Source organism: Salvelinus fontinalis, chromosome 28 (assembly GCF_029448725.1).
Source record: "Salvelinus fontinalis isolate EN_2023a chromosome 28, ASM2944872v1, whole genome shotgun sequence".
Taxonomy (NCBI): domain Eukaryota; kingdom Metazoa; phylum Chordata; class Actinopteri; order Salmoniformes; family Salmonidae; genus Salvelinus; species Salvelinus fontinalis.
In genome coordinates, this window is record NC_074692.1 from 28,482,872 (window position 1) to 28,771,229 (window position 288,358).

At 45.7% G+C, this 288,358-nt stretch overlaps 5 protein-coding genes, 1 non-coding gene and 1 pseudogene across 21 annotated transcripts; 1 reads left to right on the forward strand and 6 right to left on the reverse strand.

The window, feature by feature from the left end:
• Window positions 1–111,465: 111,465 nt before the first annotated feature.
• Window positions 111,466–121,680, reverse strand: LOC129826548 (cytotoxic granule associated RNA binding protein TIA1-like). Of its 2 annotated transcripts, none has more exons than XM_055887416.1 (12): window positions 121,571–121,680; window positions 121,395–121,450; window positions 120,374–120,470; window positions 119,697–119,795; window positions 118,319–118,373; window positions 116,192–116,279; window positions 115,957–116,032; window positions 115,700–115,808; window positions 115,380–115,475; window positions 115,206–115,290; window positions 114,946–115,087; window positions 111,466–114,833 (listed from the first exon to the last, which is right to left on the reverse strand). In XM_055887416.1, exons 2-12 carry the CDS (start codon window positions 121,430–121,432, stop codon window positions 114,675–114,677), a joined length of 1,044 nt encoding a protein of 347 aa, XP_055743391.1. In that variant the 5' UTR covers window positions 121,433–121,450; window positions 121,571–121,680; the 3' UTR covers window positions 111,466–114,674. The 2 variants fall into 2 exon arrangements, with proteins under 2 accessions (XP_055743391.1, XP_055743392.1); XM_055887417.1 differs by having other exon boundaries at window positions 121,540–121,655.
• A 479-nt stretch (window positions 121,681–122,159) lies between these two features.
• LOC129826550 (prominin-2-like) lies at window positions 122,160–136,434 on the reverse strand (annotated as a pseudogene).
• Window positions 122,814–122,884, reverse strand: trnag-ccc (transfer RNA glycine (anticodon CCC)). The gene has a single exon. It is a non-coding gene; the product is annotated as a tRNA-Gly (tRNA).
• Window positions 136,435–140,136: 3,702 nt separating the features above from the next.
• On the forward strand, window positions 140,137–162,106 carry LOC129826551 (transmembrane protein 150A-like). 5 transcript variants are annotated; one of them, XR_008755043.1, is made up of 9 exons: window positions 140,146–140,251; window positions 141,842–142,100; window positions 142,374–142,421; window positions 142,585–142,671; window positions 150,518–150,585; window positions 153,685–153,812; window positions 154,715–154,892; window positions 156,710–159,024; window positions 159,160–162,106. XR_008755043.1 is itself a non-coding variant. In XM_055887422.1 (8 exons), the coding sequence occupies exons 2-8, from the start codon at window positions 142,036–142,038 to the stop codon at window positions 157,006–157,008; spliced, it is 873 nt and encodes a 290-aa protein (XP_055743397.1). In that variant the 5' UTR covers window positions 140,137–140,223; window positions 141,846–142,035; the 3' UTR covers window positions 157,009–162,106. The 5 variants fall into 5 exon arrangements, 4 of the variants coding, with proteins under 4 accessions (XP_055743397.1, XP_055743394.1, XP_055743393.1 ...); XM_055887422.1 differs by having other exon boundaries at window positions 140,137–140,223; window positions 141,846–142,100; window positions 156,710–162,106; XM_055887419.1 differs by having other exon boundaries at window positions 140,138–140,223; window positions 156,710–162,106.
• Window positions 162,107–167,043: 4,937 nt separating this feature from the next.
• Window positions 167,044–172,147, reverse strand: rnf181 (ring finger protein 181). Of its 4 annotated transcripts, none has more exons than XM_055887425.1 (6): window positions 172,040–172,147; window positions 171,615–171,715; window positions 170,767–170,900; window positions 170,429–170,544; window positions 167,782–167,856; window positions 167,044–167,548 (listed from the first exon to the last, which is right to left on the reverse strand). In XM_055887425.1, exons 2-6 carry the CDS (start codon window positions 171,698–171,700, stop codon window positions 167,489–167,491), a joined length of 471 nt encoding a protein of 156 aa, XP_055743400.1. In that variant the 5' UTR covers window positions 171,701–171,715; window positions 172,040–172,147; the 3' UTR covers window positions 167,044–167,488. The 4 variants fall into 4 exon arrangements, with proteins under 4 accessions (XP_055743400.1, XP_055743399.1, XP_055743401.1 ...); XM_055887424.1 differs by having other exon boundaries at window positions 172,035–172,130; XM_055887426.1 differs by having other exon boundaries at window positions 171,615–171,730; window positions 172,040–172,121.
• A 1,750-nt stretch (window positions 172,148–173,897) lies between these two features.
• LOC129826554 (vesicle-associated membrane protein 5-like) lies at window positions 173,898–186,972 on the reverse strand. Of its 2 annotated transcripts, none has more exons than XM_055887436.1 (3): window positions 182,267–186,972; window positions 177,719–177,862; window positions 173,898–175,084 (listed from the first exon to the last, which is right to left on the reverse strand). In XM_055887436.1, the coding sequence occupies exons 1-3, from the start codon at window positions 182,327–182,329 to the stop codon at window positions 174,893–174,895; spliced, it is 399 nt and encodes a 132-aa protein (XP_055743411.1). In that variant the 5' UTR covers window positions 182,330–186,972; the 3' UTR covers window positions 173,898–174,892. The 2 variants fall into 2 exon arrangements, with proteins under 2 accessions (XP_055743411.1, XP_055743410.1); XM_055887435.1 differs by lacking the exon at window positions 182,267–186,972 and adding an exon at window positions 180,235–180,515.
• Window positions 186,973–188,850: 1,878 nt separating this feature from the next.
• Window positions 188,851–231,516, reverse strand: LOC129826553 (vesicle-associated membrane protein 8-like). 7 transcript variants are annotated; one of them, XM_055887428.1, is made up of 19 exons: window positions 231,172–231,431; window positions 223,937–224,160; window positions 223,736–223,826; window positions 222,167–222,259; window positions 221,767–221,884; window positions 220,886–221,037; window positions 216,182–216,371; window positions 213,812–213,894; window positions 213,362–213,558; window positions 209,885–210,030; window positions 209,616–209,722; window positions 198,548–198,667; window positions 197,462–197,560; window positions 197,117–197,260; window positions 196,769–196,879; window positions 195,615–195,691; window positions 195,261–195,336; window positions 190,480–190,635; window positions 188,851–190,127 (listed from the first exon to the last, which is right to left on the reverse strand). In XM_055887428.1, the coding sequence occupies exons 1-19, from the start codon at window positions 231,199–231,201 to the stop codon at window positions 189,939–189,941; spliced, it is 2,403 nt and encodes an 800-aa protein (XP_055743403.1). In that variant the 5' UTR covers window positions 231,202–231,431; the 3' UTR covers window positions 188,851–189,938. The 7 variants fall into 7 exon arrangements, with proteins under 7 accessions (XP_055743403.1, XP_055743402.1, XP_055743404.1 ...); XM_055887427.1 differs by having other exon boundaries at window positions 195,615–195,694; XM_055887429.1 differs by lacking the exon at window positions 231,172–231,431 and adding an exon at window positions 224,807–224,960 and having other exon boundaries at window positions 195,615–195,694.
• Window positions 231,517–288,358: the final 56,842 nt, after the last annotated feature.

The window sequence follows — 288,358 nt, forward strand, 5'->3', positions numbered from 1 at the left end:
CTCTCTCCCACAGGAGCGGGAATAGAAAGGCCTTTCACTGCATACTGAGTGCTGAAAAGAATAATACCACTAATGAAAGGCATGAGCGTGAGCAAGAATATTTTCACAGGCCCCCATATGTGTGTGTTGGTTGTGTGTTTGGTGTGTTTGATGTGTGTGTGTGTGTGTGTTGGTTGTGTGTGTGTGTGTGGGGGGGGGGGATGAATGTGCCATCCGAGGACGTTTGACTGTGAGAAATCCCAGATGCCCAGTGTCAGGCGTTATTCTCCCCCTGCGCGATGATGGATGACGCCAAATGAAAAGTTTCCTTTCTTGGACTGAAGCAGCCGTCAGAGGACAGCCAGCTGCTTTCCATTGGCCAGGCCTGACAGGAGAGGGCCTGGGCTGCAATGTGCTGGACTGAGCTGGGTGTGATGGGGACTGGGCTGCAGTGTGCTGGATTGAGCTGGGTGTGATGGGGCCTGGGCTGCATTGTGCTGGACTGAGCTGGACTGAGCTGGGTGTGATGGAGCCTGGGCTGCAGTGTGCTGGACTGAGCTGGACTGAGCTGGGTGTGATGGGGCCTAGGCTGCTGTGTGCTGGACTGAGCTGGACTGAGCTGGGTGTGGTGGGGCCTGGGCTGCAGTGTGCTGGACTGAGCTGGACTGAGCTGGGTGTGATGGGGCCTGGGCTGCAGTGTGCTGGACTGAACTGGGTGTGATGGGGCCTGGGCTGCATTGTGCTGGACTGAGCTGGACTGAGCTGGGTGTGATGGAGCCTGGGCTGAAGTGTGCTGGACTGAGCTGGACTGAGCTGAGTGTGATGGGGCCTGGGCTGCAGTGTGCTGGACTGAGCTGGACTGAGCTGGGTGTGATGGGGCCTGGGCTGCATTGTGCTGGACTGAGCTGGACTGAGCTGGGTGTGATGGGGCCTGGGCTGCATTGTGCTGGACTGAGCTGGACTGAGCTGGGTGTGATGGGGCCTGGGCTGCATTGTGCTGGACTGAGCTGGACTGAGCTGGGTGTGATGGAGCCTGGGCTGCAGTGTGCTGGACTGAGCTGAGTGTGATGGGGCCTGGAATGCAGTGTGCTGGACTGAGCTGGGTGTGATGGGTGTGATGGAGCCTGGGCTGCATTGTGCTGGACTGAGCTGGACTGAGCTGGGTGTGATGTGGCCTGGGCTGCATTGTGCTGGACTGAGCTGGGACTGAGCTGGGTGTGATGGAGCCTGGGCTGCAGTGTGCTGGACTGAGCTGGACTGAGCTGGGTGTGATGGGGCCTGGGCTGCAGTGTGCTGGACTGAGCTGGACTGAGCTGGGTGTGATGGAGCCTGGGCTGCAGTGTGCTAGACTGAGCTGGGTGTGACGGGGCCTGGGCTGCAGTGTGCTGGACTGAGCTGGGTGTGACGGGGCCTGGGCTGCAGTGTGCTGGACTGAGCTGGGTGTGATGGGGCCTGGGCTGCATTGTGCTGGACTGAGCTGGACTGAGCTGGGTGTGATGGAGCCTGGGCTGCAGTGTGCTGGACTAAGCTGGACTGAGCTGGGTGTGATGGGGCCTGGGCTGCAGTGTGCTGGACTGAGCTGGACTGAGCTGGGTGTGATGGAGCCTGGGCTGCAGTGTGCTGGACTGAGCTGGACTGAGCTGGGTGTGATGGGGCCTGGGCTGCATTGTGCTGGACTGAGCTGGACTGAGCCGGGTGTGATGGAGCCTGGGCTGCAGTGTGCTGGACTGAGCTGGACTGAGCTGGGTGTGATGGGGCCTGGGCTGCAGTGTGCTGGACTGAGCTGGACTGGGCTGGGTGTGATGGAGCCTGGGCTGCAGTTTGCTGGACTGAGCTGGACTGAGCTGGGTGTGATGGAGCCTGGGCTGCAGTGTGCTGGACTGAGCTGGACTGAGCTGGGTGTGATGGGGCCTGGGCTGCAGTGTGCTGGACTGAGCTGGACTGAGCTGGGTGTGATGGAGCCTGGGCTGCAGTGTGCTGGACTGAGCTGGGTGTGATGGGGCCTGGGCTGCATTGTGCTGGACTGAGCTGGGTGTGATGGGGCCTGGGCTGCAGTGTGCTGGACTGAGCTGGGTGTGATGGGGCCTGGGCTGCATTGTGCTGGACTGAGCTGGACTGAGCTGGGTGTGATGGAGCCTGGGCTGCAGTGTGCTGGACTGAGCTGGACTGAGCTGGGTGTGATGGGGCCTGGGCTGCAATGTGCTGGACTGAGCTGGACTGGGCTGGGTGTGATGGAGCCTGGGCTGCAGTGTGCTGGACTGAGCTGGACTGAGTTGGGTGTGATGGAGCCTGGGCTGCAGTGTGCTGGACTGAGCTGGACTGAGCTGGGTGTGATGGGGCCTGGGCTGCAGTGGGCTGGACTGAGCTGGACTGAGCTGGGTGTGATGGAGCCTGGGCTGCAGTGTGCTGGACTGAGCTGGGTGTGATGGGGCCTGGGCTGCATTGTGCTGGACTGAGCTGGACTGAGCTGGGTGTGATGGAGCCTGGGCTGCAGTGTGCTGGACTGAGCTGGACTGAGCTGGGTGTGATGGGGCCTGGGCTGCAGTGTGCTGGACTGAGCTGGACTGGGCTGGGTGTGATGGAGCCTGGGTTGCAGTGTGCTGGACTGAGCTGGACTGAGCTGGGTGTGATGGAGCCTGGGCTGCAGTGTGCTGGACTGAGCTGGACTGAGCTGGGTGTGATGTGGCCTGGGCTGCATTGTGCTGGACTGAGCTGGGACTGAGCTGGGTGTGATGGAGCCTGGGCTGCAGTGTGCTGGACTGAGCTGGACTGAGCTGGGTGTGATGGGGCCTGGGCTGCAGTGTGCTGGACTGAGCTGGACTGAGCTGGGTGTGATGGAGCCTGGGCTGCAGTGTGCTGGACTGAGCTGGGTGTGACGGGGCCTGGGCTGCAGTGTGCTGGACTGAGCTGGGTGTGACGGGGCCTGGGCTGCAGTGTGCTGGACTGAGCTGGGTGTGATGGGGCCTGGGCTGCATTGTGCTGGACTGAGCTGGACTGAGCTGGGTGTGATGGAGCCTGGGCTGCAGTGTGCTGGACTAAGCTGGACTGAGCTGGGTGTGATGGGGCCTGGGCTGCAGTGTGCTGGACTGAGCTGGACTGAGCTGGGTGTGATGGAGCCTGGGCTGCAGTGTGCTGGACTGAGCTGGACTGAGCTGGGTGTGATGGGGCCTGGGCTGCATTGTGCTGGACTGAGCTGGACTGAGCTGGGTGTGATGGAGCCTGGGCTGCAGTGTGCTGGACTGAGATGGACTGAGCTGGGTGTGATGGGGCCTGGGCTGCAGTGTGCTGGACTGAGCTGGACTGGGCTGGGTGTGATGGAGCCTGGGCTGCAGTTTGCTGGACTGAGCTGGACTGAGCTGGGTGTGATGGAGCCTGGGCTGCAGTGTGCTGGACTGAGCTGGACTGAGCTGGGTGTGATGGGGCCTGGGCTGCAGTGTGCTGGACTGAGCTGGACTGAGCTGGGTGTGATGGAGCCTGGGCTGCAGTGTGCTGGACTGAGCTGGGTGTGATGGGGCCTGGGCTGCATTGTGCTGGACTGAGCTGGGTGTGATGGGGCCTGGGCTGCAGTGTGCTGGACTGAGCTGGGTGTGATGGGGCCTGGGCTGCATTGTGCTGGACTGAGCTGGACTGAGCTGGGTGTGATGGAGCCTGGGCTGCAGTGTGCTGGACTGAGCTGGACTGAGCTGGGTGTGATGGGGCCTGGGCTGCAATGTGCTGGACTGAGCTGGACTGGGCTGGGTGTGATGGAGCCTGGGCTGCAGTGTGCTGGACTGAGCTGGACTGAGCTGGGTGTGATGGAGCCTGGGCTGCAGTGTGCTGGACTGAGCTGGACTGAGCTGGGTGTGATGGGGCCTGGGCTGCAGTGGGCTGGACTGAGCTGGACTGAGCTGGGTGTGATGGAGCCTGGGCTGCAGTGTGCTGGACTGAGCTGGGTGTGATGGGGCCTGGGCTGCATTGTGCTGGACTGAGCTGGACTGAGCTGGGTGTGATGGAGCCTGGGCTGCAGTGTGCTGGACTGAGCTGGACTGAGCTGGGTGTGATGGGGCCTGGGCTGCAGTGTGCTGGACTGAGCTGGACTGGGCTGGGTGTGATGGAGCCTGGGTTGCAGTGTGCTGGACTGAGCTGGACTGAGCTGGGTGTGATGGAGCCTGGGCTGCAGTGTGCTGGACTGAGCTGGGTGTGATGGGTGTGGTGGGGCCTGGGCTGCAGTGTGCTGGACTGAGCTGGGTGTGATGGGGCCTGGGCTGCAGTGTGCTGGACTGAGCTGGACTGAGCTGGGTGTGAAGGAGCCTGGGCTGCAGTGTGCTGGACTGAGCTGGACTGAGCTGGGTGTGATGGAGCCTGGGCTGCAGTGTGTTGGACTGAGCTGGACTGAGCTGGGTGTGATGGAGCCAGCGCTGCAGTGTGCTGGACTGAGCTGGGTGTGATGGGGCCTGGGCTGCAGTGTGCTGGACTGAGCTGGACTGAGCTGGGTGTGATGGGGCCTGGGCTGCAGTGTGCTGGACTGACCTGGACTGAGCTGGGTGTGATGGAGCCTGGGTTGCAGTGTGCTGGACTGAGCTGGACTGAGCTAGGTGTGATGGGGCCTGGGCTGCAGTGTGCTGGACTGAGCTGGACTGGGCTGGGTGTGATGGAGCCTGGGTTGCAGTGTGCTGGACTGAGCTGGACTGAGCTGGGTGTGATGGAGCCTGGGCTGCAGTGTGCTGGACTGAGCTGGGTGTGATGGGTGTGGTGGGGCCTGGGCTGCAGTGTGCTGGACTGAGCTGGACTGAGCTGGGTGTGATGGAGCCTGGGCTGCAGTGTGCTGGACTGAGCTGGGTGTGATGGGGCGTGGGCTGCAGTGTGCTGGACTGAGCTGGACTGAGCTGGGTGTGATGGAGCCTGGGCTGCAGTGTGCTGGACTGAGCTGGACTGAGCTGGGTGTGATGGAGCCTGGGCTGCAGTGTGCTGGACTTAGCTGGACTGAGCTGGGTGTGATGGGGCCTGGGCTGCATTGTGCTGGACTGAGCTGGACTGAGCTGGGTGTGATGGAGCCTGGGCTGCAGTGTGCTGGACTGAGCTGGACTGAGCTGGGTGTGATGGGGCCTGGGCTGCAGTGTGCTGGACTGAGCTGGGTGTGATGGAGCCTGGGCTGCATTGTGCTGGACTGAGCTGGGTGTGATGGGGCCTGGGCTGCAGTGTGCTGGACTGAGATGGGTGTGATGGGGCCTGGGCTGCATTGTGCTGGACTGAGCTGGACTGAGCTGGGTGTGATGGAGCCTGGGCTGCAGTGTGCTGGACTGAGCTGGACTGAGCTGGGTGTGATGGGGCCTGGGCTGCAGTGTGCTTGACTGAGCTGGACTGAGCTTTTTGTGATGGAGCCTGGGCTGCAGTGTGCTGGACTGAGCTGGACTGAGCTGGGTGTGATGGGGCCTGAGCTGCATTGTGCTGGACTGAGCTGGACTGAGCTGGGTGTGATGGAGCCTGGGCTGCAGTGTGCTGGACTGAGCTGAACTGAGCTGGGTGTGATGGGGCCTGGGCTGCAGTGTGCTGGACTGAGCTGGTCTGGGCTGGGTGTGATGGAGCCTGGGCTGCAGTGTGCTGGACTGAGCTGGACTGAGCTGGGTGTGATGGGGCCTGGGCTGCAGTGTGTTGGACTGAGCTGGACTGAGCTGGGTGTGATGGGGCCTGGGCTGCATTGTGCTGGACTGAGCTGGACTGAGCAGGGTGTGATGGGGCCTGGGCTGCATTGTGCTGGACTGAGCTGGACTGAGCTGGGTGTGATGGGGCCTGGGCTGCATTGTGCTGGACTGAGCTGGACTGAGCTGGGTGTGATGGAGCCTGGGCTGCAGTGTGCTGGACTGAGCTGGACTGAGCTGAGTGTGATGGGGCCTGGGATGCAGTGTGCTGGACTGAGCTGGACTGAGCTGGGTGTGATGGGGCCTGGGCTGCATTGTGCTGGACTGAGCTGGACTGAGCTGGGTGTGATGGGGCCTGGGCTGCATTGTGCTGGACTGAGCTGGACTGAGCTGGGTGTGATGGAGCCTGGGCTGCAGTGTGCTGGACTGAGCTGGACTGAGCTGGGTGTGATGGGGCCTGGGCTGCAGTGTGCTGGACTGAGCTGGACTGAGCTGGGTGTGATGGAGCCTGGGCTGCAGTGTGCTGGACTGAGCTGGACTGAGCTGGGTGTGATGGAGCCTGGGCTGCAGTGTGCTGGACTGAGCTGGACTGAGCTGGGTGTGATGGGGCCTGGGCTGCAGTGTGCTTCACTGAGCTGGACTGAGCTGGGTGTGATGGGGCCTGGGCTGCAGTGTGCTGGACTGAGCTGGGTGTGATGGGGCCTGGGCTGCATTGTGCTGGACTGAGCTGGGTGTGATGGGGCCTGGGCTGCAGTGTGCTGGGCTGAGCTGGGTGTGATGGGGCCTGGGCTGCATTGTGCTGGACTGAGCTGGACTGAGCTGGGTGTGATGGAGCCTGGGCTGCAGTGTGCTGGACTGAGCTGGACTGAGCTGGGTGTGATGGGGCCTGGGCTGCAGTGTGCTGGACTGAGCTGGGTGTGATGGGGCCTGGGCTGCATTGTGCTGGACTGAGCTGGACTGAGCTGGGTGTGATGGAGCCTGGGCTGCAGTGTGCTGGACTGAGCTGGACTGAGCTGGGTGTGATGGGGCCTGGGCTGCAGTGTGCTGGACTGAGCTGGACTGGGCTGGGTGTGATGGAGCCTGGGCTGCAGTGTGCTGGACTGAGCTGGACTGAGCTGGGTGTGATGGAGCCTGGGCTGCAGTGTGCTGGACTGAGCTGGACTGAGCTGGGTGTGATGGGGCCTGGGCTGCAGTGTGCTGGACTGAGCTGGACTGAGCTGGGTGTGATGGAGCCTGGGCTGCAGTGTGCTGGACTGAGCTTGGTGTGATGGGGCCTGGGCTGCATTGTGCTGGACTGAGCTGTGTGTGATGGGGCCTGGGCTGCAGTGTGCTGGACTGAGCTGGGTGTGATGGGGCCTGGGCTGCAGTGTGCTGGACTGAGCTGGACTGAGCTGGGTGTGATGGAGCCTGGGCTGCAGTTTGCTGGACTGAGCTGGGTGTGATGGGGCCTGGGCTGCATTGTGCTGGACTGAGCTGGACTGAGCTGGGTGTGATGGAGCCTGGGCTGCAGTGTGCTGGACTGAGCTGGGTGTGATGGGGCCTGGGCTGCAGTGTGCTGGACTGAGCTGGACTGAGCTGGGTGTGATGGAGCCTGGGCTGCAGTGTGCTGGACTGAGCTGGGTGTGATGGGTGTGGTGGGGCCTGGGCTGCAGTGTGCTGGACTGAGCTGGACTGAGCTGGGTGTGATGGAGCCTGGGCTGCAGTGTGCTGGACTGAGCTGGGTGTGATGGGGCGTGGGCTGCAGTGTGCTGGACTGATCTGGACTGAGCTGGGTGTGATGGAGCCTGGCCTGCAGTGTGCTGGACTGAGCTGGACTGAGCTGGGTGTGATGGAGCCTGCGCTGCAGTGTGCTGGACTGAGCTGGGTGTGATGGGGCCTGGGCTGCAGTGTGCTGGACTGAGCTGGACTGAGCTGGGTGTGATGGGGCCTGGGCTGCAGTGTGCTGGACTGACCTGGACTGAGCTGGGTGTGATGGAGCCTGGGCTGCAGTGTGCTGGACTGAGCTGGACTGAGCTGGGTGTGATGGGGCCTGGGCTGCAGTGTGCTGGACTGAGCTGGACTGGGCTGGGTGTGATGGAGCCTGGGTTGCAGTGTGCTGGACTGAGCTGGACTGAGCTGGGTGTGATGGAGCCTGGGCTGCAGTGTGCTGGACTGAGCTGGGTGTGATGGGTGTGGTGGGGCCTGGGCTGCAGTGTGCTGGACTGAGCTGGACTGAGCTGGGTGTGATGGAGCCTGGGCTGCAGTGTGCTGGACTGAGCTGGGTGTGATGGGGCGTGGGCTGCAGTGTGCTGGACTGAGCTCGACTGAGCTGGGTGTGATGGAGCCTGGGCTGCAGTGTGCTGGACTGAGCTGGACTGAGCTGGGTGTGATGGAGCCTGGGCTGCAGTGTGCTGGACTGAGCTGGGTGTGATGGGGCCTGGGCTGCAGTGTGCTGGACTGAGCTGGACTGAGCTGGGTGTGATGGGGCCTGGGCTGCAGTGTGCTGGACTGACCTGGACTGAGCTGGGTGTGATGGGGCCTGGGCTGCATTGTGCTGGACTGAGCTGGGTGTGATGGTTTCTGGGCTGCAGTGTGCTGGACGGAGCTGGACTTAGCTGGGTGTGATGGAGCCTGGGCTGCAGTGTGCTGGACTGAGCTGGACTGAGCTGGGTGTGATGGGGCCTGGGCTGCAGTGTGCTGGACTGAGCTGGGTGTGATGGGGCCTGGGCTGCATTGTGCTGGACTGAGCTGGACTGGGCTGGGTGTGATGGAGCCTGGGTGACAGTGTGCTGGACTGTGCTGGACTGAGCTGGGTGTGATGGAGCCTGGGTTGCAGTGTGCTGGACTGAGCTGGGTGTGATGGGTGTGGTGGGGCCTGGGCTGCAGTGTGCTGGACTGAGCTGGACTGAGCTGGGTGTGATGGAGCCTGGGCTGCAGTGTGCTGGACTGAGCTGGGTGTGATGGGGCCTGGGCTGCAGTGTGCTGGACTGAGCTGGACTGAGCTGGGTGTGATGGAGCCTGGGCTGCAGTGTGCTGGACTGAGCTGGACTGAGCTGGGTGTGATGGAGCCTGGGCTGCAGTGTGCTGGACTGAGCTGGGTGTGATGGTTTCTGGGCTGCATTGTGCTGGACTGAGCTGGACTGAGCTTGGTGTGATGGAGCCTGGGCTGCAGTGTGCTGGACTGAGCTGGACTGAGCTGGGTGTGATGGGGCCTGGGCTGCATTGTGCTGGACTGAGCTGGACTGACCTGGGTGTGATGGAGCCTGGGCTGCAGTGTGCTGGACTGAGCTGGACTGAGCTGGGTGTGATGGGGCCTGGGCTGCAGTGTGCTGGACTGAGCTGGACTGGGCTGGGTGTGATGGAGCCTGGGATGCATTGTGCTGGACAGAGCTGGGTGTGATGGAGCATGGGCTGCAGTGTGCTGGACTGAGCTGGACTGAGCTGGGTGTGATGGGGTCTGGGCTGCAGTGTGCTGGACTGAGCTGGACTGAGCTGGGTGTGATGGGGCCTGGGCTGCAGTGTGCTGGACTGCGCTGGGTGTGATGGAGCCTGGGCTGCAGTGTGCTGGACTGAGCTGGACTGAGCTGGGTGTGATGGGGCCTGGGCTGCAGTGTGCTGGACTGAGCTGGACTGAGCTGGGTGTAATGGAGCCTGGGCTGCAGTGTGCTGGACTGAGCTGGGTGTGATGGGGCCTGGGCTGCATTGTGCTGGACTGAGCTGGGTGTGATGGGGCCTGGGCTGCAGTGTGCTGGACTGAGCTGGGTGTGATGGGTTCTGGGCTGCATTGTCCTGGACTGAGCTGGACTGAGCTGGGTGTGATGGAGCCTGGGCTGCAGTGTGCTGGACTGAGCTGGACTGAGCTGGGTTTGATGGGGCCTGGGCTGCAGTGTGCTTGACTGAGCTGGACTAAGCTGGGTGTGATGGAGCCTGGGCTGCAGTGTGCTGGACTGAGCTGGACTGAGCTGGGTGTGAGGGGCCTGAGCTGCATTGTGCTGGACTGAGCTGGACTGAGCTGGGTGTGATGGAGCCTGGGCTGCAGTGTCCTGGACTGAGCTGGACTGAGCTGGGTGTGATGGAGCCTGGGCTGCAGTGTGCTGGACTGAGCTGGACTGAGCTGGGTGTGATGGGGCCTGGGCTGCAGTGTGCTGACCTGAGCTGGACTGAGCTGGGTGTGATGGAGCCTGGGCTGCAGTGTGCTGGACTGAGCTGGGTGTGATGGGGCCTGGGCTGCAGTGTGCTGGACTGAGCTGGACTGAGCTGGGTGTGATGGGGCCTGGGCTGCAGTGTGCTGGACTGACCTGGACTGAGCTGGGTGTGATGGGGCCTGGGCTGCATTGTGCTGGACTGAGCTGGGTGTGATGGTTTCTGGGCTGCAGTGTGCTGGACGGAGCTGGACTTAGCTGGGTGTGATGGAGCCTGGGCTGCAGTGTGCTGGACTGAGCTGGACTGAGCTGGGTGTGATGGGGCCTGGGCTGCAGTGTGCTGGACTGAGCTGGGTGTGATGGGGCCTGGGCTGCATTGTGCTGGACTGAGCTGGACTGGGCTGGGTGTGATGGAGCCTGGGTGACAGTGTGCTGGACTGACCTGGACTGAGCTGGGTGTGATGGAGCCTGGGTTGCAGTGTGCTGGACTGAGCTGGGTGTGATGGGTGTGGTGGGGCCTGGGCTGCAGTGTGCTGGACTGAGCTGGACTGAGCTGGGTGTGATGGAGCCTGGGCTGCAGTGTGCTGGACTGAGCTGGGTGTGATGGGGCCTGGGCTGCAGTGTGCTGGACTGAGCTGGACTGAGCTGGGTGTGATGGAGCCTGGGCTGCAGTGTGCTGGACTGAGCTGGACTGAGCTGGGTGTGATGGAGCCTGGGCTGCAGTGTGCTGGACTGAGCTGGGTGTGATGGTTTCTGGGCTGCATTGTGCTGGACTGAGCTGGACTGAGCTGGGTGTGATGGAGCCTGGGCTGCAGTGTGCTGGACTGAGCTGGACTGAGTTGGGTGTGACGGGGCCTGGGCTGCATTGTGCTGGACTGAGCTGGACTGACCTGGGTGTGATGGAGCCTGGGCTGCAGTGTGCTGGACTGAGCTGGACTGAGCTGGGTGTGATGGAGCCTGGGCTGCAGTGTGCTGGACTGAGCTGGGTGTGATGGTTTCTGGGCTGCATTGTGCTGGACTGAGCTGGACTGAGCTTGGTGTGATGGAGCCTGGGCTGCAGTGTGCTGGACTGAGCTGGACTGAGCTGGGTGTGATGGGGCCTGGGCTGCATTGTGCTGGACTGAGCTGGACTGACCTGGGTGTGATGGAGCCTGGGCTGCAGTGTGCTGGACTGAGCTGGACTGAGCTGGGTGTGATGGGGCCTGGGCTGCAGTGTGCTGGACTGAGCTGGACTGGGCTGGGTGTGATGGAGCCTGGGATGCATTGTGCTGGACAGAGCTGGGTGTGATGGAGCATGGGCTGCAGTGTGCTGGACTGAGCTGGACTGAGCTGGGTGTGATGGGGTCTGGGCTGCAGTGTGCTGGACTGAGCTGGACTGAGCTGGGTGTGATGGGGCCTGGGCTGCAGTGTGCTGGACTGCGCTGGGTGTGATGGAGCCTGGGCTGCAGTGTGCTGGACTGAGCTGGACTGAGCTGGGTGTGATGGGGCCTGGGCTGCAGTGTGCTGGACTGAGCTGGACTGAGCTGGGTGTAATGGAGCCTGGGCTGCAGTGTGCTGGACTGAGCTGGGTGTGATGGGGCCTGGGCTGCATTGTGCTGGACTGAGCTGGGTGTGATGGGGCCTGGGCTGCAGTGTGCTGGACTGAGCTGGGTGTGATGGGTTCTGGGCTGCATTGTCCTGGACTGAGCTGGACTGAGCTGGGTGTGATGGAGCCTGGGCTGCAGTGTGCTGGACTGAGCTGGACTGAGCTGGGTTTGATGGGGCCTGGGCTGCAGTGTGCTTGACTGAGCTGGACTAAGCTGGGTGTGATGGAGCCTGGGCTGCAGTGTGCTGGACTGAGCTGGACTGAGCTGGGTGTGAGAGGCCTGAGCTGCATTGTGCTGGACTGAGCTGGACTGAGCTGGGTGTGATGGAGCCTGGGCTGCAGTGTCCTGGACTGAGCTGGACTGAGCTGGGTGTGATGGAGCCTGGGCTGCAGTGTGCTGGACTGAGCTGGACTGAGCTGGGTGTGATGGGGCCTGGGCTGCAGTGTGCTGACCTGAGCTGGACTGAGCTGGGTGTGATGGAGCCTGGGCTGCAGTGTGCTGGACTGAGCTGGGTGTGATGGGGCCTGGGCTGCAGTGTGCTGGACTGAGCTGGACTGAGCTGGGTGTGATGGGGCCTGGGCTGCAGTGTGCTGGACTGACCTGGACTGAGCTGGGTGTGATGGGGCCTGGGCTGCATTGTGCTGGACTGAGCTGGGTGTGATGGTTTCTGGGCTGCAGTGTGCTGGACGGAGCTGGACTTAGCTGGGTGTGATGGAGCCTGGGCTGCAGTGTGCTGGACTGAGCTGGACTGAGCTGGGTGTGATGGGGCCTGGGCTGCAGTGTGCTGGACTGAGCTGGGTGTGATGGGGCCTGGGCTGCATTGTGCTGGACTGAGCTGGACTGGGCTGGGTGTGATGGAGCCTGAGTGACAGTGTGCTGGACTGACCTGGACTGAGCTGGGTGTGATGGAGCCTGGGTTGCAGTGTGCTGGACTGAGCTGGGTGTGATGGGTGTGGTGGGGCCTGGGCTGCAGTGTGCTGGACTGAGCTGGACTGAGCTGGGTGTGATGGAGCCTGGGCTGCAGTGTGCTGGACTGAGCTGGGTGTGATGGGGCCTGGGCTGCAGTGTGCTGGACTGAGCTGGACTGAGCTGGGTGTGATGGAGCCTGGGCTGCAGTGTGCTGGACTGAGCTGGACTGAGCTGGGTGTGATGGAGCCTGGGCTGCAGTGTGCTGGACTGAGCTGGGTGTGATGGTTTCTGGGCTGCATTGTGCTGGACTGAGCTGGACTGAGCTGGGTGTGATGGAGCCTGGGCTGCAGTGTGCTGGACTGAGCTGGACTGAGCTGGGTGTGATGGGGCCTGGGCTGCATTGTGCTGGACTGAGCTGGACTGACCTGGGTGTGATGGAGCCTGGGCTGCAGTGTGCTGGACTGAGCTGGACTGAGCTGGGTGTGATGGGGCCTGGGCTGCAGTGTGCTGGACTGAGCTGGACTGGGCTGGGTGTGATGGAGCTTGGGATGCATTGTGCTGGACAGAGCTGGGTGTGATGGAGCATGGGCTGCAGTGTGCTGGACTGAGCTGGACTGAGCTGGGTGTGATGGGGCCTGGGCTGCAGTGTGCTGGACTGAGCTGGACTGAGCTGGGTGTGATGGGGCCTGGGCTGCAGTGTGCTGGACTGCACTGGGTGTGATGGAGCCTGGGCTGCAGTGTGCTGGACTGAGCTGGACTGAGCTGGGTGTGATGGGGCCTGGGCTGCAGTGTGCTGGACTGAGCTGGACTGAGCTGGGTGTGATGGAGCCTGGGCTGCAGTGTGCTGGACTGAGCTGGGTGTGATGGGGCCTGGGCTGCATTGTGCTGGACTGAGCTGGGTGTGATGGGGCCTGGGCTGCAGTGTGCTGGACTGAGCTGGGTGTGATGGGTTCTGGGCTGCATTGTCCTGGACTGAGCTGGACTGAGCTGGGTGTGATGGAGCCTGGGCTGCAGTGTGCTGGACTGAGCTGGACTGAGCTGGGTTTGATGGGGCCTGGGCTGCAGTGTGCTTGACTGAGCTGGACTAAGCTGGGTGTGATGGAGCCTGGGCTGCAGTGTGCTGGACTGAGCTGGACTGAGCTGGGTGTGAGGGGCCTGAGCTGCATTGTGCTGGACTGAGCTGGACTGAGCTGGGTGTGATGGAGCCTGGGCTGCAGTGTGCTGGACTGAGCTGGACTGAGCTGGGTGTGATTGGGCCTGGGCTGCAGTGTGCTGGACTGAGCTGGACTGGGCTGGGTGTGATGGAGCCTGGGCTGCAGTGTGCTGGACTGAGCTGGACTGAGCTGGGTGTGATGGAGCCTGGGCTGCAGTGTGCTGGACTGAGCTGGACTGAGCTGGGTGTGATGGGGCCTGGGCTGCAGTGTGCTTCACTGAGCTGGACTGAGCTGGGTGTGATGGAGCCTGGGCTGCAGTGTGCTGGACTGAGCTGGGTGTGATGGGGCCTGGGCTGCATTGTGCTGGACTGAGCTGGGTGTGATGGGGCCTGGGCTGCAGTGTGCTGGACTGAGCTGGGTGTGATGGGGCCTGGGCTGCATTGTGCTGGACTGAGCTGGACTGAGCTGGGTGTGATGGAGCCTGGGCTGCAGTGTGCTGGACTGAGCTGGACTGAGCTGGGTGTGATGGGGCCTGGGCTGCAGTGTGCTGGACTGAGCTGGGTGTGATGGGGCCTGGGCTGCATTGTGCTGGACTGAGCTGGACTGAGCTGGGTGTGATGGAGCCTGGGCTGCAGTGTGCTGGACTGAGCTGGGTGTGATGGGGCCTGGGCTGCATTGTGCTGGACTGAGCTGGACTGAGCTGGGTGTGATGGAGCCTGGGCTGCAGTGTGCTGGACTGAGCTGGGTGTGATGGGGCCTGGGCTGCAGTGTGCTGGACTGAGCTGGACTGAGCTGGGTGTGATGGAGCCTGGGCTGCAGTGTGCTGGACTGAGCTGGGTGTGATGGGTGTGGTGGGGCCTGGGCTGCAGTGTGCTGGACTGAGCTGGACTGAGCTGGGTGTGATGGAGCCTGGGCTGCAGTGTGCTGGACTGAGCTGGGTGTGATGGGGCGTGGGCTGCAGTGTGCTGGACTGATCTGGACTGAGCTGGGTGTGATGGAGCCTGGCCTGCAGTGTGCTGGACTGAGCTGGACTGAGCTGGGTGTGATGGAGCCTGCGCTGCAGTGTGCTGGACTGAGCTGGGTGTGATGGGGCCTGGGCTGCAGTGTGCTGGACTGAGCTGGACTGAGCTGGGTGTGATGGGGCCTGGGGCGCAGTGTGCTGGACTGACCTGGACTGAGCTGGGTGTGATGGAGCCTGGGCTGCAGTGTGCTGGACTGAGCTGGACTGAGCTTGGTGTGATGGGGCCTGGGCTGCAGTGTGCTGGACTGAGCTGGACTGGGCTGGGTGTGATGGAGCCTGGGTTGCAGTGTGCTGGACTGAGCTGGACTGAGCTGGGTGTGATGGAGCCTGGGCTGCAGTGTGCTGGACTGAGCTGGGTGTGATGGGTGTGGTGGGGCCTGGGCTGCAGTGTGCTGGACTGAGCTGGACTGAGCTGGGTGTGATGGAGCCTGGGCTGCAGTGTGCTGGACTGAGCTGGGTGTGATGGGGCGTGGGCTGCAGTGTGCTGGACTGAGCTGGACTGAGCTGGGTGTGATGGAGCCTGGGCTGCAGTGTGCTGGACTGAGCTGGACTGAGCTGGGTGTGATGGAGCCTGGGCTGCAGTGTGCTGGACTGAGCTGGGTGTGATGGGGCCTGGGCTGCAGTGTGCTGGACTGAGCTGGACTGAGCTGGGTGTGATGGGGCCTGGGCTGCAGTGTGCTGGACTGACCTGGACTGAGCTGGGTGTGATGGGGCCTGGGCTGCATTGTGCTGGACTGAGCTGGGTGTGATGGTTTCTGGGCTGCAGTGTGCTGGACGGAGCTGGACTGAGCTGGGTGTGATGGAGCCTGGGCTGCAGTGTGCTGGACTGAGCTGGACTGAGCTGGGTGTGATGGGGCCTGGGCTGCAGTGTGCTGGACTGAGCTGGGTGTGATGGGGCCTGGGCTGCATTGTGCTGGACTGAGCTGGACTGGGCTGGGTGTGATGGAGCCTGGGTGACAGTGTGCTGGACTGAGCTGGACTGAGCAGGGTGTGATGGAGCCTGGGTTGCAGTGTGCTGGACTGAGCTGGGTGTGATGGGTGTGGTGGGGCCTGGGCTGCAGTGTGCTGGACTGAGCTGGACTGAGCTGGGTGTGATGGAGCCTGGGCTGCAGTGTGCTGGACTGAGCTGGCTGTGATGGGGCCTGGGCTGCAGTGTGCTGGACTGAGCTGGACTGAGCTGGGTGTGATGGAGCCTGGGCTGCAGTGTGCTGGACTGAGCTGGACTGAGCTGGGTGTGATGGAGCCGGGGCTGCAGTATGCTGGACTGAGCTGGGTGTGATGGTTTCTGGGCTGCATTGTGCTGGACTGAGCTGGACTGAGCTGGGTGTGATGGAGCCTGGGCTGCAGTGTGCTGGACTGAGCTGGACTGAGCTGGGTGTGATGGGGCCTGGGCTGCATTGTGCTGGACTGAGCTGGACTGACCTGGGTGTGATGGAGCCTGGGCTGCAGTGTGCTGGACTGAGCTGGACTGAGCTGGGTGTGATGGGGCCTGGGCTGCAGTGTGCTGGACTGAGCTGGACTGGGCTGGGTGTGATGGAGCCTGGGATGCATTGTGCTGGACAGAGCTGGGTGTGATGGAGCATGGGCTGCAGTGTGCTGGACTGAGCTGGACTGAGCTGGGTGTGATGGGGCCTGGGCTGCAGTGTGCTGGACTGAGCTGGACTGAGCTGGGTGTGATGGGGCCTGGGCTGCAGTGTGCTGGACTGCGCTGGGTGTGATGGAGCCTGGGCTGCAGTGTGCTGGACTGAGCTGGACTGAGCTGGGTGTGATGGGGCCTGGGCTGCAGTGTGCTGGACTGAGCTGGACTGAGCTGGGTGTGATGGAGCCTGGGCTGCAGTGTGCTGGACTGAGCTGGGTGTGATGGGGCCTGGGCTGCATTGTGCTGGACTGAGCTGGGTGTGATGGGGCCTGGGCTGCAGTGTGCTGGACTGAGCTGGGTGTGATGGGTTCTGGGCTGCATTGTCCTGGACTGAGCTGGACTGAGCTGGGTGTGATGGAGCCTGGGCTGCAGTGTGCTGGACTGAGCTGGACTAAGCTGGGTTTGATGGGGCCTGGGCTGCAGTGTGCTTGACTGAGCTGGACTAAGCTGGGTGTGATGGAGCCTGGGCTGCAGTGTGCTGGACTGAGCTGGACTGAGCTGGGTGTGATTGGGCCTGGGCTGCAGTGTGCTGGACTGAGCTGGACTGGGCTGGGTGTGATGGAGCCTGGGCTGCAGTGTCCTGGACTGAGCTGGACTGAGCTGGGTGTGATGGAGCCTGGGCTGCAGTGTGCTGGACTGAGCTGGACTGAGCTGGGTGTGATGGGGCCTGGGCTGCAGTGTGCTGACCTGAGCTGGACTGAGCTGGGTGTGATGGAGCCTGGGCTGCAGTGTGCTGGACTGAGCTGGGTGTGATGGGGCCTGGGCTGCAGTGTGCTGGACTGAGCTGGACTGAGCTGGGTGTGATGGGGCCTGGGCTGCAGTGTGCTGGACTGACCTGGACTGAGCTGGGTGTGATGGGGCCTGGGCTGCATTGTGCTGGACTGAGCTGGGTGTGATGGTTTCTGGGCTGCAGTGTGCTGGACGGAGCTGGACTTAGCTGGGTGTGATGGAGCCTGGGCTGCTGTGTGCTGGACTGAGCTGGACTGAGCTGGGTGTGATGGGGCCTGGGCTGCAGTGTGCTGGACTGAGCTGGGTGTGATGGGGCCTGGGCTGCATTGTGCTGGACTGAGCTGGACTGGGCTGGGTGTGATGGAGCCTGGGTGACAGTGTGCTGGACTGAGCTGGACTGAGCTGGGTGTGATGGAGCCTGGGTTGCAGTGTGCTGGACTGAGCTGGGTGTGATGGGTGTGGTGGGGCCTGGGCTGCAGTGTGCTGGACTGAGCTGGACTGAGCTGGGTGTGATGGAGCCTGGGCTGCAGTGTGCTGGACTGAGCTGGGTGTGATGGGGCCTGGGCTGCAGTGTCTTGGACTGAGCTGGACTGAGCTGGGTGTGATGGAGCCTGAGCTGCAGTGTGCTGGACTGAGCTGGACTGAGCTGGGTGTGATGGAGCCTGGGCTGCAGTGTGCTGGACTGAGCTGGGTGTGATGGTTTCTGGGCTGCATTGTGCTGGACTGAGCTGGACTGAGCTGGGTGTGATGGAGCCTGGGCTGCAGTGTGCTGGACTGAGCTGGACTGAGCTGGGTGTGATGGGGCCTGGGCTGCATTGTGCTGGACTGAGCTGGACTGACCTGGGTGTGATGGAGCCTGGGCTGCAGTGTGCTGGACTGAGCTGGACTGAGCTGGGTGTGATGGGGCCTGGGCTGCAGTGTGCTGGACTGAGCTGGACTGGGCTGGGTGTGATGGAGCCTGGGATGCATTGTGCTGGACAGAGCTGGGTGTGATGGAGCATGGGCTGCAGTGTGCTGGACTGAGCTGGACTGAGCTGGGTGTGATGGGGCCTGGGCTGCAGTGTGCTGGACTGAGCTGGACTAAGCTGGGTGTGATGGGGCCTGGGCTGCAGTGTGCTGGACTGCACTGGGTGTGATGGAGCCTGGGCTGCAGTGTGCTGGACTGAGCTGGACTGAGCTGGGTGTGATGGGGCCTGGGCTGCAGTGTGCTGGACTGAGCTGGACTGAGCTGGGTGTGATGGAGCCTGGGCTGCAGTGTGCTGGACTGAGCTGGGTGTGATGGGGCCTGGGCTGCATTGTGCTGGACTGAGCTGGGTGTGATGGGGCCTGGGCTGCAGTGTGCTGGACTGAGCTGGGTGTGATGGGTTCTGGGCTGCATTGTCCTGGACTGAGCTGGACTGAGCTGGGTGTGATGGAGCCTGGGCTGCAGTGTGCTGGACTGAGCTGGACTGAGCTGGGTTTGATGGGGCCTGGGCTGCAGTGTGCTTGACTGAGCTGGACTAAGCTGGGTGTGATGGAGCCTGGGCTGCAGTGTGCTGGACTGAGCTGGACTGAGCTGGGTGTGAGGGGCCTGAGCTGCATTGTGCTGGACTGAGCTGGACTGAGCTGGGTGTGATGGAGCCTGGGCTGCAGTGTGCTGGACTGAGCTGGGTGTGATGGGGCCTGGGCTGCATTGTGCTGGACTGAGCTGGGTGTGATGGGGCCTGGGCTGCAGTGTGCTGGACTGAGCTGGGTGTGATGGGTTCTGGGCTGCATTGTCCTGGACTGAGCTGGACTGAGCTGGGTGTGATGGAGCCTGGGCTGCAGTGTGCTGGACTGAGCTGGACTGAGCTGGGTTTGATGGGGCCTGGGCTGCAGTGTGCTTGACTGAGCTGGACTAAGCTGGGTGTGATGGAGCCTGGGCTGCAGTGTGCTGGACTGAGCTGGACTGAGCTGGGTGTGAGGGGCCTGAGCTGCATTGTGCTGGACTGAGCTGGACTGAGCTGGGTGTGATGGAGCCTGGGCTGCAGTGTGCTGGACTGAGCTGGACTGAGCTGGGTGTGATTGGGCCTGGGCTGCAGTGTGCTGGACTGAGCTGGACTGGGCTGGGTGTGATGGAGCCTGGGCTGCAGTGTCCTGGACTGAGCTGGACTGAGCTGGGTGTGATGGAGCCTGGGCTGCAGTGTGCTGGACTGAGCTGGACTGAGCTGGGTGTGATGGGGCCTGGGCTGCAGTGTGCTGACCTGAGCTGGACTGAGCTGGGTGTGATGGAGCCTGGGCTGCAGTGTGCTGGACTGAGCTGGGTGTGATGGGGCCTGGGCTGCATTGTGCTGGACTGAGCTGGGTGTGATGGGGCCTGGGCTGCAGTGTGCTGGACTGATCTGGGTGTGATGGGGCCTGGGCTGCATTGTGCTGGACTGAGCTGGACTGAGCTGGGTGTGATGGAGCCTGCGCTGCAGTGTGCTGGACTGAGCTGGGTGTGATGGGGCCTGGGCTGCAGTGTGCTGGACTGAGCTGGACTGAGCTGGGTGTGATGGGGCCTGGGCTGCAGTGTGCTGGACTGACCTGGACTGAGCTGGGTGTGATGGAGCCTGGGCTGCAGTGTGCTGGACTGAGCTGGACTGAGCTGGGTGTGATGGGGCCTGGGCTGCAGTGTGCTGGACTGAGCTGGACTGGGCTGGGTGTGATGGAGCCTGGGTTGCAGTGTGCTGGACTGAGCTGGACTGAGGTGGGTGTGATGGAGCCTGGGCTGCAATGTGCTGGACTGAGCTGGGTGTGATGGGTGTGGTGGGGCCTGGGCTGCAGTGTGCTGGACTGAGCTGGACTGAGCTGGGTGTGATGGAGCCTGGGCTGCAGTGTGCTGGACTGAGCTGGGTGTGATGGGGCGTGTAGCTGCAGTGTGCTGGACTGAGCTGGACTGAGCTGGGTGTGATGGAGCCTGGGCTGCAGTGTGCTGGACTGAGCTGGACTGAGCTGGGTGTGATGGAGTCTGGGCTGCAGTGTGCTGGACTGAGCTGGGTGTGATGGGGCCTGGGCTGCAGTGTGCTGGACTGAGCTGGACTGACCTGGGTGTGATGGGGCCTGGGCTGCAGTGTGCTGGACTGAGCTGGACTGGGCTGGGTGTTGATGGGGCCTGAGCTGCATTGTGCTGGACTGAGCTGGACTGAGCTGGGTGTGATGGAGCCTGGGCTGCAGTGTGCTGGACTGAGCTGGACTGAGCTGGGTGTGATGGGGCCTGGGCTGCAGTGTGCTGGACTGAGCTGGACTGGGCTGGGTGTGATGGAGCCTGGGCTGCAGTGTCCTGGACTGAGCTGGACTGAGCTGGGTGTGATGGAGCCTGGGCTGCAGTGTGCTGGACTGAGCTGGACTGAGCTGGGTGTGATGGGGCCTGGGCTGCAGTGTGCTGACCTGAGCTGGACTGAGCTGGGTGTGATGGAGCCTGGGCTGCAGTGTGCTGGACTGAGCTGGGTGTGATGGGGCCTGGGCTGCATTGTGCTGGACTGAGCTGGGTGTGATGGGGCCTAGGCTGCAGTGTGCTGGACTGAGCTGGGTGTGATGGGGCCTGGGCTGCATTGTGCTGGACTGAGCTGGACTGGGCTGGGTGTGATGGAGCCTGGGCTGCAGTGTGCTGGACTGAGCTGGACTGAGCTGGGTGTGATGGGGCCTGGGCTGCAGTGTGCTGGACTGAGCTGGACTGAGCTGGGTGTGATGGAGCCTGGGCTGCAGTGTGCTGGACTGAGCTGGACTGAGCTGGGTGTGATGGGGCCTGGGCTGCATTGTGCTGGACTGAGCTGGACTGAGCTGGGTGTGATGGAGCCTGGGCTGCAGTGTGCTGGACTGAGCTGGACTGAGCTGGGTGTGATGGGGCCTGGGCTGCAGTGTGCTGGACTGAGCTGGACTGGGCTGGGTTTGATGGAGCCTGGGCTGCAGTGTGCTGGACTGAGCTGGACTGAGCTGGGTGTGACGGAGCCTGGGCTGCAGTGTGCTGGACTGAGCTGGACTGAGCTGGGTGTGATGGGTTCTGGGCTGCAGTGTGCTGGACTGAGCTGGACTGAGCTGGGTGTGATGGGGCCTGGGCTGCAGTGTGCTGGACTGAGCTGGGTGTGATGGGGCCTGGGCTGCATTGTGCTGGACTGAGCTGGGTGTGATGGGGCCTGGGCTGCAGTTTGCTGGACTGAGCTGGGTGTGATGGAGCCTGGGCTGCATTGTGCTGGACTGAGCTGGACTGAGCTGGGTGTGATGGAACCTGGGCTGCATTGTGCTGGACTGAGCTGGACTGAGCTGGGTGTGATGGGGCCTGGGCTGCAGTGTGCTGGAATGAGCTGGACTGGGCTGGGTGTGATGGAGCCTGGGCTGCAGTGTGCTGGACTGAGCTGGACTGAGCTGGGTGTGATGGAGCCTGGGCTGCAGTGTGCTGGACTGAGCTGGGTGTGATTGGTGTGGTGGGGCCTTGGCTGGAGTGTGCTGGACTGAGCTGGACTGAGCTGGGTGTGATGGAGCGTGGGCTGCAGTGTGCTGGACTGAGCTGGGTGTGATGGGGCCTGGGCTGCAGTGTGCTGGACTGAGCTGGACTGAGCTGGGTGTGATGGGGCCTGGGCTGCAGTGTGCTGGACTGAGCTGGACTGAGCTGGGTGTGATGGGGCCTGGGCTGCATTGTGCTGGAATGAGCTGGGTGTGATGGGGCCTGGGCTGCAGTGTGCTGGACTGAGCTGGACTGGGCTGGGTGTGATGGGGCCTGGGCTGCAGTGTGCTGGACTGAGCTGGACTGGGCTGGGTGTGATGGGGCCTGGGCTGCAGTGTACTGGACTGAGCTGGACTGAGCTGGGTGTGATGGAGCCTGGGCTGCACTGTGCTGGACTGAGCTGGAATGAGCTGGACTGAGCTGGACTGAGCTGGGTGTGATTAAGCCTGTGCTGCAGTGTGCTGGACTGAGCTGGACTGAGCTCGGTGTGATGGGGCCTGGTTTGCAGTGTGCTGGACTGAGCTGGACTGAGCTGGGTGTGATGGAGCCTGGGCTGCAGTGTGCTGGACTGAGCTGGACTGAGCTGGGTGTGATGGGGCCTGGGCTGCACTGTGCTGGACTGAGCTGGAATGAGCTGGACTGAGCTGGACTGAGCTGGGTGTGATGGGGCCTGGGCTGCAGTGTGCTGGACTGAGCTGGACTGGGCTGGGTGTGATTGGTGTGGTGGGGCCTTGTCTGGAGTGTGCTGGACTGAGCTGGACTGAGCTGGGTGTGATGGGGCCTGGGCTGCAGTGTGCTGGACTGAGCTGGACTGAGCTGGGTGTGATGGGGCCTGGGCTGCATTGTGCTGGACTGAGCTGGGTGTGATGGGGCCTGGGCTGCAGTGTGCTGGACTGAGCTGGACTGGGCTGGGTGTGATGGGGCCTGGGCTGCAGTGTGCTGGACTGAGCTGGACTGGGCTGGGTGTGATGGAGCCTGGGCTGCAGTGTGCTGGACTGAGCTGGGTGTGATGGGGCCTGGGCTGCAGTGTGCTGGACTGAGCTGGACTGAGCTGGGTGTGATGGGGCCTGGGCTGCAGTGTGCTGGACTGAGCTGGACTGAGCTGGGTGTGATGGGGCCTGGGCTGCATTGTGCTGGACTGAGCTGGGTGTGATGGGGCCTGGGCTGCAGTGTGCTGGACTGAGCTGGACTGGGCTGGGTGTGATGGGGCCTGGGCTGCAGTGTGCTGGACTGAGCTGGACTGGGCTGGGTGTGATGGAGCCAGGGCTGCAGTGTGCTGGACTGAGCTGGGTGTGATGGGTGTGATGGGGCCTGGGCTGCAGTGTGCTGGACTGAGCTGGACTGAGCTGGGTGTGATGGAGCCTGGGCTGCAGTGTGCTGGACTGAGCTGGGTGTGATGGGGCCTGGGCTGCAGTGTGCTTGACTGAGCTGGACTGAGCTGGGTGTGATGGGGCCTGGGCTGCATTGTGCTGGACTGAGCTGGGTGTGATGGGGCCTGGGCTGCAGTGTGCTGGACTGAGCTGGACTGAGCTGGGTGTGATGGAGCCTGGGCTGCAGTGTGCTGGACTGAGCTGGGTGTGATGGGGCCTGGGCTGCATTGTGCTGGACTGAGCTGGACTGAGCTGGGTGTGATGGAGCCTGGGCTGCAGTGTGCTGGACTGAGCTGGACTGAGCTGGGTGTGATGGGGCCTGGGCTGCACTGTGCTGGACTGAGCTGGAATGAGCTGGACTGAGCTGGACTGAGCTGGGTGTGATGGAGCCTGTGCTGCAGTGTGCTGGATTGAGCTGGACTGAGCTCGGTGTGATGGGGCCTGGTTTGCAGTGTGCTGGACTGAGCTGGACTGAGCTGGGTGTGATGGAGCCTGGGCTGCAGTGTGCTGGACTGAGCTGGACTGAGCTGGGTGTGATGGGGCCTGGGCTGCACTGTGCTGGACTGAGCTGGAATGAGCTGGACTGAGCTGGACTGAGCTGGACTGAGCTGGGTGTGATGGGGCCTGGGCTGCATTGTGCTGGACTGAGCTGGGTGTGATGGGGCCTGGGCTGCATTGTGCTGGACTGAGCTGGGTGTGATGGGGCCTGGGCTGCAGTGTGCTGGACTGAGCTGGACTGAGCTGGGTGTGATGGGGCCTGGGCTGCAGTGTGCTGGACTGAGCTGGGTGTGATGGGGCCTGGGCTGCAGTGTGCTGGACTGAGCTGGGTGTGATGGGGCCTGGGCTGCAGTGTGCTGGACTGAGCTGGGTGTGATGGGGCCTGGGCTGCAGTGTGCTGGACTGAGCTGGGTGTGGTGGGGCCTGGGCTGCAGTGTGGGTTAGGGGTTGAGGCTAGGGTTAAGATTGAGGGTTAGGGTTAAGACTAGGGCTAGGGTTGAGAATAGGGTTGAACCGGGATGTGGACATGAAGCTAAGGTTAGGTTTGAGACTAGGGTTGAGACTAGGGTTAGGGTTGAGGCTAGGGTTAGGATTGAGACTAGGGTTAGGCTTGAGGCTAGGGTTAGGGTTGAGACTAGGGTTAGGATTGAGATTAGGGTTAGGAATGATACTAGGGTTAGGGTTGAGACTAGGGTTAGGGTTGAGACTAGGGTTAGGTTTGAGGCTAGGGTTAGGGTTGAGATTAGGGTTAGGGTTGAGACTAGGGTTAGGGTTGACGCTAGGGTTAGGGTTGACGCTAGGGTTAGGGTTGACGCTAGGGTTAGGGTTGAGGCTAGGGTTAAGATTGAGGGTTAGGGTTAAGACTAGGGTTAGGGTTGAGAATAGAGTTGAACCGGGATGTGGACATGAAGCTAAGGTTAGGGTTGAGACTAGGGTTAGGGTTGAGACTAGGGTTAGGGTTGAGACTAGGGTTAGGGTTGAGACTAGGTTTAGGATTGAGACTAGGGTTAGGATGGAGGCTAGGGTTAGGTTTGAGACTAGGGTTAGGGTTGAGACTAGGTTTAGGGTTGAGACTAGGGTTAGGGTTGAGACTAGGTTTAGGGTTGTGGCTAGGGATAGGTTTGAGACTAGGGTTAGGGTTGAGACTAGGTTTAGGGTTGTGGCTAGGGTTAGGTTTGAGACTAGGGTTATGGTTGAGGCTAGGGTTAGGGTTAGGGTTGAGACTAGGTTTAGGGTTGTGGCTAGGGTTAGGTTTGAGACCAGGGTTATGGTTGAGGCTAGGGTTGGGGTTGAGACTAGGGTTATGGTTGAGGCTAGGGTTAGGGTTGAGACTAGGGTTGGGGCTGGGTGTGATGGAGCCTGGGCTGCAGTGTGCTGGACTGAGCTGGACTGAGCTGGGTGTGATGGGGCCTGGGCTGCAGTGTGCTTGACTGAGCTGGACTGAGCTGGGTGTGATGGAGCCTGGGCTGCAGTGGGCTGGACTGAGCTGGACTGAGCTGGGTGTGATAGGGCCTGAGCTGCATTGTGCTGGACTGAGCTGGACTGAGCTGGGTGTGATGGAGCCTGGGCTGCAGTGTGCTGGACTGAGCTGGACTGAGCTGGGTGTGATGGGGCCTGGGCTGCAGTGTTCTTCACTGAGCTGGACTGAGCTGGGTGTGATGGAGCCTGGGCTGCAGTGTGCTGGACTGAGCTGGGTGTGATGGGGCCTGGGCTGCATTGTGCTGGACTGAGCTGGGTGTGATGGGGCCTGGGCTGCAGTGTGCTGGACTGAGCTGGGTGTGATGGGGCCTGGGCTGCATTGTGCTGGACTGAGCTGGACTGAGCTGGGTGTGATGGAGCCTGGGCTGCAGTGTGCTGGACTGAGCTGGACTGAGCTGGGTGTGATGGGGCCTGGGCTGCAGTGTGCTGGACTGAGCTGGGTGTGATGGGGCCTGGGCTGCATTGTGCTGGACTGAGCTGGACTGAGCTGGGTGTGATGGAGCCTGGGCTGCAGTGTGCTGGACTGAGCTGGACTGAGCTGGGTGTGATGGGGCCTGGGCTGCAGTGTGCTGGACTGAGCTGGACTGGGCTGGGTGTGATGGAGCCTGGGCTGCAGTGTGCTGGACTGAGCTGGACTGAGCTGGGTGTGATGGGGCCTGGGCTGCAGTGTGCTGGACTGAGCTGGACTGAGCTGGGTGTGATGGAGCCTGGGCTGCAGTGTGCTGGACTGAGCTTGGTGTGATGGGGCCTGGGCTGCATTGTGCTGGACTGAGCTGTTTGTGATGGGGCCTGGGCTGCAGTGTGCTGGACTGAGCTGGGTGTGATGGGGCCTGGGCTGCAGTGTGCTGGACTGAGCTGGACTGAGCTGGGTGTGATGGAGCCTGGGCTGCAGTGTGCTGGACTGAGCTGGGTGTGATGGGGCCTGGGCTGCAGTGTGCTGGACTGAGCTGGACTGAGCTGGGTGTGATGGAGCCTGGGCTGCAGTGGGCTGGACTGAGCTGGACTGAGCTGGGTGTGATAGGGCCTGAGCTGCATTGTGCTGGACTGAGCTGGACTGAGCTGGGTGTGATGGAGCCTGGGCTGCAGTGTGCTGGACTGAGCTGGACTGAGCTGGGTGTGATGGGGCCTGGGCTGCAGTGTTCTTCACTGAGCTGGACTGAGCTGGGTGTGATGGAGCCTGGGCTGCAGTGTGCTGGACTGAGCTGGGTGTGATGGGGCCTGGGCTGCATTGTGCTGGACTGAGCTGGGTGTGATGGGGCCTGGGCTGCAGTGTGCTGGACTGAGCTGGGTGTGATGGGGCCTGGGCTGCATTGTGCTGGACTGAGCTGGACTGAGCTGGGTGTGATGGAGCCTGTGCTGCAGTGTGCTGGACTGAGCTGGACTGAGCTGGGTGTGATGGGGCCTGGGCTGCAGTGTGCTGGACTGAGCTGGGTGTGATGGGGCCTGGGCTGCATTGTGCTGGACTGAGCTGGACTGAGCTGGGTGTGATGGAGCCTGGGCTGCAGTGTGCTGGACTGAGCTGGACTGAGCTGGGTGTGATGGGGCCTGGGCTGCAGTGTGCTGGACTGAGCTGGACTGAGCTGGGTGTGATGGAGCCTGGGCTGCAGTGTGCTGGACTGAGCTTGGTGTGATGGGGCCTGGGCTGCATTGTGCTGGACTGAGCTGTTTGTGATGGGGCCTGGGCTGCAGTGTGCTGGACTGAGCTGGGTGTGATGGGGCCTGGGCTGCAGTGTGCTGGACTGAGCTGGACTGAGCTGGGTGTGATGGAGCCTGGGCTGCAGTGTGCTGGACTGAGCTGGGTGTGATGGGGCCTGGGCTGCATTGTGCTGGACTGAGCTGGACTGAGCTGGGTGTGATGGAGCCTGGGCTGCAGTGTGCTGAACTGAGCTGGGTGTGATGGGGCCTGGGCTGCAGTGTGCTGGACTGAGCTGGACTGAGCTGGGTGTGATGGAGCCTGGGCTGCAGTGTGCTGGACTGAGCTGGGTGTGATGGGTGTGGTGGGGCCTGGGCTGCAGTGTGCTGGACTGAGCTGGACTGAGCTGGGTGTGATGGAGCCTGGGCTGCAGTGTGCTGGACTGAGCTGGACTGAGCTGGGTGTGATGGGGCCTGGGCTGCAGTGTTCTTCACTGAGCTGGACTGAGCTGGGTGTGATGGAGCCTGGGCTGCAGTGTGCTGGACTGAGCTGGACTGAGCTGGGTGTGATGGAGCCTGGGCTGCAGTGGGCTGGACTGAGCTGGACTGAGCTGGGTGTGATAGGGCCTGAGCTGCATTGTGCTGGACTGAGCTGGACTGAGCTGGGTGTGATGGAGCCTGGGCTGCAGTGTGCTGGACTGAGCTGGACTGAGCTGGGTGTGATGGGGCCTGGGCTGCAGTGTTCTTCACTGAGCTGGACTGAGCTGGGTGTGATGGAGCCTGGGCTGCAGTGTGCTGGACTGAGCTGGGTGTGATGGGGCCTGGGCTGCATTGTGCTGGACTGAGCTGGGTGTGATGGGGCCTGGGCTGCAGTGTGCTGGACTGAGCTGGGTGTGATGGGGCCTGGGCTGCATTGTGCTGGACTGAGCTGGACTGAGCTGGGTGTGATGGAGCCTGTGCTGCAGTGTGCTGGACTGAGCTGGACTGAGCTGGGTGTGATGGGGCCTGGGCTGCAGTGTGCTGGACTGAGCTGGGTGTGATGGGGCCTGGGCTGCATTGTGCTGGACTGAGCTGGACTGAGCTGGGTGTGATGGAGCCTGGGCTGCAGTGTGCTGGACTGAGCTGGACTGAGCTGGGTGTGATGGGGCCTGGGCTGCAGTGTGCTGGACTGAGCTGGACTGGGCTGGGTGTGATGGAGCCTGGGCTGCAGTGTGCTGGACTGAGCTGGACTGAGCTGGGTGTGATGGAGCCTGGGCTGCAGTGTGCTGGACTGAGCTGGACTGAGCTGGGTGTGATGGGGCCTGGGCTGCAGTGTGCTGGACTGAGCTGGACTGAGCTGGGTGTGATGGAGCCTGGGCTGCAGTGTGCTGGACTGAGCTTGGTGTGATGGGGCCTGGGCTGCATTGTGCTGGACTGAGCTGTTTGTGATGGGGCCTGGGCTGCAGTGTGCTGGACTGAGCTGGGTGTGATGGGGCCTGGGCTGCAGTGTGCTGGACTGAGCTGGACTGAGCTGGGTGTGATGGAGCCTGGGCTGCAGTGTGCTGGACTGAGCTGGGTGTGATGGGGCCTGGGCTGCATTGTGCTGGACTGAGCTGGACTGAGCTGGGTGTGATGGAGCCTGGGCTGCAGTGTGCTGAACTGAGCTGGGTGTGATGGGGCCTGGGCTGCAGTGTGCTGGACTGAGCTGGACTGAGCTGGGTGTGATGGAGCCTGGGCTGCAGTGTGCTGGACTGAGCTGGGTGTGATGGGTGTGGTGGGGCCTGGGCTGCAGTGTGCTGGACTGAGCTGGACTGAGCTGGGTGTGATGGAGCCTGGGCTGCAGTGTGCTGGACTGAGCTGGGTGTGATGGGGCGTGGGCTGCAGTGTGCTGGACTGATCTGGACTGAGCTGGGTGTGATGGAGCCTGGGCTGCAGTGTGCTGGACTGAGCTGGACTGAGCTGGGTGTGATGGAGCCTGCGCTGCAGTGTGCTGGACTGAGCTGGGTGTGATGGGGCCTGGGCTGCAGTGTGCTGGACTGAGCTGGACTGAGCTGGGTGTGATGGGGCCTGGGCTGCAGTGTGCTGGACTGACCTGGACTGAGCTGGGTGTGATGGAGCCTGGGCTGCAGTGTGCTGGACTGAGCTGGACTGAGCTGGGTGTGATGGGGCCTGGGCTGCAGTGTGCTGGACTGAGCTGGACTGGGCTGGGTGTGATGGAGCCTGGGTTGCAGTGTGCTGGACTGAGCTGGACTGAGCTGGGTGTGATGGAGCCTGGGCTGCAGTGTGCTGGACTGAGCTGGGTGTGATGGGTGTGGTGGGGCCTGGGCTGCAGTGTGCTGGACTGAGCTGGACTGAGCTGGGTGTGATGGAGCCTGGGCTGCAGTGTGCTGGACTGAGCTGGGTGTGATTGGGCGTGGGCTGCAGTGTGCTGGACTGAGCTGGACTGAGCTGGGTGTGATGGAGCCTGGGCTGCAGTGTGCTGGACTGAGCTGGACTGAGCTGGGTGTGATGGAGCCTGGGCTGCAGTGTGCTGGACTGAGCTGGGTGTGATGGGGCCTGGGCTGCAGTGTGCTGGACTGAGCTGGACTGAGCTGGGTGTGATGGGGCCTGGGCTGCAGTGTGCTGGACTGACCTGGACTGAGCTGGGTGTTATGGGGCCTGGGCTGCATTGTGCTGGACTGAGCTGGGTGTGATGGGGCCTGGGCTGCAGTGTGCTGGACTGAGCTGGGTGTGATGGTTTCTGGGCTGCATTGTGCTGGAATGAGCTGGACTGGGCTGGGTGTGATGGAGCCTGGGTTGCAGTGTGCTGGACTGAGCTGGACTGAGCTGGGTGTGATGGAGCCTGGGTTGCAGTGTGCTGGACTGAGCTGGGTGTGATGGGTGTGGTGGGGCCTGGGCTGCAGTGTGCTGGACTGAGCTGGACTGAGCTGGGTGTGATGGAGCCTGGGCTGCAGTGTGCTGGACTGAGCTGGGTGTGATGGGGCCTGGGCTGCAGTGTGCTGGACTGAGCTGGACTGAGCTGGGTGTGATGGAGCTTGGGCTGCAGTGTGCTGGACTGAGCTGGACTGAGCTGGGTGTGATGGAGCCTGGGCTGCAGTGTGCTGGACTGAGCTGGGTGTGATGGTTTCTGGTCTGCATTGTGCTGGACTGAGCTGGACTGAGCTGGGTGTGATGGAGCCTGGGCTGCAGTGTGCTGGACTGAGCTGGACTGAGCTGGGTGTGATGGGGCCTGGGCTGCAGTGTGCTGACCTGAGCTGGACTGAGCTGGGTGTGATGGAGCCTGGGCTGCAGTGTGCTGGACTGAGCTGGGTGTGATGGGGCCTGGGCTGCATTGTGCTGGACTGAGCTGGGTGTGATGGGGCCTGGGCTGCAGTGTGCTGGACTGAGCTGGGTGTGATGGGGCCTGGGCTGCATTGTGCTGGACTGAGCTGGACTGGGCTGGGTGTGATGGAGCCTGGGCTGCAGTGTGCTGGACTGAGCTGGACTGAGCTGGGTGTGATGGGGCCTGGGCTGCAGTGTGCTGGACTGAGCTGGACTGAGCTGGGTGTGATGGAGCCTGGGCTGCAGTGTGCTGGACTGAGCCGGACTGAGCTGGGTGTGATGGGGCCTGGGCTGCATTGTGCTGGACTGAGCTGGACTGAGCTGGGTGTGATGGAGCCTGGGCTGCAGTGTGCTGGACTGAGCTGGGTGTGATGGTTTCTGGTCTGCATTGTGCTGGACTGAGCTGGACTGAGCTGGGTGTGATGGAGCCTGGGCTGCAGTGTGCTGGACTGAGCTGGACTGAGCTGGGTGTGATGGGGCCTGGGCTGCAGTGTGCTGACCTGAGCTGGACTGAGCTGGGTGTGATGGAGCCTGGGCTGCAGTGTGCTGGACTGAGCTGGGTGTGATGGGGCCTGGGCTGCATTGTGCTGGACTGAGCTGGGTGTGATGGGGCCTGGGCTGCAGTGTGCTGGACTGAGCTGGGTGTGATGGGGCCTGGGCTGCATTGTGCTGGACTGAGCTGGACTGGGCTGGGTGTGATGGAGCCTGGGCTGCAGTGTGCTGGACTGAGCTGGACTGAGCTGGGTGTGATGGGGCCTGGGCTGCAGTGTGCTGGACTGAGCTGGACTGAGCTGGGTGTGATGGAGCCTGGGCTGCAGTGTGCTGGACTGAGCTGGACTGAGCTGGGTGTGATGGGGCCTGGGCTGCATTGTGCTGGACTGAGCTGGACTGAGCTGGGTGTGATGGAGCCTGGGTTGCAGTGTGCTGGACTGAGCTGGGTGTGATGGGTGTGGTGGGGCCTGGGCTGCAGTGTGCTGGACTGAGCTGGACTGAGCTGGGTGTGATGGAGCCTGGGCTGCAGTGTGCTGGACTGAGCTGGGTGTGATGGGGCCTGGGCTGCAGTGTGCTGGACTGAGCTGGACTGAGCTGGGTGTGATGGAGCTTGGGCTGCAGTGTGCTGGACTGAGCTGGACTGAGCTGGGTGTGATGGAGCCTGGGCTGCAGTGTGCTGGACTGAGCTGGGTGTGATGGTTTCTGGTCTGCATTGTGCTGGACTGAGCTGGACTGAGCTGGGTGTGATGGAGCCTGGGCTGCAGTGTGCTGGACTGAGCTGGACTGAGCTGGGTGTGATGGGGCCTGGGCTGCAGTGTGCTGACCTGAGCTGGACTGAGCTGGGTGTGATGGAGCCTGGGCTGCAGTGTGCTGGACTGAGCTGGGTGTGATGGGGCCTGGGCTGCATTGTGCTGGACTGAGCTGGGTGTGATGGGGCCTGGGCTGCAGTGTGCTGGACTGAGCTGGGTGTGATGGGGCCTGGGCTGCATTGTGCTGGACTGAGCTGGACTGGGCTGGGTGTGATGGAGCCTGGGCTGCAGTGTGCTGGACTGAGCTGGACTGAGCTGGGTGTGATGGGGCCTGGGCTGCAGTGTGCTGGACTGAGCTGGACTGAGCTGGGTGTGATGGAGCCTGGGCTGCAGTGTGCTGGACTGAGCTGGACTGAGCTGGGTGTGATGGGGCCTGGGCTGCATTGTGCTGGACTGAGCTGGACTGAGCTGGGTGTGATGGAGCCTGGGCTGCAGTCTGCTGGACTGAGCTGGGTGTGATGGTTTCTGGTCTGCATTGTGCTGGACTGAGCTGGACTGAGCTGGGTGTGATGGAGCCTGGGCTGCAGTGTGCTGGACTGAGCTGGACTGAGCTGGGTGTGATGGGGCCTGGGCTGCAGTGTGCTGACCTGAGCTGGACTGAGCTGGGTGTGATGGAGCCTGGGCTGCAGTGTGCTGGACTGAGCTGGGTGTGATGGGGCCTGGGCTGCATTGTGCTGGACTGAGCTGGGTGTGATGGGGCCTGGGCTGCAGTGTGCTGGACTGAGCTGGGTGTGATGGGGCCTGGGCTGCATTGTGCTGGACTGAGCTGGACTGGGCTGGGTGTGATGGAGCCTGGGCTGCAGTGTGCTGGACTGAGCTGGACTGAGCTGGGTGTGATGGGGCCTGGGCTGCAGTGTGCTGGACTGAGCTGGACTGAGCTGGGTGTGATGGAGCCTGGGCTGCAGTGTGCTGGACTGAGCTGGACTGAGCTGGGTGTGATGGGGCCTGGGCTGCATTGTGCTGGACTGAGCTGGACTGAGCTGGGTGTGATGGAGCCTGGGCTGCAGTGTGCTGGACTGAGCTGGACTGAGCTGGGTGTGATGGGGCCTGGGCTGCAGTGTGCTGGACTGAGCTGGACTGGGCTGGGTGTGATGGGTTCTGGGCTGCAGTGTGCTGGACTGAGCTGGACTGAGCTGGGTGTGATGGGGCCTGGGCTGCAGTGTGCTGGACTGAGCTGGGTGTGATGGGGCCTGGGCTGCAGTGTGCTGGACTGAGCTGGGTGTGATGGGGCCTGGGCTGCAGTGTGCTGGACTGAGCTGGGTGTGATGGAGCCTGGGCTGCATTGTGCTGGACTGAGCTGGACTGAGCTGGGTGTGATGGAACCTGGGATGCATTGTGCTGGACTGAGCTGGACTGAGCTGGGTGTGACGGGGCCTGGGCTGCAGTGTGCTGGAATGAGCTGGACTGGGCTGGGTGTGATGGAGCCTGGGCTGCAGTGTGCTGGACTGAGCTGGACTGAGCTGGGTGTGATGGAGCCTGGGCTGCAGTGTGCTGGACTGAGCTGGGTGTGATTGGTGTGGTGGGGCCTTGGCTGGAGTGTGCTGGACTGAGCTGGACTGAGCTGGGTGTGATGGAGCCTGGGCTGCAGTGTGCTGGACTGAGCTGGGTGTGATGGGGCCTGGGCTGCAGTGTGCTGGACTGAGCTGGACTGAGCTGGGTGTGATGGGGCCTGGGCTGCAGTGTGCTGGACTGAGCTGGACTGAGCTGGGTGTGATGGAGCCTGGGCTGCATTGTGCTGGACTGAGCTGGGTGTGATGGGGCCTGGGCTGCAGTGTGCTGGACTGAGCTGGACTGAGCTGGGTGTGATGGAGCCTGGGCTGCAGTGTGCTGGACTGAGCTGGGTGTGATGGGGCCTGGGCTGCATTGTGCTGGACTGAGCTGGACTGAGCTGGGTGTGATGGAGCCTGGGCTGCAGTGTGCTTGACTGAGCTGGACTGAGCTGGGTGTGATGGGGCCTGGGCTGCACTGTGCTGGACTGAGCTGGAATAAGCTGGACTGAGCTGGACTGAGCTGGGTGTGATGGAGCCTGTGCTGCAGTGTGCTGGACTGAGCTGGACTGAGCTGGGTGTGATGGGGCCTGGTTTGCAGTGTGCTGGACTGAGCTGGACTGAGCTGGGTGTGATGGAGCCTGGGCTGCAGTGTGCTGGACTGAGCTGGACTGAGCTGGGTGTGATGGGGCCTGGGCTGCACTGTGCTGGACTGAGCTGGAATGAGCTGGACTGAGCTGGACTGAGCTGGGTGTGATGGGGCCTGGGCTGCAGTGTGCTGGACTGAGCTGGACTGGGCTGGGTGTGATTGGTGTGGTGGGGCCTTGGCTGGAGTGTGCTGGACTGAGCTGGACTGAGCTGGGTGTGATGGAGCCTGGGCTGCAGTGTGCTGGACTGAGCTGGGTGTGATGGGGCCTGGGCTGCAGTGTGCTGGACTGAGCTGGACTGAGCTGGGTGTGATGGGGCCTGGGCTGCAGTGTGCTGGACTGAGCTGGACTGAGCTGGGTGTGATGGGGCCTGGGCTGCATTGTGCTGGACTGAGCTGGGTGTGATGGGGCCTGGGCTGCAGTGTGCTGGACTGAGCTGGGTGTGATGGGGCCTGGGCTGCAGTGTGCTGGACTGAGCTGGACTGAGCTGGGTGTGATGGAGCCTGGGCTGCAGTGTACTGGACTGAGCTGGACTGAGCTGGGTGTGATGGAGCCTGGGCTGCAGTGTGCTGGACTGAGCTGGGTGTGATGGGTGTGATGGAGCCTGGGCTGCAGTGTGCTGGACTGAGCTGGGTGTGATGGGGCCTGGGCTGCAGTGTGCTGGACTGAGCTGGACTGAGCTGGGTGTGATGGGGCCTGGGCTGCATTGTGCTGGACTGAGCTGGGTGTGATGGGGCCTGGGCTGCATTGTGCTGGACTGAGCTGGACTGAGCCGGGTGTGATGGAGCCTGGGCTGCAGTGTGCTGGACTGAGCTGGACTGAGCTGGGTGTGATGGGGCCTGGGCTGCATTGTGCTGGACTGAGCTGGACTGAGCCGGGTGTGATGGAGCCTGGGCTGCAGTGTGCTGGACTGAGCTGGACTGAGCTGGGTGTGATGGGGCCTGGGCTGCAGTGTGCTGGACTGAGCTGGACTGGGCTGGGTGTGATGGGTTCTGGGCTGCAGTGTGCTGGACTGAGCATGACTGAGCTGGGTGTGATGGGGCCTGGGCTGCAGTGTGCTGGACTGAGCTGGGTGTGATGGGGCCTGGGCTGCATTGTGCTGGACTGAGCTGGGTGTGATGGGGCCTGGGCTGCAGTGTGCTGGACTGAGCTGGGTGTGATGGAGCCTGGGCTGCATTGTGCTGGACTGAGATGGACTGAGCTGGGTGTGATGGAACCTGGGCTGCATTGTGCTGGACTGAGCTGGACTGAGCTGGGTGTGATGGGGCCTGGGCTGCAGTGTGCTGGAATGAGCTGGACTGGGCTGGGTGTGATGGAGCCTGGGCTGCAGTGTGCTGGACTGAGCTGGACTGAGCTGGGTGTGATGGAGCCTGGGCTGCAGTGTGCTGGACTGAGCTGGGTGTGATTGGTGTGGTGGGGCCTTGGCTGGAGTGTGCTGGACTGAGCTGGACTGAGCTGGGTGTGATGGAGCCTGGGCTGCAGTGTGCTGGACTGAGCTGGGTGTGATGGGGCCTGGGCTGCAGTGTGCTGGACTGAGCTGGACTGAGCTGGGTGTGATGGGGCCTGGGCTGCAGTGTGCTGGACTGAGCTGGACTGAGCTGGGTGTGATGGGGCCTGGGCTGCATTGTGCTGGACTGAGCTGGGTGTGATGGGGCCTGGGCTGCAGTGTGCTGGACTGAGCTGGACTGGGCTGGGTGTGATGGGGCCTGGGCTGCAGTGTGCTGGACTGAGCTGGACTGAGCTTTGTGTGATCGAGCCTGGGCTGCAGTGTGCTGGACTGAGCTGGGTGTGATGGGGCCTGGGCTGCAGTGTGCTGGACTGAGCTGGACTGAGCTGGGTGTTATGGGGCCTGGGCTGCAGTGTGCTGGACTGAGCTGGACTGAGCTGGGTGTGATGGGGCCTGGGCTGCAGTGTGCTGGACTGAGCTGGACTGAGCTGGGTGTGATGGGGTCTGGGCTGCATTGTGCTGGACTGAGCTGGGTGTGATGGGGCCTGGGCTGCAGTGTGCTGGACTGAGCTGGACTGAGCTGGGTGTGATGGAGCCTGGGCTGTAGTGTGCTGGACTGAGCTGGACTGAGCTGGGTGTGATGGGGCCTGGGCTGCATTGTGCTGGACTGAGCTGGACTGGGCTGGGTGTGATGGAGCCTGTGCTGCAGTGTGCTGGACCGAGCTGGACTGAGCTCGGTGTGATGGGGCCTGGTTTGCAGTGTGCTGGACTGAGCTGGACTGAGCTGGGTGTGATGGAGCCTGGGCTGCAGTGTGCTGGACTGAGCTGGACTGAGCTGGGTGTGATGGGGCCTGGGCTGCACTGTGCTGGACTGAGCTGGAATGAGCTGGACTGAGCTGGACTGAGCTGGGTGTGATGGGGCCTGGGCTGCATTGTGCTGGACTGAGCTGGGTGTGATGGGGCCTGGGCTGCATTGTGCTGGACTGAGCTGGGTGTGATGGGGCCTGGGCTGCAGTGTGCTGGACTGAGCTGGACTGAGCTGGGTGTGATGGGGCCTGGGCTGCAGTGTGCTGGACTGAGCTGGGTGTGATGGGGCCTGGGCTGCAGAGTGCTGGACTGAGCTGGGTGTGATGGGGCCTGGGCTGCATTGTGCTGGACTGAGCTGGGTGTGATGGGGCCTGGGCTGCACTGTGCTGGACTGAGCTGGACTGAGCTGGACTGAGCTGGGTGTGATGGGGCCTGGGCTGCATTGTGCTGGACTGAGCTGGGTGTGATGGGGCCTGGGCTGCATTGTGCTGGACTGAGCTGGGTTCTGATGGGGCCTGGGCTGCAGTGTGCTGGACTGAGCTGGACTGAGCTGGGTGTGATGGGGCCTGGGCTGCATTGTGCTGGACTGAGCTGGGTGTGATGGGGCCTGGGCTGCAGTGTGCTGGACTGAGCTGGGTGTGATGGGGCCTGGGCTGCATTGTGCTGGACTGAGCTGGACTGAGCTGGGTGTGATGGAACCTGGGCTGCATTGTGCTGGACTGAGCTGGACTGAGCTGGGTGTGATGGGGCCTGGGCTGCAATGTGCTGGACTGAGCTGGACTGGGCTGGGTGTGATGGAGCCTGGGCTGCAGTGTGCTGGACTGAGCTGGACTGAGCTGGGTGTGATGGAGCCTGGGCTGCAGTGTGCTGGACTGAGCTGGGTGTGATTGGTGTGGTGGGGCCTTGGCTGCAGTGTGCTGGACTGAGCTGGACTGAGCTGGGTGTGATGGAGCCTGGGCTGCAGTGTGCTGGACTGAGCTGGGTGTGATGGGGCCTGGGCTGCAGTGTGCTGGACTGAGCTGGACTGAGCTGGGTGCGATGGGGCCTGGGCTGCAGTGTGCTGGACTGAGCTGGACTGAGCTGGGTGTGATGGGGCCTGGGCTGCATTGTGCTGGACTGAGCTGGGTGTGATGGGGCCTGGGCTGCATTGTGCTGGACTGAGCTGGACTGAGCTGGGTGTGATGGGGCCTGGGCTGCAGTGTGCTGGACTGAGCTGGACTGGGCTGGGTGTGATCGGGCCTGGGCTGCAGTGTACTGGACTGAGCTGGACTGAGCTGGGTGTGATGGAGCCTGGGCTGCAGTGTGCTGGACTGAGCTGGGTGTGATGGGGCCTGGGCTGCAGTGTGCTGGACTGAGCTGGACTGAGCTGGGTGTGATGGAGCCTGGGCTGCAGTGTGCTGGACTGAGCTGGACTGAGCTGGGTGTGATGGGGCCTGGGCTGCAGTGTGCTGGACTGAGCTGGACTGAGCTGGGTGTGATGGGGCCTGGGCTGCAGTGTGCTGGACTGAGCTGGACTGAGCTGGGTGTGATGGGGCCTGGGCTGCATTGTGCTGGACTGAGCTGGGTGTGATGGGGCCTGGGCTGCAGTGTGCTGGACTGAGCTGGACTGAGCTGGGTGTGATGGAGCCTGGGCTGCAGTGTGCTGGACTGAGCTGGACTGAGCTGGGTGTGATGGGGCCTGGGCTGCAGTGTGTTGGACTGAGCTGGACTGGGCTGGGTGTGATGGGGCCTGGGCTGCACTGTGCTGGACTGAGCTGGAATGAGCTGGACTGAGCTGGACTGAGCTGGGTGTGATGGGGCCTGGGCTGCATTGTGCTGGACTGAGCTGGGTGTGATGGGGCCTGGGCTGCATTGTGCTGGACTGAGCTGGGTGTGATGGGGCCTGGGCTGCAGTGTGCTGGACTGAGCTGGACTGAGCTGGGTGTGATGGGGCCTGGGCTGCAGTGTGCTGGACTGAGCTGGGTGTGATGGGGCCTGGGCTGCAGAGTGCTGGACTGAGCTGGGTGTGATGGGGCCTGGGCTGCATTGTGCTGGACTGAGCTGGGTGTGATGGGGCCTGGGCTGCACTGTGCTGGACTGAGCTGGACTGAGCTGGACTGAGCTGGGTGTGATGGGGCCTGGGCTGCATTGTGCTGGACTGAGCTGGGTGTGATGGGGCCTGGGCTGCATTGTGCTGGACTGAGCTGGGTTCTGATGGGGCCTGGGCTGCAGTGTGCTGGACTGAGCTGGACTGAGCTGGGTGTGATGGGGCCTGGGCTGCATTGTGCTGGACTGAGCTGGGTGTGATGGGGCCTGGGCTGCAGTGTGCTGGACTGAGCTGGGTGTGATGGGGCCTGGGCTGCATTGTGCTGGACTGAGCTGGACTGAGCTGGGTGTGATGGAACCTGGGCTGCATTGTGCTGGACTGAGCTGGACTGAGCTGGGTGTGATGGGGCCTGGGCTGCAATTTGCTGGACTGAGCTGGACTGGGCTGGGTGTGATGGAGCCTGGGCTGCAGTGTGCTGGACTGAGCTGGACTGAGCTGGGTGTGATGGAGCCTGGGCTGCAGTGTGCTGGACTGAGCTGGGTGTGATTGGTGTGGTGGGGCCTTGGCTGCAGTGTGCTGGACTGAGCTGGACTGAGCTGGGTGTGATGGAGCCTGGGCTGCAGTGTGCTGGACTGAGCTGGGTGTGATGGGGCCTGGGCTGCAGTGTGCTGGACTGAGCTGGACTGAGCTGGGTGCGATGGGGCCTGGGCTGCAGTGTGCTGGACTGAGCTGGACTGAGCTGGGTGTGATGGGGCCTGGGCTGCGTTGTGCTGGACTGAGCTGGGTGTGATGGGGCCTGGGCTGCATTGTGCTGGACTGAGCTGGACTGAGCTGGGTGTGATGGGGCCTGGGCTGCAGTGTGCTGGACTGAGCTGGACTGGGCTGGGTGTGATCGGGCCTGGGCTGCAGTGTACTGGACTGAGCTGGACTGAGCTGGGTGTGATGGAGCCTGGGCTGCAGTGTGCTGGACTGAGCTGGGTGTGATGGGGCCTGGGCTGCAGTGTGCTGGACTGAGCTGGACTGAGCTGGGTGTGATGGAGCCTGGGCTGCAGTGTGCTGGACTGAGCTGGACTGAGCTGGGTGTGATGGGGCCTGGGCTGCAGTGTGCTGGACTGAGCTGGACTGAGCTGGGTGTGATGGGGCCTGGGCTGCAGTGTGCTGGACTGAGCTGGACTGAGCTGGGTGTGATGGGGCCTGGGCTGCATTGTGCTGGACTGAGCTGGGTGTGATGGGGCCTGGGCTGCAGTGTGCTGGACTGAGCTGGACTGAGCTGGGTGTGATGGAGCCTGGGCTGCAGTGTGCTGGACTGAGCTGGACTGAGCTGGGTGTGATGGGGCCTGGGCTGCAGTGTGTTGGACTGAGCTGGACTGGGCTGGGTGTGATGGAGCCTGTGCTGCAGTGTGCTGGACTGAGCTGGACTGAGCTCGGTGTGATGGGGCCTGGTTTGCAGTGTGCTGGACTGAGCTGGACTGAGCTGGGTGTGATGGAGCCTGGGCTGCAGTGTGCTGGACTGAGCTGGACTGAGCTGGGTGTGATGGGGCCTGGGCTGCACTGTGCTGGACTGAGCTGGAATTAGCTGGACTGAGCTGGACTGAGCTGGGTGTGATGGGGCCTGGGCTGCATTGTGCTGGACTGAGCTGGGTGTGATGGGGCCTGGGCTGCATTGTGCTGGACTGAGCTGGACTGAGCTGGGTGTGGTGGGGCCTGGGCTGCAGTGTGCTGGACTGAGCTGGGTGTGGTGGGGCCTGGGCTGCAGTGTGCTGGACTAAGCTGGGTGTGGTGGGGCCTGGGCTGCAGTGTGCTGGACTGAGCTGGACTGAGCTGGGTGTGGTGGGGCCTGGACTGCAGTGTGCTGGACTGAGCTGGACTGAGCTGGGTGTGATGGGGCCTGGGCTGCAGTGTGCTGGACTGAGCTGGGTGTGGTGGGGCCTGGTCACGTGTCCCAAATGACGCCCTATTTCCTTTATACCCACATGAAAAAATACTATAATACACTACGGTACAAATACTATAGTATTCACCATAGTATTTACTGTAGTATATACTGTAGCATACTATAGTATTTACAGTTAACTATATTATAAATACTGTCGTAAAAAACTGTAGTATGTACAATAGTAAATCATGTGTTTTTGAGGGTTGTACTATACTGTAGTATTTACTGTGTTTACTCTGTGTTTTTGTGGACATTACTGTAGTATTTATTTGACATAGAAGTGGAGGCTTTCTCCTTCAGGAGAAATACTAAAATAAATAAAAATCCATAGCCTGTCGGTAGGTAGGGCTTGGGCCTGAACAGATAGTTCAGAGTTTCTGCTCTTTTCTATAACCTGGAAGAAACACAATATGGTCTATACTTGGCATGTAGGTTTCTCACTAGTGGGTGGCACAAATTGTGATATGGGTAGGGAAATGGGTAGGGGATATGCAAATTAAATAGTATAGTGTAGTAAAGAATTGTAGTGTTTTTGTGTACTGTATTGTTTTTGCGGATATTAGTGTAGCATTTACTGCAGTGTTTTTTTGTGGATAATACTGTAATTTTTACTGTAGTATTCTACAGTGTACTACAACATTCTATTGTAAGTACTACACATGATCGAGCAATGCTACAGTGTGTAGTATAGTATTCTAAAGTATACAGTATACAGTCTTTTTTCATGTGGGTAGTGCACTACTTCTGGAGAAAAAAAACATATGGAATAAGGTGCCATTTGGAATGCAGTGTATGGCCTGGTTTGCTGGGTCTGGGGGTGCTAGTGGCAGGGAGGGAAGGTAGGCAACCTGAGACCAACAGGGGGATAAAGATCAACAGGAGGGTATAGAAGGTTAGGCTTAGGGTTGAGGCTAGGGTTAAACCGGGATGTGGACATGAAGCTAGGGTTAGGGTTGAGACTAGGGTTAGTAGGGTTGAGACTAGGGTTAGTGTTGAGATTAGGGTTAGGAATGAGGCTAGGGTTAGGAATGAGACTAGGGTTAGGGTTGAGACTAGGTTTAGGGTTGAGGCTAGGGTTAGGGTTAGGGTTGAGGCTAGGGTTAGGGTTGAGGCTAGGGTTAAGATTGAGGGTTAGGGTTAAGACTAGGGCTAGGGTTGAGAATAGGGTTGAACCGGGATGTGGACATGAAGCTAAGGTTAGGGTTGAGACTAGGGTTGAGACTAGGGTTAGGGTTGAGGCTAGGGTTAGGATTGAGACTAGGGTTAGGCTTGAGGCTAGGGTTAGGGTTGAGACTAGGGTTAGGATTGAGATTAGGGTTAGGAATGATACTAGGGTTAGGGTTGAGACTAGGGTTAGGGTTGAGACTAGGGTTAGGGTTGAGGCTAGGGTTAGGGTTGAGATTAGGGTTAGGGTTGAGACTAGGGTTAGGGTTGACGCTAGGGTTAGGGTTGACGCTAGGGTTAGGGTTGAGGCTAGGGTTAAGATTGAGGGTTAGGGTTAAGACTAGGGTTAGGGTTGAGAATAGAGTTGAACCGGGATGTGGACATGAAGCTAAGGTTAGGGTTGGGACTAGGGTTAGGGTTGAGACTAGGGTTAGGGTTGAGGCTAGGGTTGGGGTTGAGACTAGGGTTAGGTTTGAGACTAGGGTTATGGTTGAGGCTAGGGTTGGGGTTGAGACTAGGGTTATGGTTGAGGCTAGGGTTAGGGTTGAGACTATGGTTGGGGCTGGGTGTGATGGAGCCTGGGCTGCAGTGTGCTGGACTGAGCTGGACTGAGCTGGGTGTGATGGAGCCTGGGCTGCAGTGTGCTGGACTGAGCTGGGTGTGATGGGGCCTGGGCTGCAGTGTGCTGGACTGAGCTGGACTGAGCTGGGTGTGATGGAGCCTGGGCTGCAGTGTGCTGGACTGAGCTGGACTGAGCTGGGTGTGATGGAGCCTGGGCTGCAGTGTGCTGGACTGAGCTGGACTAAGCTGGGTGTGATGGGGCCTGGGCTGCATTGTGCTGGACTGAGCTGGACTGAGCTGGGTGTGGTGGGGCCTGGGCTGCAGTGTGCTGGACTGAGCTGGGTGTGGTGGGGCCTGGGCTGCAGTGTGCTGGACTAAGCTGGGTGTGGTGGGGCCTGGGCTGCAGTGTGCTGGACTGAGCTGGACTGAGCTGGGTGTGGTGGGGCCTGGACTGCAGTGTGCTGGACTGAGCTGGACTGAGCTGGGTGTGATGGGGCCTGGGCTGCAGTGTGCTGGACTGAGCTGGGTGTGGTGGGGCCTGGTCACGTGTCCCAAATGACGCCCTATTTCCTTTATACCCACATGAAAAAATACTATAATACACTACGGTACAAATACTATAGTATTCACCATAGTATTTACTGTAGTATATACTGTAGCATACTATAGTATTTACAGTTAACTATATTATAAATACTGTCGTAAAAAACTGTAGTATATACAATAGTAAATCATGTGTTTTTGAGGGTTGTACTATACTGTAGTATTTACTGTGTTTACTCTGTGTTTTTGTGGACATTACTGTAGTATTTATTTGACATAGAAGTGGAGGCTTTCTACTTCAGGAGAAATACTAAAATAAATAAAAATCCATAGCCTGTCGGTAGGTAGGGCTTGGGCCTGAACAGATAGTTCAGAGTTTCTGCTCTTTTCTATAACCTGGAATAAACACAATATGGTCTATACTTGGCATGTAGGTTTCTCACTAGTGGGTGGCACAAATTGTGATATGGGTAGGGAAATGGGTAGGGGATATGCAAATTAAATAGTATAGTGTAGTAAAGAATTGTAGTGTTTTTGTGTACTGTATTGTTTTTGCGGATATTAGTGTAGCATTTACTGCAGTGTTTTTTTGTGGATAATACTGTAATTTTTACTGTAGTATTCTACAGTGTACTACAACATTCTATTGTAAGTACTACACATGATCGAGCAATGCTACAGTGTGTAGTATAGTATTCTAAAGTATACAGTATACAGTCTTTTTTCATGTGGGTAGTGCACTACTTCTGGAGAAAAAAAACATATGGAATAAGGTGCCATTTGGAATGCAGTGTATGGCCTGGTTTGCTGGGTCTGGGGGTGCTAGTGGCAGGGAGGGAAGGTAGGCAACCTGAGACCAACAGGGGGATAAAGATCAACAGGAGGGTATAGAAGGTTAGGCTTAGGGTTGAGGCTAGGGTTAAACCGGGATGTGGACATGAAGCTAGGGTTAGGGTTGAGACTAGGGTTAGTAGGGTTGAGACTAGGGTTAGTGTTGAGATTAGGGTTAGGAATGAGGCTAGGGTTAGGAATGAGACTAGGGTTAGGGTTGAGACTAGGTTTAGGGTTGAGGCTAGGGTTAGGGTTAGGGTTGAGGCTAGGGTTAGGGTTGAGGCTAGGGTTAAGATTGAGGGTTAGGGTTAAGACTAGGGCTAGGGTTGAGAATAGGGTTGAACCGGGATGTGGACATGAAGCTAAGGTTAGGGTTGAGACTAGGGTTGAGACTAGGGTTAGGGTTGAGGCTAGGGTTAGGATTGAGACTAGGGTTAGGCTTGAGGCTAGGGTTAGGGTTGAGACTAGGGTTAGGATTGAGATTAGGGTTAGGAATGATACTAGGGTTAGGGTTGAGACTAGGGTTAGGGTTGAGACTAGGGTTAGGGTTGAGGCTAGGGTTAGGGTTGAGATTAGGGTTAGGGTTGAGACTAGGGTTAGGGTTGACGCTAGGGTTAGGGTTGACGCTAGGGTTAGGGTTGAGGCTAGGGTTAAGATTGAGGGTTAGGGTTAAGACTAGGGTTAGGGTTGAGAATAGAGTTGAACCGGGATGTGGACATGAAGCTAAGGTTAGGGTTGGGACTAGGGTTAGGGTTGAGACTAGGGTTAGGGTTGAGGCTAGGGTTGGGGTTGAGACTAGGGTTAGGTTTGAGACTAGGGTTATGGTTGAGGCTAGGGTTGGGGTTGAGACTAGGGTTATGGTTGAGGCTAGGGTTAGGGTTGAGACTATGGTTGGGGCTGGGTGTGATGGAGCCTGGGCTGCAGTGTGCTGGACTGAGCTGGACTGAGCTGGGTGTGATGGAGCCTGGGCTGCAGTGTGCTGGACTGAGCTGGGTGTGATGGGGCCTGGGCTGCAGTGTGCTGGACTGAGCTGGACTGAGCTGGGTGTGATGGAGCCTGGGCTGCAGTGTGCTGGACTGAGCTGGACTGAGCTGGGTGTGATGGAGCCTGGGCTGCAGTGTGCTGGACTGAGCTGGACTAAGCTGGGTGTGATGGGGCCTGGGCTGCATTGTGCTGGACTGAGCTGGACTGAGCTGGGTGTGGTGGGGCCTGGGCTGCAGTGTGCTGGACTGAGCTGGGTGTGGTGGGGCCTGGGCTGCAGTGTGCTGGACTAAGCTGGGTGTGGTGGGGCCTGGGCTTCAGTGTGCTGGACTGAGCTGGACTGAGCTGGGTGTGGTGGGGCCTGGACTGCAGTGTGCTGGACTGAGCTGGACTGAGCTGGGTGTGATGGGGCCTGGGCTGCAGTGTGCTGGACTGAGCTGGGTGTGGTGGGGCCTGGTCACGTGTCCCAAATGACGCCCTATTTCCTTTATACCCACATGAAAAAATACTATAATACACTACGGTACAAATACTATAGTATTCACCATAGTATTTACTGTAGTATATACTGTAGCATACTATAGTATTTACAGTTAACTATATTATAAATACTGTCGTAAAAAACTGTAGTATATACAATAGTAAATCATGTGTTTTTGAGGGTTGTACTATACTGTAGTATTTACTGTGTTTACTCTGTGTTTTTGTGGACATTACTGTAGTATTTATTTGACATAGAAGTGGAGGCTTTCTACTTCAGGAGAAATACTAAAATAAATAAAAATCCATAGCCTGTCGGTAGGTAGGGCTTGGGCCTGAACAGATAGTTCAGAGTTTCTGCTCTTTTCTATAACCTGGAATAAACACAATATGGTCTATACTTGGCATGTAGGTTTCTCACTAGTGGGTGGCACAAATTGTGATATGGGTAGGGAAATGGGTAGGGGATATGCAAATTAAATAGTATAGTGTAGTAAAGAATTGTAGTGTTTTTGTGTACTGTATTGTTTTTGCGGATATTAGTGTAGCATTTACTGCAGTGTTTTTTTGTGGATAATACTGTAATTTTTACTGTAGTATTCTACAGTGTACTACAACATTCTATTGTAAGTACTACACATGATCGAGCAATGCTACAGTGTGTAGTATAGTATTCTAAAGTATACAGTATACAGTCTTTTTTCATGTGGGTAGTGCACTACTTCTGGAGAAAAAAAACATATGGAATAAGGTGCCATTTGGAATGCAGTGTATGGCCTGGTTTGCTGGGTCTGGGGGTGCTAGTGGCAGGGAGGGAAGGTAGGCAACCTGAGACCAACAGGGGGATAAAGATCAACAGGAGGGTATAGAAGGTTAGGCTTAGGGTTGAGGCTAGGGTTAAACCGGGATGTGGACATGAAGCTAGGGTTAGGGTTGAGACTAGGGTTAGTAGGGTTGAGACTAGGGTTAGTGTTGAGATTAGGGTTAGGAATGAGGCTAGGGTTAGGAATGAGACTAGGGTTAGGGTTGAGACTAGGTTTAGGGTTGAGGCCAGGGTTAGGGTTAGGGTTGAGGCTAGGGTTAGGGTTGAGGCTAGGGTTAAGATTGAGGGTTAGGGTTAAGACTAGGGCTAGGGTTGAGAATAGGGTTGAACCGGGATGTGGACATGAAGCTAAGGTTAGGGTTGAGACTAGGGTTGAGACTAGGGTTAGGGTTGAGGCTAGGGTTAGGATTGAGACTAGGGTTAGGCTTGAGGCTAGGGTTAGGGTTGAGACTAGGGTTAGGATTGAGATTAGGGTTAGGAATGATACTAGGGTTAGGGTTGAGACTAGGGTTAGGGTTGAGACTAGGGTTAGGGTTGAGGCTAGGGTTAGGGTTGAGATTAGGGTTAGGGTTGAGACTAGGGTTAGGGTTGACGCTAGGGTTAGGGTTGACGCTAGGGTTAGGGTTGAGGCTAGGGTTAAGATTGAGGGTTAGGGTTAAGACTAGGGTTAGGGTTGAGAATAGAGTTGAACCGGGATGTGGACATGAAGCTAAGGTTAGGGTTGGGACTAGGGTTAGGGTTGAGACTAGGGTTAGGGTTGAGGCTAGGGTTGGGGTTGAGACTAGGGTTAGGTTTGAGACTAGGGTTATGGTTGAGGCTAGGGTTGGGGTTGAGACTAGGGTTATGGTTGAGGCTAGGGTTAGGGTTGAGACTAGGGTTGGGGCTGGGTGTGATGGAGCCTGGGCTACAGTGTGCTGGACTGAGCTGGACTGAGCTGGGTGTGATGGAGCCTGGGCTGCAGTGTGCTGGACTGAGTTGGGTGTGATGGGGCCTGGGCTGCAGTGTGCTGGACTGAGCTGGACTGAGCTGGGTGTGATGGAGCCTGGGCTGCAGTGTGCTGGACTGAGCTGGACTGAGCTGGGTGTGATGGAGCCTGGGCTGCAGTGTGCTGGACTGAGCTGGACTGAGCTGGGTGTGATGGGGCCTGGGCTGCATTGTGCTGGACTGAGCTGGACTGAGCTGGGTGTGATGGAGCCTGGGCTGCAGTGTGCTGGACTGAGCTGGACTGAGCTGGGTGTGATGGGGCCTGGGCTGCAGTGTGCTGGACTGAGCTGGACTGGGCTGGGTGTGATGGAGCCTGGGCTGCATTATGCTGGACTGAGCTGGACTGAGCTGGGTGTGATGGAGCATGGGCTGCAGTGTGCTGGACTGAGCTGGACTGAGCTGGGTGTGATGGGGCCTGGGCTGCAGTGTGCTGGACTGAGCTGGACTGAGCTGGGTGTGATGGAGCCTGGGCTGCAGTGTGCTGGACTGAGCTGGGTGTGATGGAGCCTGGGCTGCAGTGTGCTGGACTGAGCTGGACTGAGCTGGGTGTGATGGAGCCTGGGCTGCAGTGTGCCGGACTGAGCTGGGTGTGATGGGGCCTGGGCTGCATTGTGCTGGACTGAGCTGGGTGTGATGGGGCCTGGGCTGCAGTGTGCTGGACTGAGCTGGGTGTGATGGGGCCTGGGCTGCATTGTGCTGGACTGAGCTGGACTGAGCTGGGTGTGATGGAGCCTGGGCTGCATTGTGCTGGACTGAGCTGGACTGAGCTGGGTGTGATGGAGCCTGGGCTGCAGTGTGCTGGACTGAGCTGGACTGGGCTGGGTGTGATGGAGCCTGGGCTGCAGTGTCCTGGACTGAGCTGGACTGAGCTGGGTGTGATGGGGCCTGGGCTGCAGTGTGCTGGACTGAGATGGACTGGGCTGGGTGTGATGGAGCCTGGGCTGCAGTGTCCTGGACTGAGCTGGACTGAGCTGGGTGTGATGGAGCCTGGGCTGCAGTGTGGTGGACTGAGCTGGACTGAGCTGGGTGTGATGGGGCCTGGGCTGCAGTGTGCTGACCTGAGCTGGACTGAGCTGGGTGTGATGGAGCCTGGGCTGCAGTGTGCTGGACTGAGCTGGGTGTGATGGGGCCTGGGCTGCATTGTGCTGGACTGAGCTGGGTGTGATGGCGCCTGGGCTGCAGTGTGCTGGACTGAGCTGGGTGTGATGGGGCCTGGGCTGCATTGTGCTGGACTGAGCTGGACTGGGCTGGGTGTGATGGAGCCTGGGCTGCAGTGTGCTGGACTGAGCTGGACTGAGCTGGGTGTGATGGGGCCTGGGCTGCAGTGTGCTTGACTAAGCTGGACTGAGCTGGGTGTGATGGAGCCTGGGCTGCAGTGTGCTGGACTGAGCTGGACTGAGCTGGGTGTGATGGGGCCTGGGCTGCATTGTGCTGGACTGAGCTGGACTGAGCTGGGTGTGATGGAGCCTGGGCTGCAGTGTGCTGGACTGAGCTGGACTGAGCTGGGTGTGATGTGGCCTGGGCTGCAGTGTGCTGGACTGAGCTGGACTGGGCTGGGTGTGATGGAGCCTGGGCTGCAGTGTGCTGGACTGAGCTGGACTGAGCTGGGTGTGATGGAGCCTGGGCTGCAGTGTGCTGGACTGAGCTGGACTGAGCTGAGTGTGATGGGTTCTGGGCTACAGTGTGCTGGACTGAGCTGGACTGAGCTGGGTGTGATGGAGCCTGGGCTGCAGTGTGCTGGACTGAGCTGGGTGTGATGGGGCCTGGGCTGCATTGTGCTGGACTGAGCTGGGTGTGATGGGGCCTGGGCTGCAGTGTGCTGGACTGAGCTGGGTGTGATGGGGCCTGGGCTGCATTGTGCTGGACTGAGCTGGACTGAGCTGGGTGTGATGGAACCTGGGCTGCATTGTGCTGGACTGAGCTGGACTGAGCTGGGTGTGATGGGGCCTGGGCTGCAGTGTGCTGGAATGAGCTGGACTGGGCTGGGTGTGATGGAGCCTGGGCTGCAGTGTGCTGGACTGAGCTGGACTGAGCTGGGTGTGATGGAGCCTGGGCTGCAGTGTGCTGGACTGAGCTGGGTGTGATTGGTGTGGTGGGGCCTTGGCTGCAGTGTGCTGGACTGAGCTGGGTGTGATGGGGCCTGGGCTGCAGTGTGCTGGACTGAGCTGGACTGAGCTGGGTGTGATGGGGCCTGGGCTGCAGTGTGCTGGACTGAGCTGGACTGAGCTGGGTGTGATGGGGCCTGGGCTGCATTGTGCTGGACTGAGCTGGGTGTGATGGGGCCTGGGCTGCTGTGTGCTGGACTGAGCTGGACTGGGCTGGGTGTGATGGGGCCTGGGCTGCAGTGTGCTGGACTGAGCTGGACTGGGCTGGGTGTGATGGGGCCTGGGCTGCAGTGTACTGGACTGAGCTGGACTGAGCTGGGTGTGATGGAGCCTGGGCTGCAGTGTGCTGGACTGAGCTGGGTGTGATGGGTGTGATGGGGCCTGGGCTGCAGTGTGCTGGACTGAGCTGGACTGAGCTGGGTGTGATGGAGCCTGGGCTGCAGTGTGCTGGACTGAGCTGGGTGTGATGGGCCTGGGCTGCAGTGTGCTGGACTGAGCTGGACTGAGCTGGGTGTGATGGGGCCTGGGCTGCAGTGTGCTGGACTGAGCTGGACTGAGCTGGGTGTGATGGGGCCTGGGCTGCATTGTGCTGGACTGAGCTGGGTGTGATGGGGCCTGGGCTGCAGTGTGCTGGACTGAGCTGGACTGAGCTGGGTGTGATGGAGCCTGGGCTGCAGTGTGCTGGACTGAGCTGGGTGTGATGGGGCCTGGGCTGCATTGTGCTGGACTGAGCTGGACTGAGCTGGGTGTGATGGAGCCTGGGCTGCAGTGTGCTGGACTGACCTGGACTGAGCTGGGTGTGATGGGGCCTGGGCTGCAGTGTGCTGGACTGAGCTGGACTGGGCTGGGTGTGATGGAGCCTGTGCTGCAGTGTGCTGGACTGAGCTGGACTGAGCTCGGTGTGATGGGGCCTGGTTTGCAGTGTGCTGGACTGAGCTGGACTGAGCTGGGTGTGATGGAGCCTGGGCTGCAGTGTGCTGGACTGAGCTGGACTGAGCTGGGTGTGATGGGGCCTGGGCTGCACTGTGCTGGACTGAGCTGGAATGAGCTTGACTGAGCTGGACTGAGCTGGGTGTGATGGGGCCTGGGCTGCATTGTGCTGGACTGAGCTGGGTGTGATGGGGCCTGGGCTCGATTGTGCTGGACTGAGCTGGGTGTGATGGGGCCTGGGCTGCAGTGTGCTGGACTGAGCTGGACTGAGCTGGGTGTGATGGGGCCTGGGCTGCAGTGTGCTGGACTGAGCTGGGTGTGATGGGGCCTGGGCTGCAGTGTGCTGGACTGAGCTGGGTGTGATGGGGCCTGGGCTGCAGTGTGCTGGACTGAGCTGGACTGAGCTGGGTGTGATGGGGCCTGGGCTGCATTGTGCTGGACTGAGCTGGACTGAGCTGGGTGTGGTGGGGCCTGGGCTGCAGTGTGGGTTAGGGGTTGAGGCTAGGGTTAAGATTGAGGGTTAGGGTTAAGACTAGGGTTAGGGTTGAGATTAGGGTTAGTAGGGTTGAGACTAGGGTTAGTGTTGCGATTAGGGTTAGGAATGAGGCTAGGGTTAGGAATGAGACTAGGGTTAGGGTTGAGACTAGGTTTAGGGTTGAGGCTAGGGTTAGGGTTAGGGTTGAGGCTAGGGTTAGGGTTGAGGCTAGGGTTAAGATTGAGGGTTAGGGTTAAGACTAGGGTTAGGGTTGAGAATAGAGTTGAACCGGGATGTGGACATGAAGCTAAGGTTAGGGTTGAGACTAGGGTTAGGGTTGAGACTAGGGTTAGGGTTGAGACTAGGGTTAGGGTTGAGACTAGGTTTAGGATTGAGACTAGGGTTAGGATGGAGGCTAGGGTTAGGTTTGAGACTAGGGTTAGGGTTGAGACTAGGTTTAGGGTTGAGACTAGGGTTAGGGTTGAGACTAGGTTTAGGGTTGTGGCTAGGGTTAGGTTTGAGACTAGGGTTATGGTTGAGGCTAGGGTTGGGGTTGAGACTAGGGTTATGGTTGAGGCTAGGGTTAGGGTTGAGACTAGGGTTGGGGTTAGGGTTGAAATTGCATGTGGACATGATGCTAGTATTAGGGTTGAGACTAAGGTAAGGGTTTGTGTTGAGGCTAGGGTTGAGGCTAGGCTTGAATCAATCAAATGTATTTATAAAGCCCTAACCCTAACCCTTTTTATATGTCACAAAGCAGATGTCACAAAGTGCTATACAGAAACCCAGCCTAAAACCCCAAACAGCAAGCAATGCAGATGTAGAAGCACAGTGGCTCGGAAAAACTCCCTAAAAATGTATTTATGAAGCCCAATGGGAGGATTTGATTCGGGCCACATTATTTGAAAATACTCAAATGCACAGAAAATAAGTATTTAAATATCAAATGCACAAGCTCTGATAACACAACGGATACGAGTATTGTATGAGTAAAATAAGCACAGTGTCTAAGGCTGCATTTACACAAGCAGCCCAATTCTGATTTTTTTTTCACTAATTGGTCTTACTAGAATATATCTGAAAAAGATCTGATGTGAAAAGATCTGATGTGATTGGTCAAAATATAAATGAGTGGGAAAAAGATCAGAATTCTGCTGCCTGTGTTAAAGCAGTCTGAGGGAGTGATAACACAGTACCACATGTGATCTAAAACCAAGGATCCAACCCATGCAAAACACTGCTTCTACACTATCCCAAGAAGAAACCCCAAAGAGAGAAAGAAAAGTGTGAACAAACGGCATGAAGATAGAAAAGAAAACTAGAGACACACCCAGCTCCGGAGCAGTTCCCCATGAAGCGACTTCACAGCTCTCCATGTCAGGCATGTCATAAAGTTATGGCAGGAGTGGAAAGTATGCGGATTCAGACAAACGATTTGAATCAAGGCTGCGAGCAGAGCGGCGGGGCCGAGTCAGGCTGGGTGTCAGCCCTGATTTATTACCACTAGACTATTAATGCACCGCAAGGTGAGGGGGTTGTGGAGGAAGAAAAGAGTGGGGAGAGAGGGGGGGAAGAGAGAAAGAAGGGGAGAATGAGAGAGAGAACGAGGGAGGGAGGAAGAGAGGGGTGAGAGAAAAAAAGAAAGAGGGAACGTGAGAGAAAGGGAGGGAGATATTTTCAGGCCACACAAGCGTGTCTTTCTTTCTTCCATTCGTTCTCTCTCTCTTTCCCTCTCTCCCACCACCCATGTCTTCGCAGTCTGACAGGGTGAGGAAAGAGGGGAGACAGATGAGAGGGAGGGAGAGGGATGGGTAAGGAATGGAGTGTGTGATTTGTGAGGGATTGTGGGCATTCTTGTGTGAGTGTGCATGAATTTTGTGTTGTTCTGTCTCTGCAATGATCATTAAAGCTCCTGTCTGAGGCTTAATTCTTGTAGAACTGTATGTGTGAGAGTGCGTAAGTGTTTGTGTGTGTCTATAGATAGTACATTTCAGTGGGTTAGTCTGCTGACCGTCTACCCTGAAGCACTCTGCTGTGTCAACAGCCACAGGTTCCAGTCGCCATGGGAACAAGCCTGGCCCGTCCCCCATCTCCAAGGAGACTGTCAATTGTCTGGTCATCTGTCATGGCACATGACACACCAGCCTGACAGCCCAGAATGTCTCCATCAGCCCCTCCTCCCCCTCTCATTCTCTTCCTATCTTTTCTTCCTTCACTCATCTCATTGCCCACTCTATCCCTCCCTCTCTCAGCTCTTGTCTGGCCAATTCCTTACCGGTCAGCAATTGACAGGAAAAAACATGTGGGGTTCCAGCTATGTTTTTCAGTGTGTGTTTGTGTGTGGAGGGGTGGGTGGGTGGGGTGGTTGAGCTTGTGTATTTGTGTTTGAGTCACTGAAGTGAGTTTGTTTTGATCCTCTGTCATCACTAGCTTGGCCGCTCACACTGTCTGTCTGTCTGTCTGTCTGTCTCCCTTTTTTCTTTCTTCTCCTTCTCTCACTCTTTCTCTCTCCTCTGTCAGTTGTCTTTCAGACAGACAGAGGAGAAGCTGTCAGCCTGTGAAGAGGTGTGTGTGTGTGTGTGTGTGTGTGTGTGTGTGTGTGTGTGTGTGTGTGTGTGTGTGTGTGTGTGTGTGTGTGTGTGTGTGTGTGTGTGTGTGTGTGTGTGTGTGTGTGTGTGTGTGTGTGTGTGTGTGTCAGTGTGTGTGTGTGTGTGTGTGTGTGTCAGTGTGTGTGTGTGTGTGTGTCTGCTCAGCTGTTTGTGGCTGAATCAATCAGAGCTCAAACAAGGTGGGAACATGTATTGATAGGGCAGCAAATGAAGTGATTGACAGGATCAATGCAGACATCTGGGGGACAATGAGCTCCATTGCGATTGTGTGTGTGTGTGTGTGTGTGTGTGCATGCACATGCACGCGTGTTTGCGTGTGTTTGTGGGTGCATGTGTGAGTGTATGTGTGTGTGCGCACATGCATTGTGGGTGTGACAGGGGAGGAAGGTAGGCTAGCGGTTAGAGTATTGGGCTACTAACCGAAAGATCGCTGGTTTGAATACCCGAGCCAACAAGTTGAAAAATCGGACAATTTGCCCTTGAGTAAGGCACTGAACCCTAATTTGCTCCAGGGGCGCTTTATTACTATGGCTGACCCTGTAATTAAACACATTTCACTGCACCTATCCTCTGTATGTGGCAATGCAACATCTTTAGTTTTTTGACAGCTTATGAGGGATGGGCTCTCTGCTCCCTCCACTCCCTCATCCATGACAGTAACAGCACAATGAATCAATGATGTCATCCCAGTGCATAGGTCCTTCGAACGTGGTTATGACTCATATACTCTAAGGCATAAAAGGCTGTAATGTAATGATTGATTTGTACTTTACACTGATTGAAGACTACTACATACTACTCTGATGCTACATATCCATCCTTTTCAGCCAGTAATGATATATGCAGAGAATCATAGTCAATTGCCTTCTGTTTAGTAGGCCAATTTTATAGGCTAAATTCTGTTTGCAGAGTTGTTATGGGTCAAAACATAAATTAAAGTACCTACAATTTCTTTCAGCAACAGCCACATACACCGTGTTCAGAATTAGATCCTTATAAACAAGATAATGTAAATATTGAAACTCTTCAACTTCTAGATAGTACACAAGGACACAGACACTTTATAAATACATATTGTATGTATGTAGTGGATTACCGTCTAACTGCCTTGCTCCTTCTCTCTCTCACTCCCTCACTCCCTCTCTCTACCTCCCCTGCCTTTCCATCCTAGTCCCTCTGTCTTCCTCTCTTCTTTCTCTCATCTCAGGTGTTAAAATCTTACACTTCTATTTGTACTCTGCATGGGGAAATATTTACCCATAGCTGTTGGAGCAGAATGATATGAATGAGCATCATTTCAGCTTGTCAAATTAGCCGCCCTTTACTGCCTGCTAATGTCTCTGTAATTGGAATGCTGGCAGGGACGGCTGTCTGCTTGCTCTGCCCCGCTGTCATGTGTGTCACGTGTTGTTAATGCTGTTAGCTGCTGGGTGGTGGTGATGGTGGTGGAGGTGATTATTCACTAAACACTAAATCTTGTAATAAATAATGTCGAAATTGAGAAAGTTGAAGTGACTAAACTGCTTGGAGTAACCCTGGACTGTAAACTGTAATGGTCAAAACTTGTTGATACAACAGTAGCTAAGATGGAGAGAAGAATGTCCATAATAAAGTACTACTCTGCCTTTTTCACCTGTCTAGGACTGGGGTTCCGCTCGCCAACAGCCAATGAAATTGCAGAGCGCCAAATACAAATCAACAGAAATCTCATAAATCAAATTTCTCAAACATACAAGTATTAGGCACCATTTTAAAGATAACATTCTCGTTAATCCAGCCACAGTGTCTGATTTCAGAAATGCTTTACAGCAAAAGCTCCACAAACGATTATGTTAGGTCACCACCAAGTCACAGAAAAACCCAGCCATTTTTCCCGCCAAAGAGAGGAGTCACAAAAAGCACAAATAGAGATAAAATGAATCACTAACCTTTGATCTTCATCAGATGACACTCATAGGACTTCATGTTACACGCTACATGTATGTTTTGTTCGATAAAGTGCATATTTATATCCAAGAATCTCATTTTACATTGGTGTGTTATGTTCAGTAGTTCAAAAACATGCTAGGATTTTGCAGAAAGCCACATGAATTCACAGAAATACTCATTATAAATGTTGATGAAAATTCAAGTGTCATGCATGGAACTTTAGACACTTTTCCTTAATGCAACCGCTGTGTCAGATTTCAAAAAAACTTTATGGAAAAAGCATAATCTGAGAACGGCGCTCAGAGCCCAAACCAGCCAAAAGAAATATCCGCCGTTGCGCAGTCAACATTAGTCATAATAGCATTATAAATATTCACTTACCTTTGATGATCTTCATCAGAATGCACTCCCAGGAATCGCAGTTCCACAATAAATGTTTGTTTTATTCGATAATGTCCATCATTTATGTCAAAATAGCTTCTTTTGTTAGGGCGTTTGGTAAACAAATCCAAAAGCGCGTTCAGGTCCAGTCGGACGAAAAGTTCAAAAAGTTATATTACAGGTCGAAGAAACTTGTCAAACTAAGTATAGAATCAATCTTTAGGATGTTTTTCTCATAAATGTTCAATAATGTTCCAACCGGAGAATTCCATTGTCTGTAGAAAAGCAATGGAACGAGAGCTACCTCTCATGTGAAATGCGCATGACTGAGAACGAGGCTGCTGGCAGACCCCTTAGTCAAACAGCTCCCATCCGGCCCCCCTTCACATGAGAAGCCTGAAACAACGTTCTCAAGATGGTTGACATTTAGTGGAAGCCTTAGGAAGTGCAGCATAACCCATATCCCACTGTGAATTCAATAGGGGCTGAGTTCAAAAACTACAAACCTCAGATTTCCCACTTCCTGTTAGGATTTTTTTCTCAGGTTTTTGCCTGCCATATGAGTTCTGTTATACTCACAGACATCATTCAAACAGTTTTAGAAACTTCTGAGTGTTTTCTATCCAATACTAATAATAATATGCATATATTAGCATCTGGGACTGAGTAGGAGGCAGTTCACTCTAGGCACGCTATTCATCCAAAAGTGAAAATGCTGCCCCCTATCCCAAAGAAGTTTAACAACACTATCAACAAGGCAGGTCCTACTGGCCCTAGTTTTGTTGCACCTGGACTACTGTTCAGTCGTGTGTTCAGGTGACACAAAACGGGACCTTGGAAAATTACAATTGGCTCATAAGAGGGCAGCACGGCTGGCCCTTAAATGTACACGGAGAGCTAATAATATACATGGAAATCCCTCATGACTCAAAGTGGAAGAGAGATTGACTTCATCACTACTAAGTGTTGACATGCTGAATGCACCAATGTGTCTGTTTAAAGTACTAGCACACAGCTTGAACACCCATGCATACCCCACAAGACATGCCACCAGAGGTTTCTTCAGAGTCCCCAAGTCCAGAACAGAGTATGGGAGGCGCACAGTACTACGTAGATCCATGGCTACATGGAACTCTATTCCAGATCAGGTAACTGGTATAATCAGATTTTAAAAAACAGACAAAAGTACACCTTATGGAACAGTGGGGACTGTGAAAAGATACACACACAGAGGAACAGACAGGCATACGCACACGCACGCTAGCACACACACTCTACACACACAGACATTGTAATATTGTTGTATTATACATTTTGTGTTGTAGTTATGTAGTGATGTAATAATGTTATGTGATGTACTGTTTCATCTTTTGTTCCACGTGCAATGTAAGAGCCTTAATGTGTTTGGACCCCAGGAAGAGTAGCTGCTGCCTGATAAATACAAATTCAAAAATGTATGGGTATTGAGTGGATCCGGCAATGACTGACATTGTGTTGTCATAAAAACTAATCAAGGAGATGTTAGTGCTTATGTGACAGACACACCATAATAACACAACCAACACTAAAAACTAAATTTAAAACAATTCAGCCACAAAACGCTAACTCAAGATGGCAACGCTATAGAACAACATACTGTAGCATTGCTCCTCTGAAGGCTTAGATGAGGTATAAAATGGGGGAAGGAGAGATAGAGAACAAGAGAGAAAGGGAGAGAATAGAGTGGGAGAAAGGGAAGAGAGAAGAAAAGCAGCTGTGCTAATATTGATCTTCTGCCAGAGAGATTGATAGAGCAATAAGGATCTGAAGAGGAGAGATGAGAAGAGGGGAGAGAGGAGGAGAGTAGGGCGGGGAAGACGGGAAGGTGAGAGAGAGACACACACACACACATAGGCCCATGTAGCATTGACACACACACCTAATTTACCTTAGGTGATACACAAAGCTCTCACAGAGAATAGAACACAATAGATCCTCATAGGACTCATTCAGACAGAGGCCATTTTAAAGGCTCCTGCTCATTCACTATTTAACCCAATAAAGAGAGTTTTCTTCCTCTCTCTAGTTTTACCTCTGTGGGGCAGCAGATGAGTTGTTCCACCAATTTGGTGTAACTTGGTGGGGAAAAAACATTTGATTTCACCTAATTTTAACATTATGTCATGAAGAGGACAAGTTCAACTTAATAAAAAAAAAAATTTCGTTTAAATAAAAAAAGTATTATAGTAAGTACCTACTAAGTGCCAAATAAAATAACAGGGTTGACGATTTCATCTTAAATCAGCCATAAATCCCCTTGTAACAGGAGGAATGGAAGCATGCTGTGTGCAACAAGGAGAGGCAATTGAATGCAAGCTTAACAAAAAAAGCTTAAATTAAATTGTTAAAACATTTCTAGCCTGTCTATCTTTGGTTAACAGGATTGATGTGTTATGCTCGACCCGCTCAGTTTTCCACAACAAAACACCAGAAAATGGCCAAAAACAGTAGAACCAGTTCACCTGCTTTGACTCTAGGATTTAACTATTAGATGTTCAATGTTTCTTTATTTATATTTAAAAAGGAACCGTTTCACCGTATTAGAATGAGAGTTCAGTTTATGTAACAGGGTTGACCTTAAAACGAGAGACAGGTTTTATTCTACCTTAAAATGAATCACGAAATAAACAATAATCGTCGGAAATTACTTTGTCAAAGCAACAAAATAGCTATTGCCTCACAAAATCATGGTGAAAACTTGGGGTTAGGTAGGTAAAAATCTTCCTGGAAATCACAGAGGGATGTGTCAAAATTATGGATTTTGGCATTTTAGCAAGTCTTATTCATATAAAAAAATCAGATTTATTGAGTTCTCCATGTGTGTAACGCTCGTCCTCCTCCTCGTCTGAAGAGGAGCATGGATCGGACCAATATGCATAATGAATACATAATGATTTATTAAAGAAAGACGAACACGAAGAACACTTGACAAAATACAAAATAACAAAACGATGTGAACAGACCTGTACTTGAGAACATAAAAAAAGAACGCACGAACAGGAACGTACACACACACGAACGAACGAACGAACGAACGAACGAACGAACGAAACAGTCCCGTGTGGCACAAACACTGACACAGGAACAATCACCCACAAACAAACAGTGAGAACAGCCTACCTTAATATGGTTCTCAATCAGAGGAAACGTAAAACACCTGCCCCTGATTGAGAACCATATCAGGCTAATTGAAAATGAACCCAACATAGAAACACATAACATAGAATGCCCACCCCAACTCACGCCCTGACCATACTAAACAAAGACAAAACAAAGGAAATAAGGTCAGGAACGTGACAATGTGGTCTTTATTAAAGGGCACTTCATTGAATATAACAGGCTTAAACTAATGTATATCATTTATTACACAAGAGACAAAATTCACAAATTCTACAGCACAACGACAGTGTCATGTCTTAAGTGTCAAACTAATAATTACTCAATAATCCATGCCTTCTGGGAATGCTATAAAGTCCAAAAGGTATGGACGGAGTTAGAAAGTTGTCTGTCAGAAGTATTACAGTGTAAATGTACTTTAAATCCACCTGTCTGCATATTTCAGACGTCATATGAGGGGCATTGAGATACCCGATGGGTTAGATGATCAATTTCTCGTCAGTTCTCTTGAAAAAACGTATACTTAAAAACTAGAACTCAACCAGTCCTCCATTGTTAAGACGATGGGAAATTCACATGCTTCATTATCTGAATATGAGTGTGCGACAGAGAGGAACAAAATAGTGAAATTTGAGGACATGTGGCGGAGAGTAATGCAGGCACTGGAGACAGTGGTGATAACAGGGGGGTCTGGACAGGAGTGATGTTGTTGATGTTTGTGTCTGTATATTTCTATTTGTATTTATTGCCTTGTGGAGTATGTGTTTGAACTACTGTGTGCCAGTAGTTCAAACAGACAGCTCGCTGCATTCAACATGACAATACCGCTCACAAATACAAGTAGTCATGAAGTCAATCTCTCCTCCACTTTGAGCCAGGAGAGATTGACATGCATATGATTAATGTTAGCTGTCTGTGTACATCCAAGGGCCAGCCGTGCTGCCCTGTTCTGAGCCAATTGCAATTTTCGTAAGTCCCTCTTTTTATTCAGTTTAGTCACATGATTTCTCAATTTGCAGTACGTTTCACAATCGGTTGTGCTGCCAGATTTATTTGCCATAACTTTTGCTTTATCCCTCTCAACCATACAATTTTTAAATTCCTCATCAATCCAAGGGGATTTAACAGTTTTTACTGTCATTTTCTTAATGGGTGCGTGCTTATTAGTAACTGGAATAAGCAATTTCATAAATGTGTGCAACAGCTGGTTGCTCTTCATTACACACCACAGACCAGCAAATATACTTTACATCCTCAACATAAGAATCACTACAAAACGTATTGTATGACCTCTTATACACTATATTAGACAAAGCCTTAAGAACTTTGGTTTTCCTAGATATGGCTACTATATTGTGATCACTATATCCGATGGATTTGGATACTGCTTTAAAGAAAATTTCTGCAGCATTAGTAAATATGTGATCAATACATATTGATAATTTCATACCTGTGCTGTTTGTAACTGCCCTGGTAGGTTGACTGATAATCTGATCCAGGTTGCGGGCACAGTTTGAAGCTTTTTCTTGAGTGGGCAGCTTGATGAAAGCCAGTCAATATTGTAATCACCCAAAAAATATACCTTTCTGTTGAAATCACATACAGTACATTAGCAAGCATTTCACAAATATTATCCAGATACTGACTGTTAGCACTTGGTGGTCCATAGCAGCTTCCCACAAGAATGGGCTTAAGGTGAGGCAGATGAACCTGTAGCCATATTGCTTCAACGGAATTTAACATGAGATCCTCTCTAATCTTTACAGGAATGTGGTTCTGAATATAGACCCCAACGCCACCCCTATTGGCAGTTCTGTATTTTCTGTAAATGTTATACCCATGTATTGCTACCACTGTACCATCAAAGGTATTATCTAAGTGAGTTTCAGAGATAGTCAGAATATGAATGTCATCTGTTACCAGCAAGTTATTGACTTCATGAACGTTGTTTCCTATGCTCCATCTGTTAACGTTTTTTTAGCACTTTTCAGGGATGCTTGATTGTTTTCATTGCTTTATTTGGAAGCTTAGCAGAAGTAGACATGCTCATGCTATTTATGTTAGTGCTGGATGAGCTGCACACAGTGGACTTCCTACTAGGCCACACCGCCTCAGTGCTATCAGTATAACTCTGGTTCAAAGGCACATGCTTACTGCATACAATAGTTGTAGGATCAGCAGAGACATTCAGGACATTCTAATTTTTTATTTAACCTATATTTAACCAGGTAGGCTAGTTGAGAACAAGTTCTCATTTGCAACTGCGACCTGGCCAAGATAAAGCATAGCAATCCGACACATACAACAACACAGAGTTACACATGGAATAAACAAAACATACAGTCAATAATACAATAGAAAAAATAAAACAAAAAGTCTATATACAGTCAGTGCAAATTAGGTAAGATAACGGAGTTAAGGCAATAAATAGGCCATGGTGGCGAAGTAATTACAATACAGCAATTAAACACTGGAATGGTAGATGTGCAGAAGATGAATGTGCAAGTAGAGATACTGGGGTGCAAAGGAGCAAGATAAATAAATAATTACAGTATGGGGATGAGGTAGTTGGTTGGGCTGTTTACAGATGGGCTATGTACAGGTGCAGTGATCTTTGAGCTGCTCTGACAGCTTGTGCTTAAAGCTAGTGAGGGAGATATGAGTCTCCAGGTTCAGTGATTTTTGCAGTTTGTTCCAGTCATTGGCAGTAGAGAACTGGAAGGAAAGGCGACCAAAGTAGGAATTGGCTTTGGGGGTGACCAGTGAGATATACCTGCTGGAGCGCGTTCTACGAGTGGGTGCTACTATGGTGACCAGTGAGCTGAGATAAGGCGGGGCTTTACCTAGCAGAGACTTGTAGATAACCTGTAGCCAGTGGGTTTGGCGACGAGTATGAAGCGAGGGCCAACCAACGAGAGCGTACAGGTCGCAGTGGTGGGTGGTATATGGGGCTTTAGTGACAAGACGGATGGCACTGTGATAGACTGCATACAGTTTGTTGAGTAGTTAGAGGGACATCAAGTAGGTTACTTACATTGTGTCTTCCAACTCCCCTGGGATAATGTACATTTGCTGAAGCATTATGACAACTCTGCATCACAATGGTAGGGACTAACTGAGCTGGTCTTCAGCCATTGATAAGGCATTGTCTCAACACAGCCTTATTGTCACGCCCTGACCGTAGAGATCTTTTTATTCTATATGTTTGTTTGGCCAGGGTGTGACTTGGGTGGGAAAGTCTATGCTTTCTAGTTCTTTGTTTTTGGCCGGGTATGGTTCTCAATCAGGGACAGCTGTCTATCGTTGTCTCTGATTGGGAATCATACTTAGGCAGCCTTTGTTCCTTTTCTCATTTGTGGGTTGTTGTCTTCGTTTAATGCATGTATAGCCTTACGGAGCTTCACGTTCATTTTTGTTGTTTATTGTTTTTTTAGGCGACATTTAATAATAAAGAGAAATGTACGTTCACCACGCTGCACCTTGGTCCGGTCATTTTCAAGACGATGATCGTGACAGAACAACTCACCACATGCGGACCAAGCAGCGTGGCCAGGAGGGGCAGACAGAGTGGAGGACATCATGGACCTGGGAGGAGGGGATGTCAGGACACGAGAGCCTACCGTGGAAGCAGGCAGAGGCAGCGAGGAAGGCGGAAGCTGAGAGAAAAGGGGACCAGTGTTACACAGGGTCACGGCTGGCAAGGAAGACCGGGAAGCCACTCCAAAAAAAATTGGGGGAGGGGGCACACGGGGGGAGGGGGCACACGTGGAGGTTGGCGGAGCTAACCTGCTCACGGTAGGGAGCGTGGTACTGGTCAGGCACCGTGTTATGCGGTGAAGCGCACAGTGTCTCCAGTACGCGTTCACAGCCCGGTGCGCTCTGAGCCAGCTCTCCGCATGTGTCGTGTTTGAGGGGGCATCCAGCCAGGACGGATTGTGCCAGCACAGCACTCCTGGTCTCCGGTGCACCTCTTCGGCCCAGGGTATCCTGCGCCGGCTCTGCGCACTGTATCTTCGGTGCGCTATCACAGCCCAGTGCGTCCTGTGCCTGCGCTCCGCACGTGCCGGGCCAAAGTGGGCATTCAGCCAGGACGAGTGGTGCCAGCTCTGTGCTCTAGACCTCAGTACGCCTCCACAGTCCAGTACGTCCTGAGCCTCCTCTCCGCACTCGTCCTGAGGTGCATGTCATCAGCCCGTTGCCACCAGTACCAGTCCCACGCATCAAGCCTCCAGTGGGTCTCCACAGTCCAGAGTTTCCAGCGACAGTTCCCAGTCCAGAGCTTCCGGCGACAGTTCCCAGTCCAGAGCTTCCGGCGACAGTTCCCAGTCCAGAGCTTCCGGCGACATTTCACAGTCCGGAACCTCCAACGACGGGCCACAGTCCGGAACCTCCAACAACGGGCCACAGTCCGGAACCTCCAGCGACAGTCCCCAGTCCGGGGCCTGCAGCGAGGGTTCCCAGTCTGGGGCCTGCAGCGAGGGTTCCCAGTCCGGGGCCTGAAGCGAGGGTCCCCAGTCCGGGGCCTGCAACGAGGGTCCCCAGTTCTGTGCCTGCTCCACGGGCCAGTCCGGGGCCTGCAGATAGGGTCCCCAGTCCGGGGCCTGCAGCGAGGGTCCCCAGTCCAGGGCCTGCAGCGAGGGTCCCCAGTCCAGGGCCTGCGGAGAGGGTCCCCAGTCCAGGGCCTGCGGAGAGGGTCCCCAGTCAGGGGTCGGCGACGAGGGTCCCCGCACCAGAGGCGCCACCAAAGACCTCCCACAGCAGGCAGTGCCCATCAGATCCAGAGAGAGGGAAAGGAGAGAAACTCGACAACGAAGCCTCTGCTGGAGTCAGCGTAGTTGGAGTCAGCACCGCCGTTGCAGACACTGGCAATGCCAGCGATGAAACGCAGGGAGATCAGGAACCAGTGCAGCGAAGCTAGTCCTTATGTCAATCTGCTCCAAACCTCTCGCAGTCATTCCCATCCACTTAGCAGCATGCCGCTGCCTTCGGTTTCCACGACTTGTGACATGGGACCAGCACTGATTTGAACAGTCTTCTTGCTGTTCTCCATCTACTTAATTACAAGATAGATGTGGAGAAGCAGATGGAAATGACTTCCTTGGCTGTCAAGTTCCAGGTAGCACAGGTCATTTGAATAGGGACAGATGACAAGGCAGGAAAACATCCATCAGGCCCGAGTGGCGTCGAGCCATAGGAGTTGAGAACGAAAAAGTTTTAATTCGCGTTTCACCCATAAGTTTGCGCAGAATTTAGATTTGCTTGCTAAGCATAGCCACCTCATTCCTGTAATCCTCCACTAGCAAACAATTGCCGCATTGGAACTAGCTAGCTGACTAGTTGGTAGCAGGTGTTGACACAAACACTTACAAAATTTCAATAAAACAAAGCTTCGGAAACAACAGGCCGAAGCAACTGGTCGAGGCGCAGGAGATATCAGTTTGTAACAGGAAAATACTTAATTGACATGTTGCAAATAACAAATTGTTTTTGTATTTTTTGTATTGTTGGGATTCAATTATTAAAAATAAAGAATGCAACAGGGTTTTAAAATTCAATATTAGAGCACAATTTCTACTTAAAATGTTAGTGGGACACAAAAGGTACTCATTTAGCAAAACAAACAAGATGTAATTTACTGAGAGGTGTGAGTAGAGTGAAGAGTGTGTGAGAGAGAGAGCAGAAGACAGACGGTATTTACATTTAGTCATTTATCAGACGCTCTTATCCAGAGCGACTTATCAACAGATTTTGCACCTAGTCAGCTCTGAACCAGCGACCTTTCAGATACTGTCCCAACACGCCAAACCACTAGGCTACCTGCCGCTGTATTAGTACAGAGAGGGCTGTGGTGGTGACATGATGCATGGCCCGGGCAGCATTGACCTGGCCTCTGCAGCTGCGAGCTGTCTGGGTGAGCCTCTACAGGGGGAGTGTTTGTGTTGTGTGTGTGTGTGTGTGTGTGTGTGTGTGTGTGTGTGTGTGTGTGTGTGTGTGTGTGTGTGTGTGTGTGTGTGTGTGTGTGTGTGTGTGTGTGTGTGTGTGTGTGTGTGTGTGTGTGTGTGTGTGTGTGTGTGTGTGTGTGTGATGTATGGGTGCGATGTATGGGTGCGTGGTGCGGGCGGGCGGGATCGGGCACAGCCATCACTCAGGTGAGGAGGTCTAATGGAGGGGCCGTGGCAGACAGCCGCTGACGGATGACCTGTCCCAGCACACACACACACACACACACACACACACACACCCTGCTCCACATTGACACTCATCAGATAGCAGCACTAATGTCTGACCTCCTTCACTCAGCACATGCCCTTCCGCTGGAGTGAGAGAGAGAGAGAGACGGAGTGGGTAATTTTTTATTGTTTTTAAAAATGTATTTCTCCTTTATTTAACCAGGTAAGCTAGTTGAGAACAAGTTCTCATTTACAACTGCGACCTGGCCAAGATAAAGCAAAGCAGTGTGACACGAACAACAACACAGAGTTACACATGGAATAAACAAAACATACAGTCAATAACACAATAGAAAAAAAGAAAAGAAAAAAAGAAAATCTATATACAGTGTGTGCAAATGGCGTGAGGAGGTAAGGCAATAAATAGGCCATAGTAGCGAAGTAATTACAATTTAGCAAATTAACACTGGAGTGACAGATGAGCAGATGATGATGTGCAAGTAGAGATACTGGTGTGCAAAAGAGCAGAAGAGTAAATCAAAACAATATGGGAATGAGGTAGGTAGATTGGGTGGGCTATTTACAGATGGACTGTGTACAGCTGCAGCAATCGGTTAGCTGCTCAGATAGCTGATGTTTAAAGTTAGTGAGGGAAATATAAGTCTCCAGCTTCAGCGATTTTTGCAATTCGTTCCAGACACTGGCAGCAGAGAACTGGAAGGAAAGGCGGCCAAAGGAGGTGTTAGCTTTGGGGATGACCAGTGAGATATACCTGCTGGAGCGCGTGCTACGGGTGAGTGTTATTATCGTGACCAGTGAGCTGAGATAAGGCGGAGCTTTACCTAGCATAGACTTATGGATGACCTGGAGCCAGTGGGTCTGACGACGAATATGTAGCGAGGGCCAGTCGACTAGCGCATACAGGTCGCAGTGGTGGGTGGTATAAGGGGCTTTGGTAACAAAACGGATGGCACTGTGATAGAGTGCATCCGGTTTGCTGAGTAGAGTGTTGGAGGCTATTTTGTAAATTACATCGCCAAAGTCGAGGATCAGTAGGATAGTCAGTTTTACTAAGGTAAGTTTGGCGGCGTGAGTGAAGGAGGCTTTGTTACGAAATAGAAAGCCGATTCTGGATTTGATTTTGGATTGGAGGTGTTTAATGAGTCTGTAAGGAGAGTTTACAGTCTAGCCAGACACCTAGGTATTTGTAGTTGTCCACATATTCTAGGCCAGAACCGTCCCGAGTAGTGATGCAAGTCGGGCGGGCGGGTGGGGGCAGCGAACGGTTGAAAAGCATGCATTTGGTTTTACTAGCGTTTAAGAGCAATTGGAGGTCATGGAAGGAGAGTTGTCTGGCATTGAAGCTCGTAAGAGAGAGAGAGAAAGAGGGAGGAAGGGACAGAGAGAGAGAGAGAGAGAGACAGGGAGGGAGGGAGTGTTACTTATATTCATAAGAGCTGTACACAGTATCTACGGGTAGTTTAACCCTTTTTACCTTGTATTTTTTCCCTCAGAGAGGAAGCAGTGCGACTCATGTGTATTTCTGCGTTGTTGGCATGCCTAAAAGTCTGCCAATATTCTTTTGCTCTCATTCACCGGTTTGTCATGAGTGGTTAGCATGACCACAGATTCTAAAATTGCTGGACTCACAAACACACACACACACATAGAATTGCACAAACATGCATAAACACACACTATGCATAGAATGACACAAACAGAAATACACAAATGCAAAACACTCACATAAACGTTACACATGCACAGCACACACATGGCTGCACAGCACACACATGGCTGCACACACAACACTTGAACTCACATGCATTACATATTGCTGTAGCCACAGTACACGGCTTCCTTCACTCTCCATCAGGCTCCAACTGAATTTAATGCTCAGAGACATTAAGGTAATGTTACAGGCCAGTAAAATATGTAAAGTCCCCTGGACAGGGGACTGCAGGGAGGGTGGAGGACAGGGGAGACTGGGGGTGGCTGTGCAGGGGACTGTAGGGAGGGTGGAGGACAGGGGAAACTGGGGGTGGCTGTGCAGGGGACTGCAGGGAGGGTGGAGGACAGGGGAGACTGGGGGTGGCTGTGCAGGGGACTGCAGGGAGGGTGGAGGACAGGGGAGACTGGGGGTGGCTGTGCAGGGGACTGCAGGGAGGGTGGAGGACAGGGGAGACTGGGGGTGGCTGTGCAGGGGACTGCAGGGAGGGTGGAGGACAGGGGAGACTGAGATGGGGGGGGGGGGGTCAGCTTCTCTTAGTTTTTAAACTGTCCTTTGTTTCTACCTCTGTCTTCTACTCTATGCTGAAAGCAGGCCTACACTACACACTAGGCCTACTCAACACACCACAACACAGTAGGCCTACTCAACACAACACAGCAAGGCTATTCAACACAACACAGTAGACCTACTCAACACAACACCACACAGTAAGCCTACTCAACACAACGCAGTATACCTACTCAACACAACACAGTAGGTCTACTCAACACTACTCAACACAACACAGTATACCTACTCAACACAACACAATAAGCCTACACAACACAACGCAGTATACCTACTCAACACAACAAAGTAGGTCTACTCAACACAACACAGTAGGTCTACTCAACACAACGCAGTAGACCTACACAACACAACACAGTAGTCCTACTCAACACAACACAGTAGGCCCACACAACACTACACAGTAGGCATACACAACACAACACAGTAGACATACACAACACAACACAGTAGACATACACAACACATCACGACACAGCAGGCCTACACAACACAAAACCACACAGTAGGCCTACACAACACAACACCACATAGTAGGACTACACAATGTAACACCACACAGTAGGCATACACAACATGATACCACACAGTAGGCCTACACACCACAACCCAATAGGCCTACACAACACAACACAACACAGTAGCCCTACTCAACATATCCCAACACAGTATGCCTACTCAACACAACACAACACAGTAGGCATATAAAACACAACCTAGTAGGAATACACAACACAAGACCACACAGTATGCTTACTCAACACAACACAACACGCTAGTCATACACAACACAACACAGTAGACCTACACAACACAATACCACCCAGTAGGACCTACACAACATAACACCACACAGTATGCTTATTCAACACAACACAACAGAGTAGGCATACACAATACAACAGGTCTACTCAACACAACACAGTAAGCCTACACAACACATCACCATACAGTAGACCTACACAACTCAACACCACACAGTTGGCCTACACAACACCACACAGTAGACCTACACACCACCACACAGAAAACCTACACAACACAACACAGTAAATCTACACAACATAATAGCCACACAGTAGACATACCAAACACAACACCATAACTGAAGGCATACACAACACAACACCACACATTAGGCCTACCAAACACAAGACCACACAGTAGGCCTACACAACACAACACCACACAGTAGACATATACAACACAACACCACACAGTAAACCTACACAACATAACACCACACAGTAAACCTACACAACACAACACCACACAGTAGACCTACCAAACACAACACCACTCAGCAGGCCTATGCAACACAAGACCACACAGTAGGTCTACTCAACACAACACAGTAGTCCTACACAACACCACACAGTAAACCTACACAACACAACACAGCACAGTAGACCTACACAACACAACACAGCAGGTCTACTCAACACAGTAGGCCTACTCAACGCAACACAACACAGTAGGCATACACAACACAAGACCACACAGTAGGCATACACAACACAAGACCACACAGCAGACCTACTCAACACAAGACCACACAGTAGGCCTACACAACATAACACCACACAGTAGGCCTACTCAACACCACACAGTAGGCCTACACAACATAACACCACACAGTAGGCCTACACACCACAACACCACACACTAGACCTACACAACATAACACCACACAGTAGGCCTACACAACACAACATCACATAGTAGACCTACACAACATAACACCACACAGTAGGCCTACTAAACACAACACCACACAGTAGACATATACAACAGAACTTACACAACACAAAACCACACAGTAGGCCTACACACCACAACATCACATAGTAGGCCTACACAACACAACATCACATAGTAGACCTACACAACATAACACCACACAGTAGGCCTACCAAACACAACACCACACAGTAGACATATACAACAGAACTTACACAACACAACACCACACACTAGACCTACACAACACAACACCACACAGTAGTCCTACACAACACCACACAGTAAACATACACAACACAAAACCACACAGTAGGCCTACACACCACAACACAGTAAACCTACCAAACACAACACCACACAGTAGGCCTACACACCACAACACAGTAAACCTACCAAACACAACACCACACAGTAGGCCTACACAACATAACACCACACAGTAAACCTACACAACACAACACCACACAGTAGGCCTACACAACATAACACCACACAGTAAACCTACACAACATAACACCACACAGTAGGTCTACAAAGCACAACACCACATAGTAGTCCTACACAACACAACACCACACAGTAAACCTACACAACACCACACAGTATGCCTACACATCACATCACAACACAGTAGGCCTGCACAACACAACACCACACAGTAGGCCTACCAAACACAACACCACACAGTAGACATATACAACAGAACTTACACAACACAACACCACACAGTAGGCCTACACAACACAACATCACATAGTAGGCCTACACACCACAACACCACACACTAGACCTACACAACATAACACCACACAGTAGGCCTACCAAACACAACACCACACAGTAGGCCTACCAAACACAACACCACACAGTAGGCATACACAACACCACACAGTAGGCCTACCAAACACCACACAGTAGGCCTACCAAACACAACACCACACAGTAGGCATACACAACACCACACAGTAGGCCTACCAAACACAACACCACACAGTAGGCCTACCAAACACAACACCACACACTAGGCATACACAACACAACAGGCCTACTCAGAGCAAAAAGAATACAGTGTGTTTTATGTTGAGTCCAAACGCATTAAGAATCGAGGTTTGGTGGACTGGAGAAGGAGGAGATGGAGGAGGAGGATGGATATTTGATGCTATTGATTTCCCACAAGCTTGTATTACATCTCAGTGATGACTAATGCCCCCAGACCCTGTTACAGTGTGAATTATTAAACTCACTGTTTTGGTTTGTGTCAGCTGCAAAGTAATTCTAGATTTGTGAAGCTGATATCTGATGATGTGGTATGGGAGTAAATAGTATATTCTCAGACTTCTCAGGAACTGGACTGACATAGATGATGATGATATGTCGGTATCGTTGGCTGCTAATGTGGTGCGTTCATATTAGGTTCAATTGGGAAAAGTCAGCATTTCTGTGTATTCTACAGTATTCCCTGTAGTGTACAGATCCTTATGGGCCCTGGTCAAAAGTAGTACACTAAATAGGAAAGAGGGTGTAACTTGGGACACAGACCAAGACAGTGATATTTCTGCTTAGTGGCTGGATACATTCCAACGTACATTGTGCAGGTCTCACATGTGTCATCTAAAACTTGACAGAGTAACAGAGTAACCTGAGAGAATATGGGATGACAGATTGACCAATCATATCATGGAGCAAGGATGGATTAAAAAAAGGGTGAAAAATAACACAAAATTAAGCAACAAAGTAAACCAAGAGAGCTAGAGAAAGAAAGACAGAGAACGTGAAAGATATAGAGCAGAAGATAAAAGAGGGAGAGAGAGAGGGAACAGGAGAGGACAGAGGTAGTTAAGATTCAGGGCTTCACGGAGGCAGAGAGAGCTATCATTACCATACATCAGGACACTAAATGAGGGTTTCAGCAGGCCGTAATAAGAGTTTGATAAATCATCGGGACAGAATTAACTAGACGTCAAAACAATGTGAGTATGCTGATGGATATGGGAGGAGGGGCCGATGGCACAGATTATTCTGGCTGGGGTTGGGCAGGAGCAACCAGGGAAGGAGGGCGAGACGGGGGAAGTGGGGTGGAAGTGTGAGGGCCTGACAAGGTCAAGTGAGGTAGGGTGAGAATGGATGGAGTGGGAGCACAAGGACATAAGGATGTTTTTGTCGGTCAGGCAGGCTATGAAAGCGAGAATAGGTTGTAAAAACAGGAATACAGAGAGGGTTAGTGGAATGAGATCTGAAAGAAATGGAGGAAAGGGAGTTTGTTTTCAAGCTCTACATTCCAGACTTCTGTCAATACTTTGTTATCCAGACACAACCCAGGTCAGATATGAGATTGTAGCACACAGCAGCTGAATGTATAACATAGCACTACACAACCCTGTGATTATTCCATACTTGATGCTGTTACGCTGTGTCCAAGTGACTTGTCACAGGACTGATTTGGGGTGTGTGTGTGTTTGTGTGTGCATGCCTGTGTGAGTGAGTAAGGGGGGTTGATCATGAGCAGGGTTATCATTGTCATAGTCATTAGGGTGGTTTGTCACAGCCATTTCCTCTCTGTCATTCTCTCTCCCTCTTTTTCTCTATGCCTTTCCCTCTCTGTGGCCAACGGGGGAAGCTTTAATTGCGCATCGCTGACCTTTCCTGAGTCACCGTGACAACCCTGTTGGCGACGACGGGAGGCGACGCTGGCCCGATTAGTGGTGACAGCGTCAGGCGGGCGGCGCCCAAGCCCGGTTAATTGGGTCCCGTCATTTTCAGCGCTGGTTTAGAGAAGAGGAGAGTAAAGCAGAGGAGAGGAGAGCAGAACAGACCAGGGCATCGCCAGGCTCCAGGGGGAGTCATGTCCACTCTCACTGTCCTCAACTCCTGCCTGCTCGCTCTAACTGTGTGTGTGTGTGTGTGTGTGTGTGTGTGTGTGTGTGTGTGTGTGTGTGTGTGTGTGTGTGTGTGTGTGTGTGTGTGCGCGCGCGCGTGCGTGCGTGCGCGCGCGCGCGCGTGCGTGCGAAATGGATAATGATGTCTCTCTCTCGCTGCCCTCCCCCGGCTGGTGACATTTCTCTCTGGGCAGCTGAGGGGGACGTGGCCTGGGGCCTGGAGCTGGAGGATGGAGAATGTGTCCTCAGGCCTGCAGAGACACTGGACAGACATTCCCTAGGCCTGCATGGGCCCTCAGCCTACTCAAAACTGGAACTGTGCACTATCTATCTTTACTACTGTATATCTATAGCTGGTCTTAAGCATTGTTTGTTCAAAGTGTGTTTTATACAGAATCTATCGAGTACAGTGTTTTTCTTCCATGTCTACCCCATACTTAGAATATCAAATCAAATCAAATTGTATTTGTCACATGCGCCAAATACAACAGGTTACAACCTTACAGTGAAATGCTTACTTACAAGCCCTTAATGAACAATACAGTTTCCCGAAAAATGAAAGTTAAGAAAGTATTTACTAGATAAACTGAAGTAAAAAAAATAAAGAAAAAGAAGAAAAAAGACATGAAATACAACAAATAATTAAGGAGCAACAATAAAATAACAGTAGTGAGGCCATATACAGTGGGTTCCGGTACAGAGTCAATGTGTGGGGGCACTGGTTAGTCGAGGTAATCAAGGTAATATGTACATGTAGGTAAAATGACTATGCATAGATAACAAACAGAGAGTAGCAGCTGCATAAAAATGGGGAGGTCAATGTACATTATAGAAATTCTATATATTATATACATGACACACATTATCGACGTTATATATATTATATACACGACAGATTATAGACCGGATATATATTATGTACATGACATACATTATAGACCAGATATATATTATATACATGACATACATTATATACAGTGCCTTTGGAAAGTATTCAGACCCCTGGACCTTTTCCAAATTTTTTACGTTACAGCCTTATTCTAAAATTGATTTCATTATTTTTTCCTCAGCAATCTACACACAATACCCCATAATGACAAAGTGAAATCAGTTTCAAATATTTTGCAAATGTATAAAATTCAGACCCTTTGCTATGAGACTCGAAATTGAGTTCAGGTGCATCCTATTTCCATTGATCATCCTTGAGATGTTTCTACAACTTGATTGGAGTCCACATGTAGACATTATTTGAAAAGGCACACATCCATCTATCTACGGTCCCAAAAGTTGACAATGCATGTCAGAGCAAAAACCAAGCCATGAGGTCGAAGGAATTGTCCGTAGATCTCCGAGACAGGATTGTGTCGAGGCACAGATCTGGGGAAGGGTACCAAAATATTTCTGCAACCTTGAAGGTCCCCAAGAACACAGTGGCCTCCGTCGTTCTTAAATGGGAGACGTTTAGAACCACCAAGACTCTTCATAGAGCTGGCCACCCGGCCAAACTGAGCAATCGGGGGAGAAAGGCCTCGGTCAGGGAGGTGACCAAGAACCCTTCTTGGTCTAGAGTTCGTCTGTGGAGATGGGAGAAACTTCCAGAAGGACAACCATCTCTGCAGCACTCCACCAATCAGGCTTTTATGGTAAAGTGGCCAGACGGAAGCCACTCCTCGGTAAAAGGCACATGACAGCCTGCTTGGGAGTTTGCCAAAAAGCACCTAAAGACTCTCAGACCATGAGAAACAAGATTCTCTGGTCTGACGAAACCAAATTGAACTCTTTGGCCTGAATGTCAAGTGTCACGTCTGGAGGACACCTGGCACCATCCCTACAGTGAAGCATGGTGGTGGCAGCATCATGCTGTGGGGATGTTTTTCAGCGGCACGGACTGGGAGACTAGTCAGAATCGAAGCAAAGATGAACGGAGCAAAGTACAGAGATATCCTTGATAAAACCTGCTCCAGACTGCTCAGGACTTCAGACTGGGGTAAAGGTTCACCTTCCAACAGGTCAACGACCCTAAGCACACAGCCAAGACAAAGCAGGAGTGGCTTCAGGATAAGTATCTGGATGTCCTTGAGTGGCCCATCCAGAGCCCGGACTTGAACCCAATCAAACATCTCGGGAGAGACCTGAAATAGCTGTGAAGCAACACTCCTCATCCAACCTGACAGAGCTTGAGAGGATATGCAGAGAAGAATGGAAGAAAATCCCCAAATACAGGTGTGCCAAGCTTGTAGCGTCATACCCAAGAAGACTCAATGGTGTAGTCACTGCCAAATGTGCTTCAACAAAGTACTGAGTTTAGGGTTTGAATACTTCAGTTTTTCAGTTTTTAAAAAATAAATTAGCAAACATTTCTATAAACCTTTTTTTGCTTTATGGGGTATTATGGGGTATTCTGTGAAGCTTGATAAGAATAAAACATGTTTTTTGTCAATTTTAGAATAACCTAACAAAATTTAGAAAAGGTCAAGGGGTCTGAATACTCCACTGCAGCCCTGTTGATGTGAATGAGGGCGTGTTCAGCCCTCCGTTTCCTGTAGTCCACGATCAGCTCCTAAGTCTTGCTGACGTCAGTGATCAGGTCTACCCTGTCGTGGCCTCTGCAAACGTAATGATGGTGTTGGAGTCATAAATGTAATTAGGTAAATGTAATAAAGATTGTAGAGCAGCTTTTTAAATGAATAACAGAGACGTTAGCAACTGGCTTCCAACTAAGTTCCCTTCAAGTGTTGGAACATCTGAGAGAAAAAAAGTGATTGAGGCTCCCCTTCGTCTGAAACCCTACTCCCTCCTATGACCACTCTTAATCTGAAGTGTTAGTCATACTATATAACTTTTGTACTACAGAAGTGTACAATCAATGTCTTCTTAGATACAATCTAACTGATACAATCTAATACAATTGTAAAATCTTATGTCTCCTTCGCAGGGTTGGGGAGTAACGGAAGACATGTAATCCATTACATGTAACCAATTACAAAAAAACAGTAACTGTAATCCATTATGTTTCAAAAAAATATATTGTATTCAGATTACAGATACTTTTGAAAAACTAGATGATTACTTTAAGGATTACTTTTAAATTCAGAAAGGATGTTTGCCAAAAAAAATCTTCGACCCTTCTTTGTTTTCTCAATGACATTCAAATCAGCATTGAAAAAAGGCACAAGTTTAAGTTTGTTCCACCTGAGCGAGTCTGACCACAAGTCAGAGACCATTATGATTAATTAAAGAAGTTTAAGCTGCCTATCAATCATTGTTTTTTTTAAACCAGTGGTCAGCCAGTGAAAAATGTGCTCTTGCAACAGCTGCATAGATCCCAGCCTATGGAATAAAAGTGGGGCTTTTATTGCTCAATCTAATTCATGCTGATCAAAAAAATATATCCATAGGCCTAATGGATACATGCTCAAACTCGTACACTGTTGATCTCGTACACTGTTGATATATATAAATATACATATACATATGTATATATACACAGTGGCAAGAAAAAGTATGTGAACCCTTTGGAATTTCCTGTTTTTCTGCACAAATTGGTCATCAAATTTGATCTGATCTTCATCTAAGTCACAACAATAGACAAACATAGTGTGCTTAAAATAATAACACACAAATGATTGTATTTTCTTGTCTGTATTGAATACATAATTTAAACATTCACAGTGTAGGTTGGAAACCCCACACTGCCCTTTCCCACCTGGACAAAAGGAACACCTACATGAGAATGCTATTCATTGACTACAGCTCAGCGTTCAACACCATAGTGCCCTCAAAGCTCATCAGTAAGCTAAGGATCCTGGGACTAAACACCTCCCTCTGCAACTGGATCATGGACTTCCTGACGTGCCACCCCCAGGTGGTGAGGGAAGGTAGCAACACATCTGCCACGCTGATCCTCAACACTATGGCCCCTCAGTGGTGCGTGCTCAGTCCCCTCATGTACTTTCTGTTCACCCACGACTACATGGCCAGGCACGACTCCAACACCATCATTAAGTTTGCAGACGACACATCAGTGGTAAGCATAAAGGCTTCTCAACAGTTTTTACCCCCAAGCCATAAGACTCCTGAACAGGTAATCAAATGGCTACCAGGACTATTTGCATTGTGTGCCCCCCCATCCAACCCATCTTTTATGCTGCTGCTGCTCTCTGTTTATCATATATGCATAGTCACTTTAACCATATCCACATGTACATACTACCTCAATCAGCCTGACTAACCGGTGCCTGTATATAGTCTCGCTACTGTTATAGCCTCGCTACTGTATATAGCCTCGCTACTGTTATTTTTCACTGTCTTTTTTTACTGTGTTTTTGTATTTCTTTACTCGCCTGTTGTTCACCTAATACATTTTATACACTGTTGGTTAGAGCCTGTAAGTAAGCATTTCACTGTGAGGTCTACACCTGTTGTATTCGGCCCACATGACAAATAAACTTTGATTTGACTTTGATTTGATTTGATTTGAAAACGTATGTGAACCCCTCGGCTAACGACTTCTCCAAAACATAATTGGAGTCAAGAGTCAGCTAACCTGGAGTCCAATCAATGAGACGAGGTTGGAGATGTTGGATAGAGGTGCTTATATATATATACACTGTGTATATATATATACACACATTGATTATTGAAGAATATAACTTATACATGCCTTGTAAGCTTAGTTCAACTGTCACACTCCATGAGAACCAAAATATAAGCTTGTTTTCCTCCAATGTTTGTAAACATTGTAAATGTAAACAAACACTGTATAGCCTCAAAACATGATTAAAACAATCATTTTGATATCATGGATGGTCAGTCCTTGCATCCATAGCTCTGACTATTCAACTGAGAGTGGTTATATTTCTCCTGGCCCATCCCTCAGGTTTTTACCTAAACAGAGATGGGGCGACGATTTTGTTATTGTTTCATCTGTGGATTTGACCTTTAAACAGCTGCATATTATCAAGATATCACAGTGTCACCAACAAAAAGGTAAACAATAGGCCTATAGCAAATGCAGCATATGGCATTAACATTCACCTGTAAATAGCATATCTATACCTCAATATTCCCATGTCCTATTCTTGAAAATGACTGGAATGACTGGAATTCTGATATATCTTTATATTAAAAACCAAAGTCTAATTTAATTGTATTATTATATGTAGTAGAAAGTGGTGGGGTAGAAGAAGCCTACATAACAAACCCATAAAGTAAAATGTAACATCCAGCTATGTAAACTTTAACACTGATTTATCCTGCAATAGATGGCGTTCAATTGTTAATATAGATTTTTGTCTTCTTCTAATGGCTCTTCAGGGGAAAGTAATCTAAAAGTAACTGAATGTAATCAGATTACGTTACTGCGTTTGGGTAATCCAAAAGTTACATTACTGATTACAATTTTAGACAGGTAACTAGTACTGTAACAGATTACATTTAGAAAGTAACCGACCCAACTCTTTCGTCTCCTGTTGTTTTTGTTGTTGTATTTAACCAGGCAAGTCAGTTAAGAACAAATTCTTATTTACAATGACAGCCTACCCAGGAACAGTGGGTTAACTGCCTTATTCAGGGGCCAAACGCCAGATTTTTACCTTCCCAGCTCAGGGATTCGATCCAGCAAACTTTTGGTTACTGGCCCAACGCTCTAACCACTAGGCTACCTGCTGCCCCAAATTGTTTTGTATTGTTGTACTCTTCCTATGTTCAGAAGTAGCTAGTGCTGTTGAGAGAAATCTAATTTGTGCAGAAAAAGCAGAAGTGAAGTACTACTATGGCTGACCCTGTAAAGCAACACATTTCACTGCACCTATCCGGTTTAGGTGACAATAAAAAACATATTTTTTTAAGACAACAAAAGATGTCGTCTTTATTACATCACTCTTCTGACATGTCGTTCCTCAATACTATGTGTATGAATGTACCTAATGGAATTTAGCTGCATGCTTGTGTGTGTACCTCTCACTCAAGCTAGTGTTTGTGTGAATACATTTCTCACTGCAGCTGGTGTGTGTGTGCGGTGTTCCTCTCTCTGACCCTGCAGTCATTAATCTCACTCCTTGTCAGGTTAATGGACACTGATGGACAGGCCAGTGTTAGCCCACTATGCACACACAAACACTCCTACACACACCCCTAGACACACACACACACACCGCCCCTCACTGCTGACAGCTTCAAACCCACACACACATACAGTACTCATTCAGTTACTCATTCACATCGGCTGACAGACTTAAAAGTACTCATTCAATGAATGGTCCTGAACCTGCCCTGTGTGTGTGTGTGTGTGTGTGTGTGTGTGTGTGTGTGTGTGTGTGTGTGTGTGTGTGTGTGTGTGTGTGTGTGTGTGTGTGTGTGTGTGTGTGCGTGCGTGCGTGCGTGCGTGCGTGCGTGCGTGCGTGCGTGCGTGTGCACAGCATTTCCATTATGTTAACTGGAGTGAATACAGTCTAGTCCAGCTGCCCATTCACCTCTTACCTCCTCTGCTGTTCACTCACAGAATATCTCTCTCTCTCTGTTTCTATTTGTCAGATCATATATTGCTGGAGACCAAACACTAGTTACAACCAAGCCATAGAGACTTAAAATGTACCTCAATCTCAGGGAACATGCAATTCAACTAAGATCAAAGCTACTGTACTGTAGGCCGTCATTGTAAATAAGAATTTGTACTTAACTGACTTGCCTAGTTAAATAAAGGTCACATTTTTTTGAAGGAGTAACAAACTATTAGGCATGGGGGTATATCATATATTGGGCTACTTGGAAATAGCCACGGGATGGTTTTTCAATACCCTCAAAACCACTGAAACTATTTCTTTGATGTTTTTTAATCAATTTAAATATTTGTAGCTACTTTTTAAGTAAATACTTGCAGTCAACTTGTGCAGTACGTTAGGAGATGAAGCAGATTATGTTCTTCATTTCACCCGTCACATTATTTTGCATTATGAAGCTTATCATGGTTCCCCAGAACAGTTGAGCCAGTCACATGTTTGTTTGAAAATAGCACAACGGGAGAAAGCAGGAGCAGATGGGTAGTGACAGGTGTAAAGTTTTATATGGAAAGTCAACCGTTTTCTTTTTTGCTTCAACAGAGTGATCAGGGACGTGCAACTATAGGAGTTTTCCTTCACAGAAAATACATTAGTGCAACACATTCGGCAGAAAATAGCTTAATTTTCATCAGATGACAACAGAAGTGCAACGCTATTTGGCTGGCAGCTACACAGGTAAATGAGCTTACAATAAAAAAGCAAGGTATTCTTTTGCTAAAACTATGCATGTATAGAACAAGAAGGCCCGCACACTGTTAAAGCTCCCAATGCACAACTTTACTTTATTTATTTATTTCACCTTTATTTAACCAGGTAGGCAAGTTGAGAACAAGTTCTCATTTACAATTGCGACCTGGCCAAGATAAAGCAAAGCAGTTCGACACATACAACAGAGAGTTACACATGGAGTAAAACAAACATACAGTCAATAAAACAGTAGAAAAATAAGTCTATATACAATGTGAGGAAGTTAGGTGAGATAAGGGAGGTGAAGGCATAAAAAAAAAGGCCATGGTGGCGAAGTAAATACAATATAGCAAGTAAAACACTGGAATGGTTGATTTGCAGTAGAAGAATGCGCAAAGTAGAGATAGAAATAATGGGGTGCAAAGGAGCAAAATAAATAAATACAGTAGGGAAAGAGGTAGTTGTTTATTGACAACGTTTCGATCTGAAACGGATCTTTGTGATCTGAGTGTTGAATGGCCATCATATTTCTTATGTTTATCATAGAAAGAATGTAGCCAGCTACATTTCCTAATGTTTTTCTTAAAGTTAATATTGCATTTTACCAGAGAAAAGAAGGCTGGCTACACAGAGAAAAGTAGCTACACATCAGTCAGAGCGCTGTCTGCTGATAGAATGCCTGTGAATTCTCATCCAAGTGGAGAAGTGTAGCAGAATTTACAATAAGAAGGATTTTAGATCAACCTTTGCAAAAGGCAGCCAGATATTTATTGTTTTATCTTTTTTTCTGTGTGAAAAGCGCGAGTTTAACGCGACCCCTAAGTTTAACTTGCTAGTAAGTGGCTGCATTAATAAGGTGACGGGGCATCCTACTGTGTTAGCTTTCTGCCATGTTTGATAAGTCAAAGCCCTTTTGATGAGTTAACCTGTTTGGGCTGCAAGGGGCAGTATTGAGTAGCCAGATAAAAGGTGCCCATTTCAAACGGCCTCGTACTCAATTCTTCCTCGTACAATATGCATATTATTATTACTATTGGATAGAAAACACTCTCTAGTTTCTAAAACCGTTTGAATTATTTCTCTGAGTGAAACAGAACTCATTTTGCAGCACACTTCCTGACCAGGAAGTGGAAAGTCTGAAATCGAGGCTCTGTTCTTCTTCCTGCCTATAAATGGGCACGAGACCTATTAGTATACATGCACGTCATACACCTTCCCCTGGGTGTCAAGAGGCTGTGAGAGAAGAAATAAGGTAATTATCTTGGTCTGAGATGGAACACATCATCTTGGAATGACGTGTCCCCCATTTTCGGTACTCTGAAGAGCGCGAGGTGGACAGTGGGATTGCCTTTTGTTTAGCTGCCGTTATAGGCGACTACTATCTCTGGCTTTGATTTTAATAGATACATGTCACCATATCATCGTAAAGTATGTTTTTTCAATATAGTTTCATCAGATTATTGAACATTTTTCGGGAGTTTTGCCGTGTTCCGTTCTCTTCCGTTTGTTGACATGGAGAGCGTCGTGCCACTTGGCTAGTGTGCTTGCTAAATGAAGAGGGAAAGTTGCCGTTCTAAATCCAAACAACGATTGTTCTGGACAAAGGACACCTTGTCCAACATTCTGATGGAAGATCAGCAAAAGTAAGAAACATTTTATGATGCTATTTCATGTATCTGTCGTAGTCGTCGGCGCCCAAGTGTTTCTGGCTATTGTGGTAAGCTAATATAACGCTACATTTTTTTTTCGCTGTAAAACACTTAATAAATCGGAAATATTGGCTGGAATCACAAGATGCCTGTCTTTCATTTGCTGTACATTATGTATTTTTCAGAAATGTTTTATGATGAGTAATTAGATATTTGACGTTGGTGCCTGTAATTATTATGGCTGCTTTCGGTGCAATTTCTGATTGTAGCTGCAATGTAAACTATGATTTATACCTGAAATATGCACATTTTTCTAACAAAACATATGCTATACATTAAATATGTTATCAGACTGTCATCTGATGAATTTGTTTCTTGGTTAGTGGCTATTTATATCTTTATTTGGTCGAATTTGTGATAGCTACTGATGGAGTAAAAAACTGGTGGAGTAAAAAAAGTGGTGTCTTTTGCTAACGTGGTTAGCTAATAGATTTACATAGTGTCTTCCCTGTAAAAGATTTTAAAAATCGGACATGTTGGCTGGATTCACAAGATGTGTACCTTTCATATGCTGTATTGGACTTGTTAATGTGTGAAAGTTAAATATTTAAAAAAAATATCTTTTGAATTTCGCGCCCTGCACTTGAAGTGTACCGACGCCGGGCTGCAGCCATAAGAAGTTAATTTATGGCTGTAATCCCGTTAACGGGATCAATATGACAACAGCCAGTGAAAGTGCAGGGCGCCAAATTCAAACAACAGAAATCTCATAATTAAAATTCCTTAAACAGACATGTATTTTATACCATTTTAAAGGTAATCTGTTGTTAATCCCACCAAAGTGTCCGATTTCAAATAGGCTTTTCAGCGAAAGCACCACAAACGATTATGTTAGGTCACCCCAAAATCACAGACAAACACAGTCATTTTTCCAGCCAAAGACAGGAGTCACAAAAAGCTGAAATAGAGATAAAATTAATCACTATCCTTTGATGATATTCATCAGATGACACTCATAGGACTTCATGTTACACAATACATATATGATTTGTTCGATTAAGTTCATATTTATATCCAAAAACCTCAGTTTACATTGGCGCCATGTTCAGAAATGCCTCCAAAATATCCGGAGAAATTGCAGAGAGCAACGTGAAATAACATAAATACTCATCATAAACTTTGATGAAAGATACATGTTTAACATAGAATTAAAGATACACTTGTTCTTAATGCAACCGCTGTGTCAGAGTTCAAAAAGCTTTACGGCAAAACACAATATTCAATCATCTGAAAAAAGCGTTCAGCCACAAAAGCAAACCATACAGTTACCTGCCAAATTGTGCAGTCAACAACTCATAAAAAGCATTATAAATCTTCAGTTACCTTTGCTGATCTTCGTCGGAATGCCCTCCCAGGACTCCCACTTCCACAAGAAATGTTTGTTTTGTTCGGTAATGTCCATCATTTATGTCCAAATAACTATTTTTGTTAGTGTGTTTGGTAAACAAATCCAACGTCAGGAAGCGCGTTCACTAAAAGCTGACGAAATGTCCAAAAGTTCCGTAACAGTCAGTAGAAACATGTCAAACGATGTATTGAATCAATCTTTAGAATGTTTTTAACATAAATCTTGAATAACGTTCCAACCGGAGAATTACATTGACTTCAGATGAGGGATGGAACAGAGCTCCCTCTCATGTGAACGCACATGGTTAGAGCATGGTCAGGTCATGGCAGACCTGACGAATTCTCCTCTCATTCGGCCCCCCTTCACAGTAGAGGCATCAGACAAGGTTCTACAGACTGTTGACATCTAGTGGAAGCCGTAGGAAGTGTAAACTCATCCATATCTCGCTGTAAATTCAATAGGATCTTGGTTGAAAATCGACCAGCCTCAGAATTCCCACTTCCTGTTTGGATGTTTTCTCTGGTTTTTGCCTGCCATATGAGTTCTGTTATACTCACAGACATCATTCAAACCGTTTTAGAAATGTCAGAGTGTTTTCTATCCAATATGAATAACAATATGCATATATTAGCAACTGGGACTGAGGAGCAGGCAGTTTACTATTGGCACCTCTGTGCACCTTTCATCCAAGCTACTCAATACTGAAGTTAATTGTACAGTTTTTCTCCTCTCCATTCTTGCCCATCTGCTCCTTCCACCTCTTCTCTGAGCAGAGCAGGCAGGCCCATTACCCTAGTGACTCCAGACTCCACACAGACAAAGTGTGTACACATGCTGCTTCAGAGCCATTACTTGTCTTCCTTCAGACAAGCATGCATCAAAACTGTTCATTTGCACAATGTCTTTCGTTCACATTCACTTCTAAATGTCCAAACTCACCAAAAAATACATTCGGTGGCTCGTACCTATTTATGTACAGTACCAATCAAAGGTTTGGACACACCTACTCATTCAAAGGTTTTTCTTTATTTTTACTATTGTCTACATTGTAGAATAATAGTGAAGACTTCAAAACGATGAAATATCACACATGGAATCATGTAGTAACCATGTTTGATATTCTTCAAAGTAGCCACCCTTTGCCTTGATGACAGCTTTGCACACTCTTGACATTCTCTCAACAAGCTTCATGAGGTAGTCACCTGGAATGAATTTCAATGAACAGGTGTGCCTTGTCAAAAGTTAACTTGTAGAATTTCTTTCCTTCTTAATCCGTTTGAGCCAATCAGTTGTGTTGTGACAAGGTAGGGGAGTATACAGAAGATAGCCCTATTTGGTAAAAGACCAAGTCCATGTTATGGCAAGAACAGCTTAAATAAGCAAAGAGAAACCACAGTTCATCATTACTTTAAGACATGAAGGTCAGTCAATAAGGAACATTTCAAGATTTTTGAAAGTTTCTTCAAGTGAAGTTGCAACAATCATTAAGCGCTATGATGAAACTGGCTCTCATCAGGACCGTCACAGGAAAGGAAGACCCAGCGTTACCGCTGCTGCAGAGGGTAAGTTCATTAGAGATAACTCCACCTCAGATTGCAGCCCAAATAAATGCTTCACAGAGTTAAAGTAATAAGGATCAGGCACTCTTTTCAATTTTCACCTAAAATGACATACCCAAATCTAACTGCCTGTAGCTCAGGACCTGAAGCAAGGATATGTATATTCTTGGTACCATTTGAAAGGAAACGTTGAAGTTTGTGGAAATGTGAAATGAATGTAGGAGAATATAACATTAGATATGGTAAAAGATAATACAACAAAAAAACATGCGTTTTCTATTATACTTTTTTTTTTTCTCCATCATCCTTGAAATGCAAGAGAAAGGCCATACATTAAGATAGGATCCTAGGTGTAATTTTGATTTTGTACACAAGAAGGCAGCAGCGTGAGTGCAAAGTTTCAGACTGATCCAGAGTCTGCCAGGAGTTTGCCCAAAAGTGCAGAATTGGTAAATGTATACATTTTCAAGTACCTAACTATGGAGAACATACAAAAATGCTATGGTAATAAAAAATATAAGGTTACACAGAAAAAACACTAACCTTCACACATCTAGGGGTGGGTGTGGAGCCAAAGACAGCAGTGGGGTCAAACTGTAGAAGCCAGTTCCCAAACAAAACTACACTTTCATTTATCTCTGGGACCCTCAGGATGACAAATCAGAGCAAGATTACTGAATCTTGAGTACATTATTTACCTTCAGAGGTGAATGTATCAAACCAGTTGCCATGATAAAAGTGTTTTGTTGTTGTGCACTATCCTCAAACAATAGCATGGTATTTTTTTCTCTAATAGCTACTGTAAATTGGACACTGCAGTCAGATTAACAAGAATTTAAGCTTTCTGCCCATATAAGACATGTCTATGTCCCGGAAAGTTAGCTGTTGTATAAAACATTTTCTGATCCCACAGAGGGTAACAGACACATCTCAACATCAACTGTTCAAAGGTGACTGTGTGAATCAGGCCTTCATGGTCGAATTGCTGCAAGAAAGCACTACTAAAGGGCACCAATAATAAGAAGAGACTTGCTTGGCCAAGAAACACAAGTAATGGACATTAAACCGGTGGAAATCTGTCCTTTGGTCTGATGAGTCCAAATTTGAGATTTTTGGTTCCATCCACCGTGTCTTTGTAAGACGCAGAGTAGGTAAACAGATGATCTCTGCATGTGTGGTTCCCACCATGAAGCATGGAGGAGGAGGTTTGATGGTGTGGGGTTGCTTTGCTGGTGACACTGTCTGTGTCACCAGCATCAGATGACCTGGCCTCCACAATCACACGACATCAACCCAATTGAGAAGGTTTGGTATGAGTTGGATCACAGAGAAAAATAGTAAAAATAAAGAAAAACCCTGGAATGAGTAGGTGTGTCCAAATTTTTGACTGGTACTGTATAACTATGAGCTGGATTGCCTGTCTTTGCAATTTGTTTATTTTCGTTTGCCCTCATTAGCATATTTCACTAGCAGTCTCCATTGAAATTCGCTATTACTTCGCATTTTGGTAATAGACGCCCAATGGGCTTTTTTGCGTTTTGACGCCCCTTATGTACTAAGCCGGTAGTACTGTAAATCCAGGGATGAGAGAAAGGTGGAATGACGATATGAAAATCTGGATACCACCCAACCCTAAAAACTGTAGAACAAGAAAAAAGAGAAACTCTTTACACACGATTTGTAAGATTTGTTATGTTGAGCATGCACACATGCACACATGCACACACACACACACACACACACACACATGCAGTTTTGTTTAACTGACCTTATGGGGACACACAATTGATTCCCATTCAAAATCCTATTTTCCCTAACACCTGAACCTAACCCTTAACATAACCACAAAACCTAACCTTGACCCTAAACCTAACCTTTAACCCTACACTAATTTTAACCTTAACCCTAAACCTTCTAGAAATAGCCTTTTTCCTTGTGGGGACTAACAAAATGTTCCCATTTGGTCCAATTTTTGTTAATTTACTATTCCTGTATAGTTAAACACACACAAGTATAGTTAAACACACACAGACACACACACACACACACACACACACACACACACACACACACACATACAGCCTTTCTGTTAAAAATTGGGTAAAAACAGCTCGGCATGCATACAATTACTCAAGATTATTCTACAAACATCTGTATTCTATGTTTCCAGAGTCATTACGATGCCCTACACAATCAATTTTACTCTTCCACCTTCCCTTCTGTTCCTCTCCTCCCTCTCTGCTGCCCTCCCTCCTCATCCTCCTCCTCCTCCTCCTCTACCCCCTCTTGTCCAGCCAGCTTGGTTCCTCCACATTTCAAAGCAATTACTTTATGTTGATTTAGCTGTCATTGGGGGCATGTGTTTTAACATGATTTATAGACTACAGCCCAGTGCCAGTTGACTTGCGATAAATTGCACAACATTCAAAATGGCTCATTTGCTTAGCATTACATTAGAGGGCCGATGATTGCTACACAAAGTAATGTAAATGAGTTCTGAGAGGGCCCATCACTCACCATGTTATGTATCCAATCCCATTATTATTTATGACTATAATTGCCCCATGTTTCCTCAGGCCAAAGCGTACAACTCATGTGTGTCGTGACAGCTCCACTCTGACACAGGCTGAGAGAGAGAGATGGAGAGGGTGTGTGTGTGTGTGTGTGTGTGTGTGTGTGTGTGTGTGTGTGTGTGTACATGCCTATGTACATGTGTGTGAGAGTGCTTGCATTTGTGTGACAGTTTGAACTAATTAGAAATGAACCTCAGGAGAAAAACACGGATGGACCCAGCAGTCAATGGTGCTTGGGTGTGCTTCAAGTTTTAATGTCACGTGCACAAGTACAGTCAAATGCTTTTCTTTCAAGCTCTGAACCCAACAATGCAATAATCAATATCAATGTAGTACAAAAAAATAGCATAAGGTTGAAAAAAATACACAAGGAATAAAAATAAGAAGAACATGAGAAAGTAAGGAGCTATATACAAGTTACAAGTCAGTTCCAATACCATATTTACAGTGTGCAAGGAGGGATAGAGGTAGATTTACAGTATATAGTGGGTAAGGTGACTAGGCATGAGGATGTATGATAAACAGAGTTGCAGCAGCGTAAATTAAGATTGTGTGTGTGTGTGTGTGTGTGTGTGTGTGCGTGCGTGCGTGCGCGCGTGCGTGCGTGCGTGCGCGCGTGCGTGCGTGTGTGTGTGTGTGTGTGTGTAGAGTCAGTATAAAAGTGTGTACATGTTATGTCTGTGCTGGAGTGTCAGCGTGCGTGAATGTGTAGAGCAGTGGTTCTTGTCAATATGGGGGCGCTGTTTCACCATTGGGAAAAATAGTGCCCAAATTAAACTGCCTCGTACTCAATTCTTGCTCGTACAATATGCATATTATTATTACTATTGGATAGAAAACACTCTCTAGTTTCTAAAACCGTTTGAATTATTTCCCTGAGTGAAACAGAACTCTTTCTGCAGCACATTTCCTGTCAGGGAGTGAGATTTCAGAAATCGAGGTCCCTGTTCTAAGGTCAGTTTATAAGTCCCCATGTAAGCCATCGGGCTACATGCACTGCATACGCCTTCCTCTAGATGCCAGTAAGCGGTGAGAATTTGAATGGAGTCGATTGCGCAATCTGGGACCTTATATTAGACCGTGGAACAGGAAGTACCGTCCTTTTCAACGGTGCGCCCGGACCAAGAAGACATCACAATGACGTCCTGCAAACGCTTTCGTTTTAGTAGTTCTATATCTCCGGTCATGTTTTTATTCGTTATAGGTGTTAAAGACATCATAAGGTAGTTAATTTAAACCGACTTATAGCAGTTTATAGCAGTTTATTGCGATTTTCCTGGATTTCTTTGTGATGCGCTTCCACTAGTTGGGCACCTCTCCAGTGGGTGGCTAACGTTCAGCGGCTAATTCGACAGGACAAGAGGACATCTTTCAGCCAAAAGACGATTGTTTTGAAGAAAGGACACCTTGCCCAAGATTCTGATGAGAGTTCATCGAAAAGTAAGAACTATTTATGCTGATAATTCATTGTTCTGTTGAAAAAAGTAAAATGCATGAGACGCCATTTCTTGCAGTGTAGCATTGTGTTATCGCAGCCTGTATTGCGCAGTAAGGTTAATTTTAAAAATGTAATTCAGCGATTGCATTAAGAACTAATTTGTCTTTCAATTGCTGTCCAACCTGTATTTTTTTAGTCAAGTTTTTGAATAGTTTTCGATAAGAATAGGTGGCTTTCCAAGATGGCGCCGGACAGATTGCTTGAGCTTTTGGCTACTTTTCTCATTGTATAAGCACAATTTGTGCCGCTAAATATGCACATTTTCGAACAAACTCTATATGCATTGTGTAATATGATGTTACAGGACTGTCATCTGAAGAATTCTGAGAATTCTGAGAAGGTGAAAAAATGTATATATTTTGGTGGTTTACACGTTATCGCTCTTTTTGCCTTGAATCAAAGCTGGGGTGATGTTTGCACACGTGGTAAACTAATATAACGCTATATTGTGTTTTCGCTGTAAGACACTTAGAAAATCTGAAATATTGTCTGGATTCACACGATCTGTGTCTTTCATTTGCTGTACGCTGTGTATTTTTAAGACATGTTTTATGATGAGTAATTAGCTAATACACGATGGTCTCTGTAGTTATTCTAGTCGTTTTAGTAAGAGTTGTGATGGGGGCTGCAATGGTAAACTATGATTTATACCTGAAATATGCACATTTTTCTAACAAAACATATGCTATACAATAAATATGTTATCAGACTGTCATCTGATGAGGTTGTTTCTTGGTTAGTGGCTATTTATATCTTTATTTGGTCGAATTTGTGATAGCTGCTGATGGAGTAAAAAATGGTGGAGTATGGAAGTGGTGTCTTTTGCTAACGTGGTTAGCTAATAGATTTACATATTTACATACTTCCCTGTAAAACATTTTAAAAATCAGAAATGATAGCTTTATTCACAAGATGTGTATCTTTCATTTGGTGCCTTGGACTTGTGATTTCATGAACATTTTATTATATGATATCCCTGTGGCTTTAGGCTAGGCTATGCTAGTCAGCTTTTGTGATGGGGGTGCTCCCGGATCCGGATTTGGTAGGCGTTAGAGTTTAACCTGGGTTCGATCGAACCCCAGGGGTTCGGTGAGTCAGTCTCAGGGGTTCGGCGGAGGTCAAGACACACATCCGACTCATATGATTCGTGATGACACGCCCCGCTTGGCCATCATTGGCTGCAGGTGATCACGCTACATCGCTTGGCCTATCTGTGCTGCAGGGAATTTGGTGCGCTCAGTAGTCAACTTGTGACTGTCGTGATGGTACGTCTTGTGATTTCTTTCTTAATATTTTAATCCCTTCATACTTACTATGTCGAGCAAAAAAAGAAAGTGGTCGGACGAATATGTACAATATGGATTCACATGTATAACGGAACGTGATGGGAGTCAGCGTCCTAACTGCATTATTTGCAATGCCAAGTTGAGCAATTCTAGTCTAGCACCGGCAAAACTAAGAGAACACTTCCTTAAGCTGCATGGAGATGGAAATGACAAGAACACAACGCTCGCTGAATTCAAGGTGAAGAGAGCCAGATTCGATGAAAAGGCTACTCTGCCTGTTCTCGGCTTTGTACCCATCAACAAACCGATCCTCACAGCATCGTACAAAGTTGCTTACCTGATCGCAAAGCAGGGCAAACCACACACCATTGGTGAAACACTCATAAAACCAGCTGTGTTGAAGATGGCGAATATCATGCTGGGAAAAGAGGCTGAAGTTAAGTTATCCCAAATTCCTCTTTCAAATGACACCATCAGCGACAGAATAGAGGACATGAGCAAAGACATCTTGGCTCAAGTAGTTGCAGATCTGATTTCAAGCCCGGCAAAATTCAGCCTTCAACTCGACGAGACCACAGACGTTTCCAATCTAAGCTAGCTTGCTGTATTCGTGCGCTATGTGAAAGACGACGTGATAAAGGAACATTTTTTATTTTTTAAGCCTCTTACAACAACAACTAAGGCAGCCGATGTGAAGAAACTTGTGGATGACTTCTTCAAAGACAACAATCTTTCGTGGGATATGGTTTCTGCAGTTTGTTCGGACGGAGCTCCAGTCATGCTGGGAAGAAAGTCTGGTTTTGGTGCGCTAGTGAAAGCCGATGCACCACACATCATTGTTACGCATTATATTCTGCACAGGCATGCGTTGGCAACAAAAACCTTGCCTCCAAAACTGGCAGAAGTATTAAAAATTGTAGTGGAATGCGTGAACTATGTGCGAACTAGTGCTCTGAGGCACCGCATCTTCAGTGAGCTGTGTAAAGAAATGGGCTCTGAATTCGAGGTACTTCTGTACCATTCTAACGTTCGGTGGAATATCCCGGGGACAGGTGCTGAATCGTGTTTTTGCCGTGCATGTGGAATTAGCCCTGTTTTTGCAAGACCACCAACATTGTCATGCAGATTGCTTCAAAAATTCTGAGTTCATTCTCATTTTAGCGTACATGGCTGATATCTTCGCAGCTCTCAATCATCTCAATCAAAAGATGCAGGGCGGTGGAGTCAACATCATCGAAGCGGAGGAAAACCTGAAGGCTTTTCAAAAAAAGCTACCGTTATGGAAACGACGAACAGAGAACGATAACTTCACAAACTTTCCCCTGCTGGACGACTGTGTAAGTAAGATCGAAGATGTACCTGGAATAGGAGACATTTCTGTACACGCGGAACTGAAGCAAGCAATTGCCATGCACATAGATGAGCTTGCAAAGTCTCTCGACGGATACTTCCCTACAAGAGAGTCATATCCAGCATGGGTGAGACAGCCGTTCACGTTTAGTGTTGAGACAACAGATGTCAATGATGAATACCTCGATGAAATCGTTGAAATTCAGCAGAGCCAGGTTCAACAGCAACTCTTCAGAACAACAACGCTTTCAACATTTGTGTCAACAAATGGTAACGTACCCTGTTATTGCTAAGAAAGCTCCGGAGATTTTCATACCGTTTGTTACAACATATCTTTGCGAGCAATCCTTTTCGAGGATGCTGGACATAAAAATGAAGAAAAGGAACAGACTTTGTTGCGAAAATGACATGAGAGTGGCACTTGCCAAGGTGAAGCCGCGCATTTCTGAACTGGTCTCTGAAAGGCAACAGCAGAAGTCACACTGATTTGCAGTAAATATTCATTATTATGTTTTTGTTTTTGTGTGAAAATCATGTTTTGATGATTTTGTTCTTTGAACACACGGTGTTGATGTTGATGCACGGTTCATTTTGTGCACCAGTAAAATATATACCTATGTTTTGAATTTGAAAAAAATCATATTTTATTTTTCCAATTAAGAAGGGTTCGGTGAATGCGCATATGAAACTGGTGGGGTTCAGTACCTCCAACAAGGTTAAGAACCACTGGTGTAGAGTCTTGTGAGTGTGCATAGAGACAGTGCAACCAAACACACCAAAAACAATAGATCCAAACACACCCAAAACACACACTAACAAAGCTTAAAATGGTGAAGAATGTAAATACTTTATATTCAGTAACGTGCCGTCTGGCTATCTACCGTAAGCCTCATTCTGAGGTCAACTTTGACTTTGAGAACACAGCTGAGGCTGGCCCATTGCATCCTGCTCAGACATGTCATAACACTGCTACTTACATGTGTTTCTGTCAAACATGTCAGCCCCCAAACCATAACAATGATAAAGGGCTGCTTTCATAGCCGATCCCAGTGTGTGTTGACATTGCAGCGGAGGCATTATTTGATTGGCACAGTGATTTGCACGTCTATGCTGATTACATTGTAATCTGGTTTTATAGAGGCCGTGGCGGGGGGGGGGGGGGGGGGGGGGGGGGTCAGAGACAGGCAACAGAGATAAGGAGATAAAAGCCTAGGGGATTCATACACTGTCTGACACAACCAGAGGTTTGCCCTGCGAACACAGAGCTGCTGGACACTAAGGCTGTCCGAGGAAATGAGAGTGAATTCTCTGGTTAACTCTGTGTAAGGGCATTGTAGTTCACTAGTCCTAATAGATTGTTATATTACTGCAGTTCATCAGTCAAATGCAGTGATTCAAATAAATTACTTGTACTATGCTGAATGTCTGTATGCTAGCTATTGAGTTCATCAGGCGCTGATTGTACACTAAACAAAGGGGACAAAGTTTCACAGTAAAGTCCCTGCAGAGAGAATTCACTATCATCCTCCCATCCGCTCTCATCTATTTTCCGTTCTCCAAATTCTATTTTTCTCTCTCCCATCTCTCCACTCTCTCTGTTCTTCTTTCTTTCTGCCTCTTTCTATCTCCCTCTTCTGTATATCCTCTCTCCCCTGCTCTCCTCCCTGACAGAGCACTTGTTTTAACAGATTCATTATTCACTTAAACAGGGCCAATTAATCAGTGTGTAATGGGGCTGCTGGGACACCCAGTGACCATGCATCAGAGGCAGAGATGAGCACTGTCACCCCGCACACACAGCCCTCCTCAATCACTCCCACATTAACACCACAGAGAGGAGGGCAGGGAGGAAGGGAGCCAAGGAGGGATGGTGAGAAGAGTAAAAGGAGGGTGGAAAGAGAGAGTGAGGGGTAGAGGAGATAAAAAATAGAGAGAGGGATGAGGTTTGGTAAAAGGTGGAGGGTGATAGAAAAAGATGGATGACAGTTGGAACAAGCAGCAAGGGTGATAGAATGGGGTGTATAGGCCTCGTATAGACCACATATACCACACATTACATAGACAAACATACAGGAAGTGAATTGAAAACTGCCCTTTGTTTTCTATGAGACTTTTCACATTATTTACTTGTTAGGGCTCTATTCAATCCACACCGAGGGAGTTCAGCTTTACAGCGTGATTTACATTTTAAGGAATGTTCCCGCATAAACGCTGCATATGTTGGCTCAATCTGAAATGATCTTTACATTACTATTGCGGAATCTGTAACGCTGCTTGAATAGAGCCCTTACTGAATTGATTGAATTGACCCTAACCCTGACACAGATCACATAGGGACCACATAAGACCATGTAGACAGGCTATCTTGTGAGATAACCTGTGGCAGCTGGCCCTGGGCTGAGGGCTGTGTCTGTGCACACGCGTGGTCAAGTTTGATCTCGTCTGGTGGTCAGTGTGCACAGACAGGTCTCTCTCTGTGTGTTGTGTCTGGGTCAGATGAGATCACACACCCGGCTGTGTCAAACACCCGAACACAGCATACCAAGGATCAAGACAACATCCAAACAGCACAGATAACAACCTCTCTGAGCCCTCCACTCTGACCTACACCTCAGTCAACACACAGCCCTAGGCCCTAAGGAACAACAGTAATAATGTACTTAACTTTATTGTCCCAGAAAGAGAAATTGGTTTGCGCCAGTTTAAAAAAAGACATGACAACATACAACAGCAAATACATATCAAAGTGAGATAAGTATGTAAGATAATGACATAAAGCTTGAAGGTTCGGATCTGCAAAAATCTATGTTACTTTCATGAAAGGCAAATTCTAGGGTTGGTTTCCTGGAGCCCAAGGAAATCAGTCTATTAGCACTGTCAAAGGAGATTCACCATGAACCGAAAGAATGGAATGGTCTCAAACACATCAAACATCTGGTTTCCATGTGTTCAATACCATTCCATTTATTACATTCTATACATTATTATGAGCTGTCCTCCTCTCACCAGCCTCCTCTGGTCCAGGAATATAGGCTCAATCTCAGTATGGCAAACCGGTCCCTAGTGCCTGATTGCATCTTGCATACTGAATACATGGGATAAGGTTCTTGGTCTTTTAAATAGATGTCAGCAGATGTGTTTTTTCTACAAGAGCTGCACTTTAAAAAATGAGAAATGTTATATTTAAAGAAGAGCTGGATTGGAGAGGCCTATGCTGCTACCTACTGTAGTAACAGCAGAGGTGTAGGCATCCTGATAAATAAGAATACACCCTTTTACCTTATATCCTAGCATATGGACCATAGATGTTCTCTCATTTTGAATTGCACCTTACATGGTGAAGTATTACTGGGGAAGGGTCATATAAGATGGGCTGCTGCTCTCATCTCACTCTGACTAAGTCAGGCACACATTATAATCTCATTCTGTGAGATTGACTTATCTCAACCACGTTGGTAAAGCCTTTACAAATACCACAGACATGTGTCACTCACTAGAATTGGACAGGCAGCTGCATGTCAAATAATAATCCTACTGTCAAGATACAGTCACGCTGGAGTAAAATACCCACTTAATATGCTGTCCATCAATCTATATCTCCGTCTATCCCTACTCCTCCTCTCTCTCTCTGACAGTTCGTGACAACTAGCAGATGAAATTGCCTCTGAAAAATAGTTTTTTTTCTGCTGATGCAGTCTAAGAACAGACTAAGAATCACAAATACTCCTAGCTAGTAGACATACAGATCACACACATCCTCATCAATCACACTCCTAAAGCACTTCTGTCAGACTCTGTACAAGGGACGATCAACGCCTTGATAATCCATCAAAACCCTAAACCACAACCCAGGACAAGAAAGGGCTGTGAATACTAGAATACTAAACCCTGTGTATTCAACAGCAGCCAAGCAAGCTTCTCGAGCCTCAGCTAAAGTTTATATGCAAAAGGCCCCTTCTCAAAAGCCCAAGGATCTTTGTGTTTGGTGGAGTCTGTCTGTAGTGTAGTGTAGTGTTTGGGCCAGGGGCTAGAAACAAGGCTCTGGTCCTGTGTCCTGTGTGTGTGTGTGTGTCCTGTGTGTGTGTGTGTCCTGTGTGTGTGTGTGTGTCCTGTGTGTGTGTGTGTCCTGTGTGTGTGTGTGTGTGTGTGTGTGTGTGTGTGTGTGTGTGTGTGTGTGTGTGTGTGTGTGTGTGTGTGTGTGTGTGTGTGTGTCAGAGTGATAGGTGTGTGTTGGGGGATCTCCCTGTGGGTGAGCTCTGCGGGTGATTCTTTATCTGTCCTGCATGCTCAATTATCCATCTGCCCTCTCTCTCTCTCTGTTCTCCCTGTCACCCCCTCACCTCTCTCTGTTCGCGATGTGGCGCACCTGGCAGACTAACTGGGCATGTAGAAACATGTGGGCTTCATTCCCATAATCCACCACGAGATCTGAGCTCTGACTACTCCAAACACACAGACAAAACCAAGCTCCTCAAATCTCAGTGTTCAACCACAGAACACCCAAACAACACGGAAAACTTAGAAAACATAGAGGCAGAGAATATTGATATAGAAAACCCAATAACCACCAATAGAACATCCAACTTAGCATTTAAGGCAAACTGTTTTACACCCAGCTGGTGCAACCGGACCCTAGCGAATATAACAAAAGAATACCAGAGCCTCCAGCAAATAGAGCACATTAATAGAATGCAAACATACAGTATATTACCCAGAGAGCACATACCACTTAATAACAGCACTTAATAAGCCAGTGTGGTTTCCAGTAAGGCAAAGAGGCCGTGTCCTTCAGACAGCTACAGTAGTGGCATAACTGTAGGTGGAGAAACTGAAGGTGGAGAGACTGAAGGTGGAGAGACTGAAGGTGGAGAGACTGAAAGGGGAGAGACTGTAGTTGGAGAGACTGAAGGTGCATATGAATGTGTGCAGGACGGGGGCAGGGAGAAGGCAGCAGCAGGAAGCTGGCTCCTCTCTGGTCCTCCTGGTCCACTCCGTTCTGCGTGTGTGGGTAATGTTGAGTGACACGTGTAAGCGGGCGCTGTCAGCCCTGTGTATGTCACACTGAGTGGCACAGCTACTGAGGCCCAGGGACAGGCAGACACACTGGGATATATGTATTGACGCATGTATATGTCCTTGAATGGAAATTCTTATTATTGCTATTTTGGTTACTACATGATTCCATATGTGTTATTTCATAGTTTAAATGTCTTCACTGTTATTCTACAATGTAGAAAACAGTTCAAATAAGAAAATCCCTTGAATGAGTAGGTGTGTCCAAACGTTTGACTGGTACTGTACACAATCCATGTCCCAAGGCTTAAAAATCTTTCTTTAACCTGTCTCCTCCCCTTCATCTACACTGATTGAAGTGACACCAATAAGGGATCATAGATTTCACCTGGTCTATGTCATGGAAAGAGGTGTCCTTAATGTATTGTACACTCAGTGTATACTGTACGTATATATATATATATATATAGATAGAATACCTGTAACACACTACCGAAACATTTGCACCCACCGCACCCTGTATTCATGTACAACGTACTGTACAAGACATGCAAACACAAACACACACCTAGACAAATATTGTAAATACAAAGGCTATAAAATGCATGAATAGCACACTCCAAATGCAAAGCCACTGCACGCACAAACGCATCAATTAAATTTTATTGGTCACATACACATATTTAGTTATTGTGGGTGTAGTGAAATTGTCACACCCTGGCCATAGTTATCTTTGTTTTCATTATTATTTTAGTTAGGTCAGGGTGTGACATGGTGAAGTATGTGTTTTTTGTATTGTCTAGGGTGTTTGGTTTAGGGGGTTTAGTAGAATAGATGGTTTAATGTTCAGTGTAGGTGTCTAGGAAAGTCTATGGTTGCCTGAATTGGGTCTCAATTAGAGACAGCTGGTTATCGTTGTCTCTGATTGGGAGCCATATTTAAGGCAGCCATAGGCTTTAGCTGTTTGTGGGTCATTTTCTATGTCTAGTCTATGTTGAACGTAAGTAGTTTGTGTGTGCACTTGCGTTTGTAGCTTCACGGTCGTTTGTTGTTTTTGTTAGTTTGTATAAGTGTTTCGTGTTACGTCTTCGTATAATAAAAAAGAAGATGTATTCATATCATGCTGCGCCTTGGTCCAATCTCTCATATCAAGACGATCGTGACAGAAATGCTTGTGTTTCTAGCTACAACCGTGCAGTAGTTCAGTAGTTCAAAATTCTAAAAGTAAAATAATTTTTCAATATTAGATTGTGTAACGGTTTTCTTCCTGGGATGAAGGAGAGGACCAAAATGCAGCGCAGCTAGTGTTCAAAATTATTTAATAAAGAATATGAGAACACTACAAACAACAAAACAATAAATGTGAAAACCGATAACAGTCCTATCTGGTGCAGAACACAAAGACAGAAGACAACCACCCACAATCCCCAACACAAAACAAGCCACCTATATATGATTCTCAATCAGGGACAACGATTGACAGCTGCCTCTGATTGAGAACCATATTAGGCTGAACACAGAAACAGACAAACTAGACACACAACATAGAATGCCCACCCAGCTCACGTCCTGACCAACACTAAAACAAGCAACACGCATAAGAACTATGGTCAGGACGTGACAAATAGAGCAATGTTTGACTGACATTGACTAAAATACGGTAGAATAGAATACAGTATATACATACGAGATAAGTAAAGCAGTATGTAAACATTATTAAAACATTATTAGTGACTAGTGTTCCATTATTAAAGTGGTCAGTGATTCCAAGTCTATGTATTAGGGCAGCAGCCTCTAAGGTGCAGGGTTGCATAACCAGGTGGAAGCCGGCTATTGACGGCTATTTAACAATCTGATGGCCTTAAGAGAAGCTGTATTTACAGCCTCTAAACGCATACAAAACATACTCCAAATGCAAAGCCACTGCACACATAAAAACAAAAACAGTCTTGTTTAACTAACCTTGTCGTGTCACACAATTCAATCCCATTCAAAATCCTATTTTCCCTAACCCTTTCCTTAACCCTAAAACTAACCCTAACCTTAAGCATAAACCTCTTAGAAATAGCATTGTGGGATTTAATGTTCCCCACAAGTATAGTTAAACACACACACACACACACACACACACACACACACACACACACACACACACACCTTGGCCATAGCATAGCTGGGTCCCCTGCTGTTGCTGCATGGCTGAACAGTGTGTGGCTGAACAAGGTTTCTGACGAGTGTGTGTTCTGGGAACAGCGTCTGTGTTGTCATCGGCCACTCTCTCACCATCTTTCTCTCTTTCCCTCTCTTCTATCACCCTCCAGCTGTCCTCCCTCTCTTTCTCTCTCCCTCTCCATTAGCCTCTCTCTTTCAGCACAGTACAGCCATACAACAGTCACCAGTTCATCTAGAGCGGAGTGAGGAGGAAAAACTCAAGCATGAAGCACTGTCTGAAATATCCTGTTTCTGGCATGGATTTGCACATCTAATTATTCTGAGTGACAAAGTACATAAACACATGGTCGGAGGATCTGGGGCTGTCTTGGCAAGTGATCCCCACTACTCTGCTTTTGGTTGGGTGGTGGAATAGGGATTTGAACATCTGCTCTTTAAACAAAAGGGCCCACAATCTCATCTGGTGGTGATTAGCGATGAATCAAGTCAGATGGAGGGATTTTAATTTGCTGTGCGTGTGTTCATGTACACTATATATACAAAAGTATGTGGACACCCCTTCAAATTAGTGGATTCGGCCATTTCAGCTGACAGGTTTATAAAATCGAGCACACAGCCCTGCTATCTCCATAGACAAACATTGGCAGTAGAATGGCCTTACTAAAGAGCTCAGTGACTTTCAACGTGGCACCGTCATAGTATGCCACCTTTCCAACAAGTATGTTCGTCAAATTTCTGCCCTGCTAGAGCTGCCCCGGTCAATTGTAAGTGCTGTTATTGTGAAGTGGAAAGGTCTAGGAATAACAACGTCTCAGCAGCGAAGTGGTAGGCTACACATGTTCACAGAAGGGGACCGCTGAAGTGCCTAAAAATTGTCTGTCCTCAGTTGCAACATTTATTACAGAGTTCCAAACTGCCTCTGGAATCAACGTCAGCACAAGAAATGTTCGTCGGGAGCTTCATGAAATGGGTTTCCATGGCCGAGCAGCCACACACAAGCCTAAGATCACCACGCGTAATGCCAAGCATCGGCTGGAGTGGTGTAAAGCTTGCCGCCATTGAGCTCTGGAGTGATGAATCACGCTTCTCTGGAGTGATGAATCACGCTTCACCATCTGGCAGTCCGACGGATAAATCTGGGTTTGTCAGATGCCAAGAGTACGTTACCTCTCCCAATGCATAGTGTCAACTGTAAAGTCTGGTGGAGGAGGAATAATGGTCTGGGTGTAATGCCCGAGGTGTAGTGGATGAACAGGAGTCAAACGCAGGAGACAGAGAGTTCAGAGTAGCGTTCAAAATTGTATTACCCACACGGGTGCAAACACGACGCTACTTAAAAAACAAATGCTTCACCCCAAACAGAGTGAGAACCACGGAAAATACCAACCAACACGATACCCAGACACAACAAGAATGTACAGAGTGTACACACAACAATCCCGCACACCCAGCAGGCCGGGCTGCTGGGTAATAAAGCCCCATAAATCACCCTAACCACAAACAGGTGCACCTACTCAACAAAAAGGGAGGGGGAGGAAAAGTCAGTAGCAGCTAGTAGGCCGGTGACGACGACCGCCACCTGAACAGGAAGGGGAGCCACCTTCGGTGGGAGTCGTTACACTGGGGCTGTTTTTCATGGTTCGGGTTAGGCCCCTTAGTTCAAGTGAAGGGAAATCTGAATGCTACAGCATACAATGACACTCTTGATGATTCTGTGATTCCAACTTTGTGACAACAGTTTCCTGTTTCAGCATGACAACGCCCCTGTGCACAAAGCGAGGTCCATACAGAAATCGTTTGTGGAGATCGGTGTGGAAGAATTTGACTGGCCTGCACAGAGCCCTGACCTTAACCCCATCGAACACCTTTGGGATGAATTGGAACGCCGACTGCGAGTCAGGCCTATTCGCCCAACATCAGTGCCCAACCTCACTAATGCTCGTGGCTGAATGGAAGCAAGTCCCCGCAGCAATATTCCAACATCTAGTGGAAAGCCTAAAGAAGAGTGGATGCTGTTATACGAGCAAAGAGGGGACCAACTCCATATTAATGGCCATGATTTTGGAATTAAATGTTTGACGAGACGGTGTCTGCATACTTTTGGTCATATAGTGTATGTGTGTGTGTTTTCACACAGACGGAAAGGTGTGTAGGTGTGTGTGTATGAGCCCAGAGAAAATAAGTGGCTCAGGCTGAGCGGAGCGACAGACGACTGGTGTCCTTCATCAATTTTTCTCCTCCTCCTCCTGGGCAGGCAGACAGTGCTGACAGGTGACTGATGGGGTGACACATACCTGTCAGTGCTTAGCCTCTCTGTGCTGACAGACACTGACGCCACCGCCACAGACAAACACACACATTGACAGGAACGCTGCCAAGCACACAGCCTTTGAACCAAATCAAATACAGCACAGTATGTCTCTGTGTGTGTGTGTGTGTGTGTGTGTGTGTGTGTGTGTGTGTGTGTGTGTGTGTGTGTGTGTGTGTGTGTGTGTGTGTGTGTGTGTGTGTGTGTGTGTGTGTGTGTGTGTGTGTGTGTGTGTGTGTGTGTGTGTGTGTGTGTGTGTGTGTGTGTGTACATGTGCGTGCGTGTGCGTGTACAGAAGGACACCTGCTCTTTCCATGACATAGACAGACCAGGTGAATCCAGGTGCAAGGTATGATCCCTTATTAATGTCACTTGTTAAATCCACTACAATCATAAAGGGGAGAAGACAGGTTAAGGAAGGATTTTTAAGCCTTGAGACAATTGAGACATGGATTGTGCATGTGTGGCATTCAGAGGGTGAATGGGCAAGTCAAATAATATAAGTGCCTTTGAACAGGGTATGGTAGTACGCAGGTGCCAGGCTGCACCAGTTTTTCAAGAACTGCAATGCTGCTGGGTTTTTCACGATCAACAGTTTCCCTTGTGTATCAAGAATGGTCCACCATCCAATGGACATCCAGCCAACCAGACACAACTGTGGGAAGCATTGGAGTCAACATGGGAATCCCTGTGGAACGCTTTCGACACCTTGTAGAGTGCATGTCACAAAAAAATGACGCTGATCTGAGGGCAAAAGGGGGGAACTCAATATTAGGAGGGTGTCCTTAATGTTTTGTACACTCAGCGTAAATCAGTCAGGAATATAAAAGACAGTGTGACATTTGCGGTGGGGTTGGGTGCTGTGTCAGCAACAATAAGAATTTCCATGAATTTCCATTCAAAAATGTATTCAGATTTATAAAGACATTGTCAGGACCCGGTTACAAACTCGGGTCTCCGGTGAGAGAAACAGTCACTTAGCAAACTGAGCCACTAATAGTCGGCAGAACCCAGAAAATGAGGCAGACACAGCAGTACTTGAGACAGTGTGTTAATAAAGTAAAAAGGAAAGTACTTCAGGCAAAAATATAAATCCACAACGTCAAAAGTAATTCCAAGAGAAAAAAGGTAAATCCTCCAAGTCACAAGGTAAATCCACAAAAGTGGTAAGTACAGCAGGGAAAAAAACTCAAAATAAAAAATAAAATAAATAAATAAACGAGAACAAAAACAGAGTACCTCAAGAGAATCCAACAGGAGTAACAAAAGTTCACAGCATGGCTGGGTGCTAACATTCAAACACAGAGCAAAGAACTGAGGAAAACTAAGTGTTGAAATACGTACAAGGGAAACGAGGCACAGGTGCAAATAATAACTGGAAATAAGGGAAAACAAAAGGGTCAAAAAAGCCCAATGGGGGCATCTAGTGACCAAAACCGGAACAATCCTGGCCAAATCCTGACAGACATAAGATTTCCAGTGTAAGGAAGTTCCAGAGTGTAGGGAAGGTCCAGGGTGGAGGGGTAAAGGGGCAGTGTAGGGAAGGTCCAGGGTGGAGGGGTAGTGTAGGGAAGGTCCAGGGTGGAGGGGTAGAGAGGGGGGGTAGGAGAAGGTTCATAGGCGGTGACTGGGGGTCTTGGCTCTCTTCTGGGTGCGCAGGTGACTCTGGTGGAAGGGTACGGAGCAGAAGACCTGGTCTGGGGGAGCAGGTGACTCTCGTGGAAGGGTACGGAGCATTCACCTGATGATAACACAAGACGTGATTTTATTTGATTTTGCTAACATATAATGAGAGTCTCTGGGCAAGAAAAGTGTGAAAACTCCTGTTCTTATCTATTCAGAATACATTTGATGAGTGAGAGGGTGAGAGAAGAGATGAGCATGCCGAGAGAAATGAGGATTGAGACTGGTACAGTAAGTCTGTGCGTACAGCAGAGGGAAGAGCAGCAGAGCATGGGTAGTGTACCTCTTCATGGAGGGGTTGGGAGGGTCCAGCAGGCAATACAGTCCAAAACACAGGATCTCCAACGAGTCCAGATCCTGCCAGAACAAGTCCTTGAAGTCCTCACAATGCAGAGGATATAAAATCATTAGAACATCTGAGTGTGTGTGTGTGTCCATTTACAGTAGGTGTGTCTATGTCCATATAGGTGTATGTCTGTGTGTGTTAGTAGTAGAAACTCTCACAGCGAGGCTGCAGAGGGGCTCGTCCTGTAGTGCCAGCTACGCCAGTTTGGAGCATTGGCGCAGCGCCCACATCTTCAGGGACAAATCTCCGCCTCGCAGCTGGTTGTCGTCTCACAGCTAGGCCTCCACTAAGGGGGTGTTTCACCCGTAACCAGCGTACAGATAAGACCAGGCACATTGGCATTGAAGTATGTCTATACACCACAACATAGACAACAGACAGACAACCACCCAGATGTAAGGTTAGGTCAGTTTATGTTTGATTAGGTTGGGCATTGGTTAGGATAGGATAGCTAACCCTCAGTTTGCAGTGACACTATGTGTTCTACTAGCGGCCAATAACTAATAACTAGTAACGACTTTTCAAAAGTTAGTTGACTGGTTAGTTAGCTATTTTGCGGAGGCTATCAATCGTCCACCATCTTTGGTGCTCCTGATACATGAGCTTATAGCATTGAGTAGAGAAGAAGTACAACAGTACTGTTATCATGCTTCCCAAGCGTAAAATAATACTTTCAAGCCATGAACTATAGAATAAGTATAAGCAACAAAGCAGTACTGATTTACTATTTAAGGAATACCGAGTAATGTCATTGTAAACATTGTGCGATGGCCAGACAGTTTATTAACATTATGTTAGATCCAGTCTTGTGATGTCCTGTGTACGCACAGCTGCTATGAGAGAGTCGAGCAAGTCGACCGAGAAGACAGAGCCTACAGAGAAGGCCTGGGTCAGGCTGAAGAGGTCCTCATGGCTGTCCGCCTCGTTCACATAGCACACAGAGCTGTTCACTGCATGGGAGAGAGGGAATAGTTAGTAGTCTATATACAGTACATACCAGTGGGGGCTGGTGCTGTTTAAGATGAGGGAGGACAATCATTTTTTTGATGAGCATGGCCTTATTTCTACAGCATTTAAAAGTTTTTTTATTTCACCTTTATTTAGCCAGGTAGGCCAGTTGAGAACAAGTTCTCATTTACAACTGCGACCTGGCCAAGATAAAGCAATGCAGTGCGACACAAACAACGCAGAGTTACACATGGAATAAACAAACGTACAGTCAATAACACAATAGAAAAGTCTATATACAGTGTGTTTATAGCATATTGGATGACTGTGATTCATATTCCATTCCCCCAGCTCAATGTAACATCTATAGGTTTAGGCAACTACATGATACGCAAATTTTCCCTATACCCATCATGAGGTTGCTACAACCTAGCCTATGATTGAAAGTTTACAAAGTAGCTGCACAGGTCAAGAGACATTTCTGTAATCAAGATGACAGACATTGACACATTCAATAGGGTCTTGCACACTCTTGCCTGCATCTAGCTGATCTAGGGTGTAATCTTTAGTCCAACAGTTGCAAACGAGAGTTGGACAAATTCAGATATGTTTATCCCCGTTTCGATCTGTTTGCTTCCGTTTAATAAAAGTTTTTCCCAACAGAATCGGCGGAATCAATACACCCCTGATCTCACGCAAACACAGTTCACTTTCATAGCAGCCACATTCAAACAGCATGAGCTCTTTGATCATTGTATAATTCCTTCTCGCATCTACGCTCTCTCCTCCTCTCACCTTTTCCCTTCGCTTATGGACTTTGTGCTAGTTAGCTGCAGCTTATGCTTTCAGTACTAGATTCATTCTCTAATCCTTTGATTGGGTGGACAACATGTCAGTTCATGCTGCAAGAGCTCTGATAGGTTGTAGGACATTTTCCAGAAGTTGTCATGAATGATGTGTAATTATATGGAAGGGGGTGAGAACCACAAGCCTCCTACGTCTTGTATTGAAGTCAATGTACCCAGAGGAGGATGGAAACTAGCTGTCCTCTGGCTACACCATGGTGCTACCCTACAGAGTGCTGTTGAGACTACTGTAGACCTTCATTGCAAAACAGTGTGCTTTAATCAATTATTTGGTGACATAAATATATTTATTATAGTTTTATCTAATAAGGTAAACTTTTTTAATGTTTCACTATTTTTATTTTTATGAAATTCACTGACGATGGTACTCCCCTTCCTCCACTGAGGAGCCTCCACTTGTACATACAGTCAGTATAGAGGTCAGTTAAAGATTCCATTGGTTAAAAAGTTTTGTTAAAACCTGTTTGGGGTGCAAGCCCGAAATCGGACCGAAAATGACACCCCTGCAGGGCGCGAAATTCAAAATCAATTTTTTAAAAATATTTAACTTTTTCACATTAACAAGTCCAATACAGCATTTGAAAGATAAACATCTTGTCAATCCAGCCAACATGTCCGATTTTTTAAATGTTTTACAGAGAAAACACCACATATATTTATGTTAGCTCACCACCAAATACAAAAGTGGACAGACACGTATGAATTATGATTATGAAGTATGAATTATGATTGAAGTAGCATGCACAACCAACCGAAATAAACTAAAACCAACCTAAAGAGCCCAGAAAAAACTACCTCAGATGACAGTCATATAACATGTTACACAATAAATCTATGTTTTGTTCATAAAAAGTGCATATTTTAGCTATAAATCAGTTTTACATTGATGCTACCCAAAAATGCTAATACATAGCTTGAGTCTGAATCCAGCCGGGAGTAGCCAGAGAAAATACATACACCAACGTCGGCTACTAATTACACCTCATAAAACATTTCAGAAAAACATATGGTGGATAACTAATGAAAGACAGATATCGTGTGAATAAAGCCAACATTTCCGATTTTTGAAGTGTTTTACAGCGAAAACACAATATATCGTTATATTAGCTAACAACAGAAGCTAGCATAAGGCAGCATTGATTCTGGTCAAGCGCTAGCCTAGCACAGTTAGCAGAGTTAGCATTCAACAGTTCGACATATATATGAAAAAGCATCCCAAATTGGGTCTTATCTTTCTTGATGTTCCATCAGAATGTTGTAACGGGGTCCAATGTCCAGTAGAGTCTTTAGTTGGGTTCCAGAACGAATTATTTCCCTCTTTGGTTAGCAGGCACGATAGCATTGCGGAGCTAGAAAGCATTTCTTCAAAAAATTCTTCCGTCGTTTCACATCTAAAGTCCAGAATAAATTGCAATAATATAATTAAAGTATATTAAAAAAACATACTTTAGGATGATTTTGTGACATGTATCAAATAATATCGTAGTCAGGCATCATATTCAACGTTATCTACCTTGTTCCAGAAGCCGAGAACAAATTATCCTTCGCGCCCGGATTTTTTTTTTAACTGCGCAGGTCTCACAAGAAGGTGTGTTATTCAGTCCATGGAAGAGATATTCGACTCCTTTCAATTCTCACTTCCGCATTACAGTCTGACGAACGCCTGTGACGTGTCCCTATTGTCCTAAGTCAAAGGGCCTTTTATAGAGAAGGTCTTAAAGAGACACATCGCATTTTGGAAAACTCAATTCGGCTGGGAAAATGGCTGTAAAAATATTTCTGTTCGACTTAGAGAAACAATTCAAACCTTTTTAGAAACTACAGACTGTTATCTATCCAACAGTAGTAAATATATGCATATTGGAAAATAAAAAGTTTCTTAGGAGGCCGTTTGAAAATGTGCACACATTTTCCAGTTTTTTCAATATTCAGCGTGCAGCCATAACAGGTTTTAAACAGGGCTGGCTGTGAATATCAATAATGTACTTCACTATAACAAATTGTCACCATCCACCTAAAACTACATGGTTATTACTGAACTATCTTGAATTCTTTAGGGCCAGAAGTTTTTTACTGACCATGTGACTTAACCATGAATTTCTGAGAAAAACTCCTGTCACTGTTTTGAAGTAGCACAGCGCTAGGAAGTAAAGTTGTCACAATACCCAGCTCCACCAGCAGAGGAACCGTGGTGCCGGTGCTGTGAGCAGGGGTGATCTCCACCTTCTCAGGTATCATCGCAGTTTAGGAGGAGTCTGCAAAGCACAAAGCATAACACACTGTTACAATGGTGCACACTGAAAACTACAACTATGTAAACTATACAAACAAACTATATCTTCTTCTTCTATACAATGATGTGCTACAAATTGTTACACATTCAAAGGAATAGGATCCCCAAAAGCATTTGTATAACACGATTTGTGTTCTATAACACTGAGTTTTGTGTCACTAATCATGTCAACATCTTGGGCATTCGTGTATAACTGTGACATTATGCACTAATGTCTCAAACAAAGAATAACAACATCAACATCAACACACACGTCGCCTCTCATCGTACAGACTGTCATTGATAGGCAGCCCAGACGGGTCGGTCCAGTTGCTGTGTGTCTCCAGTGAGAAAGCATGCCTTAATTATGGATTAATTGTGTCATTAGCACATTTCTGCTGTTGGCGGCACGTTGATCCTGTCAAGGTTAATTACTGGAACATGTTTATTTTCTGACAGCCTCAGCAACAGGCTGTCAGAAACGTGTGTGTGAACCGGCGTTCACACACACGTCATTTGCGCGAACACACACACAAATGTTTTTAGCTTACACACACGCTGGCATCATACACACACGCAGGTATTCATACACACACACTCCGTTCGCTCACAATTCCCAGGGCACCTCTGCTGAGTCTTCAGGACTTCCCCTTACCACCTGTCCGTCTGTCTCTCTCATTGTCTGTCTGTCTGTCTGTCTGTCTGTCTGTCTGTCTGTCTCTCTCATTGTCTGTCTGTCTGTCTGTCTGTCTGTCTGTCTGTCTGTCTGTCTGTCTGTCTGTCGGTCTGTCGGTCGTCTTCTGTCTGTCTGTCTGTCTGTCTGTCGGTCTGTCGGTCTGTCGGTCTGTCGGTCTGTCGGTTGTCTTCTGTCTGTCTGTCGGTCTGTCGGTCTCTGTCTGTCTGTCTGTCTGTCTGTCTGTCTGTCTGTCTGTCTGTCTGTCTGTCGGTCTGTCGGTCTGTCGGTCTGTTGGTCGTCTTCTGTCTGTCTGTCTGTCTGTCTGTCTGTCTGTCTGTCTGTCTGTCTGTCTGTCTGTCGGTCGGTCTGTCGGTCTGTCGGTCTGTTGGTCGTCTTCTGTCTGTCTGTCTGTCTGTCTGTCTGTCTGTCTGTCTGTCTGTTGGTCGTCTTCTGTCTGTCTGTCTGTCTGTCGGTCTCTCTGTCGGTCTGTCGGTCGGTCTGTCGGTCTGTCGGTCGTCTTCTGTCTGTCTGTCTGTCGGTCTGTCTGTCTGTCGGTCTGTCTGTCTGTCGGTCTGTCGGTCTATTGGTCGTCTTCTGTCTGTCTGTCTGTCTGTCTGTCTGTCTGTCTGTCGGTCGGTCGGTCTGTCGGTCTGTTGGTCGTCTTCTGTCTGTCTGTCTGTCTGTCTGTCTGTCTGTCTGTCTGTCGGTCTGTCGGTCTGTCGGTCTGTCGGTCTGTCGGTCTGTCGGTCTGTCGGTCTGTCGGTCTGTCGGTCTGTATTGTATGTTGGGCCACTCCCTTCTGAAGTAATGTGGGTCTCCCAGGAAGACCACAGTCCTCAGCTCTGGGGCCATCAGGCTGCTGGCCCTCAGAGGCATCATGAAGTCCCCCAGACCCAGCAAGCTGGAGCCCCCGTCCCCAAACACACACAACACTACGTGGTCCTGCAGCGGCAGGGTACTCGCACTCTGTCTGGTCTGAGGAGAGGACACACACACACACACAGACACACACACACACAGGCCCGCACACACACAGGCCCGGGCACGCACACACACACACACACACACACACACACACACACACACACACACACACACACACACACACACACACACACACACACACACACACACACACACACACACACACACACACACACACACACACAGGCCCACACATAGGCCCACACATAGGCCCACACATAGGCCCACACACACATATAGACCCACACACACACATAGACACACACACACATGCACACACACACGCACGCACGCACACATACACACACACACACACACATAGACACATAGACACACATGACTGATGATGTGTATTATGTTATTATTACATGTATGCTTAATATCTGGCTAAAGTTCTAGCTGGCTAGATTCTAGTAAGGTAGTGCTAGTGTTTCAGAAAGTGAGTGTGTGTCGACAGTAATTGCCTCAATGTCCCAGTCTTACCAGAGAGATGTCCTGCAGGGGAACAGGGGAGCACCAGTGGAACAGGCCTGTAGAGTCCAGCCCCACCTCCTGCTGCTGCTGCTGCCTCACACACTCCCTCTCTCGAAGAATCTCTCCCTCTGAGCTACAGCAGAGAGAAAACACACACAAGTCTTGGAAAGTGTGGGGAAGAGAGGGTTGAGGGAGAGAGAACATGGGAGGCACACACACACTGTCCAACCACTGTGGATGTCAAGAGCACAAGAGGAAGAGGAAAAGTATTCACTACGGTAGTGAAATCACAGATCACAGAGACAGAAAGGGTGGGGAGACAGGATAGAGAGGGAGAGAGAAAAAGAGACTGAGACAGGAGTGTGTGTGAAAGAGAGAGAGAGAGCGAGAGAGAGAGAGAGAGAGAGAGAGAGAGAGAGAGAGAGAGCAGGGTACTTAGATTTATTTCAGCTGTAATCTGCTCACTAACTCATCTCCTGACAGCTCTCTCTCCTCTCTCTCTGGGGAGCTGGCCCATTTATCAGCCTGTCAATCACAGCTTGCTATTCTACTGTGCTCAGCTGTCCAGGACCTTACTGCCTGCCTGAACTAGGCAGCCTCTACTAATAACAGGACACACTGATGTTACACACACTAGGGGTGTGTGTGTGTGTGTGTGTGTAAATATATCATAGTAAGTGGTAAATAAAGTATTTGTCTCAGCATGTTCAAAATGAACCTATTCCTGTTTAAGAAGGGTGTAATTTCTTACCTGAAGGGCAGAACAACCAGTGATGGCCGTCTGAAACCTAGACTCAAGAAATGTGAGATGAGACGGACACACACACACACACACACACACACACACACACACACACACACACACACACACACACACACACAGACAGACAGACAGACAGACAGACAGACAGAGATGAGAAACACACAGGTGAGAGACAGTCCTGCAGGTCAGAAACACACATGGGTAACAGACAGGTTCATATGAGACAGAGGGATGATGGTGACAGACAGCCATTCTGAGTGTCTCTGACCTGTGTGAGTGGTGTAATGAGGCGAACAGGACAGACAAAGGGCCTTGGTGCGCAACTGCCTTCGAGGACAAGCCTGACTTTTCAGCACAGTGGAGAAACATGTGGGATGAGGACCCCACCTAGAGGAGGAATTGGAGGCTGCACCCTCTCTGCACCTCTCAAGAGTCTTGTCTCCATTGCTTTGCTTCTTGTGAAAATGAGGTTAGTACAGAAAAGGCTTGTTTGGGTCACTGCTCAGTGCACCTGCAGGGTCGCATCCTGGACAAATCCTTGATGTCGCTGTGACACACAGAGCAGTGCATACTCGCCCTGAACAAACACACACAAACACAAAAGTGACTACCATGAATACTCCCATACATACTGATAACTTTGAGTCAAGGCTCTAGCTAATGAGCTAATATTAGAGTGGTAGAGTTACAGCACTGTAACACAAAAGGTGGTACTGTACCTTTTGGCATTGCTGGCTATGATGAAACCCAGAGTCCACAGCTTTATTTTGATGTGGCTGGGAGGATTGAGAAACAACTGAGAAACAACAAAGCATCTTTAACAGGTGTGCAACAGCCCTCCACAAAACCACAGTCAATGTGTCAAATAATGAAATAAGCATTATAAATCTGTCTACTACGCTGCTGCTACTACCACCACTACTATTGTTAATACTACTAGTAGTAGTAGTTGCTTACCTGAATTATTTGTCTCCACTCTGAAACTCAATCCTAATCAACAACAACCTCAGCTTCAGGAAACACACACACACACACACACACACACACACACACACACAGACAGACAGACAGACAGACAGACAGACAGACAGACAGACAGACAGACAGACAGACAGACAGACAGACAGACAGACAGACAGACAGACAGACAGACAGACAGACAGACAGACAGACAGACAGACAGACAGACAGACAGACAGACAGACAGACAGACAGACAGACAGACAGACAGACAGACAGACAGACAGACAGACAGACAGACAGACAGACAGACAGACAGACAGACAGACAGACAGACAGACAGACAGACAGACAGACAGACAGACAGACAGACAGACAGACAGACAGACAGACAGACAGACAGACAGACAGACAGACAGACAGACAGACAGACAGACAGACAGACAGACAGACAGACAGACAGACAGACAGACAGACAGACAGACAGACAGACAGACAGACAGACAGACAGACAGACAGACAGACAGACAGACATAGGTCAGTTAGGCTATTTGATTAGATCATATGTCTCTCTATAGCTATGTCTCCACACTAGCGGACATAGACTGACTGGTTGGCCTGAGCGAAGGACATCCCTATGAAGGAGGCGGACAGGTGCTCTGTGTAGATCTCATTGTAGAGGCCCTCTCTGTACAGATTCTGCCAGCGGCCTCCATTCTGCTGTAAAGCACAATGGCAAAAGAGATTCAGTGGGCAGTAATTGCCTATGCCCTTATTTGGGCTCTGACCAAAAGTAGCACACTGTGTCAGAGTCTCATATAGCAGTTTATTTAACTAGGCAAGTCAGTTAAGAACAAATTCGTACTCACAATGACAGCCTACCCCGGCCAAACCCGGACGTTGCTGGGCCAATTGTGCACCGCCCTATGGGACTCCCAATCACGGCAAGATGTGATTCAGCCTGAATTCAAACCAGGGACTGTACTGACGCCTCTTGCACTGAAATGCAGTACCTTAGACCGCTGCGCCACACAGGAACCCTGTCATACTGCCTGGTGACAGGGGATGGAGCCCTGTCTAGGCCACTATAATTTCTATATCCCCCTGTGCTGTCCCTTTCTGCTTTAAAAAATACATTCAAATACTTAGGGGATCAAAATTACGATGTTTACAATTATTTTCTTGAATGGCAAATAATTTATTGTGTCATTTTGAAGTCACTATTATTGTAAATAAGAATAGAACGTTTCTAAACAGTTCCACATGAATGTGGATGCTACCATGATTACAGATAACCCTGAATGAATCGTGAATCATAATTAGTGAGAAAGTTAGACGCACAAATATCATACCCACCCAAAAATGCAAACCGCCACTGTTGTTGTAATGGTGAGAGGTTAGCATGTTTTGGGGGTATGATACACTACATGACCAAAAGTATGTGGCTGGACACCTGCTCGTCGAACATCTCATTCCAAAATCATTGGCATTAATATGGAGTTGGTCCCCCCTTCACTGCTAAAACAGCCTCCACTCTTCTGGGAAGGCTTTCCACTAGATGTTGGAGCATTGCTGCGGGGACTTGCTTCCATTCAAGCCACAAGAGCATTAGTGACATTGGGCACAGATGTTGGTCTATTAGGCCTGGCTTGCAGTCGGCGTTCCAATTCATCCCAAAGGTGTTTTATGGGGTTGAGGTCAGGGATCCTTGCAGGCCAATCAAGTTCTCCCACACCGATCTCGACAAACCATTTCTGTATGGACCTCGCTTTGTGCACTGGGGCATTGTCATGCTGAAACAGGTAAGGGCCCTCCCCAAACTATTGCCACCATGTTGGAAGCACAGAATCATCTAGAATGTCATTGTATGCTGTAGCGTTCAGATTGCCCTTCACTGAAACTAAGGGGACTAGCCCGAACCATGAAAAACAGCCCTGGACCATTATTCCTCTTCCACCAAACTTTACAGTTAGCATTATGCATTCGGGCAGGTAGCTTTCTCCTAGCATCCACCACATGCAGATTCGTGCTTCAGACTGCCAGATGGTGAAGTGTGATTCATCACTCCAGAGAACGCGTTTCCACTGCTCCAGAGTCCGAGCTTTACACCAATCCAGCCAACGCTTGGCATTGCGCATGGTGATCTTAGGCTTTTGTGCGGCTGCTCGGCCATGGAAACCCCTTTCATGAAGCTCCCAATGACCAGTTATTGTGCTGATGTTGCTTCCAGAGGCAGTTTGGAACTCGGTAGTGAGTGTTGCAACCGAGGACAGATGATTTTTACACGCTACACACTTCAGCACTCGGCGTTCCCATTCGGTGAGCTTGTGTGGCCTATCTTGGGCCTACCAGGCTCTGGTCTATCTTGGGTTAGTTATAAAACATATTGGGTTATATTTATAACTAACCCAAGATAGTTCATCTGTGTCGTTTTCAAAGGGAGCAAATTAAGCATAGTGGGGCGGCAGGTAGCCTAGTGGTTAGAGCGTTGGGCCAGTCACCGAAAGATCGAATCCCTGAGCTGATAAGGTAAAAATCTGTGGTTCTGCCCCTGAACAAGGCAGTTAACCCACTGTTCCTAGGCTGTCATTGTAAATAAGAAATGTTCTGAACTGACTTTCCAAGTTAAATAAAAAATAAATAGTGGGCAGAACAAGCAAGGAGGTGAGCAAGTTCCTGTTGTCACGTACTTGTATATTTTCTTTTGGGAACGCTTTCTGTGTGCCTGTTGAATAACTCAATTTGCCCCTTGCACTCCTTGTAAAACAACATTTTCAGAAACTTTGGCAATGGGTCATGTCTACAAAACTTAGTGCGCTCTGTTAGAAACACATTTTAGTTGAGAACAGAAACCTGAAATCGGGCTTTTCTTCGCTGAGAAAATAAGCATGTCAGCACAGTCCCATCTTGCTCCATTCTCTCCCACTGCCAGAACTTGGCTTCCTCCAATGACATATAACCCCAAATCAATGGCTCTTTCCAAACCATGTTTAGTGAGGAGTGGAGATTTCAACCTGCTTCAGATTTATACATCTGGTGAAACACATCTCCTTGTTCTGTGGTACAACTACAAGAACCACAATAACAAAAGGAAGCAAATATTCAAGTTGTATGTTCCCCATGCCCCTTACACCCCTCAATGTGTGATTTGGTTGTAATGATCGTATCACACTTCAATCTCTATAATAAAAACAAGTTTTATAGGCACTTAAAATACTTGTAGAGTGGAAAATATTCAAACTAGTCCAACAGGACACAGAAAATTGTTTTTGCACATCAGCGATTTAATTGGACAAAGCAAGAACACATTGGTTATTACAGTAGCAGAAACATTATCAAACCCCAGAGTAAAACACTTTTCAAAACAAAAGTTTTGAAAATGTCTGTAGGCACTGCCCAATCTTTAATGATATTGTGTCCGTTAAAAGCAACCAACTCTATAAGGCAACACAACGGGTCTGGTCCCGCTGGTATTAAAACATGTTCAAGGGGCAACAGCGTACATTTCAGATTCATTTGAGTTTTTCCATAAAAAAATACTGATCTTACTTCATAGAAAATGGCAGAAAACTCAATTTATGCACAGAATTACTATTCAAAGTAAAAATTGTGTTCATTTTTGCACTGCATAGCAATGCTGTCTTTACCCTTCCTGGATGTACATGTATCACTATGCCAGTTACCATGGATATGCATTTGATAATGCTGCTACTAATAGTGTTTAATTTCTTCAGTTATCAAAACAAAGAAAGCAAACAAGCTCCCTTAGTGAACATTTGGATTTTCCTTTATACAGCTTGAAATCAAGGTATGGTTATTTACACATTAAGCAAATGCGGAGGCCATCCAAAAGAAATAAAGGGGAAAGGTGGAATGCAAAAAGAAACCTCTTCGAAATCCAATTTGTAAAAACAAGAGAATACTGCGCAATAATTGTCTGCCCTTACAGAAAGAAAGCAGTGGCATCTATCCCTGCAATTGGTTGAATTGAAAACAAAATGCAAGGGAAAAAGTGCAGTTTTTTTGGTTTAAGTAATAAAATGGGTAATGATCCGTTACTTTTTACATGATTCATTGCATCAAACTCTAAATGGATTATTAATCTTAAATCAAAAGCAATTTATTTTGACTGTTCAAGTCCTTATGAAAATGGGTTTGAGACACTGTAAACATACCAACAATGGCACAAATCCTAAAGTCTCTTCTTGAGTGATATTAATTTAAAATGGTACCGCACTGGCCATGTACAGTACATCTAACAAGGGCAACATAATATCGGTGTGGTTTATTCCAGTCCTCCATGGCTCCCCTTAACCCCCTATGAAATCAGTTTCATGAGCTTTAGCAGAGGTCAACTTCCCCTTCAAATTCCATGTACCAACAAGTCTTAGTCTGCCACAAGAGACAGATATAACACAGATCCCTGTGGTGCTCCAGTAACTAGTAAAAAGTTGACTACACCCCCCCATCATCAGTGTGTGGGGTATTCTGTGGCTCCCATACTGGCCTGGTTTGCTAGCGTACTCCCATTCAATCCCTGTGTAACTTCCATAACCCCACCATTACTGAGGGCACTCACGCCTGTCCACCCAGCACTGGCCAATAAGTGACTGCAAATGGGGGAGAGAGAAAAAAACGCCAGCAGGTTAAAGAGGCAACAGCGGCAAGACAGGCTTAATCCAAAACAGCACCCTTTATAGTGCTCTACTTTTGTCCAGGACCCTGATAGAAAGGGGGGGGGGGGCATTTGGGAATCAAGCAGAAAGCACACAACAAATAAACTGAGCAAGCGCCAGCTGAGAGAATGTGCGAGAACACGAAGGTCAGGGTATGTCAGAGGATCAGCACAAAACTAAGACAGCCGAGAATATGGTAGGGAGAGAAAGGGATTTGATATTGAAAAGGGAAACCAGGCGAAGGATGGTATTTGTGAGTGTGGGCATGCAGACAGAGCATAGGCTCAGTGTATTAAATTAGTCATGATCAACTGGTGTAGCTTTACATAAAATATGTTTGCATGTGTCTTGACTCCTCGTATCCAACCCGAAGTTGCTGGAATGGGTCAATGTTGCAGAGAGCGGCTGAAGCGGGACTAGCTGCGTTTCAATTTGGCTTTGAAGTTGAATTTCAAACTTCATCCCTGAATCCTGTAACACTGCAAATGAATAACAAAAACGTGACTGTTTCATGCCAAAACCTCATTCATGACTTAGGTTTTTCCTGATCAAATCTTTAGCAACATCCATTATGTAACAAATACCTGAAGGGAAAAGTTAACATTTGAACGGTCAGTACATCAGGTATTGGCAACAGTGACTGATGAGCTCAATGTAGTAAGAGTTAGAAGAGAACCTGTAGCTCAGACAGATTGTTTTAAATCCTAAAATCAGTCTCAGAACAGCCCTTGTCAGGAGTTGTCAACTATAATTCCCAGGCATTATTACTTAACTATTTTTCTATGTAGTCTACTATGTCCTCATTAAAATATTTGCATGGACTCTGCCTCACAATTTGTGGGATGTTTACATACAATCTAGTTAAGTTACTCTGCAATTTCTATTTCCAAAACAGCAAGATTTAAGATTTCAGCAAATTATTCCAAGTTACTCCATTCTTTGGTTCTCTAGATTAGAGAAAAACAAGAACTAAAAAACACTGCTGTGGTAAACTCATTATCAATGTTTCTCCTGTTATAAGAGCTGTTAACAAGATTGTTGTCAAACCCAATTCGAGACAAGCAAATGACCAGTCATATTTCAAATGTAGCTATAATCTACCAACACAAATTCATACAACATCCCATTTCAAGGAGCAATGTCTTTTAACTCAGAAAAAAGAAAAAAAAATCCTATTCAACAAATTAAGGGCAAATTAAAGTTCATAGAGTAAAAACTAAAGATGACATGGCACTTAAAAAAAAGGAATAATGTGGATGTGACACGTGCACACTAAGATGTATCCCTCTGCACTGGGAAAAGCTTCAGAGGGCAGGGCAGCAGGTCCCTTTCTGTGTATTCAACAATCCCAGTTTCCTCACTGTCTAGGACGATGTAGTTCATTGAGCGGACACTCATCTGGCGACAAGTCCAAATAGACCCAGAATAGTGGCCATTTTGAAAGGCCAAAAGGACATTAATTAATGCTCTTTTTATAAAAATTTAAAAAAGGATCAAACTCAGATGGGGGAAAAAAGGATGAAATTGCTGTTATCTTGACCAATAAATCACAAACGAAATCTTTGATTATATCTTTTTTTAAATGCGTCTTTTTGTCTTTGTCCTCATAAGCTGGATATGGTGGCGAGGGTGAAGGTTAGAGGACATCTTTGGCTCCATCCTTCCCCTGGCCAGAGCTGCAGGCAACTGGGCTGGAGCCTAGCTGTCCTTGGGAAGCCCAGCCGAGGACACTCAGACATTCAGCTGCAGCCCTTGTTGCTGGAGGGGAGGGGAGCCCTGCAGATGTCCTTGTGTACTTACTGAAAACCCTGCTGGTTCCAGGCCTGGGCCTGGCCGTAAACACCATAGGTGGGTACCTGCCACCCGTTGGGGACATACTGGCCAATCTGCTGGGCATTGCCATACCACTGTGCATACTGGCCATAGGGTTGGGCTGCAAAGCCCACTTTGTTCTGCTGCAGGGGAGAGAGGACAACAGTGTAAGAGTGTGTGCCTGTGTATGCATGCGTGCGTAAGCTGTGCATAAGCTATGCCGATGAGTGGAATCCTCTGGCTCTTGCTTCATACCTGGGGAACTTGCTGAACCTGCTGCATAGAGCTAATCATGTCCGGGGTCTCTTTACCCCAGTAACACTTCACCATATGTCCCTCTATCGAAGTACCATTCACAGACACAATGGCATGGGCTGCTCCCTCGTGAGAGTTAAACCTGAACAGAGAGGAGTCAAAAGATGGTGCTAGGTACTCAGAAACATATGCAGAAAATTGTATTTCAATGATACTAAGTCTTTGTCAGAGGTTTAGCAATTTTTGATCTCATGGCATACCTCACAAAGGAATATCCTTTGTCTGGGAACACACGGATTTCCATGATTTGTCCAAAGGGGGTGAAGGTCTGTCTCATCAATTGTTCTAGAAAAACAGGAGGGAGGCATGTCAAAGACCTGATCCTCTCTCACTCACACCACAGAAAGTAAACAGTTGAATGACAGACTACCAACCTGTTAGACCGGTGCTGACTCCCCCACAGTACACAGTGCAGTTACTGGGGCTTGACTGGTTCACTACCTCATCAAAGGCCAGGTGCTTGGTGTTGGCTATTGGGAACAGGAGAATGAAAGTTAATAAATACATTACCATTCAACAAAATAATATCTTAGGGACTCCACTGACCACACAATGGAGTAAAATGTATGACATTGTCCTCTGAACTCAACCAGTGTTAGAGGATAAAAGAGAATATAGTTGTAAGATAAAACCCTAACATTTCTTCTCAATGACAAATGCACTGGAAACCAATGCCCATCTTGCCTGGACTCACTTTCATAGGTGGTTTTAGGGGCTGGGGGTTTTCTAGTGGCCCAGTTGGTCCTGATCTGTCTGCCGCCTAGCCATTGGCCACCCATCTGCTGAATGGCATTCTCTGCATCCTGTGGGTAGTAAAAGAGAAATTCATCATATGACCCATCTGCACACCAAAATACCGAAGGATAATGTTGACTACATTTACAGGAAACTCTTCCATTATGAGTTATTATGACCCCCCCATAAGTGATTACATCCATCTGTAACACTTACCCACTTGTTGAAGAAAGAGACAAAACCATAGCCTTTAGATTTCCCTGTGGCAATATCTTTGACCACACGAGCATCCCTGAGGAGAAACACACCATTCACTCAATAAGAAGGAGTAATGTGACCATATAAACAAACTACTGACTGCTATCACACCAATTACTCTTCAGGACTTTTAAGCTATTCAATGTAACCCTGTAATAGAGCAGATAGACATGACTGTTTGTAAGGTACATACGATATCCTCCCAAATGGGCCAAAGGCAGCTTTGACATCATCTGTTGTGATTTCGGGGCTGAGGTCTCCAACAAAGACATGGAAATGATCTGTTGGGAGGACATGAGACAACAATTGTGACTCCTTGCTGGATGCAGCACATTGTGAAGAAATTGAGAGATATGAGCAATTCCATGTTAACAGAATGATGCAGAACGACTGATTTTTCCCTTTAAAATCTAAACTCAGCAAAAAAAGAAAACGTCCCTTTTTCAGGATCCTGTCTTTCAAAGATAATTTGTAAAAATCCAAATAACTTCACAGATCTTCATTGTAAAGGGTTTAAACACTGTTTCCCATGCTTGTTCAATGAACCATAAACAATTAACGAACACACACCTGTGGAACGGTCGTTAAGACACTAACAGCTTACAGACGGTAAACAATTAAGGTCAGTTATGAAAACTTAGGACACCAAAGAGGCCTTTCTACTGACTCTGAAAAAACCAAGAGGCCCAGGGTCCCTGCAAGAACGTGCCTTAGGCACCCTGCAAGGAGGCATGAGGACTGCAGATGTGGCCAGGGCAATAAATTGCAATGTCCGTACTGTGAGACGCCTAAGACAGCACTACAGGGAGACGGGATGGACAGCTGGTCATCCTCGCAGTGGCAGACCACGTAACACCTGCACAAGATCGGTACATCCAAACATCACACCTGCGGAACAGGTACAGGATGGCAACAACAACTGCCCGAGTTACACCAGGAACGAACAATCTCACCATCAGTGCTCAGACTGTCCTCAATAGTCATAGAGGCTGGACTGAGGGGCTTGTAGGCCTGTTGTAAGGCAGGTCCTCACCAGACATCACCGGCAACAACGTTGCCTATGGGGACAAACCCACCGTCGCTGGACCAGACAGGACTGGCAAAAAGTGCTCTTCACTGACAACTTGCAGTTGTCTCACCAGGGGTGATGGTCAGATTCGCGTTTATCGTTGAAGGAATGAGCGTTACACCGAGGCCTGTACTCTGGAACGGGATCGATTGGAGGTGGAGGGTCTGTCATGGTCTGGGGCGGTGTGTCACAGCATCATCGGACTGAGCTTGTTGTCATTGCAGGCAATCTCAACGCTGTGCATTACAGGGAAGACATCCTCCTCTCTCATGTGGTACCCTTCCTGCAGGCTCATCCTGACATGACCCTCCAGCATGACAATGCCACCAGCCATAGCGCTTGTTCTGTGCGTGATTTTCTGCAAGACAGGAATGTCAGTGTTCTGCCCGGATCTCAATCCCATTGAGCACTTCTGGAACCTGTTGGATCAGAGGGTGAGGGCTAGGGCCATTCCCCCCAGAAAAGTCTGGGAACTTGCAAGTGTCTTGGTGGAAGAGTGGGGTACCAGCTCACAGCAAGAACTGGCAGATCTGGTGCAGTCCACGAGGAGATGCACTGCAGTACTTAATGCAGCTGGTGGCCACACCAGATACTGACTGTTAGTTTTGATCCCCCCCCTTTGTTCAGGGTCACATTATTCCATTTCTGTTAGTCACATGTCTGCGGAACTTGTTCAGTTCATGTCTCAGTTGTTGAATCTTATGTTCATACAAATATTTACATGTTAAGTTTTCTGAAAATAAACACAATTGACAGTGAGAGGACGTTTCTTTTTTTGGATGAGTTTATGTCAAACAAAAAAACAATGACTGCAAGGTTAAAACCATACAACTCTATGCACAATGACTACATTTAACAATGATCAACGAACATTTTTCTAAAACACATTTACTTGAAGAACAGTGCAGAAGCTAAGTTTGGTAACAGAATGACAGCACAAACCACACAAATCGTAATTCTCTTACCAAACTTTGCATCTGCACTGTTCTTCAAGTAAATGTGTTTTGTAAAATCTTCAGCGGAAATTGTTCGAAGTAGTCCTTGTGCATAGAGTTGTATGGTTTGTTAAATTTTGCAATAATTGTTTTACATATATTTTAAAGTGAAAATTCTGAGTCTCGCCATCATTCTGTTAAAGTGCAGTTGCCCATATAGAGATGTATTTGTATCTCTATGGTGTGGAAGACAACATTTACAGAGAGAACCTCTACTTTCCTATGGGACTGACTGATAAGGTAGCTGGGCACTTACTGCTTGTGTCTTTTTTCTGACTGCTTGGCGTTGTGGCCCAGTTGACTTTAACCTCCTAGAGAGAGAATGACCATATTAGAGACATTTCCCTCAGATTACACAAACCAAAGATTTTGAAAACAAATCCAATTTTGATAAACTCCCATATCTATTGGGTGAAATACCAGTGTGCAATCACAGCGAAAACGATTTGTGACCTGTTGCCAGGTCAAATGTAACTATTTGCACATCATTACATTGTATATAGACATAATGACATTTGAAATGTCTTTATTCTTTTGGGACTTGTGAGTAATGTATACTGTTAATTTTTTTTACTTCACTTTTCTTCATTATCTATTTCACTTGCTTTGGCAATGTAAACATATGTTTCCCATGCCAATAAAGCAAGCTAGATGTTTATATAATTTAGATCCAGTGGGTTATATTACTACCTCAGTTTCTGTGGTGCCGTCTGTGAAACAAATGAGCCACCTGACCAAACGCAGAGTGAATCTCAATGCCGTGACAAGCAGAGAACAGAACATGGAAGAACTGTGCACTCCATAAACAAGTGGACTATAAACTACTGAGTAATAGGTCCACGTAACAAAGGATTTAAAAACCAGTGACATTATCAACTTGTATTACTCATCAAATGGTCCTTCATTACCTGTTGAGGATAAAATAATTGGCCCTGAATATATATTTCTCCTGAGGTTAGACCCTATATGTATTGTGAAGCTGTGAGTCTGGAAAAGGTACTGAAATGGTTTTAGTGATCACAACCGGCCGTGATCGGGAGTCCCATAGGGCGGCGCACAATTGGCCCAGCGTCATCCGGGTTAGGTGAGGGTTTGGCTGAGGTAGGCTGTCATTGTAAATAAGAATTTGTTCTTAACTGGCTTGCCTAGTTAAATAACAGTTCAATTTTTAAAAAATTGCATACGGATTGGTTTTGTAAAAGAAAACAGCGATGGGTCAAGAACATTTTCATCTCTAATATATAGTCAATCAACCACTAAGACAGAAATGCAGTTGATATCCATACAACAGAACTAACCTACTCCATATTTGGCACAATAGGATCATAGATATTATACACAAACATGCCTGGTAGTCAGCATTGGAACCAACTGTGGTGGTTAGGCCTATATTTGGAATCAGATAACATCTTTCGGTCTCATTTAATCTGGGGAATCAAAGTACTTACCTGTGGACGGGAAGTCGGAATAAGCCATTCTCACAAAGTAAATCAATTCATGACTGCCATTTCAACATTGTTGAGGAACTCACTGCCTGACACAGCTAATCCTCATAGTTTTTGCCTACTGGTTGCTCAAACTTCTGCAACCATAACTCACCCATCCCAACTCAGCTTGTAGATACGATAGCTTACCTTACCCATAATTTTACGTCCATTCATGGCAGACAGCGAAGCAGCAGCATGCCTGTGTTCATAGAACTCCACAAAGCAGTATGGATCATTGCCTGCAGTCTGTAAGAGAACAACAAGAGTTACAATGAGTATGTTTACATGCACACTAATAACACGATATTAAACTGATCATGGCAGTAGGCAGATTATGCAAGTCATATAAACACCTTACTCTGCTTATCTTAAATCAGCATAAGGTCAAAACCAAGTAAGCATACAGCAATTAAAACCAGTTTTTTTTTTTTTAACCAATCTTTCAAATCATTAGGACATGTAAACACCTTAAATTCAGGATTCCTGCTGCGTTTGATCTGCGTATGTGCTTGCCCCAGCCGAGCAAGCCTCCCTCTTTAGAGCGAGTGTGTTCGGAACAATTGAATATAAGAGTCTTACAAGTTTTCACATACAAATATGCTTCCCAAAAACAACATGGTGACATAATGAACATAATCAAGCAACTAATATATTAATCCAAATATCCACAATAATTACATTGTGTGCATGTAACCACACTCATTGAATCCAAAGCAAGGTCTGTCAACAGCATTAGACACATGTTCTCATTAGACAGTTACCAATGACAATAAAGAAGTCGATCAATATCAAACAAATTCTCTCTTGGGTCCAGGAATACTCACATCAAAAATCATTTTACAGCTCTTGCAGGGGCCGATCTGTGTGAAAACCTGTAGGATGAGGGGCTCAGTGACATCCCTAGACAGGTTCCCTACATACCTGGAGAGAAAAACAAGCACGTGACTAGGAGGTTCTAAGCAAGTTTAGCTACTTCTTCTAGGGAAGCTAAATGTAGGGTGCACTGCTGCACTTACAATTAGCCAGAACAGTAGACAGTTACTTCATTGAGTCAACTAACCTTATCTAACCCTTGCGTTTGACGCATATTTTGTTTAAAGCAACTTCTGGCCGTCCCCAAAAAAACCTGGCTGTCGTTGACGTGGCTATCATCCCCAGCAGCCGGTAGAAAGGCATGCATTGCATGACCCTTGGAGTTGGGCCTCGCGCAGTCCCTTGCTTGTTGGAATGTGTGGATGTAAGCTAGTTAGCCAGCTAGCTATCATATTAAACTCAATAAGTCCATAACATCATTTGTTACCGAATAAATGTAATACTGGGCAAATTGGCTGACGACAGGGCACAAATTAGTGGATGACACGCCTGTCTCTGCATATTTGCCACGAAAGTAACGTTGTTAGCTGAAAGTTAGCCAATGATTGCTGCTTTGACAAGACGGTAACGTTAAAAGTAACAGCAGTAGCTAATTTATGTTATGGACATGTGAATCAAATCAATATCAAGTAACTAGCTAGTAGTCAGCTGGTTAGAACGATATATACATAGCTAGTATTTTGAGACGTAGGTAGCTAACGTTAGCTAACTAGAACTAGTTTTCGTTTCGGCGAAAGCGAACGAGCAACTAGCTAGCCAACTAACGTTATGTGTTCTGACAATCTCGAGCCATGGACTGGCCCGACTGAGTAACACCATCTACATCAATAATGGTCACACATCGATAAATAACAAGACATGAGTACATGGACGTTTTTATACGCTGGAACATACTTTATTATAGACACATGTAAAGTAGCTAGCTACTGAACTGATTTGGCTAGCCAGCCCGCGTTAATGTTAGTTACTTACAGGGTTTTGGGCTGTTCGTCGTCCATCATCATCATCATGTTTTCGTAGGTCGCGCCCTGCGAGAGTAATCAGTGTATGGTATTTTGAGGGATACACAAGCACTTTCCAAATATGTCACTTTTTGATACAGTTCATGCAGACTTACAGGAGTATTTATAAAAAAGGGCACAAATCACCTCAGTCGCTGACTGTGCAAACCAGCCGTGATCAGCTTGTATGAACAATGGGCGCACAACCGAAGTGGAAGATGGCGGAAAATAAGAGCGGATGTCCACGGTCGCATGCGCAATGAATGGACGAAATAATGTGTAACACACTTCAGCTGCAGGCGTCAGTAAAATCACTATTTCGAAACCATATCTGCTTGTAATCTTGCGTTTTATAATGACGACCTTTTAAGTGACATAACAAAGACACTGGTGATGAACAAATCCTGACATTGTCTGGGGAAAAACTTGGTTGATGCCTTACAAATATTGTGCACTTTAAAATTCCACATAAGATATAAGATATATCCATGTAATTCTATGTGACCATTGATGATATCTGCGTTTTCTGTGAAAAATGTGAAAATCTGACACACTTGTTCTATGAATGTAAATCTGTGATAGATTTTTGGGAAAACATTGCAGAATAGTTATTTACCATTTTGAACACAACCCATGTTTTTGACATGAAGGATATAATATTTTACTATTGCAATAATAACAAGACCATTGAAATGATTGTGATTTTTTTAAATTCTTGTTGCCAAATACTTTATACACAAACAAAAAATCCAGAATTCTATACCAAAATTACAAATATTTTTGATTGAATTGAGACATCCCTAGTGAATAACAAAAAATAATAAAATCTTCCTGAATCATTAATGACATTTTTTCCGAGTAAATACAATTGCACTAGAATAGTTTATTTTATTATTTATATATTTTTTGTGTGTATTTAATATTTTCTTGTTTATACCTGTGTTGTGTTTTGTTAGAGATGTTTGATATAGCGTCGTAAGTTGTTTATTTTGTATTATAATTTTTATTTTAATGGTGATGAACAAAAAATAACACACGTCTGGGAAACTCACGTGACTGATCACAACCAGCAAACTTGTAGCTACCGTTAGCGTCAGAGATAGGGGTTGACAATGCAATAATTCTACAATAATAATTTGTGCTTATATTTGTCTTATTACACATATGTGAATTGGGAATGTGTTTTTTTGCAAATCCAAACTAAACTCCACTTGAGTGGGGCCAGGGTGGGTTAAGTAGTTGGACCTTTGAAAATCTTTGGTTGGCTCTCATGTGAGATGAAAGCATTCACATACATAGGTGATGGTGGATATATTACTCAATACATATTTTAGTTTCTTCACAATAATTTTGGAATTGGAATTTGGCGAGAACAAAGAAATAAAACTTGTGCGCCGCCCGGGAATCGAACCCGGGTCGAAAGAATGGGAATCTTCCATGATACCATTACACCAGCGGCGCTGATGATATAAGGGATAAATACAGTGATAATACTAATGAGACAGGTAATGCTTTTAGTAATTCAACTATTTGTATGATACATGTATTCGTTTTTTATTCATTATAAAAACTTAGTAGAAAAAAACTCATAGGAACAAATAAACCAATTTATCAGATTAAATAGGCCTTAGCTTTTGATTAAATAGGCATGTGCTTCAGATGAATTATAGAGGCTGGCTAGCCCAGTTGAAATAATAGATACCCGAGACCACATAGAGATAGATACCACAACTAACGTTGTTAGGATGTCAGGAGTAGTTACACAAATTATTACTATAATCGACAAGATTCCATATTGGGTAACTCCACCATTTTGCTTTCAACATAGTATCATCTTTTTTTGCATTTAAATTCAAGTGTCAGTCTTCATTTTTTTTTGCTCTAGATGTATTCAGAAACCATGCTCATCTCATGGACTTCTTCTAAACTCATGTAGTTGTTGGATGCAGCTTTCTCTGTATGGCATTTCATATTCTCCGTCTTCAGGCAAGATTAATGTATCCTTTCTGCAGATATAAACAGAAATATATAATTAAAACGACAGCGTTATGTTGAACTATATTTATAGAGCAAGGGCGTATTATATTTTAGTAGCCGGGCTGACGAGGGACCCACGTGACTACACCGCGCGCTAAAGCTGGCGTCAACCATACTAGTATTATAGCACAAAGTATGAGCGAACATGGTTAGAGATTTGTCTCACACGGAACCCAAACCGGCTGCGCGCGTGCGCTATCGTGCATACATTTATTTTGTCCCCCTACACCAAACGCGATCACGACACGCAGGTTAAAATATCAAAACAAACTCTGAACCAATTACATTAATTTGGGGACAGGTCGAAAAGCATTAAACATGTATGTCAATTTAACTAGTTAGCTTGCACATAATAGCTAATTTGTCCTATTTAGCCAGCTTGCTGTTGCTAGCTAATTTGTCCTGGGATATAAACATTGAGTTGTTATTTTACCTGAACTGCACAAGGTCCACTACTCCGACAAATTAATCCACACAGAAAACGGCAAACCGAATCGTTTCTAGTCATCTCTCCTCCTTCCAGGCTTTTTCATCGTTGAACTTATATGGTGATCACATCTAAACTTTCAATAGTATTAATTACTACGACTACCGGCAAAACAGTTCGCCTTTCAATCACCCACGTGGGTATAACCAATGAGGAGATGGCACATACCTGCTTCTATAAACCAATGAGGAGATGGGAGAGGCAAGACTTTCAGCGCGATCTTTGTCAGAAATAGGAATGACTTCTATTTAGCCCTTGGCATCGCAGACGCTAGTTGGCGCCGCAAGCAGTGTGGGTGCAATAATTGAATAACATGGACTTCTAAATTTATTTTGCGACGCTCGCGCACGCGACGTGTCGGTCAGCATGTCATGATGCAATTCAGTGGGAGCCAATAAAGACAGTAGATAATTGCTAGGCGCCCATGCCATGCAGTCAGGTTAACATGGACAGTAGTCATACATTGAGTTGAAAGGAGTACCACAAAACTAGAATAAGTTATATTCTAGTTCTATTTATTCTAGTTATATGAGGAGAATGTTGTATCAGTGTTCTGAGCAAGGTTCTCTCACCTAATCGCCTGGCTGTATAGATGCTGAAGATCACTCCAGGGACCAGGAATGCACAACACCATCCCAGACACAGCCAGAATGCATTCTTCATGCAGAGAGAAAGAAAACCATAGAGATGAAGAGAGACAGACAAACAGACAGAGATGAGTAACATGCTCAGATTGATTGGAAGAGAAAGACAGAAAAAGAAAGGAAGAGAGGCAGCGGGAGAGAGAGTGAGATCAGATGGCATGGTATGTTTGGGATATAGTAATAGAGAAAACGCTCACCAATGGATCAACCACATTGAGACAGACTGCTGTATACACATTGTCCATTGACACAGCAAGCCAATGGCAATCCAGGACCTTATATAAGATCTGTACATGAGAAAATACAGTATCAATTATCGAGTAGGTCTCTCTCCATAGAGACTAATGTGCATAGAAAAAGGATGTAATATATGCTGATGTTTTGAAAGGAACTATGATAACCAATCCATCAAAGTTATATGTTTCTTGTCATGTCACTTAGTCAATGTACGCTCTTTAAAACCAAACACATGGGATGTCCTCACATCTATTGACACCCTACCAGCATGACATTATGAAACAATATTCCACTGTTTCAAGAATCATGGTATAGGAACAACTGTCCTTTTGACCTTACTATTGCAAACACTTTGGGGAGAGATTATTCTGTAGTGGTATCCAAATGTAATGCTCAGAGGCAGCAACATGGTGCCTGCCAGTGAAATTATTTCTGTATGACATTTGTTGTGCTAGTAATAACTGCACAGTCCTGTACATCAACACCATAACAATGATGTACATTTTGAAAACATGACTATAATAAAACAGTGACATGAGAAATTACCTACCAAAAGTACCCATTCTGGTTTACACAGTGTTGCTAAGTGCTATTATTATCTCTGTGTAATTCTATGGCATATTAGTACAGTACTTACCGCATGACGGACCCAATCTAGGTACCGAAGCAGGGATTGTTCTCCTTTCTCCATGATACACTGAGACACCTGCAGAGAAAAACCTCACCTCAGTCTAGAACCATTATAACTATGACCCCTGAAAAGTTTTGGCAGTTTCATTCATCATAACTTTTAAGAGCAGCTCTACATTTAGCTCTGGTCCAGGGCGTTACGTGTGGTAACGTGCCACACATAACGTTCTGGACCAGAGCTATTCTACGTTCAACTTTCCTTTATACAATTAATTGTAATGTAGTCCTTGACCAAGTGCATGGAGAATAATGGAAAACAATTTAATTTTGGTCTTACATTTCCCACAATGTAAGGAACCTGGTTTTGGAGTGCCACTTCTGTCTGGGTCAAACTTTCCAGAGTTTTGTCTACATTAGCCTAGAGTGAGATTAATTAGTTGTTAAGGTATTGATCACCACACTCAAATAATCACATTAAAACACACACACAGACACACAGACACAACTCAGTGGTAATTGTATCTCAAAGGTATCATCATCAGATAGTAACAGTACTCTACCTTGTAGACTGTGCTGATAGTCTTCAAGGCACTCACAATTTGGCTCATCTTTGCCTGAGTAGTGAACACATTCAAATTTGAGGCAATAAAATACTTTGTAATTTTAGGACTAAGCGAGTCTAAATAGTTCTAGAAAAAAATCTACTTAGAGCTACAATTTCTATGTGTTTATTTTGGGGTGGAACATTAACACTTATAAATGCTTGTGTTTGGGGTGAAAATAAATGTCAAAATAAAACTCACTGCATTTGTCTGCTGTTGCTTAACGATGGTGTTCAGATATCTGGTTGTTTCTGCCTCTTTTTTCAAATCTTCCTTAATTCCAGCATTTGCCTGATGTGAAGAAAATAATCATGCATTGCAATTTACATGGTCCATTGTGTTCTGAGGTTTATTTGTTACCTAACCCAAGACAGACTTACAGGAACTTCTGCCTTCTTATCCAGTTCATCGGCAAATACTCCAAGGTCTGTCTTCACAACTGGTGTGCTTAGCTACAGAGACAATAAATGGATAAATGGACAACATAAATATGGAGCTTTCTGACACACACACACACACACACACACACACACACACACACACACACACACACACACACACACACACACACACACACACACACACACACACACACACACACACACACATACACACACACACACACACACACACACACAATTTGCTGCTCCTGTGTATACCAGCAGTAATAGCTCATGGTAGTTGATGCTGTCTATCCCACACTGTTTAAAGCTCAACAGGCCCTGTCTGCCATTGTCAGGTAGCAGTTTCAAGCCATCCAGGTTGACTGACATATTCTGAGCAGTCTCATTGAATCCATCCAAGTACTACAACAAATGAGAGGAGAAACATCCAGGCAGATATTAAATAACTGGCACAGACAGTATCATTATTATATGCCATTTGAAAATGTAAATATACTGTAATCAAAGGTGCAGTAGTAACAGTACCTCAGACACACAGGGTGATTTTTGAAAGAACAGAAAATAAATTAAATATGACAAGATGACAAATTGAGCAACACCTTGCTGGCATTGAGGAAGTCCTCCAGATCAAAGTGCTGCTCCATGTGCATGCTGTGGAACAATGACTGTCCACTCTTACAGCCACTGAAACAAAGAGCACAGACAGAGGAATGTATGACCAAACCCAGAAACAGGGTACAAAAGCTGTTATCCACTTTAACGGTCTGAGACAATGTGATTGTGACTGAGCATCATTGTGGAATGCGAGGGGCAGTAGTACATGAAAGGACAGATGCTCATTGAGCAGCAATTGAGAGCTCACTGGTATATTGCTGAGGTGCTGGGCTGAATTTGGTGGGTCTCAGAGTTGGTCTCTTGACTGATATTGGGTCTTTGACTGGTGTTGAGGCTTTGACTGGTGTTGAAGCCTTGACCTCTGTTGTTTAGGCTGCTGAAAATATTATTCTGCTGGTCTAAGAACTGTGATAGAAATGACAATGGGGGAGAGAATCATTTTAATGAGTTGTGTATGTATTCATTTAAGTTAAATAAGTACAAGGTTTTTAAAATAGCTTTGTACACACAGATTATTCCCTATGCACATATATTTCCCATTAGCTCCATAGGGGCCCTCACTGACCCCAAAGAGCTGTCCATGGCTCCAGCTCCGGCAGCCCAGGGTGTGGGCATTCCCTCCGAAAAACAACACAATAAAGACCAAGAGGATGAAAAGCCAGGAGAACACGGAGCTCGCTACTACAGCTCTATGGAATGATGACAGAAAACAATATAATTAAAGATAAACACAGTCAATACCGTCAGGAGAAAACAGGTCCATGTCAGAAGAGGACAGGATTGGATCTGTAACCTGTGAGAAGATACAGGTATTCTTAAAATATCTCAGATTAGGACATTTTATCTAGGATCAGTTTTTGCTTTAACACCACAATGAATATGATTACATGGACAGGGTGGGCTTCATTTGATCCTAGATCAGCACTCCTGCTCTTTGGTGTTTTATGAATTTTATTTATTTTTATTTTATTTTACCGTTATTTTACCAGGTAAGTTGACTGAGAACACATTCTCATTTGCAGCAACGACCTGGGGAATAGTTACAGGGGAGAGGAGGGGGATGAATGAGCCAATTGTAAACTACTGGCCATGATATGCTAAATCAGGTATACTTCACTTACGCTCTATACAGGCCAATTGCTTTGTGTTCCAGTCGAGCATCTTGGTATGTGGAGTAAATTGTAGGGTAGAAGAACACAGGCAGTCCCAGAGAGAGAGCAGCCACCATCAGAACCACTATGACCAGCATCACCATGCAGAGTGTCAATGACACTGCCCACCTGGAGAGGGCGCCAGAGAGCACACAGCAAAACGTATGTCAACATGTCAATATTTTATAAATGATGGAAAAATATGTGTGACCCTATAGGAGAAGACAAGGGGGACATATGCATACAGAAGTCTGTGGGTAAACGCTATCAAGTTTGTTTTTGTATGTCTTGAGATACTGTAAGTGACAGAGATAATCAAAATACTGTATCAGTCACATGGAAAAGAGTTTACAATACACTGATATGTGCCTAAGCTACTGACTGCTAAGGGATCCATGCCTGTAATGTGGTAGACAGGTTCATTAGGCTTCTGTATCTGTATGGTATGACACCTTAGTATTAAAGGTCCAATGCAGCTGTTTTTTGTTCTCAATATCAAATACTTTCTGGGTAACAATTAAGTACGATATTGTAATTGTTTTCAATTGAAATGGTCAAAAATAAACAAAAATAGCTCCTTCTTAGCAAAAAACTATATGTCTAGCAAGAATTTTGCTAGGACTGTCAAGGAGTGGTCTAAGAGAGTGCCCTAATTGGAGGAGCCGAATGGGAGGAGCCTAATAGAGATATGTAACATGAAAACAAGCTGTTATTGGCAGAGAGGTTTGAAACTCTCTTTGTTATTTGTCTATTCACTTCCTACCGCCTGGTGATACTGCCTGGTGATGTCGCCAAGCGGTCCAAATACCCACCCATGCAAAATAAGCATACATTTCAGGCGGTCTTTTCAAACAGCTCTTACACTAAAACAACATTACCATCATTTCACAATTTCAAAGTATTATTCCAATAGTGTGGAAATATATATAAAACACAGGAAAATCGTATTTGACGGCTCTGGGCCTTTAACAAGTGACTAATCTTGATTAATCCAGAACAAAGATCTTGCGTAATTGGTCAGATGCTCAATTAAATTGTGGGCCCATTCGGAGCATAGTACAATGTTAGGAACCGGAATGAAGAGCTCCACCCTTTCTCTTTGAATGTTACAGGCAAGTCTATGGGCCAAATGTCCCTTAACTTTCAGATATTCGAATAACCAGTGATGAAAAACCAAAGCACTGGAACTAATGCTGCTGATCTCAAGCATCCCGTTGTAACAGGACAAATCTATGGCACATTTTATGTTTACGTAGTCTGTCCACGAGAGATCAACAACTGACAGCATTGATTTGATTTTATGACTCTGGTGATAAATGTTCCATGATAGTCATAGGTTGTATCACAAATGGCACCCTATCCCCTACATAGTGCACAACTTGTGGGCTCTGGTCAAAAGTAGTTTACTATATAGAGAATATGGTATCATTTGGAACTCAACAAAATATTACCTGACAAAGTCGTAGTAATCTACTGGGTCTGCAAAGCGTCTCACAGTGGTTTTACAGTCAGACACAGCCTCAATGAGAGACTCCAGCGAGGGGAACCTATGGCTGGTGTTCAGCAACTCTTCTTGGGTTTCATTCAGCACTGACATGAGAGCTACGTCAACCAGACACAGAGGGCAGGGGGTTTCATAAATAGAGTAATGACAAGGAGAGAAGGAAAGTGAGAGAGAGACAGAGAGAGACAGAGATAGAGAGAGAGAAAGAGAGACAGAGAGAGAGCGAGACAGAGAGAGACACACACAGAGAGAGAGAGAGATTCTTCACATTGCTCATTCTAATATACACTACATGACCAAAAGTATGTGGACACCTCCTCGTGAACATCTCATTCCAATATCATTGGCATTAATATGGAGTTGGTCCCCCCTTTGCTGCTATAACAGCCTCCACTCTTCTGGGAAGACTTTCCGCGAGATGTTGGACCATTGATGCAGGGACTTGCTTCCATTCAGCCACAAGAGCATTAGTGAGGTCGGGCACTGATGTTGGGCGATTAGGCCCGGCTCATAGTCAGTGTTCCAATTCATCCCAAAGGAGGTCAGGGCTCTGTGCAGGCCAGTCAAGTTCTTCCACACCAATCTCGACAAACCATTTCTGTATGGACCTTGCTTTGTGCACGGGGACATGCTGAAACAGGAAAGGGTCTTCCCCAAACTGTTGCCAAGTTGGAAGCACAGAATCATCTAGAATGTCATTGTATGCTGTAACGTTCAGATTTCCCTTCACTGGAACTAAGGGGCCTAGGCCGAACCATGAAAAAAAAAAAGAAGATCATTATTCCTCCTCCACCAAACTTTACTGTCGGCACTATGCATTCAGGCAGGTAGCGTTCTGCTGGCATCCGCCAAACCCTGATTCGTTCATCAGATGGTGAACCCAGATTCGTCCGTCGGACACCCAGAGGGTGAAGCATGATTGATCACTCCAGAAAACGCGTTTCCACTGCTCCAGAGTCCAGTTGCGGCAGGTTTTACACCATTCCAGCCGGCACTTGGCATTGCGCATGGTGATCTTAGGCTTGTGTGCGGCTGCTCGGCCATGGAAACCCATTTCATGAAGCTCCTGATAAACAGTTCTTGTGCTGGCGTTGCTTCCAGAGACAGTTAAGAACTCAGTAGTGAGTGTTGCAACCGACGACAGACAATTTTTATACACTACGCGCTTCAGCACTCGGCGATCCCATTCTGTGAGCTTGTGTGGCTTACTACTTCGCGGCTGAGCCGTTGTTGCTCCTAGACATTTTCACTTCACATACTGGGGCAGCTCTAGCAGGGCAGACATTTTACAAACTGACTTCTTGGAAAGGTGGCATCCTATGACGGTGGCACGTTGAAAGACACTGAGCTCTTTAGTAAGGCCATTCTACTGCCAATGTTTGTCTATGGAGATTGCATGGCTGTGTGCTGACAGCCACACCTGTCAGCCACGGTTGTGGCTGAAATAGCCAAATCCACTAATTAGAAGGGATGTCCACATACTTGTGTACATATAGTATATCTACTACTGTACATTGCATTTTGTTCCACTGTTTATTTATACACCGGATTCTCAACATAGCTCACTGTAATATATCTAATGACGTGCATATCATTCTTAATATATATTTTGGTATATATACGCATAGATTGTATTAGATTACTGATACAGTGTTAGTTGGGTTGTTACATGGATTCGTTCTGACATTCGTGATTTCTTGTTTCATTATTATTTGTGTATTTTTCAACATTTTTGCTGCACTGTCAGGAGCTAGTAACACAAGCATTTCACTGCACCTGCTATAACATCTGCTAAACTGTGTACGCAACCAATAAACTTTGATTTGAGAGAGAGAGAGGTTTTGATAAATTGCACATTTATGCCTTGCATCCATTTACTTGGTCATTAGACATAATTAAATATAGCGAATAATGATGAGGAACAAGAAGGCCGTCTTCAAAATCACCTGATATTGTGGGAGCCACTTGCTCTGAGCACTTTTGTGGAATGTCATGGACGGTTAGGTTCACCTAGAAGACAGCCGATAAAAACATTATTTCAGTTTGATTTTCTCCAGTCCAATGCAACAACATATGAAGAATAGTTTTGCAAACGTTTCCATTCTGGTGTGGTTAAATTAATCCTGTTTGTATGCCCACCTGTTCAATGAGGCCTGCGAGGCTGGATGCAGGTGGCATATCATTCAGCTTGTCATCCACACTGGGGATCTACAATGACAAACACAGAATAGACACTGTAACAATATTCAGAACCAGACAACATACACTGGGAAAATTACATTTTCCATCAAATCCTTGGTTTTGACAGACAAGAAAACAACATTGGAGAAAGACACATTGGATGCCCTGTTCAAATGGGCCCTGTTCAAAAACTACTGCCCTAAATATCGAAAAGGGTGCCATTTTTCATACCAGGTAGTAGTTAGCAACAGTAGTCAGGTTGCTAGGGTTGGGGACGTCACAGGTGTGGCATTTCCCCAGACTCTCCACTCGGCTCTGTAGTCCCTGGATGCCGTTCTGCAGGGTTGTGTGATTGGCCTGCAGGTCTGTCCTGGTCGTCTGATACAGCTGCAGGTTCTCAAAGGTTCCAATAGCATCTGTGTCCATACAGACAGACACACAGGCCCATGGGGAAGGAAATGAAAGTCACTGAGACTGAGTCAGATCCTGTACTTGAATAAAACATTAGAAACAATGTCTGATTAAGTACTGGGTGGCAGATACTGATTTTGACTAGTGGCCATGGCCTGTTTTTCGTAAAGTGTCTCAGAGCAGATCTAGGATCAGCTACCCCCTCTTATTCATTATGATCTAAAAAATATCCTAGATCGGCACTCTTACTCAAAGGTGCTTTATGAATACAGACCCTGGTTTTTGTGTCTGTTGAGAAGACATGACTCAGGACTTTGTTTTGTGTATGTAATCGGATATCTTCTCTGGATGAGAGACAATGAATACCTTTGTCTAACTGTGATCATGGTAGCTAAAGTATGCCAGAGTGCAAGCCAATGGCACTCCCTGGATTGTACTAACTCATCACTACAAACATCTAACAGGTTTACATATGAACTGAATTTACCAATCATATCTGTCACAATAGTTGACTAGGTGTATTGCCTTGTCTTAAGTCAGGCGTAAGACAATGCATTTCAGCAAAATATTTAGCATTTGAATATGATATGAATGGGTGTGTGTATGTCCGTGTGCGTGTGTGTATGTCCGTGGGCATGTGTGTATACTTTCTTACAGGAATAAATGATGACAAGAACAAGACAAGCTGCCACACTGATGTCCTGATGGTATAGTTATGATGATAATGATGACTGAGTGTTGTTTACCTCTACCTTCCTGCTATGGAAACACCTCCAAGCAAGAACTCTACCAGCAACTACCATCAGGAGCAGGAAAAGTACAGTTTACCTGCTCCCCTAGGCAGAATTTTGTCACGCTCTAGGTATATTGCCACACTCTAGGCCCATCCAACTACCTCATCCCCATACTGTTATTTGTTTTATTTATTTTGCTCCTTTGCACCCCATTATCTCTACTTGCACACTCATCTTCTGCACATCTATCACTCCAGTGTTTAATTGCTATATTGTAATTATTTCGCCACTATGGCCTATTTATTGCCTTACCTCCCTTATCCTATCTCATTTGCACACACTGTATATAGACTTTTTCTATTGTATTATTGACTGTACAGTATGTTTGTTTATCCCATGTGTAACTCTGTGTTGTTGTTTGTGTCTCACTGCTTTGCTTTGTCTTGGCCAGGTCGCAGTTGTAAATGAGAAATTGTTCTCAACTAGCCTACCTGGTTAAATATAGGTGAAATAAACACTTTTAATTTTTTTTATATTGTAACGAAACACACCTTCAATGGAGGCAGATAAGTCTGTGAGATCTTCGTCAACATCAGTGTTGAAAGAGGAGATGATTGTTGCACCAACGATGTCGTCAGCATCTGTAAAGTACAGATTGTCCACATACTTACTGTCACGCCCTGACCTTAGAGAGCCTTTTTATGTCTCTATTTGGTTTGGTCAGGGTGTGATTTGGGTGGGCATTCTATGTTCTTTATTTCTATGTTTTGTATTTCTATGTTTTGGCCGGGTATGGTTCTCAATCAGGGAGAGCTGTCATTTGTTGTCTCTGATTGGGAATCATACTTAGGCAGCTTTTTTTCCTTTGGTGTTTGTGGGTAGTTATCTTTGTTAGTGGCACTATTGCCCTGTTAAGCTTCACAGTCGTTTCTTTGTTTCTTGTTTTGTTGGCGACATTAAAATAAAAGGAAAATGTACACTCACCATGCTGCACCTTGGTCTCCTTCTGACGACAGCAGTGACACTTACATTTTTTGAAAGATAGGCAACATTTTATTTATAAAACAGATCAAGTAAGACCCCTACATCAACTAAATACACAGTATCAACTTTATTTACCATTTATTTCCTTTGAGATTTCTGTTTTGGGAATGGAATACTGTTCCATAATGACTTTCATTTTCTGTATAGAAAAATGCAAGCAAAGAGAGTGCATTAGGGCTACAACTGTATATTTCCAAAATGCTAATTCCCAGAATAAACCAACTATCAAAAACGAATTCCAGGAAGACAGAGTGTTATGGTGTGTTATGGTGGCCGGCCAGACCTGTGTAATTGAAGTTAGAGAGTCTTCAATGATCCTGGCGCTGGTCTCTACATGATACAGGCCTGGGTGCACGTTCTCACTGACTCGACTGTTCACGGTGAAAGCCAGGATCACCCCTGTCCTAAACACACATACAAAGGAAGAAATCACACGTCACACAATATCCACCTATACACAGTCATACAGTGTAATTATATAACTTCATACGTGTGCGTGTGTGTGCCTGTGTGTGTTCATACGTGCGTGTGTATACTTTCTTACAGGAGTAAAATGTTGACAAGAACAAGACAAGCTGCCACGCCGATGTCCTGATGGTAGAGGGATGCTAATGATGATGACTGAGTGTTCTTCACCTCCACCTTCCTGCTATGGAAATGCCCCCAAGCAAGAACTCCACCGGCAACTGACATCACGAGCAGGTAAAGTACAGCCAAGAGCAAACACACTATGTATCCAGCCTCATACCGAACCAGCTGCTGAGAGGAAAGAAGGGAATTTTGCAGAACAAAACCACCAAGATTACATCATAAGCAACAACCATTTCAAATAGCAAATACTTCATAAAGTTCAGAATAGTGTTATCCATTGACGGAAATCGGATTGAGATAATAATCCCTTAGAGTAAGAGGCAGTAGGTAGCCTAGCGGTTAAGCAGTTGGGCCAGCGTTCAAATCCCTGAGCTCTGTAGCTGAAACATCTGTCAATGTGCCCTTCAACAAGGCACCTAACCATAAGTCTCTCTGGATAAGAGTGTCTGCTAAAAAAAACATGCATTAACATAATGTTACCCCCACTGTAGGAGGAGGAAATCAGTTGCACAAACCAGTAATGTTACCAGTGTGGGACAGAGATTCTGAAATGATCTGTCGAGCTGATATGATTGTAAAGGCATAGCAGACCATCTTGTCCATGAAGGTATAATATTCAACATATAAATCAGGAATATGTCTGAAACAGGAAGACATAAGAAAGGCCAGGGAACACCATTGAGACAGACCATAGGAAGCACATACCTGTGGAATATCTAGTTGTTCAGTCTTTAAAGCTGTAGAGATGATATCTGAAAATAGAAATCATACAGGTTTTGTTTTTATACTAAGCCAAGGGAAAGTGGTAATTTTTAGGACATCTAGCCATTGTTATATTGATTCTGTGTCACAATACTTCTTTACTTCTGTCTTCTAAGTAGTATAATTTCAGGGTCAATAAAGGGAAGTAGCAGATGTTAACATCATATGGCTATTCAGTAGGTAGGACAGCTATTAGAATGCCTAAAATAAGTCACTCACAGTGCAACGAACTCACAGTGTGTTCTAAGAATTTGGGCTTTCAAAAGGTTTCCCCAATTCCCTGTGCAACAGACAGTGTAAAGTTAAGCCTCATCAATGTTGCTTGCTTACCTTCCGGGAAAGGATTTGGCTGTACTGACTCAAGGAAAAGCTTGGCAAAGTTATACAGGGGCTTCAGGCAACCACCATCGCTTTCCACCCGCCAAGTCTGAGTTTGGGTCAAGGAGAGGAAAGGTTGTGTGTCACTGCTGCTGCTGAGGCAGTGGTAAGTGCAGTCTGCAGCACCCAGTAGGGACATGAACACCCACAGCCAACCGCCATGAGAGAGCCTCGGCCCCATGGTTCATCAGACACTTGATGTCCTGCTGAGAGTCCCAGATTCACAAACATATGATGATCATAATAATGATGATGACAGTGACAATGTGTTGAATGATTATGATGATAATATTAGCAGAAGTAGTAGTAGAAGTAGTAGAAGTAGTTTTTGTTTAAATCAGGATTATGTTTTTAATCAGTTAATGTAATTATTCTAAGCTTTAGTGTTTGTATAGTGGTGCAGCAGTACACAAATCCGATGATATACCAAGACCAAAAAATTGCAATCTTAATTTAGCCTAATAGAATTACCTTACGAAAAGTCCCTTATTATCAGTCAATTGGCATAACTGAAATCTAGTATTACCTTCAATTGAATGAAGAGCGAGGTTCCTCTATAAACATGGAAACAGTGCGTCCTCTAAGTTTCTCTGATTGGGTTGTGATTGTGATTGTGTTCGATGAGCTTGACATTAAAACATCATACCTTCAGTAGGTGGGGTTTGAGAACCAGTTATACAGGGTGTTCTTTGTTTATTACATGACCATGCAACATCTGAGTTGATTCATTGGGCCAATAAATCCATAGACATTATAATGAAGTATATACAGTACACCCATAGCATGGAATACTATGTGTATTCGGAGGTGGGGAGCCCTATTTGATTGACTGATTGAATTTGTTATACTTTTCTTTTTTAAATACATACATAAGGGGGGCGCTCCAGCCTTGATGCCTCCACATACAATTTAAGAGAATCATCAAGGATAACACGATAAAGCTTGAAAGCTTACTCTTCCTGGGCTCCAGCAAAATTAAGGCAGTTTATACAGTTTTAAAAACATTACAATACATTCACAGATTTCACATCACACTGTGTGCACTCAGGCCCCTACTCCACCACTACCACACATCTACAGTACAAAATCCATGTGTATGTGTGTGTATTGTGCGTATGTTATTGTGTGTGTGTATGCATGTGTCTGTGCCTATGTTTGTGTTGCTTCACAGTCCCCGCTGTTCCATAAGGTGTATTTTTATCTGTTTTTTTAATCTAATTTTACTGCATGCATCAGTTACTTGATGTGGAATAGAGTTCCATGTAGTCATGGCTCTATGTAGTACTGTGCAGCTCACATTGTCTGTTCTGGACTTGGGGCTTGTCTAGAGACCTCTTGTTGCATGTCTTGTAGGGTATGCATGGGTGTCAGAGCTGTGTGCCAGTAGTTCAAACAGACAGCTCGGTGCACTCAACATGTCAATACCTCTCATAAATACAATTAGTGATGAAGTCAATCTCTCCTCCACTTTGAGTCAGGAGAGATTGACATGCATATTAAGAATATTAGCTCTCTGTGTACATCCAAGGGCCAGCTGTGCTGCCCTGTTCTGAGCCATTTGCAATTTTCCTAAGTCCCCTTTTGTGGCATCTGACCACACGACTGAACAGTAGTCCAGGTGCGACAAAACAAGGACCTGTAGGACCTGCCTTGTTGATAGTGCTGTCAAGAAGGTAGAGCAGTGCTTTATTAGGTACATAATTCAAATCAAATCAAAGTTTATTTGTCACGTGCGTCGAATACAACAGGTGTACAGTCGTGGCCAAACGTTTTGAGAATGACACAAATATAAATTTTCACAAAGTGTGCTGCTTCAGTGTCTTAAGATGTTTTTGTCAGATGTTACGCTGGAATACTGAAGTATAATTACAAGCTCCCTCCAGTCCGGATCTGCCAGAGTCTCCCTCCAGTCCGGATCTGCCAGAGTCTCCCTCCAGTCCGGATCTGCCAGAGTCTCCCTCCAGTCCGGATCTGCCAGAGTCTCCCTCTAGTCCGGATCTGCCAGAGCCGCCCGTCAGTCCAGAGGCGCCACTCACTCTAGACTCAACCATCAGTCCAGTGGCGTCCTCTAGTCCGGGGTCGGTGGTGAGGGTTCCCGCTCCAGAGACATTATGTAAGTGGGCCGAGTCAGAAATGGAGCGGGGTCCAGCTTGTAATTATACTTCAGTATTCCAGCGTAACATCTGACAAAAACATCTTAAGACACTTGGGGGTAAAAACTGTTGAGAAGCCTTTTTGTCCTAGACTTGCGGTAGTAGAGATGACAGTCTATGACTGGGTTGGCTGGGGTCTTTGACAATTCTTCCCATCTTAGCTACTATTGTATCAATATGTTTTGACCATGACAGTTTACAATCCGGGGTTACTCCAAGCAGTTTAGTCACCTCAACTTGTTCAAATTCCACATGATTTATTACAATATTCAGTTGAGGTTTAGGGTTTAGTGAATGATTTGTCCTAAATACAATGCTTTTAGTTTTAGAAATATTTAGTACTAACTTATTCCTTGCCACCCACTCTGAAACTAACTGCAGCTCTTTGTTAAGTGCTGCAGTTATTTCAGTCACTGTAGTAGCTGACGTGTATAGTGTTGACTCGTCCGCATACATAGATACACTGGCTTTACTTCCTGAAGAGATTGATGCACGTCGGATGAATCGTGTGGTGAATGAAGAAAAAGTGAAGAGTCTATCTGTTCTTTTGTTTTTTTGATATGGAGTCTCTCCCTATTCAAATGCAGTTGGGTTATAATAACTACAGAGTCAGAGCATTTATCCCAAGATAAATGTTTAAAGTGTTTTCAGAAGGGAGAAGCCGAGATGTCCAAGTTGTGGAAAATGTCATATGTGTTATAAAAGTGATGAAAATGTGACATGTTGCAATTGTGGTGGGAACCATGAAGCCATGTCGTTCGAATGCCCCACAAGGGTGAAAGAGAATGAGGTGGCCAAAGTAAGGGCTATCCAGAGCAGCTGTTAAAAAGGTTGAGGGTTAGAATGGTGCACTTGAAGAGTCCATGGAGGTGGATTTTAAGTTCCTCTGCGTTTATATCACCGACAAACTGAAATGGTCCACGCACACAGACAGTGTGGTGAAGAGAGGCTGAAAAAATGTGGCTTGTCACCGAAAACCCTCACTAACTTTTACAGGTGCAAAATTGAGCGCATCCTTTTGGGCTGTATCACCGCCTGGTACGGCAATTGCACCACCCACAACCGCAAGGCTCTCCAGAGGATGGTGCAATCTGCACAACGCATCACCGGGGGCAAACTACCTGCCCTCCAGGACACCTACAACACCCGATGTCACAGGAAGGCAAAAAAGATCATCAAGGACAATAACCACCTGAGCCACTGCCTGTTCACCCCGCTTCCATCCAGAAGGCGAGGTCAGTACAGGTGCATCAAAGCTGGGACAGAGAGATTAAAAAACAGCTTCTATCTCAAGGCCATCAGATTGTTAAACAGCCACCACTAGCACAGAGAGGTGGCCATTGGCCACTTTAATAAATGGTACACTAGTCACTTTAATAATGCCACTTTAAGAATGTTTACATATCTTGCATTACTCATCTACTTTGTATTTAATGTATACTGCATCCTTCACAATCTATTCTTTACTATCTATTGCATCTTAGCCGCTCTGTCACTGCTCATCCATATATTTTATACTTATATATTCTTATCCCATTCCTTTACTAGATTGTGTGTATTAGGTTTTGTTGTGGAATTTGTTAGATATTAGGTTTGTTGTGGAATTGTTAGATATTATCTGTTAGATACTGCTTCGCTGTCGGATCTAGAAGCGTAAGCATTTTGCTACACTCGCAATAATATTTGCTAACCATGTGTATGTGAACAATAAAAATGGATTTGAATTGATTTGATAGGCCTTAACTGCAGGCTGCAGGATCCTGACATTTTTAAAGGTTAGGAAGGTGAAGTTTTGACCTTTATAGCTAGAGTGATAAATGGCACTGCCAAGGTGGAGAGAAGGTCCAGGAAGATAGAAATCATTGTGGAAGTGGTGGAGTGGTTCCTGGGGCTGAAAGATTTCTCAGCAAAGGTCTACATGGAATATTGTCACAAGCTGTACCACCCTCAGGTCCTAGAGCCTGAGAAGGTAGATATTGAGAATTGAAAGAACGAAGAAGTAGGAGTTTTGTTTTGTCAATGTACTATTTTTATTTTGGTGAATTAAGTTAGTTTCACAATCACGTATGGATTTTCTTTTTACCTTGTTTTTGGTTTCAACCCGTCCAGTTGGTGGCGGCAATACAACTTTTGAGGTAGTAGTCCGCCATAAAACCCACAGAGGAAGAAGAGGCAGAAGAGTGGCACGCACGATTTGAGTGGAGGTGTCCGTTTTAAAGGGAAACCAATGTTGAGGTTCGTGGTGGGAATAGCGGGATCTGGGGTATGTACATAGTGGTTTTCATTATATGTGGACGTTTAACTTGTATGCGGGATCAAAACTTGCCAGTCAGGCACCGCTAACCCCTCTCTTTTGTTCAGTTGTCCAGCCCACCAGCTAAGTTGGCTACTTGCTTTGGAGAAAGGGGAGAATAATTATTTAGCCAGCATAAACCAGCTGTCTGTCAGTGAACACACTTTACCCAACGTTACTACCGCACAACCCCCGCTTTAACTTGTTAGCTAGTAGCAGTGTTGACTAGTTAGCTTACGTTCATTTGCGTATGGACTAACGTTGGTTAGCGAAAAAAGACGCTATGTCGTTAGCTAACTAGGAGGAACGATGTAACGTTAATAGGATCAAATGCATTAACTACTGTTGGTAGCTAGGTAATGCATTTGATCCTACTGTAGCTGGCTAGTTTACCTGTCACACTTGCAGGGTGTACTGCCAACCATTTGAGACTAGCTTTAATTAGCTAGTTAGCTAGCTAGCGGTTAGCTAACGTTGGTTTGATAGCTGGCTAACAGCCGGTGTTCTGACAATGATAATCTGATCATCCATGCCAGCCACAGTGCAACAATGGATCATAGCTACTCAATTTCAACACCAGTCATCTAGATAACCCAATAATTGTTGCTTGCTGCAGTTGGACCTCAAATTAATTAGCCTAGCACGATAGAGAGGGACCCCTTCCCTAGCCAAGTCCGATGCTTCAGTAACAGTGGGGGTTGATAATTGTGAGACTTGAGAAGCGATATACAGCTAAATGTGGAAATGAATCATGCCTAGACAGGAAATATTCTGTCATGAACCTCTCCATTATCTCTTCCCTGTGTAAATGTATCAGGAAACAATGGCCTCTCTCATTTGTCACTGAGATGAGCGCTCAGTATCTCTACCGCCCCCACATTGTATAAAATATACTGTATTATAGTACTACTTAAACTAAACTACACCTTTAACCTAAGTCTTAGTCTGTTTTCTAACGTGATCATGGAAAACCAAGAGCTTGTTTTAGTTACGGTGTGATCATTCTTACTTCATTCTAATCCCAGTGAGTCTGAGCGAAGGTTGAAACTGTACAGGCCTAAACTGCACACTGTGCAAAATGACACTGCTTATAATGTCAGTCGACACACTCATTTTAGTATATCAATGACCAATCAGATTTTGTTTTCTTCTGTAGGTTATACTGACAAAGGGTGATTTTTGACAAAGAGTGTTGGGCCAGTAATCGAAAGGTCGCTGGTTCGAATCCCTGAGCCGACTAGGTGAAAAATCTGTTGATGTGTTCTTGAGCAAGGCACTTAACCTTAATTGCTCCTGTAAGTCGCTCTGAATAAGAGTGTCTGCTAAATTAATAAACTGTTAAATGTTATTGTGGTGTGATTTTCCTAGACCCTGGATACCTGATTTTAGAATTCCTAATGTCTGACTTTTTTTCAGGCAACTAAAGAAAGTGAAGTCACCCTACTGAAAAATAAACTACAAATACTATACCTAATTGTTCTTTCTCCCCTGCCCCTCTTTTCTCCTCTGCTCACATTTGGCCTTTTGTTCAACTCTCTCACTCCCTGCTCTGTGGTAAAGACAGCTGCTGGTTGCAGGCATCGAGCGGCATAACACAAGCAGTGTGCCATCCCCTTGTCCTCCTCTCATGCCCCCCCGTGTCTGTCCTCCCTACCTGTTAGTGTCCCCACCTTGTCCCCTCATTGTCTGCCTTGTCCAGCCTGAAGCCCTCCTCTCCCTCATGCTTTGAACAAAGATCGCACACTGCCAGTCCAATGACTGCCTGGATCGTCCTGCCTGTCAGCCTCTCTGCCTTCTCCATCACAGGAATATGGATAGTGTGAGTTCTCAAATACTAGGCTCCAGTTACATTTGTCTTCCTTACTAAGGGTGTACTACAAAGTGATTGACAGAGAAACATTGATAACTGGTTTCTTGGACACCGATTAAGGACACCGATTTAAGAACACAGATTAAGCCCAGTCCTGGATTTAAAAAAGCATGCTTAATGGAGAATCTACATTTTTAGTGCAGGACTAGGCTTAATATGTCCAAGAATCCAGTCCATAATGTTGTGATTTTAAGTCATTGATCTGTTTGTTTTCCCCCACAGCTACGCCATGGCTGTGATGAATCATCACGTTTGTCCTGTGGAGAACTGGTGAGTGACCCTTCAGTGAGTTTCATATAAAACTTTGTGGGAGTAAAGAAGACACAGTTTTGTCTTTGGATTTATAGCCTACATTGACTTGATACTACAGTATATAATCTGCTTGACAACAAAAAAGGGCTAATTCCCTTCCAAAATCGTGTCTTGTGTGCAGGTCCTACAATGTGACATGTACAGAGGAGATGGCCAGGCCAGGCTTCCCTAAGACGTGCTGCACCATACAGGACATCCCTCTCATCAGGTCTCACATTCCTTCGTTCGCTTGCTCTCTCTCACCTTTCATGCTGACCACACCTGCTGCGTTTTGTGCGTGAGCATTGCAAAATAATGTACACGTGTTCAGTCATCTCATCAAAACTGCTTGTGCGCATCAATGAGTGTTAGCGTAGCTAGGCGCTAAAATAGACATTTGACGCACTGCAAGACCTGCATCTCCTATCTCCTCATTGGTTTTTAGGAGCATATACATGTGGGTGATTGAAAGATGAACGAGGTCCACACTCCAGTCCGGTTGGTTGCAGTAGTGCATCTTAAAGGTGGTTGCCAACCTAAACTAACTAGGTTTCCCCTTTTAATCTGTGGATTCATTGTCAGAGTATAGAACACACGATGTTGTAAATCTAAATGGGCCGATATTCTACAAGGATCAAGCAAAAAAAAAAAAAAAAACGGTACATTTCAGGTAAAATAACTAGCTAATATTTTTATCCCAGGACAAATTAGCTAGCAACCGCAAACTAGCTAGGTAAATGTCCATGAATGTTTAATGTGTTTTTTGACCTGTCCCCAAATTATTATAGTTGGTTCCGAGTTAATTTTGAGATTTCAACCTGCGTGTCCTGATTGAGCCTGGTGGGGATAGACAAACTCAACAAGCACACGCACGGCGCTGGTTTGGTCATTATGTAACCGGTATGGGAGTTGATCAATGTTTTATTTGTTTTCAAATTCTTTGTGGGTCTCTGGGAAATATGTATCTCTAATGTGGTCATGCATTTGGTAGGAGGTTAGGAAGTGCAGCTCAGTGTTCACCTCGTTTTGTGGGCACAGAGGCAGACATGGCTCTGTAGAGAAGACGGGCTATGGCTCTCAATAGCAAGGCTATGCTCACTGAGTCTGTACATAGTCAATCATTTTATTTTTATTTTGTCAGTCAGTGGTCAGGTATTCTGTTTACAGCCAAATGGCATTAGTTTGCTCTTTTTTTTTTTTTTCTATTATGTCATAGTTTTCTTTTTGCGTTCTTATAATTTGGTTGGGTGTATTTGTGTTGCTGTCCTGGATCTTTGTGGGGTCTGTTTGTGTTTTTGAACAGAGCCCCAGAACCAGCTGGCTGAGGGGACTCTTCTCTAGGTTCATCTCTCTGTAGGTGATGATTTTGTCATAGGATGTGTGAGCATCACTTCCTTTTAGATGGTTGTAGAATTTAAGATATATATATTTTCTGGATTTTGTTACTAGTGGGCAAAGTCCTAATTCTGCTCTGTATACATTGCTTGTGTTGTACACAAATTACATGCAGAATTCTACAAAATTATAGTCTCAATTGGGTGTTTGTGCCATTTTGTGAATTATTGGTTGGTGAGTGGACCACAGACCTCACAACCATAGATGGCATATAGAGTGCAGTGATGTGTCCTATAAGGAGCATTGGTGGCAAATCAGATGGCCTGAAGGTAAAGAACATCTAGCCGCTCGAGAGCACCCTTACCTGCCGATCTATACATTACGTCCCAGTATTCTAGTATGGGTAGGATGGTCATCTTTATCAGGGTTAGTTTGACAGCTGGGGTGAAAAAGGAGCGGTTACGATAGAGGAAACCAAGTCTAGATTTAACTTTAGCCTGCAGCTTTAATATGTGCTGAGAGAAGGACAGTGTACCGTCTAGCCATACTCCCAAGTACTTGTATGAGGTGACTATCTCAAGTTCTAAACCCTCAGCGGTAGTAATAACACCTGTGGGAAGAGGGACTTTCTTCTTACCAAACCACATGACCTTTGTTTTGGAAGTGTTAAGGGCAGAGAAAGCTTGTTGGACACTAAAAGCTTTGTCGTAGAGAATTTAACACAAAATCCGGGGAGGGGCCAGATGAGTGTAAGACTGTATCATCTGCGTATAAATGGATGAGAGCTTCCTACTGCCTGAGCTATGTTGTTGATGTAAATTGAGAAGAGCGTGGGGCCTAGGATTGAGCCTTGGGGTACACCCTTGGTGACAGGCAGTGGCTGAGACAGCAGATGTTCTGACTTTATGCACTGCACTTTTTGAGAGCAGTAGTTAGCAAACCAGGCCAAAGACCCCTCCGAGACATCAAAAGCTTTGGCCAAGTCAATAAAAATAGCAGCACAACATTGCTTAGAATCAAGGGCAATGGTTTCATCATTGAGGACCTTTAAGGTTGCAGTGACACATCCATAACCTGAGCGGAAACTAGATTGCACACCAGAGAGAATACTATAGACATCAAGAAAGCCAGTCAGATAAACAAGGCAAAATAGAAATACGCCTATAACAGTTAGGATCAGCTTGATCTCCCCATTTTTAAATAAAGGATGAACCATGGCTTCCTTCCAAGCAATGGGAACCTCTCCAGAAAGGAGAGACCGGCTTAGCGATGATAGGGGCAGCAACCTTAAAGAAGGGTTTAAACCATCTGACTGATGTTTTTTGGGGGGGGGGGTCAAGTTTAAGAAGCTCCTTTAGCACTTCGGACTCAGTGACCGTCTGCAGGGAGAAACTTTGTAGCGGGACAGGGGAAAAAGAGGGAGAAGCATCGGGTCTAGTCGAATTAGAAGGGGTGGGAGATGAGGAAATGTTGGGCGGGCAAGGAGGCATGGCTGAGTCAAATAGGAATCCTGACTTAATGATGTGGTGATTTAAAGAGTTCAGCCATGTGCTTCTTGTCAGTAACAACCACATCAACATTAAGGGACATGGGCAGCTGTGAGGAGGGCTTATTCTCCAGATCTTTAACCGTTTACCAGAACCTCTTGGGGTTAGACCCACAGAGAGGGAGAACTTCTCCTTTTAAGTCACCAACTTTGGCCTTCCGGATAGCCTGAGTGCACTTATTACTCATTTGCCTGAACGAGAGCCAGTCAGCCTGAGTATGCGTATGCCAAGCCTTTCGCCAAATGCAATTCTTGAGGTGGAGTAACTCTGCAAGATCACGGTCAAACCAGGGGCTGAACCGGTTTTCTTTTTTTTTTTTATGTGGGTGTGCTTGTTAACAATACCACTGAAAATTGTTGTCCTGGCTACTAGACCTGTTTTGGTACATCATTATTTTTGTCTTCCTGAGATTTACTGTCAGGGCCAGAATCTGTGCAGAAGCTTAGGTGCTGCTGTAGGCCCTACTTGGTTGGGGACCGACGGACCAGATATTCTGCAAACAGACATTTGATTTCCGAGTCCAGTAGGGTAAGGCTGCAGACTGGTCTAGTGTTCTCGACAATTCATTGATATACAGTGCATTCGGAAAGTATTTAGACCCATTGGCCTTTTTCCACATTTTGTTACGTTAGTCTTATTCTAAAATTGATTAAATCGTTTTCTCCTCAATCTATACACACTACCCCATAATGAGGAAGCAAAAACTGGTTCTAAGATATGTTTGCAAATGTATTAAATAAAAAATATCACAGATGTATTCAGACCCTTTACTCAGTACTTTGTTGAAGCACCTTTGGCAGCGATTACAGCCTTGAGTCTTCTTGGGTATGACACTACAAGCTTGGCACACTTGTATTTGGAGTTTCTCCCATTCTTCTCTGCAGGTCCTCTCAAGCTCTGTCAGGTTGGATGGGAGTGTCGCTGCACAGCTGTTTTCAGGTCTCTCCAGAGATGTTCTGTCTGGGCCACTCAAGGACATTCAGAGACTTGTCCTGAAGCCACTCCTGCATTGTCTTGGCTGTGTGCTTAGGGTCGTTGTCCTGTTGAAAGGTGAACCTTTGCCCCAGTCTGAGGTCCTGAGCACTCTGGAGCAGGTTTTCATCAAGGATCTCTCTGTACGTTGCTCCGTTCATCTTTCCCTCAATCCTGACCAGTCTTCCAGTCCCTGCCGCTGAAAAACATCCCCACGGCATGATGCTGCCATCACCATGGTTCACCGTAGGGATGGTGTCAGGTTTCTTCCAGACGTGACGCTTGGCATTTAGGCCAAAGAGTTCAATCTTGGTTTCATCAGACCAGAGAATCTTGTTTCTCATGGTCTGAGAGTCTTTAGGTTCCTTTTGGCAAACTCCAAGCGGGCTGTCATATGCCTTTTACTGAGGAGTGGCTTCAGTCTGGCCGCTCTACCATAAAATCCTGATTAGTGGAGTGCTGCATAGTTGTCCTTCTGGAAGGTTCTCCCTTCTCCACAGAGGAACTCTGGAGCTCTGTCAGTGACCATCAGGTTCTTGGTCACCTCCCCAAGGCCTTTCTCCCCTGATTGCTCAGTTTGGCTGAGCGGCCAGCTCTAGGAAGAGTCTTGGTGGTTTCAAACCTATCCATTTAATAATGGGGGCCACTTTGTTCTTGGAACTTCAATGCTTAAAAAAAAATATGGTACCCTTCCCCAGATCTGTGCCTCACACAATCCTGTCTCTTAGCTCTATGTACAATTCCTTTGACCTCATGGCTTGGTTTTTGTTCTGACATACACTGTCAATTGTGGGACCTTTTTATAGAGACAGGTGTGTGCCTATCCAAATCATGTCCAATCAATTGAATTTAGCACAGGTGGACTCCAAGTTCTCGAAACATCTCAAGGATGATCAATGTGAACAGGATGTACCAGAGCTCAATTTCGAGTCTCCTAGCAAAGGGTCTGAATACTTATGTAAATAAGGTAATACTGTTTTATTGTAATTACATTTTCAAAAATGTATTAATGCCTAATTTCTTTAACGGCATATTGGATGACTCATTCCATTCACCGAGCTCAATATGACATCGATAGGTTTAGGCTACTACATGATACTTGAATTTTCCCTATACCCATCAAGAGGTTGCTGCAACATAGCCAATGAAAAGTTTACAATGTCTGTGCACAGATTGAGAGAGAAATTTGAGTAATCAAGGTGACACAGTGAAACTTTCAATACCGTCTTGCACACTCTTGCCTGCATCTAGCTGATCTAGGGTGTAATCATTAGTCCAAAAGTTGCAAACGAGAGTTTCTATTGGACAAATTCAGATATGTTTATCCCAGTTTTGTTTCTTTGTTCAACTATTGTCTTTCTCTTTGAGTCAACATGCAGTGCAGTGCTAGATGGCTTCAGCTTACACTTTCAGTACTACATTCATTCTCTGATCTTTTGATTTGGGTGGATGTCATTTCATGCTTCAAGATCTCTGATAGGTTCAAAGACATCCTCCGGAAGTTGTCATAATTACTGTGGAAGGTAGTGAGAACCATGAGCCTCCTAGGTTTTGTATTTACAATTGAAGTCAGAAGTTTACATGCTTTACATGCAGGTTGGAGTCATTAACTCGTTTTTCAACCACTCCACAAATTTCTTGTTGCCAAAACTATAGTTTGTTAAGTCAGTTAGTACATCTACTTTGTGCATGACACAAGTCATTTTTCCAATTGTTTACAGACAGATTATTTCACTTATAATTCACAATTCCAGTGGGTCAGAAGTTTACATTCACTAAGTTGACTGTGCGTTTAAACAGCTTGGAAAATTCCAGAAACTGATGTCATGGCTTTAGAAGCTACTGATAGGCTAATTGACATAATTTGAGTCAATTGGAGGTGTACCTGTGGATGTATTTCAAGGCCTATCTTCAAACTCAGTGCCTCTTTGCTTGACATCATGGGAAAATGAAAAGAAATTAGGCAAGACCTCAGAAAAAAAATGTAGACCTCCACAAGTCTGGTTCATCCTTGGGAGCAATTTCCAAACGCCTGAAGGTACCGCGTTCATCTGTACAAACAATAGTACGCAAGTACAAACACCATAGGACCACGCAGCCGTCATACCGCTCAGGAAGGAGACGCGTTCTGTCTCCTAGAGATGAACGTACTTTGGTGCGAGAAGTGCAAATCAATCCCAGAACAACAGCAAAGAACCTTGTGAAGATGCTGGAGGAAACAGGTACAAAAATATCTATATCCACAGTAAAACGAGTCCTATATCGACAACCTGAAATGCAGCAGAGCAAGGAAGAAGCCACTGCTCCAAAACCACCATAAAAAAACAGACTACGGTTTGCAACTCTACATGAGGACAAAGATTGTACTTTTTAGAGAAATGTCCTCTAGTCTGATACAAAAATAGAACTGTTTGGCCATAATGACCATTGTTATGTTTGGAGGAAAATTGTCAGGCTTGCAAGCCGAAGAACACCATCCCAACCGTGAAACACGGGGGTGGCAGCATCATGTTGTGGGGGTGCTTCGCTGCAGGAGGGACTGGTGCGCTTCACAAAATAAGTGGCATCATGAGGGAGGAAAATGATATGGATATATTGAAGCAACATCTCAAGACATCAGTCAGGAAGTTAAAGCTTGGTCGCAAATGGACAATGACCCCAAGCATACTTACAAAATTGTGGCAAAATGGCTTAAGGACAACAAGGTTAAGGTATTGGTGTGGCCATCACAAAGCCCTGACCTCAATCCCATAAAAAATGTGTGGGCAGAACTGAAAAACCATGTGAGCAAGGAGGCCTACAAACCTGACTCAGTTACACCAGCTCTGTCAGGAGGAATGGGCCAAAATTCACCCAACTTATTGTGGAAGGCTACCTGACACGTTTGACCCAAGTTCAACAATTTAAAGGCAATGCTATCAAATACTAATTGAGTGTATGTACATTTCTGACCCAGTGGGAATGTGATGAAATAAGTACAACCTGAAATAAATAGTTCTCTCTACTATTATACTGACATTTCACATTCTTAAAATAAAGTGGTGATCTTAACTGACCTAAAACAGGCAATTTTTACTTGGATTAAATGTCAGGAATTGTGAGAGTTTAAATGTATTTGGCTAAGGTGTATGTAAACTTCCGACTTCAACTGTAAGTCAATGTACCCATAGGATGGAAACTAGCTATCCTCCGGCTACGCCATGGTGCTACCCTACAGAGTGCTGTTGAGGTTATGAAGACGTACATTGCGAAACAGTGTGTTTTTAATGAATTATTTGGTGACGTGACTATATATTTAGTTAAAAATAAATCACTAAAATGTTTCTGAAATTCACTGAGGATGGTCCTCCCCTTCCTCCTGTGAGGAGATGGGAGGAGATGGGTTAAATAAAGCTTTTTAAGCATTGAGACATGGATTGTGTATGTGCGCCATTTAGAAGGTGACTGTGCAAGACATGATTTAAGTGCCTTTTGAATGAGGTATGGTAGTAGGTGCACTGGTTTGTGTCAAGAACTGCAACGCTGCTGGGGTTCTGTCATGCTCAATAGTTTCCCATGTGTATCAGGAATGGTCCACCACACTAAGGACATACAGGCAACTTGACAAAACTGTAGGAAGCAATGGAGTCAACATGGGCCAGTATCCCTATGGAACACTTTCGACACCTTGTAGTCCATGCCCGATGAATTGAGGCTGTTCTAAGGGCAAAAGGGGGTGCAACTCAATGTTAGGCAGGTGTTCCTAATGTTTTGTACACTCAGTGTAAGAGGGTGGGGCTCAAGCTGCATCCCTGTCTCACCCCCTGGCCCTGAAGAGATGTTTATTGCCAATTTTAACTGCATACTTGTTTGTGTACATGGATGTTATAATGCCATGTTTTTCCCCAACACTGCTTTCCATCAACTTGTATAGCAGACCCTCATGCCAAATTGAGTCCAACGCTTTTTTTGAAATCAACCAAGCATGAGAAGAGTGCTTTTGTTTGTCAATAAGGTTCTCTCTCGCTCTTCCTCCCCCTCTCTCTCGCTCTCTAATAATACATTCACCTACAGTCTTGTAACCATACCAGAAGAGAAATGGTGAAATAGTAACAACCTTGTTAGGAAAAGGCATGAATATGACATTTGAATCATGGTCATAATATAGGCATAGTCAACTTGTGAGTGGATTCCTTATGCGTTTTGAGTGACATGTTGTTTCCTCCCTCTGGTCTCGTACAGTAAATGTGGCTCCTTCCCCCCTGAGAGCTGTCTGTTCAGTCTGATCGGGAACGTCGGAGGCTTCATGGGTAAGAAGAGCATCTTCTCCATCCCAAATGGCAACTATTCACAATTTAGTGTACTATTTTTGACCTGGGCCCATAGTGCACTACTTTTGAACAGAGAGCTATGTAGGGATTAATAGGGTGTCATTTGGAATGCAGCCCTCTTCTGTCATCACTCACACTGACAATAAACTGTGCCCTTTGTATCACTCATCAGTGACATATTGGAGGTCAAAGGAAAAATCCACCCCCAAACCTCTCATTCCTTTAATTTACAGTGTTAAATAACAAACAAAAAATTGGCGAACAAATGTTTCATTTTGCCGTTATAATAAGGTTGGTAGTAAAATTGTTGTGAAAATCTGTAGCAGCTCAAGTCTACTACAAAATCCACAATGCAATGGTTCCTCTATGGGCTGGCTGGCTAGGTAGCTAACGTAGCTTCACGCAATAAAACCAAAGACATTATCAGCATGTAACGTAGCTAGTTAGTGCAGTTTGTGTGACTTTACCGCTATCAATTTAGGAGTCTACAATCTCACCATGTTCAACCTGCAGATTGATGTGCCTCAGAGTGGAGTCTAACATTCGGAATGGCAGATATACTTTTGAGGAGATGGGGGAAACTTTGCCCATGCTATGTCAATGGGCGCTAGCTCAAAAACCCAACATTAGCACGAATTTCAGCAACAAGAAGTACAACATTACAAATCTTTTCTCAGATGTGAGAATTAACTTGCCATCTGGATGGTCTTCAGAGATTAGATTTGAGGCTAGCTGAAGGATGGGATTAAAAACAAAAGATGACTATTGTAAAATGCATTGCCCATAAAATGTATGTAGAAGCCTAAGTGTTGTTGTCCATTAGTTTACTCCAATTAGGGGAGGGGTGGTAGGGTTAGGAGAAAATAAAGGAAAATTATATAACAAAAGTGTGTATATACAGTACCAGTCAAAATTTGGGACACCTACTCATTCAAGGGTTTTTCTCTTTTTACTATTTTCTGCGTTGTAGAATAATAGTGAAGACATATAAACTATGAAATAACACATGGAATCAGGTAGTAACCAAAAAAGTGTTAAACAAATCAAAATATTTGAGATTCTTCAAAATAGCCACCCTTTGCCTTGATGACAGCTTTGCACTTCGCCTTCTCTCAACCAGCTTCACCTGGAATGCTTTTACAACTGTCTTGAAGGGTACCTACATATGCTGAGCACTTGTTGGCTGCTTTTCCTTCACTCTGCGGTCCAACTCATCCCAAAACATCTCATTTCGGTTGAGGTTGGGTGATTTTTTTTTTTTGGAGGCTAGGTTATCTGATGCAGTACTCCATCACACTCCTTCTTGGTCAAATAGCCTTACACAGCCTGGATGTGTTGGGTCATTGTCCTGTTGAAAAACAAATGATAGTCCCACTAAGTACAAATCAGATGGGATGGTGTATTGCTGCAGAATGCTGTGGTAGCCATGCTGGTTAAGTGTGCCTTGAATTCTAAATAAATCACAGATAGTGTCACTAGCAAAACATCCCCACACCATCAAGCCTCCATGCTTCACGGTGGGAACCACACATGCGGAGATCATCCAGTCACCTACTCTGCGTTTCAAAGACACGGCGGTTGGAACTAAAAACCTCAAATTTGGACCCAACGGACCAAAGGACAGATTTCCACCAGTCTAATGTCCATTTCTCATGTTTCTTGGCCCAAGCAAGTTTCTTCTTATTGGTGTCCTTTAGTAGTGGTTTCTTTGCAGCAATTAAACCATGAAGGCCTGATTCACGCAGTCTCCTCTGAACAGTTGATGTTGATGTCTGTTACTTGAACTCTGACGCATTTATTTGGGCTGCAATTTCTGAGGCTGGTAACTCTAATGAACGTATCCTCTGCAGCAGATGTAACTCTCGGTCTTCCTCTCCTGTAATGGTCCTCATGAGAGCCAGTTTCATCATAGCGCCTGAGGGTTTTTGCTACTGCACTTGAAGAAACTATCAAAGTTCTTAATTTTCCTAATTGACTAACCTTCATGCCTTTAACTAATGGACTGTTGTTTCTTCTCTTTGCTTATTTGAGCTTTTCTTGCTATAATATGAACCTGGTCTTAGCCCTATTTGGTCAATCTTCTGTATACCACCTCTACCTTGTCACAGCACAACTGATTGGCTCAAACACATTAAGAAGTAAAAGTTAATTTGTGGAATTGCTTTCCAAGGCACACCTGTTAATTGAAATGCATTCCAGGTGACTACCTCATGAAGCTGGTGCTGTGTATGGGGGATTTTATATGATGCAGACAATTACATTGCAGATAGATTATAGTTTACATCAATATTAAAGTTGATCTACCCCCTAGAAAAAATGACTTGCCATCTGCAGTATCATATAGCTTTAGAATCGTGACATTACGTACTTTCAAGGAAAATAGGCAGGTTTTCGACATATACACTGACTTTGAGAAGGGATTGCATGATGATTAGCTTAGCAACCACGTGACGCAGTATGACAACATAAACGCGATTGGTCGTCAGTCTGCTGGGTGGGCGTAATAAAAACATTATCTCAGTAGGAATATCGCCCAAATATGATCATTGGCTCATTCGAAAGGTTGGTTGTTTGTGCAACAGTGCAGAATTGTTTTGCTGTGTCATTGTGATAATGATCTGACGGTGGTGATTAAATACCTATAAATATACATTCTATCATTTTTTTTTTTTTTTTGTCATTGGTGTTAAGAAATATCACCTCACAATCTCCTTTTTAGAACTGTAGTCATTATCACCATGACACAGCAAACGGGTGCTGAGTCCACAGGTATAATGTCAACTTCTATCAAAACAAATATTTAAAAGAATTTCCTATATAGGCCTAACTGATCTTGTCTAGATGGATTTACATAGCAAATCGGTGTATGCCACTAGTCAGCAGTATGTGCAGAAGGGCTTGAAATGGCCTCTGGTCTTCAATCAATAATGCATGTGGCCTTTCCTCCATTATTGCCCCCCCTATTTTATCATCCATGACCCTTCTACATTACTTCCTGTTCTGTCTTATTTATCACTACTCACTCTGCTGCCTTTGTCTGTGCTCCTCTTCATCCCATCTCTCTTTCTCTCCCCCCAGTGGTGATGGTGTGCCTTCTGCGCTATGCCCAGGTGATTGAGCACAGCCACGGTTGCTGGATTAACACCAACGCCCTGTTGTCTGGCTGCACCAACGCTGTAGGACTGGTCATGGTGGGAAACTTCCAGGTGATTCACGCCAATTCTTCTCTAGACATACAGTACATCTTGATTCCATATCTATCCTACCAGTCCCTCTCCAGTTGTGACTGTATTATCCCAATGACTTGATGTCAATTAAACCCCACCATTTTTAATTTTGGTCCTTTAGCAGACACTCTTATACAGAACAACTTACAGTTTTGTCAATTATCAAGTGGTGGCTATATTCTCCTGCTGATTGCCTGTGTTGTCTATTGGTTAAAAACAAGGGGTGTGGGTGTTACAGGCTTTGGGTTTTTTATGTTTTGAGGTTGGACTTTAGCACGTATAGCTCGTTAGCACATGTTGTCATCTCATCAGTCTCACAGTATGTTATACCTGTGCTGGTTGCTATCCCATTAGTGGGAAGGTGTTTCACCTGTGTTGGTCCAGGTGCTATTTAGGAGTGGCTGGCCCTGTGCTCCAGGCGAGCTTGAGCGATGCTGGGGAGAGCTACACTTCATGTAAACTGAGGTGTGATTTTGAAAGAAGCCTGAGTTTGGTGTTTCCATTATTTTTTTTATTTTTTGGGGGGGGGGGGGCTTCATATTCTTTTAACTCCCTATCCTGTTTTCTTTTTGGAGGCAAACCTAGTGGGTGTCTTTTTTATAACCCCTTACTAGTGGCTTTGCCAACTTTCAGTGTGCACCCACATGGGTGCCTTTCAGAACCCATTTTGAATCCCTTTCTGTTTTAGTTGTTAGTGATTTTCTTTGTTAGCTCCCTTTTGTTGTGAGTGACGTTTTTGAGTTTGTCTTGTGGGCGGGTTCAGGGGGACAGTCAATGGAATTTGGGTATTCGGAGCGGCTTCACTTGTGTATAAAAATGTATGTTGTCAATCCATTTTTTTAAAATTGAGATTGAAATGTTTCCCCTCCCTCCCTGGGCAGGTTGACCATGCCAAGTCTCTGCACTACGTTGGCGCGGGCGTGGCATTCCCTGCGGGTCTGCTCTTCGTGTGCCTGCAGTGTGTTCTCACCTACCGGATGGCCATCACCGCCCTTGACTACTGGATGGCACATGTCCGTGTGGCGCTGGCCGCAGGAGCCCTGGTCTCACTTGTCCTTAGTATCCTTCCTGACTCGCTGGGATTGGTGGAGGGGTGGGGGGTAGGTTATTAGATATTGGTCATGATGGATTACACCATTTCATAAAAGGTGACTGATCATGTCTCCATAGCGTCATGTAATTTAAATCAAGCACAGTTAATGTGTAATTTCTCTTCTGTATTGAAACCTTGCAATGGCTAGTCTGTGAAACCACGTAAGCGGTAGTCTAGTTCCTGTCTGTGATGAATGGGGCTCTGGACAAAAGTAGTGCACTGCATAGTGTCGTGACGTGACTTTAATTAATGGGATGACAGTTTATTTGACAAATAACTATGTTTTAATTGTTACCCAATATTAAATTGATCATGTAACTATTAACTCGTTGGGAATTTGGGGCACCACGGAAGAAGTTGTTTAACGTTACCATCTCCCGACTGAAACTCAATTTGTGTTATATCGATAAGTTATTAATCATTACTTCATATTAGTCTCATTCTGAACGTCACAGACTTCTTGAAACTGCACAAACCCCAGTCTTAGTGATCATTCCGTACCGTACACATTGATTTGATTATTTACTAACTGAATGATAACACAGGATATACACACACGGTATAGGTTATTGATTAGAAACTTAATACGATGAAAATGGATCCCTAGCGGACTTACACAATATGACACTTGTTAAAAAAGATGGAGAGTTAAGGAGAGACTACACTTGGATTTATTTGGGAATTACACTCACAGTAATCCTAAAACCTTGCCCCGAACTGCCACCCGTTTTGGGTAACAAGTAATGCATGTATTTACGTGTTGAAGGTCTTCCTTCGTCTTGTAATTCTGTTGGACCCAGGCCTTTGTAAAAAGGGTTCGATTGGGCCTTCTCCTTAGTTCGTAAGTCTAAGGCTCTAATTGTCCACAAGAGGTCACAATGTCCTTCTCCTTAGTTGTTTGTTTACTTTCACTCGTTCTGGAAGAGTGGTCTTCTGAGGACAGCTAATCAGCCGTGTCGATGATCCCCAGAGATGTGATGAGAGCAGTGTAGTCGACGATGATTTGAAGAGAATAACCGGATGGTCCTACTTAAATTCACTTTCTTAGATACATTACTTAGAACAGCTACTCAACCGTAACATTGATTGTTAGAGGCTACTTCGTTGTCTTCAACTCGTGTTGATTTTCAGGGTCGTGACCCAATGGAGACCTAGCTTCAGCTTGAGTCCTAGTCTGGTATGTTAATTCTTAACTCAATCTTTTATACACTTTGGTTAAAAGGAGCATTTCCGTCATACTGACACGCTCTCTGAGCTCCCTCGGGCGTGGCTAGTTATGGGCCAAAACATCATCAAAAACTATGATCTCGTTAGAAAACTAGTCACATTCCTATCATAACAAAAATATTATTTTATTTCCTACACAATGTAAAGGATGTAAACCTGATATACACAGTGTGAAAGCTCTTCAAGTTACAATATTTTCGTTATATCACTTTTGTACCTTTCTTTTAATGATAGACATTATTTTCCCATATTCCATCTCATCATTCCCCACATTCAGATGTTGAAATGTTTTGTCCCAGTGTTCACTTTTGGACGTTAGAGTTTTTGGGTGGCAAAATGTCCCTGTAACACAGAGACATTCCAATCCCCCATACTAGAGACCAAAAAGTCGTCTGCTGCATACAATTTACGATTTGGTGTGAGGTGTCATAAAACCCCCAAACCAATCCCTCCTCCCCTCTGCGGGTGATTCGTCCCATTTGGGACCCTCTGTGGGTGATGTGGCCTTTCTTCCTCCATCGATGGGGCTGTTGTGTCTCCTTAACTCTTTCCCCAGGTGGTATCTTCTTCATCCACGAGAGCTTTGTTCTCCAGCATGCAGCAGCCATCTGCGAGTGGGTCTTCACCGTGGACATCCTTGTCTTCTACGGCACCTTCACCTACGAGTTTGGCACGGTCACCAACGACACCATGATGGTCGGCCTGCAGCAGACCCACCACCACTCGGGGGTCATGATGGGCGGCACGGCCGGGGCCATGTCGCTGGGCATGGGAGCCAAGGGCCTAAAGTCCCCTGGAGGAAGCAGCACATCCACCCATCTCAACTGCACCCCAGAGAGCATAGCCATGTTGTAGTTCTGCAGGGGTCAAGGAGATAACCACACTGCTGCAGATGGGAACCACCACACAGGCAGCAGGAGTCAATGATGGCACTGGCTAGCCAGAGGGAGGAGACAAGACATTGAAAATCACAAGGGTGACACACCGGGTCGGTATAGCTGTATTGGGTTTTTGTGTTTTAATAAGCCATCTGCTTCTCCACTACGGTCGAATTTCCTTCGCTTCATCAGCAGAAAGGAACACTTACACAAATATTAAATATCTGGGGTGATGATGCTGTGACTGTTTCCAAGATGGCTACTGGCCTCTGCACACTGACATGATACCTTTCTTAAAGATCGGTCACTGAGGCTTTTGCCAGTGTTCATCCTTGTCATGTTGGGATGACAGACACAAAATAAGGTTTATTTTATATGCCAACTTTTAGGTTTTTTTCTGCCACATTTTACAGACTTCCTCTACCTGGCCATGGCTTGTGGTGGGGCCCGGTCTCTCATGCCATTCAACTCTGCACGCTACAATTTGAATGAGAGAGTAGAGTGCGTCGTTGGATTGATCAGACTGAGTTTTTTTCTTTTGTCTGTACTCTGCCAATGTTAACGCATCGTAATAGAAAATATTGAATGTTTGAGAAGTGGAACTATAGATTGTATACCGTTATGTACATGACAGTTCAGTCTGGCCTCAGAGCAATACAAAATGTACTAAATGTATTTCTGAGCACCTCCCAGATGTATGATAGCTACTAATGGTTTAGTTACTTGACACAAACTAAAGTAGGGAGGTTGGTTAATAAAGAGGATGGTTGGGCGTAACCCGCGACAGACTAGCAAGCCAAAGGTTGCATGTTTTAGAAACGTTAGGGACAACTATAGCATTTTAGCTAACCCTGATCGTAAACGTAACCAAATCCACCTAACCTTTGTCATTCGTTCCCCTAACTGCCCATGTTAATTCTCCTTTGTTATGGTGCAACATGCAACCTGGTCTCAAATAAAGATGTGCAATACTATACGTCCTCAAAGATGTATGATAAGTTATGTCTTCCAATTCGTATGCTATTGTACGACCGGGTAACACGTATGATACTATACGTCCTCTAATTTGTATCATATTGTACGACTGCTATTCCATTCATAATGTAACTTAACATAATTGATGTCTCAGATTTACATACAGAATAATACGATTAGCCCTGAGACCAAGTTGAACAGGTTGTACGCACACCTTTTTATTGATCAATCAAGTATAAATGAACTGGAGAAGGATTTGTGAAATTAGCAATGTCATTTGACAAGAACATTTACACATTTTGTGCACAATACCTGCCTAAGACCTCTAATAGCGGCCTCAAAAGGGCAAGTGATATGACTTGATTTCTTATTGTTTAAAATTATATCTCTGTTTAGTGATTTATATTAGTTATTCCCTAGATAGCATTTTATAGCTGTATGAAATGCTATGTACATTTATCTAGCTGACAGAATGCTCACACAACCCTGCTGGTCTCTTCTGCCCCTCTTTTGCTGGGGCAACCTCTGCGTCTCAATCACTTTTGCTTGATTTGTTTTATATTGCCTATTCATGTTGCCTCTGAATTTCTCACTTGTTACCTACTGGTTACATGGCTTGTGTTTTTTTTATGAGGTCACCTTACTGTTTTCAATCTTTGTTTGGTACGGTAATGGCCCTTTCATCTGCCAAAGTAAAGTATCCCAGAGTAGTGTTCTGCATTTTGTGAGGTGTTTGAGACTTTTCTATGAATAGTTAAACACATTGCTCTTAATTTCTGATCTGCAGTTTTAGCTATAGTACAACATGTAATGTACACGATTATAAGTAAGTCAACTAATCGGCTACAATCACAGGTTGGTGGCACCTTAATTGGGGTGGACGGGCTCGTGGTAATGGCTTGAGTGGAATGGTATCAAACATGGTTTCCAGGAGTTTGCCATTCCATTACTTCCGTTCCAGCCATAATGAGCCATCCTCCCCTCTGCAGCCTCCACTGGCTACAATCCATTTTGAAAGGTGCAAATATGACTCATTGAACTGTCTTATTTGGAGATTATTTTATTTATATATATATATTATTTCAAGTCAAATTTTATGTCACATGCTTTGTGAACAACCGGTGTAGACTAACAGTGAAATGCTTACTTACAGGCCCTTCTCAACAATGCAGGAGAAAGAGAAAGAAAATGGATGGATTCCAGGCTGGTTCCTTGGAAGCCTGATTTGGATACTGTGGGCAATACAATCTCCGTAAGAGACTTCTCAAAGCCTGTTATTAATGTGCTGAGTGAGGTGCTGTACATTTTGAGATCAGGGCATGTATTTATAGAGCGTCTCAGATAGATGTCGACCGATTATGATTTTTCAACGTCGATCCCGATTTTATTGGATGTCCAAAAAAAGCCAGTACCAAGGTTTTTTAAACTTTGTCATTATTTAAAATATATATTTTTCAATTACAACAATACTCAATGAACACTTCTATTTAACTTAATATAATACATCAAATCTATTTAGTCTCAAATAAATAATGAAACATGCTCAATTTGGTTTAAATAATGCAAAAACAGTGTTTGAGAAGTAAAAGTGCAATATGTGCCATGTAAAAAAAGCTAACGTTTAAGTTCCTTGCTCAGAACATGAGAGAGCTGGTGGTTCAATATTCCCAGTTAAGAAGTTTTAGGTTGTAGTTATTATAGGAATTAAGACGCGTCGACTATTTCTCTCTATACCATTTGTATTTCATATACCTTTGACTATTGGATGTTCTAATAGACACTATTGCCAGCCTAATCTCAGGAGTTGATAGGCTTGAAGTCATAAACAGCGCTGTGAAGCAAGCATTGCTAAGAGCTGCTGGCAAACGCAGTACATTTTGAATGGATGCTTACGAGCATGCTGCCGCCTACCACCGCTCAGTCAGACTGCTCTATCAAATCATTGACTTAATTATAATATAATAAACACAGAAATATGAGCCGTTGGTAATTTAATATGGTAAAATCCAGAAACTATCATTTCGAAAACAAAACGTTTATTCTTTCAGTGAAATACAGAACCGTTCCGTATTTTACCCAACGGGCGGCAACCCTAAGTCTAAATATTGCTGTTAAATTGAACAACCTTCAATGTTATGTCATTATGTAAAATTTTGGCTAATTAGTTCGCAATGAGCCAGGCGGCCCAAACTGTTGCATATAACCTGACCCTGTGCAATGAACAAGAGAAGTGACACAATTTCCCTAGTTAATGTTGCCTGCTAACATGAATTTCTTAACTAAATATATGCAGGTTTAAAAATGTATACTTCTGTGTATTGATTTTAAGAAAGGCATTGATGTTTATGGTTAGGTACATTTCATGCAATGTTTGTTCTTTTTCCGCGAATGCTCTTTTGTTAAATCATCCCCCGTTTGGCGAAGTAGGCTGCGATTCAATGATAAATTAACAGGCACCGCATGGATTATATGCAACACAGGACAAGCTAGTTCACCTAGAAATATCATCAACCATGTGTAGTTAATCAATCTTCACATAATCACTAGTTGTTTTTTATAAGATAAGTTTAATGCTAGCTAGCAACTTACCTTGGCTCCTTTCTGCACTCGCGTAACAGGTGGTCAGCCTGCCACGCAGTTTCCTCGTGGAATGCAATGTAATCGGCGTCCATAAATACCGATTGATATGAAAACTTGAAATTGGCCCTATTTAATCAGTTGACCTCTAGTCTGAGTAGGAGTGCTGCTCTAGGATCAGGTTCCCCTTTCAATATAACCTTATTTATTTCTCATTGCCAAACATCTAAGTGTAATGAGTTGAAATGATTCAGAATAAACCTCTCAACTTTGACTGACTACCAACCAAATATGCCCCAGGTGAGGGTCACCAGGAGAAAACGTATTTCTGTAGTTAACCAGCGCCACCTTGAGGCCAATGATTGTCTCCGTAGAGAGAAATCAAATGCAAGTCATTAATAGCCAAGTCCCTGGGGCCTATGTTTAAGGGGTTTCAATTGAAATGGGCCCCAACTGCCCAGGGGCTTCACTGGCAGATTTCTTTACGCAAATGTATAAAGAACTTTATATGCCTATGTATTTCCTGAAATTTGAAAAATTGAATTTTTTAGGGGGTGGGCCCCTATAACATTAGTGATCTTATGACATTATCACTAACCCAGTATTTTCTGTTGGGCCATTGTGTGTCTAGTATATTTTCAACTGTACAATACAATCCCTGAATGGTGTTTCAGCCAACAAAACTATTTTAAATGTTTAGTTTTCTTCATGTCAGCTACCTCTGTGATTGTGAGTGGACTTGTTGTTCCAAGGCAGATGCTGAGCAGATGCGTAGCTGGTATTTCCTATTCTTCTTTCCAAAAAAGATAGGAATCTACACTGGAATTTGGTGGGTTGGCTATGTTATAAAACAGCCAGGCCACACCGAAAATACAAAATGAAAGCATACTGGTAGTTTATGATGTAAACATTCTATAGATCCAGTGTAAGTTCACCTAGTTTGATTCTGTTGGCTTTTTTCCCCCTCATTCTCTACCAGCCAAAGTTTTTTTCAAATATTTGATTTCAAATAACCTTATTTTGTGATGTATTTCACCATACTGTAACTTAGTATCAAGGATAGACTTCAACCGGCAGCTTTGACGAAAATGTACCTACACGGGATTGGAACTATTCTGTGTAAACATTTCTCTTTATAGTAGACAAGGCCAAAACATGATGAAATGGCATTTATGTACTTTTTTGTTCCAATTCCTGCACTTATTGTAACTTTTTTAGTTGTGCGTTTTGTGTGAGAGAATACCAATTCCAGTTGCAAAAGACTAACAGCAATGCAGATCAAATGTCTTGGAAAGATATAATAGTTTTCAAAGATTATAAAATGACTATGTAAAACATGTATTTTACTAAATTCTTCTCTATAATGGGAGGAAAGATGATTACCCCCTCCCCCCCAAAAAAGCAAACAAAGAATTTTCTTTTATAAATTGTCTCTAAAGGTGTATGCTTATCTATCATTTACCAATTTTATTTTGTCAGATTTATATTCAAATATGAAATAAAATTGAATTATAAGCAAATGATCTGCTCTTGTATGGTTTATTTTTGGGCAGAAGATTGGTAAATGGTTTGTTTTGACATGACTGATCTGGGATGAGTATCAGCTGCATCCTCTCAGAAAAATCAGTTGGATGGCTTGGCAGACTACCCACTGAAAATGTCTATTTAATCAATATTGCATAAGTTGACTCACAACTCTTTATTATTGCATTGTAGCTACCAAGGGTTACCCTGGTGCATCAGACCACTTGGCATGGTTGAAGAGGCTGGGTCTGACAAATACAGGCAAATCAACGTTAGGCCTTCCCTTGAGCCCAGAACATCAACCCCTCCAAAATTACTGCTCCTCTCTGCCTTGTGAAACCAGACTAACTGCAATGTGTGATATTGCAAGATCACTCAGGTTTTGAGGCTACCTTTCCTCAATTATTTGACTTCTGTTCTCTACAAGACATCCCTTCATTGTAGTCAGAGAAATATGGCAGAACCAATTATCCCTGCCTTGAAATAGTTGAGTACCGTTAGCATTTCAGAGCAACTGTCTATTTTCAGGACTCAATCACAGGAATCAGCAGTTGGAGGTTATTTTGTCATATGTTTACGAATGGACATAAAGCATAAACCAGTTTGGCCAACCAGACCAACAATGCTATACATGCTTTATAACCACCCATGGGACTTAGTGCGAAAAAAGCAGGATCATTTTCTTTGGGGTAAATATAACATGACTATCAAACGTTTTAATATTTGAGGAAATGAGATTGAGTGGTTTACAGTTCGGCTCAAGAGGACCTGAGAAAAACCACAGCTGTGAGATTGGTCCTTAATCTATACTGAATACAAATATAAATGCAACATGTAAAGTGTTTGTCCCATGTTTCATGAGATGAAACAAAAGAGAATCGAAATGTTCCATACGCACAAAAAGCTTATTTCTGTCACTGTTTGCACAAATGTATTTACAGTGCATTTGTAAAGTATACAGACCCCATTACTTTTTCCACTTGTTACGTTACAGCCTTATTCTAAAATTGATTAAATAAAACATTTCATCAATCTGCACACAGTACCCTATAATGACAAAGCAAAAACAAGTTGAGACATTTTTGCAAATTTCTGACAGATAAAAACGTATACCTTATTTACGTAAGTATTCAGACCCTTTGCTATGAGACTTCAAATTGAGCTCCGGTGCATCCTGTTTCCACAACTTGATTGGAGTCCACCTGTGGTAAATTCAATTGATTGGACATGATTTGGAAAGGCACACAAAATCAAATGAAATGTTATTAGTCACATGCGCCGAATACAATAGGTTTAGACCTTACAGTGAAATGCTTACTTATGAGCCCTTCACCAACAATGCAGTTAAAAATAAATGAATAAGAAATAAAAGCAACAAGTAATTAAAGACAGCAGTAAAATAACAATAGCGAGACTATATACAGGGGGGGTACCGGTACAGAGTCAATGTGCGGGGGCGCCGGTTAGTTGAGGTAATATGTACATGTAGAGTTATTAAAGTGACTATGCATAGATGATAACAACAGAGAGTAGGTGTAAAAGGGGGGGGGGGGGGGCAATGCAAATAGTCTGGGTGGCCGTTTGATTAGATGTTCAGGAGTCTTATGGCTTGTGGGTAGAAGCTGTTTTCATAGCCACTTGGACCTAGACTTGGTGCTCCGGTACCGCTTGCCGTGCGTTAGCAGAGAGAACAGTCTACGACTAGGCTGGCTGGAGTCTTTGACAATTTTTAGGGTCTTCCTCTGACACCGCCTGGTATAGAGGTCCTGGATGGCAGGAAGCTTGGCACCAGTGATGTACTGGGCCGTACACACTGCCATCTGTAGTGCCTTGCGGTCGAGGGCCGAGCAGTTGCCATACCAGGTAGTGGTGACACCAGTCAGGATGCTCTCGATGGTGCAGCTGTAGAACCTTTTGAGGATCTGAGGACCGATGCTACACCTGTCTATGTAAGGTCCCACAGTTGACAGTGCATGTCAGAGCAAAAACCAAGCCATGAGGTCAAAGAAATTGTAGAGCTCCGAGACAGGTTGTGTCGAGGCACAGATCTGGGGAAGTGTACCAAAACATTTCTGCAGCATTGAAGGTCCCCAAGAACATAGTGGCCTCCTCCATTCTTAAATGGAAGAAGTTTGGAACCACCAAGACTCTTCCTAGAAATGGGCGCCGGGCCGAACTGAGCATTCGGGGGAGAAAGGCCTTGGTCAGGGAGGTGACCAAGAACCCGATGGTCACTCTGACAGAGCTCCAGAGTTCCTCTGTGGAGATGGGAGAAACTTCCAGAAGCACAAGCATCTCTGCAGCACTCCACCAATCAGGCCTTTATGGTAGAGTGGCCAGACTGAAACCACTCCTCAGTAAAATGCACATGACAGCCCGCTTGGAGTTGGCCAAAAGGAACCTAAAGGTCTCTCAGACCATGAGAAACAAGATTCTCTGGTCTGATGAAACCAAGATTGAAATCTTTGGCCTGAATGCCAAGTGTCATATCTGGAGGAAACCTGGCACCATCCCTACGGTGAAGCATGGTGGTGGCATCATCATGCTGTGGGGATGTTTTTCAGCGGCAGGGACTGGGAGACTAGTCAGGATTGAGGGAAAGATGAACGGAGCAACGTACAGAGAGATCCTTGATGAAAACCTGCTCCAGAGTGCTCAGGACCTCAGACTGGTGCGAAGGTTCACCTTCCAACAGGACAACGACTCTAAGCACACAGCCAAGACAATGCAGGAGTGGCTTTGTGACAAATCTCAGCCAGACTTGAACCTGATCGAACATCACTGGAGACCTGGAAATAGCTTTTCAGCGACGCTCCCCATCCAACCTGACAGAGCTTGAGAGGATCTGCAGAGAAGAAATGGGAGAAACTCCCCAAATACAGGTGTACCAAGCTTGTAGCGTCATACCCAAGAAAACTCGAGGTTGTAATCGCTGCCAAAGGTGCTTCAACAAAGGGTCTGAATAGTTGTGCCATTGTGATATTTCACCTTTGTATTTTTATTAATTTGCAAACATTTCTAAAAACCTGCTTTTCCTTTGTCATTATGGGGCATTGTGTTTAAATTGATGAGTGGAAAAAAAACTATTTCATCCAATTTAGAATAAGGGTTCTGAATACTTCCCGAATGCACTGTACATCCCTATTAGTGAGTTTCTCCTTTACCAAGATAATCCATCCACCTGACAGGTGTGGCATATCAAGAAGCTGATTAAACAGCATGATAATTACACAGGTGCACTTTAATGCTGGGGACGATAAAAGGCCACTCTAAAATGTGCAGTTCTGTCACACAATATAGTTCTACAGATGTCTCAAGTTTTGAGGGAGTGTGCAATTGGCATGCTGACTGCAGGAATGTCCACCAGAGCTGTTACCAGAGAATGTAATGTTCATTTCTTTACCATAAGCCTGCTTCAACATTGTTTTAGAGGATTTAGCGGTATGCCCAACCGGCGTCACAACCACAGACCACATGTAACCGCGCCAGCCCAGGACCTCCACATCCGGCTTCTTCACCTGCAGGATCGCCTGAGACCAGCCACCCAGGAAAGCTGATGAAACTGAGTTTGCACAACAGAAGAACTTCTGCACAAACTGCCAGAAACAGTCTCAGGGAAGCTCATCTGTGTGCTCGTCGTCCTCACCAGTCTTGACCTGACTGCAGTTCGGCATTGTAACCGACTTCAGTGGGCAAATGCTCATCCTTGATGGCCACTGCCATGCTGGAGAAGTGTGTTTTAACGAATGAATCCCGGTTTCAACTGTACCGGGCAGATGGCGGACAGCATGTATTTGGGCGAGCGGCTTGCTGATGTCAACTTTGTGAACAGAGAGCCCCGTGGTGGTGGGGTTATGGTATGGACAGGCATAAGCTACGGACAATGAACACAACTGCATTTTGTTGATGGCAATTTGAATGCAGAGATACTGTGATGAAATCCTGAGGCCCATTGTCATGCCATTCATCCGCTGCCATTACCTCATATTTCAGCTGGATAATGCACAGCCCCAAGTCTCAACGATCTCTACACAGTTCCTGTAAGATGAAAATGTCCCAGTTCTTCCATGGCCTGCATACTCACCAGACATGTCACCCATTGAGCATGTTTGGGATGCTCTGGATCGACGTGTACGCAGCGTCTTCCAGTTCCCGCCAATATCCAGCAACTTCGCACAGCCATTGAAGGAGTGGGACAACATTCCACAGGCCACAATCAACAGCCTGATCAACTCTATGCAAAGGAGACGTGTCGTGCTGCATGAGGCAAATAGTGGTTACACCAGATACTGACTGGTTTTCTGATCCACCCCACTATTTTCTTTTTAAGGGATCTGACCAACAGATGCCCGTCTGTTTTCCAATCATGTGAAATCCATAGATTAGGGCCTAATTTATTTCAAATGACTGATGTCCTTACATAAACTGTAACTCAGTAAAATCTTTGAAATTGTTGCATGCTGTGTTTAAATTTTTGTTCAGTGTATTTTCACAGGTAGAGTGTGTACTGAGTGGTGTTCCTTAAGCTTTCTTCAATACCCTATACCAGGGTAGGGTGTTAAAGGCCCAATGCAGCCATTTTTATATCAATATAACAATTAAGTACCGTACTGTAATAGAGGTTACATTAAAATCGACCAAAATAGTTTTTTTTAGCAAACAACTATTTCTCAAGCAAGAAATTTGCTAGGACTGTCTGGAAGTGGAGGGGAAAACTGAAAACCAGCAGTTATTCAAACTGAGGTTTGGAACTCTTTGTTATTGGTCTATTATCCAATTTACCGCATGGTGATGTCACCATGGAAAACCAGAACTCCTGCTGATTAGAAAGTCCTGTGTAGATTGTATTTTTAACCAGCATCTATAACCAATAACACTAATAAAAAAATAAAAAATACAAATATCAGCTGTTGTACAAAATGATACAAAACATAGGTAAACAGAATTTTGACTGCACTGGGCCTTTAATGAGATGCCAAAGCAATCAACACTATAAACAGATTGAATTTAAAGTCTGATAAATATGGTGAGGCCAGCAAAACATATGCCATGAAAAGCCATTTAATCATCTGTTTTGGTAAATGTATTGCATCTTGGCAAAAAGGAAGAAATGCTATGATGTGTTAAGGCAGTGAATGTAGAGTTCAAACAGACTCAACTGTCTCAGGATTCCTTTCATTGTATAATGATCATCCATAATTTCAATCTGTATCACAAAATGGGTCTTTGTACAATTGACTGTATTTAAAACTGACATATTTACAGTACATACGATAAAACATAATAGCTACATAATATTTGCAGCTTTTGTCAATTCTTAATTCTATTGCGACCCAAAGCTAGAAGGGTGAAATCAGCAATAAGCAGTGTGCTCTGAGCCGTTATGTGTACATGGCTCCATGCAGATCTTCCAGTCTGTGTTCCCTCTGTTTTCTCCTGTCCTGTAACAGACAGAAATGCTCCATTTAGTAACGGGTTGATGCTGACCATTGCTGTGTCCCAAATGGCACCCTATTCCCTATCCAGTTCACTACTTATTTTGACCACGGCCCATAGACCACTACAGTTAATAGGGTGCCATTTGGGACGCATACCAAGTTTCAACTCTAAAAGGGAAAAGCACTTTGAATTCGATTTCCCAGGATAATGACTGATACCCTAGTTCCACACCCACCTTGTCCTTCTTGAACTCTTCATACTCTGGATTGTCGGTTGGTAGCTCTAGACGGCATAGCGGGCAAGAATTTGTCTGTGATGATAGAGAGCAAGAGTTAGAGGGATTCTTCAAGGGTTATAGCCTAGTGGTTAAGAGCGTTGGGCCAGTAATCGAAAGGTAACTGGTTCGAATCCCCAAGCTGACTAGGTGAAAAATCTGTTGAAGTGCCCTTGAGCAAGGCACTTAACCCCAATTGCTCCTGTAAGTCGCTCTGGATAAGAGCGTCTGCTAAATGACAAAAATGTAAATGTTATAAATTGAGTGTAGAAAACATTATGAACTCTTTCCATGACAGATTATCCAGGTGAAAGATATGATCCCTTATTGATGTCACTTGTTAACCCCATAAGACCCACGCCCTCCGGAAATCTAAATAAGCATAATGAAACAATCCCCATAAAAATCCGCCAGTTTAAGCTAGAGATATGTTTTTTTTGCATTGGATGCATCTCAGCCCACCACATCCGCCAGAGTCGCACTTCCACATCTGCAGTGAAAGTTGACAGAGCGGTGTTTGCCAGACCATGAGACTTCCCGAAAATCGGTCTTCTCACAGAATTGTCTGTAGCATCCGAACGGTAAATCGGTCTCACAAAATCGTGTGTAGCGTCGGAACGGTTAGGCAAACTATTATGACCCATCTATGGAAAGATGAGACTCTCACAAAGACAGGGTGTTCTCCGTTTTGATCTATGATCCCCATAAGCGTCTTGGGACTCGTCTGAAGTTGGTACAGCCGATCTGCCAACTTCTGCCTGTAGCGTCCTAACAGTTTACACACTAATATGACCCCTCTGTGGAAAGGTGAGACTCGCACGAACATGTCGGTTGTTTTGCGCTAGGATGCCCTCACAAGACTTGTCTGACGGTCCCCCGGTACCAGTTGAAAAAATGTATGGAAGTACACTATACGATGCAATCGGAATGTATTCAGACCCCTTCCCCTTTTCCACATTTTGTTACGTTACAGCCTTAATCTAAAACGAAATTTTTGCAAATTCCTTTAAAAAATAACACTGATATGACATACATAAGTATTCAGACCCTTCGCTACGAGACTCAAAATTGAGCTCAGGTGCATCTTGTTTCCATTTCCTATAATTTGATTGGAGTACAACTGTGGTAAATTCAATTGATTGGATATGATTTGGAAAGGCACACCTGTCTATATAAGGTCCCACAGTTGACAGTGCATGTCAGAGCAAAAGCTAAGCCATGAGGTCGAAGAAATTGTCTGTAGAGCTCTGAGACAGGATTGTGTCACGGCACAGATCTAGGGATGGGTACCAAAACATTTCTGCAGAATTGAAGGTCCCCAAGAACACAGTGGCCTCCGTCATTCTTAAATGGAAGAAAATTGGAACCCCCAAGACTCTTCCTAAAGCTGTCCACCTGGCCAAACTGAGCAATCGGGGGAGAAGGGTCTTGGTCAGGGAGGTGACCAAGAAAAGGATGGTCACTCTGACAGAGCTCCAGAGTTCCTCTGTGGAGAAGGGAGAACCTTCCAGAAGGACAACCATCTATGCAGCACTCCACCAATCAGGCCTTTATGGTAGAGTGGCCAGACAGAAGCCACTCCTCAGTAAAAGGCACATGAAAGCCCGCTTGTTGTTTGCCAAAAAGGCACCTAAAGACTCTCAGACCATGAGAAACAAGATTCTTTGGTCTGATGAAACCAAGATTCAACTATTTGGCCTGAATTCCAAGCACCACATCTGGAAGAAACTTGGCACCATCCCTGCGGTGAAGCATGGTGGTGGCAGCATCATGCTGTGGGGACGTTTTTCAGCGGCAGGGACTGGGACTCAAATGGATCGAGGGAAAGATGAACGGAGCAAAGTACAGAGAGATTATTGATTAAAACCTGCTCCAGAGTACTCAGGACCTCAGACTGGGGCAAAGGTTCACCTTCCAATAGGACAATGACCCTAAGCACACAGCCAAGACAACACAGGAGTGGCTTCGGGACAAGTCTCAAAGTACTTGAGTGGCCCAGCGAGAGCCCGGACTTGAACCAGATCAAACATCCCTAGAGAGACCTGAAAATAGCTGTGCAGCAACGCTCCCCATCCAACTTGACAGAGCTTGAGAGGATCTGCAGAGAAGAATGGAAGAAACTCCCCAAACACAGGTGTGCCAAGCTTGTACCCAAGAAGATTCAAGGCTGTAGTCACTGCCAAATGTGCTCAACTAAGTACTGATTAAAGGGTCTGAATACTTATGTAAATGGGATATCTATAAAAAACAAATTATATATATATATAAATATCATTATGCGGTATTGTGTGTAGATTGTTGAGGGGAAAAAAGGATTTCATACATTTTAGATTAAGGCTGTAACGTAACAAAATGTGGAAAAAGTCAAGGGGTCTGAATACTTTCCGAATGCACTATATATGTAGACTGTTTTGGTGACAAAAATAAGGGGTTAAATACATATAAGAAAGATCAGGAAACATGATTATTTCTATCTTTCAGATATAGGACAGAAACTTCAGAAAGTAATTACACTTCAGGTAATTAGTACATTCATTTGTACATACCATCAAACCTATATGTGAAAAATGTATCCGTGTGTGTGACTATTCAGTGGACAGGCCCTCACCTTCCCTAACCAGGGCAGGATACAACCAGAGTGAAAGAGGTGTTTGCAGGGCATCTCCCTCACCGTCTCCTGCTCCTCAAACTCCAGCAGACACACAGGACACTTCAGCCCTTTGTCTAGATGAGGGGGGAGAGAGCAAGTTCCATCACACAGTCTGAAACATCCACAGACAATTGACTACACTTGCAGACTACACAGGTAGTCGTGCATGCAATTATAATGAATTAAAATTGGGTACCACGTGAGACAGCATAGTATTTTGATAGTAGCCTATAATTCCCAAATGTTTTTCACAAGTAATTAGCTAGAGGGTAGCTTATTCGTGCAGCAGGACTCACCTGCTTGCTCTGGGGATATGACAACCACAGGTAAGGTTTGGACAGCTGTTTTAGCAGCTGGGGGAGGAAGACGCTGGTCCCAGTCCGATAGGTCAAACGCTCCCGAGTCAATGTCGAGGCCCTGCATCAAAGACCTACACAGAGGTCAACAGGCAATGTAACAGTAGGTGCCATAAGGCACCATAACGTTGGATGCCAACTGCCAAAAAAAAACACAGATGAAAAAGAACAGGCAATGTCAGCACAGATAGATCAATGAGATAGATATTTCACCGGATGTATAAATGTGAAGCATCTGCTTGGCGTTTCCACTCATTACCAAATATTGTAGTGAGAAGAAGCCCATTGCCCGGCAGAATATGGAAAAAGATAGATTTTAGCCGACATTCTGCAAATTTTCTCATCGATGAAAAAAGGTATCTCAATAAAGTTCTGTTCCCTAAACTAAAATCTGTTATGAACAGAGGGGATTATGTTTTGTAGACTTTACCATTTGCAAAAATTGTAAAAAACTGCGTTGTTTAGAAGGAGTGCAAAGGCGAATTGAGTTACATCACACGAAAACGTCACAGAAGAGGTGTTCCCTAACGGAACTAAAACGCGCCAATAGGATCTCGCTAGCTCGTGCTTGGCTCTGCCCATATTGCTTGTTCTGTACACTATGACTAATTTGTTCCCATTGGAAACGACAGGCTGTGGTCTATCTTGATTTAGTTATAAAACATCTTCGATGTCAGTCTCTCAGTGGCAGACAGTTAATGTAGGATATTGGATACAAAATACAGAATGGATTGTGTTGCATCACTTGGGTTGCTAGTTAGTTAGTTTGGTAGCTCTTTGAACCTCACCTGGCCAGTTCTAGTAGTGCATTCTGACGGTACTGTTCTTCGGGATTCGTTGGTTCACAGTCATGCTCATCAAAATAAGAAGCCATCTTCAGATTACCAATCTGTGGAACGTCAAACTGTTTTCCTTAGCCACATTAGCTAACCATGAAGCTAATTTAATTTGACTCTTTTTGAATTTACTAAAAATAGATTGAGCAAAATGACACTCAAAGCCCAAGCTACCTTCCGATCTCGAGTTGATTCAATAACATTAGCAAGCTAGCTAGCTACACAGTTAGCTAATCCATTTAGCTAACCCCTATACTGCTCAACCACTCTCATTGAGCTGTTTTAGCCAAATTGTCGAATACACAGAAATGTCCGTGAATACACTATGCTATACTGCGACATCAAATTAAAGTCACACAAAAGTTGACTTACATTACCTGTGTGTTTTGTCATAACCTGAAATGTGCAGCAACTAGCCAGCTAGCTACACCACACTGTCTACCGGGTATGACAATGCACCCTCACGTGACTTTTTCCGTCCTATCACACATTATGTGTGGGTGGGGTTCAGGAGCTCTCTTTCTTTCGATTCAATTCAAAGGGCTTTATTGGCATGGGAGACATTTGTTTACATTGTCAAAGCAAGTCAAATATATAATAAATAAAAGTGAAATAAAACAATACAAAATGAACAGTAAACATTACATACACAAAAGTTCCAAAGGAATAGAGACATATCTAATATCATATTATGGCTATGCACATTTTAACAACGTGCAAATAGTTACAGTACAAAAGGGAAAATACATGAACATAAATATGGGTTGTATTTACAATGGTGTTTGTGCTTCACCGGTTGCCTTTTTCTTGTGGAAACAGGTCACAAATCGTGCTGCTGTGATGGCATACTGTAGTATTTCACACAGTAGATATGGGAGTTTATCAAAATTGGATTGTTTTCTAATTCTTTGTGGGTCTGTGTAATCTGAGGGAAATATGTGTCTCTAAAATGGTAATATATTTGGCACGAGGTTATGAAGTGTCGCTCAGTTTCCACCTAATTTTGTTGCACACAGCTTGTCTTCTCTTGAGAGCCAGGTCCTACGGCGGCCTCGCTCAATAGCAAGGCCATGCTCACTGAGTCTGTACATAGTCAAAGCTTTTCTTCATTTTGGGTCAGTCACAGTGGACAGGTATTCTGCCACTGTGTACTTTCTGTTTAGGGCCAAATAGCATTCTGGTTTGATCTTTTCTTTTGTTAATTTTTCCTAATGTGTCAAGTAATTATATTTTTGTTTTCTCATGATTTTGTTGGGTCTAGTTGTGTTGCTGTCCTGGGAATATGTGGGGTCTGTTTGTGTTTGTGAACAGAACCCTAGGACCAGATAATTTAAGGGACTATTCTCTAGGTTCATCTCTCTGTTGGTGAGGGCTTTGATAATTAGCGGGTATCGGCCTAATTCAGCATGCATTATTTGGTGTTTTACGTTCTACATGGAGGATGTTTTTGCAGAATTCTGCATGCAGAGTCCCTTCTTGCCTTGTCTCATATCGTTCACAGCTTTGTGGACGTTACCTGTGGTGCTGATGTTTATGTGGCCGATGTGAAATGGCTAGCTAGTTAGCGGTGGTGCACACTAATAGTGTCAATCGGTGACGTCACTTGCTCTGAGACCTTGAAGTAGTGGTTCCCCTTGCTCTGCAAGAGCCGCGGCTTTTGGGAAGCGATGGGTAACGATGCTTCGTGGGTGACTGTTGTTGATGTGTGCAGAGGTTCCCTGGTTCGCGCCCGGGGCGAGGGGACGGACTAAAGTTAAAACTAAAGTTAAAACACATTGATGCTGTTGACCCGGATCACTGGTTGCTGCGGAAAAGGAGGAGGTCAAAAGGGGAGTGAGTGTGGCCGATGTGAAATGGCTAGCTAGTTAGCGGTGGTGAGCGCTAATAGTGTTTCAATCGGTGATGTCACTCGCTCTGAGACCTAGAAGTAGGCTTTTGTGGCGCGATGGGTAACGATGCTTCATGAGTGACGGTGGTTGATGTGTGCAGAGGGTCCCTGGTTCGAGCCCAGGTTGGGGCGAGGAGAGGGACGGAAGCTATACTGTTACATTTATACTGAGGTATGAATAGTTTTTGTGTGTCTAGTTGGAATTTGTAGTCCTGGTAACTGGACCTTTTTCGGAATCTCTCTCTCTCTCAAATAAAAAGTAACTTTATGGTGTACAAATGTAAATTGTACACACAACAACTGTCAGTTGTACACACAATTCAAAATAAAGATTCTCTGCAGATATATCTGGTCAATTCCTTTTATTTTACAATGCACTACAGTTTTACATATATATTTCAAATACTAGTAAGTCAAGAGTAAACAACAAAGGGAGATATGTGATTTCTCAGCACTGTTTTTTTTTATACTGTACACATTGATTACCTGTAAGACAATGAATGAAAAATGAAATATAAATATTCACACTGCATTGCCCAAATTGGCCTCAAACATAACCGCGTTTTATGTACATATCAAAATTAAGTTCATTTTCATATATTTCTTTTGACCGTAAAAACGAATAATGAAATTATGAGAAGAAATTATGAGAAGAAATTACTCATAACATTTCATCAGAAATATAATTATGTGATGTCTGTCCCCTTACAGCTTAACTGGAATACTTTGAAACGGTCACACAATTCATCCAATGGGGATTTTTTACACTCCAAAGGCACAATATGATTAATTTGAATTGACAAAACATTCACCTATACCAAATCTCATGGTGAGGCTGAAGCATTTCTGAGTATGAATGTGAAACCAGTGAGCCTGACCAACTAGGGCCAGTTGAAGATGATACCGAATGGGGAAGCAGCTGAGCTGGTGATGGTACCATTTCATTCAACGATCTACACACAGATCACAGAGCCTGAAATGCCTCTAAAAACAAACAATATCACAGATTGCATAGTTCAGAAAAGTCAACCCACAAAACCTAGTTTGAGCTCAGGTGGAAAATCTACAGCCTGAGTGCCAGTCTGTTTGTGCCATCATCATGCCAACTTCTTGTCACTCATTATCATGCCAAATGTTTGGCTTGACAATGACAGCAATGTATTTGACAAAAGCACAAACAGATCTGGGACCAGGCTAGAAAACCTCACTCTTTATCTACCTCCACTATTTCTGTCTTGACTGACTCCTTATTTCCTCTGAGGTCTCACCTGCCCCTGTGTCCATCTCCATCCTCCATCTTCATTTCTTCCATGTCCTTTGCTCTGACAGACAGTCTTGGATCCTAAGGTCCTGAGGTGGGTCGCCCTGCAGCAGGTTGCTCTCCGTCGTCAGGTCCAGATGCTGACCATACAATAATCCCAATGATGATGGCTGCCATGACGACCCCTACGCCAGTCAGCAACACTTTCATCTTCATGTGTTTCCACCACTTCTGCTGTTTCACTTTCCGAGCAGACTTTGAGAAAGCTTTACTCTGAAAACACATCATCATAAGATGTTAAAAGTTAGTCCGATGTTCATGACAAGACCCTATGATTCTATATCTGTCTGAATATGGAGGGGGGGGGGGGGGGGTATTCTATATATCTGCAATTGAGGCTGCACTGCATTGTATATATTTTAAACTCCAAAAAGAAACCATTATGTCATGAAACCCACCATTTCCTGACAATTCGGTAGACAGAAGTCTTTAGTTACAGTGCACACTACTTTCTCAATGTTTTTTCCAAAGAATATAGACTGGTGTTTGTTTTCTTGGCACTCCTGTTTTGTTTATCCCAGTGACCCAGTCAGCCGACCAGCAAGTCCTCAAAGAACTATCTACGTCCCACATGGCACCCTATTCCCTATATAGTGCGCTACTTTTGACCAGAGCCTTGTCAAAAGTAGTACACTATATAGGGAATATGGTGTAATTTGGGGCACAACCACAGTCAGCCGCTCAGTGCGTTCTCAGAGAACTACAGCGCGTTCGGGAAGGATTCAGACCCCTTGACTTTTCCACATTTTGTCACGTTACAGCCTTATTCTAAAATGTATTAAATAGTTTTTTCCCTCATCAATCTACACACAACACCCCATAATGACAAAGCAAAAACACATTTTTTGATTATTTTTTTTTTACAAATGTATAAAATAAAACAAACTGAAATAGACGTTTGCATAAGTAATCAGACCCTTTACTCAGTACTTTGTTGAAGCACCTTTGGCAGCAATTAAAGCTTTGAGTCTTCTTGGGTATTACACTACAAGCTGTGCACACCTGCAGATTCTCTCAAGCTCTGTCAGGTTGAATGGGGAGTGTCGCTGCATAGCTATCTACAGGTCTCTCCAGAGATGTTCGATCGAGTTCAAGGTCGGGCTCTGTCTGGGCCACTCAAGGACATTCAGAGACTTGTCCCGAAGCCACTCCTGCGTTGTCTTGGCTGTGTGCTTAGGGTTATTGTCCTGTTGGAAGGCGAACCTTCGCCCTAGTCTGAGGTCTTGAGTGGTCTGGAGCAAGTTTTCATCAAGGATCTCTCTGTACGTTGCTCCGTTCATCATTCCCTTGATCCTGACTAGTCTCCTAGTCCCTGCTGCTGAAAAACGTCCCCACAGCATGATGCTGCTATCACCATGCTTCACCGTAGGGATGGTGCCAGGTTTCCTCCAGACGTGACGCTTGGCATTCAGGCCAAAGAGTTCAAACTTGGTTCGTCAGACCAGAGAATCTTGTTTTCATGGTCTGAGAGTCCTTTATGTTCCTTTTTGCAAACTGCAAGCGGGCTGTCATGTGCATTTTACTGAGGTGTGATTTCTGTCTGGCCACTCTACCATAAAGGCCTGACTGGTAAAGTGCTGCAGAGATGGTTTTCCTTCTGGAAGGTTCTCCCATCACCACAGAGAAACTCTGGAGCTCTGTCAGAGTGACCATCGGGTTCTTGGTCATCTCCCTGAACAAGGCCCTTCTTGCCCAATTGAGTTTGACCGGGCGGTCAGCTCTAGAAAGAGTCTTGATGGTTCCAAACTTCTTCCATTGAAAAATGGAGGGCACTGTGTTCTTGGGACCTTCAATGTTGAAGACAGCTTTTGATACCCTTCCCCAGATCTGTGCCTCGACACAAACCTGTCTCGGAGCTCTACGGACAATTGCTTCGACGTCATGGCTTGGTTTTTGCTCTGAGATGCACTGTCAACTGTGGGACATAATATATGTGTGTGCCTTTCCAAATAATGTCCAATTAATTTAATTTATCACAGGTGGACTCCAATCAAGTTGTAGAAAGTTGTAGATCTCAAGGATGATCAATGGAAACAGGATGCACCTGAGCTCAATTTCAAATCCCATAGCAAAGGGAACTTATGAATACTTATGTAAATAAGGTATTTCTAAAAGCCTGTTTTTGCTTTGTCATTATGAGGTATTGTGCGTAGATTGATGAGATAAAAAAAAAATATATATTTTAGAATAAGGCTGTAACATAACATATGGGAACGCTGCGACCTGGTTGGTTGACCCCAGGGTTGACCAGGACGGACATGCGCCCTGTGGCACGTCCTGGACACCCCTCTCTTAATACAGAGGGAGACCAGTGGGTTTCATTAATATTACAACAATAGGAAATACCTTTCTAAAAATATCACTGCAAACCACAATCAGGATGTAAATTGTCCATTATTTTTCGCCTCCAACTCCACCTAACGTGTATTTATAGACAGCAATATGATATTTCCTGGCTATTCCCTGGACTCGTATGGAACCATGGAACATTGGAAAACTACCATGAGACACACCAAAGGAGAATTCCAAAGGAGAAACTTTTTGTGCTATTGTGTCTCTCTGAAACGCACCTAAAGTTTAATCAGTATTATAGCATTGCAATCATCAAAGTACGGCCTTCAAAGTCAGTATCTTCAAATTATGTTTGTGTTTTGTATTAAGTCATGATTTAGTTCCATGAAGACGTCTCTTATTACGCCTCTTAATTTAGGGTTCGTCCCAAATGGCACCTTATTCCCGATATAGTGCACTTCTTTTGACCAGATCCCTATAGGCCTTGTTCAAAGGTAGTAGACTATCGAGGAATACGGTGCCATTTGGGGAGCACCCATAAAGTACAACAATCACCTTCTCCAGAAGTTCGTCTGCCCTGTTATCAAGATCTCCCAGCTTGCCTGACCTCTCGGCAGCCTTGTTGAGGTTATCTAGCATGATCACCTTCACCTCCTCCACCTCATCCTGGGCCTGCTGCAGGCGGTTCTTCCCATTCTCCTGAACACACAACAAACAAGTTGATGTTAATGGAAGATACATCCTGGTAAGGCCACAGGACTTAGTTGGAACCACTTCTGATTTTGTGCATATTTGATGTATGGTTTATTTGAATAGGGGCAGGTATGGACACATTAATTGACACAATGAATAGCTCACATACATTTTTTCAACATCTGTCCCCGTCTTTGTGTTGCCATGTTAAAGGTGATATTTTATATATTTTATGTTGTGTAACCTATGCAGTGGTTAACAACAGTGCATTGTTCACATTAACATTAATTATTAGTCATAATGGCTGAGAGATTAAGCTTCCATAGGGGGAAAACAGGACAGAACAGGAAGATGACGGCCAACAACTGAACTGGGGCAGGTGAGCCTGGACAACTGGATGACTTGGAGGGTTTTGTTTACTGTAAGCTCTGACTATCTGGAGGAACATGGCAATTTATATGTTTAAATTAATGATTAGAATATTCCACCCTGAAACCATATAATTGTATGAAATTGATTAGAATCATAAAATTATATTCTGGTGATGTGTGTATGTGCGTATGATATCTACTGTTTGTGTGGAAGTATGTGCGTCGCTATAAAATGGATGTCTTTGTATTGTGGACTTCAGAACGTTCTCTGAATAAACGGTACTATCTTTTTTCATAAGCTGAGACTTTGACTAATTATTATTAAACCCGTGGTCTTACAGATCTAGGGGATTGGTCAGAGTTATTGATTGATTGTTATTATCATTGGAATTGAAAATTCTTGTGACAGTTTACTGTAAGCTCTGACTATCTGGAGGAGCATGGCGGCACGCTACAGCTTTACAAACAAATAACCACTTTAGCCTGGGGCAACAAATGTTGGGCAACCCACTGTGACAATGATACTCTTGCATTCCACCAAAATCTACTATAGCAGCCACATCCTAACTGTGAGATATGCATGCTTCACTTAACTTTCAGGTAAATACATTGATTGATATCAATGGAAGGCTTGAACGGAAACTCACAAATCTCAAGATAGGATTCAGGCCTACATGTACTGTAGGTGAATAAGAAGGCCTACTTAAAACATGATATTTAGGCAGTATAATAATAGACTGAACATAACATAATTTATATCCTGACGGGACTATCCCTGACCTTTTACCCTCTGTGCCGGACAGGGAAGTGAGTGTTTCAGGAGTCAAGGATGCTGACTGCGCTGACACTTACAGGAAACCAAGAGAGCAAACAAAACAAGTACAATCTCAGTAACTCTGGTGATTCCATATCTCACCGTCAATAACACCCTTTTAGACTCACAGAACCGGAATGAGATATGGACAGGTTAGAACACTAGTTCAGTGCCCTCGTAGTGACAAGTTAGGACTAGCTGTTATACATTACCGGTCAATACATCATGAGTTATACAAGCTTTAATGAAAGGTGGATTTCTTTCCCATTTCTATTTACTATTACAGCTGTCATATAGTGAACAGGCTACTGGATTGCTTAAGTTAAATTAGATTGACACATACATTTTGAGGAAATGCGTTTCACTGTTTAAGTTCGGCCCCCACCAATGAAGTTTTCATAGCTGAGGAATAGTCTGTATTTAAAATCAACCGGCGACAGAATCTTAACACAGGAACTGCTGCCTTTTCCAGTTCTCCTCCTTGCTTCCTTCCTCCCTTCACTCCCTTCCTCACTTACTCCAGCCTCAACAGAGTACCTGGCATTTAGCTAGGAAACCCCCTCTCACAAATCGACAATATGTATTTTTACATGTCTAGTTCAATCAAGCGGACAGGGATAGTCTGCTCATGGACTTTACAGATATTTATAGGATAGACTAACCGACCTGGGTCTATAACTGTTGTCCACAGAATACACACAGCAATTTTATCAACTATCATAATAAAACATATCTAATCATTTAAGTTGGTTGATTGAGTGCTACTCTAACTTATTAACCTGACCCTCTAATGACGTTCACAAACCATTTTCATAAAAACTCACATGGGTCTGTATAAAATAATGTATTTGCATGAATTTGTTTGAATTGTGTATGATCTATCATAAATGAAAACCAAAACTAAACTAAAATAAAAAAGGCAATATTATGACTGTAGCACACGGCCTTTAAATAAGGTGTATTTTACATAAAATCAGTCAAGTTCAATGTGGGAAAACGGTCTAATGTAATTCAACGCAAGGCTGTAGCTTAATGTAGTGACAGTGACAACAACAAAAAACGCTTCTGAGCCGTCAGGTACCGTGTGCACAATAGAGGTGCAGAAACTAATTTATGAAAACATAAACATATTAATACACTAATTTTGATTCTTTAATTTGCTGAAAATAAAAAATATATATATGTAAACTTACCATTGTTCTCCCGTCACTATCTCTATTCCTGTCCAAAGCTGTCACCGAACCCAATGCATTGAGAGGAGCGTCTTGGCATAAACCTTTGTGTCAGAACAAACGTTGCGTTTATCCAAGGTGGCTTTCAGATATCGCAAAGTTGATTTTCACCGTATCTCATTTGTAATTGATTACAGTTAGTTTCTATCTTTCTTTTAGTCAATATTCTTTCTTTTTCCTGGTCTGGTCTACAGTCTGCTGGTCGGGTCGGGTGACACTTTCCCACACTACCCCTATCTGGAAGTCAACAGAACAGACCCTTTGACGTCATGGCCTTACGTCACTGTATTGGAGTGATGGTTGTTTGATGATGGATCAGACTTCCTAGGTGAAAGGGAAAAACGTACACCTTGCCTATACCATTTAAACTTCTACTACTCTATTGTAGAGTCTTGTAAATGATATATTCATATTCAGCCATTTACTTTTACTTTTCTTTTCACCCATGCCTACTATGACAGTAGCTACTCTAATGAGTATATGACCATAGTCAACCTTTTGATTAAGCATCAAACACATAGAAGGGATTGAAAACAAAAAAACACACAATATGAAATATTCAACAATATTCAACAGGCTGCAAAATTCAAACAATGGGGTCCCAGTCTGTGTTCACTGTCACCAATGGTCATTATATGGCGGCTCTCAGTGGTTGAAAAAGTACCCAATTGTCATACTTGAGTAAAAGTCAAGATACCTTAATAGAAAATGACTCAACTAAAAGTGAAAGTCACCCAGTAAAATACTACTTGAGTAAAAGTCTAAAAGTATTTGGTTTTTAAATATACTTAAGTATTAAAAGTAAATGGAATTGCTCAAATGTACTAAACTATCAAAAGTAAAAGTATGAACCATTTCAAAATTCATAATATTAAGCAAACCCGATGACACAATTTTCTTATGTTTTTATTGATGGATATCCAGGGGCACACTCCAACACTCAGACATCATTTACAAACAAAGCATTTGTGTTTAGTGAGCACCAGATTAGAGGCAGTAGGGATGACCATGTATGTTCTCTTGATAAGTGTGTGAATTCAACCATTTTCCTGTCAAAATATAACAAGTACTTTTAGGTGTCAGGAAAAATGTAAGGAGTAAAAAGTACATTATTTTCTTTTGGAATGTAGTGAAGTAAAAGTAAAAGTTGGTAAAAATATAAATAGTAAAGTAAAGTACAGATAGCCAAAAAAAACGACTTAAGTAGTACTTTTAAGTATTTTTACTTAAGTACTTTCCCCCGCTGGTGGATCTGAAAACATGGTGTTATAGGCAACCAACTTCCATCCAAAATTCCTTGTTCTTCTAGTGTCCACCCTGTTCTGTTAATACTATTTTATCATTCTAGCTGAACCCCAAAAGGTCCATGTGTGATTTCCTTACTCTGTTATACTTCAGTTATAATACATAACAAATAACGCTAGCCATAAAAGTTATAGTTGATGAAAACCTACATTCCACTTATGACAACTGACATACAGTGACAGAGTCATAATATTAAACTTTCAAACAGGACATATAAGAGAGGAAGTGAGGAGTGGAGTTAGAGATCACTAACCACATTTAAAAAAATAAACATGAAATTGAAAGTGAAGTAATAACCGTGAGAGGAAGTAGAGCTTTTCTCACAGTTAAACAAACAAAAAAAATTATATTCCATTTGCTAGCGACTGCCCAACATTGCAGTAGGGACTTGCAGTCAGAGTAATATGATCACTGAGTTGAATGCATATTATTTCATGACTTCAGCATAACAACTATTCCCTTGTCAGGATTGTGAGATATAAAACCAAAACAGGAACACGAATGTGAACGGAAACCACACTTTTTGTCAGCGTGCACTGTACATGAATATGCTTGGTATGTTTGTAATCAAGGTCATGCAAGATGTCTGTTGTCCTCCAATATGACATTAAAGCAACACTAACATTAGGTTTTCATATATTTTGATTAACTGTCCTTTAACTGAAATTAGAATAAAGAAAAAGGTTACCTGGGGAGGCAGGATTTTCTCTGGATCGCCGCCATCTGTCAACATTGACTTAATGGTAAACATGAAAAAGAGCTATAACCCTGGTTGCCTGCCTTGGCTTTATCAGAGCACACAAGAACTGTGCCCAGGGTTGGGACCCTGATTGTGTAGGGGGCATGGACGGACTGGGACCTCAAAGTAACACACTGCTATTTTTTTTCCCCTTGAGGCCACCATTATCAGGCCATTAATGATAATTCTATGCAAAACACCCAATTTAGACTGATCCACTGGGTTAAAGATGGACCGGCCCATCATGGCATTTACCTAAACTGGCCTACGGCCAGTATGTTTCTGTATGAGGGTAGATGACAGCCACCACGTGAGGCTGTGCCATGTCATGTGGTACTAACCAGACTCTCTCAGGCCCGGTTTACAATGGGTCAATTCTGGGTCTGCTCCACACCAACACAAAGAACATATTTAGCCCAGTCTGGTCTCCCTTTCCATCATTGTGTAATATGGAGAATTTAGGATGATGTTATGCTGTGTTCAAAACAACTGGGAACTCGGAAATTTCATACTTACTACTTCAGTGCATTCAAAACAACTGGCAACTCTGGGAAAAAAACAAGCTCTGACTGGGAAAAATCTATTTGAACTGTCATCCAACTCGGAATTCCAACTCAGGAACTCGGGCCTCTTTTTACAGCTCCGACGTTCCTACCTGAAGATCACGGGTGTCATGACTTGAGTTCAAAGTTGTTTTAAATGCGGCATTAGTCACAGCCACATAACTTCCAAACAGAATCCGGACAGAATGCCTACTTACCATTCCCTATATAGTATAAATGGGCTCTCACTTTCTAACATCAGAATCTGTTGTTTCAGGATCTCATGAGGATTGGTCATATGTGTAAAATGTCATGTGAGAAGCTCCATGATAATATAATATTTGCACTTTATCAAATTACATTTCGGAGTGACATAGCCTAAATACAGTAAAATATAATAAAGTATATACAGTTGAAGTCGGAAGTTTAAGTTGGAGTCATTAAAATTTGTTTTTCAACCACTCCCACAAATTTCTTGTTAACAAACTATAGTTTTGGCAAGTCGATTAGGACATCTACTTTGTGCATGACACAAGTAATTTTTCAGACAGTTGTTTGCAGATTATTTCACTTATAATTCACTGTATCACAATTCCAGTGGGTCAGAAGTTTAAATACACGAAGTTGACTGTGCCTTTAAACAGCATAGAAAGTTATGTCATGGCTATAGAAGCTTCTGTTAGGCTAATTGGCATAATTTGAGTCAATTGGAGGTGTACCTGTGGATGTATTTTAAGGCCAAACTCATTGCCTCTTCGCTTGACATCATGGGAAAATCAAAAGAAATCAGCCAAGACCTCCAGAAGTCTGGTTCATCCTTGGGAGCAATTTCCAAACGCCTGAAGGTACCACGTTCATCTGTACAAACATTAGTACGCAAGTATAAACACCATGGGACCACGCAGCCGTCATATCGCTTAGGAAGGAGGCGCGCTCTGTCTCCTAGAGATGAACATACTTTGGTGCGAGAAGTGCAAATCAATCCCAGAACAACAGCAAAGGACCTTGTGAAGATGCTGAAGGAAACAGGTACAAAAGTATCTATGTCCACAGTAAAACGAGGCCTATATCGACATAACCTGAAATGCCGCTCAGCAAGGAAGAAGCCACTGCTCCAAAACCGCAATAAAAAGCCAGACTACGGTTTGCAACTGCACATGCGGACAAAGGTCGTACTGATGAAACAAAAATAGAACTGTTTGGCCATAATGACCATTGTTATGTTTGGAGGAAAATGGGCATGCTTGCAAGCCGAAGAACACCATCCCAACCGTGAAGCACGGGGGTGGCAGCATCATGTTGTGGGGGTGCTTCGCTGCAGGAGGGACTGGTTCACTTCACAAAATAGATTGCTTCATGAGGAAGGAAAATTATTTTGATATATTGAAGCAACATCCCAAGACATCAGTCAGGAAGTTAAAACTTGGTCGCAAATGGGTCTTCCAAATGGACAATGACCCCAAGCATACTTCCAAAGTTGTGGCAAAATGGCTAAGGACAACAAAGTCAAGGTATTGGAGTTGCTTTCACAAAGCCCTGACCTCAATCCTATAGAACATTTGTTTGCAGAACTGAAAAAGCGTGTGTGAGCAAGGAGGCCTACAAACCTGACTCAGTTACACCAACTCTGTCAGGAGGAATGGGCCAAAATCCACCCAACTTATTGTGGGAAGCTTTTGGAAGGCTACCCGAAACGTTTGACCCAAGTTCAACAATTTAAAGGCAATGCTACCAAATACTAATTGAGTATATATAAACTTCTGACCCACTGGGAATGTGATGAAAGAAATAAAAGCTGAAAGAAATCATTCTCTCTACTTATTCTGACATTTCACATTCTTAAAATAAAGTAGTGATCTTAACTGACCTAAGACAGGGAATTTTTACTAGGATTAAATGTCTGGAATTGTGAAAAACTGAGTTTAAATGTATTTGGCTAAGGTGTATGTAAACTTCCGACTTCAACTGTACATATGAGATGAGTAAAGCTAAAATATGTAAACATAATTAAAGTGACTAGTGTTCCATTATGAAAGTGGCCAGTGGGCAGCAGCCTCTAAATTGCAGGGTGATGTAACCGGGTGGAAGCCGCCTAATGATGGATATTTAACAGTCAGATGGCTTTGAGATAGAAGCTGTTTTTCAGTCTCTCGGTCCCAGCTTTGATGCACCTGTAAGGACCTCGCCTTCTGGTTGATAGCGGGGTGAACAGGCAGTGGCTCGGGTGTTTGTTGCCCTTGATGATCTTTTTGGCCTTCCTGTAACATCGGGTGCTGTGGGTGTCCTGGAGGGTAGGTAGTTTGCCCCCGGTGATGTGTTGGGCAGACCTCACCACCCTCTAGAGAGCCCTGTGGTTACGGGTGGTGCAGTTGCTGTACCAGGCGGTGATACAGCCCGACAGGATGCTCTTAATTGCACATCTGTAAAAATGTTTGTGGGGGGTTTCTTCAGGCTCCTTAGGTTGAAGAGGCGCTGATGCGTCTTCTTTACCACACTGTCTGTGTGGGTGTACCATTTCAGATCGTCAGTGATGTGTATGCCGAGGAACTTGAAAATGTCCACATACTCCACCGCGGTCCCATCGATGTGGATAGAGGCGTGCTCCCTCTGCTGTTTCCTGAAGTCCACGATCCATTCCTTTGTTTTGTCAACATTGAGTGAGTTATTTTCGTGGCACCACACTCCCAGGGCCTTCACCTCCTCTCTGTAGGCTGTCTCGTCATTGTTGGTAATCAGGCCTCCTACTGTTGTGTTGTAGACTTGATGATTGAGTTGGAGGTGTGCGTGGCCACGCAGTCATGGGTAAACAGGGAGTACAGGAAGGGGCTGAGCATGCACACTTGTGGGGCCCCTGTGTTGATGATCAGCGAAGTGGCGGTGTTGTTTCCTACCTTCATCACCTGGGGGCGGCCCGTCAGGAAATCCAGGACCCAGCTGCACAGGGCGGGGTTCAGACCCAGGGCCCCGAGCTTAATAATGAGCTTGGAGGGTACTAAACTCAGCAAAAAAATAAATGTCCCTTTTTCAGGACCCTGTCTTTCAAAGATAATTTGTAAAAATCCAATTAACTTCACTGTTTAAACACTGTTTCCCATGCTTGTTCAATGAACCATAAACAATTAATGAACATGCACCTGTGGAACGGTCATTAAGACACTAACAGCTTGCAGACGGCAGGCAATTAAGGTCACAGTTATAAAAACTTAGGACACTAAAGAGGCCTTTCTACTGACTCTGAAAAACACCAAAAGAAAAAGGCCCAGGGTCCCTGCTCATCTGTGTGAACGTGCCTTAGGCATGCTGCAAGGAGGCATGAGGACTGCAGATGTGGCCAGGGCAATAAATTGCAATGTCCGTACTGTGAGACGCCTAAGACAGCGTTACAGGGAGACAGGACAGACAGCTGATCATCCTCACAGTGGCAGACCACGTGTAACAACACCTGCACAGGATCGGTACATCCGAACATCACACCTGCGGGACAGGTACACGATGGCAACAGCAACTGCCCGAGTTACACCAGGAACGCACAATCCCTCCATCAGTGCTCAGACTGTCCTCAATAGTCAGAGAGGCTGTACTGAGGCTTGTAGGCCTGTTGAAAGGCAGGTCCTCACCAGATATCACCGGCAACAACGTCACCTATGGGCACAAACCAACCGTTGCTGGACCAGACAGGACTGGTAAAAAGTGCTCTTCACTGACAACTTGCAGTTTTGTCTCACCAGGGGTGATGGTCAGATTCGCGTTCATCGTCGAAGGAATGAGCGTTACACTGAGGCCTGTACTCTGGAACGGGATCGATTGGAGGTGGAGGGTCTGTCATGGTCTGGGGCGGTGTGTCACAGCATCATCGGACTGAGCTTGTTGTCATTGCAGGCAATCTCAACGCTGTGCATTACAGGGAAGACATCCTCCTCTCTCATGTGGTACCCTTCCTGCAGGCTCATCCTGACATGACCCTCCAGCATGACAATGCCACCAGCCATACTGCTCGTTCTGTGCATCACATCCTGCAAGACAGGAATATCAGTGTTCTACCATGGCCAGCGAAGAGCCCGTCTCTCAATCCCATTGAGCACTTCTAGGACCTGTTGGATCGGCGGGTGAGGGCTAGGGCCATTCCCCCCAGAAATATCTGGGAACTTGAAGGTGCCTTGGTGGAAGAGTGGGATAACATCTCACAGCAAGAACTGGCAAATCTGGTGCAGTCCATGAGGAGGAGATGCACTGCAGTACTTAATGCTGCTGGTGGCCACACCAGATACTGACTGTTACTTTTGATTTTGACCCCCCTTTGTTCAGGGACACATTATTCCATTTCTGTTAGTCACATGTCTGTGGAACTTGTTCAGTTTATGTCTCAGTTGTTGAATCTTGTTATGTTCATACAAATATTTACACAAGTTTGACGAATATAAACGCGAGAGGACGTTTATGATGTTGAATTCTGAGCTATAATCAATTAACAGCATTCTTACATAGGTATTCCTCTTGTCCAGATGGGAGAGGGCAATGGGCAGTGCAATGGCGATTGCATAGTCTCTGGATCTATTGGGGCAGTAAGCAATTTGAAGTGGATCTAGGGTGTAAGGTAGAGGTGATATGATCCTTAACTAGCCTCTCAAAGCACTTCATGATGATAGAAGTGAGTACTACGGGGCGAGTCATTTAGTTCCGTTACCTTTGCTTTCTTGGGTACAAGAACAATGGTGGACATCTTGAAGCCAATGAGGATAGCAGACTGGGATAGAGAGAGATTGAATATGTCCATAAACACTCCAGCCAGCTGGTCTGCGCACAATCTGAGGACGTGGCTAGGGATGCCGCCTGGGCTGGCAGCCTGCGAGGGTTAACATGCTTAAATGTCTTACTCATGTCGGCCACGGAGAAGGAGAGCCCACAGTCCTTGGTAGAGGGCTGCATCGGTGGCACTGTGTTATTCTCAAAGCAGGCGAAGGTGTTTAGCTTTTCTGGGAGCAAGATGTCGGTGTCTGCGACGTGGCTGGTTTTCACTCTGTAGTCCGTAATTGTCTGTAGACCCTGCCACATGCATCTCATGTCTGAGCCGTTGAATTGCGACTCTACTTTGTCTCTACACTGACGTGCCTGTTTAATTGCCTTACTTAGGGAATAACTACACTGTTTGTGTTCTGCCATATTCCCAATCACCTTGCCATGGTTAAATGCATTGGTTCATGCTTTCAGTTTTGCGCAAATGCTGCCACCTATCCATGGTTTCTGGTTAGGGTAGGTTTTAATGGTCACAGTGGGTACAACATATCCTATACACTTCCTGAAAAACTCAGTCACCGTATCCGTCAATATTATTCTTAGAGGCTACCCGGAACATATCTGTGCTTTGTTAAATACCCTCAAATTCATTGTTGGAGAGAAACAAGAGCAGAGAGGATGTCAACTTTGAGTCAGTGCTATTGTGAAAAATAATGTGTCATCAGATTTCCAACTGCTGTGATCCATCATACAGTACAACACTTGAGACATTGTGATTAAAGATGACATTGTAGATCACATCCAAGCAACCTCATCCCTCTTCCTGTCTGAGATCTGTGCTGTGAGATATCACACATTGATGGAGATTTGGAGAGGTCTATGCATGGTGCGTAAAAATCCTAAAAGTAAGGACCCACTGGAAAATCAAATTTACAGTCCAAGAAAATACTGTTAATGATTCCACCAAAGATATTAAATATTAGTTTAAAAACTCTTGTAACACTGACTGTTGTGGTAATGGCTCAACTATTATGTTCTGTCAATTCACAAAGAAAGCACTTCTTCAAGACTTGCTTGTTTCCGCTTAGCTTAGAGTGATCCTAGTAGTAAGAACACAGTAAAAACAATTAAGGAATTTCCCATGGTGCATTCAACAACTCTACCAACCTCTTTGTGTTAGTGTACTGGGTCTTCCTCTTGTGACCCTATGATCAGGCAGAAACCATCCTTAGATAACAGAATAATTAACAAAATCACTGCAGAAGTAAATGCTATTTATTCTATAATTAACCAGATATAACATGATTGAACTCCATCAATGAATGAAAAACAAAATAATAGAATTCTATAGCAATTGAAACGGGCCCAAATTCCCAATACATCCTACTTGTCTAAAATACAATTATATCTCTAAACCACATATATACTGATAGGACTCTGGAGGGGGTCCATATCATTCTCTTTCATTGGTTTTGATTAAAAACAACATTAATACAGTCATGAAAAACAAAAAAGAAAAGATGTTCAGTAGGGATGAGAAAAATAAAACATGAATAAATAGCCTCAAATTAACCTCATTGTTACACTACTGGGATGGTTTAGGGCCCCATGTGGGTGCTTTACAAATGTATATACAGGTAAGATAACTATATACAAGCATGGGAGTAAACTCCTTGACCTCCCCAAAGCTTGGCTGGTATTGTAACATTGGAGTGGGCAGTGAGATGAGTTAAAACCCACTAGTAGTTAAAGAATACAGGTAGGCCTACAAAAACGACTATGCAATTAACCGTTTCAATTTAGTCAAGATTACATTATCTGGATGACTACATTTTTTTATGAATGAAGCCTTAAGTGGGAAGAAATAGTTGAGCAATTGCTGAATTACAATTGTTCTGAAAGCCATTGGCCTATTCTATGAGAGGAAGACATTAACAAAGCTATGAGATGGCTGACAGTAGTCCTAGGAGCTTGAGACACTCGTTTGGACCAGCAAGGGGAGTTGTTAGCTGTTCAATTCCACCTCTCTCACAACAGGTTGTCTGGAGTTACCCAGAGTTTCCAAGGCCTGAGTACAGGGACAATGAGAACCCACATAGGTCATGACATGAGTTCCCGCAGTTTGTGTATGATGGAGTATCAGGTCATGGATAGAGGTCAAAAGGCTCTCATGCTTCTTCAGACTCTCTCTCCATTCCCTCTTTCCCTCTCTCAATTCCCCCTTTCTTTCACTATACCATTGCAGCTAAGTTTTCCCCATCTTTCAAAACAAAAAACCCCACTGACATCCTCTCTAGCAACCAGCTTGGCTAAAACACATTGAAACACAGTGGGGAAAAACATTACTAGTTTGGTCTTTTAGTAGGTTTGGAAAGTGGGGGAACAGGGGTGCTGGTTGGGATGACGCCAGTGCTGAGCAGTACGATGATGAGGATTATGACGAGGACAATGACCACGATCACCACCCACAGCTTCATGTTCTTCCACCAGTAGGAGCGAGCCACCTTCTGGGACGTGTGCTTGAAGTCCTCAGCCTGAGGAAGAGATGGGACGCTACTAGGAACACGCTCACAGAAGTTCTATCATTTGCAGCATTTTGCAGTAATCAATGCTTTGTAAACTGCAGATATGTAGTCTACACATTTCAGAGAGTTTGTAGCCTGCAATTAGATTTTTTTCTAAATGTACACCTTGAACAAAACCACACCATGGTTCACTCTTTAGGTCCATTGAATACTTTAGGTATCAATAATTGGATGTAATATGACGTTACAATAGATGTTAAATGAGGACAAAGTAATGCAGTGAGGAGCACATGATGAGGAGAGAGACAATGTCGAACAGAGATGTATAGAGATATGGAGCAGTGTTGCAGGACTGACTAACCCCAGCCTGCAGGTCCTCTGACTTGCCCATCAAGTCGTCCAGCCTCTCTCCCCGGGCCAGGATCCGGTCCACGTTCTGGGTCATGATGTCCTTCACTCCCTCCACCTGAGACTGCAGGGTCTTCACCTTGTCCTGCTCCACCACCTCTCCCTGCTCCTGAAGACAGACAGAGGCGAAAGAGGTCAATGACGAAAATACACTTCAGCAGTCATCCAGCATGTGTTTTCATAAACTGAGGATATCTGTGTGAAATATAGACCATCAAGCCAATGATAAAGGACTCAAGTACTCAAATGCTGCTAATGGGCTGACTGGGGTTATGGTGTAGATTATTCCTACAAAGCTTTATCAACAATCCATTAAAGGTAGTAAGAAGAGAACCCTGTGGGGAAGTTTTACACCTGTATCACTTCTTAAATAACCTTTTACGGTCTAGCCAGAAGAATGTCCGTATCTTTATGTCATAGCTGCCTTTGAATGATCACGTAAGACCTGCACAAAAATAACAGACGCACGCACACAAGATCCAATGAAAATCCATGTCAGGAATATATATTTTAAATAGGCACATTTAATTGACAGTACATGTCTTAAGGTCCCCGTAAGCCAGGAAATACTAGTTTTGACATCCAGAGCCAGTTAGTTTGCTGAGGAACTTCACTACACTTAAAAGTGCAAAAGACTGGATTAGACGTTGCTGACGTGTTAGGCTTTGTATGGGAGACAAAGAGAAAGGAGTGAGTGTGCATGTTGCAATCAGTTTTTTCTTTCTTCTCCAAACCCCATGAGCAGGCTCACTGGCTCAAAAAACACAGGCGTCTCCAGGAAACGGTAAGCTTTGCTGCGTCACAACCCGTCTCCCTCCCTCCCCCTCTGTTCTCAGTCTCCTCCCTTCACAACCTGCTTTCTCCTGGCACAGGGCTTTGCCTGTATGAGGCCCACTGAATGGTCGACTGCTATCAAATGACAAGTCCCACCAAGAGAGAAACATTACATACTGACAAAGGAAGTTCACTGACGTTAGAGAGATTAGTAGGCTACATACAGTATTACACAGTATCTTATTCAAATACTTGAGAAGCAAGCCTTTTTGAAGCTTTGAAAGTCCTTCAACTGGTTAGAGATCCAAACTCACAACACACTGCACTACCTCGGCATGACGGCTGTATTCTGTCCTTGACAGAGATACATCAAACAGATAACCACTTCGCTGACATAAATGAGGAAATCATTTAGATGAATTATGGATCTTAGGTCAGTAAATAACTGCCAGTCTGTTTGTGATATGACAACTCCTTGGCATGCCAAACATGTTGAACAGGGGTTAAGCACTTGATTTGTGTTCCACGTTGCTCTAAAATGTACTTGTAAATACCAAGTCATTTCCCTCACATTTTGGTCAGTTACAATGTGCAAATGACAATGTATCAGGCTTTAATTTGTATTTTGTTTTAAAGTGCATCTCATGGATATTGTGGACTGACTCATGAATCAGACATTTATGTTTAAGTAATCTCTGAACCTCAACCCAGAACCAAACTCTTGGGTACACGCTGGACTGTGTCTAGCTAATGGATTTGGGAGAAACTAATGCTGAAGAGCCTGTCAAGTGGTCTGTCTACAATCTACCCTCCAAGACCATACAACCCAGGCAACTGACACCAGGCAAGCAATATTAGGCCTACCAAACTGCCCACTTCCTTGTGAATGGTCTAAACTCAGAAGTAGAAAATAGCCTAGGTTCAATCCTGTGCGTATATGTTTCTTAATTTGGAGAGTATGATGAGTCAACAGGCTGATGAATTACCAGACAAACCATTTACTGTATTAACTGTTTCATGTTAACAGAGATGACGGGAACGAACAATCCAGCTACAGGCAAGAAAGGCCAAATGTATGTTTGTGTTAGTTTAGCTGAAGTCCCCCTTCTAGTGGCAATTCAAAACTTGACATCCACTCCTGAGGAGAAAGTACAGTAATCCACACGGGTTTCTCCAAGTATTCTCCCATAGAGCCCATAAAAAGTAAGGTGTAGTATTTGAGTTTGGTATATTTGACTATCCTCCTATATTTTCCAGCTGACGATTCAAGTGAAAGTCGTTGAAGTGTTACATAATGACTCTTTATATGCTCTGACAGGGGTATACTTTCATGGATTGTTGTTGTCGTTAAGGAATAGATAGGGTACAATTAGTGGTGATTATCAAAACAAATACCAAAAGTAACAATTGGTGCACAGGCGCCATGTCAAATACACAAACGTTACAATTCAAACGCAATCTTCCGCAAAAGCGATACTGCCAGCGACCTCTTGGTCAGATAGAATGTGCGCAATGAATGAAGGCAAAACAGAACATTTTCACAACTTTACACACTGTAATTAAGCAAAACAGGCGACTGTTGACTCACAATCAACCTGTTACATTTATTCTCAAGTGAGAAAGTTACGCTGTATGGATTCGATTGAGACTGGTTCAACAACACATCAGAAAAGAACCGACCGTTCCATGATCAGCACCTACCAAATCATTATCCATTTTGTCTTCAGTCTTCGTTTATCGCCACCGGAGGTAATTTTTTTTAATCCCGATACATCCAATTTGTATAATAATAATTAAAAAAATGGATTATGCGAGTTTGACGTTCCTGCTGAACAGCTTACGTTACCTCCTGTTGCTCATGAACTTTTTTTTCTCCCTTAAAGTGCAGTCCTTCGGCTTGACCCACCTCTTCTGTCTTCTGCTTCCACTTTGCATCCTCACGAGGGCGTTAGAGCCTGCAGCAGGTAAGAAAATGGACCCAACTCAGAATGTCGTTGTGCTGGTTAGCCCACAAACTTTCACATCAGGATTCTTGATCATCGTTGGTATGTGCTGGGTGCTACAGTAAGGAACGGTTTCCTTTTTACCTGTAACTTCTGTGTGCAAGAACTGTATAACATACAGCAGGTCGATTGACGTCAGCCCCCTATCTGCTGTCTGGCCCGATGCCGCGTTCATAACAACTGGGAACTCGGACATCCCCGAATTCAGTACGTTCAAAACAACTGGGAACTCAGGGGAAAAAACGAGGTCAAATCATGACGTCGGCGATCTTCAGTTCAGAGCTCTAAAATGATGCCCTACATTTTCCGACTTGGAATTCCGAGTTAGATGACCATTAAACTACTTTTCCCAGTTGGAACTCATTTTCCCCCAAGTTCACTATTGTCTTGAATGCCCAGAATAATGTCCCAGTGATAAAGATAGATCTTGCCTAAAAGGATTGATATCACATGCTGACAGATACTACATATCTGATGCAGGATCAGTCTCAGACATGCTTTTAGGTTGACAGTTTTGTGTGGTTGCTTGTAGGTAGTTTGCTGTAATCTTTTGATGTCAAAATCTCATACAGTAGGCCTACATTATATGTAATACAGTGTTAATGCTGGGAATGGACCTATGGAAAACAATTATCTGCTTCACATTCCAAATGTAGTGTGTTATTCAAGATAGGGAAGGGGGTGAGAGATTATTGAGGCGGTGTAACATACAATACATGCTCAGACAAGTCAGGCTGTATCAACATGCAAACCTCCCTCTACAGCCACCAGATCAATAAGTGAGTGACTCCACCCATCCCAGCAGCTCCTGTTCTACCAGTCATGCTGACGCGGTATCACCCAGCCCACACACACTGTTAACCCTGACCAACTGGTTTTAAGCCTGTGTCTGCATTCCAAATGGCACCCATTCCCTTAGAGCTCTAGTAAAAAGGAGTGCAGTTTGGGACATTCATGACAAGGCTGCAGGGAGTACACTACAATCCAATGGCGCCAGCTGAATGTATAACAAGGTAGAGCATAAATAACCATACCTAAAAATAGCTACCTTGCAGTTTGCTTGTAACTGATTCCTGTGTAATGTAGAAAAACAAACTTTTATTTTTGGTATGTACACATTACACAGTTTTGAGGAAGGCAGGAGTGAAGCATTTATATTATTTACAAGTGGAGGCTCCTGAGGGGAGGACGACTCATAAAAAATGGCCGGAATGGAATGGTATCAAACACATGGTTGTCATGTGTTTGAAACCATTCCAGACATTATTATGAGCCACTCTCCCCTCAGCAGCCTCCACTGTTATTTACACACAATAGATGTAAAACAAAAAAAGGACAGGTTCAACTGAATGTACAGGTAAATATGTTTAAAACACTATTCAGGTAATAAACAGATGATTCATTTTTTTTAAAGGGACACTTACTATACATTTCCTAGAAATAACACATTTCACCTAAATATGGCAGGAATGGCCAGGAATTCTTCATATACATAGAAAAGGTGAGAATAAGCAGATTGAGGAGAAAAAGGAAACAAGTCTCTGTTTAAGTCCCATTGTTTAGCCCTTTTCATTGACCTTGCTTGATGACGATATCTGACATGTCGTCCACCTTCACAAGCTCCAAATTCTTTTTAAAGAAAACAGACAATGAATGACAAAAAAAATTGGGTGGCGTGGTTAACTCTTCATTCACACTCAACTACCAAGTGGAAACAGTCTTGATGCTGACGACTATCTGAAAGATTCATATCAAGTTTATATTTAACACAGACAAAATAAATTGTGGAGATGAAAGGGTTTGTGAATGCTTCCACACACCCGCTTAATTAATAAAAGCTCTAAAAGTGAATAATGTAGATATGTATTACCACTGCATGCCAACATAATAGCCATATCTAGAACCAACTTATTTAAGTAATGACATGGTGCAATAGGTCAGAGAAGTAGCTACTCACCTTCTCATTGGCCAAGTGCAGCAGGGCGACGAACGCCAGGGACACAGACAGGTTCTGAGCCATGGTGGGGGGCAGGCTGAAGTGACAGCAGAGGGAGAACAATGCATGGCTTTTATTACATTATTTATCAGCACGTATGTCCCATCCACATCCCTTTTAGCAAATTAATGTTTGGACCATCACCATCCAAAGTCCCTCAGTTGGCAGTAATGTCTAAATAAATGACACATGTCTATCTCACTACTAGTTTAATGAAAAGAAGAAGCAAAAGAACTACAATTCTCTTCAATGGCAGCTGAGAAAACACTATAGCCATTTAAGTATGGGCCCAGTGGTGATACTAAGGCTTGGTACCTTTGAAGCAGGGTCTTTGTGGTCTGACTGAAGACTTTCTCCCCAGACACCTCTGAAGTCTCAGCATTCTCCATCTCCTGCTGAGAACAAAACATAACACTGTCAACCACAAGGAAGCAGTCCTGGGTTCAAATACTATTTGAAATCATTTCAAATGTAATTTGTGGTAAATTCAGCTTGGCTGTTGGAATGGAACCAATCGAAAAGTGCAGACCTGGGACTCCTGGCAGACTTAAGCAAACGCTCAAAGTATTTGAAAGCTTTTGAATAGTATTTGAACCCAGGGAAGATTCTCAATGGCGAAAGGTGCATAAAGATGGAGGAATTCAGATTAAGTTATTGTTTTAGCAATACCCACAGTTTTTAAACTACGGCACGGGACATGGTTCAACGTGCCAATAAATCTGCAAAATCTACTTTCTCGCTTTTTAAAATGGTCTTGGATCTAGAATCGGAATCAAGTTTACGGTGCTAATGCAGATCCAATACAATAGTAAATGGGGAGCACTGTATAACACAGTGAACTTTGCAAATTAGGCATTTGTAGTAAGTACATGGGGGTCACCATCTTTATGCATGTCAGCTATTGGGCAAGTCTGTCCACTCCTCCATGACCCGGAAACTCCATGGTCATGGAGTGTCAAATTGTTAGTAGGCGAACAGAGGAGTGCTCACCTCCTTGATTACCTACTTCAGCAGAGGATGCCCAAGAGTATCCTTTCAGCTTCTAGCACGGAAGTGTTTTAAAATCTGCCACACCCCCATTGAATCAGCTGTTTTCTCATAGGAGAAAAGCACGCACACATTTAAAAACTATATGCTACTTATCCTTTTATCTATAAAATGTCTTTCACATCTAGCCACATTTATTTTGGCATTCCAAAATAAATGTTTGCCCGATTTTCCCGATGAAGCGCGATTGGAGCAGGAGAGTCTCACTTCATACAAGCACATTTGTTTCCTCTCCTTGACTACCTTTGACCTTTTTCAAAAGCAGGTGAGGAGAGAACAGAGGAGAAGCGATAGGAGTCGAGCAAAAGCTATTGATATTCTACCTAGGTCTGCAAGGAAGAGGCATGGAGGAAAAAACAACAACATATTAGCCAACCATAGAGGCCAGTCAAAGAGAGGCATGAAAACACTTTAAAATTGACCTTGGCTGTTTTTTCCAGACTGTCAGTCAGAAGATTCCACATGATGTTCTTAAGCCTCTTCATGTCCATCTTCTTGGCTGTTTTGGCGTAGTTTATCTCAATCTTGTTCACCTGAAATGAAAGGCAAAGCCGGGCTTTAACAACATTTCAAACATGATTCTGCCATTTCAGAGCATTTATACCCTGAAGGGACCCAGCGGCACTGGGTCCCAAAACATTGGTGTGTACCCATTCAATTATTTGGAGAATATTTAGTCTTTATTCATTTCTACACAACTTTCAGAGCATGACACTTGCTGAACACTGGCTCCCCATAACCATTCCCCTTCCCCTTCCCACCAGTCTTACCCGGTGTGGTTCTGGCACCAGGTCGTCCTCCCCATAGGTGGACACGTCGTCATGGTCTTGTGAGGAGGCGAGGTTACTGTCTGCGGAAGGCTGGGTGTCATCTGCACCTCCACTGAAACCTTCACCATCATCACTGTCCCCACCCTGTAGAAAGTCAAATAGATATGTAGAGAGAGGACGAGAAAGAGATTAGCCAAATAATTACAAAACCAGCTACTAACAAAATAGGGCTGAAGCTATAGAATTAGTGGGGGTAATGAAACAGTGGCAAGTTCGATATCTCTGTAGTGGTCTTGACACATAATGGAAACTGTATAAGACTGACACGGGAGTTACAATACAGACCTGCAGGCCAGGGCAGAAATTGGCTGTGTCGTTGGTGTTGTTGTAGTCTCCGATGCCTTCCAGCTCTCCAGACAACTTCTTCTGGCCCTCTTTACACAACTGACATGGAGCACACACACGTTTACTGACATGGAGCACACACACGTTTACTGACATGGAGCACACACACGTTTACTGACATGGAGCACACACACGTTTACTGACATGGAGCACACACACGTTTACTGACATGGAGCACACACACGTTTACTGACATGGAGCACACACACGTTTACTGACATGGAGCACACACACGTTTACTGACATGGAGCACACACACGTTTACTGACATGGAGCACACACACGTTTACTGACATGGAGCACACACACGTTTACTGACATGGAGCACACACACGTTTACTGACATGGAGCACACACACGTTTACTGACATGGAGCACACACACGTTTACTGACATGGAGCACACACACGTTTACTGACATGGAGCACACACACGTTTACTGACATGGAGCACACACACGTTTACTGACATGGAGCACACACACGTTTACTGACATGGAGCACACACACGTTTACTGACATGGAGCACACACACGTTTACTGACATGGAGCACACACACGTTTACTGACATGGAGCACACACACGTTTACTGACATGGAGCACACACACGTTTACTGACATGGAGCACACACACGTTTACTGACATGGAGCACACACACGTTTACTGACATGGAGCACACACACGTTTACTGACATGGAGCACACACGTTTACTGACATGGAGCACACACGTTTACTGACATGGAGCACACACGTTTACTGACATGGAGCACACACGTTTACTGACATGGAGCACATGTCAGTGGCATCACAATCTTCACTTTATCAGTTGCACCAGCATATCAGTTCCAATCAGCTACGGTGATGAAGGCCTGACTATCTGGTAGCGGCTGAACATTGTTTTAGCACACCACTGTCCCCCGGTATCACCATGGAGACACAGGACAGGGTCAACTAGTGTGTGTTACATTCATTTCACCCAAAATGTGTTTATTTGATGCTGGTTGTTGTGTACAGGAGGTCTTACTGTGCTGGCAGGTTTGAGGCTGAGTTGGGACAGGGTCTCAGGGGGGAACTGGAAGTCTGCAGCTAGAGTGGTTTTCTTGTTGCTGGTACTGAGGGCTGACTTGATGGTAGTGGTAGCAGCCTGGGAGAACACATTAGGCAGAGGTGAGGGAAAGGTTTGAATCAATGTGTGAGTGGTGAGGAAACTCCTATAGCCACTAAAACCACATTTCCTCGGCTGCAGTGACTAACATTTGAAATTGCATAACTGCCTTATACATAGGCAGGGATTGTCAAGACACTTGACCCCTGTATTAGCATCAAAAGTGATTTACAGAAGTGACTAATACAGTAATTGACAACGGCTCAGAAAACAGGCACTTTAACTTCAGAATGTGACTGCCTACTAGTGATTATAAAATCAAATTTAGTCACATCAATCAATCAATCAATTTTATTTTATTTTATATAGCCCTTCGTACATCAGATAATATCTCGAAGTGCTGTACAGAAACCCAGCCTAAAACCCCAAACAGCTAGAATGCAGGTGTAGAAGCACGGTGGCTAGGAAAAACTCCCTAGAAAGGCCAAAATCTAGGAAGAAACCTAGAGAGGAACCAGGCTATGAGGGGTGGCCAGTCCTCTTCTGGCTGTGCCGGGTGGAGATTATAACAGAACTATGCCAAGATGTTCAAAAATGTTCATAAGTGACAAGCATGGTCAAATAATAATCATGAATAATTTTCAGTTGGCTTTTCATAGCTGATCATTAAGAGTTGAAAAACAACAGGTCTGGGACAGGTGGCGGTTCCATAACCGCAGGCAGAACAGCTGAAACTGGAATAGCAGCAAGGCCAGGCGGACTGGGGACAGCAAGGAGTCACCACGGGCGGCAGTCCCGACGCATGGTCCCAGGGCCCAGGTCCTCCGAGAGAAAGAAAGAGAGAAGGAGAAAATTAGAGAGAGCCAAGATTTTCAAAATGTTCATAAATGACAAGCATGGTCAAATAATAATCAGGAATAATTTTCAGTTGGCTTTTCATAGCCGATCATTAAGAGTTGAAAACAGCAGGTCTGGGACAGGTAGGGGTTTCGTAACCGCAGGCAGAAACAGTTGAAACTGGAATAGCAGCAAGGCCGGGCGGACTGGGGACAGCAAGGTGTCAGCATGCCCGGTAGTCCTGACGTATGGTCCTAGGGCTCAGGTTCTCAGAGAGAAAGAGAGAACGAGAGAATTAGAGAGAGCATACTTAAATTCACACAGGACACTGGATAAGACAGGAGAAGTACTCCAGGTATAACCAACTGACCCTAGCCCCCCGACACATAAACTACTGCAGCATAAATACTGGAGGCTGAGACAGGAGCGGTCAGGTGACACTGTGGCCCCATCCGAAGAAACCCCCGGACAGGGCCAAACAGGAAGGATATAACCCCACCCACTCTGCCAAAGCACAGCCCCCACACCACTAGAGGGATATCCTCAACCACCAACTTACAATCCTGAGACAAGGCCGAGTATAGCCCACAAAGGTCTCCACCACAGCACAACCAAGGGGGGGCGCCAACCCAGACAGGAAGTTCACGTCAGTAACTCAACCCACTCAAGTGACGCACCCCTCCTAGGGACGGCATGAAAGAGCACCAGCAAGCCAGTGACTCAGCCCCAGTAACAGGGTTAGAGGCAGAGAATCCCAGTGGAGAGAGGGGAACCGGCCCTGGAGAGACAGCAAGGGCGGTTCGTTGCTCCAGAGCCTTTCCGTTCACCTTCACACTCCTGGGCCAGACTACACTCAATCATATGACCTACTGAAGAGATAAGTCTTCAATAAAGACTTAAAGGTTGAGACCGAGTCTGCGTCTCTCACATGGGTAGGCAGACTGTTCCATAAAAATGGAGATCTATAGGAGAAAGCCCTGCCTCCAGCTGTTTGCTTAGAAATTTTAGGGACAATTAGGAGGCCTGCGTCTTGTGACCGTAGCGTACGTGTAGGTATGTACGGCAGGACCAACTCGGAAAGATAGGTAGGAGCAAGCCCATGTAACGCTTTAAAGGTTAACAGTAAAACCTTGAAATCAGCCCTTGCCTTAACGGGAAGCCAGTGTAGGGAAGCTAGCACTGGAGTAATATGATCAAATTTCTTGGTTCTAGTCAGGATTCTAGCAGCCGTATTTAGCACTAACTGAAGTTTATTTAGTGCTTTATCCGGGTAGCCGGAAAGTAGAGCATTGCAGTAGTCTAACCTAGAAGTAACAAATGCATGGATTAATTTTTCTGCATCATTTTTGGACAGAAAATTTCTGATTTTTGCAATGTTACGTAGATGGAAAAAAGCTGTCCTTGAAACAGTCTTGATATGTTCGTCAAAAGAGAGATCAGGGTCAAGAGTAACGCCGAGGTCCTTCACAGTTTTATTTGAGACGACTTTACAACCATCAAGATGAATTGTCAGATTTAACAGAAGATCTCTTTGTTTCTTGGGACCTAGAACAAGCATCTCTGTTTTGTCCGAGTTTAAAAGTAGAAAGTTTTCAGCCATCCACTTCCTTATGTCTGAAACACAGGCTTCTAGCGAGGGCAATTTTGGGGCTTCACCATGTTTCATTGAAATGTACAGCTGTGTGTCATCCGCATAGCAGTGAAAGTTAACATTATGTTTTCGAATAACATCCCCAAGAGGTAAAATATATAGTGAAAACAATAGTGGTCCTAAAACGGAACCTTGAGGAACACCGAAATGTACAGTTGATTTGTCAGAGGACAGACCATTCACAGAGACAAACTGATATCTTTCCGACAGGTAAGATCTAAACCAGGCCAGAACTTGTCCGTGTAGACCAATTTGGGTTTCCAGTCTCTCCAAAAGAATGTGGTGATCGATGGTGTCAAAGGCAGCACTAAGGTCTAGTAGCACGAGGACAGATGCAGAGCCTCGGTCTGACGCCATTAAAAAGTCATTTACCACCTTCACAAGTGCAGTCTCAGTGCTATGATGGGGTCTAAAACCAGACTGAAGCATTTCGTATACATTGTTTGTCTTCAGAAAGGCAGTGAGTTGCTGCGCAACAGCTTTTTCTAAAATTTTTGAGAGGAATGGAAGATTCGATATAGGCCGATAGTTTTTTATATTTTCCGGGTCAAGGTTTGGCTTTTTCAAGAGAGGCTTTATCACTGCCACTTTTAGTGAGTTTGGTACACATCCGGTGGATAGAGAGCTGTTTATTATGTTCAACATAGGAGGGCCAAGCACAGGAAGCAGCTCCTTCAGCAGTTTAGTAGGAATAGGATCCAGTATGCAGCTTGAAGGTTTAGAGGCCATGATTATTTTCATCATTGTGTCAAGAGATATAGTACTAAAACACTTAAGTGTCTCTCCCGATCCCAGGCCCTCGCAGAGCTGTGCAGATCCAGGACAGCTAAGCCCTGGAGGAATACGCAGATTCAAAGAGGAGTCCGTAATTTGCTTTCTAATGGTCATGATCTTTTCCTCAAAGAAGTTCATGAATTTATTACTGCTGAAGTGAAAGCCATCCTCTCTTGGGGAATGCTGCTTTTTAGTTAGCTTTGCAACAGTATCAAAAAGAAATTTTGGATTGTTCTTATTTTCCTCGATTAAGTTGGAAAAGTAGGATGATCGAGCAGCAGTGAGGGCTCTTCGGTACTGCACGGTACTGTCTTTCCAAGCTAGTCGGAAGACTTCCAGTTGTGTGGCGCCATTTCCGTTCCAATTTCCTGGAAGCTTGCTTCAAAGCTCGGGTATTTTCTGTATACCAGGGAGCTAGTTTCTTATGACAAATGTTTTTCGTTTTTAGGGGTGCAACTGCATCTAGGGTATTGCGCAAGGTTAAATTGAGTTCCTCAGTTAAGTGGTTAACTGATTTTTGTCCTCTGACGTCCTTGGGTAGGCAGATGGAGTCTGGAAGGGCATCAAGGAATTTTTGTGTTGTCTGAGAATTTATAGCACGACTTTTGATGCTCCTTGGTTGGGGTCTGAGCAGATTATTTGTTGCGATTGCAAACGTAATAAAATGGTGGTCCGATAGTCCAGGATTATGTGGAAAAACATTAAGATCTACAACATTTATTCCATGGGACAAAACTAGGTCCAGAGTATGACTGTGGCAGTGAGTAGGTCCAGAGACATGTTGGACAAAACCCACTGAGTCGATGATGGCTCCGAAAGACTTTTGGAGTGGGTCTGTGGACTTCTCCATGTGAATATTAAAATCACCAAAAATTAGAATATGATCTGCTATGACTACAAGGTCTGATAGGAATTCAGGAAACTCAGAGAGGAACGCTGTATATGGCCCAGGAGGCCTGTAAACAGTAGCTATAAAAAGTGATTGAGTAGGCTGCATAGATTTCATGACTAGAAGCTCAAAAGACGAAAACGCCATTTTTTTTTTTGTAAATTGAAATTTGCTATTGTAGATGTTAGCAACACCTCCGCCTTTGCGGGATGCACGGGGGATATGGTCACTAGTGTAACCAGGAGGTGAGGCCTCATTTAACACAGTAAATTCATCAGGCTTAAGCCATGTTTCAGTCAGGCCAATCACATCAAGATTATGATCAGTGATTAGTTCATTGACTATGACTGCCTTTGAAGTGAGGGATCTAACATTAAGTAACCCTATTTTGAGATGTGAGGTATCACGATCTCTTTCAATAATGGCAGGAATGGAGGAGGTCTTTATCCTAATAAGATTGCTAAGGCGAACACCGCCATGTTTAGTTTTGCCCAACCTAGGTCGAGGCACAGACACAGTCTCAATGGGTATGGCTGAGCTGACTACACTGACTGTGCTATTGGCAGACTCCACTAAGCTGGCAGGTTAGCTAACAGCCTGCTGCCTGGCCTGCACCCTATTTCATTGTGGGGCTAAAGGAGTTAGAGCCCTATCTATGTTGGTAGATAAGATGAGAGCACCCCTCCAGGTAGGATGGAGTCCGTCACTCCTTAGCAGGTCAGGCTTGGTCCTGTTTGTGGGTGAGTCCCAGAAAGAGGGCCAATTATCTACAAATTCTATCTTTTGGGAGGGGCAGAAAACAGTTTTCAACCAGCGATTGAGTGCTGAGACTCTGCTGTAGAGCTCGTCACTCCCCCTAACTGGGAGGGGGCCAGAGACAATTACTCGATGCCGACACATCTTTCTAGCTGATTTACACGCTGAAGCTATGTTGCACTTGGTGACCTCTGACTGTTTCATCCTAACATCGTTGGTGCCGACGTGGATAACAATATCTCTATACTCTCTACACTCGCCAGATTTAGCTTTAGCCAGCACCATCTTAAGATTAGCCTTAACGTCGGTAGCCCTGCCCCCTGGTAAACAGTGTATGATCGCTGGGTGATTCGTTTTAAGTCTAATACTGCGGGTAATGGAGTCGCCAATGACTAGGGTTTTCAATTTGTCAGAGCTAACGGTGGGAGCCTTCGGCGTCTCAGACCCCGTAACGGGAGGAGTAGAGACAAGAGAAGACTCAGACTCAGACTCCGACTCGCTACATAATGGGGAAAACCGGTTGAAAGTTTCTGTCGGCTGAATGAGCGACACCGGTTGAGCATTCCAACAGCATTTCCCTCCAGAAGCCATGAGAAAGTTGTCCGGCTGCGGGGACTGTGCGGGGGGATTTATACTAACGTTACTATCTGTACTTACTGGTGGCACAGACGCTGTTTCTTCCTTTCCTACACTGAAATTACCCTTGCCTAACGATTGCGTCTGAAGCTGGGCTTGCAGCACAGCTATTTTCGCCGTAAGGCGATCGTTCTCCTGTATATTATGAGTACAGCGACTGCAATTAGAAGACATCATGTTAATGCGCCAAATACAACAGGTGTAGACCTTAGTGAAATGCTTAAGAGCCCCTAACCAACAATGCAGGAAAAAATAATAGAGTAAGAATAAGAAATAAAAGTAACAAGTAATGGGGGGGGGCAATGGGGGCAATGGGGGGGGGCAATGCAAATACTCTGGGAAGCCATTTGATTAGATGTTCGGGAGTCTTATGGCTTGTTTTTTTTTATTTAACCAGGTAGAATGGTTGAGAACAAGTTCTCATTTACAACTGCGACCTGGCCAAGATAAAGCAAAGCAGTGTGACACAAACAACAGAGTTACACATGGAATAAACAAACATACAATCAATAACACAAGAGAAAAAGTCTATATACAGTGTGTGCAAATGAGGTAAGATAAGGGCAATAAATAGGCCATAGTGGCAAAATAATTACAATTTAGCAATTAAACACTGGAGTGATAGATGTGCAAAATATGAATGTGCAAGTAGAGATACTGGGGTGCAAAGGAGTAAAAAATAAATAACAGTATGGGAATGAGGTAGTTGGATGGCCTATTTACAGATGGGCTATGTACAGGTGCAGTGATCTGTGAGCTGCTCTGACAGCTGGTGCTTACAGTTAGTGAGAGAGATATGGGTCTCCAGCTTCAGTGATTTTTGCAATTCGTTCTAGTCATTGGCAGCAGAGAACTGGAAGGAAAGGCGGCCAAAGGAAGAATTGGCTTTGGGGGTGACCAGTGAGATATACCTGCTGGAGCGAGTGCTACGGGTGGGTGCTGCTATGGTGACCAGTGAGCTGAGATAAGGCGGGGCTTTACCTAGCAAAGACTTATAGATGACCTGGAGCCAGTGGGTTTGGCGACGAATGTGAAGCGAGGGCCAGCCAACGAGAACATACAGGTCGCAGTGGTGGGTAGTATATGGGGCTTTGGTGACAAAACGGATGGCACTGTGATAGCAAATTGGATGCAGTCTGAGTAGAGTGTTGGGGGCTATTTTGTAAATTACGTCGGCGAAGTCAAGGCTCATCAAGATAGTCAGTTTTACAAGGGTATGTTTGGCAGCATGAGTGAATGATGCTTTGTTGCGAAATAAGAAGCCGATTCTAAATTTAATTTTGGATTGGAGATGGTTAATGTGAGTCTGGAAGGAGAGTTTACAGTCTAACCAGACACCTAGGTATTTGTAGTTGTCCACATATTCTAAGTCAGAACCGTCCAGGGTAGTGATGCTGGACGGGCGGGCAGCGATCGGTTGAAGAGCATGCATTTAGTTTTACTTGCATTTAAGAGCAGTTGTAGGCCACGGAAGGAGAGTTGTATGGCATTGAAGCTCGTCTGGAGGTTAGTTAAGTGTCCAAAGAGGGGCCAGATGTATACAGAATGGTGTCGTCTGCGTAGAGGTGGACCAGAGAATCACCAGCAGCAAGAGCGACATCATTGATGTATACAGAGAAAAGAGTTGGCCCGGGTAAAAGCTGTTTAGAAGCCTCTTGGACCTAGACTTGGCGCTCCTGTACCGCTTGCTGTGTGGTAGCAGAGAGAACAGTCTATGACTAGGGTGGCTGGAGTCTGACAATTTTTAGGGCCTTCCTCTGATACTGCCTGGTGTAGAGGTCCTGGATGGCAGGAAGCTTGGCCCCAGTGAAGTACTGGGCCGTACGCACTAAACTCTGTAGTGCCTTACGGTCAGAGGCCGAGCAGTTGCCATACCAGGTAGTGATGCAACCAGTCAGGATGCTCTCGGTGGTGCAGCTGTAGAACCTTTTGAGGATCTGAGGACCCATTCCAAATCTTTTCAGTCTCCTGAGGGGGAACAGGTTTTGTTGTGCCCTCTTCACGACTGTCGTGGTGTGCTTGAACTAGGGCTAGGTGATATATATCGCGTGACGATAGAAAATTGTCTATCGTTTCATATTATGCTCTCGTTTATTTCATTGTGTCGCAAATCACACTCTTTATGGCAATATTTGGACATTTGCAACACAAACAAACATGGAGGGGAGTGAACGTGACACAGAGCACGGAGACCGTACCTAAAAGAGGGGCTACTTCAGTCGCAAGGGCATGGTTTGGGTATGTAAAGTCTGACACGCACCATAAAAACCATCCTCTGCTAAATATGCCGCAGGCTGGTCCCGACAACACGCTCAAACACCACTAACCTCTTACCACCTACGCAAGAATCATGTGAAACAGTATGGAGAGTTTACGGATGAGACCCAAAAAAGTACAGTTGAGTGCTCAAAACAAACCCGACTGACGTTGCAAGAGGCTTTTGCCCGCGGCACACCATATGGCAAAGAATCATGAAGATGAAAGGAGGTAACAGCCGCCGTCACAACTTACATTTGCAAAGACATGGCCCTAATTTACACTGTCGAGAAAAGGGGGTTTTGTGAGTTGGTGCTAACACTTGACTCAAGGTACCAAATGCAAATACCTTTTATTTGTTGAGTATAATTCAAAATGTAATAAGAAATAGGCCTTTACATGTGGTCACTTTATATAAACTATTTATTAATTGAATTTACAGAATGTGTCTAACGTGATATGTATCGATTTCTGGATATGAGATTTTGGCCATATCGCCCATCCCTAACTTGGACCATGTAAGTTTGTTGGTGATGTGGACAACAAGGAACTTGAAGTTCTCAACCTGCTCCACTACAGCCCCGTCGATGAGAATGGGGGCGTGCTCGGTCCTCTTTTTCCTGTAGTCCACAAATCATCTCCTTTGTCTTGATCAGGTCGAGGGAGAGGTTTTTGTCCTGGCACCACCCGGCCAGGTCTCTGACCTTCTCCCTATAAGCGGTCTCATCGTTGTCGGTGATCAGGCCTACCACCGTTTTGTCATCGGCAAACTTAATGGTATTGGGGTCATGCCTGGCAGTGCAGTCATGAGTGAACAGGCAGTACAGTAGGGGACTGAGCACACACTCCTGAGAGCCCCGTGTTGAGGATCAGCGTGTTGGATGTGTTGTTACATACCCATGGTCAGTTGGTCAGCGCATGCTCGCAGTACACGTCCAGATAATCCGTCTGTGAATGTTGATCTAAAGGATCCGCCCCCTTTTTTTAAATTTTCGCCTAAAAAGACATACCCAAATCTAACTGCCTGTAGCTCAGGCCCTTAAGCAAGGATATGTATATTCTTGGTACCATTTGAAAGGAAACACTTTGAAGTTTGTGAAAATGTGAAAGGAATGTAGGAGAATAACACAATAGATTTGGTAAAAGATAATACAAAGAAAAAGTGTTCTTTTGTACCATCATCTTTGAAATCCATAATGTATTATTCCAGCCTAGGTGCAATTTAGATTTTGGCCACTAGATGGCAGCAATGTTTGTGCAACATTTGACTGATCCAATGAACCATTGTATTTCTGTTCAAAATGTTGTATCAAGACAGCCCAAATGTGCCTAATTTGTTTATTAATAACTTTATGTTCAAAATTGTGCACTCTCCTGACTCTTTCACTGTAATAGCTACTGTAAATTGGACAGTGCAAATAGCTTAAATTCTTGTTAATCTTCCGGACAATATCAGATATCAAAATTATGTTCTGGGAAATGTTCTTGTACTTACAACCTCATGCTAATCGAATTAGCCTGTGTTCGCTCAACCATCCCGTGGAAAGGACACTGATCCCGAAGAAGTTTTAAAGGTCTTACATCGGCTGCGGAGAGCGTGATCACACAGTCTTCCGGAACAGCTGGTGCTCTCATGCATGTTTCAGTGTTATTTGCCTCGAAGCGAGCATAGAAGTAGTTTAGCTCATCTGGTAGGCTCGTGTCACTGGGCAGCTCTCGACTGTGCTTCCCTTTGTAGTCTAATGGTTTGCAAGCCCTGCCACATCCGACGAACATCAGAGCCTATGTAGTACAATTCGATCTTAGTCCTCTATTGACGCTTTGATGGTTCGTCGGAGGGCATAGCAGGATTTCTTATAAGCTTCCGGGTTAGAGTCACGCTCCTTGAAAGTGGCAGCTTTAGCCTTTAGCTCAGTGCGGATGTTGCCTGTAATCCATGGCTTCTGGTTGGGGTATGTACGTATGTACGTCACTGTGGGGACGACGTCGTCGATGCACTTATTGATGAAGCCAATGACTGATGTGGTGTACTACCCAATGCCATCAGAGGAATCCCAGAACATATTCCAGTCTGCGCTAGCAAAACAGTCCTGTAGCTTAGCCTCTGCTTCATCTGACCACTTTTCTTATTGATCTAGTCACTGGTGCTTCCTGCTTTAATTTTTGCTTGTAAGCAGGAATCAGGAGGATAGAATTATGGTCAGATTTGCCAAATGGAGGGCAAGCTTTGTATGCGTCTCTGTGTGTAGAGTAAAAGGTGGTCCAACGTTTTTTCCCTCTGGTTGCACATTTAACATGCGGATAGAAATTTGGTAAAACTGATTTAAGTTTCCCTGCATTAAAGTCCCCGGCTACTAAGAGCGCCGCCTCTGGGTGAGTGTTTTCCTGTTTGCTTTTGGCGGAATACAGCACATTCAGTGCGGTCTTAGTGCCAGCATCGGTCTGCGGTGGTATGTAGACAGCTACGAAAAATACAGCTGAAAAGTCTCTAGGTAGATAGTGTGTTCTACAGCTCATCATGAGATACTCTACCTCAGGCGAGCAAAACCTTGAGACTTCCTTAGATATCGTGCACCAGCTGTTATTTACAAAAATACACTCCGCCGCCCCTTGTCTTACCAGATGCCCCTGTTCTGTCCTGCCGATACAGAGTATAACCAGCCAGCTGCATGTTGATGTCGTCGTTCAGTTTTGAATGACCCGTTGGGAGTTTAATCTTCCGCGTAGGTCATCGATTTTATTTTCCAAAGATTGCACGTTTGCTAGCAGAATGGAAGGAAGTTGGGGTTTAGTTGATCGCCTACAAATTCTCAGAAGGCAGGCTGCCCTCTGGCCCCTTTTTCTTCACGCAAATGACAGGGATATGGGCCTGTTCCCGGGGAAACAGTATATCATTCAATTCGGACTTGTCGGGACTAGTTAAAAAGAAAAAAAAGGATTCTGCCAGTTCGTGTTGAGTAATTGCAGTTCTGATGCCAGGAAGTTATTTTTGGACATAAGAGACGGTAGCAGCAACATTATGTACAAAATAAGTTACAAACAACACAAAGAAACAAACAAAAAACACAATTGGTTTGGAATACGTAAAACGTCATCCTTGTTCTCCGGCGCCATCTTATTTCCGGTTAATGCTCTTGGGTGCAGCTCAAACAATAATCAGAGAACTGGAGGGGTTACCAAGGGCTTACTCTAGTGGTGCGGAAGTAGGTTTCAAAGTTGACATGGTCGTTAAAGTCGATTTCAAAGGCCTTCTTAGGCTTCCTCTTGCGACCCTCCTTCTCAGGCATGTTGTCCTCTACACACACACACACACACACACACACACACACACACACACACACACACGAGACAGAGGAATGAACAGGTGATATTTAGTGGCCAATGCTGTTAAGGAATTCTCCCAAACACAGATAAAATACATATAAAACATGGCTTTGTGCATACAACCACCACTCACTCTTGTGCAGAGGTTTGAAGCGCCAGTAGCCAGGACCTGCCCAGGTAGCCATGGTCCTAGGGCTGAAGTATGAGTACTCTCTGGGCTGGTTGGACAGCTGCAGACACATGGTGGCTATGTCCCCCTCTCCAATGGGAATCACATCCCTGTGGACAGTCAGCCACACCACAGAATGACATTAAAATACATGGCCAGCAGCATACCACCCTGCATCCCACTGCTGGCTTGCCTCTGAAGCTAAGCACGGTCGGTCCCTGGATGTGAGACCAGATGCTGCTGGAAGTGGTGTTGGAGGGCCAGTAGGAGGCACTCTTTCCTCAGATAAAAATAAATAAAAGCCAATCCCCCTGTGCAGTGGCTGGGGACATTGCCCTGTGTATGGTACCGTCTTTCAGATGGGACGTTAAATGAGTGTCCTGACTGTGGTCACCAAAGATCCCACGGCATTTATTGTACGAGTAGGGGTGTTAACCCCGGTGTCCTTGCTAAATCCCCAATCTGGCCCGCATACTCTCATGGCCACCTAATCGTCTAATTGGCTCATCCATCTCCCCTGTAACTATTGCCCAAGATGGAAAAGAAACATCAGTTTCATTTTTAAACCTAGACTGAGAAAAATATGGATTTAATAAACACATCTTCAGTTAATCCAATTACTTTTGCTCGGATAAGTAACTCCAATTCTAAAGCCTGCCTGGACATAAGTCAAGGAGTAGAGTAGAGCTTTTTCTGTCGAGTCAAATTGTTTCCCTTCATTCATCCAGACATCTAAACAGGATATTTAATGGGTTTGGGTGTGTTACCGTCATAACAGTTTTGAAACTCAGGACATCATGGTACACACAACAACACACACCACAACAACAACAACAAAACTAGAGACAGAACAAGGTCAATTCAAGCTACCGGACCGGTTTCCTTGTGGGATACCGTTCCTCATGAAACATCCCTGGGATCCTGTATGGCAGGTATTCCCAAACTGGGGTACGCATAATGCTGTCTGGGATACGCCAAATAAAAATGTGATTCACACGTGTGTGTGTGTGTGTGTGTGTGTGTGTGTGTGTGTGTGTGTATGTATACATATACATATACATATACATATATATACAAAATATAAATTGGCTGTTTGAAAATGTGAAGATTTATATTTATATATATATATATATACATACATACAAACATATTCACATTCATATACATACATACATACATACACACACATAAAATCTTCACATTTTCAAACAGCCAATTTATATTTCCGAAAGGAGCTATACATTTGGGTGAGGTTTTTTCCCCCTCGTTTGAGTAGCCTGATTTCACTGCCAAAAATTAAATTAAACCATCTAGGGTTCAGCGAAAAAACATCAAATACAGGTAGCCTAGTCAGAAAATGTACATACAATCACATTAACCGTTACTCTCCCGTGGGTGAAACCTTCACTCTTGCGCAGATATTTAGAAACAAAACATGCCAATTTGAAAAAAACAACACAGGAGTTTGAGCGAGAATTAAGATGACTTTCGAGTAGTAAGACATGTATAAAAGCAACAGATACCATTAATAAGACTGGGCTAGAAGTGTCTTATATGGTGAGCTACCGAGTGGCAAGGACAGGCAAGCCCCATACTATTGTGGAGGACTTCATTCTTCCTGCTGCAGTGGATATGGCTGGGACAATGCTGGGAGAAAAGGCCAATAAAACTATACAGACAATGCCTTCATCAAACAATACCGTTTCAAAACATCTCCATCCATGTTACTGATGTGTCGTGAAACAATTACTGCTTCGCATACAAGCCAGTGAATTCTATGCGTTACAGCTGGATGAGTCAACAGACGTGGCGGGCCTGGCACAGCTCCTGGTATATGTTCGTTACGTTTATGGGGGGTCAATTAAGGAAGACATCCTCTTCTGCAAACCAGGACAACAGGAGAGGTTATTTTTTAAATTACTGGACAGCTTTGTGACATCAAATTGACTTGTGATCAAGATGTGTTGGCATCTGTACTGATGGCGCAAAAGCCATGACAGGGATACATAGTGGAGTGGTAACACGCGTGCAAGCATTTGCTCCTGATGTCACTTGGGTACACTGCAGTATCCACCGAGAGGCTCTTGCTGCCAAGGGAATGCCTGACAGCTTGAAAGACCTTTCGGACACTACAGTGAAAATGACTAACTTTGTTAAAGCAAGGCCCCTGAACTTGTGTATTTTCTGCATTATGCAATGATATGGGCAGCGACCATGTAATGTTTTTACAACATACAGAAGTGCGCTGGTTATCAAGGGGCAAATTATTGACCCGTTTTTTTAAATTGAGAGACGAGCTTAAAGTTCTCTTTACTGACCATAATTTTTACTTGTCTGACTGCTTGCATGATGACGAGTTAATCACATGACTGGCCTATCTGGGTGATGTTTTTTCTCACCTGAATGATCTGAATCTAGGATTACAGGGACTCTCCGCAACTATATTCAATGTGCAGGACAAAATTGAGGCTATGATTAAGAAGTTGGAGCTCTTTTCTGTCTGCATTAACAAGGACAACACACAGGTCTTTCCGTCATTGTATGATTTTTTTTGTGTGCAAATGAACTCAAGCTTACGGACAATGTCAAATGTGACATAGCGAAGCACCTGAGTGAGCTGGGTGCGCAATTACGCAGGTACTTTCCTGGAATGGACGACACAAACAACTGGATTCGTTATCCCTTTCATGCCCTGCCTCCAGTCCACTTACAGATATCTGAACAAGAGCCTCATTGAAATTGCAGCAAGCTGTTCTGTGAAAATGTAATTTAAAATCAGAAGCCACTGCAGATTTCTGGATTGGGTTGAGCTCAGAGTATCCTGCCTTAGCAAATCGCGCGGTTAAGACATTGATGCCCTTTAAACCACGCACCTATGTGAGAGTGGATGCTCGGCCCTCAAAAGCATGAAAACTAAATACAGGCAGACTGCGTGTGGAAAATTATTTAAGAGTGAGACTCTCTCCAATTCAACATTGCAGAGTTATGTGCTTCCTTTCAAGCACACCCTTCACTAACCTGTGGTGAGTTATTCACGAATTTTGATGAACAAATGTTTTTATATGCAAGATGGCTAAATATAGAGCAAAATTATTGATTATTATTATTATATCATTATTTGTGCCCTGGTCCTATAAGAGCTCTTTGTCACTTCCCACGAGCCGGGTTGTGACCAAAACTCACACTCATTCTTATGTTTAATAAATGTATCGTATAGTATAGTGTGTGTATGGTAGGCTTACAATGATGGCAAAAAACAACATTTGAGAATGCGCTGACCCTGGTGCTAGAGGGGGTACGCAGCTGTAGGTTGAATGTTTGAAGGGGTACGGGACTATAAAGTGTTTAGGAACCACTGCTCTACGGGTATAAACAAGCAGAGTACCAACAAACGCCCCCAGGTTGTTACCACCCTGTAACAAACACCCTCAGTACACTCACCTTCCTCTCCCCGGCCCTCCAGCCTTACATCCATCCTTGTGTTCCTTGGAGCCCTCTCCACCATAGTCCCCCTGACCCTCCTCATAGTCTCCATCAAAATCATCCCCAAAATCCTGACACTCCTCCTCATCCGGTTCCGCGTTCCGGTCAAACATGTGATCCCCCTGCTTCATCTTCTCCAGCATCTGGTTCATGGTCTGTAATAGAAGAACGATTTATATAGAGACTGTAGGGCTATATGACTACTGTATCAACGCAATAGCTCCAATCTGTATCATTTCCAAACTAAAATAAAGATGTGTGCTTCCCAAATGGCACCCTATTCCCTATATCATGCACTATATTTGACCAGGGCCCATAGATTCCTGGTCAAAAGTAGTGCACTATATAGGAAATAGGGTGCCATTTGGGATGCAAACTGTGTATATTGCCAGTGTATGTTGCTCTCACCTGGTCAGGGTTCCAGCTGGTGAAAGAGAAGTCTGCCAGGGAGGGGCAGATGGAGATCTTCTCCTGGGTCTGCTGGAGACCACCTGTCCAGTCACACAATCATTTCATGAATGATACCATTAAATCGGAATATGTAGGCCAACTGCCAATCATTTACAGCAGTGTTTCTTAATCCTGGTTCTGGGGGGGTGCACATTTTTGTTTTGTCCTCGCACTACATACCCGATTCCACTAACAGACTCATCATCATACCTTAGATTAGTGGAATCAGGAGTGTAGTGCAAATCAAAAATGTGAACCGTTTTGGGTCCCCAGGACCAGGATTGAGAAACACTGCCTTAGAGCATCACTCAACAATCAACACAACCAGCTATAGGCTCTGAGAAAATCTAGAGATACTATGCCAGACTACAGCAAAAACAGCCCAGGGGTCATATGTATTCATGTGTCTCAGAGTAGGAGCAGTGCTTAATTTAATCTGGATTCTGCTGCAACAGGATCCGGCACTTCACCGTTTCCTTTCGGAACCTATTTGCCAGGATTCAGTACCTGTCATGGTAAGAAAAATTATTTTCACTGTTTTCAATGTAAAAATGAAAGTTTATTCCACTAGATTTATTCTGCCCCCTAACATATGTGATGTGAAAACATGCCTGATATTCAAAGAATTGATTTGTGTGGGCCGGCCCGGGTTTTTGCACAACATTGTAGCCTATATAGACCAATGCACTTGGCCATTGCTGTGGTGAGAGAAAGAAACACGCCTGTATCTTACACTACATTATTTATTTCCGTATAGAACCATAGCCGCAAGAATTGTGCTGGAGGTGCCGCAGCACCCCTGATAAATGTTCATGTATTTACCAAAGTTAAAGAATTATTGCCGTCCGCTCAGAAATAAAGAGTAGGCCTATAATTTAGCCATAGAGGATCAATAACTTATTTCTTTTTTAATAGCCTAGCTGTGGATTGTGTGTAGCCCAATCACAACGCAAGCCAAAAGACTGCTGAACAGTTCATCAAATGGCTATCCGGACAATTTACATTGACCCCCTTTTATTTATTAATCTTAATTGTTTTGCACCGCCTCTATGCACACTCACTAGACTCTACCCACACACGCTCACATGCATACTGATGCCACACACACACCCTTTCACATACGCTGCTGCTACTCTGTTGATTATATATCCTGATTGCCTAGTCACTTTTACCTCTACCCACATGTACATACTGTATTACCTCAACTACCTCGTACCCCTGCACATTGACTCGGTACTGGTACTCCTTGTACATAGTCTTTTTGTTGTTACTATTTCCTTTTTATTTAGAAAATATATTTGTCTTACTTTTTAACTTTTGCATTGTTGGTTAGGGGCTTGTAAGTAAGCATTTCACTGTAAAGTCTACACCTGTTGTTTTTGGCGCATGTGACCAATAAAATGTGATTTGATGCCTACAGTCTGGAACGAGCAGTAAATCTGTAAGTGAACAGCATGCAGCCAAAACAGGCCTTTAGCAATAATTTCAAATCCAATCTCAGGAAAACACAGGTTGTAAAGCAAATGGATCCTGCTGAAAAGACTAATATATGTCTACCAAGTCAACTATCAACTTCCAAATAGACCTATTGAGTGAACTTCATTGTTTTACAAAGTAAAACGAGAGAGAAAAGCTTTGGCACGAGCAAATCAACCATCACCGGTGAGTGAGCTGCACATCATTGGGTGAGTCAGTGAAACTGGAAAGCTTTTTAAGACTAATTTCCTTTTCATATTGTACAATAAGTGTGTCTCCACACACTTAGGCCTAGGCTATTGATGGATTCAAGACAAGGTCATTTTTATTGATGTCAGATTCTTAGTTTGTCAGTGTCAAAGTATCTAGAAATTCTGATAACTTGTTGGGTATTAAATATTCTGCTAAAGTCGCGAGTCATCTAAAATGATATAGAATTGCATGAACCGAGTTTATGAAAGACCAAATTTTTCTCGGATCCCAGGCTACAAAATGGTCCCCCATGTGTGCAACTTCTGCAAATCGCCTCTACTGCGCTATGCCAGTATGCAAAAGCGATAATGCACCCAATGCTTTATTATGAAGGTGAAAGCCTTTTTTTATGCGTTCCGGTACCTCAGAGCCCCCCAGGTCACCCCTCTCTCAGGCTCACTTTGATCAGGCCCCTCCCAATTGACAAATTAAGCACTGAGTAGGAATGCTGTTCTAGGATCAGGCTCCCATTGTACACATAATCGTATACATTGTGATCTAAAAGGCAAAACTGCTAAATCAGAAACTTCTACTCTGAGGTACTTGCTACATATGTCCCCGGATCAAAGTGTGATGCTAACGTGACCCAGTCAATGTTACCTGTGAAGGGCAGCGCAGGGACGTGCTGCGGAGGAGACTGGGAGCAGGAGTGAGTGGAGTGCAGCAGGGTCATGTGGGAGGGGAAGAGCAGCTCACAGCGACGGTCTTCACTGAACAGCACTGACAGGAAGACACCTGCTGTGCTGCTCTCATCGAAGGACGACGCCATGCGCTGGAACATGGGGTCCACCTGGAGTTGGAGGGGTGGGATGATAATGAGGAGAATATTGGTGAGCTTACCATGTGTGAGCTTTGTAGGAACTTTCACAATCATGTCTGGATCCAAACTCTCAGTAAATATCATAAGTCCTCTGGCTTTGTATTTATTATAGATCCCCATAAGCTGCTATCAATGCAGCAGCTACTCTTCCTGGGGTCCGGAAAAAGGCAGTTATACAATTTTAATAACATTACAATACATTCATAACAGATTGCACAAATCAAATTTCATTGGTCACATACACATGGTTATCAGATGTTAATGCGAGTGTAGCGAAATGCTTGTGCTTCTAGTTCCGACAGTGCAGTAATATCTAACAAGTAATCTAACAATAAAACAACAACTACCTAATACAAATAAATCTAAAGGGATGGAATAAGAATATGTACATATAAATACAGTGGGGAGAAGAAGTATTTGATACACTGCCGATTTTGCAGGTTTTCCTACTTACAAAGCATGTAGAGGTCTGTAATTTGTATCATAGGTACACGTCAACTGTGAGAGACGGAATCTAAAACAAAAATCCAGAAAATCACATTGTATGATTTTTAAGTAATTAATTTGCATTTTATCGCATGACATAAGTATTTGATCACCTACCAACCAGTAAGAATTCCAGCTCTCACAGACCTGTTAGTTTTTCTTTAAGAAGCCCCCCTGTTCTCCACTCATTACCTGTGCACCTGTTTGAACTCGTTACCTGTATAAAAGACACCTGTCCACACACTCAGACAGACTCCAACCTCTCCACAATAGCCAAGACCAGAGAGCTGTGTAAGGACATCATGGGTAAAATTGTAGACCTCCACAAGGCTGGGATGGGCTACAGGAAAATAGGCAAGCAGCTTGGTGAGAAGGCAACAACTGTTGGCGCAATTATTAGAAAATGGAAGAAGTTCAAGATGACAGTCAATCACCCTCGGTCTGGGGCTCCATGCAAGATCTCACCTCGTGGGGCATCAATGATCATGAGGAAGGTGAGGGATCAGCCCAGAACTACACGGCAGGACCTGGTCAATGACCTGAAGAGAGCTGGGACCACAGTCTCAAAGAAAACCATTAGTAACACACTACGCCGTCATGGATTAAAATCCTGCAACGCACGCAAGGTCCCCCTGCTCAAGCCAGCGCATGTCCAGGCCCGTCTGAAGTTTGCCAATGACCATCTGGATTATCCAGAGAAGGTCATGTGGTCTGATGAGCCAAAAATAGAGCTTTTTGGTCTAAACTCCACTCGCCATGTTTGGAGGGAGAAGAAGGATGAGTACAAACCCAAGAACACCATCCCAACTGTGAAGCGTGGAGGTGGAAACATCATTCTTTGGGATGCTTTTCTGTAAAGGGAACAGGACGACTGCACCGTATTGAGGGGAGGATGGATGGGGCCATGTATCGCGAAATCTTGGCCAACAACCTCCTTCCCTCAGTAAGAGCATTGAAGATGGGTCGTGGCTGGGACTTCCTGCATGACAACGACCCGAAACACACAGCCAGGGCAACTAAGGAGTGGCTCCGTAAGAAGCATCTCAAGGTCATGGAGTGGCCTAGCCAGTCTCCAGACCTGAACCCAATAGAAAATCTTTGGAGGGAGCTGAAAGTCAGTATTGCCCAGCGACAGCCCCGAAACCTGAAGGATCTGGAGGTCTGTATGGAGGAGTGGGCCAAAATACCTGCTGCAGTGTGTGCAAACCTGGTCAAGAACTACAGGAAACATATGATCTCTGTAATTGCAAACAAAAGTTTCTGTACCAAATATTAAGTTCTGCTTTTCTGATGTATCAAATACTTATGTCACGCAATAAAATGCAAATGAATTACTTAAAAATCATACAATATGATTTTCTGGATTTTTGTTTTAGATTCCATCTCTCACAGTTGAAGTGTACCTATGATAAAAAATGACAGACTTCTACATGCTTTGTAAGTAGGAAAACCTGCAAAATCGGCAGTGTATCAAATACTTCTTCTCCCCACTGTATACAGATGAGCGATGACCGAGCGGCATAGGCAAGATGCAATAGATTGTATAAGATGCAGTATATACACATGAGTTGACTTATGTAAGATAATGTTAACATTATTAAAGTGCCATTATTTAAAGTGACTAGTGATTTGAGTCTGTATGTAGGCAGCAGCCGCTCTGTGTTAGTGATGGCTGTTTAGCAGTCTGATGGCCTTGAGATAACCGTTTTTCAGTCTCTCGGTCCCAGCTTTGATTTACTGTACTGACATCGCCTTCTAGATGGTAGCGTGGTGAACAGGCAGTGGCTCGGGTTGTTGTTGTTTTCCTGACACCACACTCCGAGTGCCCTCACCTCCTCCTTGTTGGCTGTCTCGTCGTTGTTGGTAATCAAGCCCACTAGTGTTGTGTCGTCTGCAAACTTGATGATTGAGTTGGAGGCGTGCATGGCCACACAGGTAAGGTGGAGGTGATCCTTGACTAGTCTCTCAAAGCACTTCATGATGACAGAAGTGAGTGCTACGATAGTCATTTAGTTCAATTATCTTTGCTTTCCTGGGTACAGGAACAACGGTGGCCATCTTGAAGCATGTGGGGACAGCAGACTGGGATAAGGAGCGATTGAATGTGTCTGTAAGAACACTAGCCAGCTGGTCTGCGCTTGCTCTGAGGACACAGCTAGGGATGCTGTCTGGGCCAGCAGCCTTGTGAGGGTTAACATGTTAAAATGTCTATTGTCAGCCACGGAGAAGGAGAGGCCCGCAGTCCTTGGTAGCGGGCCGCGTCGGTGGCACTGTATTATCCTCAACGCGGCCAAAGAAGGTGTTTCGTTTGTCTGGAAGCAAGACGGTGTCCGTGACGTAGCTGGTTTTCTTTTTGTAGTCCGTAACTGCCTGTAGACCCTGCCACATATGTCTCGTGAATTGCGTTGAATTGCGACTCCACTTTTTCCCTATACCAACATGTCGGTTGTTTGATTGCCTTGCGGAGGGAATAAATACACTGTTTATATTCAGCCATATTCCCAGTCATCTTTCAGACAGCAGCTCACAACACCTGGTGTGCGCCCTCAGGCCCCCACTCCACATATCTACAACACAAAATCCATGTGTACTTGTGTGTATAGTGAGTATGTTATTGTGTGTGTATGCATGTGTCTGTGCCTATGTTTGTGTTGCTTCACAGTCCCCGCTGTTCCATAAGGTGTATTTTTTATCTGTTTAAAAAAAAAATCTGATTCTACTGCTTGCATCAGTACCTGAGGTGGAATAGAATCCCATTTAGCCATGGCTCTATGAAGTAGTGTGCGCCTCCCATAGTCTGTTCTGGACTTGGACAGTGAAGAGACCTCTGGTGGCACGTCTTGTGGGGTATGCATGGGTGTCTGAGCTGTGTGCTAGTCATTTAGACAGAGAGCTCTGTGCTTTCAACATGTCAATACCTCCCATAAATACAATTAGTGATTAAGTCAATCTCTCCTCCACTTTGAGCCAGGAGAGATTCATGTTTGCTCTCTGTGTACATCCAAGGGCCAGCCATGCTGCCCTGTTCTGAGCCAATTGCAATTTTTCTAACTCCCTCTTTGTGGCACCTGACCACACGACTGAACAGTAGTCCAGGTGCGACAAAACTAGGGCCTGTAGGACCTGCCTTGTTTATAGTGCTGTTAAGGTAGAGCAGTGCTTTATTATGGACAGACTTCTCCCCATATTAGCTACTGTTGTATCAATATGTTTTAACCATGACAGTTTACAATCCAGGGTTACTCCAAGCAGTTTAGTCACCTCAACGTGCTCAATTTCCAGTGGCATGTCATTAGTAAAGATTGAAAAAAGTAAGGGGCCTAGACAGCTGCCCTGGGGAATTCCTGATGCTACCTGGATTATGTTGGTGAGGCTTCCGTTAAAGAACACTCTCTATGTTCTGTTAGCCGGATAACTGTTTATCCACAATATCGCAGGGGGTGCAAAGCTATAACACATATGTTTTTCCAGTAGCAGACTATGATCAATAATGTCAAAAGCCCACTGAAGTCTAACAAAGCAGCCCCACAATATTTATCATTAATTTCTCTTAGCCAATCATCAATCATTTGTGTAAGTGCTGTGCTTGTTGAATGTCCTTCCCTATAAGCATGCTGAAAGTCTGTTGTCAATTTGTTTACTGTGAAATAGCATTGTATCCGGTCCTAAAAAAAAATCAAAACAATACTAAGGCTTGGTAAGAGGCTGATTGGGTGGCTATTTGAGCCAGTCATTCCGCTATTCTTAGGTGGCAGAATTACTTTTTCTTCCCTCCAGGCCTGATGGCATACACTTTATAGTAATACAATAATAACAATTATTTCACCTCTTCAACACTCACTTTACAAAATTCAAAAGGCTTTCCGCACCAATTCCATTTATATTCCGAGTTTGGCTATGTGTCTCAAAAATGTCCAGGTAACTCCCCATCAAACCTCAAAGGCATTGCCTGGTCCTTTACCTCATGCTATTCCTGGAGCAGGAAAACCATCACTTACCTCAAACTTCCTCTCTGACTCAGAGCTGTTGATGTTGCTCAGGTTCTGCTCCACAGTCTTTTTGGGAGGCCTCTTCTTCTTCACCACCTGCTTGGCAGCCAGCTCTCTTGCAGCACCCTCCTCCATCTCTCCCCCATCTCCTGCTCCATGCTCTATACGCATAGGAAAAGGTCAGAGCCTGATCTTTTATTGACAACAATTATTATTATTTTTACGACAGAGCAAGTCACAGTATGGCACCATATTCCCTATACAGTGATCCCTCGCCACTTCGCGGTTCACTTATCGCGGATTCGCTATTTCGCGGATTTTCATAATGCATTTTTTTTTTTTTTTGGTGCATTGTGCTCTGCATTCTGATTCGCTAAAAACTCACTCCCGCTTCTTGTATCAAAACATGCTACGAATTGTGCTATCATTTTGTCGTCTCGTGCAGTTATGTGTACGTACATAAAACAGCTTGGCAAATTTACATTAAGTTGGCCAAATTATCTTGTAATTTCGAACATCTCCTAAACCCATAATGTCGACGAAACGGCCTGGACCGACAAAAGCACCTGCGGATGGGCCCAAACGGCGGAAGATGCTACCTATCTCAGATAAAGTTAAACTTCTGGACATGCTAAGGGAAGGTAAAAGCTATGCAGCCGTTGCTCGCCATTACGGAAGTTGCTAATTGTAAAAAAAAAAAAAGTTTTCTATTTCGCGGATTTCACTTATCGCGGGTCATTTTCGGAACGTAACCCCCGCGATAAACGAGGGATTACTGTATAGTGCACTACACTGTTCACCATGGTCAAACGTAGTGCACTATAAAGGGAATAGTTTGCCATTTGGGACACACAGACAATGTATGGATGTTATAGTTAAGAGCCTCTCACCTTCCCCAGGCTTGGTCTCAGCACCCAGTCCTCCCAGTACTCTGTATGCATCAGCATGGACAGCATCCACTCGGACTGCGTAAATCTTGGTGCTTGCGTCCAAGGTACCCGCTGCCACCTTGGCAAGGACAGAGAAAAACACATTATCTCATACAGCCAACAGACGCTAGGCCCATAAAGTGAAATGACCAGTCTGTCATCAATATACTCCATTAGTTTGGAATAAGCCTATAAAAACAAACAATGTATATCTTAAGTGGTTGCGCTAATCTTATTTCTTCATTAGTAGATTATACTTTAATCTCCTCAATAGTAGCACAAATCTGAAGTTTTGTGATAAGTAAATTTAAAGAGACATAAGAAACTACAATCAAGGAATAATTAATGTATCAAGCCATACCTTGAAATTTGTGAGCTCAGAATCCTTCTGTTTGAGGATGTCAGCCATGTAGTCAATCAGGTGGAGACCAAAGGCATTTTTGGTGGTAATTTTCTACAAAAATAGGACAAAGTTTTGTGAATCTGAGACGCCAGTTTCCAATAACCTGCATGGTTGGAGATACAGTGCCTTCAGAAAGTATTCACACCCCTCGACTTTTCCCACATTTTGTTCTGTTATAGCCTGAATTCAAAATGGATTAAATTGAGATTGTGTGTCACTGGCCTGCCTACAGACAATACCACATAATGTCAAGGTGGAATTATGTTTTTATTTTTGCAAATTAATAACAAAAATTACATCTGAAATGTCTTGAGTCAATAAGCATTCAACCGCTTTGTTATGGCAAGCCCAAAGAAGTTCAGGAGTAATAATTTGCTTAACCAGTCACATAATAAGTTGCATGGACTCACTGTGTGCAATAGTGTTTAACATGATTTTTGAATGACTACCTCAATCTCTGTACCCCACACATACAGATAACTGTAAGGTCCTTCAACCAAGCAGTGAATTTCAAACAGAGATTCAACCACAAAACCAGGGAGTTTTTCCAATGCCTTGCAAAGAAGGGCATCTATTGGTAGATGGGTAAAAAAAAAAAAAAGCAGACATTGAATATCCCTTCGAGCATGGTGACGTTATTAATTATTAATTACACTTTGTATCAATACACCCAATCACTACAAAGATACAGAAGTCCTTCCTAACTCAGTTCCCAAAGAGGAAGGAAACCGCTCAGGGATTTCACCATGAGCCCAAATGTGAGTTTAAAACAGTTACAGTTTAATGGCTGTGATAGGACAAAACTGAGGATAGATCAACAACATTGTAGTTACTCCACAAACACTAACCTAATTGACAAAGTGAAAAGAAGGATGCCTGCACAGAATAATATTCCAAAACATGCATCCTGTTTGCAATAAGGTACCAAAGTACGACTGCAAAATATTTGGCAAAGAAATTACCTTTATGTCCTGAATATAAAGCGTTATGTTTGGGGCACATTGAACACAACATATCACTGAGTAGCACTCTTCATTTTTCCCAAGGCTGTATCATGTTATGGGTATGCTTGTCATTGGCAAGGACTAGGAAGCTTTTTAGGATACAAATAAACAGAAGCACAACCATAAAGGAACAGAGCTGAAAAATAATAAGGTGCAAATGTTGTACAATCCAGGTTTGCTAAGATCTTATAGACTCTTCCAGAAAGACACACAGCTAAAATTGCTGCCAAATGTGATTGTAACTTGTACTGAATTAGGGCTGTCATGAAAAAAACACATTTCCACTTTGTCATTATGAGTGTGTAAATAGGTGAGAAAAAAATGTATGTTATTTATTTTGAATTCAGGCTGTAATAAAATGTGGAATAAGTCAAGGGGTATGAATACTTTCTGAAGGAAACATATGACGCCATAAGAAATGACTAGGAGCGAGAACATCACATCAACATTTCCTTGGGATGTATTCTGCCCCTCTTAGAAAAGTGTCTGTTAACGGCAGTATATGCATGCACGTGCTGCTTACATTTTCAGTGGAGAGCTTGATGCAGGTGGAGTAATGTTCTGAGATCTGTGCATTTGACAGTATGGGCACAGCAGCAGGGGTCCCCGTGGTGCTGAACACAAACACAAGGATTGTCTCTTACAAAGGTCTAAATCAATAGAACACATGTCAAGATGTAGTACTAAAGGAGATTACTGGCAGAGAGGAGAGGGCTTGTCCTACCTATGAGAGGTAGATTCATTAAATGAGGAGTCAGCGGCAGCTTGCAAGTCAATGACCCGGGATCTGCGCCTCTGACGCCGCTCTAGCTCATCATCGTTTCCCTCGAAAGATGCGAAGAGCGGGGTGCTGCTCGCGGCAGGAGAGGCGCCCCTGTGCTTCAGGGACGGTGAGGCCCACTGACGCACCCGGGAAAGGGGTGAGGACGATGAGCTCATCGTGACTGCCTGGGGGGAGAGGGACACAGAGATGCACATTAAGTTCTTTATTCCTCTCTGCTCCCTGAAGTTGCATTTATTAAAATGAGTTATACTGTCGGTACAGTAACGTTAGCTGTTGGATATTTGATCATAGGAGCCTAGCTATCTAACGTTACGAAAGCAAAGGCAACTTGATTTTTTTTTAAAGCAATCCTAAATTAACAACGTTTTTGTTGTTGGCCACCTGTAAACAAAGTAATTTTAGTTAGCACTTGGGCCAACAAACCTAAACCTAGTCAGCCTAAATACAGGAAGGTATCGTTTGTGATTGTTGGTAGCTGTGATACTATCGTTAACGTTACCTAGTTAGCCAACGTTTTAGCTAGCTAAAAACATAACTGGATTAGATAGATAACTTGCTATATCTGATATCAATAAACTAGTTAAGTTAGCTAAAGTTAGTTAAGGTTGGTGTGGGTATAATTTGTGTAACGTTCCAACAGGAATCTGTTCCAAAAACTTCGTAAATAACAAGGATGATAACTAAAATTTGCAATACCCAACAAGGATGTTAACTAAAATGTGTTTATTTGCCATACCCAGATTTTGTTTATGCTAGCTAACGTTGCTGTATGAAAACAAAAGCTGTAACTAGATTGAATTCGTACATTACCTCGATTATTTCCAAAGCTTCTGGAACAGTGAACTGTTTCTTTATAGATGGCTACATTAAAATGAAAACAAAGCCTGTTTTGCTTTGTAGGAATGCACTTTTGTTCCTGATCAGATTTTAAAATGTGCGCCGAAGGGTGTGCGTAACGACAGTGTGCATTACCATGTTGAATCAACACTCGACTCCGCCCCATTGAGGTAGCTCCGCCAATACCACATGTTGTGTTTAGACACCCGATTAGCCACCAATCACCCCATTAAAAGGTGGAAACATCTTACCAATCACACCATTGTTTCCAGCTTTTAATGGGGTGATTGGTGACTTATCGGGTGGTTTAGAAGATGACAAACTGGGGGAGTGTTACCGAGGTGCCGAAAAACTTTTTGAGGGGACATTTCTACCATTAAAAATTTTCTCTGGTGTTTTATCTCCAAAGTGGGTGACCCACCTGCGATGCAGAGTCCTCTTTCTAATTAAAAATATTTGACCAAGTTGTGTCCCCAAATGGCACCATATTCCAGAGCAAATCAAAATGTATTTGTCACATACATTAGCAGATGTTAATGCGAGTGTAGCGAAATGCTTGTGCTTCTAGTTCCGACAATGCAGTAATAACCAACAAGTAATCTAACCTAACAATTTCACAACAACTACCTTATACACACAAGTGTAAAGGAATGAAGAATATGTACATAAAAATATATGAATGAGTGATGGTACAGAACAGCATAGGCAAGATGCAGTAGATGGTATCGAGTACAGTATATACATATGAGATGAGTAATGTAGGGTATGTAAACATATAAAAGTGGCATTGTTTAAAGTGTCTAGTGATACATGCATTACATCAAGATGGCAAGATGCAGTATATGGTATAGAGTACAGTATATACAGTGGGGAGAACAAGTATTTGATACACTGCCGATTTTGCAGGTTTTCCTACTTACAAAGCATGTGGAGGTCTGTAATTTTTATCATAGGTACACTTCAACTGTGAGAGACGGAATCTAAAACAAAAATCCAGAAAATCACATTCTATGATTTTTAAGTAATTAATTTGCATTTTACACCGCAGATGCGGTGTAACGAAATGCTTGTGTGATTGTGACAAGTCTGTTTATATTTGGCTTGCCTAGCTAGCTATCTTGCTAATTGTGATTTGAATGATGCAGCAATACCAGAAAAAGAGCATCTGATTTTTGGCACCCTGCCCCAGTTTCTAGAGGGAAGTGGACTGCGGTGAGGAGATGCAGAGGCTTGCATCGGCTTTTCTGGACCGCTGCTGATGTGTACTGACGCTTTCTCTCTCAAGATAGTACCTTTCTCAACTGCTTATCATCTAAAGCTGTGCAAGACCATCACCCAAGAACTGCCATATTCCTACATTTGTTTTGTTAAATTGTTTTTTGTTTATTTTGTTTTTGAAGCAACTTTGAGATTCTACTTGTAATGAAAGCACTATATTAAAGAAATCGATTATTATTTATTTTTAAAGTCTATTTAGAAAAGATAAAGGTCCCTGGTTTAGGCCAAAACCTTATCATTGTAATTGAGTTTATGTTTGGATATTGAAATATTTTCCCTATTTCCGTCATAAAAAACATGTTGGTAACCTATGAAAGAATTGCTAGACTAATTCAAACCATAAATGACACTAGACGGCGGTAAGTAGGTCTAGAAGAGAACAGAATCATTGCATTGAGTAGGTTTGTCGCCTTTCCAATATAAGTATTTTATAGTTCTGTATCAAATGGTGATCAGGACTGTGTATTATGATGTAGTAATAGTTCGTGAAATTGTGTGCACAGATATTTGGTTTTAACATTTCACCCCTTATGAATAAACATACAACCATTGCACATGTGTACTCTTTCAACAAACCCTATTTCCTATCAATGGGTCTCACCATATGTAGTCTATTTGTCTATTCCATTTGATCTATGCTACTCTAGTGCCAATGATCTCTCCGTCAGCATATAATCTCTCTATGTTGTTTTTCTCAGCCAAAGCCTACCTATTCCCGGAATACCTGCATTGAGGAAGCATTCACGCCTTCATTGTTTACTCCCACAGTCAGTCTAACTGCCCTGGCTTGCACTACTTCCTTTCCCTCCCTCCTCCTGGAGAGATGTGATGTATAATCTGGCTAATGCATCTGCAGAGAAGTGCCCCAATGATATATGGTTATGGTCTATAGAGGAAACTGGAAAATAAACACACACACACCATGAGTAGAAAGCGGATAGAGTGCCTGGGAGGATGGGATGAGGGGGAGAAAAAGAGGCCATTTATCTTTCCAAAGGATATTTGAATCCACCCCTATTCTTATTATTGAGTGTTGTTGTTCTTTGGGAGTTCATATAGTGATTACATGTACTGATAGTTAAGTCTACCATCCCCGTCTGTGCACAGCGCTGTCCCCCAAACAGGTCAACCAGCAGCAACGGGGATACTGGCACTTTACTCCCAACAAAATTGCAAAACTGGCTGGTACGATGTATTGGTAAGGACTTTTCTATTGTCTATGTATGTATTGTAAATTGAAGGTCTGGGAGGTGTAGAGAGGCTGGTCCTACGAGCAAGGGCTTGCATCCCTATATCAATTTCTCTCATTCTCTCTCCTGTCATCATTTCATCTGTAAGAAATTACCTGTGGGACACTCCAATCACATGCGTGGGCACTTTGTTGACCTTATAAAAGGTCGACACACAGATATTATTTTAGCATGTAAATATTGGTGGCAACATTTTGTTTAGATGCATGCAGTGATGGAAAAAGTACGCAATTGTCATACTTGAGTAAAAGTAAAAGATACCTTAATAGAAAATGACTCAAGTAAAAGTGAAAGTTACCCAGAAAAATACCACTTGAGTAATTCCATACAGTATTCTATACTATTCTACGGTATCTTAGTCACTTAATGTTTACATATCTGGCATTACTCATCTCATATGTATATACTGTTTTCTATACTATTCTACGGTATTTAAATGACTTAATGATGTTTACATATCTTGCATTACTCCTCTCATATGTATATACTGTATTCTATACTATTCTACTATATCTTAGTCCGTTCCGCTCTGACATCGATCGTCCATTTGTATATAGTCTTAATTCATTTCTACTTAGATGTGTGTGTATTGGGTATATGTTGTGTAATTTGTTAGATATTATTTGTTAGATACTACCGCACTGTCGGAGCTAGAAGCACAAGCATTTTGTTACACCCACAATAACATCTGCTAATTACGAGTATGTGACCAATAAAATATGATTTGATTTGAAGAGTTACAGGGTGTGTTAAGTGGTGGAGTCCCATCCTTTCCGGTTGTTGGTCTGAAGTAGGACTAAATATATTTTAATAGTGGAGTATGGTGGTGTTTTTTGTTGTTGTTGTGAGTGTAGTGTTAGATTTTAGGGTATTTGTTTATTTTTCAAGCAAAGTATAAAGAGTTATACTGCAGTCTAGTATGTGGCGGTAATGCAACATTTATTGGATGCCAACCGCCGTTAAACCTCATTGAAGGAGAAGCTTTCTTTCAGCAATGCTACACTTGGCTATCAGCGGAGCTTTGTCTGGCAGTGAAACAGTTCATTCAGCCTCATTTACTGCTGTAACTGCTGTAACGGCTCTTCATCCGAAGAGGAGGAGCAGGGATTGAAACAAAATGCAGCTTCTTGATATGACATGATTTATTAAATTAAAGACGAAAAAACACGAAAACACTTTAACAAACTACAAAACAACAAACGACGTAGACGTACCTGAACATAAGAACTTACATGACACGAAGAACGCATGAAACAGGAACAGACTACATAAACCAAACAAACAAACAAACAAACAAACAAACAAACAAACAAACAAACAAACAAACAAACAAACAAACAAACAAACAAACAAACAAACAAACCGAAAACAGTCCCGTGTGGCGCAACGTACATAGACACAGACACAGGAGACAACCACCCACCACAAACAATGTGAAAACACCTACCTTAATATGGCTCTCAATCAGAGGAAATGAAAACCACCTGCCTCTAATTGAGAGCCATATCAGGTCACCCTATTAACCAACATAGAAACACATAACATAGACTACCCACCCAAACTCACGCCCTGACCGTCAAACACATACAAAATAACAGAAAACTGGTCAGGAACGTGACAACTGCCTTTAAAAAAAGCATAGCTGATATGGCTGACTTGCTTAAACAAATGTGGTTTCTACTGACAATTGAGATGTACAAACTATGGCATATTTCATTTTAAATTTTTTAAATTGAACCTTTATTTAACTAGGCATTTAATGGGACGATGAGCAGATAAGAGGCAATTCGTAATCAATTAAGACATTAATGAGTGAGCTAGGACAGACATAGTCAATATAACTATTTGTTCAGCACTTTGGAAATGCACAGCAACAGAATTCAGAACATGGGCCATTCTTACAGTGTTCTCTCTGTACACCAAGTCAGAACCGTAGGATAAATAAAGGTGGCATATAAGCAGACAATGAAAGCTCTTGCAATATTCTATGATTACATTTCTCTAAAACAGGCTATAGGCTACATGTGCACCACCAAGTCAGAATAGTAGGCTAAGTTATGAGGGGGAAAGGCACCAAATTATTAGGGTGAGGCACATCGGCTACTAACAGCTTACTACACAACATACAGTTAGTATGAATTTCTTAGCAACAGTATACATATCTCGCAGGCATATTACAGTGTTTATGCAGCAGCATACAATGCATTTTTGTAATCACCTAGTTGTGCTGTGCTCACTTGAACAGGAAGGTGGCGCAGCGGGCCTTCGTGGGCAAATTTTGTCATTAAACGTTGTCATCAAAGTCGGGCATTCTTTGGATTTATGGTGCTTTCAAGACAACTGGGAACTCAGAAAAAACAAGGTTGAATTATGACGGCAGTGATCTTCAGGTCAGAGCTCTAGAAAGAGACCCCAAGTTCCCGACATGGAATACCGAGTTGGATGACCGTTCAAAACTTATTTTCCTAGTTGGAGCTCTTTTTTTATTCATTGTCTTGAACTCACTGAAGTCTGAGATTTTGCACTTCCGAGTTTCCAGTTGTTTTGAACGTGGCAAATGTATTCAATCTTTTATAGCCCATGGTGTTGAATTGGTCTATCCTTTTAAGCTTGAAAAAGAGTCCCTTAAACCCAGACTTAAACCACACACCCACTCCACTGAATAGCAGGCTAGTGATTGCTTTGCAACGCTTGCAGTTAGCCACTGATTCCTTCCAAACCACTGATTGTTGAATTTGCGATTTCCAACTTGTTGTGTAATGTTTATGTCCAATGGCCGATGAGCACCGATACATTTAATCTATAATTTCTCTTTATATGACAAGGATTGAAAAGGATTTGCCAGTAGATTGTCGACTTGATTCATGATGATGATTGCTAGCTTGCTAGCTAAGATTTCGAAAGTATGTCCATTCAAAGCGACGGTAGATATAACGTGATTTTCTCTGTGGGCAATGATCTTGAGCCTTCTTGGATGGGCACTTCTAATGTAACTCTATGGCAGCACCCAAAGGGCTTGAATTTTCGAGCTCTACCCGTATATTTTGCGGTGATGTAGGCTATGCCCTACCTGCCCTGAAAGACGGGTTGCCACTGCCCTCCCATTTCCCCATGGATTCCCAGTGTTAATCCGTTAGAGCTGGTGTTTCTGGAGGAAGACACCATACTGGCTGTGACTGGGGCTGTTGCAGTGACCTTACTACCACCACACCAGTCATGACCGCAGTAAAATTCCACGTGACCACGGTAATCTCCTTTTATGCATTCTGAACATGCTTTGGTAATACCCAATTTGCTAATGACCATCAGGTCCTAATGGCCTACTGTCCCTCTAACCATCAATGCAAATGCAATCGAAAATCACATCAAACACTTATTGTCAAAACAGTAGGCCTATCATAATTTTAAAACTCACCTCACTGTGATGATCAATTTAAAGAAACAAGTTCAACAGCCATTTGAAACAGTGTAAAACCTGATTGTTGTGGTGTTGTTTCAAAGCCTAACACAATGAAATGGACAGTGTTTTCTAAGGTGAGGATTAATTCAAAACACCATATGCATATTAGAGTTTATGCTTATCCATACAGAATTGGTCTAGCCTATACTCCAAAATGAAACAAATTTGAGTAATCGCTTTTGAGTGTGGACTGTATTATTATGCATACTGCATGGACTGGTTAGCTTATGCTACGCTCCAAAATGTATATCCATGAGTCTGGGAGAGAACGTATAGCCTTAGGCGATGCTGTTGTAGCCTAATAATAGGGAATTGTTAATATTTTCATAATGAAATGGGTGACACATTACCTTTAGCGATAAAGAATATCTCACCACCATGAGTTTCCATCTCCTTCTCGCTCTCCATTATTCCTTTCTCGAGCGTGTTGACGGGCTGTGAATAGTTTAGTGAATATGTTTTGTTGCGATTTTCCTGAATAGATTTCACTTGGATTCCCAATTTTAGCATGTGTAGCTGCAGGAACAAGGTTGGAGAGCCGTGCCATATAGGGCTGGGGCGGAATATCACCTATCGGGCAGCGAGAGCATGCTCCTCAAACAGTGGTTGATGCGTGGAGTGAAAAGAGTGTTCTTATGCACTACATGGCCAAAAGTATGTGGACACCAGCTTGTCGACCATCTCATGGGCATTAATACGGAGTTGGTCCCCCCTTTGCTGCTACATCAGCCTCCACTCTTCTGGGAAGGCTTTCCACTAGATGTTGGAACATTGCTGCGGGGACTTGCGTGTCCATTCAGCCACACCGTTTTACTGCCAATGTTTGTCTATGGAGATTGCATGGCTGTGTGCTCGATTTTGTACACCTGTCAACAACGGGTGTGGATGAAATAGGTGAATCCACAAATTTGCAAGGGAGTCCACATACTTTTGTATATATAGTGTATTTATTTTTCAGCTGCTCATATTAAGCACATGATCCGCTATAAAACCAAAGTAGCCAGCAAAACGGACCGTTGGAAAAGCGCATGGCCTCCATTCGCTATTCCAGTGCATACAGATGACATGTCTTTTTCCCCTGCCCCAGTACATTTTATGGGCTGCATGGCACGACTATAGGCTATTGATGGTTTGCGCTCTGTTCCTTGCCTCAGGCTGCACAGCTGTTCTCATCAAGTGATCATATTTTCAGACTGTTCTCAATTTAATCTTGTCTTTACTAATATGTAAAAAATGTTTAAAAAAAAGTAGAATGGCCCATATATTATATGTTTAGATTTCTAAGACACTCTAAGGTTTGTATTATTCACAACTAAAGCTGCCAAATATCTCTAAATCTAGCATAGGCCTGTTTCAAACTTTTACGCTCAACATAGCCACTTCAAATGCTCACTCTCTCCGTAATGAGAAAAATTTTCTTTCTATTTTATTTAGCTACATTCAATTATACTGAACAAAAATATAAATGCCACATGTAAAGTGTTTTCCCCATGTTTCATGACCTGAAATAAAAGATTCTCTCAAATGTTGTGCACAAATTTGTTTACATCCCTGTTAGTGAGCATTTCTTCTTTGCCTAGATAATCCATCCCCCTGACAGGTGTGACATATCAAGAAGCTGATTGAGTTTATTTTATTTTTACAGGGACAGTGCTCATTAATCAACGTTTCAGTAAAAGTGACGGTTTTAGCCAGCCGGCTAATTTTCAACCGCAGTCCCTGGGCAGGTTATTAAAAACAATTACAATACAGACAATCAATGAGCAGTGAGCACACGCAGAGCAACATAGGACAGGCAAGACATAGCATACAGACAGAGCAACATAGCACAAAAAGCAACAAGAAAAAATCCATAAAAGCAACAAAGTGTTTCCACACCTCACAAGCTACAGATAACATGGCAATACACAATTAAACAGCATGATCATTACACAGGTGCACCTTGTGCTGGGGACAATAAAAGGCCATTCTAAAATGTGCAGTTTTGTCACACATCACAATACCACAGATGTCTTAAGTTTTGAGGGAGTGTGTTTTAGAGAATTTGTCAGTACGTCCTACTGACCTCATAACCGCAGACCATGTGTAACCACGCCAGCCCAGGACCTCCACATCAGGCTTCTTCACCTGCGGGATTGTTTGAGGAAGTGTTGAGAAGTATTTCTGTCTGTCATTTTGTGGAGAAAACAAATTCTGATTTGCTGGGCCTGGCTCCATCGTGGGTGGTCCTAGCTCCCAAGTGGGTGGGCGTATGCCCTGCCAGGTCCACTCATGGTTGCGCCCTTGCTAAGTCATGTGATATGCATAGATTAGTGCCTAATTCATTTATGTAAATTGACTGATTTCCTTATATGAACTGTAACTGAAATTGTTGCTTTTTGTATTTTTGTTCAGTATTATATTCTTCTTACTATAAAATCATATAAAAGAAAAATGATGGCGCAGACTTATAAACATATCTTGTCAGGTAAATGTACAAGCCTACAGCCTATGATATGGAGCTTAACCAGATAACTAACATACAGTAGGCCAACTCATATTCTGTTCTCCTGAAAAATATTTTCTTCAAATCATAATGTTTCTTTAGACCTGACTAAAATAAATAATGGATTTATTGTGATGGTGTATATTAAATTGATTAATTAGACTTTTTTAAACGTAGATGTCCCAAAGGCATGCATCACTGTCTTGTATGCGTGGAGGCCTGGAGATGCTAAATATGTTTATGTTAATTAACCGTCAATTACCGTGGGCCGGCTGCCAAAATGTCATTGCCGCCACAGCCCTAGCTGTGACATGGAATTTTAGGGGAGATCAGATGGTAGGAGGCAGCAAATAAGAGGTCTCTTAGGGAGAGAGAAAGGACAGAAGAGGGGAAACAGCGAAAAGGTGTCACGCTCTGACCTTAGATATCTATGTTTTCTTTATATTTTGGTTAGGTCAGGGTGTGACGAGTGTGGGTTTGCTAGTTTTGTATTGTCTAGGGTTTTTGTAGTTCTAGGGGTTTTGTATGTCTATGGTGGCCTGATATGGTTCCCAATCAGAGGTAGCTGTTTATCTTTGTCTTTGATTGGGGATCATATTTAGGTAGCCATTTTCCCTTTGGTGTTTGTGGGTTCTTGTTCTATGTTTAGTTGCCTGTCTGTACTATTCATATAGCTTCACGTTTCGTTTTGTTAGTTTGTTCAGTGCTAATTCTTTAAAAAATAGAATGTACACATACAACGATGCGCCTTGGTTCGATTCATACGACGAACGTGACAAAAGGACAGAGTGAGATAGCAGTAATGACATTAACCTTGTATCTTTATTGACCTTTTATTTGTAGTTTTGTCTCTATGCACATCCACTGGACCCTGCACACTCACACACATACTCACTACATCATCTGCTCACAGTGGCGGTTAGTGCCGTTTAAGATGAGGGAGGACCATTTTTCTTAATGAGCATGGCTTTATTTCTATTACAGCATATTGGATGACTGTCATTCATATTCCATTCACCCAGTTTAATGTAACAGCGATAGGTTTAGGCTACTACATGATACTACAATTTTCCCTATACCCATCATAAGGTTGCTACAACCTAGCCTTTGAATCAAAGTATACAAACTAGGTGCACACAGGTTGAGAGACAAATTTGAGGTGACAGACAGTGAGTGACACATGGACAGACAGTGACGTTCAATACCGCCTTGCATCTAGCTGATATAGGATGTAATCATTAGTCCAACATTTGCAAACGAGAGTTTCTATTGGACAAATGAAAGTATGTTTATCCCCGTTTTGTTCCGTTTGCTTCCGTTTAAGAAAAGTTTTTCAACAGAATCGGCGGATTGAATACACCCATGACCACGAGTAAACACACAGCCACGTTGTATTTCTTCTTGCATCCATGCACTCTCCTCCTCTCACCTCTTACCTTCGCTCGTGGACTTCAATGCACAACAAATCAGCTGTATGTGACCAGTCGATAAAACTTTTCCAAGCCAAACCGCTGCACACAGCCTACATCGTGGTTACCATATTAGCTAAAGTAATGTCATAGTCAGCATAGCTAATATAACTAACGCGTTAGTAAACCTGCTACAATCATGCAATAACGTTACAGTGTAGAGTCAGTAAGCAGTTACACCGGTGGGCCCCGGTGGCAATAAATTAGTAAAAACAAAAGTTTACCTTGCCTTGGAAGAGTTCCAGTGTTGTGTTGGATAGTCACAGCCAGCTAGCTAACATAGCATCCCTCTGTTTGAGCAGGGTGTTTCAGTAGGCTAAACTAGCTAGCTGCATTTGCTAGCTAAGTAAGTGAAACTGAAAAAAATTACAATCTCTCTATATTTATATTTCTTTCTTGCTTCTCCTTCATTTTGGAAGATATTAATTTGTTCAAAACAGTTAAACTATTGTCTTTCGCTTTCTTTGAGTCAACTACTCACTATATTTTATGCACTGCAGCGCTAGCTAGCTGTAGTTTATGCTTTCAGTACTAGATTAAATCCTTTGATTTGGTGAACAACATGTCCGTTTATGCTGCAAGACCTCTGATAGTTTGGAGGATATCCTCTGGAAGTTGACATAATTACTGTGTAAGTCTATGGAAGGGGGTGAGAACCATGAGCCTCCTAGGTTTTGTATTGAAGTCAATGTACCCAGAGGAGGACAGAAGCTAGATATTTGGTGACGTGATTAGATTTAGTGTAGTTTTATCTAAAAAGGATACCTTTTTTAATGTTTTACCATTTTTGTTTTTATGAAATTCACTGAGGAGGATGATCCTCCCCTTCCTCACACATAATGTACACATACATTACTGACTACACACATATTTGAAAACATTTCTAAAAACCTGTTTTCGCTTTATCATTATGGTATTGTGTGTAGATTGTTGAAGAAAAACAATAATATTATAAATTTGAGAAGAAGGCTGTAATGTAGCAAAATGTGGAAAATGTCAAGGGGTGTGAATACTTTCCGAATGCACTTTACCTCCATCACTCCAGTATCCCTGAACATTGTAATATGGTATTGGAACTGACCCTGTATATAGTATGCTTACCCACTTAGGTCTACTTATTGTGTTCTTCATATTTCTTCTTATTTCTTGTTTTATCCCTTCCAGTATTACATTTCTATTGATTATTTTATTGTTGAGTTTTGAGTTTGCAAGAAAGGCATTTCACTGGACTTGTGCATGTGACATTAAAACTTGAAACTTAAGAGGGAATAAATAAAATGGCTGATGTTAAAATGATGTTGTTGGTGGGTGTCGTGTCATTATCGTTGTTATTGTGTTTATGGTACAGGTTTGTGTGTCCAGTTACCCGGGAAGATATACCCAAAGGCAGTTTGTTGCCATGCAGTTGTGATTTACACCCAGAGATTGACAGTGGTAGTTTAAGTGTGTGTGTGTGTGTGTGTGTGTGGTTACTCAATCATGGCTTCCTGAATGGTAGAGGCAGTTTAAACCAACATGAAAACACGAGAACACGTCAGTCAGCATGACTGAGCTGCAAACTAAAATGTTGTAAAATACATGGCATGCTATCTGTCATTTTAAAGGCAACAATTGGTATGGTAATGGCGCAAATGTAACGGATGTGAAATGGCTAGCTAGTTAGCGGGTACGCGCTAGTAGCATTTCAATCAGTTACGTCACTTGCTCTGAGACTTAAGTAGTGTTGCCCCTTGCTTTGCAAGGGCCGTGGCTTTTGTGGAGCGATGGGTAACGCTGCTTCGTGGGCGACTGTTGTCGATGTGTGCAGAGGGTCCCTGGTTCGCGCCCGGGTCGGGGCGAGGGGACGGTTTAAAGTTATACTGTTACATTGATGCTGTTGACCCGGATCATTGGTTGCTGCGGAAAAAGGAGGAGGTTGAAAGGGGGGTGAGTGTAACGGATGTGAAATGGCTAGCTAGTTAGCGGGTACGCGCTAGTAGCATTTCAATCAGTTACGTCACTTGCTCTGAGACTTAAGTAGTGTTGCCCCTTGCTTTGCAAGGGCCGTGGCTTTTGTGGAGCGATGGGTAACGCTGCTTCGTGGGCGACTGTTGTCGATGTGTGCAGAGGGTCCCTGGTTCGCGCCCGGGTCGGGGCGAGGGGACGGTTTAAAGTTATACTGTTACACAAACGGGGGGATATTTGAAATAAGGTATGTTTGACTAATAAATAAATGCTTTGGCTGAGAGTTTAATTTTGCGAGGGTGGACCATGTAAACTTCCAATTTCTAACACGTATAGACCCAGAAGTTAATCACGCAGCTGACCAAATTATGCAAGATTTTACTTAATTTTTCGACTAAAATGACGTACCCAAATCTAACTGCCTGTAGCTCAGGCCCCGAAGCAAGGATATGCATATTTTGCATAGTTTGTGGAAATGTGAAAGGAATGTTGGAGAATATAAAACAATAGATCTGGTAAAAGATAATACAAAGAAAAAAACAACCATTCTTTTGTATTTTTTTTGTACCATCATATTTGAAATGCAAGAGAAAGGCCATAATGTATTACTCCACTCCAGGTGCAATTTAGATGTTGGCCACTAGATGGCAGCAGTGTATGTGCAAAGGTTTAGACTGATCAAATAAACCTTTGCATTTCTGTTCAAAATTTTGTATCAAGACTGCCAAAACTGTGCACTCTCCTCAAACAATAGCATGGTATTCTTTCACTGTAATAGCTACTGTTAATTGGACAGTGCAGTTAGATTAACAAGAATTTAAGCCAATATCAGATATGTCTATGTCGTCGAAAATGTTCTTGTTACTTACAACCTCATGCTAATCGTATTAGCCTACGTTAGCTCAACCATCCTGTGGATGGGACACCGATCCCGAAGTTAACCAAGATTATGTAGGAAACATTTACATTTAAGTCATTTAGCAGACGCTCTTATCCAGAGCGACTTACAAATTGGTGCATTCACCTTATGATATCCAGTGGAACAACCACTTTACAATAGTGCATCTAACTCTTTTAAGGGGGGGGGGGGGGGGGTTAGAAGGATTACTTTATCCTATCCTAGGTATTCCTTAAAGAGGTGGGGTTTCAGGTGTCTCCGGAAGGTGGTGATTGACTCCGCTGACCTGGCATCGTGAGGGAGTTTGTTCCACCATTGGGGTGCCAGAGCAGCGAACAGTTTTGACTGGGCTGAGCGGGAACTGTACTTCCTCAGAGGTAGGGAGGCGAGCAGGCCAGAGGTGGATGAACGCAGTGCCCTTGTTTGGGTGTAGGGCCTGATCAGAGCCTGAAGGTACGGAGGTGCCGTTCCCCTCATAGCTCCGTAGGCAAGCACCATGGTCTTGTAGCGGATGCGAGCTTCAACTGGAAGCCAGTGGAGAGAGCGGAAACAACATGTACCAGGCATTGTGAACGCAGATAAAGATAAAGTGACTGTAACACTTCCTTTCAAGGGGTCCTTATTACATTTGAATTACACTGTAACAAGTATTGTAATTAACTGTAACAACTCTATGTCAAAGCATAGTACATGTAATGTTTGCCTAAGTACAATGTAATTACTGTTGTAACACAGGATTCAGCTAATTAAAATGAAGTGTATCTTGCAGGGTACTTCCATGTAGCTAATGTGTACTTATACAGTACATTACCCATCCTGACAACCTGGCCCTCATTTTTTAAGTTTCTGGAAGTGCCATCCAAGTGGGAGAATAAACACACTAGTACACCATAGAGTACATGTAATATTTTCATAAGTACAATGTAATTACTAGTTGTCACACAGTATTTAGCTAGTTAAAATTAAGTGTATCTTGAGGCGGACTTACTTGTAATTATAGTGTACTTACAAAGTACTTTACACATCCTGACAATCTAATCGTTAGCTTCTGAAAGCGCCATCCAAGTGGGAAATAAACACATTATTACACCACAGAGTACATATAATATCTGCATAAGTAATTACTAGGTGTTACACATGATTTATCTAGTTAAAATGAAGTATAGCTTGAAGGGTACTGTAGAAAAGGCCCATGGAGTTGGTGGAATAATCCTTTAATTCATGGCCACTTACTCAGCTGGGCCAGAGTGCTTTAATTAGGTCATGTGGCAATGACCGACAGATCTCATCCACATAAAAGGAGGAAAACGGCATCGCCTGATCTCGCTACTTTCTCTTCCTTAACTCCGTCTGCTCAAGAAGTTCTGTGCGTCCATGAATCCACGTAAGTCCACCGACTCTGTTACCTTTCATCTGAACTATCTGTTGCGAGTGGGAGAGTGGGCTATCAGTTATTGTTTATAGTTGTTATCGCGGAGCGCGGCTAGGAGTGCACGCTTCAAACATATTGTGAATTGTAAATGATCATACGGATCCTCATAGGCCAATTATGCAATCGATATGTTTAATATGTAATTAAATTAATTCCATGTACACATGAAGACCAATTGAAATGAGAAATGTCATTGTTTGCTAACTGATCGACTTTGATATCAAACTAAAGGAGATTATAGATTGAATGACCATTCACTGTTTGTATTTATTTCATGATTTATGTGAAATAGTTAAGAGCCTAAATGACTCACAGGTGATTACTATTGACTTCTTAATTAACTGGATTCATTAATTCCCTAATTATGTTAATAATGAATGATTGTTATGATTTGATCTTTGTGATTATGAATTTGATTGGATACGTGTTATTTTGTTTCCTTTGTTATGCTGCATAGACTACTCAGTAAATATACCACTTTATGGTTAAAGGAATTCCTGCCTCAGTCTCATCCATTCTTCTGTCACCTGACACGTGACCACCTGTTCACCTTCACTGTCAGTCATCCTACCTGTCCAGCTACCCACATAGATTCCACTAATCTTTCAGGTACTGACTTGTAATTATAGAGTACCTACCTGTAAAGTACGTTACCCACGCTGACAATCTAATCGTCAGCTTCTGAAAGTGCCATCCAAGTGAAAAATAAACACTAATGCGCCACAGAGTATGTAATATCTGCATAATTACAATGTACACAGGATTTAGCTAGTTAAAATAAACTGTATCTTGAGGAGTACTTGTAATTATAGTGTACCTACAAAGTATGTTACCCATCCTGACAATCTAATCATCAGTTTCTGAATGTGCCATCCAAGTGAGAAATACACACTCTAGTAGAATGGAAATCAACAACTCTGTTTCTGTCTTCATATGTTTCTTGTAAGCATTTTCCATCCTGGAGTCTGAGACCTTGTGGAAATCTGTGGTATAGAAGAAGAATGTATGACAATTTAGCATTAGACACTACATTACTCTATACTAGTTATCATCATCATACTTTCTATAGGATCTTTGAAGTCCCTTCTCTCACCTCCAGAGGAAATCAGAAGAAATCCTTGATACAGAGAGGTCTGTTGCTTAAAGTCTGAGAGAGAATAAGGATGTGATGCTCTTGTAAGGACCGACGCTGGAGTAGAGGAGCAGGTACGAGGAGTCCAACATTTAATTGGAACAGACATAAAACAAGACAAGAACAGCGTCAGCACACGGGTATACAAGGACATATGACAATCAATGCTGAAGTAGGGAACACAGCGGTGGAACAGACAGATATAGGGGAGGTAATGACAGAGGTGATTGAGTCCACGTGAGTCCAATAATCACTGATGCGCGTGACGGGGAAGGCAGGTGTGCGTACTGATGGTGGCAGGAGTGCGTTATGCTGGGGAACCTGGCATCCTCGAGCGCCGGGGGGAAGAGCGGGAGCAGGCGTGACAGTTCTAGCTTCTTTACCTCTATAAGAGTTGATAATCTCAATTAACTTCTTGAGAATACAGGGGGTGCTGTTTTCACATTAGCATAATTGCCTCTACAGATTAAACTGCCTCTTATTCAATTATTGCTGTTACTATATGCATATAACCATATACCATTGGATAGAAAACAAGCTATGGTTTCTAAATCCGTTTCAATTTTGACTCTGAGTGAAACACAGGTCATTTCACAGCACTTTCCCTGAGCCAGAAGAAGATTGCAAGATGTGTATGCTCGCTTCAACGCTCTGCCTATATATGGTCACGCCACCTATGACCCGAAACACACTTCCTTCTTCTTCCTCTGGGTGCCAGGAAGACGTCAGAGGAGAAATTTTTTGTTTATCTTGTACTGACGTGAAATAAGACCTATTTCTTTAGCGTGACCGACAACTTCCGGTTTTCTGAGATGCGCGTTTTAGAGAAGCCATTGTCTTTTGTTATGCTGACGTTACGGATGAAAACTATCTCCGTCTCGAAGTTTGTTTGATACATGTGACCATATCACCGTAATGTATGTTTTTTCAATATGGTTTAATCAGATTATTAGAATTTTTTCGGGAGTTTTGCCGTGTTCCGTTCTTTGAGTTTTTTAACTTTGGACAGGGACCGTGCCAGTCGACCAGTACCCAGGCTAAATGAAGAGGGGAAGTTGCCATTGTGAATGGATTGAACGACTCATCAGGACTAAGGACACCTTGATCAACATTCTGATGAAAGACCAGCAATAGTAAGACCCAATTTACGATGTTATTTCATATATCTGTCGTGCATGTGAACTGGTCGGGCGCGTCCAGCTGGTTCTGGCTGGCCTGGTTATGCTAATTTAGCGCTACATTTTGTTTTCGCTATAAAACATTTAAAAAATCTGAAATATTGTTTGGATTCACCAGATGTTGGGCTTTCAATGTCTGTACGCTGTGTATTTTTTCTGAAATGTTTTAAGACAAGTAATTAGTTATATAACGTTGGTCTCTGTAATTGTTCTAGCTGCATCAGCACTATATCAGATTGCAGCTGCAATGTAGAACTGTGATTTATACCTGAAAAATGCACATTTAAAAAAAAAAAAACTATGCTATACCATAAATATGTTATCAGACTGTCATCTTATGAATTTGTTTGTTGGTTAGTGGCTATATATATTTTCATTTAGTCGAATTAGTGATAGCTACTGACGCAGGAAAAAACTGTTGGAGTAAAAAAATGGTGTCTTTTGCTAACGTGTTTAGCTAATAGATTTACATATTGTGTCTTCCCTGTAAAACATTTAAAACATCTGAAATGGTGGCTTTATTCACAAGATCTGTGTCTTTCATTGGGTGTCTTGGACTTGTGATTTAATGATATTTAGATGCTACTATTTAATTGTGACGCTATGCTAACGATGCTAATCAGTGTGGGGGGGGGGGGGGTGGGGGGTGCTCCCGAATCCGGGTTAGGTACTCGGTAGAGGTTTTAAGATGGTGCTGGCTAAAGCTAAATCTGGCGAGTGTAGAGAGTATAGAGATATTGTTATCCACGTCGGCACCAACGATGTTAGGATGAAACAGTCAGAGGTCACCAAGTGCAACATAGCTTCAGCGTGTAAATCAGCTAGAAAGATGTGTCGGCATCGAGTAATTGTCTCTGGCCCCCTCCCAGTTAGGGGGAGTGACGAGCTCTACAGCAGAGTCTCAGCACTCAATCGCTGGTTGAAAACTGTTTTCTGCCCCTCCCAAAAGATAGAATTTGTAGATAATTGGCCCTCTTTCTGGGACTCACCCACAAACAGGACCAAGCCTGACCTGCTAAGGAGTGACGGACTCCATCCTACCTGGAGGGGTGCTCTCATCTTATCTACCAACATAGATAGGGCTCTAACTCCTTTAGCCCCACAATGAAATAGGGTGCAGGCCAGGCAGCAGGCTGTTAGCCAACCTGCCAGCTTAGTGGAGTCTGCCAATAGCACAGTCAGTGTAGTCAGCTCAGCCATACCCATTGAGACTGTGTCTGTGCCTCGACCTAGGTTGGGCAAAACTAAACATGGCGGTGTTCGCCTTAGCAATCTTATTAGGATAAAGACCTCCTCCATTCCTGCCATTATTGAAAGAGATCGTGATACCTCACATCTCAAAATAGGGTTACTTAATGTTAGATCCCTCACTTCAAAGGCAGTCATAGTCAATGAACTAATCACTGATCATAATCTTGATGTGATTGGCCTGACTGAAACATGGCTTAAGCCTGATGAATTTACTGTGTTAAATGAGGCCTCACCTCCTGGTTACACTAGTGACCATATCCCCCGTGCATCCCGCAAAGGCGGAGGTGTTGCTAACATCTACAATAGCAAATTTCAATTTACAAAAAAAAAAATGGCGTTTTCGTCTTTTGAGCTTCTAGTCATGAAATCTATGCAGCCTACTCAATCACTTTTTATAGCTACTGTTTACAGGCCTCCTGGGCCATATACAGCGTTCCTCTCTGAGTTTCCTGAATTCCTATCAGACCTTGTAGTCATAGCAGATCATATTCTAATTTTTGGTGATTTTAATATTCACATGGAGAAGTCCACAGACCCACTCCAAAAGTCTTTCGGAGCCATCATCGACTCAGTGGGTTTTGTCCAACATGTCTCTGGACCTACTCACTGCCACAGTCATACTCTGGACCTAGTTTTGTCCCATGGAATAAATGTTGTAGATCTTAATGTTTTTCCACATAATCCTGGACTATCGGACCACCATTTTATTACGTTTGCAATCGCAACAAATAATCTGCTCAGACCCCAACCAAGGAGCATCAAAAGTCGTGCTATAAATTCTCAGACAACACAAAAATTCCTTGATGCCCTTCCAGACTCCTTCTGCCTACCCAAGGACGTCAGAGGACAAAAATCAGTTAACCACTTAACTGAGGAACTCAATTTAACCTTGCGCAATACCCTAGATGCAGTTGCACCCCTAAAAACGAAAAACATTTGTCATAAGAAACTAGCTCCCTGGTATACAGAAAATACCCGAGCTTTGAAGCAAGCTTCCAGGAAATTGGAACGGAAATGGCGCCACACAACTGGAAGTCTTCCGACTAGCTTGGAAAGACAGTACCGTGCAGTACCGAAGAGCCCTCACTGCTGCTCGATCATCCTACTTTTCCAACTTAATCGAGGAAAATAAGAACAATCCAAAATGTATTTTTGATACTGTTGCAAAGCTAACTAAAAAGCAGCATTCCCCAAGAGAGGATGGCTTTCACTTCAGCAGTAATAAATTCATGAACTTCTTTGAGGAAAAGATCATGACCATTAGAAAGCAAATTACGGACTCCTCTTTGAATCTGCGTATTCCTCCAGGGCTTAGCTGTCCTGGATCTGCACAGCTCTGCGAGGGCCTGGGATCGGGAGAGACACTTAAGTGTTTTAGTACTATATCTCTTGACACAATGATGAAAATAATCATGGCCTCTAAACCTTCAAGCTGCATACTGGATCCTATTCCTACTAAACTGCTGAAGGAGCTGCTTCCTGTGCTTGGCCCTCCTATGTTGAACATAATAAACAGCTCTCTATCCACCGGATGTGTACCAAACTCACTAAAAGTGGCAGTGATAAAGCCTCTCTTGAAAAAGCCAAACCTTGACCCGGAAAATATAAAAAACTATCGGCCTATATCGAATCTTCCATTCCTCTCAAAAATTTTAGAAAAAGCTGTTGCGCAGCAACTCACTGCCTTTCTGAAGACAAACAATGTATACGAAATGCTTCAGTCTGGTTTTAGACCCCATCATAGCACTGAGACTGCACTTGTGAAGGTGGTAAATGACTTTTTAATGGCGTCAGACCGAGGCTCTGCATCTGTCCTCGTGCTACTAGACCTTAGTGCTGCCTTTGACACCATCGATCACCACATTCTTTTGGAGAGACTGGAAACCCAAATTGGTCTACACGGACAAGTTCTGGCCTGGTTTAGATCTTACCTGTCGGAAAGATATCAGTTTGTCTCTGTGAATGGTCTGTCCTCTGACAAATCAACTGTACATTTCGGTGTTCCTCAAGGTTCCGTTTTAGGACCACTATTGTTTTCACTATATATTTTACCTCTTGGGGATGTTATTCGAAAACATAATGTTAACTTTCACTGCTATGCGGATGACACACAGCTGTACATTTCAATGAAACATGGTGAAGCCCCAAAATTGCCCTCGCTAGAAGCCTGTGTTTCAGACATAAGGAAGTGGATGGCTGAAAACTTTCTACTTTTAAACTCGGACAAAACAGAGATGCTTGTTCTAGGTCCCAAGAAACAAAGAGATCTTCTGTTAAATCTGACAATTCATCTTGATGGTTGTAAAGTCGTCTCAAATAAAACTGTGAAGGACCTCGGCGTTACTCTTGACCCTGATCTCTCTTTTGACGAACATATCAAGACTGTTTCAAGGACAGCTTTTTTCCATCTACGTAACATTGCAAAAATCAGAAATTTTCTGTCCAAAAATGATGCAGAAAAATTAATCCATGCATTTGTTACTTATAGGTTAGACTACTGCAATGCTCTACTTTCCGGCTACCCGGATAAAGCACTAAATAAACTTCAGTTAGTGCTAAATACGGCTGCTAGAATCCTGACTAGAACCAAGAAATTTGATCATATTACTCCAGTGCTAGCTTCCCTACACTGGCTTCCCGTTAAGGCAAGGGCTGATTTCAAGGTTTTACTGTTAACCTTTAAAGCGTTACATGGGCTTGCTCCTACCTATCTTTCCGAGTTGGTCCTGCCGTACATACCTACACGTACGCTACGGTCACAAGACGCAGGCCTCCTAATTGTCCCTAAAATTTCTAAGCAAACAGCTGGAGGCAGGGCTTTCTCCTATAGATCTCCATTTTTATGGAACAGTCTGCCTACCCATGTGAGAGACGCAGACTCGGTCTCAACCTTTAAGTCTTTATTGAAGACTTATCTCTTCAGTAGGTCATATGATTGAGTGTAGTCTGGCCCAGGAGTGTGAAGGTGAACGGAAAGGCTCTGGAGCAACGAACCGCCCTTGCTGTCTCTCCAGGGCCGGTTCCCCTCTCTCCACTGGGATTCTCTGCCTCTAACCCTGTTACTGGGGCTGAGTCACTGGCTTGCTGGTGCTCTTTCATGCCGTCCCTAGGAGGGGTGCGTCACTTGAGTGGGTTGAGTTACTGACGTGAACTTCCTGTCTGGGTTGGCGCCCCCCCTTGGTTGTGCTGTGGTGGAGACCTTTGTGGGCTATACTCGGCCTTGTCTCAGGATTGTAAGTTGGTGGTTGAGGATATCCCTCTAGTGGTGTGGGGGCTGTGCTTTGGCAGAGTGGGTGGGGTTATATCCTTCCTGTTTGGCCCTGTCCGGGGGTTTCTTCGGATGGGGCCACAGTGTCACCTGACCGCTCCTGTCTCAGCCTCCAGTATTTATGCTGCAGTAGTTTATGTGTCGGGGGGCTAGGGTCAGTTGGTTATACCTGGAGTACTTCTCCTGTCTTATCCAGTGTCCTGTGTGAATTTAAGTATGCTCTCTCTAATTCTCTCGTTCTCTCTTTCTCTCTGAGAACCTGAGCCCTAGGACCATACGTCAGGACTACCGGGCATGCTGAGACCTTGCTGTCCCCAGTCCGCCCGGCCTTGCTGCTATTCCAGTTTCAACTGTTTCTGCCTGCGGTTACGAAACCCCTACCTGTCCCAGACCTGCTGTTTTCAACTCTTAATGATCGGCTATGAAAAGCCAACTGATTTATTCCTGATTATTATTTGACCATGCTTGTCATTTATGAACATTTTGAAAATCTTGGCTCTCTCTAATTTTCTCCTTCTCTCTTTCTCTCGGAGGACCTGAGCCCTAGGACCATACGTCGGGACTACCGGCCGTGGTGACTCCTTGCTGCCCCCAGTCCGCCTGGCCTTGCTGCTATTCCAGTTTCAACTCTTCTGCCTGCGGTTATGGAACCCCTACCTGTCCCAGACCTGTTGTTTTTCAACTCTTAATGATCAGCTATGAAAAGCCAACTGAAAATTATTCATGATTATTATTTGACCATGCTTGTCACTTATGAACATTTTTGAACATCTTGGCATAGTTCTGTTATAATCTCCACCCGGCACAGCCAGAAGAGGACTGGCCACCCCTCATAGCCTGGTTCCTCTCTAGGTTTCTTCCTAGGTTTTGGCCTTTCTAGGGAGTTTTTCCTAGCCACCGTGCTTCTACACCTGCATTCTAGCTGTTTGGGGTTTTAGGCTGGGTTTCTGTACAGCACTTCGAGATATTATCTGATGTACGAAGGGCTATATAAAATAAAATTGATTGATTGATTGATCTGGCTTTGACTCGGCAACAGAATATGTCAACAAGTTAGTTATGAATTGCTTTAATACAGCAATGCATTCTGACACCATGAATTTCAATAGATTTCACCTCGTTCATATAGTTGGCAGAAATGACAAGGGATTAAATAAAAACCTCCGCCAGCTGAAGGAGAAGAAGATCCGGTATAATAAGGGTATGTTGCTTACATCATCTAGGTAGCTAGCTTCTTTGCAAAAAACTAGCATAGTATTCATGGCACATTGTAAATATCTAACTGCTACTGGGATAGTATCCTGTACAAGACACGAGACTTTAATGCATAAATAAGCTAACAAATATTAGTTCAGTAAAATATGGAACAGTAAATGAAAATGTTTGAGAGAGAGAGAGAGAGAGGGGGAGGGGGGCGAGAGAGAGAAAGGTGAGGGATAGATGTATGCAGCCATAAATAGGGGGCAGTGGTGTTATTATCAGCAGATCATATGAAGAGCGATAGGCCAAGCACCTGTATAAGCCTCCACTCTTTTTAATCACATCTCTCTCTCATCACTCGTACAAGCCCCCACTCTCTATAACCACAGCTCTCATCCCTCGTACAAGCCCCCACTCTCTATAACCACATCTCTCATCACTCGTACAAGCCCCCACTCTCTATAACCACATCTCTCATCACTCGTACAAGCCCCCACTCTCTATAACCACATCTCTCATGACTCCTGTTCTCTGGAGTTCATTGCCCTGCACTGAGTAGCTAAGAGTAGCCTCTCATGCAGCTTTGATGCAGGACGTCTATGTTCCTTTACTTGTTTTCTATATGTGATCCCTCCACGCCAAGGTTCAAGAATTGCATACAAAAGTCTAATAGATTGGTCAGTGCAGCAGCAGGGAGAGTTTGAAGGGTGCATGCATGACTCTCTCTACCTAACATCTGCTCTGCCACTCGCCTCACTCACATCCTAGACGACTCCTCTGGTCTGACTCTGAGTGTGATTGAGGTGAGAAGCCAGGTTGTACACCCATGTAATCAAAGAGCATTGGAAAAGCTCCCCACCAGGCACCACTGGAAAGCAAACCACACTAGCGGGTATGGGATGTGTCCCAAATAGCACCCTACTGCCTATGTAGTCCACTACATAGGGAATAGGGTGCCATTTGGGAAACAAAGGTGGAGACGGAGACATAGTGTGTGTGAGGAGAAAGCAGATATTGTTTCAAAGAACACAGAGCAGCAGCTGTCCTCCGACCAACTCCAGAGTATTTATTATTATTAACAGAGAGGGGATGATTGACGCAAATTACACCCTGCTGCTAGCAAAGAAAATGATAAAATGATAAAACATTTTCTCCACCAACAGGGCCGGCTCCAGGCATAAGCGACATAAGCGGATGCTTAGAGCCCCCGGCCACTAGTTGGCCCCCAAAGTTTTTTAGGAACTCAGTCGGGTCTCGACTTACAGAATAGTAGAATACACAAGGTGTAAGTTCAAAATTTGGTTGTGCATCAGCAGTTTTTCTCTTGTTTTGTCAGTCACTGATAATCACTCAAATAGCAATGTAGGATACATTTTTTTTGATTGGCAAGTTAGTCTAGCAAGTTATGTAAACTTGTATTAATCATAGCCAAATACCAACTGGGCACGCAGGGCATGTGCCCAGCGGCCCTGACCTCCAGGGGGCCTCCATTGATTTTGTTTGTCACTCTCACTCAGAAATCATTAATATGGCAGAAGTCATGGCAAAGTCTTTAGAATTGCAGGAAATTAGCTTTAAAACTGCAAAAGTCTCTCCACCCAATGGCAAAATGTGTAGAATTGCAGGAAATTAACTTGTACATTTTTCTCTCCCCCTTCAAGATGGGGGCCGCAAAAAAAATATGCCCGCTTGGTGGGGAGGCCCTCCAATCAAATATCGCTTATGTTAAAATAACCCATCAGCAAATGATGAGAAACATGCTTCAAGTATCAATATTTCACCCGTTTTAACAGAAAAGGAAATTCAAAAGCTACATGAGAGAAAAAAGGATGAATTTTATTGGAATAAAGTAAGGCTGGACAAACAGGCAGATCACTCAAGATTGACTTCGAAATTGGGACTCTGTCCATGTCCTGAGAATGTTGGGAAATGCCTTCAAAATCCAATCAAGTTTATTTTACATAGCCCTTCGTACATCAGCTAATATCTCGAAGTGCTGTACAGAAACCCAGCCTAAAACCCCAAACAGCAAGCAATGCAGGTGTAGAAGCACGGTGGCTAGGAAAAACTCCCTAGAAAGGCCAAAACCTAGGAAGAAACCTAGAGAGGAACCAGGCTATGAGGGGTGGTCAGTCCTCTTCTGGCTGTGCCGGGTGGAGATTATAACAGAACATGGCCAAGATGTTCAAAATGTTCATAAGTGACAAGCATGGTCAAATAATAATCAGGAATAAATATCAGTTGGCTTTTCATAGCCGATCATTAAGAGTTGAAAACAGCAGGTCTGGGACAGGTAGGGGTTCCATAACCGTAGGCAGAACAGTTGAAACTGGAATAGCAGCAAGGCCAGGTGGACTGGGGACAGCAAGGAGTCATCATGCCCGGTAGTCCTGACGTATGGTCCTAGGGCTCAGGTCCTCCGAGAGAGAGAAAGAAAGAGAGAAGGAGAGAGCCAAGATTTTCAAAATGTTCATAAATGACAAGCATGGTCAAATAATAATCAGGAATATGATATAATGATATATTGATATATTATGATACAATAATAAAATGTCTCCTGACCCTAGCCCCCCGACACATAAACTACTGCAGCATAAATACTGGAGGCTGAGACAGGAGGGGTCAGGAGACACTGTGGCCCCATCCGATGATACCCCCGGACAGGGCCAAACAGGAAGGATATAACCCCCACTAGGGGTAACAGTGAGCGCTGTTAACATCAAGTAGGCTTGGGTTTTGCTAGAACGTTGTGGACGGGATAGTGAATGGGTGTAATCCCATGATTCCATAATCTCATGACTCCAGATCAGAAATTCACATGTTTAATCCCAGTTGTGGACACTCACTTAAATTTTTTTTAATCTATACCAAACCTTAACTTAACCATTCCAAATGAATGCTTAAACTTAATGTTTTAACCCTATCTAAAACCTTAACCCTTAACTTCTAAATTTGACGTTTGGAGAAATGGAAAGATGCTGAGCAGGAGGATTCATCCCAGGGTGTCAAAAACAATTCAAAATTTGACATTTGGAGCGACTTCGAAATTTGACGTTTTGAGAAATGTGCAAAAACTTGTTGGACTGAAACTGAGCAATTCAATTTTCATTAAATTAATGTGGCTGGTATAAAGTTGTGTATTTGCACATTGAAAGCACACAAAAGATCTTGTCAATTCAAACTCCATATATATATAGCAACAACTATTGTTGGGGCGGCAGGTAGCCTAGTGTTTAGAGCATTGGACTAGTAACCAAAAGGTTGCAAGATCAAATCCCAGAGCTGACAAGGTAAAAATCTGCCATTCTGCCCCTGAACAAGGCAGTTAACCCACTGTTTCTAGACCATCATTGAAAATAAGAATTTGTTCTTAACTGACTTGCCTAGTTAAGTAAAGGTAAAATGAAAACATTCATAGAAGTGGCAAGACTGATCATCACTCATTGAGATGTCTGAAATGGCAACCTATATTCCTTATGTAGTGTACTATTGGCCTTGGTCAAAAGTAGTGCCCTAAATAGGGAATAGGATGCCATTTTGGTCACAACAGATCTCTCTGAGAGGTAAAGGAGTTGAGACAATGTCTGGTGCTCCAGAGCAGACTAACAGACTATAAAGGTTTAAAAACTAGGACATTTACTGTAATTTCTGAGTAGCGTCTAGACTGAGCTCTTCGTTAAGATTAGCCTTAACGTCGGTAGCCCTGCCCCCTGGTAAACAGTGTATGATCGCTGGGTGATTCGTTTTAAGTCTAATACTGCGGGTAATGGAGTCGCCAATGACTAGGGTTTTCAATTTGTCAGAGCTAACGGTGGGAGCCTTCGGCGTCTCAGACCCCGTAACGGGAGGAGTAGAGACAAGAGAAGACTCAGACTCAGACTCGCTACATAATGGGGAAAACCGGTTGAAAGTTTCTGTCGGCTGAATGAGCGACACCGGTTGAGCATTCCAACAGCATTTCCCTCCAGAAGCCATGAGAAAGTTGTCCGGCTGCGGGGACTGTGCGGGGGGGATTTATACTATCGTTACTATCTGTACTTACTGGTGGCACAGACGCTGTTTCTTCCTTTCCTACACTGAAAATACCCTTGCCTAACGATTGCGCCTGAAGCTGGGCTTGCAGCACAGCTATTTTCGCCGTAAGGCGATCGTTCTCCTGTATATTATGAGTACAGCGACTGCAATTAGAAGACATCATGTTAATGTTACTACTTAGCTTCGGCTGTTGAAGGTGTTGACGAACCATGTCCAGATAAAGCGTCCGGAGTGAAAAGGTTGAATGAGGGAAAAAAGTTGCGATGGAAAAACTAAAAATATAAACGGTAATTAAAAACAGAAACAAAACAAAAAACGTAAAGTTGTCAGCTAGCAAAGTAAAGTAAAGTTCGCAGCAAATCGCACAGCAACAAAACGCACAGCAACACGTCTGCAGATTCAACCAATGCAGATTCAGATCTCTCTCTTACCTTCTTTCCTCTCTCTCACCAACCTGTCTCTCTCTCACCTACCTCTCCCTCTCTCTCTCTCTTTCTCTCGCGCTCTCTCACGCTCTCTTGCTCTCTCTCTCTCTCTCTCGCTCCCTACTTATCAGGTCTTAGATTCCTAATGCGGTCTGCTTATTAATGTGAGAATTTTGTGGCCCATCCTCTCAACATTTGAGTCGGCTGCTTGTGAATGCAATCGCTCAATCACCCATCATCCTCTCTTTTATTCCCCGGCCTGCGTCTCTGGCTCTGTGGCTGGTTTGTCTCGGCTGAGGCATTTATTTCCTTTGGCTGTCAGCGGCCCTTCATTTAATTTGTGAAAGCTGCTCTGTCAGACTAGGAATGGCAGGACAAAGACACCTAACCCTGCTATACACTCATATTTGAGGTCCTTAGGAGCTGTCAACTTGATCACACAGAAGAAAGCTCGCTCTGTCATAAGGGAAGAAGAAGAGGAGCTTCAAGTTCCTTAGTGTCCATATCACCAACAAACTATCATGGGCTAAACACACCAAGACAGTCGTGAAGAGTGCACGACAAAGCCTATTGCCACTCAGGAGACTGAAAAGATTTGGCATGGGTCCTCGGATCCTCAAAAAGTTCTACAGCTGCGTCATCGAGAGCATCCTGACTGGTTGCATCACTGCCTGGTATGGCAACTGCTCGGCCTCCGACCGCAAGGCGTTACAGAGGGTAGTGTGTACAGCCCAGTACATCACTGGGGCCAAGCTTCCTGACATCCAGGACCTCTATACCAGGCGGTGTCAGAGAAAGCTCCTAAAAATTCCAGCCACCCTAGTCATAGACTGTTCTCTCTGCTACCACACGGCAAGCGGTACCGGAGCGCCAAGTCTAGGTCAAAAAGGCTTCTTAACAGCTTCTACCCCCAAGCCATAAGACTCCTGAACAGCTAATCAAATGGCTATCCAGACTATTTGCACCCCCCCCTTTTACGCTGCTGCCACTCTCTATTATTATCTATGCATAGTCACTTTAATGCTACCTAAATGTACATATTACCCCAATTACCCCTAACCGGTGCCCCCACACATTGACTCTGTGCCGGTACACCCTGTACATGGCCTTGCTTGTTATTTTACTGCTGCTCTTTAATTATTTGTTATTTTTACTTATCTATTTTTACTTAACACAATTTCTTCTTAAAACTGCATTTTTGGTTAAGGGCTTGTAAGTAAGCATTTCACTGTCAGGTTGTATTCGGCGCATGTGACAAATAAAATTTGATTCGATTTGTTTTATTACACGTTTTGCCCCTGGGTTTAGATTATTCGCTGATGTCAATTGTTATCCTGTTTGTTGCTGTGATAAAGAACAATATTGACATGGTTCCTCTAAGCTGGAGACACTCTGCATAGGCAAACTGGTGATCTCTATTCAGAAATTGGCTTGGTTCCCAATGACTAGAGCAAACAAATTCACAAACTGGCACTCAAATGCTGTCATGAAATGACAACCATACATAGTCACTGTAATAGTCTACTGAATTTTTCACATTAATTTAACTAGGTAAGTCAGTTTAAGAACAAATTCTTATTTACAATGACAGCCTACCCCAGCTGACACTGGACCAATTGTACACCACCCAATGGGATTCCAAATCACAGCTCGATGTGGATTTGAACCAGGTACTGCACATCTTGCATTGAGATGCAGCATCTTAGACAACTGCACCACTCGGGAACCCACTTGGGAGCACTGAATCCAGTACCCCTGGATTCCTTGTTTTCCCTAGTTCAGCCTGAAGTGCGTGTTAAGCCTGATATCATCTCTGAGTTGAGGGGTGGCCAGGTGTGCGTCCCAAATGGCACCCTATTTCCTACATAGTACATTACTTTTGACCAGAGCCTTGGTCAAAAGTAATGCCCTATATAGGGAATAGTGCGCCATTTGGGACATTCACCAGAAGAGTGTATTACACAGAAAATGGGATAGGCCAGTTGAAGGCGTGAGGGTCAGCCTCTCAACCTCTCTTTTCTATCTCTCTCTATTTAATTTTAATTGCTTTATTGGAATAACAAAACAATGTACACTGTATTTGGACATTGAATAATTCATAAACAATATTATATCACAATATCACAAACAGGGCAATCAGTAACAACATTAATGAAGGGTGGGTGGATGGGGTTAGACATGGAAATCAGTAAGTAAATAAATAACTATGTACAAAGACACGCAGGTTGTTTGGTCTGTCAGAAACTGTCACTCAGGGTGGCAGGTAGCCTAGGGGTCAGAGCATTAGGCCAGTAACTGAAAGGTTGCTGGTTTGAATCTGAGCTGACAAGCCTCTGTTGCTGTGCCCTTGAGCAAGTTACTTGACCCTAATTGCTCCTGTAAGTTGCTCTGGATAATTGACTAAAATATGTAAATGTAAAAAATATTATGGCAGGCAACAATGTAGTGTAGTCCCCCGGCAGGATGGGTAACCTATTCTCAGCCGAGAGGTCTTGGAAACCTTCAATGATGATTTCAAATTTGGGGAAATTAAACTCTTTGTTTTATGTTTTTAACATTTGCTCAAGAAATCACTCCCCCCCCCCCCCTCTTTAATTTGCTCTCCCACCCAGTCATCTTCCACCACCCAGTCATCTTCCACCAAGATTAGTCATCTGCTACAGCACCTTGGCTGACCCAGCTCATAAGAGGATAGCCCGTCTTCCCAAGGCAAAGCACATCCGTCTTCTCTCAGAGGGTGCTTTCAGACAATGCCTGCCGTGTCATGAAACAACCTCATCTTAGGCCAGAGCGTTGACTTAAATAAGCATTGCTCAATCACAGAACCCTTAAGCATGTTGTCACGAACCGGCTCAAAGCCCGTAACGAAAGGGAGACAACGTGGAGAAAAGGAGTAACAAAATATATATTTATTAACTAAAGTAACTAAGTATAATATACAATGGTGTGTGTAATCAGTAGTGTAAGTGAGTGTTTTGCATGCATGAATGAGATAATGCAAGGTGTTGAAAGATGCTAAAACAAACAAAAAAAACACCAAGAAACACAAACAAATCTATCAAGGTGTCTGCCTGGAGAGAGTCTCCCCCATGAATGGGGAAGTGGTGCATTTATCCTATGACAGTGGGCCCAGGTGTTTCCCATGTAGCTGACGACCCTCCCAACTCCGCCCACTGGCATCCTAATAAGGAAACAAGAACAAAGAGAGAATACGGCAGACAGAGTGGGAGGGTCGTCACAATGTGTCCACTCCCTATTGTACAGCTGGAAATGATCCCACATGCATCTCCATCTTCATTTCAAGCACCCTCCAACAGCATCCCCCAACTTGGACACACACACACACACACACAACACAGGCAAGTCTCACTGTTATTCACCACTCCAAGTTACTTCGACTTAATCCCCTCTTCTCTCTCATTTTTTATTTCTCACTCTGTATTAAACACACACATAATTTATTTATTTCTCACTCAGTCTCTCTCTCCACACACGCGCACACACACACACACACACACACACACACACAATACAAATTATAACACCATGACTGACTCTCTTGGCTCTGATTAGCAACTTTTCTTTCCCACCCAATCTCTCTATACAATCTAAATTGAACAAGACTTCTTGATGTGTGTGTTTGCCATTTGGAAGTTAGAATGAGAATGCTGTGTCCCAAGCCGTCAGCACAGCACACCCACTGTACTGCTCAGCAGTTCACACCTGCTGGATAGACCACTGAGCAGGCAAAATAACAATTTGCCACCTGTCAGTCTGAGAGCAGTACACTCTGAGTATAGGAATAATGAGGGACCAGCAGGCACCCTATTCCCTGTATAGTGCACTACTGTATATAGGGAGTAGGATGCCATTCGAAACGTAACAAGTGAGTGATGGTAGGCTGTATCCTTGTGTAAATGAGCCTATGTGCTGCCAGACTGCAGTAGTGTTGTGAGGTGGTGAGTGAGTGAATGCATGGCACAGGCAGATACAGTACAGGTTGGAAGGAGGGTTAGTGTGACATTTTCATCCTGCAATGAACTGAGAGACCTGCTGCTCCCTGACAGCTGCACTCTTACTCTCTCCTCCCACACCTCTCTCTTCCCATCTCTTTCTTTCTAGCTCTCTCTCTTCCTCTCTCTGACTCACACACACACACACACACACACACACACACACACACACACACACACACACAAAACCATTATTCTGCATGCAAACATTATCTGTCTCTTTCTTCGTCCTTGTGCTCAAACATGCCAACAACAGTCATACTGACTCAAACACAAATCTATAGCCTGTGTTTGGATGCATCCACGATACAAATATGCTCAACCCCTGAAGGATGCGATCCTGTTGATCCAACCCAACCCCTCTGTCAGAGTGTAATTGACTATGTGACTGATGTTGATGCCTTCCTCTGCCTGGTCACCTGACCCGCCCCGCTCGCCATGTGAGTCTGTTGAGCCTCTTATTATTCAGAGATTCATAGAGCCGAGGATAATTAATCTGAGGTCAGTGATGGATAATGACTGGGGCTGCCATGACATACAAATGTCATCCTATTCCCTAATATAGTGCACTACTTTTTACAGGAGCCCATGGATTCTGGTCAAAATTTGTACACTAGGTAGGGCATTATATAGGGAATAGGGTGCCATTTGGGATGTAGCCAGTCAGGGGGTCAACGTCAGACAGGACCACAGACCAGAGCCCTACTTAATGCAATAAACACAGGCCTCTAACCGGGATAATGCCTGCTTACTGCTAGACACGACAGCAAATTAAGAGTTTCATTCCAAAACGCTATACAGTATATCTATTTTCAGAAATTTGTGTAAAATAGCTTTTATTGTTTAAAGAACTTATGAAAGAGATTGGTGTGTTTTTTCTCCACCTAATCATGACTTTGGGTTGTTCAATGATAGCCATGTATTTCTTTGAAATCTACCAATTAATTACAGAGAGACAAATAATCATGTTTTGTTGCAAAACGCTATATATCCACCTCACCCTGAGTAATAAGTAGGACTGCTAGTTTTACACAGTCAAATGTGATTTTTGTTGTTGTAAAGAACTGTACAAATTACACATTTGTGACATCTATATTTAATAAAAAATTATAATATTTAATCATTACAGTAGTATGACATCTGTATATTTACATTTAACATTTTAGTAATTTATCAGATGCTCTTATCCAGAGCGACTTAGAGTTAATGCATTCATCTTATGTCACACCCTGACCTTAGAGATCCTTTTTATGTCTCTATTTTGGTTGGTCAGGGCGTGAGTTGGGATGGGCATTCTATGTTTTGTTCTATGGTTTACATTTCTATGTGTTTGGCCGGGTGTGGTTCGCAATCAGAGGCAGCTGTCTATCATTGTCTCTGATTGAGAACCATACTTAGGTAGCCTTTTTCCACCAGTGTGTTGTGGGTAGTTGTTTTCTGTTTTGTGTCTGCACCAGACAGGACTGTTTCGTTTCGTTCACTCTCTTTTTTGTTGTTTCAGTGTTCAGTTTATTTATTAAATTAAAATGAACACTTACCACGCTGCGTTTTGGTCACCTTCTTCCCAGGACGATCGTTACATCTTACGATTGCCTGGTGTTAAATAAAGGTGAGACAACCACATCACAGTCAAATATACAGTATACAACATTCCATTCCAGCTAAACAATGGATAGGCTATAAAGCGTTTTGCAACAAAACCCATTTAATACACATCTAAAATCTGTGAGTAAAAAATCTGAGAACAGTAATATTTTACAATATTTTTCTTATCCATAAGAAATATTTTCTGCTGAAAAAAACAAAAATGTGAAAAATTGGTGGATATAGCGTTTTGGAACTAATTTCTTCAAATAGTTGCACAACATAACGGTATCACTAGAAATTATGCACTGAACAAAAATATAAATGCAACATTCAACAATTTCAATAATTTTACTGAGTTAGAGTTCATATAAGGAAATCAGTCAATTGAAATAAATAAAGTCATTAGGCCCTAAAATTTGGATTTCACATGACTGGAATACAGATATACATCTGTTGGTCACAGAAACCTTTAGAAAAAGGTAGGGGCGTGGATCAGAAAACCAGTCAGTGTCTGGTGTGACCACCATTTGCCCCATGTCACGTGACACATCTCTTTCACATAGAGTTGATCAGGCTATTGATTGTGGCCTGTGGAATGTTGTCCCAGTCTTCAATGACTGTGCAAAGATACTGTATTTAGGCTGGAACTGAAACACGCTGTCGTACACGTCGATTCAGAGCATGCAGTCAGGTCAAGACCAATGTTCCCTCTAATTTCTTTCAGCACTGAGCAAATTTCAGGTCTGATAAGCGCAAAATTCTGTGCAACTTCCAGCTTGCGTTTACTGTGAACACTGAGTCTGTACCCACTTTAATTAAGTTACAGTTTTAACTGTTGCCATGTAGGCTACTGTTGCTATTTGATCATAATGTAGGTCTACCAGAGTGCCCTACCATAAAAAACAATGGAGAAAAAGCATCCCATAACATTTTAACATGGAACTAACTGTTCTATCATTCAGCCTACAGTAGCAGCCAATGAGTGGTGTTCAATGTAAATCTACATCACATTGGATTATTTATTTTTTATACACAGCTTGACATTAACCTGTTTATCCACCCGTTCTTCAGACAAGGAGGTGACTGAAAATGCTGTTGTGTTGTTTGTTGGAAAAGTCACTTTACAAATAAAATGCATTTTTACAGAGAATCAGACAAATTATTCTACCTTCTGCCTATTGGCTACTTAGCATATTCAAGGCTGTCTCCAAATACAACACTGCCCCTTTAAGACAAAAAAAGCCATTTTTAAAGAAGTCTAGAAATGTACACATTTTGTGCTCTTGTAGGAAGAAATCACTCCCCTATTGCTGTTACGATCAATGAGGACAATTGTAAGGAGTCAGGCGCAGAGAGCAAAGGTAATGGGGAAAACCACTCTTTAATGTCCAACCAGATGAACAACTGGTAACGTCAAAAACATTTGGCGTAAAAATCCGACTTGAATAAAGTACACACCGGAAAATAAATCCAGACTGTGGAAAAACCCAACATGAAAATAACAACCTCATACAAAAACAGAGAGACAAGCCCGCACAAACAGAAACGGGCTAAACGAACTTAAATAACACCACCCTAACAACCAAACAATAAACAGGTGAAATCAATTAGTCAAAACCAAACGAAAAGGAAAAAGGGATCGGTGGCAGCTAGTAGACCGGCGACGACGACCGCCGAGCGCCACTCGAACAGGAAGGGAGGTCACCTTCGGTAATACTCGTTACAATTGCTGACTAAAAAGTATTTATAACTGGGCTAATAACTCACTAACTAGCTAAATATATGAACAAAATGTGCACACGTGGCTACATGCAGCTCTCGCTTTGATCTCAAAACAAGCGCATCTCCTCACGACTGCACATGCTGTAAACACAGTCCAGTTCAAAGTAAATGGCACAGATCCATATATGGCAATGTTCTATTTGCATATAGGCCTACTGCAGCTCTGATTGCTTATGCCACACCGATCTGTGTAGAGCGCAGGCTGAGTCGTGTATGTCAATGAAATAGAATCCTACTCCGATGCGTTCTGCCTACAACAAAATCTCTTGCATAGTTCGTTTTATTTCGGTATGTCACATTGAAAATGGCTAATATTGCATTGATTCGACCACTATTGCCACAGTAAAGAGAAACATTGATAGCGTTAAAAAAGAGAACTCTAGAACAGTGGTCACCAACCTTTTCTGAGTCAAAATCTCTTTGAGTCAAAATGCAAGTCGAGCTCCACTCACATTTTTTAAGTCATGTTAAAAAAATATAAGCCTTTGCAGCATTAACCAATTAAAAACAGTACTGAAGCATTGAGTTTTGTGCAGTAAACTATTGCCCCAATACATTATCACCGCATATTGGCTTTGCTTGAATTACCCTGCCAAAGCATTGTTGTCCGGCCCATTTAAAAAAATTATATTTCAACATTTGAGCTAGGCTATATGATCACACAGGTAATAGATCCATTGTTGTATTACTTGTGAAGCACACCTGAATAAGCTTACATTTAAATAATTTGCTTTTTATTTCACTGGGCTGATGACAGAGGAAGGCCCTAAAAATTGTCAAAGACCCCAGCCACCCCAGTCATAGACTGTTCTCTCTACTACTGCATAGCAAGCGGTACCGGCGTGCCAAGTCTAGTACAAAAAGGCTTCTTAACAGTTTTTACTCAAGCCATAAGACTCCTGAACAGGTAATCAAATGGCTACCCGGACTATTTGCATTGTGTGCCCCCCCCCCCCCCTCGAACCCCTCTTTTTACGCTGCTGCTACTCTCTGTTTATCATATATGCATAGTCTCTTTAACTATACATTTATGTACATACTACCTCTATTGTGCCGACCAACCAGTGCTCCCGCACATTGGAGAAATTAGGTTTTTGTATGTATGGAACATTTCTGGGATCTTTTATTTCAGCTCATGAAATTTTCGTTCAGTGTAGTTATATGCTATGAGTCACTTCATGGGGCATGGCATGTGTTTGTCTGTTTAGCTGCGTGTCGGAAGCCATAGTTCGCTGTATTGAGATATTGATGGGAAATTACTTTGCGTACAGACTTACAGTTCCTCTGTTTATACAACCGTGTGTGAGCGTGTGCGTGCGTTTACACAGTGTATTTTGACTTCCAGTGAGTTGGCAATGGGGATGGCAGTTTGAGGGGTTTGCAGCTTTTTCTTAGCCATTTAATTTATGTCCTACAGATGTATGATCTAAATTTGTAATTTCTCATAGCAGCAAAATATTCCTACTGCAACAGGAAATGTGAATTATTGTGTGGATTATAATTAATGGACATTTTTGTAAGGGTTGATACATTTTCTGTTAGGGAAAATCAAGTCTGACATTTAAGTGGAAATGACAAACTTTAGAAGCCTTTTTAAGTCTTGAATACACTACAAATGTGCATTTCATGCTGTGCAGGGATCCTACATCTGTATGTCACAATCCATTAGATTTCGATGAGTCAGCACCGGGAGAAAACACACAAAAAACACGATGTTGGCTTAGTGCTGGCCGGACGATTTTGTGCCTGTGCCGTGCAGGGCAGAGAAACTTATTGGATAGGGGCTGCAGCTACAGCAGCAGCCGTGGACACTCAGCATAGCATAGCAGGCTCTGTCGTTTTCATCCCAGGTTGCTCACTCAGACATACAGATAGTAGACCACCATGCTTTTGTGACATAATGTGTGCATCCCAAATGGCACCTTAATTCCTATTTAGCACACTACTTTGCCTAAGGCCTATATGGCACTGTAAAAGGGATACTTCGGGATTTTGGCGATGTTATCTTCTACATTTAGTATGAAGGAAATTGGAGGTGGTTTCGCCATAGACTGGAACAGCAAGTCCTGTCTCAGAGGAAGTTGCCAAGATGTCCCAGACAACAGGGACAGGAGAAGGCTGAACCAGGGTAGTCTGGGCCAGTATGGGGCTATTAGAAGCAGACAATGCTCTGCCATCCTGGTCCTGTCCAGCACAGTCTGGATCAGGGGAAAAGGAGGGAAATGCGTAAAGCTCCAGCCCTGGCCAATCGTGAGCCAGAGCATCCAAGCCCAGAGGCCCTGGTGGCTCCAACATGGAGTACCACAGGGGGCAGTGTGAATTGTCCAGGGAGACAAACAGGTCCACCTGCACCCTCCCGAACTTGTCCCACGGGTGCTGCACCACCTGGGGACGTAGGCTCCAGTCCCAAGGTGGCATACCCTTCCTCGAGAGCATATCTACTGACACACTCAGGATGTCAGGTACATGCGCTGCACATAGAGATGCTAGACAGCCCAGAGCCCAGAGAAGGAGCTCCCGTTCTATAAGATTGAGGAGGTGAGACCTCAGTCCACCCTGATGGTTGATGTAAGCCACCACTGTGGTTTTGTCCGTTCTCACCAGGACATGTCTTTCTTTCAGATGTGGAAGGAAAGAGCGCAGGGCCAGCAGTACAGCTCAAAGCTCTAGTACATTGATGTGCCTGCTGCTCCAAGGGGGTAACCAGCAGCCACTGGCTGACCTGCCCTTGGTCACACCCCCCCAGACGATCTGGGAGGCGTCATGCTGACCCGCTCCCGGCAGCACATCCTCAGCATCTCCACCCTACCTGAGAGAAAGGAGCGACAGCGATGCTCAACAATGCCCTAAGGCCTTGTGCGGTCACCCGCAGCTGGCGGTGATGGTGGCGCATCGGGTGCAGCCAGTGGGAGGTGATCCACCGCTGAAGAGCCCGGAGATGGAGCACGCCCAGGGAATCAGCAATGAGGCTGCCGTCAGCAAGCCCAACAGGCATTGGCAGGTCAGGGCGGATACCACCCGCCCCTGCCGAAAGTGGTCGAGGCAAGATGGCTCGCCTGAACCCTTCTGGTGGACAGGCGTGCTCTCATGAGGACTGAGTCCAGTTCCATGCCAATGAAGGCCACCTTCTGGGTGGGCGTCAGATGACTCTTCTTGCCGTTTACAGTAATGCCCAGCCTACCGATGTGGGTCAGGAGCATGTCTCTGTCTGACAGGACCTGCGTCCTGGCCTGGGCGCAAATCAGCCAATCATCCAGATAATTGAGGAACAACAGTCCTCGGTACGTGAGAGGTGCCAGGACAGCATCCATGCAATTTGTAAAAGTGAGGGGTGCCAAAGAGACCGAAGGGAGGAACCATGATTCGTAAACCGTCCCTTCAAAAGTGAATCGGAGGTACTGCCAATGAGCTGGGTGAACATGGAAGTATGCATCCCTCAGCTCCAGCGCCAGAAACCACTGGTCCCTGGACACGGCCTGCAACACGAAGCTGGGGACAGCATGTGGAACCTCAGTACCTTCAAGTACCCATTGAGGTTGCGGAGGTCCAGAATTGGTCGAAATCCATTGTCTCTTTTAGGAACCACAAAATAAGTGGAGTAGAACCTACCTAGTCATTCTGATGTCTCGATCCTGCGGATGGCACCCTTGTCCAGGAGTGAGGAGCTCTCCAGACCCAGGGTTTTCTTCAGGGGGTCCGCTACTCTGGCTCCCCGGGCACCTGGGTCTCCCAGGCACGTCCCTATGGTGGTGACGGTTGACACCATCATACCTGTCACAAAGGGAAGCCATAAGCTCAACCAAGCCAACAAGGCCATGGAGAAGGGGTCCGGCGTCATGGGAGAGCTTATGTTGTGACCCCCTTGGAGGAATAGGAACCTGGTGAGGGATAAATTACCCAGTACCTCTGCAAACACAGGGGAAGACCCAAGCAGTAAAAACAGCACCATATGGAGTAACGCCCATTAAGGAACCCCAAAGTTAATGTCTCAACGTAGTTTTCCACCATACTCACACTCTGCAGGGGAAAGAACAAGAAAAAACCTACAGCGCGGGGTGCAGCATATTCAAGTAATTCACAACACATACATAGAACAAGCCAGTCAGCAAGTTGTGTAAGGTAAATTACAGTTTGTGGCAGCAAGAGCCAAGAAAAATAATTATGCACACGGAGTCGTAGTGTAACACTAAGGAAACATAAGCACGACAAACCACGGGCAGAAGATACAGAACAACTGTGCTCAAGAGGGGCGGCTGGCCATGTGGCCAGCTGCTCCAGGCTGCAAACAGCCAGTGAGTATACTTCCACGCAATATATTACACTTACCAGTGACTTACCAAGCGAACTTCAGAAAGTTTGTCCCTCAAACCATACGGATGTCCGCCCAGAAAATGAAAGAGAACGTGTCACGGCCATGGGATCTATATATAGGGGCGGACCCAGCCGTGACACAGCTGTACACGGGAGTAAATCTGTAAATCCTCACCTCGGATGTATTCCTCCGCCGCGGAGTGATCCAATATATTGAAACATAACTGTTCATTGTACTGCCTGTAAGCCATCAACAATCACCCGTCATCTTCGCACGTGAATAAATTGACAGACCGGTTGAAAAAACATTCTTGATGTGTGGTTGGATTGGGCCATTTTCCATTGTAACAATGCAGTAATTGGTCAAAATTACAAACCCACTTTTTGATTGGACCCTTTTATGAGCTAAAAGTGCGGGGCTTGGTCAAAAGTGTGAGTTCTCGCATAATATGCGCTGTTTGGTTGATTTTGCATTGAATTATGCGATCGCAGAATCTCGGAATCCTGAAGGGACTGAATAAGTAAAACTAGTCCACGGTTGGAAAAGCTATTTGCAGATAATGATGGATGTGGATGAGGATAATTAGCTACAAAGATTCCTAATTAGAGGTGATTACCGTTTTGTAAAAATAGCTTGGAGAGAGTGGTGTATAGAAACAAATTATTTATACTGATAGTCTCTGGGAGGACGTGGGAGACGCTGTTGTATGGATTCTGATCTCCGTATGGATATTGATGGAAATGAGGTTGCGTTCCAAATGGCACCCTATTCACTGTATAGTGCATTGGTTAAAAGTAGTGCACTATAAATGGAATAGGGAGCAATTTGGGACGCTACTTCTGTCTGTGTGTGGATGCTGATCTGTCTCTGGTATATATGACCTGAGATATGCTAGACAGTTTTTATGACATGAACTTGTTCTGGCAAAACTCTGGCTTTGCATATTAGATTCCAGTAACTTAATAGGCAAGATCTCAGGAGAATGTGGACTGTTGGCAGCATGTGAAATCGCTGTGCTCGTTTAATTATCCTCTCACCAGGGTATGTTTGTTTGTTTCATATATTTGATGACAGTTATTTGAATGGCTTATATGAAATGCTGGTCACCTCTGTCTGAATGGAAGAGAACATTGTCTGATGGCGCATACTGTGAAATTTTGATTGTGTTTGTTTAGTCTAAGGGAAAGAACTTCACTTGACAAAGGATTACAAAGTCCAGACACACTCCGATAGAGAGACATCCAAGTCTTAAAAAACTAGTCTAAAGCATTAGCTTCTCAATGTAAATGAGATAACATGCTGGTATAATTTGAATTGTGATGGCAGGAAGCTTGGCCCCAGTGATATACTGAGCCATACCCACTACCCTCTGTAGCGCCTTGCGGTCGGAGGCCAAGCAGTTGCCATACCAGGCGATGATGCAACCAGTCAGGATGATCTCGATGGTGTTGCTGTCTAACTTTTTGAGGATCTGAGGACCAATGCCAAGCCCCGTCGATGAGAATGGGGGCATGCTCGGCCCTCCTTTTCTTGTAGTCCACGATCATCTCCTTTGTATTGATGTCCTGGCAACACACTGCTAGGTCTCTGACCTCCTCCCTATAGGCTGTCTCATTTTTGTCGATGATCAAGCCTATCTGTTGGGGCGGTATGCAAATTGGAGTGAGTCTAGGGATTCTGGGATGATGGTGTGGATGTGAGCCATGTCCAGCCTTTCAAAGCACTTCATGGCTACAGATGTGAGTGCTACGAGCCGGTAGTCATTTAGGCAGGTTACCTTGGTGTTCTTGAGCACAGGGACTATGGTGGTCTGCTTGAAACATGTAGGTATTACAGACTCGGTCAGGGACAGTTTGAAAATGTCAAATGAAGACACTTGCCAGTTGGTCAGAGCATGCTCGGAGTACACATACTGGTAATCCGTCTGGTCCTGCTGTCTTACTCACATCGGCTACGAAGAGCGTGAACACACAGTCGTCCGGAACAGCTGGTGCTCTCATGCATGCTTCATTGTTGCTTGCCTTGTAGCACGCATAGAAGTCATTTAGCTCGTCTGGTAGGCTTGTGTCACTGGCCAGCTCGCGGCTGGGCTTCCCTTTGTAGTCAGTAGTAGTTTGCAAGCCCTGCCACATCCTACGAGCTTCGGAGCCGGCATAGTAGGATTCAATTTTAGTCCTGTATTGACGCTTCGCCTGTTTGATGGTTCGTCGGAGGGCATAGTGTGATTTCTTATAAGCGTCTGGGTTAGAGTTCCGCTCCTTGAAAGCGGCAGGTCAACCCTTTAACTCAGTGCGGATGTTGCTTGTAGTCCATGACTTCTGGTTGGGGTATGTACGTACCATCACTGTGGGAACGACATCATCGATGCACTTATTGATGAAGCTATGGTATACTCCTCAATGCCATCCGATGAATCCCAGAACATATTCCAGTCTGTGCTAGGAAAACAGTCCTCTAGCATAGCATCTGCTTCATCTAACCACATCTGTATTGAGCGAGTCACTGGTACTTCCTGCTTTAGTTTTAGCTTGTAAGCAGGAATCAGGAAGATAGAATTATCGTCAGATTTGCCAAATGGAAGGCGAGAGAGAGTTTTGTACTCTGTGTGTGGAGTAAAGGTTGTCTAGAGCTTTTTTTCTCTTCTGGTTGCTCATGTAACTTGCTGGTAGAAATAGGTAAAATAGATTGGATGAGCATTTTCTTGTTTGCTTATGGCCTTATACAGCTCGTTGATTGCGGTTTTAGTGCCAGCATCGGTTTGTGGTGGTAAATAGACCGCCATGAAAAATATAGATAAACTCTCTTGGCAAATAGTTTGGTCTACAGCTTATCATGAGATAGTCTACCTCAGGCGAGCAACCTTGAGACTTCATTAATATTAGATTTCACACACCTAGCTGTTATTGACAAAAAGACACAGACCACCATCGCGGAGGCAGCTGTTCTGTCTTGCCGATGCACGGAAAACCCAGCCAACTGTATATTATCCATGTCGTCGTTCAGCAACGACTCGGTGAAACACAAGATATTACAGTTTTTAATGTCCCGTTGGTAGTGTTAGATTCTAAATAAACATGATGAATGACTAGTAAAGGTCAAACCAAGTTTATTCACCCACTGGGTCACACAGCTGCGTAAGACAAAGACATGTTTCCACCAGCACCAGTATTTATGCCCTCCTTTAGGCGGAGTCTCCTCATTTTCTCTAAACACTACATCTTTGTTGCTTGACAGGAAGTTAAGTGATGTGGGTAATAAACTTTTCCTTCATGGCCTGACCTGACCTCGGCCCACATTCCTCACTAATCCACAGCTATCCACCTTTATCAGTTACCGCAACCATGTGATTGCCTTTTCCCTTACTTAGTAATTCTCCAAGTCAATGGTTCATATCCACCCTTAATTGACCTCACCATATACATTCCTCCAACATAACCATTAACTTCTGGTGTAGAACGTATTTCAAATGACAACCCAACAGTCCCTCCTATTTGAATAGTAATTCTGTTCTAATTCCATTCCGCTTTCCCAAATCCCTGTAACGTTAATGCCTTGGTTTTTGGGACTCTACAGAATACACGTATGTCGGTCCTGCCAGACTCTGCAATGAACACCCTTATGACAACATTCTGTCTCAAACACATGCCCCGTATGTACTTAGCCTCTGGCCACAAATACATTTGTACATACATCATTCCATCTAAGCCATAACACGTTAATCACTACTGCTAGTCCACCTATATAATTGTAAACATAGTAAAATATGCTCATGTCAATTTCCAACAATCCCTCCTCTGGAACAATGATCCCTCACATGTTCTACGACACCTAGAAAACATTGACTTGAACAGGGAAAATACATGTTTAATAATTTCACACCACCCTTGATGAGAATGAGGTTGGGCAAGAACCGTCCATTGGTTCAATGCCAATGGGATGCTAGTCTCCATGCCAGTCTCCATCCTCATCCTCTGGTGTCAAAGCAATACACAGACTATGAGCCTTGTACATAATGAATTGTACTGTATCATCCAGCAAGCCATATGTATTGATACGCTTTAACATTAGGATTCTGATGACATGGTAAAACAACAACCCCTACTGTCAATGTCCCCCTCAAGATTAGCCCAAGCTACCATCTAGTGGGTTCTCTAATAACCTCCCTCTCGGAGGACACTAAAAGATAAGGTTTTCTGGTAGGAAACCCTCCCAAGACTCAATAAATTCGAGCAGTGCACCCTCCGCTTCCTTTGTGCTCTCCTCACAGTTTAGGGGCAGCGCTCTCTCTCTCTTTCTTTCTCTCCTTTTCGGATCATAATTAAAACACTTGATAACTTATCCAACCCAAATTTAGAATGACAGTCCTTAGTGCTTCACGTTGAGTTTATCACTCTAATTCAAGACCCTCAACTTAGCAGACACTTAGCACACAGTATGTACATTTACAGACAGGGAAAATATATAGACAGTATGTACTACTCATTTACCAGTATTACCCTTTCTCATTACGGCCCCTGTATATCCCTGTCTTACACTCATGTTAATGACAGATCGGTATATCTATTACCATACATTTCCCAGTGTGCAGACCTCCATAATCCACCTGATACCCCAAATAAACAGTTTAGGGAAACCCTAAATCAATTTACGGGCATAGTTGACCCCCCCTCCCCTTTACGCCAGAAGACGAGTGACGGACCTTAATTTTCTTCTTCAGACAGCATTACAGTCCATCTTCCCAACGGCACATATGTAACTCATGGCTGTCACAGTTGATGGCCCTTGACAATATCTGGGGAATAGTCCGATTTTCCCAAGCACCTGAATCTCTCACCTGAGCAGCCACCACCATTCTGTACTGTCCATTCTGTCTGGTCCATTTTCCAACCAGTGCACTAGTAGCATAAGAGAAGTTTGGACGTGATCTCTCTCCGTGCTCACTTCACATACACGGTCTCAGGACTCATGGCGCACTCCTGCCGCTCGTACACAGGTTGCTGGCTTAGACTCAGGTCTCAGTAGAAGTGGTGCAGGACAGGGCCGTATTGAACGCCATTTTCGCCATTCCTTCAGCCAGTTAGGGGGGTGAAGCTCACACTGTTCTCGTCATATTATTCCTTCCATGCGTATAGATACCATCGGTAGTCACTATCGCCATAACTTCGAGAGAGGACAGACCAAAACAATAGTTTAAGGCATTTCTGATTCAGAAAATCTGAAAATCGAAACAACTATTTACCATATGACAACTTATTATCTTCTTACAAAATTCCTAAGACAAATGTCGAAGAGCATACCAACACACTGTTGAAACCATTTCCAAATTGGCTTCTACTCCCTCATCATACTGGCGACCTTACTGCAGAGTTATAGGGTGAGGGAGTTGAGAGAGTTAACCCTTAGTGTAAGGCCTGGGTGTCGGAGTGTGGAGTCAAAGCGCAGGAAACAGCAGGTGCCAATACAAAATGTTCTTTAATGAACACGGACAAACTAGGCCACCCTACTAACACACTGGGTGTACTACTTAACCAACCCCAGACACGGGGGAAAGGAACACAGTCCAGAAAACACGTAGCACAAAACCAACACCACAAACAATCCCGCACAAAGAAACGTGCGGGCCGGCTGACTAATAAGCCCAACTAATTAACCCTAATACAAAACAGGTGCACCCAATAAACACATAGAGAGGGGGAGAAAAAGATCAGTGGCAGCTAATAGGCCGGTGACGACGACCGCCGAACGCCACCCGAACGGGAAGGAGAGCCTGCCTCGGTAAAAGTCGTGACACTTAGGGAGAAACCCTGACCCTGAAAGTCAGGACAAAGGTCATTCAACACCATTAATTATTTTCTTTCCCTGTACTTCAGTGTAGGCTGTTATTTTTAATAAGAATTTGTTCTTAGCTGACTAGCCTCGTTAAATAAAGTTTAAATAAATAACAACAACTTCAGAAACCATTTCAAAACCATTCAAACATTTCCATCATTCTGCGTACACAGTTTACAACCTAATTAAAAAGATAATACACAATAAATCAAACATGGTATTAACACCACTATCAAATATTCATAACCAATGGGTTATGGGAAATACTTAAAAGAGAGAGATAAGGACAACCTATCCTCTCCTGGAAGAGAAAGTGTACATTTCATTAGTATTCACTCTGCTACATTTTAATCAGCAACACATCATTTTTAATTACAAACACAACATGGTAATGATAAGTCCACTGTACTCCCGTGCCCTTCATGGAGAGTCCGAATGGTAACCCCAATGCTTTCGCTTGACAGAATAGCTTTTTCAAAACTCTACTAACAATTACTCACAATATTAACTTCCCTCTAATATCTCGTGACCCCTTCTCCCTTTCGTCAATTCTATAAATATATTTCAGAATAAGACAAAATAAAATGCCTCACGACATAAAACAAATAAAAAAACCTGAGCTTGCAAAGTGTGTTTGGCCATGCCAATTCTAACTTATTACCTTTTAGAATCCTGTCACAGCCGTCGAATGAAGTAGACCAAAGCGCAGCGTGGTGAGCGTACATATTCCTTTTATTAGGATGACGCAATCAAAACAATAAACAATACAAAAACAACCGTGACGCTTAAGGCTATGTGCCACAAACAATGTTAACTTCCCACCCTGAAAGGAGGGAAAAGGGCTACCTAAGTATGGTTCCCAATCAGAGACAACGATAGACAGCTGTCCCTGATTGAGAACCATACCCGGCCAAAACATAGAAATACAAAATCATAGAAAACGAAAACATAGAATGCCCACCCCAAGTCACACCCTGACCAAACCAAATGGAGACATAAAAAGGCTCTCTAAGGTCAGGGCGTGACAAATCCATTCCCCTGGCATTTCGCATAGATTCTTCCAACCCCAAAATTGGTTCCAAACCTGTCGCCATGTAACATTATCTGGGTATTGCGAGCAGGCCTTTCAAATCGACCTGGCCTGGGTATCCTGGAAGGATATTGACCTCATCCTGTCAGTCGAGGATGCCTGGTCGTTTTTTAAAAGTAATTTCCTAACCATCTTAAATAAGCATGCCCCTTTCAAAAAATGTAGAACAGATGTAGCCCTTGGTTCCCTCCAGAACTGACTGCCCTTGACCAGCACAAAAACATCCTGTGGCGGACTGCAATAGCATCGAATAGTCCCCGCGATATGCAACTGTTCAGGGAAGTCAGGAACCAATACACGCAGTCAGTCAGGAAAGCTTCTCCAAACAGAAATTTGCATCCTGTAGCTCTAACTCCAAAAGGTTTTGGGGCACTGTAAAGTCCATGTAGAACAAGAGCACCTCCTCCCAGCTACCCACTGCACTGAGGCTAGGTAACACGGTCACCACCAATAAATCCATGATAATCTAAAATCTCAATAAGCATTTCTCTGCGGCTGGCCATGCTTTCATCCTGGCTACCCCAACCCCGGCCAACAGCTCCGCCTCTCCCGCAGCTACTTGACCGAGCCTCCCAAGCTTCTCCTTCACCCAAATCCAGATAGCAGATGATCTGAAAGAGCTGCAAAACCCAGACCCGTACAAATCAGCTGGGCCAGACAATCTGGACCCTCTCTTTCTAAAACTATCCACCGCCATTGTTGCAACCCCTATTACCAGTCTGTTCAACCTCTCTTTCATATCGTCCGAGATCCCTAAAGATTGGAAAAGCTGCCGCGGTCATACCCCTATTCAAAGGGGGTGACACTCTGGACCCAAACTGTTATAGACCTATATCCATCCTGCCCTGCCTTTCTTAAGTCTTCGAAAGCCAAGTTAATTAACAGATCCCTGACCATTTCGAATCCCACCGTACCTTCTCTGCTGTGCAATCCGGTTTCCGAGCTGGTCACGGGTGGACCTCAGCCACGCTCAAGGTACTAAATGATATCATAACCGCCATCGATAAAAGACAGTACTGTGCAGCCGTCTTCATCGACCTGGCCAAGGTTTTCGACTCTGTCAATCACCGTATTCTTATCGGCAGACTCAATAGCCTTGGTATCTCAAATTATTGCCTCGCCTGGTTCACCAATTACTTTGCAGACAGAGTTCAGTGTGTCATATAGGAGGGCCTGTTGTCTGGACCTCTGGCAGTCTCTATAGGGGTGCCACAGGGTTCAATTCTTGGGCCGACTCTTTTCTCTGTATATATCAATGATGTCGCTCTTGCTGCGGGTGATTCCCTGATCCACCTCTTCGCAGATGACACCATTCTGTATACATCTGGCCCCTCTTTGGACACTGTGTTAACCTCCAAATGAGCTTCAATGCCATACAACACTCCTTCCGTGGCCTCCAACTGCTCTTAAATGCTAGTAAAACCAAATGCATGCTTTTCAACCGTTCGCTGCACGCATCCACCCGCCCGACTAGCACCACTACCCTGGACGGTTCTGATCTAGAATATGTGGACAACTACAAACGCCTAGTTGTCTGGCTAGACTGTAAACTCTCCTTCCAGACTCATATTAAACATCTCCGATCCAAAATCAGATCTAGAATCGGCTTTCTATTTCGCAAAAAAAAGCCTCCTTCACTCACGCCGCAAAACCTACCCTTGTAAAACTGACTATCCTACCGATCCTCGACTTCGGCGATGTCATCTACAAAATAGCTTCCAATACTCTACTCAGCAAACTGGATGCAGTCTATCCCAGTACCATCCGTTTTGTTACCAAAGCCCCTTATACCACCCACCAATGCGACCTGTATGCTCTAGTTGGCTGCCCCTCGCTACATATTCGTCGCCAGACCCACTGGCTCCAGGTCATCTACAAGTCTATGCTAGGTAAAGCTCCGCCTTATCTCAGCTCACTGGTCACGATAACAACACACGCTCCAGCAGGTATATCTCACTCGTCATCCCCAAAGCCAAAACCTCGTTTGGCTGCCTTTCCTTCCAGTTCTCTGCTGCCAGTGACTGGAACAAAATGCAAAAATCGCTGAAGCTGGAAACCTATATTTCCCTCACTAACTTTAAACATCAGCTATCTGAGCAGCTAACCGATCGCTGCACCTCTACATAGCCCATCTGTAAATAGCCCACCCAATCTACCTACCTCATCCCCATATTGTTTTTATTTACTTTTCTGCTCTTTTGCACACCAGTATCTCTATTTGCACATCATCATCCGCTCATTTATCACTCCAGTGTTAACCTGTCTAGCCCCAGCGTTCCGCTAGCGGAACTCCTCCCACATTCCACTGAAAAGGCAGAGCGCGAAATTCCCAAAATATTTTTTAGAAATATTTAACTTCACACATTAACAAGTCCAATACAGCAAATGAAAGATACACATCTTGTGAATCCAGTCAACATGTCCAATTTTTAAAATGTTTTACAGCGAAAACAGCACGTATATTTATGTTAGCTCACCACCAAATACAAAGAAGGACAGACATTTTTCACAGCACAAAGCCAACCTAACTAACCAAGAACCAACGAAAACTAACCAACAAACAACTTCATCAGATGACAGTCTTATAACATGTTACACAATAAATCTATGTTTTGTTCGAAAAATGTGCATATTTGAGGTATAAATCAGTTTTACATTGCAGCTACCATCACAGCTACCGTCAAAAACAGCACCGAAGCAGCCAGAGCAATTATAGCGACCAATGTGGAATAACTAAATACTCATCATAAAACATTTCTGAAAAATACACAGCGTACAGCAAATGAAAGACACAGATTTGTGAATCCAGACAATATTTCTTTGTGCGGGCACGTTTGTGCGGGCACGTGCGGGCATGTTTCTTTGCGCGGGATTGTTTGTTTGTAAGTAGTGGTGTTGGTTTTGTGCTACATGTTTTCTGGACTGTGTTCCTTTCCCCCGTGTCTGGGGTTGGTTAAGTAGTACACCCAGTGTGTTAGTAGGGTGGCCTAGTTTGTCCGTGTTCATGTGAATCCAGACAATATTTTCGCTGTAAAACGAGCGTTTTACAGCGAAAACACAATATAGCGTTATATTAGCTTAGCACAAAAGCAAACATTACAACAGCATTGATTCAAGCTAAACATAGCAATAACGTATAAACCACCAAAATACATTAATTTTTTCCCTAACCTTCTCAGAATTCTTCAGATGACAGTCCTATAACATCATATTACACAATGCATATAGAGTTTGTTCGAAAATGTGCATATTTAGCGGCACAAATCGTGCTTATACAATGAGAATAGTGTCCATAACGTCAAGCAATCTGTCCGGCGCCAACTTGGAAAGGCACCTATTCTTATCGAAAACTATTCATAAACTTGACTAAAAAAATACAGGTTGGACAGCAATTGAAAGACAAATTAGTTCTTAATGCAATCGCTGGGTTAAATTTGTAAAATTAACGTAACTGCGCAATACAGCATGCGATAAAGCAAGGCTACACTGCAAGTAATGGCGTCTTATGCATTTGAATTTTTTCAACAGAACAATGAATTATCAGCATAAAGACTGCTTACTATTAGCTGAGCTTCCATCAGAATCTTGGGCAAGGTGTCCTTTCTTCAGAACAATCGTCTTTTGGCTGAAAGATGTCCTCTTGTCCTGTCGAATTAGCCGCTAACGTTAGCCACCCACTGGAGAGGTGTCCAACTCGTGAACGCGCATCACAAAGAAATCCAGGAAAATCGCAATAAACTGCTATAAACTGCTATAAGTCGGTTTAAATTAACTACCTTATGATGTCTTTAACACCTATAACGAATAAAAACATGATCAGAGATATAGAACTACTAAAACGAAAGCGTTTGCAGGACGCCATTGTGACGCCTCCCGGGTGGCGCAGTGGGCTAGGGCACTGCATCGCAGTGCTAGCTGCGCCACCAGAGTCTCTGGGTTCGCGCCCAGGCTGGGCTGGGTTCGCGCCCAGGCTCTGTCGCAGCCGGCTGCAACCGGGAGGTCCGTGGGGCGACGCACAATTGGCATAGCGTCATCCGGGTTAGGGAGGGTTTGGCCGGTAGGGATATCCTTGTCTCAGTATGTAAAATGTAATAAAAATGTATGCACTCTACTGTAAGTCGCTCTGGATAAGAGCGTCTGCTAAATGACTAAAATGCAAAATGTAAATGTGACGTCTTCTTGCGCCAGGCGCACCGTTGAAAAGGACGGTACTTCCGTTCCACGGTCTTATATAAGGTCCCAGATTGCGTAATCCACTCCATTCAAATTCTCACCGCTTACTGACATCTAGAGGAAGGCGTATGCAGTGCATGTAGCCCCATAGCTTACATTGGGACTTATAAACTGACCCCAGAACCTCGATTTCTGAAATCTCACTCCCTGACAATAAATGTGCTGCAGAATGAGTTCTGTTTCACTCAGATAAATAATTCAAACGGTTTTAGAAACTAGAGAGTGTTTTCTATCCAGTAGTAATAATAATATGCATATTGTACGAGCAAGAATTGAGTACGAGGCCGTTTAAATTGGGAACGATTTTCCCCCAGAGTGTAAATAGCGCCCCCTATCATCATCAGGTTAATCTGCTAAATTGTAATTACTTCGCTACTATGGCCTATTTATTGCCTACCTCCTCACGCCATTTGCACACACTGTATATAGACTTTCTTTTTTTCTATTGTGTTATTGACTGTACGCTTGTTTATTCCATGTGTAACTCTGTGTTGTTGTTTGTGTCGCACTGCTTTGCTTTATCTTGGCCAGGTCAAAGTTGTAAATGAGAACTTGTTATCAACTAGCTTACCTGGTTAAATTAAGGTCAAATAAATAAAATTAAAATTTAAAAAAAAATGCTACTGGTCCTATGGTCAGAGACAGTAGTTGTATTGCTTTTGATTCTGCCCCTGTTACCTTACTGAATGTAATTATTTTCCCTGTTGTAAATTTAGCCAATTTGACGACAGCACAGAAGCAAAATATGCATTACTCCCGACTCCGGCCGCTTTCATGAGAGCTTGCTGTTGCTCACTTGTCATTGAAGAAAATGTCTGCACAGCTGCACTTACGGTACAGATGGCTCAGGTACCACCGTGCAGTCTCTCACCCAATGGCCAAATACGCTGCATTGGTGACAAGGTTTGCTGGCTTTTCGCCGCCGAATGCATTTGCTTTCATATTCACCTCTCTGCTTTATTTTACTTTTCTTACTCTTGAATCCATTACCGGTACTTGGGGTATGTTGAGCAGCAACTACACGCACTGCAAAGTGAGTGCAATTAGATTCCTGTAAGGACTGGGTGTCGGAGTGCGAAGTCAAACGCAGGAAGCAGAGGGTGCAATAACAAATGTTCCCTTTTAATGAACACTGAGAAACTAAAGTCACCCTTATAAATACACTGGGTGCTCACAAAAACTACCCCAGACACGGGGGGAATGAAAGCAGTCCAGTAACCACGTAGTACAAAACAGACACCACGCTTAACAACTAATAATCCCGCACAAAGAACCGGGCGGGCCGGCTGACTGATAAGCCCAACTAATTACCAACAAATGAAAACAGGTGTAATCAATAAACACATAAGGAGGGTGAGAAAAGGATCAGTGGCAGCTAATAGGCCGGTGACGACGACGACCGCCGAGCGCCACCCAAACGGGAAGGAGAGCCTGCCTCGGTCGGAGTCGTGACAATTCCAATCTCAAAGCGGCTTGAACCATCTCAACCCATGTGGAGTGTTGGTTCACCACCCCTGTAATAGCAGTTTTGACAGTGGGTTTCAACCCTGCCATCAAAGCGGTGGTACAAATTCCTGCATTTTCATAAAAATAATCTGCTAGTGCCAGATTAATGCACAACACATCTTCCATCCTATCAACATACTCACGTACCTCCTCATTTTGACCCTGAGTGCATTTACTAATTGTGTTAATGTCAAGGCCGAACAAAATATTTCCAATAGCTGTCACAAATATTTCAATTTGTTCATGAGAAGTTGCTGGGTCACATGCCTCAAGAGAGGACAACCAGGCAGGAGTACGATATTTTTCAACTAATTATGCCAACATTGCTCTCGGCAGTAGGGAACGGACAACTTAATCATAATCACCAGTGTGGAATCCCAAAATTCGTTCCTATTTCCTCAGGAAACGGATAAACTCCTGACCCTCTTTAACCGGGCCATGCGCTTCCTTCATTATGCTATGAATTTCACCAAAGCTCAGCAACTGGTGTTGGTGTTGAATTTAGAGTCATGTTATTGTTTGGCCATCTGGCAGAATGGGGTTCTCTCCCTCTGGGAGTCTCTGCCCAGGATAATAAGTCATCGCAACTGCATGAGTACAAACCGGGTGCACCTCTCTATGGTTTCCAGGATCCCTGGGATCTATGATCCAGTCCGGGACTACTATGTCTGGACTGGTGATAGGTCCCTCTGCTGCCACTCTCAACCCATAATGCTTTTTTTCCTCTATATGAGAAGGATATAGCGGCGACATGACCTCTTTAGCCTGGGATACATAATATCCCAGGGAAAACGGTGGGGAAATGCCGAGACTATATACCCCCCACAGGTGTTCTGATACTGCTGGAGGACAGCCGTAAATTGTTGGACTTTATTTTGAATATTTTCCAGAGCCCTTGCGAGATCCTGGTTCTGTTCATCTAATTTATGAGCCCGCCCATCTGCTATATACATTTTTTTATTAGTTACCTCATACTTGTCAGTCGCCTGGACAAGATGACCCTGCATATCTTTAATTTGAGCTTTATCATTTATACTCTTCTGTTGATAAAACGCCGACATCAAAACGCTTGTATATTGAGCTTTTTATTTATGTCATTGTGCCATACCACAACAGCATCTCTGAGTTCTTTATTTGACTGGAATTTTCCCTCAGTAGGGAAATGCTGACCAGTTTTATCCAGTTTACAACATTTTTCCCATATTCGAGCTGAATTGGTGATTGCTTGTGCACCTCTTTCAGCACCTCTATGGCTTTCTTAAACTTTTCTTCCTCTAGCCCCGCTTTAAAGGGAGAATCGTGGGAGTCGGTCTCCATAAATAGTTATTATTCCGACGCCCCTCCCGGCGGTGTCCAGGATGTTTAGATCTCCTCACCCAAGGCTCTAATATGCCAATTTTAACAATTTTTTAGGTAGTGATGCCCACTTCCCGGAGAGTAGTTACGCTATAGGTGCCCAATAATTTGTTCACAGGACCTGATACCTTGTGTAATGAGTGCACTGAGAGTTGGGAAGCAAGTACAGGGAGTGAGTGTTTTAATAAATAAACAAAAAATGAGGAATTGTTTTGTGACCTTATGGAGGGGGTCCAAACATTGGCTGAACGCCATGACCGGGCATTGGACATTTTGCTGGAGCAATTCTGTGGGTTGTCTGGGGAGCAGCCTACCACTGGGGTAACACCACAGCCCATCAGTAACTCAGCTGTTAGCAGGGCCATCTCATCGGGCACTCCACCTACTCGGGAGCCCCGCTTACCTCCCCCGGCACGCTTCTTTGGAGAGCTGAGCACCTATCGGGCGTTTCTAGATGAGTGTGCCCTCATCTTCGAGCTTCAGCCCTCCTCCTTCCCCTCGGCTCACTCCAAGATAGCCTACCTCATCACACTGATGTCCAGGAGTGCTCTCAACTGGGCTACCGCTGTATGGGAACAGCAGCCAGCCATATGCATTAGTCTGGAGGGGTTCGTGGGAGACGTGAAGAAGGTTGTTGATGCCCCGTTCTCCGGGAGAGAAGCTGCCCGGAAGCTAATCCAGCTTCGGCAGGACTCCCGAAGTGTGGCAGCCTCTGCAGTGGAATTCCGCACGTTGGCAGTGGCGAGTGCTTGGAACTAGGAAGCGGTGTTCGCTATGTTCCTGCATGGTGTCTCGGAGGAGGTCAAGGACGAGGTTGCTGCTCAGCAGTTACCTACGGATCTTGATTCCCTCATCGCGTTGACCATCCATATCGATGGGAGATTCCGGGAATAGTGGAGGGAGAGGAAATTCGATTTCGCTCGCACGTTCAGGGATTCCACCTTGCTTCCAAGTAATCTCGGAAGTCCCCGACGGTCCCGTTGCTGAGAGAACCCGAGGCTTCCTGACCCCCCGAGAATCACCGAAGACGGCCGAGTCACCGCTTCCCGAGCCTATGCAACTAGGCAGAGCTGGGCTGTCGCCAGCGGAACAGCAATACAGGATCAACACGATGAGTTGTCTGTATTGCGGGATTCTTGGTCATTTTGTGTCCTCTTGTCCTTTTAAAAGACTAGGCTCACCGATAGGAGAAGGTACTCTGGTTGGCCATATGGAGAACTTTTCTGCTTCCCTTGCTCGCACCCCTTTTCATGCCATTCTGTTGTGGGGAAACCAGTTTAAATCTCTCCGGGTCCTCATTGACTCTGGTCAATGAGAGCCGGACAGGCGCTCTATAGGCTGGGTCACTCATAATACCCCTTCCATCAACCTACGGGTGTCAAGGAATCACAGCGAGACTATTCGATTTCCGCTCATCAAGTCTCCTCAGATTCCCATGGTTTTGGGATTCTCCTGGCTCCAGTGAAACAATCCCCTCATCAACTGGTCTATGGGTGCCATCGTGGGCTGGGGTCCGTGTCTGCCACGCCCATTGTCTGAAGTCAAGCCCCAGGACGTCTTTCTGGGTGCTCGGAAGGTGCCCCGAACCTCTCCGCCATCCCCGTGGAGTACCAGGACCACCGGGAGGTGTTCCGCAAGGCCCGGGCCACTTCGCTTCTGCCGCACCGACCCTATGACTGAGGGATTGACCTTTTCCATAACATCACGCCGCCCTGGGGACGTCTGTACTCTCTGTCGGGATCGGAGACCAAGGCTATGGAGACCTGTATTGGGGACTACAATGTTGATGATCCATCATCAGTTTTTTTCCTATCACAGCAATTAAACATTGTAATTGTTTTAAGGTCACCATTGGCCTCATGGTGACATCCCTGAGCGGTTTCCTTCCTCTCTGGGAAGGACATCTGTATATTTTTTAGTGACTGGGTGTATTGATACCCCATCGATAGTGTAATTAATAACTGCATCATGCTCAAAGGGATATTCAGTGTCTGCTTAACAATCTAGCAATAGGTGCCCTTCTTTGCGAGGCATTGGAAAAACCTCCCTGGTCTTTGTGGTTGAATCTGGGTTTGGAATTCATTGCTCGACTGAGGGACCTTACAGATAATTGTATGTGTGGGGTACAGAGATGAGGTAATCATTCCAAAATCACGTTAATCCCTATTATTGTACACAGTGCAACTTATTATGTGAATTGTTAAGCAAGATTTTACTCCTGAACTTATTTAGGCTTGCCATTCGAAAGGAGTTGAATACTTATTGACTCAAGACATTTCAGCTTTTCATTTTTAATTTGTAAAAAAACCATTATGGGGTATTTGTGCCAGGCCAGTGACCCACAATCTTAATTTAATCAATGTAAAATTCAGGCTGTAACACAGCTAAATGTGGAAAAAGTCAAGGAGTACCAATTTGTAAGTCGCTCTGGATAAGAGCGTCTGCTAAATGACTTAAATGTAATGTAAACGAGTGTGAATACTTTCTGGAGGCACTGTACTGTACCTCTATGCTAACGTTAGCTAGCTATTGAGCTTCCTCCTTTAGCTCAAGTCTTCAATTTAAATAACACTGATAAAACTAGCCAAATGTAAACATGTCTGCGAGGTGTTGATAGCTAACTGCTGATAGATAGTTCAAACCTATGGGAAAGAGTTGTTTTCAAGGTGTTGTTGGGGCTGTGCGTTTCGGTAATTCGGTCGTTCTGTGGCTCTATGGGAGTTTTATATATGGCCTGCCGAGTTAAACTGAAATGCGAAGCTTCGGCCATGGATCCAATCTCGGATCGGGTGGTATTTCAGAGGAGTGGATTGTGAAATTTGGTCCATGGGAAAGTTTATTTTTGGATCTTCGGATCAAGGTGGTCACAGTTGCTTCTTGTTGAAGAGGCAGCAGATAACGTTAGCTTGCAATAGGTAGCTAGCCTCTTCCTCGATTCTGAATAAATGTGTGGCTATTTTCTTCTTGCTGTCAAAATAAGTGAGCTAGATTTTGTTTGTGTACTGCCATATATCAATAACATTGCTAAGTTTGTCACTGGTATTGGCTAGCAAATGTCCTAAACCTATCAAGTTAGACAGTGATAGCCTCAAGCTAAAATTGGGGAGAGAGGGAGGAGAGAATTCACTTTCTGTTTTGTCTTCTGCTGGCTTGCTAATGTTCACTCAGATACTTTTTTCCACATGTAATTGATGAAATTCGATTTTTATTCTACACTGAACAAAAATATAAACGAAACAATTTCAAAGATTTTACTGAGTTACAGTTAATGTATGGAAATCAGTCAATTGAAATAGGCCCTAATCTATAGATTTCACATGAGTGGGCAGGGGCGCCCACTGGGGAGCCAGACCTAGCCAATCAGAATGAGTTTTTCCCCACAAAATGGCTTTATTAAAGACAGAAAAACTCCTCTGTTTCATCAGCTGTCCGGACGTGGAGGTCCTGGGCTGACGTGGTTACACGTGGTCTGCAGTTGTGAGGCCGGTTGTACATACTGCCACATTGTCTAAAACGACGTTGGAGGCGGCTTATGGTGGAGAAATGAACATTAAATTCTCTGACGATGTCTCTGGTGGACATTCCTGCAGTCAGCATGCCAATTGTATGTTACCTCAAAACTTGAGATATCTGTGGCATTGGGTTGTGACACAAATCTGCACATTTTAGAGTGGCTTTTTATAGACCCCTTTCTATGTGTTGTAAACATTGGGCGATGGGCAATGCACACAAGTTGGTGACAGAACAAGAGGGAGTAATTTATAAAAAAGCCTCCTGCTGCATCCAGAATAAGTATTTGGTTGTGATCTTTACAAAATAACATCTTAGCGACTGTTCAAGCAAGAATCAAAACATAATTGTAAGTGTAGGAGAACTCCCTGCAAAATATTTTGTTTAGAAGTAATGAAAACATACATCTAGGCTATGTTGAATGGGTGCAGCTGGCGATGGCTTTCTTACTGCTGCCAGGAGCTGCGCGCATCTATGCGTGACATCAGCGTGTTTTTTTTACTGGAAAAGGGTTTGTCTCCAGCACAAGGTGCACCTGTGTAATGCTGTTTAATTAGCTTTTTGACATGCCACACCTCAGGTGGATGGATTATCTTGGCAAAGGAGAAATGCTCACTAACAGGGAGGGAAACAAATTTGTGCACAAAATCTGAGATAAATAAGCTTTTTATGCTGATTAAACATTTTTGTGATCTTTTATTTCAGCTCATGAAACATGGGACCAACACTTTACATGATGTATTTATATTTTGTTCAGTACATAAAAATTGTAATTGTGTCAATAGGTTGTAAATATAGCAGAAAAATCCTCACAGCTGTTTTTCATACTAAAAAGTGAAGAGCCACTAGCTTAATATGTACATACTGTATAGTAGGCTACAGACAATATGTTCCTCCACCATATGAGTCATAGAAATGACGATCTTGCATTGGGCTTTCTGGCAGTCTTTGTGGTTTTTATTAGTGGGGAGCCTAAATTGTACAATTGTAAACTAACAAATAATTATTCAAGTTAGAACCCATGTATATTAGTTAATATACAGCACCAATTACATAAATATCAGATAAGTTCTGTCGTGTCTTTGTTATCATTAAATTGAAGACTTGTAGTTTTTATCAAAGATTCCTGTAATTAGGGATTACGCGATCAACTGAGTAATAACGTAACTAATTAACTATGAATTTGGGAGCACCAGGGAAATTAGTCAGATTACAAAGTTATAATTTCCCAATATAACCTTTCAGATATTTTCATATCTGATCAATAGTCTTCTAATTAATGATTTATTTACTTTACCTCACGTTAGTCTCATTCCAAACGTCGTAAATTGTTGATTATCTGCACGAACCCATTCTTCACTATGAGTCATCCATACATCAATTGTCTTAAATCATTTATTTATTACTAACTAATGAATTCACAGAAATGCATAAACAAACAAACAAACTTAAAAAGGGTTACATGAAATGGGAGAAATATGCCCTAGTGGCTGAACCGGCATGGCGGCTTGTTAGACAAAAGGGAGAATGGTGGGTCGATTCAGAAGTCACTACAGAGTATACTCTTTATAACAATTGACATGCTAATCATGCTTACACATGAACGCTCACTCATTCGGGAACAATTGCAATCAATATATATATAGTTACGCTCGGTGTGTGTGTCGTCTTGATCGTTGGAGAGAAGTTAGTTTCTGTTGGAGATTCGTCGGTCTCTGTCTTGGCTATTGTGAATAGTTCAGAGTGATATTCGTTATAGAATGATTGTTTCGGCGGTTGTCTTTCTTCACGTTCAATGATACCGAATTCCTAGCTGCAGACTAGTAGTCAATATCAAAACTTGTTCTTATTCGCCTAGGAGTTTAACCACGTGGTATGGTTAAAGATTCAGCAATGGTACTTAACCTTAGTTCTCCTCCCATGGGGAAAAACATGGTCTAATGGTAATTTCTCAGAGTTGAGCTTTTATTCGGATAGCAGAGAGGGGCTGTCCTTGGATGTCTGACCCAACTGGCTCAGGGGCGGGTCCTCGGGTTTAGTTCAAATTAAACGGGATTTGTATTTTTCTTCATTAAACAGTCCAAAATCATATTACACAATTATACAAACAGTATCATACTCACTCATTCCTTTTATACAACAAACAGATGTAAACCTCATATCTGAGGTTATTATATAGACAGCGGTATGGTAATGTAGTCCCACAGTCTCTCATGAGTTTCCCACATGGGGACAAATGGGCATGCTAATAGCTGGACTCTCCACCAATCTTTTATACTTTTGCAGGAATATGAAATATGTTCGTCCCTCAAGTTCTGTGAGGTGGAGGAAACTTCCTTTGTCCTGAAAGTTTACCCTCTCTCTAATACTGTTTAGCCATGAGGAGATTCTCAGGAATTTACGACGTCTCTCTGTGATCACAGCATGGGTTGAAGGAGGAAAGGGAGAGGCAGGGAGAGGGGGATGGGGTTTGCAATACCCAAGCAGGCAACATCATGACAGTTCCATTATCTGTTATCTGGACTTTAACTCTCTTAACTAAATGCATTATACCAGTAGCCATGGCTTTTTGAGAGACCTAAGCAAGATTTTTTATTTTTTGACGATTTTTTTGCAAAACATTTTATTACCCCCCTCTTGGCGGTGTAGAGAACATGCTACATTTTAAAGTTTATTTCCTGCAATACTACAATTTTTTTCATGGGGCGAAGAGAAAATTAGTAGAGAGCATCCATAATTTGTATCCATACACCAGGAAAATATTCTACGCCATCATGAACAGCCGATTACTGCACTTTGTCAGTGAACACAATGTCCTGAGTAAAAGTCAAATTGGATTCCAACCACATTATCGAACATCTGACCATATTTATACCCAACTGATAAACATTTAAATAAAAATAAAAAATAAATAAAACTAATTCTCCTGCTTTGTAGATTTCCCCAAAACATTTTATTCAATTTGAGATGAAGGCCTTTTACTGAAATTAATTGAAAGTGGTTGTGGGTGGAAAAACATATGATGTCAAATTATTTAAGCAAAATTATTTTATTACATTCTAATGCTTTGTAAATGCTTGAGAATAATACTATTCAACTGGTCATTTTCCACAGCTGTCCAGTAGCCTCTTTACATACCGCACAGAGGAGTGATTTATTACTGGCTCCATATATTTAGGGCAGTAACAACCAAGCCAGGCTGAATTCTCATTTTGTCTGTTTGGCTCTAAAGATCTTATCAATCCTCTTTCTTACACACATAGGCTGTGAGAACTGGTTAGAACCTGTTCTTGTTTATACTATTCTTCTAAGGGAGTGGAGCCAATTACCCCTTATCTCTTTTGTAAGCTTACCTCCCTCTAGGAGGGGTAAACAGCTCTTTGTGTAGATGAAGTATATAAAGACGGTGTGACTTGTAAATAATCAAGTTACTCTCTGACTTTATCCTGAGAGTGAACTTCCTTGCAATTGCCTGAAAAAACTCTTATAAACTGGAAAATTAACTCTGCCTGATCCTTGGAACGAGTTTTTTCTCAACAAAATCAATGTCAAGTCAAAATGAGATAAAGATACAGATTTATTTTCGCAAGGGAGTGGAGTAAAACAGGGGAACAACTTGAACTAAAGTCTATTTAATATCTATTTAAATGAATTGGCCAAAGCGCTTGTGCAATCAACAGCCCCCAGTCTCTCTTAATGACACAGAAATAAAATGCCTCCTGTATGCAGACGATCCGGTACTGCTGTCCTCCACAAAAGAGAGGCTACAGCAACAATTAGATAACTGTTGCGGATTATGTCAGACCTGGGCACTGACTGTCAATCTAAAAAAGACAAACATTATGAAATTCCAGAAAAGGTCCAGATGTGTCACGTTCTGACCATAGTTCTTGTGTGTTTTGCTTGTTTTAGTGTTGGTCAGGACGTGAGCTGGGTGGGCATTCTATGTTGTGTGTCTAGTTTGTCTGTTTCTATGTTTGGCCTAATATGGTTCTCAATCAGAGGCAGATGTTTTGTGTTGTCTCTTTACCTTTCTCTAATTAATACCGCTACATCATATATAGGTGGCTTGTTTTGTGTTGGGGTTTGTGGGTGGTTGTTTCCTGTCTCTGTGTTTTCTCTGCACCAGATAGTGCTGTTTCGGTTTGCCACGTTAGTTGTAAGTGTTCACAGTTTCGTCTTGTTTATTAAAGTCATGTTGAACACGAGCTACGCTGCGTCTTGGTCCGATCCCTGCTACACCTCCTCTTCAGACGAAGAGGAGGAAGGCTGCCGTTACAGATGTCAGGGAAACCGATATATTGGTTATATATTATATATGGACTCCACTCACATTCAACACACAGTATAAGATGCACAGTATAATACCATAAATGTGTTTTACATTATGGGTAAAGTACTGAAAAATCATGTTATTAACTCTAATTTCGGAAACCTCCTGTAAAAATGACTCTAACATTCTGCATTTTTTTTTTACAGTAATTGTTTATGCCTACTGTAGATTGAAAATATCAGTTTAGGCGCCATCCTCATGTTGTCGGGTGAGACACGTGAAGCTCAGATTATTTTAGTAAATATCTTCTTGAAGCGGCTGTGAAGCTGCTGGGTAGGTAGGTATATTTATTGCTAGCCAGCGGTGAATTGAGTTTACAGGGACAGTGCACATTAATCAACGTTTCAGTAAATGTGCCGGTTTTAGCCTGCCTCCTAATTTTCAACCGCAGTCCCTGGGCAGGTTATTAAAACAGTACAGACAAATAATGAGCAGTGAGCTAGGACAAGCAAAATGTAGCATGCAGACAGAGCAATATCCAAATAGCGCAACAAAACAAAATGCATAATAGCAACAGTGTTTCCACACCTCACAAGCTACAGACAACATGGAAAGCGACAATACACAACTAGGGATTATGATCACAAATCTGATTGGCCTTTAGCCATGTCTTTATGTTTTTTGTGAAGGTGTGATAGGTGGTGCAGTTGTGTGTGTCTGATGGCAGTGTGTTCCAGACAAAGGAAGCTCTCACAGAGAAAGCAGATTGACTAAAGGTGCTTTTCCTTAAGGGAACTATACAGTCACCTCTCATGGCAGACCTTGTGGATCTGCTGCCATCGGTTTGGGTTTTCTGTTTAACAAAAGTACCTGGTGGAGTGGGTGCCAGGTCATTTAGGATCTTGAATACAAGACATGCGTCGGTGTATTGCTGTCACGTTCCTGACCTATTTATGTTAGTTTGTTATGTGTGTTAGTTGGTCAGGACGTGAGGTTGGGTGGGCATTCTATGTTTTCTGTTTCTGTGTTGGTTTTGGGTTGCCTGGTATGGCTCTTAATTAGAGGCAGGTGTTTGGCGTTCCTCTAATTAAGAGTCATATTTAGGTAGGCGTTGTCACAGTGTTCGTTGTGGGTGATTGTCTTCCGTGTCTGTGTAATTGTTTGCACCATACGGGACTGTTACGGTTTGTTCGGTTTGTGTAGTCTAATTGTCCTATTCGTGCGTTCTTATTGTTTTATGTAAGTTCGTCGTATAGGTCTGTCTTCACCGTTTTGTTAGTTTATACAAGTTCGTGTCTTTGTTAAATAAATATGTGTTCAAACTTCGCTGCGCCTTGGTTCCCTCAATACTCCTCCTTTTCGGTCGAAGAGGAGGAGGACCGCCATTACAGAATCACCCACCAGGAATCCAGAACCAAGCAGCGTAATTTGGAGCAACGGGGAAGTATACAGGACTTGTGGAGTTGGGAGCAAATATTTAACGGAGAAGGACCATGGGCTAAAGTGAATCACCGCCCATGGGAACAGCTGGAGGCACTGAGGAGAGCAGAGGCTACCAGAGAGAGGAACCGGAGAGAGGTAAAGTACGGGCAGGGCAGGCGTCGTGTTACGCAGTAGAGCGCACGGTATCTCCTGTACGAGTGCATAGTCCAGTGCTGGTTATTCCACCTCCCCGCACTGGTAGGGCTAGATTGGGTATTGAGCCAGGTGTCATGAGGCCGGCTCAACGTCTGGTCTCCAGTGCGTCTCCTCGGGCCGGCATACATGGCACCTGCCTTATGCATGGTTTCCCCGGTTCGCCTACATAGGCCTGTGCGGGTTATTCCACCTCCCCGCACTGGTCGGGCGACCGGGAGCATTCAACCAGGTAAGGTTGGGCAGGCTCAATGCTCAAGAGTGCCAGTACGCCTCCACGGTCCGGTATTTCCGGCGCCACCTCCCCGCCCCAGCCTAGTACCTACAGTGCCTACACTACGCACTAGGCTACCAGTGCGTCTCCTGAGCCCAGTTCCTCCTCCACGCACTCTCCCTGTAGTGCGTGTATCCAGTTCGGTGCCTCCAGTTCCGGCACCACGCACTAAGCCTCCTGTGCGTCTCCAGAGCCCTGTACACACTGTATCTTCTCCCCCTACTAATCCTGATGTGCTTGTCCTCAGCCCGGTGTCACCAGTGCCGGTACCTCGCACCAGGTATAGAGTGGGCTTTGAGAGTACAGTGTGCCCTGTCCCTGCTCCCCGCACTAGTATGAAGGTGCGTATCCTTAGCCCGGTGCCTCCAGTTCCGGCACCACGCACCAGGTCTACAGTGCGCCTTATCCGGCCAGAGCCATCCGTCTCACCAGCGCCATCTGAGCCATCCGTCTCCCCAGCGCCATCTGAGCCATCCGTCTCCCCAGCGCCATCTGAGCCATCCGTCTCCCCAGCGCCGTCTGAGCCATCCGTCTGCAATGAGCCTGCAAAGCCGCCCGTCTGCCATGAGCCTGCAAAGCCGCCCGTCTGCCATGAGCCTACAGAGCCGCCCGCCAGACAGGAGCCGCTAGAGCCGCCCGTCAGACAGGATCCGCCAGAGCCGCCCGTCAGACAGGATCTGCCAGAGCCGCCCGTCAGACAGGATCTGCCAGAGCCGCCAACCAGACAGGATCTGCCAGAGCCGCCAACCAGACAGGATCTGCCAGAGCCGCCAACCAGACAGGATCTGCCAGAGCCGCCAACCAGACAGGATCTGCCAGAGCCGCCAACCAGACAGGATCTGCCAGAGCCGCCAGCGAGCCATGAGCAGCCAGAGCCGTCAGAGAGCCATGAGCGTCGAGAGCCGTCAGCCTGCCATGAGCGTCGAGAGCCGTCAGCCTGCCATGAGCGTCGAGAGCCGTCAGCCAGCCATGAGCTGCCCTTCAGCCAGAAACGGCTATTTACCCAGAACTGCCCCTCAGTCCAGAGCTGTCTCTCTGTCCGGAGCTGCCTTTCAGTCCGGAGTTGCCCCTCTATTATGATCTCCCTCTCTATCTTGATCTACCTCTTTATTCTTATCTATCCCTCTGTCTTGATTTATCCCTCTGTCCCGGTGCTGTCCCTGTCATGGATTTTACAAAGAGGATTTTGTGGGATATGGGTGGACATTTTTAGGGGTAGATGGAGGTTGGGATTGACTATGGTGGGGTGGGGACCTCGCCCGGAGCCTGAGCCACCACCGTGGTCAGATGCCCACCCAGACCCTCCCCTAGACTTTGTGCTGGTGCGCCCGGAGTTCGCACCTTATGGGGGGGGTTATGTCACGTTCCTGACCTATTTATGTTAGTTTGTTATGTGTGTTAGTTGGTCAGGACGTGAGGT

Excerpts from the sequence above, each read along its gene's own strand:
- LOC129826548 (XM_055887416.1), bottom strand. The coding sequence starts at position 121,432 with ATGATGATGATGATGGACGACGAACAGCCCAAAACCCT. Across the intron at positions 116,033-116,191 it reads GGCCCATTTGGGAGGATATC|GGATGCTCGTGTGGTCAAAG; the intron begins GTATGTACCTTA and ends GTTTCTCCTCAG. Across the intron at positions 115,809-115,956 it reads TCTCTTTCTTCAACAAGTGG|GATGCAGAGAATGCCATTCA; the intron begins GTAAGTGTTACA and ends TACTACCCACAG.
- LOC129826551 (XM_055887422.1), top strand. The coding sequence starts at position 142,036 with ATGACTGCCTGGATCGTCCTGCCTGTCAGCCTCTCTGCCTTCTCCATC. Across the intron at positions 142,422-142,584 it reads GTTTGTCCTGTGGAGAACTG|GTCCTACAATGTGACATGTA; the intron begins GTGAGTGACCCT and ends TCTTGTGTGCAG. Across the intron at positions 150,586-153,684 it reads GAACGTCGGAGGCTTCATGG|TGGTGATGGTGTGCCTTCTG; the intron begins GTAAGAAGAGCA and ends CTCTCCCCCCAG.
- rnf181 (XM_055887423.1), bottom strand. The coding sequence starts at position 172,055 with ATGACAAAACACACAGGTAAT. Across the intron at positions 167,857-170,428 it reads TCCTGCCCTGGTTAGGGAAG|ACAAATTCTTGCCCGCTATG; the intron begins GTGAGGGCCTGT and ends CTATCATCACAG. Across the intron at positions 167,549-167,781 it reads AAGAGTTCAAGAAGGACAAG|GACAGGAGAAAACAGAGGGA; the intron begins GTGGGTGTGGAA and ends TGTCTGTTACAG.
- LOC129826554 (XM_055887436.1), bottom strand. The coding sequence starts at position 182,329 with ATGTTTACCATTAAGTCAATGTTGACAGATGGCGGCGATCCAGAGAAA. Across the intron at positions 177,863-182,266 it reads AGAAAATCCTGCCTCCCCAG|GAGAATGGGAAGAACCGCCT; the intron begins GTAACCTTTTTC and ends TTGTGTGTTCAG. Across the intron at positions 175,085-177,718 it reads CAGACGAACTTCTGGAGAAG|AGTAAAGCTTTCTCAAAGTC; the intron begins GTGATTGTTGTA and ends ATGTGTTTTCAG.
- LOC129826553 (XM_055887427.1), bottom strand. The coding sequence starts at position 231,201 with ATGGTGGTGAGATATTCTTTATCGCTAAAG. Across the intron at positions 210,031-213,361 it reads GGAGGGCCGGGGAGAGGAAG|GGATGTGATTCCCATTGGAG; the intron begins GTGAGTGTACTG and ends GACTGTCCACAG. Across the intron at positions 198,668-209,615 it reads CCTACTTCCGCACCACTAGA|GCTGCTACCACTACCATCAA; the intron begins GTAAGCCCTTGG and ends GTGTTCTCCCAG.